The 238,123-nt window shown below is 47.6% G+C and overlaps 7 protein-coding genes and 1 long non-coding RNA gene across 11 annotated transcripts; 4 read left to right on the plus strand and 4 right to left on the minus strand.

Moving 5' to 3' along the window:
- Positions 1–307: 307 nt before the first annotated feature.
- LOC307219191 (BPI fold-containing family B member 4-like) lies at positions 308–24,780 on the plus strand (the record flags this gene model as incomplete). Its single annotated transcript, XM_079982194.1, has 15 exons — positions 308–425; positions 1,905–2,013; positions 5,243–5,347; positions 7,319–7,474; positions 8,574–8,637; positions 9,116–9,179; positions 10,814–10,905; positions 12,594–12,770; positions 15,393–15,449; positions 16,604–16,771; positions 16,898–16,965; positions 17,947–17,989; positions 19,779–19,842; positions 21,674–21,750; positions 23,709–24,780. 15 exons carry the CDS (start codon positions 308–310, stop codon positions 23,730–23,732), a joined length of 1,386 nt encoding a protein of 461 aa, XP_079838320.1. The 3' UTR covers positions 23,733–24,780.
- A 1,102-nt stretch (positions 24,781–25,882) lies between these two features.
- BPIFB2 (BPI fold containing family B member 2) lies at positions 25,883–48,159 on the minus strand. Its single transcript, XM_079979615.1, has 16 exons — positions 48,074–48,159; positions 46,207–46,343; positions 43,520–43,625; positions 43,288–43,392; positions 42,158–42,304; positions 41,085–41,142; positions 39,695–39,755; positions 34,583–34,674; positions 33,667–33,861; positions 32,964–33,005; positions 31,883–32,059; positions 30,264–30,331; positions 29,999–30,044; positions 28,280–28,343; positions 28,049–28,125; positions 25,883–26,259 (listed from the first exon to the last, which is right to left on the minus strand). The coding sequence occupies exons 2-16, from the start codon at positions 46,310–46,312 to the stop codon at positions 26,218–26,220; spliced, it is 1,386 nt and encodes a 461-aa protein (XP_079835741.1). The 5' UTR covers positions 46,313–46,343; positions 48,074–48,159; the 3' UTR covers positions 25,883–26,217.
- Positions 48,160–69,008: 20,849 nt separating this feature from the next.
- Positions 69,009–78,600, plus strand: LOC307219164 (uncharacterized protein; the record flags this gene model as incomplete). Its single annotated transcript, XM_079982166.1, has 7 exons — positions 69,009–69,258; positions 69,483–69,609; positions 71,135–71,222; positions 74,522–74,629; positions 76,563–76,688; positions 77,393–77,576; positions 78,529–78,600. Exons 2-7 carry the CDS (start codon positions 69,501–69,503, stop codon positions 78,598–78,600), a joined length of 687 nt encoding a protein of 228 aa, XP_079838292.1. The 5' UTR covers positions 69,009–69,258; positions 69,483–69,500.
- A 4,719-nt stretch (positions 78,601–83,319) lies between these two features.
- LOC307217977 (uncharacterized protein) lies at positions 83,320–92,123 on the plus strand. The gene is made up of 7 exons (XM_079980097.1): positions 83,320–83,354; positions 85,338–85,493; positions 86,472–86,545; positions 86,928–86,976; positions 88,238–88,295; positions 89,828–89,907; positions 91,752–92,123. The coding sequence occupies exons 1-7, from the start codon at positions 83,337–83,339 to the stop codon at positions 91,791–91,793; spliced, it is 477 nt and encodes a 158-aa protein (XP_079836223.1). The 5' UTR covers positions 83,320–83,336; the 3' UTR covers positions 91,794–92,123.
- An 11,133-nt stretch (positions 92,124–103,256) lies between these two features.
- LOC307219165 (uncharacterized protein) lies at positions 103,257–132,230 on the minus strand. Its single transcript, XM_079982167.1, has 16 exons — positions 131,934–132,230; positions 127,218–127,344; positions 125,989–126,076; positions 122,545–122,652; positions 121,261–121,386; positions 120,491–120,542; positions 119,005–119,065; positions 118,170–118,261; positions 115,524–115,697; positions 110,592–110,633; positions 108,596–108,751; positions 107,970–108,043; positions 107,250–107,298; positions 105,984–106,041; positions 105,090–105,169; positions 103,257–103,659 (listed from the first exon to the last, which is right to left on the minus strand). Exons 2-16 carry the CDS (start codon positions 127,324–127,326, stop codon positions 103,618–103,620), a joined length of 1,311 nt encoding a protein of 436 aa, XP_079838293.1. The 5' UTR covers positions 127,327–127,344; positions 131,934–132,230; the 3' UTR covers positions 103,257–103,617.
- Positions 132,231–150,230: 18,000 nt separating this feature from the next.
- Positions 150,231–217,938, minus strand: EFCAB8 (EF-hand calcium binding domain 8). 4 transcript variants are annotated; one of them, XM_079978905.1, is made up of 28 exons: positions 217,802–217,938; positions 207,558–207,624; positions 204,498–204,678; positions 202,455–202,573; positions 200,890–200,993; positions 195,996–196,164; positions 193,015–193,120; positions 192,046–192,130; positions 190,109–190,221; positions 188,985–189,058; positions 187,595–187,725; positions 184,600–184,667; positions 182,846–182,994; positions 181,036–181,173; positions 180,148–180,243; positions 177,395–177,622; positions 173,911–173,981; positions 171,854–172,061; positions 170,012–170,173; positions 169,246–169,350; positions 168,023–168,160; positions 165,805–166,026; positions 162,194–162,358; positions 160,830–160,998; positions 157,547–157,679; positions 155,742–155,940; positions 153,686–153,784; positions 150,231–150,633 (listed from the first exon to the last, which is right to left on the minus strand). In XM_079978905.1, the coding sequence occupies exons 1-28, from the start codon at positions 217,897–217,899 to the stop codon at positions 150,421–150,423; spliced, it is 3,810 nt and encodes a 1,269-aa protein (XP_079835031.1). In that variant the 5' UTR covers positions 217,900–217,938; the 3' UTR covers positions 150,231–150,420. The 4 variants fall into 4 exon arrangements, 3 of the variants coding, with proteins under 3 accessions (XP_079835031.1, XP_079835030.1, XP_079835032.1); XM_079978904.1 differs by having other exon boundaries at positions 168,023–168,156; positions 169,242–169,350; XM_079978906.1 differs by lacking the exon at positions 217,802–217,938 and adding an exon at positions 209,133–209,363 and having other exon boundaries at positions 168,023–168,156; positions 169,242–169,350.
- A 370-nt stretch (positions 217,939–218,308) lies between these two features.
- Positions 218,309–219,469, plus strand: LOC307218096. The gene is made up of 2 exons (XR_013839764.1): positions 218,309–218,432; positions 218,956–219,469. It is a non-coding gene; the product is annotated as an uncharacterized lncRNA (long non-coding RNA).
- Positions 219,470–219,880: 411 nt separating this feature from the next.
- On the minus strand, positions 219,881–234,782 carry MAPRE1 (microtubule associated protein RP/EB family member 1). Its single transcript, XM_079979844.1, has 7 exons — positions 234,654–234,782; positions 232,462–232,585; positions 228,295–228,440; positions 225,814–226,021; positions 224,801–224,919; positions 223,753–223,905; positions 219,881–222,788 (listed from the first exon to the last, which is right to left on the minus strand). The coding sequence occupies exons 2-7, from the start codon at positions 232,580–232,582 to the stop codon at positions 222,732–222,734; spliced, it is 804 nt and encodes a 267-aa protein (XP_079835970.1). The 5' UTR covers positions 232,583–232,585; positions 234,654–234,782; the 3' UTR covers positions 219,881–222,731.
- Positions 234,783–238,123: the final 3,341 nt, after the last annotated feature.

Raw genomic sequence — 238,123 nt, forward strand, 5'->3', positions numbered from 1 at the left:
AACCTACTCATTAGAATATGTACAGAGAATCCCATACGCACACACTTACACACACAAAGGCACACGTGTGGCGGGATCTCTCCATTGTATCAGGAATTCTGCAAAATCCTGTGGATCTCCTTGCTTACAAATCTCTGTGTGGCCGATGAGCCGGGTCTTCGCACAAATCAAGTCTCCAGTGACTAGGAGAACGGGATTTATCAGCCCCAGCGATCTCTCTCAGGAGCTTTTTCCCAGATTACTGCTTCTTTGCACAGCAGGGGTGATGACCTGACCCAACTTTCCCAGCAGGTCTCCAGGCTCGAAGATGTGGAGTTTCTTGGGGCTATTTGTCCTCTGCAGCCTGGTCAGCCCCTCGCAAGGAGGCCCAAAAGGATTTTCCCATGGGATCGTGTCCATCTTCAATCCGGCCACTGCAGTCAAATGTAAGAATGCTTTGCGACTCGTGTTTGCACTGGTTAATAAGGAGACAGGCGCGAGTAGCTCCCTTTTCTGCTTGCTCCGAATCACATCCGTTGAAAACTGGTACCACCTAAACTTGCGAAAGAACCTTTTTATTGATTTCCATGGATTTTTTCAGGAAGGGTGTTGATTTCCTGCCCGTTGCTGACACCTGCTTATTTCTTTCCTTGGCACCCCCAGAGTGCAAGGCGTTCGACAGAGCAGCAGTCAGAAAGACTTAGGGGTTAAAGCCAAGAGCTTTGTGGGAGCTATGGAAAGGGGCTTGGGAGAAGAATAAGAGGCATGTTCTAGGAAGCATCTTTCAGGGATAAGCATCAACCACAGGGTTAAGCAGCAGAGACCTTCAAGGCAGCCCAAGGATGCTTCAGGGAGCTGTGTTTGGTTGAGCTGGAGAAATAGGAGACAGTTTGAGTTACAAGAACAAAGGGGCTGGCATGGCGACGTTTTGAAGATCAAGGGGGAGAAATTTGTGCTGCTTGTGGTAGTGGACAGGAAGGCAATCTGGGTATTTAAGGAAGGCCATCACAGTTGTTTTGAAGAGCAGGTTTGTGAACAGAGGAGTCTGAGCTGAGCTGTGATGTTCAGGTGGGGGAGCCGTGAGTTGACCTTTGGCTTACAGCACATCTTGCATCTTGCTATCACTGTTCTTCTTGACTGCTGCCAAAAGAGGCATCTACATGCTTTACAAGTGCAAAAGCCAATTTCGCAAACATTGCAATATAAAGCTCCCTAATTCAAGTACTATGCAATGAAGCAAACGCACTAAAAATATGCAGCAACGAAAACCCCATCTTTTAAAAAATAACAGCAATTTTAAAAAGGTCGAGAAAGGTGTGTCATCCCTTGGGAACCTGAGAGTCTTTTGGGTAAAATTTAGCCATGTTAGAATTTCTACAACATTTTTGCAGCTGCCTTAGCATGTCATCTGCCTAACCAGCTAAGGTTGCAATCCTAGATACATTTACTGTTGAGTAGACATGGATAGGAACAGGCTGTGACACCATCCCCTTCATGTATCTTCTCCTCTGCTCCAAAGTTCACCACCCCAGTCCTTCCATCACGTCATCTGCAGGGCCCTGAGCCCTGGCAAAAAAGAAACAAGGTTTCTTGGACCAGTTTCCAGCATAACATTTCCTGAAAGTCATTGCAATAAGGCTGAATGGCTCATTGAACATTTACTTTGATTTACCTGAGAGCGCTGCTTTGGTGAGAGAAAACTGGTAGAGAAATGCAATATAATGTATCTCAGTGTTCAGTAAACACTGAAAATGTTGTGTGTGTGTGTGTGTGTGTGTGTGTGTGTGTGTGTGTGTGTGTCTTTTTAATAGTTGCCGGGGGCGGGGGTGAAGCTGCATGGTATGTAATAACAGACAACCCACGCCAAGCAAATTATTTTCCACCCACAAGATCCTGTGCTGTGAGTCGTTTCCTGTGTGTTTCAGATGTCTCCTCCATCTTCCTTCGGAACGAGCTTCTCCAGAGCCACTTCTTGGCCATTCAGTTCCCAGATGTCCATCACAAAGATAAGCACCCGGAAAACTGGATTAAGGAGTAAGTAAATGATGAGGCATTTGCAGAGCCATATTTCAGAGTGGAAGGGGAATCGAGGAAAAGAGCCGGACCCAAAGGAGGCCTTGTGCTGGTTCCAAGAGGGCTGTTATCTCATTTTCTGGAACAGCATGGAACACGCTGTGATTTTTAATATAATTCAATGTAGTTCTTGGCTGGCTTTGTTCAGGGATCGCCAGGAATACATCTGAATTTATATATTCCTTTTAGCACCTGACTGCTTAATCTCCTTTGGCTTTTGTTAGCCCAAACTCAAAGCCAGATGAGGTGCAAAGAGAACATGGCAGACATATAAAAACAAACTTTGATGCCCAAAGGAGCCAAGTCCCATCTGTTCCCCCCCCAAAAAAAAAAACCCAAAGAAGACAACCTCCAAGATCAAGGTGGCCAGAGGTCAATGGATGCACGTGGTCACTTGGCACAAGGCAATTGATGTTGTTGTTGTTTAGTCATTTAGTCATGTCTGACTCTTTGTGACCCCCTGGACCAGATCATGCCAGGCATTTCCGTCTTCCACTGCCTCCTGCAGTTTGGTCAGACTCATGTTCGTAGCTTCGAGAACACTATCCAACCATCTCTGTCCTCCCCTTCTCCTTGTGCCCTCCATCTTTCCCAACATCAGGGTCTTTTCCAGGGAGTCTTCTCTTCTCCTGAGGTGGCCAAAGTCTTGGAGCCTCAGCTTCACGATCTGTCCTTCCAGTGAGCACTCAGGGCTGATTTCCTTCAGAATGGAGAGGATTGATCTTCTTGCAGTCCATGGGACTCTCAAGAGTCTCCTCCAGCACCAGAATTCAAAAGCATCCATTCTTCAGCGATCAGCCTTCTTTCATCCAGCTCTCACTTCCATACATCACTACTGGGAAAACCATAGCTTTGACTATACGGACCTTTGTTGGCAAGGTGATGTCTCTGCTTTTTAAGATGCTGTCTAGGTTTGTCTTCGCTTTTCTCCCAAGAAGCAGGAGTCTTTTAATTTCATGGCTGCTGTCACCATCTGCAGTGAAAAATGGAGCCCAAGAAAGTAAAATCTCTCACTGCCTCCATTTCTTATCCCCAAGAGACCATCCGGCTAAAGGGGCGAAGTGCACACATCCCTCTTTAAGCTTCATGAATCTTTGGAGAAATGTGAATTGCAGGTGTTGGGAGAACCTGCCCACACCTGGGACCATGCAAGGCATGGAGAAGGACTTAAAAACTCCCCCCACACACACACTCACTGCCACTTTGGTTCTTCATTTTCTTCTCTGAAGGATACCAGCGTAATTTCCTGGTATTATTTTTACATTATAGTAAATCCTGCAAGAAGGGTTTAAACGGCAGGCATGGAAATTGCAGGCTGAGGAGGAAATGTGGTGAAATTAAGATTAAGATTTGGGGGGAGAGAGAGAGAGAGAGAATTTGAGTGAATATAAAGTTGACTAATTCATGCATCCCTAACTCCTCGTTTAGGGATGCAGGTGGCGCTGTGGGTTAAAGCCTCAGCGCCTAGGGCTTGCCGATCGAAAGGTCGGCGGTTCGAATCCCTGCGGCGGGGTGCGCTCCCGCTGCTCGGTCCCAGCGCCTGCCAACCTAGCAGTTCGAAAGCACCTCCGGGTGCAAGTAGATAAATAGGGACCGCTTACCAGCGGGAAGGTAAACGGCGTTTCCGTGTGCAGCTCTGGCTTGCCAGAGCAGCGATGTCACGCTGGCCACGTGACCCGGAAGTGTCTTCGGACAGCGCTGGCCCCTGGCCTCTTAAGTGAGATGGGCGCACAACCCCAGAGTCTGTCAAGACTGGCCCGTACGGGCAGGGGTACCTTTACCTTTACCTTTAACTCCTCGTTTTGATGCTATAGGAGATGGAGAGGGGGAAATCTGTCTCTAGATACGTTCTCCAGTTCATGCATGATTTTATAAATTTCTGCCACGTATGCTTCCTGGCAATCCTTCCCCTTTCCTTTAATCACATGAGTTCAGTTGCGCCCAAGTGCAGCAAGGTTTGCATGCTCAATGTCAAACCTTTATTGGTATATCAACAAAATTCCAGCCCACACCACTCAAGGAGAAGACCTTAAGCGTTTTCAGCTGTTATGTTCACCATGGACCACTCAGAAGAGCATCATCTGCATCAGGCCAAAGGAGACCATCTAAGCCAGCATCCTGTTCTCACAGGGGCCAACCAGATGTCCATTGTGGGAAAACCTGCAAACGGGATCCAAGCACAAGAACAAACTCTCCCTTCCTGAGGTTTCCAGGAAGTGGTACTCAGAAGCAGTGCTGCCTCCGATTGTGGAGGCGGATCAGGGCCTTCCTGGCTAGGAGACACCAATACCTCTCTCCTCCATGACTTTGTCTCACCCTCTTTTATAGCCATCCAAGTTGGCAACAACCACTGTCTCCTGTGGGAGGGAGTTCCATAGTTTTAGTTAAACAAAAACCACCAAAGGACCACCTTCAGTGAGTTGTGGGTTGCCATGAAAAGGCCACTCAGAGAAGATAATTGCTGTTGCCCCGTGACAAGACAATGGACAGACTGCCATGATCTCTGGCCTGAGAGGTTGGCACTGAGCCTACCTGAAATAAAAGATCTCTTTTGCATCTTGTGTACACAAACTCTTCTCCCAAGTCCAGGCTCTTGATCTCAGATATCTTAAAGGGCAAGTGAGAGGTTGAAGTGAGCGTAAAAAGAATAATCTGGAGCTCTTCCCCCTGTTTCCGCCCTTGGGTGCAATTGAGCAATATTGCAATCCATGCCACGGAGAGGGTGTTTGCTCAGATTCAGTTTGCTCTTATGCTTTCTCAAAGGCATCTGGTCGGTCACAGGGAGAGCACGATGCTGGACTGGATGAGCCATGGCCCTGATCCAGCCGATGTTCTTCTTATTTTCTTAAGTTCTTACCAGCTTGTGGAAGGGGGTGAATGGCAAAGCTACCACCATCACTGAATAATAATAATAATAATAATAATAATAATAATAATAATAATGGGCTACATGGGCTGAGCCTTCTATAGGAGCTGGATCCTAACATCTGAAGGGCTCCAGGTTCCTCGCCACTGCTTGACCACCGGCTCCCAGCTGTAAAGTGGATTATCTCATGCTCTTGAATTTGAGTGAGCCTCCCACATCACCACCACCCCAGCATTAGTCCCCCCCCCCCCCCAATATATAGCCAGCCATGGCCAACTGAACGCCCACTTCATTTCTCTCTGTTGCCTGATTTTCAATCTTCAGGTTGCATGTCGTGAGGGTCTTCACTCCATCGGTCAGTCTGGAGCTGTACGAAAAGGTAGATTCCTTAGTGTGCATCAAGGCCAGATTTCATCTCAGCGGTAAATTGTGAGTTGCACCCCCTTTCCCACTCCCCCCCGCATGCTTTCTGCCTATTTCATTGCTACTGGTTGTCTTTGTTTTGGGTGGGTGGGTGGGTTGCTTCCCAAGTTAAGGCGTTCCTCTGTGGATATTGCAGGGGAGGGTCTGGAAGGCACGATTTATCACTTGCAGGGTTGAACATTTTGTTCCCCTGTGGTTGTTGTTGTCGTCGTTGTTTTAAAGTGTTCTGTCCAAGTGGCACTGCCAGTTCAGGTGGGGGTCCACAAGACTGTGACCTGGGAGCAAGCAGTCGTTGAGAAATGTGCCATCCACTGGGTACAGAAAGCCATAGGACAAGCCCCACTGGTCAGACCAAAGGCCCATCGACCTTGACATCCTGGTTCCAACAGAGGCCTTTCAGGATGTTCATGAGCAGAGCAGGAAAATGTTAGCTCCCAACTGGTGTTTGTTCGCAATCACTGGCCTTCAGTGGCAATGACTTGCCGGAGCTCAGCCCTTGGACTATATATGCACAAGGCTATATGCACAAGGCTATATGCTATATGCTATATGCTATATGCACAAGACTATATATGCACAAGTTCAGCACAAGGCAGCTGTGTGGTGTAGTGGTTAAGAGCGGTAGTCTTGTAATCTGGGGAACCGGGTTCGCGTCCCCGCCCCTCCACATGCAGCTGCTGGGTGACCTTGGGCCAGTCACACTTCTTTGAAGTCTCTCAGCCCCACTCACCTCACAGAGTGTTTGTTGTGGGGGAGGAAGGGAAAGGAGAATGTTAGCTGCTTTGAGACTCCTGAAGGGGAGTGAAAGGCGGGATATCAAATCCAAACTCTTCTCTTCTTCTTCTTCTTCTTCTTCTTCTGCCAGCTGATCATTTTAAGTAGGAGCATAGGAAACCGCCATAATAATAATAATAATAATAATAATAATAATAATAATAATAATAAATTTTATTTATATCCCACCCTCCCCAGCCAAAGCCGGGCTCAGGGCGGCTAACAACACTAAAATAGTGCAACATTCTAGAAACATTATAAAAATTAATTAAAATCAAAATTGATGGCAACCATAAACTAAAGTTCTGTAAAGATTGCCAAAGGAGGGAGTCAGGCTGCGCCCTGACCAAAGGCCTGGTGGAACAGCTCTGTCTTGCAGGCCCTGCGGAAACATGTCAAGTCCTGCAGGGCCCTTGTCTCTTGTGACAGAGCGTTCCACCAGGTTGGAGCCGCAGCCGAAAAAGCCCTGGCTCTAGTTGAGGCCAGCCTAACCTCTCTGTGGCCTGGGACCTTCAAGATGTTTTTATTTGAAGACCGTAAGTTCCTCTGTGGGGCATACCAGGAGAGGCGGTCCCATAGGTACGAGGGTCCTAGGTCGTATAGGGCTTTGAAGGTTAAAACCAGCACCTTAAACCTGATCCTGTACTCCACCGGGAGCCAGTGCAGCTGGTATAGCACCGGATGAATGTGATCTCTAAGCGAAGACCCCGTAAGGAGTCTCGCTGCGGCATTCTGCACCCGCTGGAGTTTTTGGGTCAGTCTCAAGGGCAGCCCCACGTAGAGCGAGTTACAATAATCCAGTCTGGAGGTGACCGTCGTGTGGATCACAGTGGCTAGGTCAGGGCGAGAGAGATAAGGGGCCAACTGCTTAGCTTGGCGGAAATGAAAAAATGCCGCCTGTGTTATAGCTGCAATCTGCGCCTCCATGGAGAGGGAGGTATCGAAGATTACACCCAAACTCTTAACGGACGGTGCTGGCACTAATTGCACTAATTGCACCCCCGCCTTGTACCGAATCAGGCCAGAGGTCTCTATATAGGGCAAGCTTTGGACACACGCCATAGAACCCCAAATACTGATGCTCTCTGCTGGATTAAAAACACAATGCTTTGCCCAGAAACACAGTGGTTTGGTTGGCGGTTAAGGAATGCGGTAGGGGAGGAATCTCACTCGGGTTCTGTTCAATGTCTTTTCATCTCCTAGCTTTTTTGGAAAACACTTTGAGCGAATTGACATCATCATAGACGTGGACATCAAAGCGGAAGTCAGGTTTGAGAGCTATTTTGCGGGCGGCTTCCACATCAGAATGCAAGTGTGCAAGAGTGAATTCGCAATCGCAAGGATCATCTGCCCTTCGCAGTAAGTGCTGACGCAATTCGCTCAGCGTGCAAGTTCCTACAGTTTCGTCTGCATGCCTTTGGCTGAGAGAGCTGCCAGAGTTGGTCCCAGAATCCTTTCAGGAAACCAGATTCCTTCCCAGCCTCAGTACACACTCGGCTTCACTGCCTAAAGGTGGTGTTGTGGGACCATCAAAGGATAACCATTCGAAGAAGTTTTGAGACATTCTTTATTTTGTTTCATTGATTGCTGCTTGTCATCCTGGGCTTCTTTAGGAGGAAGAGTACGATAGAAATGTAAAATATAACAATACAGTACAGTACAGTACAGTACAGTACAGTACTACAATATCAATAACAATATTGAAAGCATGTTTACATTCCAAGCAATGCAAAAATATCATTAGTGGCAGAAGAAGGAACTTTGCTTCTCCTGGCAGCATGACTACAGATTAGGGCTGGGCAATATATTGATACAGTGGTACCTCTGGATGCGAATGGGACGCAACCTGTGTCTGTGCGTGCGCGGGTCACGATTCGCCGCTTCTGCGCATGCGCATGACATCATTTTCAGCGTTTGCACATGCGCACGCGGCGAAACCCGGAAGTAACGTGTTCCGTTACTTCCGGGTCACCTTGGAGTACAACCCAAAGATGCTCAACGTGAAGCAACTTTAACCCAAAGTATGACTGTATATCATCCCAAATCAGTTTGAAATCCACATTGTGATATCGGTTTCATAATTTTTGACCTGACAATATATCATGAATCATGGTATGTGTGCCCACGCGTGCGTGCTATGTAAAATTCGCAGTGGGGGAAAAACCGTGAACCAGCCAATGCTCCTCTCAATTCCTGCAGCCCTTGGTAACTGTGCTGGTCCAGGGTTAATTCTGCCTCATTCAGGGAGGCAATAAATCACAAGAGCAGGTGCCAGCAAAAATCACAATGCGGGGAAAACATAATGCAGCCCAACTTCTCCAGTTCTTGGAAGTGTCTTACACATCTGTAAGATAAGCTTTGCACTCACCAAGAATGTGGGCTTAGAATGAGCTTATAACAAGCTGCTGCTGTCCCAGACCCTTTCCTTCCCTCTTTTGTTACTCTCTTTTTCCTGCAGCTTGTTGGTGAATAAAGTGAGGCCCATTGTAACAACCATCCTTACAGCATCATTCCACAAGACGGTGAGTTGCAGCTCCATGGACCCAGTGTGTGTCAGCCATGAAAGAGGGTTAAATAAGTCTTGGGGATATCATAATACATATATTTGCAGATTACCAAGGTAAACAAGATGCCCCTACAACGATGTCTTCGGGTGCTTTTTAAAGAAAAAGAAAAATTTCCTTAAGAATGGAGAGGTTTGATCTTCTTGAAGTCCATGGGGCTCTCAAGAGTCTCCTCCAGGGGTTGAGGATCACTCCATGGGAACTGTGGCACAAGTCCAAACTCCCCATAAGGCATAAGCGCAAAGCCTAAATTCCAAGTTAAAATGGCCAGATAGGGAGAACAGAACCACGGACAGAGAAATAGTGGGGTCCAGTGATCGATGCAAAGAGCATGAATTCTTACTCCTGGAGACATTTTGAAGACAACCCAGAAGCAAACAACCCAGAAGAAACCAAGGCTTCTCCTTTGTCTTAAATCCCTTGCCTTGCATTTCAGGTGTGCAAAGCTGTGGAAGTGGTCATGGACGTCTCAGGGGTCGATTTTCTACACACTGCCAATGGTGAGTTACTTTGACTAGCTGCCAAAACGTCTCTCTCCTTCATTCTCCTTGCCAACTTCTTGAATGTTTGTTCCTCTTTCTTCTAGAAAAGGAGCCACAAAAGGCTCCTGGGCCTCAGTGCAGCATCAACTTGCCTTGTCAGCAGCATCAGTGCTTTATAAATGCATTGGTTAAATGCATACATTCAGCTACAAGGCCGTGGTAGATAAAGAGGCATAAAAGAAACACAGATAACATCACAAACTGCTCCCAGTGGGTGTCAAGAGGCGACACCAGTTCCTGACCTGCCCACATATACTGTATTCTTTGCATGAGAGCAGAGAGGTCGTTCTTTCGCCTTGGTTTATTAACAGGGTGAAAAAGTTTCCCAAGAGCATAAAAACACAGGTTCCTATTGTTAGCCTTAACATTTGGTTTACTGGACCAATATTCAGTGGCTAAAGTAGAGTTTGCAGTACCCTGGTTCTTATGCTTTGTAAACCACTTAGAAGCCTATTTTGGAATTAAGCAATAACTCATTATTGTCATTGCTGTTAGTTTAGTTTGTTAAATTTCACCATCGATGCCCACTTAAAAAATCCCCAAAGCAATTTCTTATTGTTAATAATAATAATCTGTTACAGACAGCTGGGTCATCCAAAAGCAAACCTTCCAGGCTAAATGTGGGCATGCAAGGACCTAACAGAGTTTCCCTGTTTTCCCTGTTTGTTACATGCAGTGATTATTCTTCATTCAAAAAGAGATGTTTTGCCACTCCTTTGGAGTGGTCTGGGTGTCCCCAGATAGAATGCACTGATATAATCATAATATCATAATCATAATCATAATCATAATCATATATTATTTATACCCCACCCATCTGGCTGGGTTTCCCCAGCCACTCTGGGCGGCTTCCAACAAAGTATTAAAATACAGTGGTCTGTCAAACATTAAAAGCTTCCCTAAAGAGGGCTGCCTTCAGATGTCTTCTAAAAGTCTGGTAGTTGATCTTCTCTTTGACATCTGGTGGGAGGGTGTTCCACAGGGCAGGTGCCACTACCGAGAAGGCCCTCTGCCTGATTCCCTGTAGCCTCACTTCTCGCAGTGAGGGAACCACCAGAAGGCCCTCGGTGCTGGACCTCAGTGTCCGGACTGACGATGGGGGTGGAGACGCTCCTTCAGGTCTACTGGGCCAAGGCCGTTTAGGGCTTTAAAGCATCAACACTTTGAATTGTGCTTGGAAACGTACTGGGAGCCAATGTAGGTCTTTCAAGACTGCTGTTATGTGGTCTCGGCGGCCGCTCCCAGTCACCAGTCTAGCTGCCGCACTCTGGATTAGTTGCAGTTTCCAGGTCACCTTCAAAGGTAGCCCCACATAGAGCTCTATGATCCTTTCCTTATCTTCACTCCCTGTGCCGTGCACTAAATGCATCCTTTGTGCCAGGCAAACGAAGCGTGGTCTGTACGTGATGCCCGTGTTTAGCAGGAAATGGCTCCTTGTGAACAAGATATAGAGTGATACCCTCACTCTGAAGCCCGGCTATCAGCAACTAGGATACTGTAGGCAGCATATGGTACTGCTGGCAAAGAATGTGTGCGTCTGAAAAGTGTGTTTGTGAGAGTGTAACGCCATCGCTGTGTTTTCTTCCTTGCAGTGTTTTTCTCCGTGGGCACAGTGGCCACCATGCAATATCAGCTCGCCAGCCTGCCATTGATAACTTCAAACTACGTCGCGCTGGAATTCAATGTAAGGAGCGTGTGTGACTACAAAGTCCCCCAGCCCAGGGTCTTTCTCCTCCTGAAGGGAAGCTGAGCTCCATACAAAACGTACACAGAGGAGATCCGCCTTGCACTCAGAATTAGCCTAGGGAATATTCACAGTCATAGAATCATAGAATCATAGAGTTGGAAGAGACCACAAGGGCCATCGCGTCCAACCCCCTGCCTAGCAGGAAACACCATCAGAGCACTCCTGACATATGGTTGTCAAGCCTCTGCTTAAAGACCTCCAAAGAAGGAGACTCCACCACACTCCTTGGCAGCAAATTCCACTGTCAAACAGCTCTTACTGTCAGGAAGTTCGATTCTCTGGAGCAGCAGAAAACAACCTTTCTTCCTCCTCTATGTGACATCCTTTTATATATTTGAACATGGCTATCATATCACCCCTTAACCTCCTCTTCTCCAGGCTAAACATGCCCAGCTCCCTTAGCCGTTCCTCATAAGGCATCGTTTCCAGGCCTTTGACCATTTTGGTTGCCCTCCTCTGGACACGTTCCAGTTTGTCAGTGTCCTTCTTGAACTGTGGTGACCAGAACTGGACACAGTCCTCCAGGTGAGGTCTGACCAGAGCAGAATACAGTGGCACTATTACTTCCCTTCATCTAGATGCTATACTCCTATTGATGCAGCCCAGAATTGCATGGGATGTTGCGCTGGCTGCTTGCAAAAAAAATAAAAATGGCTCTTTTTAAAGGATTAATGGAATCGGTTTGGTTGGCGGCCATTAGCCGTGGCAGCCAAAAACGGCCAGTTTCAACTCACCAATCCCACTAGCCTGTGCTAGGACTTCTGCTAGCCCACCAGGGCTTCCTTCCTCACCTGCACCCTTCCCCCAGCCCCAATTGATGTGGGGGTATTGGGAGAACCCCCAGAGCAGTACATGGGGGGAGGAGGAGAGGTATTTTTGCGCTCTTAGATTCTTAGGCGGGTACATTCAGCATGTCAAGAAACTGTTGGGATCCAACTCCCAGATACAGTGGCACCTCGGGTTAAGAACTTAATTCGTTCTGGAGGTCCATTCTTAACCTGAAACTGTTCTTAACCTGAAGCACCACTTTAGCTAATGGGGCCTCCTGCTGCCGCTGCGCCGCCGGAGCACGATTTCTGTTCTCATCCTGAAGCAAAGTTCTTAACCCGAGGTAATATTTCTGGGTAAGCAGAGTCTGTAATCTGAAGTGTCTGCAACCCGAGGTACCACGGTACCAGGATTCCAAGACTGTGGGCTGGAGAGTGATAAAGGTAAAGGGACCCCTGACCATTAGGTCCAGTCGCGGCCGACTGGGGTTGCAGTGCTCATCTCACTTTATTGGCCAAGGGAGCTGGCGTACAGCTTCCGGGTCATGTGGCCAGCAGGACTAAGCCGCTTCTGGCGAACCAGAGCAGCGCACAGAAATGCCGTTTACCTTCCCGCCGGAGCGGTACCTATTTATCTACTTGCACTTTGACGTGCTTTCAAACTGCTAGGTTGGCAGGAGCAGGGACCGAGCAGCGGGAGCTCACCCCGTCGCGGGGATTCGAACCACCGACCTTCTGATTGGCAAGCCCGAGGCTCTTTGGTTGAACCCACAGCGCCACCTGATAAAGTGATAAAGGCTACCATTATTTTGAGTAACAGCGCTGTGCTTTTTTGCTCTTTCTCCAACTGCTTTCCAGATGATCATCCGTACTGGGGGACGATACATTACCCTCCCTGTCGGCGCAGGGCCTGTCACCCTCCCTGTCTTGCATCACCATGGTTTCTGCCTCGGGATGTCTCAGGCCAGCCTGGACGCCATCCTCATGGTTCTGATCCAGATCCGGACGCAAGAGTTCATTTCCACCCCGGAAGTGGTAAGTGGCGGCACGTCAGGTAGAAGGCTTGCAAATTTCTCTGCTTGGCTCATCAAAATTTGCAGGGGGAGGCAGAAGGGGGGGGCAGCTGCCTCGGGCAGCAGAGACTGAGTCATGTGACCCCAGCACCCAGCTAGCCTTTCGCCTTTGGGTGCAGAAGAGGACGCTTACTTTTTCTTTATTTTTCTAATCATTTTTATTTGATTTTACAAATACAAAATTATAACAGTCCAAATGTATTTCCATAGATAGATAGATAGATAGATAGATATAGATAGATAGATATAGATAGATAGAGAGATAGAGAGATAGAGAGATAGAGATAGAGATAGAGATAGAGATAGAGATAGAGATAGAGATAGATAGAGAGAGAGAGAGATGATAGATAGATAGATAGATAGATAGATAGATAGATAGATAGATAGATAGATAGATAATTTATTACGGTCGGAGACCAGCGTATAAAACACACTTGGGGGTAACTCCCCAGAAAGAAAACAAACCGTTAAAACAATGTACAACAATAAATTTAAAATTTATATATGCGATAAGCATATAGACGCTTAAAACTTTAAGATATTCCATATATAGAGATTACTCTGAATCTTGCAACTTCCCCCCATCTCCTCCCTGGGTCTCATTATCAACATTTACAACTGCATATTATTCCATAATCTATATTCTACATCAATCCATATTATCCATGGTATTTGTTACATTACAAGGGAGATTAAAATTCTGCTGATGTTTCCATCTGCTTGCAGTGGTCTCTTAAATAACTTACAAATTTTCCCCATTCCTTTTTTTAAAGTTGTAATAATAAATAATAATCTTTTATTGTCACTACACCACCTCTGTGCAGTGAAATTAAATGAGCCCCCCCTCCCCCATACACTCAGTCTGGTTTGCGCTCTGTGTGCTTGTCGGAATTCAATTGCACCACTATTTTATTTTATTTTTAAGTTTTTGTCCTCTTGGTTCCCGTGTTTTCCAGTCAGTTTTGCCATTTCAGCGTAGTCCATCAGCTTAACTTGCTATCGCTCCCTGGTAGCCACTTTGCCTTCTTTTCATCTCTGGGCTAGTAGCATCCGGGTGGCTGTTGTCCCATACATAAAAAGTCTTTTCTGATCTTTTGGGATGTCGGTACCTAAAATTCCTAACAAAAAAGCTTCTGGTTTTTTAACAAAGGTTATTTTAAACATTTTTAGTAGAGGACGCTTATCTATCCTGTCGCCAATGTTTAGGCACATTTCAATTGACAGTGCAGTAGTTTATCTTAAAAAAAGATTTCATTTATTCATTCACTAAATTTATATCCCTCCCTTCCACCAAAGGAGCCCAGGGAGGCAAACATGCTGATGCTACAACATCATAGTTAAAACATCTCAACACAGTTAAACACTTTCCGCCATCGGATGGCTGGGTATAAATATAAAAGGATAAATATAAATATAAATATAAATATAAAAGGATAAGGAGAGGCCTCGTGTCACCCTTCATCGCAGAAAGCAAAATGGAATTAGATGTTCCTTCTGCTATGTCCTTAGGGAAGGGCGTTCTGACACATCAGAGCACCCATTGAACTACCTTGCATGCTGGAGGGTCAAAGTCAGAGGGTCTTTGTGGTGCAACAACGACCCACTTAATTTAAATGAAGCTTTAATAATAATAATAATAATAATAATAATAATAATAATAATAATAATATATTTATACCCCACCCATCTGGCTGGGTCTCCCCAGCCCCCCAGGCGGCTTCCAACAAAGTATTAAAATACAGTGGTCTGTTAAACATTAAAAGCTTCCCTAAACAGGGCTGCCTTCAGATGTCCTCTAAAAGTCTGGTAGTTGTTGTTCTATATGACACCTGATGGGAGGGCGTTCCACAGGGCGGGTGCCACTACCGAGAAGGCCCTCTGCCTGGTTCCCTGTAGCTTTGCTTCTCGCAATGAGGGAACCGCCAGAAGGCCCTCGGCGCTGGACCTCAGTGTCCAGGCAGAACGATGGGGGTGGAGACGCTCCTTCAGGGATACAGGACTGAGGCCATTTAGGGCTTTCAAGGTCAGCACCAACACTTTGAATTGTGCTCGGAAACGTACTGGGAGCCAATGTAGGTCTTTCAAGGCTGTTTTTATATGGTCTTGGCGGCCACTCCCAGTCACCAGTCTAGCTGCCGCATTCTAGATTAGTTGTAGTTTCCGGGTCACCTTCAAAGGTAGCCCCACGTAGAGCGCATTGCAGTAGTCCAAGCGGGAGATAACTAGAGCATGCACCACTCTGGCGAGACAGACTGTGGGCAGGTAGGGTCTCAGCCTGTGTACCAGATGGAGCTGGTAGACAGGCTGAGACCCTACCTGCCCACAGTCTGTCTCGCCCAGGCTGCACACCTGGTCCTTCAGGGGCACAGTTACCCCATTCAGGACCAGAGAGTCCTGACCATTAGGTCCAGTCGTGACCGACTCTGGGGTTGCGGCGCTCATCTCGCTTTATTGGCCGAGGGAGCCGGCGTATAGCTTCCGGGTCATGTGGCCACACATGCCCACCTCCTGTCCCCCCAAAACAGTACTTCTGTCTTTTGAAAAGATCTGCCATTTTCAACGCAACGCCATTTTGTGCCAACAGTTCTCCGCTGCCAGCGAGCTGACGACCGTCGTTGCGTCTCTTCTGTCACATCAAAAGGTGAGCGGATGTTTGCTTTTAAGAAGTGTGTGCCTTGTTTTATCTTCAAAAGCCACACCGTCGATAAGGATGGCGATAAAAACCATCAAAGGGGCACAGTAAAGCAAAGTAGCAGCAAATCACCCTTAGCAGGCAAAATCCAACAAAAACATTTATGTAGGAAACTGCAGAGAAGTTCATAAAGGGCACGGCCCTGTCGCAAGCAGCGGGGGCGGGGGTAGAGAATGTGCAAAAAGCCCCCAGCAAAAAAGTATCAAAGGCTTGTTGACACAGACAAGTCTTTGGCCGGGCATCTAAAAAGGGAAAGCATTGCTGCAGGCAGCTGTGGTTGGTGCAATGTGAGACGGGCAGGTGGAAGGCAAGGAGGCCAACAAGGAGGCCAACTAACCCTAACCCTAACCCTAACCCTAACCCTAACCCTAACCCTAACCCTAACCCTAACCCTAACCCTAACCCTAACCCCAACCCCATCTTCCTTTTCCCAGCTGAGTTCTGCTGAGGCCAAGGAAGAGCAGGAACCTGACCGACAGTTGCATCCCCTAGACCAGGTATAGGCAAACTCCGGCCCTCCAGATGTTTGGGACTACAATTCCATCATCCCTGACCACTGGTCCTGTTAGCTAGGGATGATGGGAATTGTAGTCCCGAACATCTGGAGGGCTGAAGTTTGCCTATGACTGCCCTAGACCAGGGTTTCCCAAACTTGGGTCTCCAGCTGTTTTTGGACTACAACTCCCATCATCCCCAGCTAGCAGGACCAGTGGTCAGGGATGATGGGAATTGTAGTCCAAAGACCTGGCAACCTAATTTTGGGAAACCCAGGCCTAGACTGGTTATAAGTTAAGGAGGCAGGAAAGTGAGGGCAGGCTGATGTTTGTGGGGCAGTGCCCTATTTGCCTTAATGAAGCAGCCTCCACCAGCTGCAGGTCTGAGGGACCTTGGGGAAAGATCCTGCCCCAGTGACTCGCCACAAGCACATGCCCACGTCCAGGCATCTTTATTTTCATCTGTTGGTCCAATTTGTCCATCGCTTTTTCTTGCCCAGCAAAGCAACTTACAGCCAAACAAACAGATAACACTCCCCGCACAGATACATTAAAACCAGGAGAGAGAAACGCATCAAAAATATCATTTGTGCCCCACACTTTTCACAGTGCCCCAAGTGTCCTCTGAAGGCGCCGCTGAAAATCACCATCTCTTTGGTCGGGATCCGGAGGATTATCCTGGAGCCCAAGAGAGCCATCATTGAGCTTTCTGTCGAGATTGCCTTGTTGGCGAAAGGTCCGTCCGGGTCCCTCGTTGGTCTCTTTGTCATGAAGGCCGTAAGTGTTGGAATCAAGAGTTTTCTGCGTGGCTTGGCTTTCAAGTCCAGAGAATGGCAGGGAGGAAGGACTTTTCCAGTCTCCCCACCATCTGAGACGTTTTCCTCCCCCCTTGTCTGATTGCAGAACTTAAAACTGAGTGTCCATGCCTCTGTTTTCGGCGGCAGACTGTTCTTCACTACAAAACTGACCAGGTATCTTGCCTCACTATTGCACGATCGCTTAGTCTCGGGAAGTCGAAGCAGAGCAGGAGTGGACTTCTTCGCAACTTGTGCGATGTTCTAGAGCAACCTTACCCAACCTGGTGCCCTCCAGATCTTTTGTAGTATAGCTCCCTTCAGCTGCAGTCAGACCCTGCTGCTGTGCGGTTGAGCTTGGAGTGAAAGAAGCCCAGCAGTCTTGTCCAGACCAGAAAGCAAGCCTGACCTGGAACCAGAAGTCTTTATAAGGCTCAAGGGATATCACCTGACTTACTCTGGTCTATTGGGATAAAGAGCATTCCTAATAATAATAATAATAATTTATTATTATTTATACCCCGCCCATCTGGCTGGGTTTCCCCAGCCACTCTGGGCGGCATCCAACAGCATATTGAAATACAAAACCAATTAAACATTAAAGGCTTCCCTAAACAAGGCTGCCTTCAGATGTCTTCTAAAAGTCTGGTAGTTGTTTTTCTCTTTGACATCTGGTGGGAAGGGCGTTCCACAGGGCAGGAGCCACTACTGAGAAGGCCCTCTGCCTGGTTCCCTGTAACTTGGCTTCTCGCATTGAGGGAACCGCCAGAAGGCCCTCGGAGCTGGACCTCAGTATCCGGGCAGAACGATGGAGGTGGAGACGCTCCTTCAGGTATACTGGGCCAAGGCCATTTAGGGCTTTAAAGGTCAGCACCAACACTTTGAATTGTGCCTGGAAACCTACAGGAAGCCAATGTAGGTCTTTCAAGACTGGTGTTGTATGGTCTTGGTGGCTGCTCCCAGTCACCAGTCTAGCTGCTGCATTCTGGATTAGTTGCCTGTGTGGCTGGGTGTCCAGCAGTTCCTTATTTTGGTCAGTCCTGGGAGGCTGCATGACATGAATTGTCATGTCCGTCCTTTCTTTTGGGATGTAACTGCTCACTTGGATCCTCCATCATGTCTCTCTTGACCCTTGTATACAACTTCTTCTTTCCACAGTCTTGAGCTGCTCCTGGTTTCTTCCCAAGTTGGACCTGTTAACGTAAGCTCTTTTCCATTTAGTGATCGACCGAATTGATTTGACGCCTTGATTGCCCCTTCCGTAGGGACAAGAATTGGCTACAGTATTAAAGGAGCAGAAATAGAGACACAGCTAGCTAGACAGAGAGACAGAACAATCTGACACGCAAACATTTGCTTAAATAGGGGACCCCCTAGAACAGGCATAGGCAAACTCAGCCCTCCAGATGTTTTTGGGACTACAACTCCCATCATCCCTGTCCACTGGTCCTGTTTGCTAGGGATGATGGGAGTTGTAGTCCCAAAGCATCTGGAGGGCCGAGTTTCCCTATGCCTGCCCTAGAAGCTTCATCTTGGCCGTGGGAAGCCAGGCAAAACAGAGAGATGGAGCAATGTTTGTGGAAGGGAGATGAAATTTGGCTCCAGAGAGCTTCAGGGGGGTAGGGGCAGGACTCTGACTCAGGAGAGGGGGCCAGTGATTTGTAGGGAACTGTACCAGCCAGGAGACAAGAGTCGTAGGAGGGGGAAGCTTCAGGGCCAGAAGGTGGGGCACAGGATGGGTCAGAAGAGGAGGAGGAAGCAGGTCAGGCAAGTGAAGGGCCAGGTGCTTCCCCTCCATCTCCTGCACCACAGTATCCCAGAACCAGGAGGGGACTGAAGAGGGAAGAGCAGAGGCAGTTTCCACGCAGGCATAGTCTCTGGCTGCATGCACACAGTGTGGTGTAGTGGTTAAGAGCAGTAGTCTCGTAATCTGGGGAACCGGGTTCGCGTCTCCGCTCCTCCACATGCAGCTGCTGGGTGACCCTGGGCTAGTCACACTTCTTTGAAGTCTCTCAGTCCCACTCACCTCACAGAGTGTTTGTTGTGCAGGAGGAAGGGAAAGGAGAATGTTAGCCGCTTTGAGACTCCTGATGGGGAGTGAAAGGCGGGATATCAAATCCAAACTCTTCTTCTTCTTCTTCACAGCCCGTTGGGGGGAGGTACATAAAGTGGTGGAGGGGGAGTGGTCCACTGTTGCTGCAAATGCCCCAATGAGTGCAAACGTGGGAATAGCTGCCTAAATGCTAAACTGGTGTAGGTGGGTAAGGTAAAGGTAAAGGGACCCCTGACCATTAGGTCCAGTTGTGGCCGCCTCTGGGGTTGCAGTGCTCATCTCGCTCTATGGGCCGAGGGAGCCAGCGTACAGCTTCTGGGTCATGTGGCCAGCATGACTAAGCCGCTTCTGGCGAACCAGAGCAGCACACAGAAACGTCGTTTACCTTCCCGCCGGAGCAGTACCTATTTATCTACTTGCACTTTTGACATGCTTTCGAACGGCTAGGTGGGCAGGAGCAGGGACCGAGCAACGGGAGCTCACCCCGTCGCGGGGATTCGAACCGCCGACCTTCTGATCGGCAAGTCCTAGGCTCTGTGGTTTAACCCACAGCGCCACTCGGAGCCAAAGAAGTGACTGCTAAGCTGCAAATGGAAAGGATCCTGACTCTGAATGAATTCCACTGGAGGACCCTTTTTTGCTGCCCTGCAATTGACACAATCTTCTCTAGATCGTATTTCCTGGAGAGGTGTTGTCAAGGAGGCATTGCAAACCACCCGAGACTTAAATCCTCCATGGGGATCAATCAACTCATCTCACAAGAAGCAGTTGTTGAGGAGGTCATTTGCGCTGATAGAAAGCAAACCGCCCCAGCCCACGCACCTCGGTTAAAATGCCCCTCTTGAGCTGGATCCAGTCTGAATCCCCCTTGCGACGGTGCATACATTCTCTGCCAGTTTGATTCCTGGATCACTGCCTCCGCTGTTCTGTCTTACAGGTCTCTGTCCTCGTGAAGTTGATGAAGTTGCTTATAGCAGAAACGTTTGTGCCACAAGTCAACGGTAAGACAGCTTAAGTCCTATCTCTGACACACCCTCTATACATGAAAAGCCCTCTCACACTTTGACTTTCCAGGGAAAACCCACTCCTTAGCTCTAAATCAGAGCCAACGGCAATCTGGAGAAAATTCAAATAGCTGTTTGCTCCGATGGAGCACTAAAGAGCAGTTTTCCTTGGAGAAAGCAGCAGGATGAGACAAAGTACAGATAAGCTCTAATACTGATCTCGACCTTCCCAAGTTCATGGAGCCACAACTGCAACACAACACATAAGAGCGTTTAGATTCTCCATTTTTGTTTTTTTATATATATAATTTTTTATTAGTTTTTTTAACATACCATTTTCAACACTAATTAAACATATTTTTACATCTTACTCAATTTTTTTGACTTCCATCAGTCCTGTCTGAAAATTTTCCAATGTAATCTCTTAGTATGCATTTCTTATTTTCCCTGTTACATTTAAAACTCATAACCAATATCTCCATTCTTTATCTACTTTGTAGCACTTCGCATATTCCTCCTTACAAAACTTCTTGTAGTCCTACTAGCATAATTTGTTGGTTACAATTGCTTTTCAAATAGTTCATATGCTTCTTCCAATCTTCTGTAAATCTCTGGTCCCGCAGGTTTCGAATCCTTCCTCTCATTTTGTCCAATTCCGCATAGTCCATTAATTTCGTCTGCCATTCTTCTTTCGTCGGAATTTCTTCTTGCTTCCATTTCTGGGCTAACAATACTCCTGTTGCAGTTGTTGCCTATAAAAACAATTTAACATCTTGCCTATTAATGTCCTGACCTATAATACCAAGTAAAAATGCTTCTGGTTTTTTAAAAAATGTATTCTCCATTTTTGTTGGTGCGTTTCTTTGTATGTGGATTTGGATGGCGCCTTGTACTCCTCCTTTCGACAACTCCTGCAGCCCAACCGGTGCCAAAGGTCTTGTTCTGCTTCCCTTTAGACCACATCAGTGAGGCTGAGAGGGCGGTCTTGTTGTGTGAGCATCCCAGGACCTCCGGGGACACTGCCTAGGCTTGTGCTCCGGTGTGCTGGGCCCAGGGGTAACCCGAGTAACGCGATCCAGGTCCGGTCCCAAATCCAAGGGTTCCGTGAGGAGTCAGTTAAACAGGGCTAAGGCAGGACACGAGGCAGGAAACCAGGCGAGGTCAGGCACAGGATCACAGGCAGGTTCAGGCAAACAGCAACATTGCTCCCGCAACCTGGGGCAGGGTCCAGCAGCCTTTTATCTCTGTCAGGGCAGTCCTGATCCCCCAGTGACTCACCTCCCTGTCTCGCCCGAAAGTGAGCACTCCCCCTGCGAGTACTCAGGTCTCTCCTTCTCTCAGACCTTAGTCTCTGCAGCTCGGGAGACGTCGCTGGGTTACTAGACCCAGAGGCCACCTCAGCCTCTCCTGATCCAACCGGTAGTGGAGCAGCTGTAAGTGATGGCCCAGCTGGAGGCAATGAGGTAATCCCCGCAGCTGGAGCCAGGGCAGGCTCGGGCCCCTGACTCGGCCCAGCTGGTGCTTGTTGCAGGGGAACCTGTGCAGACTGGGACTCTTCAGAATCAGGCCCCGGACTTGGTTCAGATGATGCCTGAGGCAAAGGATCCGGTGCGGACTGAGACTCCTCTGGGTCTGAGTCCAAGCCAGAGTCCCAGGCCATCATACCCAGGGAGGTCACTTCAGTGTTGCTAATGCAGCTGTTTGACTCGTCTAGGCCAATGAAAAGTTTTGGGAATGCTGGTCTAGACTATGGCTCAGACATGACCAAAAGAAAATGCTCCTTTCTGCTCTTCTTTGCTATTGTGCTTATTCTGGTTGCTTTTTTCAGAGTGCCTGGACGTCGGGATCCCTCTGCCTCCAGTGCTGCACATTCGCTGGAATTATCCGGCGATTCACTTTACGCAGGTAAATCTACCAGTGGTACCTTGCATCCAGCCACACATCCAAACGTGTCTGGGCTCTCTGCTCCATGTTCTCCCCATTAGCAAATCCCACACATAAGATGCTTACCCATGAATTTCTACATGCTAGGACTACTGGACCAGCCAGATAATCTGCTTTCCAGGAGCAATATTCCTTATATATAACTTCCCTAGCAGACCCTCTTCTCTACAGTGTAGCCCTGATTCAGCTCTAGCTGTGGTAAACTATGAGTAAGAACTAGTGGCTCTGGATGGAGATGCATATCTCATAATAATAACATAAGATGGAGGTTAACAGATTGAGGTTGAATCCTGACAAGACAAAAGTACAGTGGACGCTCGGGTAGCGAATGTGATCCTTGCGGAAAGCACGTTCACAACCTGCAGCATTCGCAACCCGCAGTGCCACGTCTGCGCACGTGCGGGTCGCGATTCGGCACTTCTGTGCATGCGCAAAGTGTGATTTAGCACTTCTGCGCATGCGCAAGTGCCAAAACCTGGAAGTAACCCGTTCCGGTACTTCCAGGTTTGATGCAGTGCGCAACCCGAAATCACACAACCCGAAGTGCCTGTAACCCGAGGTATGACTGTACTGTTTTGGGGGGACAAGGGACGGGCAGGTGTGGGGGACTCCCTGGTCCTGACTGGGGCAACTGTGCCCCTGAAGGACCAGGTACGCAGTCTGTGAGTCATTTTGGACTCACAGCTGTCCATGGAGACGCAGGTCAGTTCTGTGTCCAGGGCAGCTATTTACCAGCTCCATCTGGTGCACAGGCTGAGACCCTCCCTGCCCGCTGTCTGTCTCGCCAGAGTGGTGCATGCTCTGGTTATCTCCCGCTTGGACTACTGCAATGCGCTCTATGTGGGGCTACCTTTGAAGGTGACTCGGAAACTACAACTAATCCAGAATGCGGCAGCTGGACTGGTGACTGGGAGCAGCGGCCGAGACCACATAACACTGGTCTTGAAAGACCTACATTGGCTCCCAGTATGTTTCCATACGAGTCCAGCAGCCTGTTCTCACAGCAGCCAACCCCACAGCAGCCAGCAGGATCCAAGCACAAGTGCACTCTCCCCTGCTGCAATTCCCAGAAATTCCCAGCAGGAGGACTTTAAATAAAATTACAAACTGATGTGGATAGCTGATTGGGAAAAATGGAGAGGAATTGAAATGGATAGATTCTTCTATCCCTAGTTTCCATGGGCTGGAATGCAGAGAGAAGGCATGAAGACTCCTAGATCTTCTGCTCTTCACTGCTTAGAGCTTCCTCCAGCACTCAGCTTCTTCCTAAATTATGTAGGCCTGTCCTAATACGATCCCCACCATTTATTTATGGGAGTTGTTGTTTAGTCGTTTAGTCATGTCTGACCCCCTGGACCAGAGCACGCCAGGCACTCCTGTCTTCCACTGCCTCCCGCAGTTTGGTCAAACTCATGCTGGTAGCTTCGAGAACACTGTCCAACCATCTCGTCCTCTGTCGTCCCCTTCTCCTTGTGCCCTCCATCTTTCCCAACATCAGGGTCTTTTCCAGGGAGTCTTCTCTTCTCATGAGGTGGCCAAAGTCTTAGAGCCTCAGCTTCAGGATCTGTCCTTCCAGTGAGCACTCAGGGCTGATTTCCTTCAGAATGGATAGGTTTGGTCTTCTTGCAGTCCATGGGACTCTCAAGAGTCTCCTCCAGCACCAGAATTCAAAAGCATCCATTCTTCGGCGATCAGCCTTCTTTATAGTCCAGTTCTCACTTCCATACATCACTACTGGGAAAACCATCGCTTTAACTATACAAATCTTTGTTGGCAAGGTGATGTCTCTGCTTTTTAGGATGCTGTCTAGGTTTGTCATTGCTTTTCTTCCCAAGAGAAAATGCTTTTCTCCCAGATATCACCATCTGTTATTTATGCGCAACAATGAGCTAAACCTTTCGCTTTTCCAACGTCTGCAGGGGATGCTGGGATTGTGTGTGTGAGATGGCCAAGGGGACCTCGCATCCGAAGACATTCCACCTGGTTTCGGCTGCGGCAGAAAGTCAAGAGGGATATCTTAGCAAGAAAGAAGAACCTATACCTATCTTATCCTTTATTTTCCTAACTGTGAACCGCCTGAGACCCCCGGGTATAGGGCAGTATATAAATTATAATTATAATAATAATAATAAAAACAACGATAACATTTTGCACTTTGTTTCCTGCCTGGGGTCAAGTTGAGGGTGATTTGCACAAAGGCTAGATGCTAGTAGCAGGACACTCTCAAATAGGAGGCAGGAGCCTTAGCATAGTCTGTAGGTGGTTAGGCCTTGGGTGTTTTCCATTAATGGAAAAGATGGATACAAAAAATAATATTAGAAAGGTAAGAGTGGACTCTTAAGTTTGGCATTGCAAACCCATGCTGAATTTTAGCATGAGTCTGGGTCTGAATGTGCTTCAGTGTGCTTCAGAGAGCCAGTGTGGTGTAGTGGTTAAGAGCGATAGACTCGTAATCTGGTGAACCGGGTTTGCGTCTCCACTCCTCCACATGCAGCTGCTGGGTGACCTTGGGCCAGTCACACTTCTTTGAAGTCTCTCAGCCCCACTCACCTCACAGAGTGAGGAGACTGTTAGTCGCTTTGAGACTCCTTAGGGTAGCGATAAAGCAGGATATCAAATCCAAACTCATCTTCTCTGTGTTAGGCTGCGGGTCCAATGCAAAGGAGCAGAAGCGTAAAACACAGAAGACCAGGTAGCTCAATTATTCCAGACTACAGGTGAAAGATCTCACATCTTAGAGCTCTCCTATGGAAACAGAGCATCTCCCTAGGCATAGAAAGCTAGCAGATTGAAACGAAGAGTTCAGCATAGGCTTCTTCTTGGCATGCTACATTTCTGTGTGTAGGGAGGGAGGCACAACTGGGGGGGGGGCGGCATTCAAACATGCAAGCCTCCATCTGAGGTATGACCTTCACCACTCCACTCTATGAATCAGAGATATCGCCCCAGAGGGAGAAAACAATAGTTTGATATGCACAGTTTTCAAATGACCTTATTCAAAGGCACTTGTTAAGCTTCATGCCCAAAGGCACACTTCTCCATTGTCTCCCGAGATAGACAGATGCCAACTACAGTTTCTTGTCCCTCAGTCACCTGTACAATTTAGGTGCTTTTTAAGCTTTGAGCGCTGGATCGTGGGTGATATTCTAGGCTCATGGTGTCTCTCTCCACAATAAAACTTCTTCGCTTTTCTCAACGGCCAGAGAGTGTTTCTGTTTTGTGATGCTGCCCGTGATCCTTGTGACTGCTTTGGCTCCTTTGGCCGCAACCAGAAACAGCAGCTGCATTCAGTATTTCAGGGCTGACATCCATAAAACATCAACGCAACAACTTCTCTGGGCCCCTGCGGACAGATACTCTCCTGGTTATGGGCTCCAGGGGGGCATTAAACCATAAACGCCCTTCACTGTTATGTGACTAATGTTGTCATTTGCACAGCAACTCTTTGCATCACTGTCTGGCGCAAGGGCTGCTGTAAGCAAAGACGATGGGGAACGATGCTGGAATTAGAGTGGAAGGAGACCCAGGGGAGGAAGCGGTTGTGAGGCCCCTAAAATACCTGGAAAATAAAAATGCCACTGTGTGCTTTTTAAAAGTAAGGAAGGAGTAGCATGTGGAGGGAGCCAGCTGCACATGGAGCACGGGCCGCTATAATCCAACTTGTGGATCAGGCATGGCCAAGATCCACTCAAGGGTTCCTCCTGAACACCCTATGCAAAGGAGACAGACGTGGCCCTCTCGTATTTTAACTCTGGGCCATATACAACTCCCACCAGGAAAACTAAGGACTGGGGGAACCCCTAAAATAGATATGGGGGTGCATGGGGAGAGGAGAGAGAGAGGAAGTCCCATTGTGAAGGCGAAAGCCCTTGTGCTGTAACTGAGAAACTTCATTGGCTAAAACCCTACAGAGCATGATGGTCGGCTATTTCATTCTGAAAATGGCTGGAACACCCCCAAGCAATTGAGATCAGAAAGAGTATTTTAATGAGACAAAACAACACATGATGGACATGATCCAGTTGCATTTCAGCACTTGCAAATCCCATTGATTTCCGCAGGAAAAGTTTAGAATCTATTGTAATCAACACACTTTGCTTTGGCTCGATTGCTGCCCATAGTATTTATTTCACTCAACAAAATTTACAGGAAAAGAATTGAGAAAGCAGAACACTTAATGAATGCATGAACCCGTGCGTTACTGGGAAGTAAGTTTCCTTTAAATTGGCAGGCCTTATTTCTGAGTGAATGAGTTCCAGATCACACCCCTGTTCATCGCCTGCTGCCAAACCACCAGGTGTGTTTCCTCTATTTCATGCAGCAAAGAAAGGTGGACTCTCCTTCATTCTTAAGCGAAAGGATTTGCAGGTGCAAAGAGCAGAGATAAATGTGCCTTGCAGAGGAGAAGTCTGTGCTCTTCTTTTCAGCTCAGGGCTGGTAGTCAAGGTCACAGTTGACCTGAGCATAACCCTGTAAGTTAAAAGGCAAGAGAAGAGTCAATACATGCTGCCAGGGGGATCTTGGGTAGAGGAACAATATGGAAAGGTGTTCAAATTACCCTACACAGAAGCAGTTTATTTCTGGGGCTCAGGAGACTGGGTGCAAGATGGCACTCAGGAGCCAACACAGTGCCCCTTCAGATGGTGTTGCACTCCGAATCCCATCAGCCCAACCAGCATAGCCAAGGTTCAGCAATGATGGGAGTCGTATGTGGCCCAACAACATTTGGCTCCCAGTACGTTTCCGAGCACAATTCAAAGTGTTTGTGCTGACCTGTAAAGCCCTAAAAGACCTCAGTCCAGTGTACCTGAAGGAGCGTCTCCACCCTCACCCTCGGGTAGCGAATGTGATCCTTGCGGAAAGCACGTTCACAACCTGCAGCATTCGCAACCCGCAGTGCCACGTCTGCGCACGTGCAGGTCGCGATTCGGCACTTCTGTGCATGCGCAAAGTGTGATTTAGCACTTCTGCGCATGCGCAAGTGCCAAAACCTGGAAGTAACCCGTTCCGGTACTTCCAGGTTTGATGCAGTGCGCAACCTGAAATCACACAACCTGAAGTGCCTGTAACCCGAGGTATGACTGTACTGTTTTGGGGGGACAAGGGACGGGCGGGTGTGGAGGACTCCCTGGTCGTGAATGGGGTAACTGTGCCCCTGAAGGACCAGGTGCGCAGCCTGGGAGTCATTCTGGACTCAGAGCTGTCCATGGAGGCGCAGGTCAATTCTGTGTCCAGGGCAGCTGTTTATCAGCTCCATCTGGTACACAGGATGAGACCCTCCCTGCCCTGCCAGAGTGGTGCATGCTGTAGTTATCTCCCGCTTGGACTACTGCAATGCGCTCTACGTGGGGCTACCTTTGAAGGTGAACCGGAAACTGCAATTAATCCACAATGTGGCAGCTAGACTGGTGACTGGGAGTGGCCACCAGGACCACAAGACCGGTCCTGAGAGATCTGCATTGGCTCCCTGTATGTTTCCAAGCACAATTCAAAGGGTTTAAATTTAAAGCCCTAAACGGCCTTGGTCCAGTATACCTGAAGGAGCATCTCCACCCCCATCGTTCTACCCGGACACTGAGGTCCAGCGCCGAGGACCTTCTGGTGGTTCCCTCGTTGCGAGAAGTGAGGTTACAGGGAACCAGACAGAGGGCCTTCTCGGTAGTGGCGCCCGCCCTGTGGAACACCCTCCCTTTCAGATGTGAAGGAAATAAGCAGCTATCTTATTTTTAAAAGACATCTGAAGGCAGCCCTGTTTAGGGAAGTTTTTGATATTTAATGCTGTATTGTTTCTACCACTCATAGAATCATAGAATCATAGAATAGAATCATAGAATCATAGAATCATAGAATCATAGAATTCTTGATTGGGAGCTGCCCAGAGAGGCTGAGGAAACTCAGCCAGATGGGCGGGGTATAAACAATAAATTATTATTATTATTATTATTATTATTATTATTATTATTATTATTGACAGGCTGCCATGTTTTCCAAAGGTGGGCCAATCTGACCTCAGTTATGCTCAGAGTTTAAGGAGAAGACCTTGAGCATTTTCAGCTGTTGTGTTCATCTTGGACCACTCAGAAGAACATCAGCTGTACCAGGCCAAAGGGCCCACAATCTAGTCCAGCGTCCTGTTCTCACAGTGGCTAACCAGATGCCCATTGTGGGGAAACCCTCAGGCAGGTGATTTGGGGATGTATTAGCTAAATAAGTTGGGGTGAAGGAAAGGACGGAGGCAGCGCAGCCCAAGGAGTCTCACCTCATGAATTTCGATTTCGGGCTCGATGTACTGGACGTTGCTGAGCTTGGGAAGAGAGATCCCCACACTCAGAGCAGCTGCAAATGGAAAAAGACAACACGGTCAACACCCCCAACTTGATGGGGCAACTGTGGGGCAAGGGCCCATGCTCTTCATGCAGCCCCCCTCCCTCTAGGTGCTGAGCTCCTAGGACTCAGTGGAGCTGCTGTTGAAGCGATTCGCCTGCCTTACCGTTCACGTGAGCCAGGAAAGCATCCTGGAATTCGGAGATGACCACACGTCTCAAATGGGAGATCTGTCAGGGAGAGAAAAGGCAATGGGTTGGTCCCAGATCATGACATGAATGAGCACAGAGGAGCACAAGCAAGCTCCCTTAAGCAGAGTCAGACCACCGGTCTTCCTAGCACAATTTCATCTGTGCTGACTGACAGCAACTAGGAATGGGGGAGAAATTTGATTGACGAAGCACCGAAAGCCTATTCTATCCAATTCACACGTTTCGAAACAATAGGCAGACCGAAACACAGGACTAGGCTTTGAAATCCGCACTCGCCTGAATTTTGCGATGCAGTTCTCAAAGCAACCAACGTTTACAAGAATGCATGTGGTGAAGGGAAGAGTGTATGAAGATGAAGATATAAGAGGCAAAAAATACATTGCATGTGGGGAAATTGCTCGCAAAAAAAATGCCTCTTCAGTCAAAACTGCATATAAAAATGTGTTTATTAGGCAAAATTTGCACTAAGATGCTAGAGAAGTTTCACTTTATTAAACATCACAAATTGCTGCAAAATGTGGAGAACTGAATTTAAGAATGGAAGAAAGAGAAACCACAGCAGCTGAAATGGACAGATTCTTCCATGTCTTGCAGTGACTCCCCAGGGTTGTAGACTCAGGGCTGCTTCACAGCCCTACCAGCAGATGCTGTCGTCCAGCCCAGACACTGAGGTCCAGCGCTGAGGGCCTTCTGGCAGTTTCCTCCCTGCAAGAAGCGAGGTTACAGGGAACCAGGCAGAGGGCCTTCTCAGTAGTGGCGCCCACCCTGTGGAACGCCCTCCCTTCAGATGTCAAGGAAATAAACAACTATCTTACTTTTAAAAGACATCTGAAGGCAGCCTTGTTTAGGGCAGCTTTTAATGTTTAATGCTGTATTGCGTTTTTAATATTCGGTTGGGAGCCACCCAGAGTGGCTGGAGAAACCCAGCCAGACGGGTGGGGTATAAATAATATATTATTATTATTATTATTATTATTATTATTATTATTATGGCAGGAAGTGAACCTGTGACTTCTTGCAAGCAAAACGGGTGTGCCACCCACTGCCCTGTGGTCCTTCCCCCATACGCAAGGGAGGTTTGGCACGCCTGGTCCCCGGACACATGTGCGCATGGAGTAAGAATGAAACAACCCTCTGCAGAGAGACTACAATTCATTGCTGGTGAAACAACACAGATAATCAACGTACAGTAGGAGAAACCAAAAGTTAGAAATGACTCTAAGGGTCAGACCTGGGGCTTTTACACATCTGGAATCCCACCAGATGTCAAAGAGAACAACGACAACCAGACTTTTAGAAGACATCTGAAGGCAGCCCTGTTTAGGGAAGCCTTTAATGTTTAACAGACCACTGTATTTTAATATTTTGTTGGAAGCCGGCCAGAGAAAAATTTGCTGACCCCTGTTGTAGAACCTCAGAGGTTGCGTCAGGGACCCTGCGGTGTGGGAGCTGAGCACCCACAACAATTTTTTTGTGGGTGTTCAGGCACCCAGAGCCCCCTAGAGTCCTGGGATACTGCAGAAGACGTGGCCTAAACAGGCTCAGAACAGCTATTGCACCCACTTGGGAGCACAGTATGGGTGTAAAATACACAGCTAACCCCCCCCCCCCAAGTAAAAATCCTAGCTACGCCCATGGAGCGCAGCAAGGAAGGCAAACGGCAGATGGCATACCTCTGTTATCTCCACGCTGGAAGACTCCACCTCCAGACCAACATCTCTGCAAGACAAAGCAGAACGACATGAGCCATGATGGTGTCAGCTGTACAACTGAACTGGACACTCAAGTCCATCAGGTCCCTGAGTAAAGGACGGGGACTGGAGTGTCCCTTTCCTCCTTCGCCACAGTGAAAGCAGAAAACAGCTGGCCCTCCTCAGGGGGGCGGGGTGAGGCAGGAAGTAAAATGGTAAGGAAAGTAAAATGTCTGACTGAACTCACCCATGGACGGCAACTGTCAGATGGAGACTTGTAATTGTGACATCCAGTTTGACAGCTAAGCTCAGGTCCTGCAAAAGGAAGACCGGGAGGGGGTCATTTTCATGAGAGAAAGCTACAAAGGCTCTATCCTTTGTTTGTTTGTTTATAATACTTTTATGTTGTGAACCATGCTATGATCTTCAAATGAAGGGTGGTATTCAAATTTTAATAGTACAGTCATACCTTCAGCTTAAATATTTTCCGGTTGCGCTCCGCAGCGACCCAGAAGTAACGGAGCGCGTTACTTCTGGGTTTTGCTGCTCACGCATGCGCAGACGCTCAAAATGACATCATGTGTATGGGCGGAAGCGGCGAAACCCGGCACACGCACATGCAGACACGTCTTTCGTTCCATTCAGGATGCAAACGGGGCTCCAGAACTGATTCCATTCGCATCCAGAGGTACCATTGTAATAGTAATATACAGTCGTACCTTCGTTTTTGAAAAGAATGCATTCAGGAAGTCCGTTCGACTTCCGAAATCAAGGCGCGGCTTCTGGTTGGCTTCCAATTGCGCAGGCGCACCGGAAACAATAGCGGAAGCCGCATCGGACGTTCGGCTTCCCAAAAAAGTTCAAAAGGCGGAACACTGACTTCCGGGTTTTGAAAGTTCGGGAGCCAAAATGTACGAGTACCAAGGCATTCCACAACCAAGGCACAACTGTTGTAATAATAGGAGCTGCCACCTGTGATTGTGTTGCTTGTCACACACACCCCACACCCTGCCGAACCCATCCCACCCATTGCCAACTCACTTCCTTTTACACCTCACCCAACCTGCCGCACCCCCCCCCCCCCCGGCCTGTGCAGCTTGCTCTCTGGCCCACCCACAGCTCACCCAACCCATTGCCCACTGAGGGCAGAAATCCTATATTTTAAAATCCTACATGGGCAGGCACACTCATTCTCCAGAGTGTCGATGGACAAGTGCAAATATTTATAAACCACTTGACAATTGAAAGCTGCCAAAGAGTCGGGTAGTAAGATAAAATACAGACTGCAACTATAAATAAAAATTGCAGACTTGGTAAACTAAAAGAAATAGCCCCGTTTCTACAATAGTACAATTAATTTTCCCTAAAATGACCAGGTCAGACTTCAAGAAGAGACTTCTTCTTTGATGCATGGCTTGCTTGATTTTCAAGAGGACAGTGCATAAAATATCAGTGTGCTACACACTTGTCTTATTTGAGCTGGCAACTCGATCCAGAGGACTGGAGCTGCAACACTAAAAGCCCAGGTTCTAGTACATACCAAACACATCTCTAGGTCACATGGTGCTTTCAGCAGTGCCCTCATCTGAGGAGCATAGCTGCAGTACAGGGATATATGAGGTGAGATGGTCCCTTAGGAGCTCCATATGGATGTACAGCCATTGTAGATGGCGGTTCACACACAGGTGTGCATTTGCACTGCGAGGCTCGTCCCGGCTGCAGTCAGATGGAGCCCAGCACAACGGCTGGTGTCCAGCAAGAGCTTTGACATCTAGCCTTCGTCCTGAGCAAGCCGTCATCTCCCTGAGAGCTGCAAGTTGCCAAGGCAGGAGAACAAGGAAACAAAGGCTAGCTGCTTTCACTCACCACGCCCAAGGTGAAGAGTGCCTGCGACTGTTGGAAAGATCCGGATTCAGCCACGCCCACCTGGATGGCGGGACTGAGGCGCAGGATCGCTGCGCCCTCATGGAAGCTGATGATGGGGAGCTTGCTGACCACCACGTTGAGCATCAAGGCAACAGACTTGGGATAACGCTTTGAGATCTATAGTGGGAATGGAAGGAGGGGGTTGTTATCTGCATTGTTGCGGCCCATCGCACACCTGAAGCTGCCTTAGGCAGAATTAGGCCCCTTTAGCCCTGGCAGAGACGCTCTACCCAATCACGTAGTGGGGGGAACCACAAGGGGCGGTTGCTCCGGGCGCAAAATTGTTAGGGGCGCAAAATGTCAAGACCCAACGCTGCCTCAATACAGCTGCACACTTCTGTCGCTGGGCTCCGTTGAAAATGGCTTCTCCATGCAAACCAGAAAGTGACCCCTCCAGACAATGGAACAACTCTTCTTTTCTTATCTCTGTAGCTGCAATCCCCTGGGTGACGCGGATGCCATTAGGCAGTTGCATGCCCATGTGTACCCCCGTCTCTGGCATAGCTGTCAACGTTTTCCTTTTTAAAGGGAAATTCCTTTATTCTGAATAGGATCCCTCGCAAGAAAAGGGAAATGTTGACAGCTATGGTCCGCGGGTGGCGCTGTGGGTTAAACCACAGAGCCTAGGACTTGCCAATCAGAAGGTCGGCAGTTCGAATCCCTCGACGGGGTGAACTCCCATTGCTCAGTCCCTGCTCCTGCCAACCTGGCAGTTCGAAAGCACGTCAAAGTGCAAGTAGATAAATAGGTACCGCTCTGGCGGGAAGGTAAATGGTGGGAAGGTAAACGGCGTTTCTGTGCGCTGCTCTGGTTTGCCAGAAGTGGCTTAGTCATGCTGGCCACATGACCTGGAAGCTGTACGCCGGCTCCCTCAGCCAGTAAAGCGAGATGAGCACTGCAACCCCAGAGTCAGCCACGACTGGACCTAACTGTCAGGGGTCCCTTTACCTTTACCTTAAAATACCTCTCAGATCAAATAAAGGGTTCGCCAGCCCTGCATTGGTTCCTGGACATTACTTACCGAGGGGATGGCCTGCTCCAGCATGGAGGTGGTGAGGTGGCTCTGAAAAGAAGCAAAGAATTCTCAGTCTCGGGCCTTAGGAACAGCTTGGATCTCCCCTCTGTCTCCCTGCTCTGAGAGTCCAGGACATTCCAGGTTTGTCTGTTTCCAGAAGTCTGTCCCATTTCTGCATTATCTGCAAACACTTTTTTTTCTTTTAGAATAGTGTGTAGATACACACACACACACATACATGCAAGTTTAAACTTGCATTTGTGTGTGTGTGTGTGTGTGTGTGTGTGTGTGTGTGTGTGTGTGTTTAATTCCTTCTTAAAAATTGTTTCCCTATGTGTTTAGCAGTTTCTATTTTATCTGTAAACCACTTTGAGTCCTTGACAGGGAAAAAGGAGGGATTTAAATAAACATAATCAACAACAACAACAAAAGAAACTGCTTTGATAGATTTTTGTAAATCACACAGCTGTAGGCAAATATTTTTTTTTATGAATAAAGGATATTTAATTAAATTATTGCTGTGACTTCTTCTCATTGGTGATTCCATTGTTTTATATTTTCCATAAACCACTTTGAGTGTGAGTGTGAGTGTGTGTGTGTGTATTGCAATCAAGCAGGGTATAAATGTTGGGAAATAAATAAACAGGTTTGGGCTCGGCTCGGCTTAGGGTGGCATTCGCAACGCACAAATCACACTCCCTCTACTGACCGACTGGCCTCCGATTTGGAGGTTCAGGGCTCCCGATTGCTCCAGGCTGGCGAAAAGACTGGCGAAGAGATGCTCCGAGAGACCCATGTTCACCATGGAGTCGTCGGAAACCGTCTCTGGGGGCGGCAGAGAGAAGGGGGGCAGAGGGCCGGCGGTTTCGAAGTCGACTGGCTTCCCCATCAGTGCAATGACAGCCTGCGGAGATTTGGGAAGAGACAGAGAGAATTAAGTGCCATCTCCCTTCCTCCGTTTTCCTACGACTGGTATGCAGAAGCATTTCCTGCCTCTACAAATAATCCTCCATATCTCCTCAAAATCATCTCTCCTGCATATTCCCCGTCTTACCTTAATGGCCCACGCTAATTTATTGTTAATAGCTATATCCCACATCTCTTTATACCATTCTTCCATTTTATATTCTGCTTGCCCCTTCCACTTCCTGGCTATCATAGTTCGTCCAGCTGTCAATAGATTTGTGAGCAAGTCCTCATAGCCTGTGAACCTCCTACTCTATCTTAAATAATAATTCTACCACTGGACTTTTGGTCATCATTTTCCAGGTTATCCTGCAAGACAAACCGAGGATGCATCAATATTGTTTCCATCCATCTTCTACGACCTGATCGCCTCCAGTCATTCTGGGCTATGAGTCCAGCTGGCTATGTCAGATATGTCTTGTGGTCCTCCAAAAGATCTGTTGGGCACCAGGTTGGGGAAGGCGGGTCTACAATACCCATTAGCAGAAGACTTCCTTGCTCCTACCTGGAGATGTTGATTCAGGCTGAACCTGGAACCTTCTGCATGCAGAGCAGCTGTCCTGACTCTGAGCTATATGGCACATCAGTGTTCATGCAAGGTCTGGTTCCCAGGCTAAGTGGGAGCCCCGCAGGCTTGGGGTAGGGTGTAGAGAACCTACGTTTAAATCCAAATCAATGTAATCTTCGGTGATCTCAGGATCTTCCATCATGGCGTACTGGAGGCTTGACATGGGGTTGATGGAATTCAGGCCTGCAGGGGGCGAAAAGATGGCACACAGAGGACATTGGGTTACACTGAGGGCTTTGCATGCAGTTTTAACTCTGCAGTTTCATCACCATTCATAAATCAATCATCGTAATGAAGTACCTTCCAATTCAAGTACTGTACAAGGTGCCCTGCCCCTTGTGTCCACTACCTGTGTTCCTGGGTCTGATCTGGAGGGTGATTCAAGGGCAGGACTGCTCTTTATCAAGGGAATAATAATAATAATAATAATAATAATAATAATAATAATAATAATAAATTTTATTTATACTCCGCCTTCCCCGGCCAGAGCCGGGCTCAGGGCGGATAACACCAATAAAATAAAATCACAGTAAAAACATAATAGGGGGGAAAGAGAGGGAGAAGGGGGGAAAACCCCAATTTAAAATACAGGTTAAAATGCAATTTAAAAATCCAGCATTGCAGCAGGCTGGACTAGATGACCCTTGGAGTCCCCCCAACTCCAAAGTCCTATGATTCTGTGAAGACACCAAGAACTGCCACGGGCATCAGCTGCAACTTTTAAGAACTTCTGCATGAATTTGCTTTTTCCTCCTTCTCACACCTTCCTTTTTCCTTGTGTGTTGTGCCTTTTTAGAGCTTGGCATCAGGGACCGAGGACTTAGTACTGGTTTTTATAAGCCACTCTGAGGGCATATATATATATATATATATATATACACACACACACACACACACACACACACACACACACACACTGCAGAGCAGGGTATAAATGTTATGAGTAAGATTTAAAAATACACCACTATGGAAAAATGACGCTTTAGACTGAAACCTATCCTGTGAGTTTAATCTGTAATAGAAAAGATTTTCCAAGTTTGTTTTGATGCCGTATGGATGGCTGCATACAGGACGTAACATCTGTACAAGTATTCGTCTTGGGCGAAAACACTTTGTGTTTCGCAATCTCTAATTGGGTAAATAAGAAAGTATGCAAAATAATTTGTTATCAAACTATAATCCTACAGCCACTAGACGGATCAATGGGCTGACTCTGCACACTGAAGCGTCATATTTTTGGGACTTCTGGGTTGGCGCCATCGCCGAATGGCGGACTCCCTCCGAGCTCCGGAGGGAGTCTGCTCGACAGGGGCTGGGTTCTACCGCGCCGGCGACGTGGGGACCCTCAAAAACCATGGGCGCTGAAACCCATGGGCATGGTGACTCGGCTGGCACCGTTTGCGCCCCCCCCCCGACAACGCGAAGGAGCCTTTTTAAAGGCTGCGGAGCAGGTGACGGGGGGGGTGCTGTGAGTCCTCCGCTTCCCCTGCCGAGCGAAGCCGCATGCCATTTGGCAGAGAGCGCTGACTTCTTCCATTGAAAATCTGGACTTAAAAGAACAACCCGTGAGTAATTGGAACTTGGATTAAAAAGGGGAATAAATTTTTTCTTAAATTCGGAGCGAGCGGGGGAGGTATAAAAAGGAAGTCAACCTCCCCCCTGTTGTAGAGGAGCTAAAGCAAAGGACCTGACAACTAAGATCGAGCGCAACCTTTTCTTTTGATAAAGATATTAATTTCGTGATGGAAAATTATAAGCTGGGCTGGAGGAGAAGAGTGGAATGTGAATTAAAATACAACCCCCCCCCCCCCCCGAAGCCCCGGGAGCGATCCGTGAGAGCGCCTGGAGAGGAGAAATAGAGGTTTTGACAGCTGTCAAAGGAGCTGCCAAAACTGAAGAACAAAAAGAGAACTTTGTTACGAGGACTTTGCTGGTTACATTTGTTATAAATTGGATATAAACTGTTTAAAACAAGGAATAATAAGTTACTTTGACTGGTGGGTGAGATCGGGAATGAAACTGAGTTACTATAATCCCTCTAGAGGAGCTGTGGGTTATTACAAGTTTCGTTGGCATGGAATTTGAATCAGACATTTTATCTCCTGGGAAACTGCAGAAATGGAACACTATTTTGTCTACAGAGGTCTAGACACTAAAGGAGACAATAGATTTATCTATTGAAGAATGGAAGGGACTTGACGTAATGTTTTGTTCCTGAATAACAAAGCCTCTGTAGAGGAATTACAAGCTTTTTGGAATTAGAACATTTGTGCAGGAGAGCAGGGGGGAAAAAGAAAAAAAAGAGAGAGGAGAAGAGAGAACATCAAGAACAACAAGAAATACAAGAACTGGACAAAGTTGGAAGATAGACCCTTTCTAAGATTGGACATTTGAAATTAAAGATGATTAAAAGACGGTAAAGATTATTAAAAAGACGGCAAAGCGGACTGGTGAAGGATTATGGTTTAGATTATGGTTCAGATGTGGGAGCTCCAGGAGACAGTGGATTTGATGGACATTGGGAACGCAACCGGGAAAGGGGGGAGGGAAATTTGGAATCCAAAGGGTGTTAAATTATATTTTATTCTTTTTTTAATTCTTTTATGCTAATCTGTATCTTATATTAAAGAGGGGAACTCGTGGAAGGGAACAGGTCGATTTTAGGGGATGGGAAAATATTTTTTAAATTGGGTTAATGATAATAATTTTAAAATTTGGGGTAAGAATTTGTTGAATCTATTTGAAAGAATTGGAATACAAGAGGGGGTGGGGAGGGGGAAGTCCTGGAAAGATGATATTGAAAATAAGGCCTTAAATTTGGATGTTTTTCTTTTTTTTTTTCTTATATTTGAAAATCTTTAATAAATATTATTTTTAAAAAAATGAAGCGTCATATTTTTGTGTTGATAACAAATTAGGTTGTACTCTGCCTTACAGTGGTCTTTGCTATCTCAGCAGCCTCAGAATGGAGGACTGAAGTTGAACCTTCTATAGGGGATGCTTGAGATCTACCCAATAGGGCTGTGTGGGTATCCTGAACATGGAGAATCTCTGCCTTTGACCCAGATCTGTTGGCTTGCTATTGAAACTGCCTATGAGATCCCACACAAAACCGCACAGCCCCAAGATCTCACAAGAGAACCAGTATGAACCTGGTCAAGGCCAGTAGGCCAACAGAGAGCCAGTCAGGGAATGAACCTTGCAGCTGCTTTCTCAGCAAAATATATCTGATACACTCAAAAGAAAAGGAACTCTCAAGGCTCCCTAACATTCACCAGGAACACACATAAACACACAGGCCACTGCAATTCTCCGAAATATATTCCCAGCTGGCTCAGCTCCAGGACCTTGTTGCAGGAAGGTGGCTCTTGTAATCTTCTGTTGACTGAGCAGGTGCTGGTCAATATTGACCTTCCTCCTTACACGGCCCTTAAAGCATATTTAATTTTCCCATTGATAGGGATCAAAAAAGGACAGAGGGGCTCTGGAGAAACTGACACTGGGCTCTGGAGCAGAGCAAAGAGGAAGTTGCTCCTCCAACAGGTAAACTGAGCTCAACCTTGGATCAACAAGGTCTCCACACCTATCGGGTGGGTTGGTTTTCTGCCCAATCTCTTTGCAAGCAAGTTATGTAAAAGACTCAGGCTGTTCCCCTTTCTTCACCTTTCCTCACATCGTTGGCATTTTCCGATGCCATCATGAGAATATATAAAGAGCTTATTGGATCAGCCATTGGCCCATTGAGTCCAGCATCCTGTTCTCACAGCAACTGAACAGGATTTGTGCATCTCCCCTCCTGTGGCTTCTAACCCCCGGAATTCAGAAGCATTGCTGCCTCCAGCTGTGGAGGAAGGCCATCCTGCCTAGTAGCCATCAATAGCCCTCCCCTCCTCCATGAATTTGCCCAGTCCTCATTTAAAGCCATCTAGGCTGGTGGCCTGGGACGCGGGTGGCGCTGTGGGTTAAACCACAGAGCCTAGGACTTGCCGATCAGAAGGTCGGGGTGAGCTCCCGTTGCTCGGTCCCTGCTCCTGCCAACCTAGCAATTCAGAAGCACATCAGAGAGCAAGTAGATAAATAGGTACCACTCCAGCGGGAAGGTAAACGGCGTTTCCGTGTGCTGCTCTGGTTCGCCAGAAGTGGCTTAGTCATGCTGGCCACATGACCCGGAAGCTGTACGCCGGCTCCCTCGGCCAATAAAGCGAGATGAGCACTGCAACCCCAGAGTCGGCCACGACTGGACCTAACGGTCAGGGGTCCCTTTACGTTTACTTAGGCTGGTGGCCCTTACCATGGAAGGGAGTTCCATAGTTTAACTATGCGCCGAATAAGAAGAAGAAGAAGAAGAAGAAGAAGAAGAAGAAGAAGAAGAAGAAGAAGAAGTTATTTTATTTATACCCCGCCCTCCCCAGCCAAGACTGGGCTCAGGGCGGCTAACACCAGATATAAAAAAATTGATTGAAATACAACTTTAAAAAACAAGATTAAAATACAACATTAAAATGCAGCCTCATTTCAGCAGAAACTCAAAAACTTTGGGGGGGATGAAAATGTCAGGTCTTCACCAAGGCTAACTATCCAGACTGGTCCTACATGGGCCAGAAAAAAGCCAGGGAAGTCTCCAAATAGGAGTTCCATCACAGGAGAAAGGAAAATGGAAAGAGGGGAAGGGGATCAAGTTCATTCCAAGCCAAAAGCCAGGCAGAACAATTCTGTCTTACAGGCCCTGTGGAAAGAAATCAGATCCTGCAGGGCCCTGGTCTCATGAGACAGAGCGTTCCACCAGGCCAGGGCCAGTGTTGAAAAGGCCCTGCCTCTGGTTGAGGCTAGTCTGACTTCCTTTGGGCCCGGGACCTCTAGGGTGTTGCTATTTATGGACCTTAAGGTCCTCTGCGGGGCATACTGGGAGAGGTGGTCCTGTAGGTATGAGGGTCCGAAGCTGTGAATAAGTCTTTTCTCTGGTGCATTTTGTAATGGCCCTTGCATTCACACTTGTCAATTTAAATGCATTGAAATGCATTACATGGCTGTTTCACCATTTATTATTATTGTTGATGCTGCTGTTGTTGTTGATAACAATAGAATATTTTTTACTCTGCGTTTCCGCAATGTGTGGTGCACAGATAACCCTCGATTCTGCTATGAGTTATGGGGTGGGCAGGCAGAGGAACCCTGAAGCTCCTCCCTTCATGCGGCAACTTACCAACCAAAGTGCCCAGCCTGGCATTCAGTCCCAGGACCACGCTGGAGAGGCTCAGGCACATCTATGTGAAAGGGAAAGTGAGGGGTGGGGAAGGAGGGTCAGTGAGTCAGCTGCAAGGGGTTTGCTCTTTGTCTCGTCACGCGAGAGTTTCATCAACAGATCGCTGTGGGCCACCCTACCTTGTGGTGGCTCTCATATCTGCTCTCAGTCTCCTCTTTTCCAGGCTAAACATACCCAACTCCCTCAACCGTTAGTCATCAGGCTTGGTTTCCAGACCCTTGGTCACCCTCCTCTGTGCACCCTCCAGCTTGTCTGTATCCTTCTTAAATTGTAGGAGCCAGAGGGGGTCATAGAGCCACTGCCTCACTTTCCCCCCAACCCTTCTACATCTTTGATTGCTTTACCCTTTCATCCATGTCTTATTGTCCTTAGGGAGAGGGAGGGGAGAGAGGAGAAAGCCACTTCTGCCATTTGGAGGAGGTGGAGTTGCGGAACCCAGCCCCCACGCGATTGGGGGTATTCCCAGCCGTGTCACCTCCTGGCCAGCCAATCAGCTGGCTCTGGGGGTGTGGCCTGCCTTATTTAAACCAGGACGCAGCCGGGGATCTCCCTCTTTGCTGGCCCGCCAGCTGTTCCTGCTTTTCCCACCCTCCCGCCCTTTAAGGTTTTCGTTCCTTGACCTTGCTATGGACCTTGGTTGGGCACCATTGAGGGGCCTGGTAGGAATTTTTCCACTTGGCAAGTTGGCACCAGCCATTTGGTTTTCGCCTATCTCGTAGCAAATCATCACAACTTTCCAGGTATTGGCGGTTAGGCATTGGTATTGCTCTATAGATGGAAGAGGGGAGGAAGCGCCATCACCTGCCCCAAATATTGAAGGGTAGTCTGATAAAGGATTCCAGGGGGAGTGGCCCTGTCCGAAGCCTAGGGACGTGAGGGCCTAAGACACGCCCCCTAGCGGTGACCCCAGGGGAGTTCCTAGTTGATGTGCATCAGCAGGACTCCCCCTACTGGTGGTTAACCCTTCCCGGACTTCAAGCGGACGGGCTGAAGTCGGATATAGTCAGTTAGGACCAATGCCTAAGCCAATACCGCTCATCACCTGTAACCAATAACGTTGTGGCCTTATTTAGCCCATTAACTTTAATAATTGTGTCATGTGTCTTTATTTCTGCTGGGGGTGGGGCGGGAACTCGCCATCCAAGAAGCAAGTCCAAGGCATCCTGCCTCTCACATCCCAACGCTCTTTGTCGACAGCAACCCTGCAGAACCCAAGAAACTCGGTTGCTTGAGATGACTGCCTCACATTGCCTCATGATCAGGTCCAGAGCAAAGACCTTTCTCATGTGTGTGTGTGCGAAAATGAACAGGAATGAGGAAAGCAGTTTACCTTGTCAACCAAGACAGCACGGATGTGGTTCTGAAGGGGTTTCAGGAAGCCCAGCAAACTGGAGAGCAGGACACAGAGAAGAAGAATCAGAAAGAGCAAGTGTTCAAACACTTTCAGTTTTTCTCTTGCATACAACTTTCATATGCATATTTTTTTCCATTAGAAGAGAACCAAGGGGTGATCATCCACAATCCACAATAAAAAGGTAAAGGGACCCCTGACCATTAGGTCCAGTGGTGGCCGACTCTGGGGTTGCAGCGCTCATCTTGCTTTACTGGCCGAGGGAGCCAGCGTACAGCTTCCGGGTCATGTGGCCAGCATGACTAAGCCGCTTCCAGAGCAGCAACCAGAGCAGCACACGGAAACACCATTTACCTTCCCGCCGGAGCAGTACCTATTTATCTACTTGCACTTTGACGTGATTTCGAACTGCTAGGTGGGCAGGAGCAGGGACCGAGCAACGGGAGCTCACCCCGTCATGGGGATTTGAACCGCCGACCTTCTGATCGGCAAGTCCTAGGCTCTGTGGTTTAACCCACAGTGCCACCTGCGTCCCATACAATCCACAATAGAGGGGGACAAAAGACCATCCCCACAAATGACCTTTAAGGAGACAGAATCCTTGGCAGGAGGGTGACATTTTCCCCACCCCACTTTTTCCTAGGGAACCTCTTGTCTTTTTTTCCACCACCCTCATCCCCTCTGCAAATCTATGGACAGAGATTTCTCTCCCAGGGAGCAGAGTATCCCAAAAAATTGTGGGGTGGGGTGGAGGGAGACTGCCTAGGACCACCTTGAGTTCCATGATGGAAGACAAGTGGGACATAGCGGCGGGGGATTAGATAAAAATGTTCTCCAGATGTTTGCATAGGTGGTGAGAGTTCAAAATGTTCTCCAGATGTTTGCATAGGTGGTGGAGAGAGCAGGAGATGAATCTAGCAATAGACCCATGCTGCTCGACAAAACTCTCTTTTTCAGGGTAGGATAACGAAATCTAGTTAAGGTGAAACTTCATCCCCCTTGCAAGAAAGCACAAGTCAAGCCCAACCTGCGCACAGGTATCCGCTACTCACTTGCTACCTCCCAGGAGAATGTCCACGTCTCCCAGAAGGGACTTGCAGGCCGTGACGCTCAGGATGGGGAATCCATGGGGGCTTCTCATGACACGGACGTCGAGCAGGATGGAGGAGCCCACCCTCAGCTCCACTGGAGCAATCAAGCTGTGCCAAGGGGCAAGAGGAAAGGTCAGTTGAGGGCGTTGGGTGCCCAGGGAGCTCACGCCTCTCCGTTCGCCCCAAGACTAAGGAGTGCATAGCTTGCTGCTCTCATGGGAGCTGACTTAACCTGCCCACAGTTCTGTAGTCAAATTGAATTTGCTCCTCCGAAACCTCCTACACAATTGAATTTTTCAACCTCTTATTAAATGTCAAGTTGGCAAACATGGAGCTTTCATACTCCAAAGTTTACTATCAAAGTTTACTCAACATAAACTCTTGGTTTGCATCACTTGCACCTAAAACTCAGTAAAAGAAAGAAAGAAAGAAAGGAAGGAAGGAAGGAAGGAAGGAAGGAAGGAAGGAAGGAAGGAAGGAAGGAAGGAAGATCAAGAAAGTAATAGGAGAGAGAAGGAGAGACAGAGAGCCCCCATCATTCAGCTGGACACTGAGGTCCAGCTCCGAGGACCTTCTGGAGGTTCCCTCACTGCGAGAAGTGAGGTTACAGGGGACCAGGCAGAGAGCCTTCTCAGTAGTGGCGCCCTCCCTGTGGAACACCCTTCCACCAGATGTCAAGGAAATAAACAACAATCTGACTTTTAGAAGACATCTTCTGTTGGGAGCCGACCAGAGTGGCTGGGGAAACCCAGCCAGATGGGCGGGTTATAAATAATATAATATTCGTATTGGTATTCATATTTGTATTCATATTCGTATTCAATAGTGGAAGAGAGCAGATCTCCCAGAGAGTGTATGCTTCAATTTGCAGCCATATTCTGATGGGCTGAAGTTTGCAAATTGCATGCGGTCTTCTTAATACTTAAAAAAATATATTTCAAGGCCCTCTCACCCACTTGGAGATCCAGGCCTTCCAGATTACCTTGCTCACGGCCCTGAGGCACCTGCCCTGACACCTGGGTCTGATAGCGACTGCTAGTATCCTAAGTTAACCGCCCTTTAGAACTCTGAACCGGAAGCAGGTCACTCACACGCTGCCCCTGATGTGCAGCTGGGCACTGAGGGACAGCTGGACACCAGTCCTTGGGATGAGCTTCACGGAGAGATGAGGGAGCTGAGCGTTCAAAACTCGGATTCTGCAAAAGGAGGCGGAGGGGAGGGAAAAAATAAATAGCAATCAATATTCAAATGCAGTGGTTCCCAGACTTTTTTGGGCCACCACCTCCTTGGGTTACAGAAACCCCTGTGAGAGACATCACTCACCCCACAACCTTCAGAAGTGATCCAATAATGGTTCGTGGGCTCATGAAATTTGGGATCTGAATGACCATGAGACCTCGCAGCAAGGACGGCTTCCCTTGCTGGCAGACTGTGGAGATATTAAGAGAAGGGGCCATTTTTTATATAAATCTTATTAGGTTTTCTGTTTTGCAATTTTAAATACTCATTTAAACATCCTTGCAATATCAATAACTTCCCTTCTTCCCTTTCCGTTGTTCATTTTACATATCATAAATCCCTGCATATTTTACAAAAACTATGCCATTCAGTATTCCATTATTGCATCCATCAAAACTTATTTACACCGTTGAATTTATCTTAATGCTGCCTGTGTTTTCAAGTGTACACAATTTCCCCCTATATATTCAATAAACATTTCCCAATCTTCTCTAAACATTATGTTTTTCTTGTTCTCTATATGTTAAGTCTGCAAGCTGAAGCATATTCCACCAGCTTAAGTGGCAATTCTTCTTTGGTTGGGACCTCGCTTGTTTTCCATTCCATATCTGGGATTTGTCCATCAAAAAATGTGTCCTGCCAGAATTTTCCAAAATGGGTTGAAAATGTCTGGGGAAATCCAGGTACATTAAATGGCATTCGGAAGTGACCGAATTTCCCCAAAAAAGAGCTCAACAACTTTTGTGTCTGGATTTTCACTTTTTGAAATATGGCAGCCCTAATTAACGGGCATGCGCAACTTAGGTCCAAAATAATAACAATAATAATATTTTTTTATTTACACCCTGCCCTTCCTGGTTCAAAAACCGGGCTCAGGGCGGCTAACAACAAATTTAAAAAACTTAATTATAAAAGCAGCATAAAATACAATATAAAAACATGAATAACAATAAAATTCAAAAATCAATTAAATAATCCCCAGGGCTAGCTGGCTGAATTGGTCCTACTTGGGCCAGCGAGGAGGCCAGGGGAGAATTAGCTGTGGGGTCTCAGAGCGAGTGATCTTCATAAAAGGGGAGGGGGAGGGAAGGAAGGGAAATAGAAGATCAGGCTGAATTCTAATTAAAGGCCAGGCGGAATAGCTCTGTCTTACAGAGAAGGAAGGAAGTTAAATCCTGCAGGGCCCTGGTCTCATGGGACAGAGCATTCCACCAGGTCGGAGCCATCACTGAGAAGGCCCTGGCCCTGGTGTGGATTATTGCATTTATATCTCTTTTTTTAAAAAAAATAATATTTATTACTTTTAAACACTACAAAAAAGGAAAGAAAAAAGAAAAAAGAAAAAAAGAAAAAAAACAATACCATACAATATAAAAACATTACACAACACTAACACAATAAGCTAAACAAAACAAAACAAAAACAATTTAACACACATCATACAATTTCAATGTCATATCTTTCATTTACTTGTTTCAACAACCTCCTCACACCTCCCTTTTTGTATTCCACTTCTGTTAATAGTTTCAGCAATTCCTTTCCATCTTTCTCTGTTTTCTGTCCTATATTTATCTTAACATATTCTAACCTTATTTTTCCCTAATACTCTAATAATCTATCTATACTTAATTCCTTATAACATTTCTACTAAAGCCATATAACTTCATTCCAACATTTTTCCAACATTCGTCAATTTTACAATATTTCTATAAATAGTCTTTAAACTTTTTCCAATCTTCTTCCACCGTCTCTTCTCCCTGGTCTCGGATTCTGCCAGTCATTTCTGCCAATTCCATATAGTTCATCAACCTGGTAATCTTCTGTCCGATGCTCTTAACTCTGCATTTATAGCTCACCTTTTCCTCCAGGGAGCTCAAAGTGGCAAACATAGTTCTCCTCCCCGTCCTCATTTAATCCTCACAACAACCTCGTGAGCTAGGCCAGGCTGAGAGGTAATGTCTGGGCCCCCTGACCACCCAGGGAGTGGCATGGCCCAGTGGGGATTTGAACCCTGGTGTCTCCCAGGCAGGTGACCAACTCCTTGGGTATGGAGAAGTCTCTGCCCCCCCCTCAATATCTGCTGGCAGGGGTGGAAGAGGCTGAGTGGAGAGCAGTTTGTTCGCTGATTCCTCCTGAGCATGAGAGAGGAAGTTGCCACGCTGGGCTCTAGGCTTGGCCCCCTCCCACAAATGTGATGTGATGTGCGTTGTGTGCATGATATCACATGTGTGATGCATGTTGCATGCATGACATTGCATGTGCCCCACATGCCAGCCCCAGCTCCCAATCTTGGGTGCAAGACAACGCCTCTGCTCCCAGGTCCTAGTCCAGCCGCTACACTACACGGGCTTTCACACATTGCTTTCAACAGGTCTACTCTGAATAATAATAATAATAATAATAATAATAATAATAATAATAATAAATTTTTATTTATACCTCGCCCTTCCCGGTTCAAAAACCAGGGTCAGGGCGGCTAACAACAAATTTAAAACACTTAATTGATGCAACAAAAACCAGCATAAAATACAGTATAAAGCATGAATAACAATAAATCCAGAATTCAAAAATCAATTTGGGGGGAAATCCATTCAGAAGAGGTTCTGAATAGACTGCATAGCACCACAGAGCACCGAAGGACCTCCAAGCGTCGAGGAACGTGAGTCGGCTGGGCTGTGTCATTTGTGCTAATTCTTGTATGATTACAAAAATTCACTAATGTTGAGTCCAGGTCTTCAAGAGATGCAAGGTGTTGTGTAGAGGGCACTCACCATACTCAAGGGCTTCTTGGTTGACCCTCACTACAGTCCCTGGGGTGGACCCTTGCGAGGGGACAAGGAGGCAAAGGAGGACCCCCAGGATGCAAAGCTTCAACATCTTCTGCTTTGTGGTGCAGCCGCTGGGCAACCTAGGGGGAAAGGAAGAGGCACGAGAGAAAGGACAATGGTCAAAGCCCAAAGGATCTTGCAGCTTCTGTAGGCCAGCAACAGAAGGTCCATGGGAGCAAATAGTGCCTTCAACCTGCTACAACCTGAAATGCCTACTCACTCACAAGGTAAAAAGGTAAAAGACCCCTCTGTCCACTATATCTGAAGGAGCGTCTCCACCCCCATCGTTCTGCCCAGACACTGAGGTCCAGCGCCGAGGGCCTTCTGGTGGTTCCCTCATTGCGAGAAGCCAAGTTACAGGGAACCAGACAGAGGACCTTCTCGGTGGTGGCACCCGCCCTGTGGAATGTCAAGGTGTCAAAGATGTCAAAGAGAACAAAAACTACCAGACTTTTAGAAGACATCTGAAGGCAGCCCTGTTTAGGGAAGCTTTTAATGTTTAATAGGTTATTGTATTTTAATATTCTGTTGGAAGCTGCCCAGAGTGGCTAGGGAAACCCAGCCAGATGGGCGGGGTTTAAATAAAAAAATATTATTATTATTATTATTGGACAGTAAAGTCCAGTCAAAGGCGACTATGGGGTTGCAGCGCTCATCTCACTTTCAGGCTGAGGGAGTGTTTGTCCACAGACAGCTTTCCGGGTCAGGTGGCCAGCATGACTCAACTGCTTCTGGTGCAACGGGACACCATGACAGAAACTAGAACACATGGAAACCCATTTACCTTCCTGCCAGAGTGGTGCCTATTTATCTACTTGCACTGGTGTGCTTTCAAACTGCTAGGCTGGTAGGAGCTGGGACAGAGCAACAGGAGTTCACCCCATCGCGGGGATTCGAACCGCCGACCTTCCGATCGGCAAGCCCAAGAGGCTCTGTGGTTGAGACCACAGCAGGACTAGTAACATTCTGTGCATGCCCACCTATGCAGCCTGGGCATTCTTGCTGCATGACATAACAATAACAATAACAATAACAATAACAATAACAATAACAATAACAATAACAATAACAATAACAATAACAATAACAATAACAATAATAATAATAATAATAATAATAAGTGAAAGCTGGAAGTGAGAGCTGGACCATAAAAAAGGTTGATCACCGAAGAATTGATGCTTTTGAATTCTGGTGCTGGAGGAGACTCTTGAGAGTCCCATGGACTGCAAGAAGATCAAACCTCTCCATTCTGAAGGAAATCAGCCCTGAGTGCTCACTGGAAGGACAGATCCTGAAGCTGAGGCTCCAAGACTTTGGCCACCTCATGAGAAGAGAAGACTCCCTGGAAAAGACCCTGATGCTGGGAAAGATGGAGGGCACAAGGAGAAGAGGGCGACGGAGGACGAGATGGTTGGACAGTGTTCTTGAAGCTACCAGCATGAGTTTGACCAAACTGCGGGAGGCAGTGGAAGACAGGAGTGCCTGGCATGCTCTGGTCCAGGGGGTCACAAAGAGTCGGACATGACTAAACAACTAAACAACAACAACAAACAATAATAATAATATAGCGCGGAGGCTGGAGAGCCATCGGTCATGGATGCTGCAGTTACAACCTGCGTTGAGCCACAAGATTCTCTTCCAGCTCTCTGATGCTGTGATTTTTTGGCTTTTAATGTGCAATGGAAAAGGTGGTGTATCTTTGGCTGCAGGTGGCAAACTCTCCTTCCTTGCAGGTTTCTAAAGAGAGGTTGGATGGTTGTCTTTCAGGGGTACTTGAACTCGCCAGCCCACCCAGAGACTCAGATCTTACCTTACTGCTTTGGGAAGGTGGTAGATCCCAGAGACCCTGGCTGGACCACTTCTGCTGCCTCCCTTGCTTCTGTGGGCGAAGGAGACTTGGCTTTTATTTGGCTACCAGGTGTGGGCAAAAAGCTGAAGGTCAGGAGACATGTCGAGCTTAGGTTTGCCAAGGGCGTGAAACGTTTACTTGTGGGAAAATGGGGAGCCTGCTTTCTGCACACAACCCACAATGTATATTTGGGATGCAACCAATCAATCTATCCATCCATCACTCTCAAAGAAGCACCGTGCCTGGTCAAATGGGGAGAAGATTAGCAGGTCTCAGAGCTTCTGAGATGACAAGGCATCTGGGATTCAGACCCCACCAAGTCAAACTTTAGGATCCAGCAGGAACTGCTAGACCTTTATGACACATTTTTTTCCTTTGCAAAGGACGAAAGCCATTTCATTTGTATTGTTTGTCTGAGGGGGGTCTATCTGGATGAATTCTTGGGGTCCCGTACCCGATGTGAGTTAAAATCTAATGGCGGATTCTACTGCTGAACAAGTTTCTTTGGAAGGTAATGACCTCCGCTGTCCACTCAAGGGTCCTGATCCGAAGAAGCTGTGTTGCAGGAGCTGCAATGAAGGGATGGGTAGTGGCACCCACCCTGTGGAACGCCCTCCCACCAGATGTCAAAGAGAAAAACAACTACCAGACTTTTAGAAGACATCTGAAGGCAGCCCTGTTTAGGGAAGCTTTTAATGTTTGATGGATTACTGTATTTTAATATTCTGTTGGAAGCCGCCCAGAGTGGCTGGGGAAACCCACCCAGATGGGCGGGGTATAAATTATTATTATTATTATTATTATTATTATTATTATTATTAGGCCCTCCAGGCTCATGGGTGGGCCTTTCCTCCTTCCCCCCAACTCACCTGGCTGCTAGGTAGAAGAAGGACACCCACAGTTTTGGGCTGTGAGTTGAGCTGGAGAAACAGAGACTGGCTTGCTCTGTGCTGGAACCAAAGCTGTGACTGATGGAGAAGAAATATCTCCTGGGCTGTTGATGCTGTGAGCACCCCCCCCCATCCTGTACTCAAGTTGTAAAGGTAAAGGGACCCCTGACCATTAGGTCCAGTCGTTCCCGACTCTGGGGTTGCGGCGCTTATCTCGCTTTATTGGTCGAGGGAGCCAGTGTACAGCTTCCAGGTCATGTGGCCAGCAGGACTAAGCCGCTTCTGGCGAACCAGAGCAGCACACAGAAACGTCGTTTACCTTCCCGCCGGAGCGGTACCTATTTATCTACTTGCACTTTGACGTGCTTTCGAACTGCTAGGTTGGCAGGAGCAGGGACCGAGCAACGGGCACTCACCCTGTCATGGGGATTCGAACCGCCGACCTTCTGAGCGGCAAGTCCTAGGCTCTGTGGTTTAACCCACAGCGCCACTCACGTCCATGCTCAAGTTGTATAAATGTGTAAATAAAACCATATATGTTAAAAACTCCAGAGTCTCTGCTGACCTTCATCCCAAGGAAACCAAACTCTGGGTAAGGACCTGGAATTCCCAGAGCCTCTCATTGCTTTGAGAATGGGGTGGCACATAACTGTATTATCTCAATAATCCTCGCATCATTTCATTGGCTCCTGCCCTAGCTGCCTTTCCTCCCAGGACCTCCAAGGGGGCATGCATAGTCCTCCCCCACTGCCCCAATTTTATCCTCACAGCAGCCTTTTGAGGTAGGTTAGTCTGTGGATTTGAACCTGGGCCTCTCCAGCCCAGCACTCTAACCACTACGCAACACAGTCTCTCCCTCCCTAGTGAGGTAGGCCATTGTTAGCAAACCACCCTGCAAATGGAGGCAGAAAGAGAAGGGTTTGCACTGAGTAAGTCCAAGAGAGGTGTCAGGGACTCAGCGGGAGCGCAGGGAGGAGAGGAGATGGAGAGCGAGGGGGAGCAATCCGAGGGCAGCGTAGGAGAAGATGACAGCAGCCCGATAGATTCCACGAGCCTCTCCAGCGAATCGGAGAGGCTTTCCAGGTTCAAAGCTCAGCCTTTCAACCATTCCACAGCAACCATAGGCTTCAATGTTGCCTTCTAGCTAATCTTCTAAGCCATGGGTAGGCAAACTGAGGCCCAGCGGCCGGATCCAGCCCAATCGCCTTCTCAGTCCGGCCCACGGACAGTCCGGGAATCAGCGTGTTTTTACACGAGTAGAATGTGTCCTTTTATTTAAAATGCATCTCTGGGTTATTTCTGGGGCATAGGAATTCGTTCATTTTATTTTATTTTTTTCAGAATATAGTCCGGCCCCCAACAAGGTCTGAGGGACTGGCCCCCTGCTGAAAAAGTTTGCTGACCCCCGTCTAAGCTGTTAGGGAATCATCTTGGTTTGGCTGCCACAGACAAATGTGACTTCCCCCTCTGGGGCCGGTTTCCTAAAATTCAGTTCATTGCCCAAATAACTTTTGCAAAGGAGAGGAGGTCTGTGTGCACTGCTTACGACATGCCTGGATATGGGATTTAATCTCCTGGCTCTTTTGTTTGTTGAGACAGCACCAGAAGTGGGCGCAGGGTGTGTGTGTTAATGGCTCTTTTTGAAACGCCCCAGTGAAAGTTGCAAAAGCAGGGCATCTCTGAGTCAACACTCTTTCTCCGGAGTTCCTAAGCCATTTAGGCATCCCTTTGTTATGAACTAGCAGGCTTATTTGCTTTCAGAGTCCTTTCCCATCTTTCAGCATCCTGATCCTGGACTCGCTAAAGAGATCTTGACGTTGCAAAAGGGCTGCCTTCTCTGCCACTTAGGAGCAAACCACAAAGGTTTCACCTTTGGGTTCACCTGCCCATCACACTGGAGAGCATCGCTTAAGGTTCAGCACTTAGGCAGGAATAACCAGCTGCACAAATACAAGATGGGTGACACCTGGCTTGCCAGTAGCACAGGTGAAAAGGGACTTGGTGTCTTAGCAGACCACAAGTTTAACGGAAAAAGTGAATGGAAATCCAGGCTGCATTGACAGAAGTCGAGTGTTTCAATCAAGTGAAGTAATAGTCCTACTCTATTCTGAGGGATGCAGGTGGCGCTGTGGCTTAAACCACAGAGCCTAGGACTAGCCTATCAGAAAGTCGGCAGTTCGAATCCCCGCGACGGGGTGAGCTCCCATTGCTCGGTCCCTGCTCCTGCCCACCTAGCAGTTTGAAAGCACGTCAAAGTGCAAGTAGATAAATAGGTACTGCTCCGGCAGGAAGGTAAACGGCTTTTCCATGCGCTGCTCTGGTTCACCAGAAGCGGCTTAGTCATGCTGGCCACATGACCCGGAAGCTGTCTGCGGACAAATGCCAGCTCCCTCGGCCAATAAAGCGAGATGAGTGCCGCAACCCCAGAGTCAGCCACGACTGGACCTAATGGTGAGGGGTCCCTTTACCTTTACCTTCATTCTGCCTTGGTCAGACCCCACCTGGAGTCCTGTGTCCAGTTCTGGCACCACATTTTAAGAAGGACGTTGACAAGCTGGAAGGTGTGCAGAGGAGGGCAACCAAGATAGTCAAGGGTCTGGAAAAGTCACTTCTGCCCTTCGGAGGAGATGGAGTTGCGGGCTTCACAGCCCCACCACCTGTGAGGCAGCTGGAACCCAGCCCCCGTGCGATTGGGGAGATCCCCAGCCGCATCACCTCCTGGCCAATTTGGAGGAGGTGGAGTTGCGGAACCCAGCCCCCACGCGATTGGGGGTATTCCCGGCCGTGTCACCTCCTGGCCAGCCAATCAGCCGGCTCGGGGCGTGGCCTGCCCTATTTAAGGCAGGACATAGCTGGGGATCTCCCTCTTTGCTGGCCCGCCAGCTGTTCCTGCTTTCCCCACCCTCCCACCCTATAAGGTTTTCGTTCCTTGACCTTGCTATGGACCTTGGTTGGTCGCCACTGAGGGGCCTGGTAGGAATTTTTCCACTTGGCAAGTTGGCACCAGCCATTTGGTTTTCGCCTACCTCGTAGCAAATCATCACAACTTTCCAGGTATTGGCGGTTAGGCATTGGTATTGCTCTATAGATGGAAGAGGGGAGGAAGGGCCATCACCTGCCCCACATATTGAAGGATAGTCTGATAAAGGATTCCGGGGGGCGTGGCCCTGTCTGAAGCCTGGGGAGGTGAGGGCCTAAGACACGCCCCTTAGCGGTGACCCCAGGGGAGTTCCTAGTTGATGTGCATCAGCAGGACTCCCCCGACTGGTGGTTAACCCTTCCCAGACTTCAGGTTGCAGTCGGATATAGTCAGTTAGGACCAATGCCTAAGCCAATACCGCTCATCACCTATAACCAATAAAGTTGTGGCCTTATTTAGCCCATTAACCTTAATAATTGTGTCATGTGCCTTTATTTCCATGGGGGGGGGGGGGACTCGCGATGTAACCAAGCTTTAGGAGGACAGTTGATGGAACTGGGTATGTTTAGCCTGGATAACAGGAGATTGAGAGGAAATATGGTAGCCATCTTCATGGCTGCCATGTGGAAGGTGAAGCAAACTTCTTTTCTTCTGGAAGGCGGGACCCGAACCGATGGCTTCAAGTTCCAAGAAAGGAGATTCCCACTAAACATCAGGAAGAACTTTCTGAGGGCTGTTCAACAGAAGGCGGTGGACTTCAAGTTTTTAAAGCAGAGGTTGGCTGGCCATCTGTCATGGATGCTTCAGTTGAGATCCCTGCATTCCAGGGGGTGGGACTAAGTGATTCTTGGTGTTTCTTCCAGCTCTAAAATTCTATGATTCTAAGAACAGCATCTGCTGGATCAGACCAGCATCCTGTGGTCACAGTGGCCGGCCAGATGCCTGCAGGAATCTGGCAAGCGGGACATGAGGATGACATATGCAAAACTGCTGTCCAACATGCAGTGGTACCTCGGGTTAAGTACTTAATTCGTTCCGGAGGTCTGTTCTTAACCTGAAACTGTTCTTAACCTGAAGCACCACTTTAGCTAATGGGGCCTCCTGCTGCCGCCGCGCCACCGGAGCACGATTTCTGTTCTCATCCTGAAGCAAAGTTCTTAACCCAAGGTACTATTTCTGGGTTAGCAGAGTCTGTAACCTGAAGCGTATGTAACCTGAAGCATATGTAACCCGAGGTACCACTGTATCAGACTTACGACTGACTTGCAGGTACTGGAAGTGAGTGGGGCAAAGAGGCAAGATGTTATGTACCAAGCTTGGATCCTAGAACAATAGGCAAGTAGGATCCTAGAATGCAACAACTGATTGGCTTGCAGGAAAAGACCAATCAGGCTCCAGGAGGGAAGCAGAATGAGCCAATCAGACAGGACTCAATGTGTAAATAATGTATATAAAAGCCTGAGGTTTGAGGAGCAATTCAGTCACTGTTTTACAAGCTACAATAAAGAGCATGAAATCACTACAGGACTCCGAGTATATTTCACAAGATGTGGATAATGTCTTACAGATTGCTATATTTCCATAGCTGTCAACGTTTTCCTTTTTTTTAAGGGAAATTCCCTTATTCTGAATAGGATTCGTCGCAAGAAAAGGGAAAAGTTGACAGCTTGTATATTTCTGCCACACCAATTTGGCTGTGTCGATGGAGCCCTCAGAAGAACCTCCCCCTTGTGTTCTGCTTCTGCAATTCAAAACTAACGTCAAGGACCTGGTGAGATGGGAAGGGCAGCATAAAGCTCTTAGAAAACCACAGCGACTTACGAAGAGGGCGTGAGCATGGCAGAAAGGGCACAGGCTCCTCAAAGTTCAACAGAAAGTGTTTACTCAAAAGCTAAGCCAGGGCTTTGCTCTCTTTCCTCTCCAAAGGCAAATCCTCGGCTGACGTGTCCTTAGTGCTACTTGCTGACATCCCTGGAGGTCTGGGGCTATGTTGCACTGGCTCCCGGTGGAGTATTGGGTCAGGTTCAAGGTGCTGGTCCTTTAAAGCCCTTTGTGGCTGAGGGCCCTCGTATCTATGGGACCGCCTCTCCTGGTCTGCCCCGCAGAGGACCTTAAGGTCCATGAATAACCATAGTTTAGAGGTCCCGGGCCCTATCCTCCACCAGGGCCAGGGCCTTCTCAGTGATGGCTCTGACCTGGTGGAATGCTCTGTCCCATGAGACCAGGGCCCTGCAGGATTTAACCTCCTTCCATCAGGCCTGTAAGGCAGAGCTATTCCGCCTGGCCTTTAATTTGAATTCAGCCTGATCTTTTATTTCCCTTCTCTTCTCTCCCCCTCTCCTTTTATGAAGATTACCCGCCCTGGGATCCCACAGCTAATTCTCCCCTGGCCTCCTCACTGGCCCAAGTAGGACCAATTCAGCCAGCTAGCCCTGGGGATTCTCTGATAGATTTTTGATTTTTATTGTTATTCATGTTTTTATACTGTATTTTATGCTGCTTTTATAATCAAGTGTTTTAAAGTGTTTTAAATTTGTTGTTAGCCACCCTGAGCCCGGGTTTTGAACCAGGAAGGGCGGGGTATAAATAAAAATTATTTTATTATTATTATTATTATTATTATTATTATTAGCCACAATGGCAAAGTTCTAAGTCAGGGGCAGCAATGCTTCTGAATGCTGGTTCCTGGAAACTGCAGCTGCTCTTGCACTCAAATCCTGCTTGCAGGTTACCCATTATGGACAGGTTGTCGACCCCTGTGAGAACAGCAGGCTGGACTAGATGGGCTAGATGGGACTAGATGGGCCATTGGCCTGATTCAGCAGATGCTCTTCTTACGAAGTGTTCTTGGCAGCCAAAAATTAAAAATTGGTGGGGTGTTATGCTGTGGAATCTGTCGTTCCACAAAGTGGTGAGTGTGTCCCACAGACTTGAAAGATCCTGATCTGTTTTGACCAGAATGAGGTTCTCACACTGTGGTCTGTGAACTGCATGAACTGAATTTTCCAGTGCAGGCTCCATGATAAGATTGCAGAACAATCAAGGATATCTGTACCTTATTGTTATTATTACTAATAATAATTGAATTTATATGCCGCCCTGTACCCATGGGTCTCAGGGCGGTTCACCTAATCACGCACTGCTTTTCTCTCTTTTCTCACAGAGATAAAGGCCGCTTCTTAAACAAAAGCCAGGCTGGACTATCAAACAGGCTGACTGTGGGCCCTGCAGTGACATTCTCCTCTTGGAATCGGCAGCCAACTTTTGGGGAGAGACCGAAGCCCTCCTAGATGTGAAAACTGCTATCCGGACCTTGAAATACTTTTTCTGAAGAAGGTTTCCCCGTTCTCCTGCAGTTTGCCTTCCACCAAAAAGCACATTATTTGTATCGCTGCCCACTGCAGCAAAATTATGTGAAATTCATTGGTGTTACGTTATTCCACCTCATTTATTTTGATACAAAGGAAACATACTGCAAATAGGGGAGGGACATTATTAATCGAGAAGGCGCTGGACTTTCGTTCCTTGGACGTTTTTAAGTAGAGATTGATTTCATGCTCTTTATTCAGCTCATAGTGGTGAGGAGGAATGAATGTCCCCTCAAAGTATCTGCTTTATATACATTATTTACACAATGGGCTGCACATGATTGGCTAATTCCGGAATTCTACTGTAAGCCAATCAGGTTGTGGATTCACTTCAATCTGGAGCATGATTGGGTGGTTCCTGCCAACCAATCATACTGCTGCATTGTTCTAGGACCAATCAGACTGCTGCATTCTGAATCCTATTGTTCTAGGACCAATCAGACTGCTGCATTCTGAATCCTATTGTTCTAGGACCAATCAGACTGCTGCCTTTTGGATCCTATTGTTCTAGGACCAATCAGACTGCTGCAGTTTGGATCCTATTTGACTCAGTTCATAACAAGAAGCTTTCTCTCTCTCTCTCTCTCTCTCTCTTTTTAAAAAAAAAACACCATAATTTTTCAACAATACATTTATTCACCTAGACAGCATCTTAAAAAGTAGAGACATCACCTTGCGAACAAAGGTCCGTATAGTAAAAGCTATGGTTTTCCCAGGAGTGATGTATGGAAGTGAGAGCTGGATCATAAAGAAGGCTGATGGCCGAAGACTTGATGCTTTTGAATTCTGGTGCTGGAGGAGACTCTTGAGAGTCCCATGGACTGCAAGAAGATCAAACCTCTCCATTCTGAAGGAAATCAGCCCTGAGTGCTCCCTGGAAGGACAGATCCTGAAGCTGAGGCTCCAAGACTTTGGCCACCTCATGAGAAGAGAAGACTCCCTGGAAAAGACCCTGATGTTGGGAAAGATGGAGGGCACAAGGAGAAGGGGACGACAGAGGACAAGATGGTGGGACAGTGTTTTCGAGGTTACCAGCATGAGTCTGACCAAACTGGGGGAGGCAGTGGAAGACAGGAGTGTCTGGCGTGCTCTGGTCCAGGGGGTCACGAAGAGTCGGACACTACTAAACGACTAAACAACAACAACTTTTATTCACACCTTATTAATAACAATACATTAAGCGTCGACTTCCCTTCCATGGTTTCCTCCAAATAACAATTACTGCTGCACATTATAATCCAACTATACGTTATTTTTCTCATCTTAGTCTCAATACAACTTTTACAGCTGAATTTACTCTAAACCTGCTAATGATTTAACCTGTTCTTCGCATGGACTGCAGGCATTCTCCAGTTCTCCTTAAATGCTGTTACATCTTGATCTCTTTTTCTCCCCTTGGACTGGCTGACTGGCAGGTTGATTTATGTCCGGAGGTTCTAAGTTGGCTATTTACTCAGCGCTCCCTCTGATCACTTGGAAAAACCTGCCAGACCAGATCTTGACATCTCTCTTCCTGCTCCTCTCGTCTTCTCCCAGCTTTTCAGTTTGACAAAACGGCTTGGCTGAGGGGGTGGTTGGAAATCACTAGGAAATGATCTGCAAGGGAATGAACTAGGAACTGGCATGGCGGGGGTGGGCTCTCATAAAAGGGGGATTTCAGGCACACAAAGTCAAAATGCAGGTGGGGGTATATCATTTCCCCAAAAAATTTAATTACCTTACAATCCCACCACATATGATAAAATGTCCCCTCCTTTTCCTTACACTTCCAACATATATTTGAACTAGTTTTGTACATTTTCCCTAACTGCACTGGTGTCATATACCATCTGTCCATCATCTTCATATCATTCTCCTTCGAAAGGGAACAGTCTGTAAATTTTAAATCAGTTTTCCATATTTTTTCCCAATCTTCCATCATAATGTTGTGAATTGAAGAAAATGTTCCATCTAACATTTGTTTTAAAAAACCTGAAGCATTTTTGTTAGGGATTGTAGGGAAAGACCTGCCAAAAAAGCTGGAAAACATCTTCATGTATGTGACAACGGCCATGAGAGTTTTAATAGCACAAGGATGGAAGACTGAAGAAAGCCCAACTAAAAGAATCATGGCAAGAAAAACTGATGGACTATGCAGAACTGGCAAAACTGACACATAAGCTTTGGGACAAGGATAACTGTGATTTCAAAGATGAATGAGAACCCTTTACAAAATATTTGAAGACGCAACAAAGTGAATTGGACTCCTTGGCAGATTTTGAATAAACATTCACAAACTTTTTATTGACATACCCCTAAACATTTTGTGAATCTGAGTTTGGCCTCATTGAGGGGCAGTATTTCAATATGAGTAGGAAAATGAGAGTACTCCTAAACATTTTTTTAGGGAAAAAAGTACTGATAAGAATAATAATTTATTACTTATACCCTGCCCATCTGGCTGGGCCTCCCCAGCCACTCTGAGCGGCTTCCAGCAGAATATTAAAAACAGAATATTAAAACGAGTCCCCTGTCTCGTTTCCCCCAAATTTGTCCATTTGACTTGGGAGCAGAAAATATCCAAAATATGCAGCGGATTTGGGGTGGCAGAGAGAGACTTTCGGGAAAGATATTTGCCGTTTCCTCCAATGGCAAAGGGTGGCGCTTTCTTTGTCATTTGTCGAAAACATAAGAAGAGCAGGCGGGCAAGAAGGGAAGAAATTGCACAGCCTCTGCTTATTAAGAATATCCCCGAACCAAATCCCATTACTTTGAGGCAAAGGCTAACAAATCTGTTTGCAAAGGGAGACAGCTCCTGATGGAGGCGGCTGAGCCCATAAACCATCTCCAGCGCCACCTCCATGAGTTCAGTCCCTTAGAACTGATTGCTTCTGACAGGGAGCCACAGGTGTTGCTGGAATTGCATCAGCGACAGGAGCGTCAAAGCCCAAGGGGGAAGGCGACAGGCCGAAGAAGCACTCGAGGGCGGAAATGAGACACACTAGATTCTGTGAACCAATATCAGCTACTAAAACAGCCCACTCTGAGCAGGGAAGAAGTGGGAAGGTTTCTGTGCTTTCTGTTTAATTCCAAAAAGTTCTACTCATTTTTTAAAGAAAGTCTAAATAGGTACAAAAACTGAGGACCAGTTCACTTCTGAATACAGCATCCGCCTCGTATCGTAATCGTTCAAATGCCCATAGACCCAACAGCCATACACGTGTGTGTATAATAGATATGTGTGTATACCAGACCCTCCAAGTGTCCCTATTTTTCAGGGACATCTCTGATGTAGAGAAGCTGTCCCAGTTGCTGATCTGATCCCAGATTGTCCCACTTTTCCTTTGTTGTTATTTAGTCACGTCCGCCTCTTTGTGACCCCCTGGACCGGAGCACGCCAGGCACTCCTGTCTTCCACTGCCTCCCGCAGTTTGGTCAAACTCATGCTGGTAGCTTTGAGGCCGTCCTTGTGCCCTCCGTCTTTCCCAACATCAGGGTCTTTTCCAGGGAGTCTTCTCTTCTCATGAGGTGGCCAAAGTCTTGGAACCTCAGCTTCACGATCTGTCCTTCCAGTGAGCACTCAGGGCTGATTTCCTTCAGAATGGATCGGTTTGGTCTTCTTGCAGTCCATGGGACTCTCAAGAGTCTTCTCCAGCACCATAATTCAAAAGCATCCATTCTTCGGCGATCAGCCTTCTTTATGGTCCAGCTCTCACTTCCATACCTCACTACTGGGAAAACCATAGCTTTAACTATATGGACCTTTGTTGGCAAGGTGATGTCTCTGCTTTTTAAGATGCTATCTAGGTTGGTCATTGCTTTTCTCCCAAGAAGCAGGCATCTTTTAATTTCGTGACTGCTGTCACCATCTGCAGTGATCATGGAGCCCAAGAAATTAAAATCTCTCACTGCCTCCATTTCTTCCCCTTCTATTTGCCAGGAGGTGATGGGACCAGTGGCCATGATCTTCGCTTTTTTGATGTTGAGCTTCAGACCCTATTTTGCACTCTCCTCTTTCACCCTCATTAAAAGGTTCATTAATACCTCCTCTCTGCCATCAAGGTTGTGTCATCTGCACTTTTCCTTAGGATGTCCCAATTTTCATTGGAGAAACGTTGGAGGGTATGGAGTTATTCAACTTCCCAGACCTCTGTAGGCAATCCTGAATAGGGAAGGGTTTTTCTGATGTTTATGTTTTATTATATTTTTATATAAGTTGGTAGCTGGCTGGGGCAACCCAGTCAGATGTGTGGGGTACAAACTTGTGTAATGGGACATCCCCATTTCATCAGAGAAATGTTGGAGGGTATGGTATGCCCATTTGTGTATACCAAACAATATAATGTGTCAGGATAAATTTGCACTCAAATATCGATGAATGTTCGTGAAGACTTTGTAAAAAAAAACTGATATAGAAACATGGAGAACTGGGTTTAAGATTGTGAAAATGAGAACCTGAGGAAAAACCCCAAAATTGACAGATTCTTCCACTCTTGTTCAGGAGGACTCCAGGTTTCTCAAGAGAAGTGAGAAGGTGCAGAAGCTGCAATTAATTGCTACAGAGAGAGAAAGGGTTGCGCTGACCCAGTTCATTGCAGTCTAAAAATGTATTTTTAACCTTCTGTTGGAAGCCGCCCAGAGTGGCTGGGGAAACCCAGCCAGATGGGTGGGATAGAAATAATAAATTTATTATGATTATCATTATCATTATCATCATCATCATCATCATCATCATCAGAAGTCCTTCCCATGGGGGGGAAGCCCCAACACACCCAACACATTGCTTTCCTCACTTTTCAAACGCAGTAGCCACTTGCTCAGCTTAAACTGAGCTGAAGTACAGGAATTTAAGTCAGTTTGGAACCAGGCTTGCTTGTTTTCATTGGTTTAAACTAGGTTTTTTTTTGGGGGGGGGGCACTTTCTGAGCTAACTGAGTTGCAAGCTCAGCTAGAAACAATCTTTGCCTTGTCTTTTAGTGCTCCCCAGTGGCAGCAAGCATGAGTGCAGCTACTTTGGGAAAATCTGAAGCAGCCATTTTATTCTGGGTTTCTCCTGCTCACGGTCCCAGCTCAATGAAGACACTTATTCTGGGATGCAGAAGATGCAGGTCACCTGGGTGGAGGAACCCAAGTGCAGAATCGCTATGAATATAATATTTAACTACAGGACATAGGATTCATAGCATGTGACAGGAGCGAGCCTGCGGTAAATTACACAGAGAGAATTAGAGTTAAATCTTTATTAGCAAAAGCGGGATCTGCACAGGAGCATCAGGCCTAATGAGCACAGCAACTCATCTCCCACAGGTCTTGCCTCCCAAGAAGCAGTTGCTGAGACTGAAGGCCCCTGCCTCCCCACAGTCCCCTCCTCTCCAGGGTTTTCCCCAAGCAATCTGAGACTGAGGCATCTAATCATAAGCCTGCATTTTTATCAAAGCTTATATTTTTGATTAAGGCCTGTATATTAAGATGAGCTTAAAGATTTTCAAATGTTTCATGCCAGGCAGAAGACCAGCTGCCTAAGAACCTTGGCAATGTTTATTCTCCTGGACAAGGGGGCCCCCTGATTTATAGCAGAAAACAATTCTCAAAGTCGTAAAAAGGGAATTACAGGCTGAGAGCGAGGACACTGACCTTGCATGTTGCAAAGTACAATTAAGCTGTAAGAGTGGTTAAATTAAGAGTTGGTAAATAGTAAAATAAAACCATGTGCCTCCCATTAAACTTGAGCCATATTTTCCTAAGGTTAAAAGGCCAAGAGCATCTGGCTGGCAGAAAGGAAGAGAGTATTTTGGGAAGTCTTTTTCTAAAGTTGTTTCTTTCTTAAACTGAGATCCTTTTAAGATTTCTTTTCCTTTTAAAAGGTTATTTATGTTATGTATTAAATATATTGGCTTAAATGTAATTATGCAAAGGATTTAGAAACTAAGAAATGTTAAATCCTTATGCTAGATTCTTATTTCATATAGTTGAAAGAGATCACAGGGGCCATCAGCCCAGCCCCCCTGCCAAGCAGGAAACATCATTAGAGCACACATATGGTTGTCAGGCCTTTGTTTAAAGACCTCCAAAAGAAGGAGATCTTTCAATGATGATGTGAACTCAAGATCCTTGACATCTGTTTAAGATAAAAATTTAAGATTAACCATTTGTTTTGGAGGGCAATAGGGCAAGGAGGGCAAGAGGTGAGCTGGTGATTAAGGTTCCTTGTTGAGACACATGTAAGATATATTACTACTTATTTGTCATTTATAGATAGAAGAATATATAGCTTTTTGTTTCCCATAAAAGGGCAAAAGGAAATGGGTGTATCTTTTGTGATTGGTTCTAGCAAACAGCCAATAGGAATTTCAACCAGGCTGATTGGACAGAGGCAGCCACAGGAGGAGCAAGGGGGCTGGGTTAAGGAAATATAAGTGCTGGCCATAACGGCAGGAGGCCAGGCCAGAGCTTGGTAACCATATACCACTGTGCCTCTCATTTATTTGTCTGACAAATAAATTATTATTTTAATTTCTCTATTGCTGCATTGAATATTTCATTCCAGCTAAGCGTTAACCACAAGCAGGGTGCTACAAGACTGCGCCTGCGTGAAGCTAATTTCTCCTCCGCTCACTTAATGCCTCTCCTGGTTCTGGGAGACCAGCGCGAAGGGGAGCTCATCACAGCAGGAGGAAAAGACACCATTGCTTCTTCACCAACCTGACGCATCTCTTTCTCTTGGCCTCCCTCCCACTTCAGCTTCTGCCTCTGAGTCTGGACTTCTCTCTGCCACAGACTCTCCCCGCTCACTAAGCCCTGTTGCCTCTTCACCTTCTGACACCTCCTCCTCCCAGTCTTCTCCCTCCTCTCCCTCTGACCACTCATTGTTGTCCCACCACCAAGCCCCAGGCTCTAAACCTTCTTCCCCTGGGGGTTTCCCAGCTGGTTCCTCCCACCATTCCTCTGCGCCCACCCAGTCAATGGCAGGATGATGTTGTGGTTGTTTAGTCGTTTAGTTGTGTCCGACTCTTCGTGAACCCCTGGACCAGAGCACGCCAGGCACTCCTGTCATCCACTGCCTCCTGCAGTTTGGTCAAACTCATGCTGGTAGCTTCGAGAACACTGTCCCACCATCTTGTCCTCTGTCGTCCCCTTCTCCTTGTGCCCTCCATCTTTCCCAACATCAGGGTCTTTTCCAGGGAGTCTTCTCTTCTCCTGAGGTGGCCAAAGTCTTGGAGCCTCAGCTTCACAATCTGTCCTTCCAGTGAGCTGATTTCCTTCAGAATGGAGAGGTTTGATCTTCTTGCAGTCCATGGGACTCTCAAGAGTCTCCTTCAGCACCAGAATTCAAAAGCATCCATTCTTCGGCGATCAGCCTTCTTGATGGTCCAGCTCTCACTTCCATACATCACTACTGGGAAAACCATAGCTTTGACTATACGGACCTTTGTTGGCAAGGTGATGTCTCTGCTTTTTAAGATGCTGTCTAGGTTTATCATCGCTTTTCTCCCAAGAAGCAGGCGTCTTTTCATTTCGTGACTGCTGTCACCATCTGCAGTGATCATGGAGCCCAAGAAAGTAAAATCTCTCACTGCCTCCATTTCTTCCCCTTCTATTTGCCTGGAGGGATCAAAGGGGTCTTGCCAGGAATAACCGAACAGAACAAGCCAAATTGAATTGCTTATTATCTTAAGAGATTCTAACAAGTCTGCAACCAGCTTCTAGCTGGGTAAAGGGGAATGCACTCTGCTGTACGAAGAAACTTGCTAGCATGAGCTAGGAAGCATAATATTAATCAATATATCCTCTCCTGTTACCCACAACATTCCCACACTAGAAACATTCTTGTTTAGACAAGCCTATCCAGATGCTTAGAAAGTTGAGGCAAATTTGTATCTGCTTTAGTATTGTAACTTTCTGCGTGTTTTAAAGTTCGTTTGCGATTTCCCCCTCCAATTTATTGTTTCATCTTTCTGCAAACCACTTTGAGGTCTTTTACTGCGTGCAGATTTTACAAAGTAAAAAAATAACATATTGAAGCCGTGATTCTTTGAGCTCGTGGTGATCTTGGGCATTAAGGCACAACTCTGCTTTCAATGCTCTTTCTGCTTGCTAAAGCTTTGAGCTGAGTGCCCTTCTCCATTTCCAGCTTCTGCAGGCCCCAGGCCCTGGCTGAAATCCCAAAAGTTTTCATAGCACACGTGTTCAGGAGGCCACGGGGCGGCTGTCCCACTTTTGTTGAGCCGTATAGTATAAAAGCACCCACACAGCCAGACAGCAACAATGTCTTGGAGTGTACTTTTTGTACCACAGCTTTCCCTGGGAAAACCTGCCGTTTACTGCTAGATCGGAACAAATGTCAGTTGGGTTTTCCGCAGACTGACATTTCTTCCAATTTAGCGGTAAACTCTGGGTTTCCCAAAAAAAGAACAAAAGAAAATGAGAGGCACAAATACAAGATGGGTGACACCTGGCTTGAGAGCAATACATGTGAAAAGGATCTAGGAATCTTGGTTGACCACAAACTTGACATGAGCCAACAGTGTGACGCGGCAGCTAAAAAAGCCAATGCAATTCTGGGCTGCATCAATAGGAGTATAGCATCTAGATCAAGGGAAGTAATAGTGCCACTGTATTCTGCTCTGGTCAGACCTCACCTGGAGTACTGTGTCCAGTTCTGGGCACCACAGTTCAAGAAGGACACTGACAAACTGGAACGTGTCCAGAAGAGGGCAACCAAAATGGTCAAAGGCCTGGAAACGATGCCTTATGAGGAACGGCTAAGGGAGCTGGGCATGTTTAGCCTGGAGAAGAGGAGGTTAAGGGGTGATATGATAGCCATGTTCAAATATATAAAAGGATGTCACATAGAGGAGGGAGAAAGGTTGTTTTCTGCTGCTCCAGAGAAGCGGACACGGAGCAATGGCTCCAAACTACAAGAAAGAAGATTCCACCTAAACATTAGGAAGAACTTCCTGACAGTAAGAGCTGTTTGACAGTGGAATTTGCTGCCAAGGAGTGTGGTGGAGTCTCCTTCTTTGGAGGTCTTTAAGCAGAGGCTTGACAACCATATGTCAGGAGTGCTCTGATGGTGTTTCCTGCTTGGCAGGGGGTTGGACTCGATGGCCCTTGTGGTCTCTTCCAACTCTATGATTCTATGATTCTATGAAAAAACTCTCAGGCCCATCACCAGAAATCCCAGGACTTGCTCATATGTTCAGACCTTTACCCTACGCCACTGCCAAAACAATAATGGCATCTTCGGAATGCAAAGATAACTTTTCAAAGGGATTGACTTTTGCATTTCATTTATGCATCGCTTCCCATAACTGCAATTGAACCAGCTCCCCCGGCAGAGATCCCCCTTGTGCCCTGCCCGGGGGGGGGGGGTGCTGGAGAGCATGGAGGGTGAGGATCAGATCCTGCTTCCTCATGGCCGGCCCAGCAGCTCTTGCAGAAATTGGGTTAGGGTTGGGTTGCAATACTGCTGCGCCCTCTCCAGGAATGGGGTGCAGGAGTGAGCCCCTGCCCCATTGCAGCAGTGTGCTCCCTCCGCACCACACCCCTGGGGGGGGCACCTTGCAGACCCCACCTGGGCAGCATTTTCATGCACTCCACCCCTGCATGGAAGCTGTAGCCCTTTGCCTTTCCGGGTCTTTCTTCTTGGGCGATGCCTCGTAGCCGAGGAAGACTGTCTTCCATAAACACAGTTTGACCAGTGAGCCCATAAGTGACTGTGGAGGCCACTTCTGGACCCACAACTCCTTCCACAGTGGAACATGCTGCTTTCCTAGATCTGGTGATAGACTTGGCTGGAATCTCACACACCTTTGATGGCTCAGGGCTTTTCCCCTTGTTGTAGGGCAGCCAAATTTGGGGGTTGCACAGGGCGCCATATTGGAGGAATCAAATGAATCAAATGGGATTTAGCTGCCCCAGCATCCCTGGCATCCCTTCACCCCCCCCCTCCCGTGATGGGTGAATCATTGCAAAAGACAGCAGTTTACTGGAAAGGAATAAGGAAGTGATCTTGAGCGGGGGACTAATCTTGAAATTTGCTTATAAATCATGTTCCCCAGCAGAGGAACCGGTGGGGTGGAATTCTTGTGATTTTCTTCCTTGCTTGTAAAAATTTTATAATCTTGCCTTGGAAATGCTCATATATCATGCAACAATATTACAGGGTGGAACGCCCTCCCATCAGATGTCAAAGAGATAAACAACTACCTGACATTCAGAAGACATCTTAAGGCAGCCCTATTCAGGGAAGTTTTTAATGTGTGATATTTTAGTGTTTTTTGGTTTCTATGGAAGCCGCATATTTTGAAAGTCATTGTATGTGGTGTGGGATAGATATAAAAATCTATTAGAACGTAAGACACCATGGTGGCTCTCGCCACTTGAGGCAATGAATGTAAAAAAGAGAACAATTAGTAATAGAGAGGGAGAACCAATGGAAACTAAAGCCATATGATGTAAAATGTATGGTGAATGATTGGTTGCATGATCGTCAAGTCAATGAAATGTTTAAAGAAGTTAAAAATAAAAATAAAAATGGATTCAGATATACAAAATCAAGATTTGAATTGGAGTTATTAAATAACAGAGTTAAAATATTATCTAAAATGGATAAATTACTATTGGAATGGCATTTGAAAGATGAGGAAGTTAAATCGGTTATGATTCATTGGGCCAAAGATATTGGTCATAATATACAAATAGAGGATTGGGAAAAATTATGGAAAGAGGGAATAAAATTTACTGCTTGCAGTGCATTGAAAGAAATGGTGGCATAGAACACCAGTGAAGTTAGCTAAAATGTACAAAAGTGATAACAAATGTTGAAAATGTAAAGAAAAGGAGGGTACTTTTTACCTTATGTGGGGGGAATGTACGAAAGTGAAGGACATCTGGGAAATGATTTATAATGAATTGAAAAAAAAATTGAAATATACATTTGTTTTAAAAACCAGAAGCCCTTCTGTTGGGTATTGTGGGTACAGAAATTCATATGAATGATAAAAAATTGTTTTTATATGCGATAACTGCAGCAAGGATATTGTTAGCCCAAAGATGGAAGCAAGAAGAAATGCCCACGAAAGACGAGTGGCAAGAGAAATTGATGAACTAGGCTAAGATGGCGAGATTCACCGGGAAAATTCGGAACCAGCAGCACCAGACTTTCCTAAAGGAATGGAAGAAGTTTTTGACATATTTGGAAAGCAACTATAACCAATTGACATCGCTTATAGGGTTAAAAGAAGTTTTGTAAGGAGTGATATAAACATTATTGTGAAAAGAATTAAGAATAGGTGTTAAGATTTGAATTTATAGCAATAACTGTAGTAACAAAATGCATAATTAGGAAGGATTTTAGAAAACCATCAGTTGAGGTTGAAGGAAGTCTTAGGCTGTAGAAGCCAAAAATTTTGAAATGCTGTTTAAAAGGATGATATGCTGGGAAATATGTGGAAAAACCAATAAAAAATTATTAATATATTTAAAAACAAGGAACACTGGACAAGAAGGTCAGAAACTGTAAAATGAGGGCAAGGCCATAACTATGGCATGGTCTGCTCAAACAATCTATAAAACACACACAAAATTTTTCTCTTCCATTTAATTTGCATGCAAAAGCCAGGAAAATGTCATTAGAAACTCATCTAGACAAAGATGAGAAATGTCAAACTTTTTTTATTCCCTTCTCTTTTGCTCATTTTTTAAATAAATATATATATATATGTATATATGTATATATATATATATATGTATTGAATATGTATCAATATATATATATATATATATATATTGATACATATTCAAAGATATACAAAAATACAAACCCACAGCAAAGTATCTTTTTATAATATACGGAATTAAAACAGTAGGCAAAAACCAATTGGACAAAATTCCTACCAGGCCCCTGCCCCAACGGCAGACGACCCCATGACAGGCATAGCAAGGTCAACGCACAAGACCTAAAATAAGGGAGGGTGGGAGGGTGACCCGGTGCATGCAGCGAAAGAGAAAGCATGAAAAATAAAGCTTAAGAAACCTCTGTTCCCTCCCCAAAGATGGTGTCCCCTCCCGGCTGCGCCACCAGAGCCTTGCTGGTCTCGTCAGCCATCGCGAACCTCCACCTCACGCCACTCGCTCGCCCCGCGTTCCATATCCCGGCTCCAACTCCTCTGGTTCCATCCAACCCTTTTCCAAAATATTCTGTGATTTTTAAAAAAATATACATTTTTATTGATTTTTTAACATACCAGTTCCAACAGTCATACAACATAACTTCTCATCTTATACAATATTTTTTAGACTTCCATCAACACCTCGGATGATTTTCCGTTCTTTATCACTTATTGTGCATTTCTTAGTTTCTATACTACATTTAATTGTCCTTAACTAATGATTCTCTTCATAGTCTTAATTTTATAACGAATGATTTTAGAGTGTTGTTTGTGCTGTACTTTTGTACTGTTTTATTGTTGTTAGCCGCCCTGAGCCTGGCTTCGGCTGGGGAGAGCGGGATATAAATAAAAATTATTATTATTATTATTATTATTATTATTATTATTATTATTGCAATATTTCAAATAATCCACCTTACAAAACCTCTTGCAGTCCTACTAGCGTAATCTGCTCATCACAATTACTTTTCAAATAGTTCATATATTTAATCCAGTCTTCTAAGAATCTCTGGCCCCGCAGGTTTTGAATCCTTCCTGTTAATTTATCTAATTCTGCGTAGTCCATCAACTTCATCTTCCATTCTTCTTTCGTCGGCAGTTCTCCTTGCATCCATTTTTCTGCCAATAATATTCTTGCTGCTGTCATTGCATATAAAAACAACTTACAATCCTATCTATCAATATCACCCCCTTTTCCAAAATATTCTGAAGCATACGGGGTCCTGGTCACAGCAGTGGCGTTGGAGTGGGTGGGCACCAACCATTTCTGCCCATGCCCTGATCATTAACATCATACAGTGGTACCTCGGGTTAAGTACTTAATTCGTTCCGGAGGTCCATTCTTAACCTGAAACTGTTCTTAACCTGAAGCACCAGTTTAGCTAATGGGGCCTCCTGCTGCTGCCGTGCTGCCAGAGCACAATTTCTGTTCTCATCCTGAAGCAAAGTTCTTAACCCGAGATACTATTTCTGGGTTAGCGGAGTCTGTAACCTGAAGCGTCTGTAACCTGAGGTACCACTGTAGTTTTTACTACTGCAGGCATTTTTATGCACAATTTGCCCTGGTATATTTGTTTTTGTACGCATCCCTGGGCTGGCAAACAGCACTGCAACGGTCAGGAAAGTGCGAATTCCAAAGGCTGGCTCCAGCATTTCTGTTTGCGCATTGTCTTGGAAAGCACAGATTCTATAGGTTTGCCTTTAATTCAGGAATTAATGGAACCTTTTCCCTGCCTCTGTTCGTCAGGCTTGCAGCGCTTGGTGATGCCACCTCAAAATTAAACTGCTGCTGATTCTTATCTAGAACAAATGACATCAAACTGGAAGCTGAAAAATAACGTATTTTCAGGCTTAATGGATAGAAATGTATTTTGCAGATAGCAGCCAAACAACCTGTTGAACTTGGGGGAGGAAACTTGTTAAAGCAAACCCTGACTTTTCTTTCTCTCTCTCTCTCTCTCTCTCTCTCTCTCTCTCTCTCTCTCTCTCTCTCTCTCTCCCCTAAGCTCACTAAAGACAGCACACTCAACAAGCATTGAGTTCATAGCCCATGATGTGCACCAGCAAGGCTGCTCCTGGTCTGAATGGCATGTTCATAGCTAAGGAGCACATTCAACATTTTCTCACAGTCTGAAGTGGCTTGGCTCTTTGCAGCGCAACCCCTCTCTCTGAGCTATTATTTTGGCCACGCCTTCCTAATATTCGGCTCCACTGGCCCTGCCTTACTGGTCTATATAATGCACACCTTTTGCCACCTGAGGGACGGCTGTCCAAGGCAGCCACCAACCACCCAGCCCAGATCAACCAGCAACAGAAGGTAAGGGGACTGGGAGGAGGGGTGGTTCGAGATAAAGTAGTGGGGTAGACTTGGAAGGGGGTCTTCTTTTTTAAAATATAATTTAAAAAAATTTTTGCAACATATCATTTTCAACAGTAATTAAGCATACTTTCATTTCAAATTGTGAGCTAGAGACGTGTTGCTTTAATGAAGGAGGCCAAACAAAGCCCTTTGATGCATTTTGGCTGCCTCTCTTTCTCCAGGTTGCTGCAGAAGCCGCCATGGCCCAGACCGTCCTTCTGAGTGTCGCCCTTCTGAGTGTTGTCCTCTCCTTCCATGGCGCCTTGGGCATCAGCGGCTGCAGAGTCACTCAAACCGGGCTGGAAAACTGTAAGTGAAGCTGCCCTTACTGCAGATGTGACGCTTAAAATCCCCAAGCCAACCATTTATTTATTTTGCAGAAAACCCCCAGGTAGCTCAACGCTTGGTGTGTTTCTCGGATGCAACAACAACCCATACGAACAGGTTCCAGACATGGTTCCTTGCCATGCCTCCCCTCCCTCAGAGAACAAGGGGAACTGTAGTCTTGCGAGGGTGCAGAGAGTTCCTGGGCCTCCACCTTTCCTTGTGCACCACCAGCTACGACCTTTAAGGCATTCTGAAGCTGTGTGGCATCTATAGGGTTGTGGTTGGCATCTGTCTGTCTTCAGAGACATTGGAGTGTGAAGTCCAACTGCTGCATTAGCAGCACCAAAGCGACCTCTGGGGCACAAGACTGGGCAGTGTGTTTGGAGGTCCTGAGATGCCCAGAGGCCCCACTGATGTGGTCCAGAGGAAAGCAGAGCCTTTTCTTCTCCCAAAGATGCCCTGCAAGGCAGTGGAGGTTTAGGGTGACCGTTTTCCTTCTCCTAGATGGGTTCCCTTCCCAGGTGGGCAAGGCTCAGCCAGGCGTTCCAACTTCCAGATACCTGCTGAAAACTTTTGCAATTATTCCATCAGGCTTGAGCAGGCAATTAAGAACGGCATCTTTCTGTAAGAGCTAGCTGACCTCATTATAATTTTTTTATACAGCTTTATATACAAGTGAAGGGAACGCAGGTGGCGCTGTGGGTTAAAGCCTCAGCGCCTAGGACTTGCCAATCGAAAGGTCGGCGGTTCGAATCCCTGCGGCGGGGTGCGCTCCCGCTGCTCGGTCCCAGCGCCTGCCAACCTAGCAGTTCGAAAGCACCTCCGGGTGCAAGTAGATAAATAGGGACCGCTTACCAGCGGGAAGGTAAACGGCGTTTCCGTGTGCGGCTCTGGCTCGCCAGAGCAGCGATGTCACGCTGGCCATGTGACCCGGAAGTGTCTCCGGACAGCGCTGGCCCCCGGCCTCTTGAGTGAGATGGGCGCACAACCCCAGAGTCTGTCAAGACTGGCCCGTACGGGCAGGGGTACCTTTACCTTTACCTATATACAAGTGAAACATGGAAAATTAGAATATCGTGGAAAAGTTCATTAATTTCAGAAATTCAACTGAAAAGGTGAAACTAATATATGAGATAGACTCATGACACGCAACGCGAGATATGTCAAGCCTTTATTTGTTATAATTGTGATGATCATGGTGTACAGCTGATGAAAACCTCAAATAAACAATCTCAGAAAATTAGAATATTAAATGAAATCAGCAAAACAAGGATTGCAAATAGCTGTACGCCACAGCAAATAAAGGCTTGACATATCTCGCTTTGCATGTCATGAGTCTACCTCATATATTACCGTAGTTTCACCTTTTCTCACAGCCACGACTTTCCTAATGCTGAAGGTGGAAGACTGCTGGCTTGCACCAACCCTGCCTTGTTCCAGGGCATTGAAGAACCTGGTCCTTGCCTCTCCCTTCTTCAATAATCTCCTGTTTGTGTTGTCTTTACAGATTGCCTTTCCACAAAAGATTACTGGGCGCAATTCCTGCAAGGTCCTATCCAGCAGCTCCCTGGCCCCGCCCTTCCTGGCCTGGTTGGGTGAGTAACTAAGGACCTGCCAGGAAGTCATTAGTTTAGATGCTTTTATGGGAGACAAGCTCCCCTCTCCATGTTGCTCCGGGTTCTTTTTTCTCTTGGAATTCTGAAAGCCAAGACCCAAGTTTGGGGCAAGAGTTCTTTGGTGAAAAGACCACCCCCCCCCGACCCCAGCAGAGATGTAGCATGGCAAAACACGCAGCAAAGAGAAGTGTAGAAATATAGGCTGTGAAACCTTTCTAATGTGTCCTTCTGGTGAGTCGCACAACGTCCCCTTTTAAAAGCTTTCCCCAAGCTATCCCACTTCCCTAGCACAGAGAGAGGCCACATGTCCGGTAAGTCATAAAGTGCTTTACTTACAAACTGTCCAAAGGTCAGGTTCATGTGCTTTTCCATACAGCAGTCAGAAAAGATGCACAGGCAGTTTAAAATGTTGCTTAGTTATAAAAGGTAAAAGTAGAGGAGACAACAGCTAGTTTCAGACTCCATTCTTTCTGAAACAAAAGAGGCTGGTTAAAGCCATGCCACTGGAGCAAACAGCTCCATAAACCCATCCCCAATGCCCCTTGCCTTACCCTCTAGAAAGCCTTATTCAGAATGGTGGTTTGCATGACCTACTAAGAAGAACAACACAGTGAAATTCAAAACTGTCATGATGACTTGTACATTTATTCAAAATCCAAATGAAGCTGTTCAATCAAATGGATGAATGTTATCCAGTGATGCCAGATTTTCAAAGTCTGATAAGTCTTTTGCAACTCCAGCGCCCCCCCCCCCAACACCTCCTTGCCTCTTAGCGCCCCACCCTGGGTAATCCCACTGCCCCCTGGTGGCAGTCCCTCTCCTAGCATCTATACATATCCGTACAAAGACTATGGTCCCAGAATTGATTATTGATGGATGCCAGTGGAGTCTCTTAAGAAGAGAGACCGAAGAAAAGGGAAATACCAGGAGAATCCAGTCTGCCTTAAAGCATCTTGGATTACTGAAACTTCAAGGCTAGAGCTGGCCTATCAAAGCTTCCCTTTTAAGCTGCAAAGGAATGGCACTCTGCTGAACTCACAAATGTGAGCATGGAAGGATAATATCCAATAAATAGATCCTCTCCTAGCATCTATAAACATTCCTACAAGTACTGCCCACTTTGGGAACCATTGGTCTCTAAAACAATGGCTGTCACCCACCTGAATAGAACTTTGCAAATTAATCAGATGCTTAATAATAATAATAATAATAATAATAATTTATTATTTATACCCCACCCATCTGGCTGGGTTTCCCCAGCCACTCTGGGCGGCTTCCAACAGAATATTAAAATACAATAGTCTATTAAACATTAAAAGCTTCCCTAAACAGAGCTGCCTTCAGATGTCTTCTAAAAGTCTGGTAGTTGTTCTTCTCTTTGACATCTGGTGGGAGGGCGTTCCACAGGGTGGGTGCCACCACCGAGATGGCCCTCTGCCTGGTTGCCTGCATCTCACAGCAAGGGAACCGCCAGAAGGCCCTCAGAGCTGGACCTCAGTGTCTGGGGAGAACGATGGGGGTGGAGACGCTCCTTCAGGTCTACTGGACTGAGGCCATTTAGGGCTTTAAAGGTCAGCACCAACACTTTGAATTGTGCCTGGAGACATACTGGGAGCCAATGTAGGTCTTTCAAGACCGGTGTTATGTGGTCTTGGCGGCCACTCCCAGTCACCAGTCTAGCTGCCGCATTCTGGATTAGTTGTAGTTTCTGGGTCACCTTCAAAGGGAGCCCCACATAGAGCGCATTGCAGTAGTCCAAGTGAGAGATAACTAGAGCATGCACCACTCTGGTGACACAGTTTGCGGGCAGATAGGGTCTCAGCCTGCGTACCAGATGGAGCTGATAAACAGCTGCCCTGGACACAGAGTTAACCTGCGCCTCCATGAACAGCTGTGAGTCCAGAATGACTCCCAGGCTGTGCACCTGGTCCTTCAGGGGCACAGTTACCCCATTCAAGACCAGGGAGTCCTCCACACCTGCCCACCTCCTGTCCCCCAATAATAGTACTTTTGTCTTGTCAGGATTCAACCTCAATCTGTTAGCCGCCATCCATCCTCCAACTGCCTCCAGGCACTCACACAGGACCTTCACCACCTTCACTGGTTCTGATTTGAAAGGGAGGTAGAGCTGGGTATCATCCGCATACTGATGAACACCCAGCCCAAACCCCTTGATGATCTCTCCCAGCGACTGCATGTAAATGTTGAAAAGCATGGGGGAGAGGACAGAACCCTGAGGCACCCCACAAGTGAGAGCCCAGGGGTCTGAACACTCATTCCCCACTACCACTTTCTGAACACAGCCCAGAAGGAAGGAGCGGAACCACTGTATAACAGTGCCCCCAGCTCCCAGCCCCTCTAGATAGTCCAAAAGGATGTTATGGTTGATGGTTGAGGAAACAGCTCTCACCTTTGTCCCTAGCCTGCTGGAGATCATCGACCAGTGCGACCAAGGCAGTTTCAATCTCATGATGGGGCCTGAATCCCGACTGGAAGGGAGCCAAATGGTCCGCTTCTTCCAGGTGTGCCTGGAGTTGTCCAGCAACCACCAGCTCAGTCACCTTGCCCAAGAATGGAAGATTTGAGACTGGGCAATAGCTGGCCATCGTGGCCGCATCTAAAGATGGTTTTTTAAGAAGCGGTTTAATGACCGCCTCTTTCAGCGGGTCTGGGAAGGCTCCCTCACGGAGGGAAGCATTCACCACCCCACGAAGCCCATCGCCCAGTCCTTCCCGGCTAGCTTTTATAAGCCAGGATGGGCAAGGATCAAGGAGACAGGTGGTTGGTTTCACTCGCCCAAGCAGCCTGTCCACATCCTCGGAAGTAGCAGATTGGAATTGATCCCACGCCACTTGACTAGACAGGACTCTAGCACTCTCCCGCCCTGGCCCTGCTCCCACAATGGAGTCTACCTCTTGCCGAATCTGAGCGACTTTATCTGCAAAAAACTTTGCAAAATCATTGCAGGAGATTATGTGGCCCATATCTCTTAATGAATTGCTTCAAAGGTGCATATATCTGCATGGGGGTAAAAAACCCAAGACCCCAATACTTGGGCAGTCTCCTTCCTTTTTTGCTTTTGATGGTCACACGCAGTTGCAGAGTAGTAAATGCTGACACACTGGAGCTTGCGATGACCACAGCCGGAAGATCCCTTGTCCGCAATGGAAATGGCTGGCAAAGGGTTGTGTCGCAAGGAGCGTGTTTGCCTTGGGTCGTGGAAACTTTGGCTGGCGCTGCTCAGCCCCCTCCTAACAGTTCCTTTTCCATTTCTGCAGCTGCCGATTTGATGTCCTGAAGTCTGAGCGTGTGAGCGTGGCTTTCAGGCCGCCCTATGGCGTGGACGTGGTTGTGTGCCTCAGGGTCCAGATCAAGTGCTCTTTGCTGTGAGTAAGATACATCCCGGGTCCCTGGGCAGATTTGGGAGACCCTTCGTTGCCTAAAGTTGCAAAGACAAAACCGCAAAAGCCTTTGCGCCCGCTCTGCCCGGCTGCTCCCGCACGGCAGGACTCTCCCCTTGGCCGTGACCTCTGGTTTGAGGACAGGGGGGTGCTGATCTCTTGGCACCCCCTTCCCTTCCAGAAAAGCTCTTGCTGTTCCCGTGGTGCCTGCTGGGCATAAGGGGCCAGGCTGCTCTGGCTGGGTGGGAAAGGCAACCCCAGAGGTGAAAAGGGGCAAACCTGGCCTTTGCTCAGTAGGCAAGTGAAGGAACATCTCTACATGCCAAGATGAAATATGCAGGAGAATGAGTGAAAGGAATACATGGCCTGACTCCTGACACCCTCTGTCTTGCATTTAAGAGCACTAAAGAAAAATCAGATGGGAGGGTGGCTCTCCAGATGATTTGTCATTTCACATCATCCCCTGACAGCATGGCTAAAGGCACATAGAAAGATCGGGAGCTGCTTTTTGCCTGGTCATCTAACTGCATGCTGTCTACGCTCTGGATGGACCTTCATAATATGGCCATCGTTCTCTTCTTTCTCTTTCTCTTAAGGCCTTTCCTTTCTTTTCGTTCTTTCTGCCTTTGTTCCTTCCCCCCAATTAAGTAGCTGTTTTAATTCCGTATATTACAAAAATATACTTTGCTGTGGGTTTGTATTTTTGTATATCTTTGAATAAGTATCTCTATCTATATCTATCTATATCTATCTATCTATCTATCATCTATCTATCTATCTATCTATCATCTATCTATCATCTAAGAAATATTGAGCAGAAGAGAAGGGAATAAAAACAGTTTGACATTTCTCGCCTTTGTCTAGAGGAGCATTTCTAATGACATTTTCCTGGCTTTTGCATGCAAATTAAACCAAAGAGTAAAATTAGTGGCTATATTTTACAGATTCCATTTCCTTGAGCACTTTAATAGGCTGAAAATATTGGCTCTTAAATCTTGGGGGGGGGGAGGTAATCTTTTGTAATAATTATTATTATTATTATTTATTTATTTATTTATTTATTTATTTATTTATTTATTTGTACCCCGCCCATCTGGCTGGGTTTCCCCAGCCACTCTGGGCGGCTTCCATAGAAACCAAAAAACACTAAAATATCACACATTAAAAACTTCCCTGAATAGGGCTGCCTTAAGATGTCTTCTGAATGTCAGGTAGTTGTTTATCTCTTTGACATCTGATGGGAGGGCGTTCCACCCTGTAATATTGTTGCATGATATATGAGCATTTCCAAGGCAAGATTATAAAATTTTTACAAGCAAGGAAGAAGATCACAAGAATTCCACCCCACTGGTTCCTCTGCTGGGGAACATGATTTATAAGCAAATTTCAAGATTAGTTCCCCTCTCAAGATAAGATCACTTCCTTATTCCTTTCCAGTAAACTGCTGCCTTTTGCAATGATTCACCCATCACGGGAGGGGGGGGGTGAAGGGATGCCAGAGATGCTGGGGCAGCTAAATCCCATTTGATTCATTTGATTCCTCCAATATGGCGCCCTGTGCAAGCCCCAAATTTGGCTGCCCCAAATGGATCTTCTCCATTATAGATCTGCACAATTCTGTGCCCCCTTGGCTGGGCACCCTGCACGGAGGAACCACCGGCAATGCCCTAAATCTGATTCTGCTCCATTACTGGTAGAAGTTCTCCAGTCTTATCTGAAGATGCCAAGATTTGAACCTGGGACCATTTGTGTTCAGAGCGCACGCCTGGCCACTGAGCCGTTCCTCGTCTGGGGTGGTGGGGGCAGCCATAGTGCTGCATCAGCGCCTGCCGGGCCCTTGAACCCCCAGCCCTCGTTTCAGCCTCGCCTCTCAAATCAGGGATGGATAGCAGCTGACCTTCCTCTCCTCTCTGCTTAGGATTCTACCGGCCACAGTGAGCGTCGCATTTTGTGCTACCGTCCGGCTGACGGTGGTACCTTTGGGGCTGAGCATCGGCACCTGCTCTTCGGAGTACGTGGAAGTCAAAGTAGACCAGCTGATCGAGTAGGTGACGCTCAACTTCCTTTCCTTGGCGGGGGGACGGGACAGGCGGGGGTGGGTCGAGCGCCTCTCTTTCCCACAACAAGGGGGAAAGCCCTGAGCCGTCAAAGGTGTGTGAGATTCCAAGCAGGTCTATCACCAGATCTAGGAAAGCAGCATGTTCCACTGTGGAAGGAGTTGTGGGTCCAGAAGTGGCCTCCACAGTCACTTATGGGCTCACTGGTCAAACCGTGTTTATGGAAGACAGTCTTCCTCGGCTACGAGGCATCGCCCAAGAAGAAAGACCCGGAAAGGCAAAGGGCTACAGCTTCCATGCAGGGGTGGAGTGCATGAAAATGCTGCCCAGGAGGGGTCTGCAAGGTGCCCCCCCCAGGGGTGTGGTGCGGAGGGAGCACACTGCTGCAATGGGGCAGGGGCTCACTCCTGCACCCCATTCCTGGAGAGTATTGCAACCCAACCCTAACCCAATTTCTGCAAGAGCTGCTGGGCCGGCCATGAGGAAGCAGGATCTGATCCTCACCCTCCATGCTCTCCAGCACCCCCCCCCCCCCGGGCAGGGCACAAGGGGGATCTCTGCCGGGGGGCTGGTTCAATTGCAGTTATGGGAAGCGATGCATAAATGAAATGAGTAATAGCAACAGAATATGAAGAAGGGAAAGAGGAGCAGGATTCCAAAGAACTTAATTCCTGCTTTTTTTTTCTTGTAGTTTGCAGCTGCCAGCAGTGGCGAAAATCCTGGCCTCTGTGCTGGATCCTGTGGTAGGTCTCACAGAGCATTTTATTTTTCCTCTGCTAGCAGCCCCACATCAACAAAGAGGTTCCAAAAAGCATGAAGCAAATTCAGTTGATGGGAGGCCTCTGCCTCTGCAATGCTCTCTTCAGGGGAATCTGGTGTCTCTTCTGCATCTATGCTTTCTTGTTGTTGTTGTTTAGTCATTTAGTTGTGTCCGACTCTTTGTGACCCCATGGACTAGAGCACAACAGGCACTCCTGTATTCCACTGCCTCCCACAGTTTGGTCAAACTCATGTTAGCAGCTTCGAGAACACTGTCCAACCATCTCGTCCTCCGTCGTCCCCTTCTCCTTGTGCCCTCCATCTTTCCCCACATCAGGGTCTTTTCCAGGGAGTCTTCTCTTCTCATGAGGTGGCCAAAGTCTTGGAGCCTCAGCTTCAGGATCTGTCCTCCCAGTGAGCACTCAGGGCTGATTTGCTTCGGAATGGAGAGGTTGGATCTTCTTACAGTCCGTGGGACTCTCAAGAGTCGCCTCCAGCACCAGACTTCAAAAGCATCAATTCTTTCAATTTATTTTGAAGAAGTTTACTCACATTTCAGTTCACGATTTGATCCCTGAAAGGCAGGCTTTAGCTGATAGTTACATAACAACCTGTGAGTTCGTCTCACATGGAGATTGAGCTCCTGTGCTGCTGGCTGACAGCCAGCAGACAGCAAAATTACATTAAGAGAACAAAATGGCCGCAGGAGAGCAGCACTGCAGTAAGAGATCAGCAAGCAAGAGAGCAGGTGAATGTGTGTGAGAGAGAAAGCTTAAAATGGCTGCGTGATTCGGCTCTTTTATGGAGTCAGCCAGGGCTGTGCCCATCTCCCAGGTCACATGCAGAGGGAGGACACTCCAGACCAGTGGAACAGGAAGTTTGACTGGCTGGACGATCATCCCCTGTATATCCACTCTAGCAATACAGGTAATGTTGTACTTGACTGCTCCAGTGGATCACATCCCACATCTAGGAGGTCCCCAAAAGGGTACATGAAGGCACCTGCTTGATCTCAAGTGGCAGGGAGTTCCAAAGTTCTGACCCACTGGACCTTCTCTTTTTCTGCAGGTCTGTGGCCAAGCCCCGAACATAATGACGCGACTGAACATCGTCCTTGACTTGCAACTTTGTAAGCGCTAATGGGGTGCACCACTCGTTTACTTAAAAGACTTACGAGTCGCTTTGATATTTTTAAAAAATCCCAAAGTGCTATGCAAAAGATTAGAATGTCTACAACAGGCACAATAAGATGATATTTAGCCAGTGTAAGGTAAAACTCTACGCCTTCACAGTAACCCAGTGATGGCCAGAGTTGGCCACTGCAGAAACCAATAACGTAGCTGAACTCTTCTCTGAAAATGAACGCAAATGGGTTTTGGCCAACGCGGAGGACACAAAACGGCATTAGGAATGAGGTCACCAGGGAGGAGGCTAAAGCTGATGGTTTGAGGGTCCAAAATGAGGTCTAGCATTAAATAGGTCTTTGGTTCCCAGCCCTGGGATTCTCCTTTTTCTGTTTTTGAAGTAGAGGTTTTAAGAGGAAAAAGTTTCATTTGGATTTTTGGGGTGAAAGTCCCTATTCTTCAGAACTCCCTGCCGATCATGTACTTCTAGCCCAGAGGTTGGTCCCGCCTCTCTCCCCCCCCCCTTTAGTCTCAGTGCTGTCCCTTGCAGAACTCAGCAGGGGGCAAGATGGAGACCAGACTGTGTGGCCTCTGCCTGATATTGCTTCTCTGGCGCCACCTACTGCCTGACTCCCTGCCTCCTGCCCCATCAGTCCCAAGAGCTGCCAGCCATCCCTGCTTCGGCTTTTGTTCTGTTGTGCTTTGTGGTCCAGCTTTGGAAAACTCCCAATCTTTCTCCCCCAGCGCCAACGCCGTTCTTCACAGGCTGCCAGTACATCTGCACAAGGCCCTATCCGCCTCAAATCAATTCCGGCTACTTGGATTTCCCTTTTGTGGTGAGTAGAGGCTTGTGACAGGCTCAGAGGGGGTCAGTCTGAATGATGGACACAGGGAGGGAGGGCTAGAATTAGGGCCGGGTGATATCTCAAGATTGTGATATATCACCAGCGAAACATTGCAATATACTGATAATCACTCTGCCTGAAATAAGGATCAAGCTACGTACAGGCATACGTGGGTGGCGCTGTGGGTAAACCACAGAGCCTAGGACTTGCCGATTGGAAGGTTGGTGGTTCGAATCCCCGCAATGGGGTGAGCTCCCGTTGCTGGGTCCCGGCTCCTGCCGACCTAGCAGTTCGAAAGCACGTCAAAGTGCAAGTAGATAAATAGGTACCACTCTGGCGGGAAGGTAAATGGCGTTTCCGTGCAATGCTCTGGTTCGCCAGAAGTGGTTTAGTCATGCTGGCCACCTCACCTGGAAGCTGTACATCGGCTCCCTCAGCCAGTAAAGCGAGATGAGCACTGCAACCCCAGAGTCGGCCACGACTGGACCTAATGGTCAGGGGTCCCTTTACCTTTTATGTACAGGCATCGGCTGGCTTCACAGTTTTCCCCGCATCGTGATTTTTGGATAGCGCACACAGATTCACAATATATTGGCAGGTCAGAAATTACGAAACCAATATCACAATATAGACTTCAAACCAGTTTGGGATGATACATCACCCTGAGCTAACACACATCATGATTCACAATAAACTGCCAGGCCAGAAATTATGGAACCGACATCATGATATGGACTTCAAACCGGTTTTGGATTATAGATTGATATATCGCCCAGCCCTAGCTAGAACCAGAGGATTCTATTGCGGTACTAATCTTTGCGGGACAAGGACCTTTGCTGCCAATCAATCGTCCCCAAAGCATCCCGAAAGAATGAGCCAGGTTGGGAGAGCCACAACTAATGCTGTGAGCCACTCCATCTTGGACTCATATAAGTGAAAATAAAGCCATAAAGCCACTGAACTTCGCTCCAAGGAAACTGAACCCGGGCAAGCATTGCAGGGATGACCTTTGGGTTCCCTTCCAATGCCACAATTCTATGATTCTATGAAGCATCTGGAACCCCCTGGAGTCTCTTCCCACGAGGAGATTGGGGTGGCGCATACCAATATAATAGGGTCACCTCCTTGCTGCTGCAGAGGCTGGAACTGTCTTGCTCATAGAATTGTAGGGGGAAGGGACCCCAAGGCATAGCTTGGGGGGCGCCAGGGGGACCATGGCCCCGGGCACAAATTTCTGAGGGGGTGCCCATGACAGGATTCCTCATTGAGGCCGGAGTTGCGGGGCCGCAAGCTGTGCCCAGGCTGGACCTTCATGGCTGGAGCGACGTGTTGGCCTCCTTCTTGTGGCTGGTCCTGCCCACCCCGCCCCTGGGTCAGCTGAGAGGGTGGGAACAGGAGGGTGCCCCCCCCGCCGCTGCCCTAGCCCCCATCTCCCAGGTTGGGACGATTTGCAAGAGAGACTCCCTTGATTAGGCGCTGGCCGGTGAAAGGACTGACTAGTCCACCGGGGGCTGCAACACCTGCCCCATCCCGGGTGCCAGCAACCCACGCTATGCCCCGGCCACAAGGGTTATCTAGTTCAACCGGCTGCAGCGCAGGAGTCTCCGCTTGCTGCTCTCTGGGCTGGCAGTTCCTTTAGCAGTTGGCGCTCTGACCTTCCCACCTGCTTTCTGAACGGCCGCTGGACCTGCCTTGGGTCATTTTCCAGCCAGTGGCTTTCCTGTTGCCTCCAGATCTTATGTTCGGGCGCAGGCTGACTCATGGCGACTGTGCTGGTCCCGTGGGTTACCCAAGAGGCGAGGTCCAAGTCCGGCCCATGGTCAGAGGTGCAACGTGGAAGCAGTCCGTAGTAGCTGGAGCTGAGTGCAGGGCAGGGAGTCGGGTGAAGTCAGGAACAGGCATGCAAGCCGGGAGCCAGGGTGGGTCAGGAGCTCAGACACAAAGCAGGACAGGGTTCAGGCAGGAACTAGCAACCAACATTGTTGCTCCCACAACTTGGGACTGGGGCTGGCCGGCTTTTATCTGTCCCGAGGCACAGGGCGGCCCCGATCCTCAGGTGACTCACCTCTCCTGGCCTGGAGGCGAGCACTCCTCCTGCAGGAACTTAGTTCCCTCCGCCTCTCTGCCCTGAGCCTCTGCAGCTCAGGAGAGGCTGGAGGGTTACCAGACCCAGAGGCAACCTCAGCTTCCCCTGACAGGGCTGAGAGAGGAGCACCTGCAGGCAATGGGTCCTCCATCACCTCAGGAGCCAGAGCAGGCTCAGTTGATGCCTGCACCTGAGGATCCAGCACAGGTGAGGACCCTTCAGGCTCAGGCCCCAGCCCCGGCTCAGCTGGTTCTGGAGGCGGGGAATCCTGTGCAGGCTGGGATCCCTCAGGTTCAGCCTTCAAGTCCGAATCCCAGGCCATCACAGCGACTGCAGTTGGCTCCCACTGAATTTCCCCCCTCTTGTTCTCCTTGCAGCCTCAAATGATCTGCGGAGGAGCTGTGGTTCCGTGGCCCACCTATCCCATCAACTACCCACCAGCCACCCTTGTTCCTGACGGACACATCTGTTATTTTTTGAACGAAGCTGACATTGACAACACCTTTTCAACTTTGAGGGCAAGAGAATTATTCAACCTTGAGCTCACCCAGGTGAGTTCTGCACAATGAGGGCCCTTTCCCTGGGCAATTGACAACAAGCTGGAGGCAGTGGGCACCAATTTTTTTGGGGGGGAGCCCACTGCCCCCTTGATTCCATAATCTCACCCCCAGTGCCCCCTAACCTCAAAATAAATTAAAAAAATTAAAAAATTGTCCAGTAGCACCTTAGAGACCAACTCAGTTTGTTCTGGGAATAAGTTTTTGTGTGCATGCACGCTTCTTCAGATACACTGAAACAGAAGTCACCAGACCCTTATATATAGTGGGAGGGTGGGAGGGGTTTTTCTCAGGAGGGTAGTAGGAGATGGGTGATTGACGCAATTGACTCAGTTTGACTTCTCCAATGGATTACATCCCACACAAACACTCTCCGCTTTTCACATCTGGATCTCAAAGCAGATGTGTGTGTTTTTTAGAAAAATGGGGAAATCTACAGAAAGGAACAGCTACAATTAAAACCCCACATTTTAAAAACCCCAGAACAATTAGCCAGGATCTCCTTAGGGCAGTAGTACACTTGCCATTAGGGACGCGGGTGGCGCTGTGGGTAAAACGTCAGTGCCTAGGACTTGCCGATCGTATGGTCAGCGGTTCGAATCCCCATGGTGGGGTGAGCTCCCATCGTTCGGTCCCAGCTCCTGCCCACCTAGCAGCTCGAAAGCACTCTTAAGTGCAAGTAGATAAATAGGTACTGCTTTATACCAGGAAGGTAAACGGCGTTTCCGTGTGCTGCGCTGGTGCTGGCTTGCCAGCTGCAGCTTCGTCACGCTGGCCACGTGACCCGGAAGTGTCTCTGGACAGCGCTGGCCCCCGGCCTCTTAAGTGAGATGAGCACGCAATCCTAGAGCAGGACACAACTGGTCCGTACGGGCAGGGGTATCTTTAACTTTACCTTTACACTTGCCATTGATAACGTTAAAAGCGTCTTATTAAAATGTAACACCAGGGGGTGCTGCAGAGCAGAGAGCCACCGACAATGGGAAACTGCCATTAAGCATTCTAAACATTATTAAAAATAAAGTTTTGTAAGATCAGTGTAGATCCAGCCCCTGTCATAAATATAAGGGTAGTATTATATAAGGGTTGCTATTAGCAACAGGACAACCATTTCCTCTTCTATCCAGGGAGACATCCTTTCAGACAGCGTGTCTGCTGGTTGACTCTTTGAACAGAGCCCAGCATAGGGGGGGGGGACCATGGCAGAACATTATAATCAAGATGTATTTTCTTTCCACAGCCGACTGTGACCACCACTTCAATAATGAGCCACATCCCTGAGGTACGTGATTCTCCTTGGCTGTGAGATGTTACTTGGGTGTGTCAGGGGATTGGGAGATTTTCAGAGATTTGTTCATGGGCCGGCAGGGTGGCAAAATGGCTTCTTGGCTCCCCTGCGTGTGAGCGACGGACACAACATTTTGGGAGCGATACCGACCACTTTGGAAACACCCCTCAACAAGTTCAGGACAACGATACCCTTTTCCTCTCCCCAGGAGAAGCTCTGGAAACCAGCCTTGCAAGTTTGCAGCTTGGTTCAGCTGATGCTGCGCGGCAGGAGCCAATTGGCTAGTGCCTGTGTTGTTGCCAGCACATCTCTCCGCTCTGTCTATGGAGCAGTTTTGCAGCTGTTTTCAGGGGCTTCAATGGGGACAGGAAGGACTGCCAGCTGAATCAGGATTTGCTGGTCTGTCACACAAACTGTGAAGCCAGCTGCGACTCAAAGTGAAGAATCCTCTGGGCTGGCTTTTTCAAAAGCATTTTATTGTTTTCCCGTGTAAGAGAAACACAATTTAAAATACAATAAACAGCAGCAGCTTATAGCTGGAATCGCTGCTTAGAAGAAGTTTATGATGTGTATTGAAATCTCTCCAGATGTTTCTGTGGGTCTGGGGAGGTTGTCTCGGTTGATTGTCCCATCTCATATGGGGAGATATTGCCTCTGGCCTCCCTGAGCTGGCAGGTCAGTTTCTCAACCAGAGCAACAGCGCCACACCTGAGCATGCCACGAATCTTATCGACAGGCCTGCTGCAGAAAACCAATGTTTAGCAATTTCTAAACAAAAACGCCAGCATCTCCTGGTGAGATAAGTTGATTTCATAGAATTATAGCGCGGTGGAGCTGGAAGGGGACACCCAGAGTCATTGTATATTATTGAAATTATATATTATGTCCTACATCTTGCGCCCATTTAATCAGTACTGATTTTCCTTCTTCATCTTTGGTCTCCCATTCCAAAAGGATATTATATGCCTTTTAAAAATAATTTTGTGTTTTCTTCTATCACTTTATCAAATTAGAGCAAATTATATAGCCAAGGTAGCCACCAACTGTAAAGGAGATGAATTTATTTGACCCTATCTACATCAAGCTATATTCTATCTTTATCACCAAACTCCGAATATAATTGCACATTGTATGAATTAATATTATTTTTAATATATTAGTGGTCATGTGATAATTTTAGCTTACAAATTTTATTGTTTAATGTCTTAATTTGTATAGTAAGGTACTTTTATAGCTCTGTTTAGAGTAGGTAATGTCTTGATAATATAAATGTTTTAAGTATCAATTCAGTATATTTTCATTTAATTGTTGAATGATTCTGTGTACATTGCGGCAGCCTTTGGCTATCTGCAATAAAACTGACTGACTGACTGACTGACTGACTGACTGACTGACAGCTCCTTAAATACCAAACTGGTCTTCCCTCTAAAAGATAACTTCCATAACACCTTACGTTAAAAACCTGACAGTACCAAATGATCGAAGGCTTTTCACCAAAGCCAGAATAAACATCTTTCCTTCTGCAGTGTTGGATGGCAGGTTGAGAGGAGTTCCCTGCCAGGACAGACTTTGCTCATGTGCCCAAGACATCGATTCTATAAAACATATTTTGCTGCACTGTGCGAATTACGAGCAAGGCAGAGCTGAACTGATATTACCCTTGCTGGTACCTTTCCCGGGAAAATCAGAGGCTCACTATGTCAGGTTCCTATTGGAAGACCGGACAAACGCTAGAGCATTAGCAGTGGCAAAGTTTTTATCGGTGGTTGAAAGAACCAAGGATCCCTATATTCTGAGCAACATGCTTGTTTAACCTGGAGGTAGGCTGTATGAATTGTGCATTGCTTTGTAACGATTTGTTGGGTCTCTGGACCGTAATAAAGATTGATTGATTGATAACTTCCACCCCACTGGTGACGTGCGCCAGAGCCAGGATAGATGATCCTGAGAGATCACATCTACCCTCTTTTCCCACAGATTAACTGTCCAGCGGATCTTCCTTCTTTGCTGAAGTTCTCATGCAGAAGCATCTCCATCCAGTTTACTGCTAACGCTGTCATTCTTGATGCTGAGCTGCATATCAATATTGGCTATCTCCAGTCAGAGTTTGTTGGCCTCCTTCAAGCCACAGCGGTAAGTAAAAACACCGGGCAAGTGATGCTTCGGGAGCCCAAAATCAGGGGTGGGATTTTCTGAAAACCTCAATGCAGATTTTACCTACACCTATTTCCCTCCCTAATTCTTGTTTTGCTCCTTGGTCTCAACAAGAAGTGCGTCTCCCCCGATCTCCCCACCCTGCTGTACTGAAAATGTGAACTGTTAGGCACACGTGCTCTCTAGGCTCCTAAAAGCAACCAGCACGCAGCTATAAATGAAAGGCAATAAATTGGTGAAAGATGAGCCACTCCTCTGTGCAACCTGAGCTTCGCGTTTAATTTTGCACATGCTTATTTCGCTTTATGTTATGTGGGTGGCTCTGTTAAACCACAGAGCCTAGGACTTGCCGATCAGAAGGTCGACGGTTCGAATCCCCACGACAGGGTGAGCTCCCGTTGCTCAGTCCCTGCTCCTGCCAACCTAGCAGTTCGAAAGCACGTCAAAGTGCAAGTAGATAAATAGGTCCCGCTCCGGCGGGAAGGTAAATGGCGTTTCCATGCTCTGCTCTGGTTCGCCAGAAGCAGCTTAGTCATGCTGGCCACATGACCCGGAAGCTGTACGCCGGCTCCCTCGGCCAGTAAAGCGAGATGAGCGCCGCAACCCCAGAGTCGGCCACGACTGGACCTAATGCTCAGGGGTCCCTTTACCCTTTACCTATATTACCAATAAAGAGTTTGTGAATGTTTATTCCAAACCTGCCAAGGAGTCCAGTTCATTTTGTTGTTCCTTTAAGTACTTCGTAAAAGGTTCCCATTCTTCTTTAAGGTCACAGTTATCCTTGTCACGTAGTTTATGTGTCAATTATGTGCCAATTCCGCATAATCCATCAGTTTCTCTTGCCACTGTTCTTTAGTTGGGATTTCCTCATTCTTCCATCCTAAAAACCCCCCGGATTCCTCTCAATCTCCCCTGGCCCTCGGTTTCACTCTGATGACCTTTGCATCCCAATTTCAGAGACTGCGAATAATTCTCCGCCCGGCCATTGACTGCAGCAGAGGACGGCTGCTGTTATCGGTGGATCTAATAAGGTAATGCATGCAAGGATCCGTCCCCCACTTTGGATTAGGTCCCTTGGGACCGTGGATGGAGGCCCTTGTGGGCAGCTGTGGTGGGCTTGGGGCAGAGAGCGTTGTTTGTGGGCACTCTTGACGCTTCTTCCCCCCTGCACACAACTCACACTTCCTGCCACCTGACTATTCCTGGCTCTGGAAAGGTCCCCAGATGAGTAGGTGTTGAAGAGGCCTGTCTAAGAAAGCAGGGATGCAGGACTCAGGCTGTGAATGCAAGGAAGGAAAGAGGCCCTATAGATTGGAAGTTGCAAAGAGACCTGGGGCTGGCTTGGGATTGAAAGTTGGGGAGGGGAGAGGTTGCTCTGCCTCACATCACAGCGGCTCATTCCTCTCTCCCCAGCGACCTCCAGATTACAGCTGCTTGCAGCGGGAGCCCTTGCACGATTTCTGTAAGTATCGGGTGATTTAATGGGGGCAGCGGGGCTCATGGATGGAGCTGACCTCACTCAGCCCTCCCCCCCCCCTCCAGCTTTTAGTTGGGCAAAATCAACATCTCATGCATTTTTGCCCAGGCCGTTGTAGGGCATATCGACCACACAGATTTTAAACCGATGGACACATCTCTTCCCTCTCTCTAGGGAATCGTGGGCCCTGTGGTTTTGAGGGTGGCAGGGACCTCTAGCAGAGACACACCCCCCCCCCCGCCCAGCCTTGACACCCAAAAACAATTCCCATGATTCCTTGAGGGGAAGCCATGACAGAGTGGAACTGGTGCTGAAGTGATGTTAGTTGCAATGCACAGAATATGCTCCTTCACCCGCCTTGCATCTTGCGGTTTCTGGGCTCGATGGTTCTCCCCCTGCTATCTGGTCTCCCTTGGGGTCTTCACGCCTCTAAAATTACTAGCATTTGCCAAAGCCCTCCAGCTCTTGATCTGTGCCATTCAGGGCTCTGCCCAGTATACCTGAAGGAGCATCTCCACCCCCATCGTTCTGCCCAGACACTGAGGTCCAGCGCTGAGAGCCTTCTGGTGGGTTCCCTCACTGCGAGAATCAAAGCTACAGGGAACCAGGCAGAGGGCCTTCTTGGTGGTGGCACCTGCCTGTGGAACGCCCTACCACCAGATGTCAAAAGAAAAACAACTACCTCACATTTAGAAGACATCTGGAGGCAGCCCTGTTCAGGGTAGTTTTTAATGTGTGACATTTTGATGTATTTTTAATCTTTGTGGGAAGCTGCCCAGGGAGGCTGGGGAAACCCAGACAGATGGGCGGGCTACAAATAATTTATTATTATTATTATTATTATTATTATTATTATTATTATTATTATCCAACACACCCTGGTAGAAGTGCTACTTACCTACCTTTCCCCCAGTCTCCTTCCAGTTGCTTTGAAAGGGACCCTAAAAGGTATCTAGTCCACCCCTTTGGCCCAAGGGCTGGTGGTCTCCCACTCACCCTCCTGCCCCACTCCCTTTCTTCCCTCTACGGAAAGCAAGTGCAAATGCAGGAAATGTGTGATGCCTCAGAAGGTGGCCAATTCTCCTTCATTTGGAGGCTGCATGGCCATGCGCCATGAATTCTTTAGACGTGGTTCCAGCAATGAAGCGGGTTGGACTAAATGACCCTTGGGGACCCCTTCGAAGTCCACAGTTCCATGATTCCCATCTGCCTCTCTCTTGACGTGTAGAGGGTTTTCTTTTTGCAGGGCTCCGTGATAGAGGAACTGTTTCCGATAAGGACACACTTCCAGAACTTATTCAACGGTGAGTGTCGCTCAGGGGCACGTTTTGCTGAGACGGCTGGTGAGATTTGCACCGGCTCAAGCATCTCCTTCCGACTTCGCCGCAGCAAAATCTAGGGGATGGTCGGTTTAAAGGTTCCAGCATTCGGGGACCCTTGACATGAATGTCAGCGGCCCCCCAATCCTCACTTGCCCCCCAATGGAAAACCTTGCGAGACTGGCAACTTCCTTGTGGGTAACAAAATAAATAAAAAGTGTGGCAGAAAAAAATAACTCAAATATTATGTGTTGCCAAAGGCTTGGAGGACTCTAAAAAACCTAAGCTGTTTGGTGGGACTTTATCTGCATCAAATGCAGGCCGGACTCCCTCTCTGCAGTATATAGTGGAGTTTGGCTTTCCTACCAACCTAACAATGTCTTTCCCAGATATACCGTGTTGCTTTTTTAAGCCCTTCTATTATTTTTGATGCCTTGATTTCTTTAATTTACTCCTTCATCATCCCTTTGGTGGTGCAGGAAAAACAACTTACACCTTAACTAAAAGAAAACAAATGAGATAATTGTGGACTTTAGGAAATGTAAATGGAATATTCAGCCACTTATTATTGAGGGGAAGTGCGTGGAACAGGTCTCGGTGTTTTGATTTCTGGGAATGGAGTTGAGAGATGACCTAACCTGGGGAGAGAACAGCAAAGACCTGATGAAGAGAGCACAGCAGAGGTTATATTTTCTGAGAATCCTCTGAAAAAACAAACTCTCAAAGGACCTGCTGATGGCATTTTACCATTGCACTGTGGAGAGTGCATTAACTTATCGTCTCTGTGTGTGTTTTGGGAGCTGCACGGCCAGAGAAAAAACAGTGCTATCCAGGGTTGTAAAGACCACAGAGAGAATAATTGGGTGCACTCTTCCCACCTTGGATCAAATCTATGCTTCCAGGTGCCATAGGAAAGCTGCATAGATAGTGCAGGATTGTGCGCACCCCGGAAATTATCTCTTTCAGCTTCTGCCTTCTGGAAGAAGATATAGGGTTATAATGACCAGGATTAGCCGTCTGAGAATCAGTTTCTAAGCAAATGCAATTCTGGTTCTAAACTCAGCATAAAGAGTCTCTATAGTATATTTTAAAATGGGGTTTCAGACTTTTTAGGGGGAACAATGACAATACAGTCATACCTTGGTTGAATGTGCTTTGGGATGAGCACATTCGAGTTGCGCTCCGTGGCAACCCAGAAGTAACGGAGCGTGTTACTTCCGGGTTTCTCCGCTTGCGCATGCGCAGACACTCAAAATGATGTCACGCGCATGTGCAGAAGCGCCGAAACATGACCCGCACACGCACAGACGTGCGGACACGGGTTATGTTTGCTTATAGATGCGAAAGGGGCTCCAGAACGGATCCTGTTCGCATCTAGAGGTACCACCATAAAGATATTGTATCGTATCGTAAGTGCTCCAAGGCAAAAATGCCAGAGGTATCAGTCTTTAGCTCTTGCGATGTGGGCACAGCCATAACTGCATGATAATCTTTTTATTCCCCGTCTTCTCCTGCAGAGAGGCTGAGAGGCGGAATCCCCTGGCCGTTCCCCATAAACTGCGCCTGTTCCTTCTGCCGTGACGTCATTGTTATCCCGGTGAGAAGAGAGACTTTAAATTGTATGCCAGTGTTGGGTGGGAGAGCATGCGGGACATAAGAAATGGGGGAATTGGGAAATAATGCGGGGGGCACAGTGTCCCATAATCCCTCTTCTGTATTTGTAAGAACTTGATCATTTAGTGTGGCAGCAGCTACCCTTTGGAACTCCCTGCCTCTTGATGTTGAGCTTGGAAACGCTTGTGTGAATTTTATTCTGCTCTGGCTAGTAGCCATGAGAACGGGGGGAGTCTGGGTGAGGAAGGTCTACCTTTTGGCTATAGCTTGACTACCACCAAGGATCTCTTTAGCTGCCCCTGGCAGGCTCCCTCTCCAACCCATCCCGCTTTTCACTTCCCATAGTAAAGTTTCATTTCATTTATCTCCCTCCTACTGAGGGACGCGGGTGGCGCTGTGGGTTAATCCACAGAGTCTAGGGCTTTTCGATCAGAAGGTCGGCAGTTCAAATCCCCACGACGGGGTGAGTTCCCGTTGCTCGGTCCTTGCTCCTGCCCACCTAGCAGTTCGAAAGCACATCAAAGTGCAAGTAGATAAATAGGTACCACTCCGGCGAGAAGGTAAATGGCGTTTCCGTGCGCTGCTCTGGTTCGCCAGAAGCGGCTTAGTCATGCTGGCCACATGACCCGGATGCTGTGCGCCGGCTCCCTCGGCCAAGAAAGAGAGATGAGCGCCGCAACCCCAGAGTCAGCCACGACTGGACCTAATGGTCAGGGGTCCCTTTACCTTTACTGTGTCCTGAAAGGATCCCTGTTGGCCAGGATTCCTTCCGTTGCCACCTCCCCCCCCTGCCCCCGTTCATTCCAAAAGGGCCTGTGCAGGAGAACTTCCCAAAGGAATTGTACCCCGAGTTTATTATTTCATAAAAGTTATACATCCTCTTTGATTGGGAAAGAGGGGCCTTGCAAAAAAGAGAAAAGAAAATGTGTACAAGGTATTTGTAACAATGCAAGAAATATAACTGTACAAGGGAAATGTATAGGGAAAGTTTAATTACTGAAACAGATTAAAAGTCCCGCCAGCTTTCTAAGCACCTGGATGGGCTTGTCTAAAGAAGAATGTTTTTATTTTCTCCAAAATTTTATCTTTTTTCTCATTTTGAGTTCTCTTCTTTATTGCATTCTGTTGTATCAGAAACCCTCTCATAACCGCTTTACTTGCGTCCCAGATAATTCTTTTTTCGACAGTAGTATGTTATAAAGCAGTAATGTTATAAAGGAGTATTTAAAGATGGATTATTAACAGGTGAGAATGTAAAGTTATAATATATTAAGATAAATTATTAAGATAAAAGCAAAAATGGAAAGGATTTTCTGAAATAACTAATTGAACTAGAATACAAAAAAGGGAGGTGTGAGGAGGTCAGGGAAACAAGTAATTGAAAGTTAAGATATGGAAAGGTTGACTTGTTTTTAACTGTGTTTACTTTTTTGTATTTTGTATTTTTTGTTTCTTTTTCTTTTCTTTTCTTTTTATTCATGTAACTTTTTTAAAACTTTAATAAATATTATTTTAAAAATAAATAAACAAGAATGTTTTTAGCAGGTGCCAAAAAGGAGTCCTGCCACTTTGATGTCCATAGGCAGGGAGTTCCAAAGTGTGGATGCTGCCACACTAAAAGATGAAGTTCTTACAAAGGCGACATGGGTGTTAACGTAATGCAGGGGCCCCAATTCCCATTCCCCGGAGTGCATGTGTCCACTGTTTGGGTTTTCTGCCTCAGAATTTACAGGGGCCTGAGTTGAAGAGGGTGGAATCCAGTGGCGAAATGGGAGGTTCATCATTCTCACCCAATCTCTTCTGTCCTTTTTTGCCTTTAAAAAACAGAAATTTGCCATGTGGTGCTGCAACCTGAACTACTTGCCCTGATAACCTCGGGTGGCTGGAGAAGACCCTTCGACGGAAGCCAGAGCGGTCCCTTTGCTTCGCTCAGAAGGGGGGAAAGGAGGGGAAACCGGGGTGGTTGATTTCTCTATCTTCTCTGTAGCGGGATGGGGTCAATCATGCACAGGGGTGTATCTTCAATTGTGCGCATCTTTAGATCTTGCAATCAGGGCTTTTTTCAGCTGGAACTCAGTTGGTGCCATTCTAAGAGAACAAGGGAGGCGTTTGTGGTGAGTTCTGGCACCTATTTTTCTAGGAAAATAGCAGTGCTTATTTTGCCTAAGGGCAGTTTTCAGGGGTGATTTTAAGGGCTAAAGGGTGAGAAGAAAGTTGTTTCATTAAAGAATCTTTGGACAGCATTCCTGACTTGTGGCATCTGATATTTATTTCTTTATTTAATTGCTTTGTCAAATTTATGCGCCATTTGATTCTTAAAACAAACACACACACACACACACACACACCTCAAAGCGGTTTATGAAAAGGTGAAATGACAAAATCAGGAATAATCTGCGATACTTTAAAACGTGCAGAGAGTTAAAATGCTAAAACAGATTAAAACTTGCACCAACTTTCTAAGCCTTTGGACGGGCTTGTGTAAACTAGAACGCTTTTGGCAGATACCGAAAAGAATACGGCAAAAACATCTGCTTGGCCTCAAGAGGCAGAGAATTCCAAAGTTGAGACGCTATCGCACTAAATGATCAAATTCTCAGCTAGCTCCTCATTGCTTGAGATATATGCACCTAACCAAGGCTGAGCTTTGCACATAGTTCAGGTCCACTAATGCAAATAAGGGATCGAAAGTAACGTTCAGTGATTGAATAGTTACAGAAAATGGTTACTGTTGCGTTCTAGTGGAGCTCTATATGAGCAGGCTGGCTGAAGCCTTCAGTTCAGTTCTGTTCTGGCCTGTGAATAAGCAAGAGCTGTTTGAAGAATCACTGTGTCGTCTGATATGTTCACCCACTACTTAACACTGGCGACGAAGGTGGGATCGATGGACAACAGAGCACAGCCAGATGCGGCCACCCTCTGAGCTGAGCTGAATCACTGAGCTGAAACACTGAGCAAAATCACTGAACGTCACTTTCGATCCCTTATTTGCATATGTGGACCTGAACTATCTACAGTATCCCCCTGCTGGCCCAGGGTGAGAACTTCAGTACATAACAAATTTTACTCACATTTCAGTTCACGATTTGATCCCTGAAAGGCAGGCTTTAGCTCGTAGTTACATAACAATCTGTGAGTTCGTCTCACATGGAGCTTGAACTCATGTGCTGCTGACTGAGAGCCAGCAGACAGCGAAATTACATTCAGAGAACAAAACGGCCGCAGTAGAGCAGCACTGCAGTAACAGTACATAACAGGTGTATTGCTTACATGTTAGTTCGTTTTATTCTTCAAACAAACAAACAAACACACACCTCAAAGTCATTTATGAAAAGGTGAAATGACAAAATCAGGAATGATCTGCAATACTTTAAAACGTGCAGAGAGTTAAAATGCTAAAACAGATTAAAACTTGCTAGCTCCTCACTGCTTGAGATATTTGCACCTAACCAAGTCTGTGCTTTGCACATAGGTGCATTGCTTACATGTTAGTATGAAGGTCTCCAATCTTTGGAGGACAATGGTCCCATATGGAATTTGAAATGGGAAGTGCAAAGGGCATCCGTCACAAAATGCCATGATGTGTGTGTGTGGCATAATGCAAAATGGAAGCCATGGCTAAAAGAGACAGGACCATGAGAGGGTGCAGGCAATCCCCATCAATCGATGTGGAAAAGGTGCCTGCACGTGTTAGCAAAGTCACTTAAATAATGCAGATTGAGTCCAGAGAGAAATAAATCCAGATAGCACTTTACTGACTAGCCTGAACAAAAACAGTGTATAATGTGAGGAGAAAGAAACAGAGGCGTTGTATTTCTTGGCCCCTAGGCATTGGCTCCTATGGTGAGTTCCCAAACATTTCCTTAAAAAGTTTCTTTCCAAAGTTTCTCTCTTCCCCCAGCCTGGGAAAAGGACTACTAGTAAAAAAAAAAGGGGGGGGTTACTTGCAAACTCTTCAAAGGTCAGATTCGTGTCCTTCAGAAAGTTGCACAGGCAGTAAAACTTTGCTTTGTTACAAAGTGGGGAAAGTTCCTAAATTGCTGGTATAAGATCTCAAGAGTGGCTGGTGAGAGCCATGCGGTCTGAGCAGCCAGCTCAAACGCTTCCTACCCTCCAGAGCAGGAGAAAACAAGCTTGCCCCATCCTCTTTGGGATGCCCCATGGCACCATTGGCCCCTTGCAGAACACACCCACGAAAGCCCCACAGATCGGGAGGGGCCCAGGGCATAGCTGTGGGCTGATGGGACTTGTAGTTCCCGGAGGGCGCCATGTTGGCGGAGGCTGGTTTAGACGACTACAGTTCTCTTGCTGCCACTTTCCGCACTCCGACTGACAGTTTAGTGTCAGTTCCCCGCGGGCTCCTCTTCCTTTTGATGCCAACTTAGCAGACGACACATTAGAAGAGCTCCTTTTGCTGAGAGACTAAAAGCGCGGAGGACGCTTTGATGTTGGAGGAATCATGATCAAAGCTCCCGCCGGTGCCACAATGCAGCTGGCTCTGCAAGCGAGGAGGAAACAAAGAGGCAGCTAAGACCACTCTGGTTATATTCAGATCGGGAGTGAGGAACTGATGAGTGGAGGAGACCCCACAAAGACGCAAGGCCTGGCCCTCGCTTTGATCATTGCCCGGGGACTCGAAACCCAAAGCGCTTTATGGAAGAGGCTGGTCCGTGAGGGTGGGGCACTGCCTGACCAGCCCCAGTCCTTCCTAGGGGTGTGAAGGCCTGGAAGAAGGATAATAAAAAATGGGGGGGGGGGAGAAACCACCCCAATTCCACCCCCTTTTCCTCCCTTTTTGTTTCTGAAAAATTGGGGAAATAACAGAAAAGTGAGGAGGGAGTGACCTCATTTTTCAGATTCCCCACTCCAAAAAAAATTGCACATTTCCAATTTTCTCTCAGCCAGCCCCGACTTTGCTGACTTCGGACTTAGAAACAGCCTAGCCTAGGGGGTGGCACTGCCAGAGAGGTTCCTCTGGGTCCTTGGCCTCAGGTGTTGCCCTTGCAAAACTCATCAGGCAGGAGGATGGGGGTAAAAATGCCTGTGTGTGTGTGTGTGTGTGTGTGTGTGTGTGTGTGTGTGTGATAGAGAGACAGACAGACAGACAGACAAGGGAGCCGGCGTTTGTCCGCAGACAGCTTCTAGGTCATGTGACCAGCAGGACTAAGCTGCTTCTGGTGAACCAGAGCAGTGCACGGAAATGCCGTTTACCTTCCTGCTGGACTGGTACCTATTTATCTACTTGCACCTTGACGTGCTTTCAGACTGCTAGGTTGGCAGGAGCAGGGACTGAGCAACGGGAGCTCACCCCGTCGCGGGGATTCGAACAGCCAACCTTCTAATCAGCAAGTCTTAGAATCATAGAATCATAGAATAGAATCATAGAGTTGGAAGAGACCACAAGGGCCATCGAGTCCAACCCCCTGCCAAGCAGGAAACACCATCAGAGCACTCCTGACATATGGTTGTCAAGCCTCTGCTTAAAGACCTCCAAAGAAGGAGACTCCACCACACTCCTTGGCAGCAAATTCCACTGTCGAACAGCTCTTACTGTCAGGAAGTTCTTCCTAATGTTTAGGTGGAATCTTCTTTCTTGTAGTTTGGAGCCATTGCTCCGTGTCCGCTTCTCTGGAGCAGCAGAAAACAACCTTTCTCCCTCCTCTATGTGACATCCTTTTATATATTTGAACATGGCTATCATATCACCCCTTAACCTCCTCTTCTCCAGGCTAAACATGCCCAGCTCCCTTAGCCGTTCCTCATAAGGCATCGTTTCCAGGCCTTTGACCATTTTGGTTGCCCTCCTCTGGACACGTTCCAGTTTGTCAGTGTCCTTCTTGAACTGTGGTGCCCAGAACTGGACACAGTACTCCAGGTGAGGTCTGACCAGAGCAGAATACAGTGGCACTATTACTTCCCTTGATCTAGATGCTATAGGATCTGTGGTTTAACCCACAGCGCCACCCGCGTCCCAGTGTGAGTAAACTTCTTCAAAATAAATTTTAAAATTCTCCAGCAGCACCTTAGAGACCAACTAAGTTTGTTCTGTGTATAAGCTTTCACGTGCATGCACACTTCTTCAGATACACTGAAACAGTAGTCACCAGACCCTTGTATTTAGTGGAAGGGTGGGGTCATCTGCATACTATCCCTTGTTTTTTCCTGTAGGACTAATTGCAGTCGCTAACAGTCGTCAACAGGTTTACCATACCCATTGAGTCAATCACCCATCTCCCACTACCCTCCTGAGAAAAGCCCCTCCCTCCCCCTATATATAAGGGTCTGGTGATTTCTGTTTCGTGTGACTAGTAGGTGGCTGTGACCTTTCCAGACCTGCTAAAAGGCCAAGTCACGCAGCCACCTCCTCCTTCTTCCTTCTTTTTCATTCTGCCTGCTTCCAGCTTCACCTGGACTGCACTCCTGGTTCTCAGCCAGCTGCCCCATGGCTATCTATCTTCCATATGGGGTAAACCTATTTCTATGAATTTGTAACTTTAAGCCTAAAGCCTGCCTTTGGGGATCTGCCTGATCATGAATAAGACTGTGGTGTCTTTATTTGTTGTTGTTGTTTAGTCGTTTAGTCGTGTCCGCCTCTTTGTGACCCCCTGGACCAGAGCACGCCAGGCCCTCCTGTCTTCCACTGCCTCCCGCAGTTTGGTCAAACTTAGTAGCTTCAAGTACACTGTCCAACCATCTCTTTTTTTAAAAAAAAATAATTTTTATTCGTTTTCCAAACAATTTTATACAGTCAACAAATTATTTTGCACTCATTCTTCAATTTTTTGACTTCCCTCAGTTTCTCTGTCAATCTTTCATAAAATTTCTATTTGTTAACACATTTCTAAACATAATATTGCCTTTCCCAACTCCTTTTCCTCTTACTCTCTTTTTTGCAGTATTTCTTACTATCTCACAGAGTCTCTTCAAAACCAACAAGCGTTGTCTGTACATCACATATATTTTTCAGATATTCTGTAAATTTCCTCCAGTCCTCGATAAACTTTTGGTCTTTCTGGTATCGAATCTTCCCAGTCAATTTGTCCAATTCTGCATATTCAGTCAATTTCCTTCTCCATTCTTCCACTGTTGGAATTTCTTCCTATTTCCATCTTTGGGCCAGAAGTATCCTTGCGGCAGTCACTGCATATTGAAACAGTTTACAGTCTCTCTTATTAATTTCGTTTCCTACCATTCCTAATAGAAAGGCCTCTGGTTTTTTAACGAACGTATATTTCAACATCTTTTTCAATTCATTGTATATCATTTCCCAGAAGTCTTTCACCCTTTTACACTCCCACCACATATGATAGAAAGTACCTTCTTTTTCTTTACATTTCCAACACTTATTGCATGTTTTATACATTTTAGCCAGTTTAACTGGCGTTATATACCATCTGTAAACCATTTTCATTACATTTTCTTTCAACGCAGTACATGCCGTGAATTTTAACCTTTCATTCCATAATTTCATCCAATCATCATACTGTATATTATAACCAAAATCTCTTGCCCAATGTATCATTACTGCTTTTACCTCTTCGTCTTTTGTATGCCACTCCAGCAACATTTTATACATTTTAGACAGATTTTTATACTCATTATTCAATACCTCCACTTGAAATTTTGATTCTTTACCTTCATACCCACACATTTTACAATCTTTTTTAAACATTTCATTGCTCTGATAGTAATTTAACCAGTCATAAACAGATTCTTTCACCTCTTCATAAGTTTTCATTTTCCATTCCCCCCCCCCTTATTACCAATTCTCCATATGTTATCCACCTCCCTCTCATATTGATTTTTTTCACACTCATCACTTCTAATGGTGAAATCCAATGGGGGAGTCTAGGTTCCAACAAATTTTTATACCTCTCCCACACCTCTATCAGTGATCTTCGGAAGATGTGGTTTTCAAAACCTTTGTGAATTTTTTTCTTCTCATACCATAGATAAGCATGCCAACCAAATCTGTTATCAAATCCTTCTAAATCTAACAGCTCTCCATTCTCTACGTAATTTGATCCATTCCTTTATCCAACAGAGGCATGATGCTTCATAATATAATTTCAGATCTGGCAGGGCGAAGCCACCTCTTTCTTTCGCATCTGTTAATAACTGTCCAACCATCTCGTCCTCCATCGTCCCCTTCTCCTTGTGCCCTCCATCTTTCCCAACATCAGGGTCTTTTCCAGGGAGTCTTCTCTTCACCTGAGGTGGCCAAAGTCTTGGAGCCTCAGCTTCAGGATCTCTCCTTCCAGTGAGCGCTCAGGGCTGATTTCCTTCAGAATGGAGGTTTGATCTTCTTGCAGTCCTTGGGACTCTCAAGAGTCTCCTCCAGCACCAGAATTCAAAAGCATCAATTCTTCGGCGATCAGCCTTCTTGGTGGTTCAGCTCTCACTTCCATACATCACTACTGGGAAAACCATAGCTTTAACTATACAGAACTTTGTCGGCAAGGTGATGTCTCTGGCAGGATGATACCTCATAGCAAATCAGGGAGCCCATGGTCCATCTAGTCAAGGATCGACTCTGCTGGTGAGCAGCAGCTCTCTGTGGTCTCCAGTGAAAAGAGTCTCTTTCTCAGCTCTGCTTCCTGCAGAGTCTGGGACCACTGGCATGCAGAGGTCCTGCTCCTGAAAGGCTTTACCATATAGAAACACCAGCTCCTTCATCTCTGCATTGGATGTGAAATTACTGTCAGGTCCTCTTCTCAGTGAGGCCAGTTTCATGTATGCAAGGATGCAACCTGACTACAAGACTGGTAAGAACCAGCTGAAGGGAAACTTACCGGCTCCATGTAAGGTTCAAGGAGGGTTCCAGCATGTACAGTAAAATAATGGGTTGAATAAGGTTGCATTTCAAGGCATGTGGTCAGATGAGAGATAGTGGGGTGAAAGCAGGTGGTTGGGTAGGGAATGTGAAGGAATGGGTTTCTGTGCAGTCAGTTTGAAACGGGACCCAAAACCCCTCTTTTCTTCTTTCTCCATGGGAGCATTTATAAAATGCATTAACTCGAGCTGTTGAGCAAATGCATAACAAGAACATAGCTGTATAAACAAAGCTCTCTCCTTTATCAGTCTGTGACGGCAATGGATGACCTTGGCTGTTCCAGTGGAGTAGGGATGACACGTCTAGGTCTCATCTTACATCCTAACCACACTCTGACGCACAGACCTAGTCCGGGAACAGCGCCAGAGTGTGTTCTTGGAGTTGGTGACTTCCTGCTCCAAGATAAGAGTATGGAACAGGAATACCCTTTTATGGTCAGGAGTACAGGAAGGAAAACCCTTTTATGGTTAAGAGTACCAGAGCAGGAACATCTGTGATGTCAACCTGCGTGTACAAGCTGACGTGGCTGGATTCGTGGGAAAGGGGGAGAGGGTGCCTGGAGGATATATATACTGCATGAAATCTCTCATTTCTTTGGACTTGCTGTGGACTGACCACACAAGTGCCTTTCTGCTGCTCCGGAGAGCAGAAATAAAGAACTCTTTCTCTGAACCAACCCTCGGTGTCATTTGACTTCCTTCCTCCCGTCCGGGAGCAACGCAGAGCCCACCAATCGGTAAAGTCTAATAAGGCTACAAATGAACAGCTAACACAGCATATATTTTGCCTGTACTGTATAGTTTGTGTTCTGGTGGAAATGTTCTCACAGATTCTTTCAGCTCTGTCTGGTAATGCCGTCCCAGATAAAGTCTGACCAATTGGGAATGTGGGTGTGAGCCTCTGTACTTGAAGCCTCAAGTATACCTGAAGGAGCGACTCCACCCCCATCGTTCTGCCTGGACACTGAGGTCCAGCTCCAAGGGCCTTCTGGCGGTTACCTCTGTCAGTATTTGTAAAAAAAGGGGGGTTTCTGACCTCCCTTTGTCACCTCAGCCTGGTCCTCTGACCCTTATCGGCATAAAAGAGTCCACGAGAAAAGTATCCTTTCAGAGTACTTTCTGCATTTATTCTTAAAAGTCTTTCTGCAAAAGTGACTGACCAACTGTACACACATCAACACTACTAGCTTTCACTAACCAACCAACCAACCAACCCAACAACAAACTAACATTTCTCACTCTATATATACAACCCGGTGCAGGCTGCTGACTCATGCTAACCCAGCTTTTTAAGTATTAAAGAAACAGCGGCCAATTTTTAGCCATGACAACCTCGCTGCGAGATGCCAAGTTATAGGGAACCAGGCAGAGGGCCTTCTTGGTGGTGGCGCCCGCCCTGTGGAACACCCTCCCATCAGATGTCAAGGAAGGACTTTTAGAAGACATCCGAAGGCAGCCTTGTTTAGGGAAGTTTTTAATGTTTGATGCTTTAGCATGTTTTTAATATTCTGTTACGGAACGTGGGTGGTGCTGTGGTCTAGGGCTTGCCGATCATAAGGTCGGCAGTTGAAAACCCCGAGACTGGGTGAGCTCCCGTTGTTTTTTCCCAACTCGTCAAAGTGCAAGTAGATAAAAAGATACTGCTCCAGCAGGAAGTTAAAAGGTATTTCCATGCACTGCTCTGGTTTCGTCAGAAGCGGCTTAGTCATGCTGGCCACATGAACCGGAAGCTGTCTGCGGACAAACTCCGGCTCCCTCGGCCAGTAAAGCAAGATGAGCACTGCAACCCCAGAGTCGTTCGTGACTGGACCTAACAGTCAGGGGTCCCTTTACCTATACCGTTAATATTCTGTTGGGAGCTGCCCAGAGTAGCTGGGGAAACCCAGCCAGATGGGGAGGGCATAAATAATAAAATTGCTACTGCTGCGCACGCGCGCACACACACACACACACACACACAGTCCATTTTTACCCCCATCCTCCTGCCTGATGAGTTTTGCAAGGGCAACACCTGAGGCCAAGGACCCAGAGGAAGCTCTCTGGCAGTGCCACCCCCTGGGTTGGCTGTTTCTAAGTCAGAAGTCAGCAAAGTCGAGGCTGGCTGAGAGAAAATTGCAAATGTGCAATGGGGGGGGGGGGGAATCTGAAAAATGAGATCACTCCCTCCTCACTTTTCTGTTATTTCCCCAATTCTTCAGAAACAAACAGGGAGGAAAAGGGGGTGGAATTGGGGTGGTTTCTCCCCCCCCAAAAAAAACCCCTTTTTGATCCTTCTTCCAGGCCTTCACACCCCTAGGAAGGACTGGGGCTGGTCAGGCAGTGCCCCACCCTCACAGACCAGCCTCTTCCGTAAAGCACTTTGGGTTTCGAGTCCCCGGGCGACAATCAAAGCGAGAGCCAGGCCTTGCGCCTCTGTGGGGTCTCCTCTACTCATCAGTTCCTCACTCTGAATATAACCAGAGTGCACTTAGCAGCCTCTTTGTTTCCTCCTCGCTTGGCGGGAGCTTTGATCATGATTCCTCCAACATCAAAGCGTCCTTCGTGCTTTTAGTCTCTCAGCAAAAGGAGCTCTTCTAATGTGCCGTCTGCTAAGTTGGCATCAAAAGGAAGAGGAGCCCACGGGGAACTGACACTAAACTGAGTCAGTCGGAGTGCGGAAAGTGGCAGCAAGAGAACTGTAGTCGTCTAAACCAGCCTCCGCCAACATGGCGCCCTCCGGGAACTACAAGTCCCATCAGCCCACAGCTATGCCCTGGGCCCCTCCCGATCTGTGGGGCTTTCGTGGGTGTGTTCTGCAAGGGGCCAATGGTGCCATGGGGCATCCCAAAGAGGATGGGGCAAGCTTGTTTTCTCCTGCTCTGGAGGGTAGGAAGCGTTTGAGCTGGCTGCTCAGACCGCATGGCTCTCACCAGCCACTCTTGAGATATTATACTAGCAATTTAGGAACTTTCCCCACTTTGTAACAAAGCAAAGTTTTACTGCCTGCGCAACTTTCTGAAGGACATGAATCTGACCTTTGAAGAGTTTGCAAGTAAACCATTTTTATTTATTTTTTACTAGTAGTCCTTTTCCCAGGCTGGGGGAAGAGAGAAACTTTGGAAAGAAACTTTTTAAGGAAATGTTTGGGAACTCACCATAGGAGCCAATGCCTAGGGGCCAAAAAATACAACGCCTCTGTTTCTTTCTCCTCACATTATACACTGTTTTTGTTCAGGCTAGTCAGTAAAGTGCTATCTGGATTTATTTCTCTATGGACTCCGTCTGCATTATTTAAGTGACTTTGCTAACACGTGCAGGCACCTTTTCCACATCGATTGATGGGGATTGCCTGCACCCTCTCATGGTCCTGTCTCTTTTAGCCGTGGCTTCCATTTTGCATTGTGCCACACACACACATCATGGCATTTTGTGACCGATGCCCATTGAACTTCCTTCAAATTCCATATGGGACCATTGTCCCCCAAAGATTGGAGACCCCCAAACTAACATGTAAGCAATACACCTGTTATGTACTGTTACTGCAGTGCTGCTCTACTGCGGCCGTTTTGTTCTCTGAATGTAATTTCGCTGTCTGCTGGCTCTCAGCTCCATGTGAGACGAACTCACAGATTGTTATGTAACTACGAGCTAAAGCCTGCCTTTCAGGGATCAAATCGTGAACTGAAATGTGAGTAAACTTTGTTATGTACTGAAGTTCTCACCCTGGGCCAGCAGGGGGATACTGTAGATAGTTCAGGTCCACATATGCAAATAAGGGATCGAAAGTGACGTTCAGTGATTTTGCTCAGTGTTTCAGCTCAGTGATTCAGCTCAGCTCAGAGGGTGGCCGCATCTGGCTGTGCTCTGTTGTCCATCGATCCCACCCTCGTCGCCAGTGTTAAGTAGTGGGTGAACATATCAGACGACGCAGTGATTCTTCAAACAGCTCTTGTTTATTCACAGGCCAGAACGGAACTGAACTGAAGGCTTCAGCCAGCCTGCTCATATAGAGCTCCACTAGAACGCAACAGTAACCATTTTCTGTAACTATTCAATCACTGAACGTTACTTTCGATCCCTTATTTGCATTAGTGGACCTGAACTATGTGCAAAGCTCAGCCTTGGTTAGATGCATATATCTCAAGCAATGAGGAGCTAGCTGAGAATTTGATCATTTAGTGCGATAGCGTCTCAACTTTGGAATTCTCTGCCTCTTGAGGCCAAGCAGATGTTTTTGCTGTATTCTTTTCGGTATCTGCCAAAAGTGTTCTAGTTTACACAAGCCCGTCCAAAGGCTTAGAAAGTTGGTGCAAGTTTTAATCTGTTTTAGCATTTTAACTCTCTGCACGTTTTAAAGTATCGCAGATTATTCCTGATTTTGTCATTTCACCTTTTCATAAACCGCTTTGAGGTGTGTGTGTGTGTGTTTGTTTGAAGAATAAAACGGCGCATAAATTTGACAAAGCAATTAAATAAAGAAATAAATATCAGATGCCACAACTCCGGAATGCTGTCCAAAGATTCTTTAATGAAACAACTTTCTTCTCACCCTTTAGCCCTTAAAATCACCCCTGAAAACTGCCCTTAAGCAAAATAAGCACTGCTATTTTCCTAGAAAAATAGGTGCCAGAACTCACCACAAACGCCTCCCTTGTTCTCTTAGAATGGCACCAACTGAGTTCCAGCTGAAAAAAGCCCTGATTGCAAGATCTAAAGATGCGCACAATTGAAGATCCACCCCTGTGCATGATTGACCCCATCCCGCTACAGAGAAGATAGAGAAATCAACCACCCCGTTTTCCCCTCCTTTCCCCCCTTCTGAGCGAAGCAAAGGGACCGCTCTGGCTTCCGTCGAAGGGTCTTCTCCAGCCACCCGAGGTTATCAGGGCAAGTAGTTCAGGTTGCAGCACCACATGGCAAATTTCTGTTTTTTAAAGGCAAAAAAGGACAGAAGAGATTGGGTGAGAATGATGAACCTCCCATTTCGCCACTGGATTCCACCCTCTTCAACTCAGGCCCCTGTAAATGCTGGCACCTGAGGCAGAAAACCCAAACAGTGGACACATGCACTCCGGGGAATGGGAATTGGGGCCCCTGCATTACGTTAACACCCATGTCGCCTTTGTAAGAACTCCATCTTTTAGTGTGGCAGCATCCAAACTTTGGAACTCCCTGCCTATGGACATCAAAGTGGCAGGACTCCTTTTTGGCACCTGCTAAAAACATTCTTCTTTGGACAAGCCCATCCAGGTGCTTAGAAAGCTGGCGGGACTTTTAAACTGTTTCAGTAATTAAACTTTCCCTATACATTTCCCTTGTACAGTTATATTTCTTGCATTGTTACAAATACCTTGTACACATTTTCTTTTCTCTTTTTTGCAAGGCCCCTCTTTCCCAATCAAAGAGGATGTATAACTTTTATGAAATAATAAACTCGGGGCACAATTCCTTTGGGAAGTTCTTCTGCATGGGCCATTTTGGAATGAACGGGGGCATGGGGGGGAAGGTGGCAACGGAAGGAATCCTGGCCAACAGGGATCCTTTCAAGACACAGTAAAGGTAAAGGGACCGCTGACCATTAGGTCCAGTCGTGGCCGACTCTAGGGTTGTGGCGCTCATTTCGCTTTTTTGGCTGAGGGAGCCGGCGTACAGCTTCCGGGTCTTGTGGCGAACCAGAGCAGCGCACGGAAACGCCGTTTACCTTCCCGCTGGAGCGGTACCTATTTATCTACTTGCACTTTGAAGTGCTTTCGAACTGCTAGGTTGGTAGGAGCTGGGACTGAGCAACGGGAGCGCACCCCGTCGTGGGGATTCGAACCGCCGACCTTCTGATTGGCAAGCCCTAGGCTCTGTGGTTTAACCCACAGCACCACCTGTGTCCCTCGGGACACAGCAGAAGGGACATAAATGAAATGAAACTTTACTATGGGAAGTGGAAAGCAGGATGGGTTGGAGAGGGAGCCTGACAGGGGCAGCTAAAGAGATCCTTGGTGGTAGTCAAGCTATAGCCAAAAGGTAGACCTTCCTTACCCCAGACTCCCCCCGTTCTCATGGCTACTAGCCAGAATGGCTCTGATCTGCCTCCACAGCTGGAGTTAAAATATCAGAACAGAATAAAATTCACACAAGCGTTTCCAAGCTCAACATCAAGAGGCAGGGAGTTCCAAAGGGTAGCTGCTGCCACACTAAATGATCAAGTTCTTATGAATACAGAAGAGGGATTATGGGACACTGTGCTCTCCCCACATTATTTCCCAATTCCCCTGTTTCTTATGTCCCCCCATTCTCTCCCCAAATGGAGATTTAGGCACTCCCACCCAACACTGGCATACAAATTAAAGTCTCTCTTCTCACCGGGACAATGATGACATCACGGCAGGAGGAACAGGCGCAGTTTATGGGGGGAGGCCAGGGGATTCCATCTTTCAGCCTCTCTGCAGGAGAAGACGGGGAATAAAAAAATTATCATGCAGTTATGGCTGTGCCCACATCGCAAGAGCTAAAGACTGATACCCCTGGCATTTTTGCCTTGGAGCACTTACGATACGATACGATACAATATCTTTATTGTCATTGTCCCATACAGAACAATGAAATTGACAAACTACATAAGACATTCAAAAACCCCTAAAAACTCTGAAACCCCATGTTAAAACACAATATACTATAGAGACTCCTTATGCTGTGTTTAGAACCAGAATTGCATTTGCGTAGAAACTGTTTCTCAGGCGGCTAGTCCTGGTCTTTATAACCCAGGACCTTCTTCCAGAAGGCAGAAGCTGAAAGAGATCATTTCCGGGGTGCGCACTATCCTGCGCTATCTCTGCAGCTTTCTTATGGCACCTGGAAGCGTAGATTTGATCCAAGGTGGGAAGAGTGCACCCAATTCTTCTCTCCACTATATACTGCAAAGAGGGAGTCCGGCCTGCATTTGATGCAGATAAAGTCCCACCAAACAGCTTAGGTTTTTTTAGAGTCCTCAAAGCCTTTGGCAACACATAATATTTGAGTTATTTTTTCTGCCACACTTTTTATTTATTTTTTTACCCACATGGAAGTTGCCAGTCTCGCAAGGTTTTCCATTGGGGGGCAAGTGAGGATTGGGGGGCCGCTGACATTCATGTCAAGGGTCCCCGAATGCTGGAACTTTTAAACTGACCATCCCCTAGATTTTGCTGCGGCGAAGTCGGAAGGAGATGCTTGAGATTGTGCAAATATCAGCAAAACACGCCCCTGAGCAACACTCACCATTGAATAAGTCCTGGCAATGTTTCCTTATCAGAAACAGTTCCTCCATCATGGAGCCCTGCGAAAAGAAAACCCTCTACACGTCAAGAGAGAGGCAGATGGGAATCATGGAACTGTGGACTTCGAAGGGGTCCCCGAGGGTCATTTAGTCCAACCCGCTGCATTGCTGGAATCACGTCTAAAGAATTCATGGCGCATGGCCATGCAGCCTCCAAATGAAGGAGAATTGGCCACACATTTCCTGCATTTGCACTTGCTTTCCGTAGAGGGAAGAAAGGGAGTGGGGCAGGAGGGTGAGTGGGAGACCACCAGCCCTTGGGCCAAAGGGGTGGACTAGATACCTTTTGGGGTCCCTTTCAAAGCAACTGGAAGGAGACTGGGGGAAAGGTAGGTAAGTAGCACTTCTATCAGGGTGTGTTGGATAATAATAATAATAATTTATTATTTGTACCCGCTCATCTGTTTCCCCAGCCACTATGGGCGGCTTCCAAGAAAGATTAAGAAACATTAAAATGTCACACATTAAAAACTTCCCTGAACCGGGCTCCTTTCAGATGTCTTCTAAATGTCAGGTAGTTGTTTATCTCTTTGACATCTGGTGGGAGGGCGTTCCACAGGGCGGGCGCCACCACCGAGAAGGCCCTCAGCCTGGTTCCCTGTAACCTCACTTCTCACAATGAGGGAACCGCCAGAAGGCCCTCGGCGCTGGATCTCAGTGTCTGGGCAGAACGATGGGGGTGGAGATGCTCCTTCAGGTATACTGGGCAGAGCCCTGAATGGCACAGATCAAGAGCTGGAGGGCTTTGGCAAATGCTATAATTTTAGAGGCGTGAAGACCCCAAGGAAGACCAGATAGCAGGGGGAGAACCATCGAGCCCAGAAACCGCAAGATGCAAGGCAGGTGAAGGAGCATATTCTGTGCATTGCAACTAACATCACTTCAGCACCAATTCCACTCTGTCATGGCTTCCCCTCAAGGAATCATGGGAATTGTTTTTGGGTGTCAAGGCTGGGCGGGGGGGGGGGGGGTCTCTGCTAGAGGTCCCTGCCACCCTCAAAACCACAGGGCCCACGATTTCCTAGAGAGAGGGAAGAGATGTGTCCATCGGTTTAAAATCTGTGCGGTCGATATGCCCTACAACGGCCTGGACAAAAATGCATGAGATGTTGATTTTGCCCAACTAAAAGCTGGAGGGGGGGAAGGGCTGAGTGAGGTCAGCTCCATCCACGAGCCCCGCTGGCCCCATTAAATCACCCGATACTTACAGAAATCGTGCAAGGGCTCCCGCTGCAAGCAGCTGTAATCTGGAGGTCGCTGGGGAGAGAGGAATGAGCAGCTGTGATGCGAGGCAGAGCAACCTCTCCCCTCCCCATCCATTCCCCAACTTTCAATCCCAAGCCAGCCCCAGGTCTCTTTGCAACTTCCAATCTATATGGCCTCTTTCCTTCCTTGCATTCACAGCCTGAGTCCTGCATCCCTGCTTTCTGAGTGTTATGTACTGAGATGAATAGGATTCAAAAAGCAGCAGTCTTATTGGTCCTAGAACAATAGGATCCAGAATGCAGCAGTCTGATTGGTCCACAGGAGCCACCCAATCCAGCTCCAGGTGGAAGGGAATTCGCAACCTGATTGGCCTAGAGGAGAATCCCAGAATTAGCCAATCATGTGGGGCCCATTGTGTAAATAATGTATATAAAGCAGACATTCTGGGGGAACTTCCATTCCTCCTCACCACTATGTGCTGAATAAAAAGCATGAAATCTACTCTCGACTCCAAGTAGATTTCATTGAGACAGGCTTCTTCAACACATAGTCATCTGGGGACCTTTCCAGAGTGTGAGTTGTGTGCAGGGAGGAAGAAGCGTCAAGGGTGCCCACAAACAACGCTCTCTGCCCCAAGCCCACCACAGCTGCCCACTAGGGCCTCCATCCACGGTCCCAAGGGACCTAATCCAAACCGGGGGACGGATCCTTGCATGCATTACCTTATCTCACCCACCGACAACAGCAGCAGTCTTCTGCGGCAGTCATTGGCCAGACGCAGAATTATTCTCAGTCTCTGAAATTGGAATGCAAAGGGCATCAAAGTCGAACCGAGGACCAGGTGAGATTGAGAGCAATCTGTTTTTTAAGAGATTTAGACTCCGTCCAGCTTTGCTCACATCAGATGGAGTCTTGTATGAAACGACCACTTGCGCACAGACGCTGCATGTTTCTTTTAAACTGAAATAAGTATGTGCAAAATTAAACGCGAAGCTCAGGTTGCACAGAGGAGTGGTTCATCTTTCACCAATTTATTGCCTTTCATTTATAGCTGCGTGCTGGTTGCTTTCACCAATTTATTGCATCTTTCACCAATTTATTGCCTTTCATTTATAGCTGCGTGCTGGTTGCTTTTAGGAGCCTAGAGAGCACGTGTGCCTAACAGTTCATATTTTCAGTACAGCAGGGTGGGGAGATCGGGAGAGACGCACTTCTTGTTGAGACCAAGGAGCAAAACAAGAATTGGGGAGGGAAATAGGTGTAGATAAATTCTTCATTGAGGTTTTCAGAAAAGTCCACCCCTGATTTGGGGCTCCTGAAGAGTCACTTGCCCAGCTTTTCTACTTACCACTTCAACTTGAAAGAGGCCAACAAACTCTGACTGGAGATAGCCAATATTGATATGCAGCTCAGCATCAAGAATGACAGTGTTAGCAGTAAACTGGATGGAGATGCTTTTGCATGAGAACTTCAGGAAAGAAGGAAAATCCGCTGGACAGTTAATCTGCCGGAAAAGAGGGTAGATGTGATCTCTCAGGATCATCTATCCTGGCTCTGCCGCACGTCACCAGTGGGGTGGAAATTATCAAATTGTTACAAAGCAATGCACAGTTCAGACAGTCTACCTCCAGGTTAAACAAGCATTTTGTTCAGATAGGGATCCTTGGTTCTTGCAACCACCGATAAAAACTTTGCCACTGTTAATGCTCTAGCGTTTGTCCGGTTTTCCAATAGGAACCTGACATAGCGAGCCTCTGATTTTCCCAGGAAAGGTACCAGCAAGGGTAATATCAGTTCAGCCCTGCCTTGCTCGTAATTCGCACAGTGCAGCAAAATATGTTTTTATAGAATCGATGTCTTGGGCACACGAGCAAAGTCTGTCCTGGCAGGGAACTCCTCTCAACCTGCCATCCAACACTGCAGAAGGAAAGACGTTTATTCTGGCTTTGGTGAAAAGCCTTCGATCATTTGGTACTGTCAGGTTTTTCATGTAAGGTGTTGGTATTTAAGGAGCTATCAAAGGCTGCCGCAATGTACACAGAATCATTCAACAATTAAATGAAAATATACTGAATTGATACTTAAAACATTTATATTGTCAAGACATTACCTATTCTAAACAGAGCTATAAAAGTACCTTACTATACAAATTAAGACATTAAACAATAAAATTTGTAAGCTAAAATTATCACATGACCACTAATATATTAAAAATAATATTAATTCATACAATGTGCAATTATATTTGGAGTTTGGTGATAAAGATAGAATATAGCTTGATGTAGATAGGGTCAAATAAATTCATCTCCTTTACAGTTGGTGGCTACCTTGGCTATATAATTTGCTCTAATTTGATAAAGTGATAGAAGAAAACACAAAATTATTTTTAAAAGGCATATAATATCCTTTTGGAATGGGAGACCAAAGATGAAGAAGGAAAATCAGTACTGATTAAATGGGCGCAAGATGTAGGACATAATATACAATTTCAATAATATACAATGACTCTGGGTGTCCCCTTCCAGCTCCACCGCGCTATAATTCTATGAAATCAACTTATCTCACCAGGAGATGCTGGCGTTTTTGTTTAGAAATTGCTAAACATTGGTTTTCTGCAGCAGGCCTGTCGATAAGATTCGTGGCATGCTCAGGTGTGGCGCTGTTGCTCTGGTTGAGAAACTGACCTGCCAGCTCAGGGAGGCCAGAGGCAATATCTCCCCATATGAGATGGGACAATCAACCGAGACAACCTCCCCAGACCCACAGAAACATCTGGAGAGATTTCAATACACATCATAAACTTCTTCTAAGCAGCGATTCCAGCTATAAGCTGCTGCTGTTTATTGTATTTTAAATTGTGTTTCTCTTACACGGGAAAACAATAAAATGCTTTTGAAAAAGCCAGCCCAGAGGATTCTTCACTTTCAGCTGGCTTCACAGTTTGTGTGACAGACCAGCAAATCCTGATTCAGCTGGCAGTCCTTCCTGTCCCCATTGAAGCCCCTGAAAACAGCTGCAAAACTGCTCCATAGACAGAGCGGAGAGATGTGCTGGCGACAACACAGGCACTAGCCAATCGGCTCCTGCCGCGCAGCATCAGCTGAACCAAGCTGCAAACTTGCAAGGCTGGTTTCCAGAGCTTCTCCTGGGGAGAGGAAAAGGGTATCGTTGTCCTGAACTTGTTGAGGGGTGTTTCCAAAGTGGTCGGTATCGCTCCCAAAAATGTTGTGTCCGTCGCTCACACGCAGGGGAGCCAAGAAGCCATTTCGCCACCCTGCCAGCCCATGAACAAATCTCTGAAAATCTCCCAATCCCCTGACACACAGCCAAGGAGAATCACGTACCCCAGGGATGCGGCTCCTTATTAAAGTGGTGGTCACAGTCGACTGTGGAAAGAAAATACATCTTGATTATAATGTTCTGCCATGGTCCCGTCCCCCGCCCGCCCGCCCCCCATGCTGAGTTCTGTTCAAAGAGTCAACCAGGAGATTTCTTAAATTAAAAGAAGTTTAAAGATTATTTAGTAAATATTCTAAGATAATATAAGTAGTAATATTTGTGAGTACCAAATTGGCTTGGGAGTTAAAAGTTTTAAATTGTACGACACTATGGATAGAAGTGAATATGATAAGAAAGAAAGATATTAATTGATTAAGTTAATCTTATTGGAAATTAGTATTGGAAAACTCCTACAATGAAATATATGGAAAATCAGCTAGAGGGATTTGAGGACGTTAACTAACAATGGTAATAAAAGTGGGAGTATAATAGTTAGGATGAATGTTTGTATGTTTGGTTGGTTTTTTATATTTTATATATATATTATATTATATATATTTATATAAATATATTTATATTTATATTTATATTTATATATTTATATTATATATATATATTATATATTTTTTATTTTTTTCCTTTTTTGTTTATGTTTGTTATAAATTTGGAAAATCAATAAAAAAAATTGGGGGGGGGAGGAGAACCACTGTCTAAAAGGATGTCTCCCTGGATATTTAAACTGAGGCTTGAGATTGTGCGAAGCCACAGAGAGAAGAGGAAACGGGTGTCCTGTTGGAAATAGCACCGGATACTACCCTTATATTCATGACAGGGGCTGGATCTACATTGATCTTACAGAACGTTATTTTTAATGGCAGTTTCCCATTGTCGGTGGCTCTCTGCTCTGCAGCACCCCCTGGTGCCACATTTTAATAAGACATTTTTAATGTTATCAATGGCAAGTGTACTCCTGCCCTAAGGAGATCTTGGCTAATTGTTCTGGGGTTTTTAAAATGGGGGTTTTTAATTGTAGTTGTTCCTTGTGGAGTTTGGTACAGACAGGGTTAAAACTCCGTGGTGTCCTGTATCTGGGAGGAGCTGGATGCAGAGAACTGCGTCACAGTCTGCAAGCAGAGTTGCTTTCACTTCTGACTGAGAGACACAGCTCCGAGGCTGCAGGCTGGGTCTGTGTGTGCTCTTGGAAGCACGGGAGAGATGCCGGAGGTTTCCGATGGAAAGAGACTGATTTATGGCTTGTAAATAAACGCTTCTAGAGGTTTGGGCTGGGTGTTCATCAGTATGCGGATGATACCCAGCTCTACCTCTCTTTTAAATCAGAACCAGTGAGGGCGGTGAAGGTCCTGTGTGAGTGTCTGGAGGCGGTTGGAGGATGGATGGCAGCTAATGGATTGAGGTTGAATCCTGACAAGACAGAAGTACTGTTTTTGGGGGACAGGAGGCGGGCAGGTGTGGAGGATTCCCTGGTCCTGAATGGGGTCACTGTGCCCCTGAAGGACCAGGTGCGCAGCCTGGGAGTCATTTTGGACTCACAGCTGTCCATGGAAGCACAGGTCAAATCTGTGTCCAGGGCAGCTGTTTACCAGCTCCATCTGGTACGTAGGCTGAGTCCCTCCCTGCCTGCAGACTGTCTCACCAGAGTGGTGCATGCTCTGGTTATCTCCCGCTTGGACTACTGCAATGCACTCTACGTGGGGCTACCTTTGAAGGTGACTCGGAAACTACAACTAATCCAGAATGCGGCAGCTAGACTGGTGACTGGGAGCGGCCGCCGAGACCATATAACACCGGTCTTGAAAGATCTACATTGGCTCCCAGTATGTTTCCGAGCACAATTCAAAGTGCTGGTGCTGACCTTGAAAGCCCTAAACGGCCTCGGTCCAGTATACCTGAAGGAGCATTTCCACCCGCATTGTTCTGCCTGGACACTGAGGTCCAGCGCCGAGGGCCTTCTGGCGGTTCCCTCATTGCGAGAAGCAAAGCTACAGTGAACCAAGCAGAGGGCCTTCTCGGTAGTGGCGCCCGCCCTGTGGAACGCCCTTCCAGCAGATGTCAAAGTGATAAACAACTACCTGACATTCAGAAGACATCTTAAGGCAGCCCTGTTCAGGGAAGTTTTTAATGTGTGATATTTTACTGTATTTTTGGTTTTTATGGAAGCCACCCAGAGTGGCTGGGGAGGCCCAGCCAGATGGGCGGGGTAGAAATAATAAATTATTATTATTATTATTATTATTATTATTATTATTATTATTAGAACCAATCTGTCTTTGGACCTGATTTATCCCTTTCTCACATGGACTCAGGACCGCTGTTGCTACTCTGCTATCCTGCTAGGCCAGCTCAGAGCTTCCAGGGATACAGAGCTGCGCTGGGAAGCTTGCTGGACGTAGGATTTATATTCACACGCACATTCCTTTCTGTATATTCCCCCATTTCTAAAAAAATAACATCTGCTTTGAGATCCAGATGTGAAAAGCAAGAGTGTTTGTGTGGGATGTAATCCATTGGAGCAGTCAAATTCAACAATCCCTAGAGTGGACACAGACAGGGGGATGTAACCCATAAAAGAGCCAAGTCACGCAGCCATCTTAAGCTTTCTCTCTCACACACATTCACCTGCTCTCTTGCCTGCTGATCTCTTACTGCAGTGCTGCTCTCCTGCGGCCATTTTGTTCTCTTAATGTAATTTCACTGTCTGCTGGCTCTCAGCCAGCAGCACACGAGCTCAATCTACATGTGAGACGAACTCACAGATTGTTATGTAACTACAGTGGTACCTCTGGATGCGAACAGGATCCGTTCTGGAGCCCCGTTCGCATCCAGAAGCGAACGCAACCTGCGTCTGTGCATCTGCGCGCACGTGGGTCATGATTCGCCACTTCTGCACATGTGCATGATGTCATTTTGACAGTCTGCGCATGCGTGAGCGGCGAAACCCGGAAGTAATGCGCTCCGTTATTTCTGGGTCCCCGCAGCGCACAACCCGAAAATACTTATCCAAAAGCTATTTCAACCCGAGGTATGACTGTACTAGCTAAAGCCTGCCTTTCAGGGATCATATCGTGAACTGAAATGTGAGTAAACATCTTCAAAATAAATTTAAAAATTCTACAGTAGCACCTTAGAGACCAACAAAGTTTTTTCTGGGAATAAGCTTTCACGTGCATGCACACTTCTTCAGATACACTGAAACAGAAGTCACCAGACCCTTATATATAGTGGGAGGGTGAGGTCATCTGCATACTATCCCTTGCTTTTTCCTGTAGGACTAATTGCAGTCGCTAACAGTCGTCAACAGGTTTACCATACCCATTGAGTCAATCACCCATCTCCCACTACCCTCCTGAGAAAAACTCCACCCCACCCTCCCACTATATATAAGGGTCTGGTGACTTCTGTTTCAGTGTATCTGAAGAAGTGTGACACCAGGAATAATCCCTCTGGGCAAGCCAAATTGTATTACTTAATGTTATGTACTGAGCTGAATAGGATCCAAAATGCAGCAGTCTGATTGGTCCTAGAACAATAGAATTCAGAATGCAGCAGTCTGATTGGTTCACAGGAGCCACCCAATCCAGCTCCAGGTGGAAGTGAATCTGCAACCTGATTGGCCTACAGGAGAATCCCAGAATTAGCCAATCACGTGGGGCCCATTGTGTAAATAATGTATATAAAGCAGACATTCATTCCATTCCTCCTCACAACTATGAGCTGAATAAAGAGCATGAAATCCACTCTTGACTCCAAGTATATTTCACTTAACTAAAGAAATTCAAACAAATCTGCAAACTAGTTTCTTGCTATATTGAGGGGAAGGAAGAATCAATACATTAATCAATATAGCCTTTCCTACTATCCTTACTTTAAGCAGTATTAAGCAGAATATTAATGGCCCAGATGAACAAACTGGCCCCTGAAGCTCTGAATCCCAGGGCTTCAGCTGAATCAGATCAAGCTGCCATCTTTGCACAGGCTTCATATTTCACTGAGCGGGGCAAAAATATTTCTGGTGTTGACCCTCTGATTCAGTGCTTCCTAAAGGTGGTGGAGCAACTTGGGGGGCATTAGAGTTTGGGGGGAGGACTAAGAGGCAAAGGGGCAAAAGGGCACTGGAGGTGTCAATGACTTCCAGACTTTGAAAAGCTGGTAGCCCTGGATCAAGTTGATCACCTCGGCTGCATTAATTAAGCTAAACGAACAAATAAATTGGATTGTGGATAAATGTGCAATTAATTGTTACTGGTTTGGATTTTATTGTGTTATTCTCTTCCTTTGCAGGTTGTGCAAACCGCTGCTCTGAATGATGCTTTTTTTAAAATAGGGTAAGGTTAGGGGGCACTGGGGGTGAGCTTATGGAATCAAGGGGGCAGTGCCCCCCCCCCGAAATTGGCACCCACTGCCTCCAGCTTGTTTACCCACAGCGCCACCCGCATCCCTAATGGCAAGTGTACTACTGCCCTAAGGAGATCCTGGCTAATTGTTCTGGGGTTTTTAAAATGTGGGGTTTTAATTGTAGCTGTTCCTTTCTGTAGATTTCCCCATTTTTCTAAAAAAACACACACATCTGCTTTGAGATCCAGATGTGAAAAGCGGAGAGTGTTTGTGTGGGATGTAATCCATTGGAGAAGTCAAACTGAGTCAATTGCGTCAATCACCCATCTCCTACTACCCTCCTGAGAAAAACCCCTCCCACCCTCCCACTATATATAAGGGTCTGGTGACTTCTGTTTCAGTGTATCTGAAGAAGCGTGCATGCACACAAAAACTTATTCCCAGAACAAACTGAGTTGGTCTCTAAGGTGCTACTGGACAATTTTTTAATTTTTTTTAATTTATTTTGAGGTTAGGGGGCACTGGGGGTGAGATTATGGAATCAAGGGGGCAGTGGGCTCCCCCCCAAAAAAAAAATTGGCGCCCACTGCCTCCAGCTTGTTGTCAATTGCCCAGGGAAAGGGCCCTCATTGTGCAGAACTCACCTGGGTGAGCTCAAGGTTGAATAATTCTCTTGCCCTCAAAGTTGAAAAGGTGTTGTCAATGTCAGCTTCGTTCAAAAAATAACAGATGTGTCCGTCAGGAACAAGGGTGGCTGGCGGGTAGTTGATGGGATAGGTGGGCCACGGAACCACAGCTCCTCCGCAGATCATTTGAGGCTGCAAGGAGAACAAGAGGGGGGAAATTCAGTGGGAGCCAACTGCAGTCGCTGTGATGGCCTGGGATTCGGACTTGAAGGCTGAACCTGAGGGATCCCAGCCTGCACAGGATTCCCCGCCTCCAGAACCAGCTGAGCCGGGGCTGGGGCATGAGCCTGAAGGGCCCTCACCTGTGCTGGATCCTCTGGTGCAGGCATCAACTGAGCCTGCTCTGGCTCCTGAGGTGATGGAGGACCCATTGCCTGCAGGTGCTCCTCTCTCAGCCCTGTCAGGGGAAGCTGAGGTTGCCTCTGGGTCTGGTAACCCTCCAGCCTCTCCTGAGCTGCAGAGGCTCAGGGCAGAGAGGCGGAGGGAACTAAGTTCCTGCAGGAGGAGTGCTCGCCTCCAGGCCAGGAGAGGTGAGTCACCTGAGGATCGGGGCCGCCCTGTGCCTCGGGACAGATAAAAGCCGGCCAGCCCCAGTCCCAAGTTGTGGGAGCAACAATGTTGGTTGCTAGTTCCTGCCTGAACCCTGTCCTGCTTTGTGTCTGAGCTCCTGACCCACCCTGGCTCCCGGCTTGCATGCCTGTTCCTGACTTCACCTGACTCCCTGCCCTGCACCCAGCTCCAGCTACTACGGACTGCTTCCACGTTGCACCTCTGACCATGGGCCGGACTTGGACCTCGCCTCTTGGGTAACCCACGGGACCAGCACAGTCGCCGTGAGTCAGCCTGCGCCCGAACATAAGATCTGGAGGCAACAGGAAAGCCACTGGCTGGAAAATGACCCAAGGCAGGTCCAGCGGCCGTTCAGAAAGCAGGTGGGAAGGTCAGAGCGCCAACTGCTAAAGGAACTGCCAGCCCAGAGAGCAGCAAGCTGAGACTCCTGCGCTGCAGCCGGTTGAACTAGATAACCCTTGTGGCAGGGGCATAGCGTGGGTTGCTGGCACCCGGGATGGGGCAGGTGTTGCAGCCCCCGGTGGACTAGTCAGTCCTTTCACCGGCCAGCGCCTAATCAAGGGAGTCTCTCTTGCAAATCGCCCCAACCTGGGAGATGGGGGCTACAGCAGCGGTGGGGGGGGCACCCTCCTGCTCCCACCCTCTCAGCCGACCCAGGGGCGGGGTGGGCAGGACCAGCCACAAGAAGGAGGCCAACACGTCGCTCCAGCCATGAAGGTCCAGCCTGGGCACAGCTTGCAGCCCCGCAACTCTGGCCTCAATGAGGAATCCTGTCATGGGCACCCCCTCAGAAATTTGTCCCCGGGGCCATGGTCCCCCTGGCGCCCCCCAAGCTATGCCTTGGGGTCCCTTCCCCTACAATTCTATGAGCAAGACAGTTCCAGCCTCTGCAGCAGCAAGGAGGTGACCCTATTATATTGGTATGCGCCACCCCAATCTCCTCGTGGGAAGAGACTCCAGGGGGTTCCAGGTGCTTCATAGAATCATAGAATTGTGGCATTGGAAGGGAACCCAAAGGTCATCCCTGCAATGCTTGCCCGGGTTCAGTTTCCTTGGAGCGAAGTTCAGTGGCTTTATGGCTTTATTTTCACTTATATGAGTCCAAGATGGAGTGGCTCACAGCATTAGTTGTGGCTCTCCCAACCTGGCTCATTCTTTCGGGATGCTTTGGGGACGATTGATTGGCAGCAAAGGTCCTTGTCCCGCAAAGACTAGTTCCGCAATAGAATCCTCTGGTTCTAACTAGGGCTGGGCGATATATCAATCTATAATCCAAAACCGGTTTGAAGTCCATATCATGATGTCGGTTCCATAATTTCTGGCCTGGCAGTTTATTGTGAATCATGATGTGTGTTAGCTCAGGGTGATGTATCATCCCAAACTGGTTTGAAGTCTATATTGTGATATTGGTTTCGTAATTTCTGACCTGCCAATATATTGTGAATCTGTGTGCGCTATCCAAAAATCACGATGCGGGGAAAACTGTGAAGCCAGCCGATGCCTGTACATAAAAGGTAAAGGGACCCCTGACCATTAGGTCTAGTCGTGGCCGACTCTGGGGTTGCAGTGCTCATCACGCTTTACTGGCTGAGGGAGCCGATGTACAGCTTCCAGGTCAGGTGGCCAGCATGACTAAACCACTTCTGGTGAACCAGAGCATTGCACGGAAACGCCATTTACCTTCCCGCCGGAGTGGTACCTATTTATCTACTTGCACTTTGACGTGCTTTCGAACTGCTAGGTCGGCAGGAGCCGGGACCCAGCAACGGGAGCTCACCCCATTGCGGGGATTCGAACCACCAACCTTCCAATCGGCAAGTCCTAGGCTCTGTGGTTTAACCCACAGCGCCACCCACGTATGCCTGTACGTAGCTTGATCCTTATTTCAGGCAGAGTGATTATCAGTATATCGCAATGTTTCGCTGGTGATATATCACAATCTTGAGATATCACCCGGCCCTAATTCTAGCCCTCCCTCCCTGTGTCCATCATTCAGACTGACCCCCTCTGAGCCTGTCACAAGCCTCTACTCACCACAAAAGGGAAATCCAAGTAGCCGGAATTGATTTGAGGCGGATAGGGCCTTGTGCAGATGTACTGGCAGCCTGTGAAGAACGGCGTTGGCGCTGGGGGAGAAAGATTGGGAGTTTTCCAAAGCTGGACCACAAAGCACAACAGAACAAAAGCCGAAGCAGGGATGGCTGGCAGCTCTTGGGACTGATGGGGCAGGAGGCAGGGAGTCAGGCAGTAGGTGGCGCCAGAGAAGCAATATCAGGCAGAGGCCACACAGTCTGGTCTCCATCTTGCCCCCTGCTGAGTTCTGCAAGGGACAGCACTGAGACTAAAGGGGGGGGGGGAGAGGCGGGACCAACCTCTGGGCTAGAAGTACATGATCGGCAGGGAGTTCTGAAGAATAGGGACTTTCACCCCACCCCAAAAATCCAAATGAAACTTTTTCCTCTTAAAACCTCTACTTCAAAAACAGAAAAAGGAGAATCCCAGGGCTGGGAACCAAAGACCTATTTAATGCTAGACCTCATTTTGGACCCTCAAACCATCAGCTTTAGCCTCCTCCCTGGTGACCTCATTCCTAATGCCGTTTTGTGTCCTCCGCGTTGGCCAAAACCCATTTGCGTTCATTTTCAGAGAAGAGTTCAGCTACGTTATTGGTTTCTGCAGTGGCCAACTCTGGCCATCACTGGGTTACTGTGAAGGCGTAGAGTTTTACCTTACACTGGCTAAATATCATCTTATTGTGCCTGTTGTAGACATTCTAATCTTTTGCATAGCACTTTGGGATTTTTTAAAAATATCAAAGCGACTCGTAAGTCTTTTAAGTAAACGAGTGGTGCACCCCATTAGCGCTTACAAAGTTGCAAGCCAAGGACGATGTTCAGTCGCGTCATTATGTTCGGGGCTTGGCCACAGACCTGCAGAAAAAGAGAAGGTCCAGTGGGTCAGAACCTTGGAACTCCCTGCCACTTGAGATCAAGCAGGTGCCTTCATGTACCCTTTTGGGGACCTCCTAGATGTGGGATGTGATCCACTGGAGCAGTCAAGTACAACATTACCTGTATTGCTAGAGTGGACATACAGGGGATGATCGTCCAGCCAGTCAAACTTCCTGTTCCACTGGTCTGGAGTGTCCTCCCTCTGCATGTGACCTGGGAGATGGGCACAGCCCTGGCTGACTCCATAAAAGAGCCGAATCACGCAGCCATTTTAAGCTTTCTCTCTCGCACACATTCACCTGCTCTCTTGCTTGCTGATCTCTTACTGCAGTGCTGCTCTCCTGCGGCCATTTTGTTCTCTTAATGTAATTTTGCTGTCTGCTGGCTGTCAGCCAGCAGCACAGGAGCTCAATCTCCATGTGAGACGAACTCACAGGTTGTTATGTAACTATCAGCTAAAGCCTGCCTTTCAGGGATCAAATCGTGAACTGAAATGTGAGTAAACTTCTTCAAAATAAATTGAAAGAATTGATGCTTTTGAAGTCTGGTGCTGGAGGCGACTCTTGAGAGTCCCATGGACTGTAAGAAGATCAAACCTCTCCATTCCGAAGCAAATCAGCCCTGAGTGCTCACTGGGAGGACAGATCCTGAAGCTGAGGCTCCAAGACTTTGCCCCCTCATGAGAAGAGAAGACTCCCTGGAAAAGACCCTGATGTGGGGAAAGATGGAGGGCACAAGGAGAAGGGGACGACGGAGGACGAGATGGTTGGACAGTGTTCTCGAAGCTGCTAACATGAGTTTGACCAAACTGTGGGAGGCAGTGGAATACAGGAGTGCCTGTCGTGCTCTAGTCCATGGGGTCACAAAGAGTCGGACACGACTAAACAACTAAACAACAACAACAACACAAGCAGAGGGCCAGAACAAAGAATGCCTTCTCTTCAGTCACCATCTGCCTCTCCTCCAGTGGCTAACAGGCACTGATAGGCATATCCTTTGCAAATGTGTCTAATACTTTCTTTTAAAAAAAAATGTCCACTACCATGTTCACTCTCACAATAACCCTGTGAGATAGCTCATTATTATTCCCATTTTAGAAAAGGGAAACTGAGGCTGAGAATTAGTGGTTTCTCAGAGGCTAAATAAGGAACTCATGACAGAGCCAGGAAATTTTCTCAGACTGAATGCTCTGGTCCAGGGGGTCACAAAGAGTCGGACACAACTAAATGACTAAACAACAACAACAAGAAAGCATAGATGCAGAAGAGACACCAGATTCCCCTGAAGAGAGCATTGCAGAGGCAGAGGCCTCCCATCAACTGAATTTGCTTCATGCTTTTTGGAACCTCTTTGTTGATGTGGGGCTGCTAGCAGAGGAAAAATAAAATGCTCTGTGAGACCTACCACAGGATCCAGCACAGAGGCCAGGATTTTCGCCACTGCTGGCAGCTGCAAACTACAAGAAAAAAAAAGCAGGAATTAAGTTCTTTGGAATCCTGCTCCTCTTTCCCTTCTTCATATTCTGTTGCTATTACTCATTTCATTTATGCATCGCTTCCCATAACTGCAATTGAACCAGCCCCCCGGCAGAGATCCCCCTTGTGCCCTGCCCGGCGGGGGGGGGGGGAGGGTGCTGGAGAGCATGGAGGTTGAAGATCAGATCCTGCTTCCTCGCGGCCGGCCCAGCAGCTCTTGCAGAAAGTGGGTATGGTTGGGTTGCAATACTGCTGCACCCTCTCCAGGAATGGGGTGCAGGAGTGAGCCCCTGCCCCATTGCAGCAGTGTGCTCCCTCCGCACCACACCCCTGGGGGGGCACCTTGCAGACCCCACCTGGGCAGCATTTTCATGCACTCCACCCCTGCATGGAAGCTGTAGCCCTTTGCCTTTCCGGGTCTCTCTTCTTGGGCGATGCCTCGTAGCCGAGGAAGACTGTCTTCCATAAACACGGTTTGACCAGTGAGCCCATAAGTGACTGTGGAGGCCACTTCTGGACCCACAACTCCTTCCACAGTGGAACATGCTGCTTTCCTAGATCTGGTGATAGACCTGCCTGGAATCTCACACACCTTTGACGGCTCAGGGCTTTCCCCCTTGTTGTGGGAAAGAGAGGCGCTTGACCCACCCCCGCCTGTCCCGCCCCCCCGCCAAGGAAAGGAAGTTGAGCGTCACCTACTCGATCAGCTGGTCTACTTTGACTTCCACGTACTCCGAAGAGCAGGTGCCGATGCTCAGCCCCAAAGGTACCACCGTCAGCCGGACGGTAGCACAAAATGCGACGCTCACTGTGGCCGGTAGAATCCTAAGCAGAGAGGAGAGGAAGGTCAGCTGCTATCCATCCCTGATTTGAGAGGCGAGGCTGAAACGAGGGCTGGGGGTTCAAGGGCACGGCAGGCACTGATGCAGCACTATGGCTGCCCCCACCACCCTAGACGAGGAACGGCTCAGTGGCCAGGCGTGCGCTCTGAACACAAATGGTCCCAGGTTCAAATCTTGGCATCTTCAGATAAGACTGGAGAACTTCTACCAGTAATGGAGCAGAATCAGATTTAGGGCATTGCATTTGCATGCAAAAGCCAGGAAAATGTCATTAGAAATGCTCCTCTAGACAAAGGCGAGAAACTTCAAACATTTTTTTATTCCCTTCTCTTCTGCTCAATATTTCATAGATAGATAGATAGATAGATAAATGATAGATAGATGATAGATAGATGATGATAGATAGATAGATAGATAGATGATAGATAGATAGATAGATAGATAGATATAGCTAGAGATACCTATTCAAAGATATACAAAAATACAAACCCACAGCAAAGTATCTTTTTATAATATACGGAATTAAAACAGCTACTTAATCGGGGGGAAAGAACAAAGGCAGAAAGAAAGAACGAAAAGAAAAGAAAGACCTTAAGAGAAAGAGAAAGAAGAGAAAAATGGCCATATTATGAAGGTCCATCCAGAGCGTAGACAGCATGCAGTTAGATGACCAGGAAAAAGCAGCTCCCGATCTTTCTATGTGCCTTTAGCCATGCTGTCAGGGGATGATGTGAAATGACAAATCATCTGGAGAGCCACCCTCCCATCTGATTTTTCTTTAGCGCTCTTAAATGCAAGACAGAGGGTGTCACGAGTCAGGCCATGTATTCCTTTCACTCATTCTCCTGCATATTTCATCTTGGCATGTAGAGATGTTCCTGCACTTGCCTACTGAGCAAAGGCCAGGTTTGCCCCTTTTCACCTCTGGGGTTGCCTTTCCCACCCAGCCAGAGCAGCCTGGCCCCTTATGCCCAGCAGGCGCCACGGGAACAGCAAGAGGTCACGGCCAAGGGGAGAGTCCTGCCGTGCGGGAGCAGCCGGGCAGAGCGGGCGCAAAGGCTTTTGCGGTTTTGTCTTTGCAACTTTAGGCAACGAAGGGTCTCCCAAATCTGCCCAGCGACCCGGGATGCATCTTACTCACAGCAAAGAGCACTTGATCTGGACCCTGAGGCACACAACCACGTCCACGCCATAGGGCGGCCTGAAAGCCACGCTCACACGTTCACACTTCAGGAGATCAAAACGGCAGCTGCAGAAATGGAAAAGGAGCTGTTAGGAGGGGGCTGAGCAGCGCCAGCCAAAGTTTCCACGACCCAAGGCAAACACGCTCCTTGCGACACAACCCTTTGCCAGCCATTTCCATTGCGGACAAGGGATCTTCCGGCTGTGGTCATCGCAAGCTCCAGTGTGTCAGCATTTACTACTCTGCAACTGCGTGTGACCATCAAACGCAAAAAAGGAAGGAGACTGCCCAAGTATTGGGGTCTTGGGTTTTTTACCCCCATGCAGATATATGCACCTTTGAAGCAATTCATTAAGAGATATGGGCCACATAATCTCCTGCAATGATTTTGCAAAGTTTTTTGCAGATAAAGTTGCTCAGATTCGGCAAGAGGTAGACTCCATTGTGGGAGCAGGGCCAGGGCGGGAGAGTGCTAGAGTCCTGTCTAGTCAAGTTGTGTGGGATCAATTCCAATCTGCTACTTCCGAGGATGTGGACAGGCTGCTTGGGCGAGTGAAACCAACCACCTGTCTCCTTGATCCTTGCCCATCCTGGCTTATAAAAGCTAGCAGAGAAGGGCTGGGCAATGGGCTTCGCAGGGTGGTGAATGCTTCTCTCTGTGAGGGAGCCTTCTCAGACCGTCTGAAAGAGGCGGTCATTAAACCGCTTCTTAAAAAAACATCTTTAGATGCGGCCACGATGGCCAGCTATTGCCCAGTCTCAAATCTTCCATTCTTGGGCAAGGTGACTGAGCGAGTGGTTGCTGAACAATTCCAGGCACACCTGGAAGAAGCGGACCATTTGGATCCCTTCCAGTCGGGATTCAGGCCTCATCATGGGACTGAAACTGCCTTGGTCGCACTGGTCGATGATCTCCGGCAGGCTAAGGAGAAAGGTGAGAGCTGTTTCCTAGTTTTGCTGGATCTCTCAGCGGCTTTGGACACCATCAACCAAAGCATCCTTCTGGACCGTCTAGAGGGGCTGGGAGCTGGGGGCACTGTTATACGGTGGTTTCGCTTCTTCCTCCTGGGCCGTGTACAGAAAGTGGTGGTGGGGGATGAGTGTTCAGACCCCTGGGCCCTCACTTGTGGGGTGCCTCAGGGTTCAGTCCTCTCCCCCATGCTTTTCAACATCTACATGCAGCTCTCTTTCAAATCAGAACCAGTGAAGGCAGTGAAGGTCCTGTGAGTGTCTGGAGGCGGTTGGAGGATGGATGGCGGCTAACAGATTGAGGATGAATCCTGACAAGACAGAAGTACTGTTTTGGGGTGACAGGAGGTGGGCAGGTGTGGAGGACTCCCTGGTCCCGAATGGGGTAACTGTTCCCCTGAAGGACCAGGTGCGCAGCCTGGGAGTCATTCTGGACTCACAGCTGTCCATGGAGGCACAGGTCAATTCTGTGTCCAGGGCAGCTGTTTATCAGCTCCATCTGGTACGTAGGCTGAGACGCTTCCTGCCCGCAGACTGTCTCGCCAGAGTAGTGCATGCTCTAGTTATCTCTCACTTGGATTACTGCAATGCGCTCTATGTGGGGCTACCTTTGAAGGTGACCTGGAAACAACAACTAATCCAGAATGCGGCAGCTAGACTGGTGACTGGGAGTGGCCGCCAAGACCACATAACACCGGTCTTGAAAGACCTACATTGGCTCCCAGTATGTCTCCAGGCACAATTCAAAGTGTTGGTGCTGACCTTTAAAGCCCTAAATGGCCTCAGTCCAGTAGACCTGAAGGAGCGTCTCCACCCCCATCGTTCTCCCCAGACACTGAGGTCCAGCTCTGAGGGCCTTCTGGCGGTTCCCTTGCTGTGAGATGCAGGCAACCAGGCAGAGGGCCATCTCGGTGGTGGCACCCACCCTGTGGAATGCCCTCCCACCAGATGTCAAAGAGAAGAACAACTACCAGACTTTTAGAAGACATCTGAAGGCAGCTCTGTTTAGGGAAGCTTTTAATGTTTAATAGACTATTGTATTTTAATATTCTGTTGGAAGCCACCCAGAGTGGCTGGGGAAACCCAGCCAGATGGGCGGGGTATAAATAATAAATTATTATTATTATTATTATTATTATTATTATTATTATTATTAAGCATCTGATTAATTTGCAAAGTTCTATTCAGGTGGGTGACAGCCACTGTTTTAGAGACCAATGGTTCCCAAGTGGGCATTACTTGTAACAATGTTTATAGATGCTAGGAGAGGATCTATTTATTGGATATTATCCTTCCATGCTCACATTTGTGAGTTCAGCAGAGTGCCATTCCTTTGCAGCTTAAAAGGGAAGCTTTGATAGGCCAGCTCTAGCCTTGAAGTTTCAGTAATCCAAGATGCTTTAAGGCAGACTGGATTCTCCTGGTATTTCCCTTTTCTTCGGTCTCTCTTCTTAAGAGACTCCACTGGCATCCATCAATAATCAATTCTGGGACCATAGTCTTTGTACGGATATGTATAGATGCTAGGAGAGGGACTGCCACCAGGGGGCAGTGGGATTACCCAGGGTGGGGCGCTAAGAGGCAAGGAGGTGTTGGGGGGGGGGCGCTGGAGTTGCAAAAGACTAATCAGACTTTGAAAATCTGGCATCACTGGATAACATTCATCCATTTGATTGAACAGCTTCATTTGGATTTTGAATAAATGTACAAGTCATCATGACAGTTTTGAATTTCACTGTGTTGTTCTTCTCAGTAGGTCATGCAAACCACCATTCTGAATAAGGTTTTCTAGAGGGTAAGGCAAGGGGCAGTGGGGATGGGCAGTAGCCCCAAAAAGTATGGGGACCACCGATTTAGACGAAATGTGTGGATTTCAGCATGTGAGGAGGTCTGAGCTGTTTGCTCCAGTCGCATGGCTTTAACCAGCCTCTTTTGTTTCAGAAAGAATGGAGTCTGAAACTAGCTTTTCTCTCCTCTACTTTTACCTTTTATAACTAAGCAACATTTTAAACTGCCTGTGCATCTTTTCTGACTGCTGTATGGAAAAGCACATGAACCTGACCTTTGGACAGTTTGTAAGTAAAGCACTTTATGACTTACGGGACATGTGGCCTCTCTCTGTGCTAGGGAAGTGGGATAGCTTGGGGAAAGCTTTTAAAAGGGGACGTTGTGCGACTCACCAGAAGGACACATTAGAAAGGTTTCACAGCCTATATTTCTACACTTCTCTTTGCTGCGTGTTTTGCCATGCTACATCTCTGCTGGGGTCGGGCGGGGGGTGGTCTTCTCACCAAAGAACTCTTGCCCCAAACTTGGGTCTTGGCTTTCAGAATTCCAAGAGAAAAAAGAACCCGGAGCAACATGGAGAGGGGAGCTTGTCTCCCATAAAAGCATCTAAACTAATGACTTCCTGGCAGGTCATTAGTTACTCACCCAACCAGGCCAGGAAGGGCGGGGCCAGGGAGCTGCTGGATAGGACCTTGCAGGTATTGTGCCCAGTGATCTTTTGTGGAAAGGCAATCTGTAAAGACAACACAAACAGGAGATTATTGAAGAAGGGAGAGGCAAGGACCAGGTTCTTCAATGCCCTGGAACAAGGCAGGGTTGGTGCAAGCCAGCAGTCTTCCACCTTCAGCATTAGGAAAGTCGTGGCTGTGAGAAAAGGTGAAACTACGGTAATATATGAGGTAGACTCATGACATGCAAAGCGAGATATGTCAAGCCTTTATTTGCTGTGGTGTACAGCTATTTGCAATCCTTGTTTTGCTGATTTCATTTAATATTCTAATTTTCTGAGATTGTTTATTTGAGGTTTTCATCAGCTGTACACCATGATCATCACAATTATAACAAATAAAGGCTTGACATATCTCGCGTTGCGTGTCATGAGTCTATCTCATATATTAGTTTCACCTTTTCAGTTGAATTTCTGAAATTAATGAACTTTTCCACGATATTCTAATTTTCCATGTTTCACTTGTATATAAAGCTGTATAAAAAAATTATAATCAGAGGTCAGCTAGCTCTTACAGAAAGATGCCGTTCTTAATTGCCTGCTCAAGCCTGGTGGAATAATTGCAAAAGTTTTCAGCAGGTATCTGGAAGTTGGAACGCCTGGCTGAGCCTTGCCCACCTGGGAAGGGAACCCATCTAGGAGAAGGAAAACGGTCACCCTAAACCTCCACTGCCTTGCAGGGCATCTTTGGGAGAAGAAAAGGCTCTGCTTTCCTCTGGACCACATCAGTGGGGCCTCTGGGCATCTCAGGACCTCCAAACACACTGCCCAGTCTTGTGCCCCAGAGGTCGCTTTGGTGCTGCTAATGCAGCAGTTGGACTTCACACTCCAATGTCTCTGAAGACAGACAGATGCCAACCACAACCCTACAGATGCCACACAGCTTCAGAATGCCTTAAAGGTCGTAGCTGGTGGTGCACAAGGAAAGGTGGAGGCCCAGGAACTCTCTGCGCCCTCGCAAGACTACAGTTCCCCTTGTTCTCTGAGGGAGGGGAGGCATGGCAAGGAACCATGTCTGGAACCTGTTCGTATGGGTTGTTGTTGCATCCGAGAAACACACCAAGCCTGGGGGTTTTCTGCAAAATAAATAAATGGTTGGCTTGGGGATTTTAAGCGGCACATCTGCAGTAAGGGCAGCTTCACTTACAGTTTTCCAGCCCGGTTTGAGTGACTCTGCAGCCGCTGATGCCCAAGGCGCCATGGAAGGAGAGGACGACACTCAGAAGGGCGACACTCAGAAGGACGGTCTGGGCCATGGCGGCTTCTGCAGCAACCTGGAGAAAAAGAAGCAGCCCAAATGCATCAAAGGGCTTTGTTTGGCCTCCTTCATTAAAGCAGCACGTCTCTAGCTCACAATTTTTCCAAGCAGAAACTTAAAGCGGGTGCAGAGAAGACAGGTGGTGGTGGGCATGCAAGTTTTTATGAGGTCTGCCTTTGAGGTGGTCCATACTGATGCTTCAAAGCATGGGTAGGCAGACTAAGGCCCGGGGGCCGGAGCCAGCCCAATCGCCTTCTCAATCCGGCCCTCGGATGGTCCGGCTATCAGCATGTTTTTACATGAGTAGAATGTGTCCTTTTATTTAATATGCATCTCGGGCTTATTTGTGGGGCCTGCCAGGTGTTTTTACATGAGCAGAATGTGTCCTTTTATTTAAAATGCATCTCTGGGTTATTTGTGGGGCATAGGAATTGGTGCATTTATTATTATTTTTCAAAATATAGTCCGGCCCCCCACAAGGTCTGAGGGACAGTGGACTGGCCCCCTGCTGAAAAAGTTTGCTGACCCTGCTTCAAAGTGTCAGTTCCACTTGCATTTTGATATTTAGAAAAGCCCCTGTGGCCCTTCTGGAATTCTTACTATATTTGCAACCTTTATGCTGTTTCTCATGCAGGAAGGCCATGGACTTTCTGGATCAAATTGATGACTATTTGTCTAGCAGGAAAAAACCCTTTATCAGTCTTTCCTCCACCACCACCCTCAAGGAGAAGGTTTGGCTTCACACAAACAATAAAGCCTGTTTTATTCCTTGCAAATCAGGATACGGCTTGCTTTCCCCAAAATGTAAGGTTCGCCCTCTTCGCCCGAAACTTACCTTGTGTAGGCATAATGGCAATTTGCAAGAAGCAGGCATTAAATGGTGCATTTCAAAGGAAACTTGCGATGTCCTTTGCACAAGTTAGCAAGGAGGGATTTGGAGTCCAGCATGGGTGCTGGAGCTAGCTGGGCTGTGGGAGGTTTCTGTATCATGGAAAACTTTAATTTAAATACCGTATTTTTCGCTCTATAACACACACCCGACCATAACACGCACATAGTTTTTAGAGGAGGAAAACAAGGGAAAAAAATATTCTAAACGAAACAGTGGATGTATGATTTTAGTGGTTCATGCTGTGGCCACAGACATGTGATCTGACGGTGAGTTTGGGGTAGCCCAATGCAAAAAAAGAATGCTGCTAATAATGCAGGCGAGGGGTTTAAGGGGAGAAGGAACACAAATGGGGTGGGTGGAGAAGGATGCTGCTAATAATGCAGGCGAGGGGTTTAAGGGGAGAAGGAACACAAATGGGGTGGGTGGAGAAGGATGCTGCTAATAATGCAGGCGAGGGGTTTAAGGGGAGAAGGAACACAAATGGGGTGGGTGGAGAAGGATGCTGCTAATAATGCAGAAGAGGGGTATAAGGGGAGAAGGCTCCTCTCCTCTCCCGCTTTGCTCCTTTGAAGCAAGCAGGCTCTGCTTCTCTCCCACCTCCCCGGCTTAGCGAGCTGAAAAACTTTGCTGCTATTTAGCGAGCTAAGTGGGGAGGAGAGAGGGACAGAGAGCACGGTTGCTTTAAAGGAGCCAACCGGACAGGAGCCGCTTACACGAGTGTAAGCGGCTCCTCTCCTCTCCCGCTTTGCTCCTTTAAAGCAAGCAGGCTCTCTGTCCCTCTCTCCTCCCCACTCAGCGGTTCTTCTCCCGCTTTGCTGTTTCAAAGTGAGCCACGGAGGAGGGAAGGAAGGGGAACCATGGATCCTCTGCTCATGACTGCAGCAGATCCCCCCGCCATCCGTAGGCATTCGCTCCATAACACGCACAGACATTTCCCCTTACTTTCTAGGAGGAAAAAAGTGAGTGTTGTGGTGCAAAAAATACGGTAATTTCACATGCAAAAAAGCAGGGCAGCAGTGATACAGTGGTACCTCGGGTTATATACACTTCAGGTTACATACGCTTCAGGTTACAGACTCCGCTAACCCAGAAATATGACCTCGGGTTAAGAACTTTGGTTCAGGATGAGAACAGAAATCGTGCTCCGGTGGCATGGTGGCAGCATGAGGCCCCATTAGCTAAAGTGGTGCTTCAGGTTAAGAACAGACCTCCAGAACAAATTAAGTTCTTAACCCGAGGTATCACTGTCCTGATGTTGAATAGGTAAAGGTAAAGGTACCCCTGCCCGTACGGGCCAGTCTTGACAGACTCTGGGGTTGTGCGCCCATCTCACTTAAGAGGCCAGGGGCCAGCGCTGTCCGGAGACACTTCCGGGTCACGTGGCCAGCGTGACATCGCTGCTCTGGCGAGCCAGAGCCGCACACGGAAACGCTGTTTACCTTCCCGCTGGTAAGCGGTCCCTATTTATCTACTTGCACCCGGAGGTGCTTTCGAACTGCTAGGTTGGCAGGCGCTGGGACCGAGCAGCGGGAGCGCACCCCGCCGCAGGGATTCGAACCGCCGACCTTTCGATCGGCAAGCCCTAGGCGCTGAGGCTTTAACCCACAGCGGAATACAATGTCCCTATTTTCACCTGAGGACTGTAGGAGGGAATGGACGTGGTGATTAGAGTGTCACACTGAGACCTGGGAGAGACCAGGTATGAAACCTTGCGCTCCTTAGAGGGAAAAGGTGGGGTGTAATTTCAGCAAGATAAAGGAAGAAAATAAGACAGACAGAAGAAGGAGAGGTTTTGTTTTCCTGGGGGAACAACCACCAGCCTCGGACACGGGGGAGCCTTTAAGCTCAGACTTCTGCCTGGAAAGAGCAGAGCTAGAGGCCAGAGCTGTCAACGTTTCCCTTTTTTCGAATAGGATTCCTCGCAAGAAAAGGGAAAAGTTGACAGCTATGGCTAGAGGCAAGTGTGGGTGAGCCCTGGGTCTGGACAGTCTCCAAGATGAGATTGATCTCAACAGGGTCTGCAGCTTGGTTTTGCCTGTCTGTGGGGGATATTCCACTGAGCAGGAGCTTGGAATAGATCTTGGGACGCAGATGGCACTGTGGGTTAAGCCACAGATCCTAGGGCTTGCCAATCGGAAGGTCGGCGGTTCGAATCCCCGCGATGGGGTGAGCTCCCGTTGCTCGGTCCCTGCTCCTGCCAACCTAGCAGTTTGAAACCACATCAAAGTGCAAGTAGATAAATAGGTACCGCTCCAACGGGAAGGTAAACGGCGTTTCCATGCGCTGCTCTGGTTCGCCACATGCTGGCCACATGACCCGGAAACTGTATGCCGGCTCCCTCGGCCAGTAAAGCGAGATGAGCGCCACAACCCCAGAGTCGGACATGACTAGACCTAATGGTCAGGGGTCCCTTTACCTTTTTTAGGTTCAGCCTGGAGAAGAGGAAACTTGAGAGGGGGCAAGAGAACGGCTGCCACACAGAAAACGGAGCAGAAATTGTTTTCTCCTGTTCCAGAGAGGAGGACCAGGACGGATAGATTCAAATGACAAGACTCAACATCAGGAAGGTCTTTCTGGTGGTAAGAGCTGCTCAGCAGCAGAATCCCTTCCCTGGAGGTTTCTAAGCAGAGGTTGGATGAGCACCTGTGAGGAATTCCTCATTGCAGGGGGTGGGACATGCAATGGCCGCTAGGGGATCCTTTCCAATGCTACAGTTCTGAGACTGTGCGATCAAACACAAGACCCCCTTCCAGGTATATTACACCTGTGAAACATGAGAAGAGAAGACTCCCTGGAGAAGACCCTGATGTTGGGAAAGATGGAGGGCACAAGGAGAAGGGGGCGACAGAGGACGAGATGGTTGGATAGTGTTTTCGAGGTTACCAGCATGAGTCTGACCAAGCTGCGGGGGGCAGTGGAGGACAGGAGTGCCTGGCGTTCTCTGGTCCATGGGGTCACGAAGAGTCGGACACGACTAAACGACTAAACAACAACATAAGACAAGTAATACATGTCGGAAATGTAAAAAAAATAGAAGGAACAATTTATCATATGTGGTGGGAATGTAAGAAAGTAAAAATCTTCTGGGAAATGATATATAATGAGTTGAAAAAGATGTTGAAATATACATTTCCCAAAAAAACCAGAAGCATTTTTACGTACTTGGCATTATAGGTGAGGATATTAATAGACAGGATGTAAAATTGTTTTTATATGCAACAGCAGCGACAAGACTATTGTTAGCCCAGAAATGGAAGCAAGAAGAAATTCCGACAAAAGAAGAATGGCAGACAAAATTAATGGACTACGCAGAATTAGCTAAAATGACAGGAAGGATTCAAAACCTGCGGGACCAGAGCTATTTGAAGAGCAACTACAGTCAACAAATTATGCTAGTAGGACTACAAGAAGTTTTGTAAGGAGAAATATATGAAATGTTGCAAAGTAGGGAAAGAAGAGAGATATTAGTTTTGAGATTTAAATGTAATAGTGGAAGTAAGAAATGTATATCAAGTGAATAGAGACTGGAAAATTTTCAGATGTGATTGATGGAAGTAAAAAAAAAATGGTGTAAGAAATGAAAGTATGTTTAATTACTGTTGAAAATGATATGTTGAAAAAATAATTAAAAAATAATTTTTTTAAAAGAAGACCCCCTTCCAAGTCTACCCCACCACTTCATCTCGAATCACCCCTCCTCCCAGTCCCCTTACCTTCTGTTGCTGGTTGATCTGGGCTGGGTGGTTGGTGGCTGCCTTGGACAGCCGTCCCTCAGGTGGCAAAAGGTGTGCATTATATAGACCAGTAAGGCAGGGCCAGTGGAGCCGAATATTAGGAAGGCGTGGCCAAAATAATAGCTCAGAGAGGGGTTGCGCTGCAAAGAGCCAAGCCACTTCAGACTGTGAGAAAATGTTGAATGTGCTCCTTAGCTATGAACAGGCCATTCAGACCAGGAGCAGCCTTGCTGGTGCACATCATGGGCTATGAACTCAATGCTTGTTGAGTGTGCTGTCTTTAGTGAGCTTAGGGGAGAGAGAGACAGAGAGAGAGAGAGAGAGAGAGAGAGAGAGAGAGAGAAAGAAAGAAAGAAAAGTCAGGGTTTGCTTTAACAAGTTTCCTCCCCCAAGTTCAACAGGTTGTTTGGCTGCTATCTGCAAAATACATTTCTATCCATTAAGCCTGAAAATACGTTATTTTTCAGCTTCCAGTTTGATGTCATTTGTTCTAGATAAGAATCAGCTGCAGTTTAATTTTGAGGTGGGATCACCAAGCGCTGCAAGCCTGACGAACAGAGGCAGGGAAAAGGTTCCATTAATTCCTGAATTAAAGGCAAACCTATAGAATCTGTGCTTTCCAAGACAATGCACAAACAGAAATGCTGGAGCCAGCCTTTGGAATTCACATTTTCCTGACTGTTGCAGTACTGTTTGCCAGCCCAGGGATGCGTACAAAAACAAATATACCAGGGCAAACGGTGCATAAAAATGCATGCAGTAGTAAAAACTAAATGCAAAAAATATATGAGTGGGAAATGTGCACAATAGGGGAAGCTGGCACTAAAAGGCTGATGTATTTTCATGAGGACTTAAGAAAAAGATCACATGTGCACAGCTGAACTCAAGACTGAAAAGTCAGAAAGATTCACCCATCCCTAATTACATACAGTGGTACCTCGGGTGGTGCCCCCAAAACTATCTCTTCTTTTTTAAAATATTTTTTATTAACAATTTCAGCATAACAAAATTTCAAAACATATCATATTCATTATTTTCCCCCTTTTTGCCACCCCCATCAACCCCCCCCAAGACTTCCCTCAGCTCCCCTCTTTGATTTCTCGGCATATATTATTCTCTGCATGTTATAAACTTGTACATACAGTGGTACCTCGGGTTACAGATGCTTTAGGTTACAGGCTCCGCCACCCCAGTAATAGTGCTTCAGGTTAAGAACTTTGCTTCAGGATGAGAACAGAAATCGTGTTCTGGCGGCAGCAGGAGGCCCCATTAGCTAAAGTGGTGCTTCAGGTTAAGAACAGTTTCACGTTAAGTACGGACCTCCGGAACGAATTAACTACTTAACCTGAGGTACCTTACGTTATCTATCTATCATGTTATCAACCAATAAATTGGTGTATGTTTATTCAAACTTTGCCAAGGAGTCCAATTCATTTTGTTGTCTTTTTAGATCGTTTGTAAAAAGCTCCCGTTCTTCCTTGAAGTCACAGTTGTCCTTGTCCCGCAGTTTCTATGTCAATTTAGCCAGTTCTGCAATTGTTCTTGCCATCCCCCAAACTATCTCTTGAACACCCTCAATAAATATTTTCAGAATCCAGCTATGATCAATACCTTCAGCCACTTAACCTTTCCTGTAGAGTGCAGTAGACGTTATACAATCCTTGTTCAATAAAGTTATAAGCATGTCGGCTCCAAAGAAAAAGAGAATATTTTGGGGGGAAAGGAAGAAATGTTTGGAATCTGATTGCAGACCTTCTGCATCACACCTGCTTTGATGTTGATCTTTCGCCCTATCGTGTGACCAGCCAGGCATGCTTCATTGTGGGGGAATGAATGGGGTAGGACTGGATTCTGTTAGCAGCTTCCAGAGCTGACGTTGTTCCCTGCTCAAGGTGGCGCATGCTAGCTTTTCATTAGCCACAAGTGTCCCTCTCCAGACAGATTGGACTTTGATCCTTGGAGTTTAGCAATGTGCCAGAAAAGGCCACACGACCGATAGGATCTCCAGCCGGGAGCAGTGCACGCCACCAGCTCAAATGCACACTCCATAAAAACTTGCAGGCCAGAATAGGCAGACTTAACATATAGAATAAGAGAACAAGAAGAACATACGTTTAGAGAAGATTGGAAAAATATTCGTTGAATATATTAACACAATAGCAGGTTTTTTTAAAAAAAAACACTTGTAATATTAAGGAGAATGTTTAAATTTGGAAATAATTAAGGATAAGTAAATTATAGACATGTATAATATAAGATGCTTCAGAAAAACCAGGGGAGGGAATCCCAAAATGTGGATCTAAAACAGTGAGAAAATGTTTTCTTTTCTATTTTTTTTTATTATTTCTTTTTTCCCATGGTTTATATTTACTGTTTAATTGTGAAAAATAATAAAAAAATATTATATAAAAAAACAGAAGATTGGAAAACGTTTGTTGAATATATGGGGGGAATTGCGTACACACGAAAATGTTGGCAGCATTAAGATAAATTCAACAGTGTAAATAAGTTTAGATGGACGCAAGAATGGAATACTGAATGGTATAGTTTTTGTAGAATATGCAGAGATATGATATGCAAAATGGACCATGGGAAGAGAAGAAGGGAAGTCCTTGATATTTTACGGATAGAATCATAGAATAGAATCATAGAGTTGGAAGAGACCACAAGGGCCATCGAGTCCAAGCCCCTGCCAAGCAGGAAACACCATCAGAGCACTCCTGACATATGGTTGTCAAGCCTCTGCTTAAAGACCTCCAAAGAAGGAGACTCCACCACACTCCTTGGCAGCAAATTCCACTGTCAAAACAGCTCTTACTGTCAGGAAGTTCTTCCTAATGTTTAGGTGGAATCTTCTTTCTTGTAGTTTGGAACCATTGCTCCGTGTCCGCTTCTCTGGAGCAGCAGAAAACAACCTTTCTCCCTCCTCTATGTGACATCCTTTTATATATTTGAACATGGCTATCATATCACCCCTTAACCTCCTCTTCTCCAGGCTAAACATGCCCAGCTCCCTTAGCCGTTCCTCATAAGGCATCGTTTCCAGGCCTTTGACCATTTTGGTTGCCCTCCTCTGGACACGTTCCAGTTTGTCAGTGTCCTTCTTGAACTGTGGTGCCCAGAACTGGACACAGTACTCCAGGTGAGGTCTGACCAGAGCAGAATACAGTGGCACTATTACTTCCCTTGATCTAGATGCTATACTCCTATTGATGCAGCCCAGAATTGCATTGGCTTTTTTAGCTGCCGCGTCACACTGTTGGCTCATGTCAAGTTTGTGGTCAACCAAGACTCCTAGATCCTTTTCACATGTACTGCTCTCAAGCCAGGTGTCACCCATCTTGTATTTGTGCCTCTCATTTTTTTTGCCCAAGTGCAATACTTTACATTTCTCCCTATTAAAATTCATCTTGTTTGTTTTGGCCCAGTTCTCTAATCTGTCAAGGTCGTTTTGAAGTGTGATCCTGTCCTCTGGGGTGTTAGCCACCTGTCAGGGACTCAGCGGGAGCGCAGGGAGGAGAAGAGATGGAGAGCGAGGGGGAGCAATCCGAGGGCAGCGTAGGAGAATATGACAGCAGCCCGAGAGATTCCATGAGCCTCTCCAGCAAATCGGAAGATTCACAGAAGGGGGCGCCGATGGGCAGGGCAAGGGGCGAGCCAAGGGGGACACCCCAGAAGCAAGGGGCCAGCGGGGACTCCCAGAGCAGCAGTTGGAAATCAGGACCAGCTTCCCCACCAGAGCGCAGTGGGGAGGAGGAGTTCCAGGTGTCAGAGCCCACATATGCACCACCAGCGAGAGAAGATGAGTCAGGGTTGACCACGCCTCCATCGGAGAGCGAGTTAACGGTCAAGAGGAAAGTTGCAGGCTGGGCGCGCGCGCCAAGTTCAAAGGTACAGGCGAGCGGCACAGAAGGTAGCCCCGATAGGGAACCAGGTCCTAAAGCCCGCCGGAAGGAGGGGCAAGAATCGTCAGGGTCAGCGTCAGAGGAGTCCAGGAAAGATGAGACCCTAGCGGGCAGGAGGGCCCAGAGGAGAAAGGAACTTAGGAAGAGGTGGAGCAAGGCGAGAGTCTTAAACTGGTGTGGAAGGGGAGGAGACTCAGACGGGACTTCGCCGGTCTAAGGTCGGGACGTAGAGCTGCACGCTGCGGCTTTAAAATGGAAACTGAATCTCAATAAAGGCTTTTGTACATAACTACAGCCTAGCGTTGGTCCTCTGTGAGCTGGGACCTGGAGGCAGCTCTGACAGTAAGTCCCGTCTGCTATTTCAAAGAACCTCGCAACGTGAGAGGACGCAGCGAGGGGCGAAGATTGGTGCTTCGCGAGCTCACAAAAGTAGCACAAGATGACTACAGAAGAACGACTGGCAGCTTTGCAAGATGCCGTGGTACAACTTAACGCAGAAATACGAGCGGCAAGGAGGAGAGAAGAGGAATCAGATGCTGTCTGCAAGGATCTGCAAAACAGGTTGGAAATGTTGACTAAACAGGGGCCACCGGGAGCCAAATCAGAAGGGATCGGGCTCGGGAAGAGAGGGGGGAGCCTGGTGTCGCATTTCGATGGGAGTCTGCAGCAATATCCTAACTTCAGAGCAGACGTAGTTTTTGCGCTAAAGTTGCTGGAGAAGGACTTTAGAGATGAGCAGGAGAAAGTAGGCTTCATACTAACGCATCTCCATGGAGAAGCTAAAGCGTGGTTGCACAATCTGTGGAGAGATAATGATCCAGCCCTCCAAAACGCAAAAGCCTTCATTAAGGCAATGGACGATTGTTTTTTATCGGAGATAGATGTGGATGTCGCTAGAAAAGAGATTCACGGTTTGAAACAAGGCAGAGCCACTGTAAGGCAATATCATTCCCGCTTTTTTGCATTGGTCAACGCGCTGGGATGGGAAAAAGACTCAGCGTCTGTCAGGGACCTGTTCTGGGAGGGGCTCAACGGGGCTGTGAAAGACGAAATCGCAAGGGGGGAGAGGCCACGGAGCACTCAAGAAGTGGTCCAGAAGGCGCTGACGATTGGCGTGCGGCTAGAAGAACGTCCCTGGAGCAAAGATGAAGGGCGTTGGGGACGCACGCCAGCAAGGGCACCTCCTTTCTTCCCCAGAGACTCAGCGCGCGCTCAATCCACGCCTCCACTGGGAGGGGGAGAGGAGCCGATGGAGATAGGTGGTGCCAAGGCTCAGTCAGCGACCAGAGCCCTCACACCAGGAGCAGCCAAGGTGAAGCCTCCTAGAGGGAACAGGAAGTGTTACATCTGCGAAAGTGCTCAGCATATGGCAAAAGAGTGCCCCCAGAGGCTCCGCAAGCACAATGCAGCCTCAGCAAAAGTAACAGAAGCAGCTCAGCAGAGGGAACCGCAGCAGGGAAACGACGAAGTCTGGCTGGAAGCAGAGCCGCTGGGGCCCAGCCAGACGAATCAGTGAAGCAGTCCCCAGGAATCTTACAGCCCATAGACCCCCTCCCGCCCAAACCAGTGGTGCAGCTCACCGCAACACTCCAGCTTCCCAATGGGCTCACCATGGAAGTGCCTATTACCATTGACTCTGGTAGCAATGCAGACTTTATAGGAGTGGATTTCATCAAGCAACATAGCATAGCGCTCCTGCCTGCCGCGATGCCCCTGAAAGTAGTGACAGTCGATGGAAGAGAATTGCTGGGGGGACAGGTGGTACAGCAAACGCCGCCAATGGTGATGCGCATTGGAAATCACCGCGAAGTCATCAGCTTCAACGTCACCCACCTGTCAGACACGCCCATAGTGTTGGGCATGAGCTGGTTGGACAGGCACAGCCCGGCATTGGCATGGTACCAGCGTAAATTGACCTTCTGCTCCTCCTACTGCGCAGAACATTGCATCATGACTAACCAGGAGGACGAGGGGCAAGAGGATGACCCACAGCTACAACTGGGCATGCTGCAAGTGGTACCCGACAAGTACAAGGCTTTTTGGAGGTCTTCTGCGAGAAGGAAGCGGACAAGCTGCCTCCCCACAGACCCTACGACTGCAAGATTGACCTCCTGCCGGGGGCAACGCTGCCGACCGGAAAACTGTACTCCATGTCTGAAGACGAACTGCAAGAGCTCAGGGAGTTCATAGATCACAATTTGAAGCGGGGATTCATCCGAGAATCCAAAGCAGTGGGGGGCAGTCCTGTGTTCTTTGTAAAGAAAAAAGACACGCCCCAAAAGAGGCTGGTAGTTGATTTCAGAATTTTAAACTCGAAAACCAAGCCCACGGCTTTCCCGATGCCCAAGATCGACGACTTGCTCGTGACGGTGAGGAAGGGACGCATCTTCACCAAGCTGGATCTACGAGGGGCGTACAATCTTATACGCATGCGGGAGGGCGACGAGTGGAAGACGGCCATGTTCACGCCCTTGGGCACCTATGAGTATAGGGTTATGCCCTTCGGTTTACAAAATGGCTCCCACTGCTTCCAAGCCTTCATGCATCACGTGTTAGCGGGGCTCCTCTACAAGAAGTGCGTCTGCTTCCTGGACGACATTCTGATCTTCTCGGAATCGCAGGAGGCTCACGAGAGAGATGTCAAGGAAGTCCTGCAAAGACTACGGGAGCACAGGCTTTACGCCAAACTGGAGAAATGCCAGTTCGACATGACGGAGGTGGATTTCCTGGGCTACAAGCTGTCCGACAAGGGAATCGCCATGGACAGCGCCAAGGTACGATCAGTACTGGACTGGAAGAGCCCGCGCAATCGGAAGGAGGTCCAGAGGTTTGTCGGCTTTGCTAACTTTTATCGCAAGTTCATCAAGGGTTTTGCTATGCAAACGGCGGCCATCACGGACACCCTCAGCTCCAAGAAGAAGAAGTTCATCTGGACGGAGCAGGCGGAGCAGTCGTTTCAGAAACTCAAGCGTCTTTTCGCTTCCGAGGAACAACTGCTGCATGTGAACCCCAGCAAACCCATGAGGGTGGAGACGGATGCCTCCGACAGAGCCGTGGGGGCAGTCCTGTTGCAGCAAGACCCGCAAGGGGATTGGAGGCCGTGTGCTTTCTACTCCAGGAAACTCAGCAAGTCGGAGCAGAACTACACTATCTGGGACAGAGAGTTGCTGGCCATTCATGCAGCATTCAAGGCGTGGCGGCACTTCCTCATCGGAGCCAAACACACGGTGCAAGTTCGCACGGACCATAAGAACCTGGAGTACTGGCGCACGGCGCGGTTCTTGAACCAGAGACACATCCGCTGGGCGGAGTTCTTTGCGGATTTCGACTTCAGGATAGAATATATCCCCGGAGACAACAACATCATGGCTGATGCGCTATCCAGGAAGCCGCAGTATCTGGAGGAAGCAGCACCGGTAGCGGCCAAACACATTTTCGCACCCAAGGCGTGGGCATGCGCTTCAGCCACCGTAGACCTGGAAGCGATACGACGCGAGCTGCGAACAGATTCCTTCGCGCGATCCAAGATGGAGGAGGTGCGCAGCGGCACGGCGAAGGACGACGAGTTCCAGATACGCGACGGACTGCTCCTCCGCAAGGGGGCCATCTACGTACCGGGAGATGAACTCCGCGCGACAGTACTGCAACAGCTACACGACGCACCCAGCGCCGGACATTTCGGCAAGGAAAAGATGGTGGAATTAGTAGCCAGAGACTTTTGGTGGCCCAAGATGCGGGGAGAAGTCGCGGATTACGTCACGAGGTGTGACACATGCCAAAGGGCCAAACCAGTACACAGACCGCCGGCGGGACTGTTAGAACCGCTACAGACCCCGTCCCAACCGTGGGAGAGGGTGGCCATGGACTTTGTCACTGACCTGCCCAGCTCGAGGGGCAAAACAGCAGTACTCGTGGTAGTCGACATGTTCACCAAGATGGCGCACTTCATTCCTTGCGCGAAGGTGGCCACAGCGGAACAGACAGCCAAGCTGTTCATAGACCACGTGTTCAAGGTGCACGGCCTGCCACGGTCTATCCTGTCCGGCCGGGGGCGCCAGTTCATCTCGAGTTTCTGGCGGAAGCTGATGGGAATCCTGAACGTCAAGGTCAACCTAGCGTCGGCAAGACACCCGCAGACCAACGGACAAGCGGAGAGGGTCAACGCCATCATGCAGCAGTACCTGAGATGCTACGCTAACCAGCAACCCTCGACCTGGGTGGACTACCTGCCCCTGGCCGAGTTTGCCTACAACAACACACAACACGTGTCCACGGGGGTGACACCGTTTTTCGCCAACAACGGGCGACATCCCAGGACCTTCCCGGGCTTAAAGAAAGAGGGGGAGGGGGAGCCGCAGAGAGCAGAGGCATTGGCAGAGGAGTTACAGGAGGTCCATGAACAGCTCCGTAGACAGTTAGACCTAGCAAAACACGCATACAAGGTGCAAGCAGACAAACACAGAAGAGTGGGGGAGGACATACAGGTAGGGGACTGGGTCTGGTTAGCGGCCCAGGCAGTGCCGGCCAGATCCTTAGCTAAGAAGAAGCTAGGACACAAGCAGCTGGGCCCTTACCTAGTCGAGGCACAGATCAACCCAGTGGCTTTCCGTTTGACACTACCGGAGGGTTCCAGAATGCACCCGGTCTTTCATAGATCGGTGCTAACGCCCTACAAGGCACCTCACAGGTTTCAGGAGCCAGGGACGGCTCCCAGTCCGCTTAGTGACGCACCCAGGACAGGGGGGTCGCCGAGGGCGGGGCCACTCAACGAACTGACGGAGATTTTGGACTCGAGATGGGGGGAAGAGGGGGTCGAATATCTCATCGCAAGGGAAGGTCCCCCGGCCAGCGCCAACAGCTGGGTGCCGTACTATGCGGTGGAGGAGCACTACCTCAAAGACGAGTTCCACGCACTCTTCCCACACAGGCCCATGCCGGAGGATTATTTTGACGAATATCTTTTCACCCCCACACTCTCAGCCAGTACGTTTCAGGGGTTCTCCTCGGCTGAGGAGACGGTTCCAGAGACTACCTCGCCGGAGGGGTCGGTCTCAGACTTGGGTGCGGAACGCTCTTATTGGTGGGACACTCAACCCGAGGAGGAGTGGCGCAGGGGACTGCTCAGAGGGCCCTGGCACGCAGACTCCCCAGAGGAAATGGGGGAACAAGGGGGCATGGACGGGTTGGGGGAGGATCCTGGGTTCGAGCACGCCGGCAACGAGATGGAAGCGGAGGAGAGCGATGTCGATGTACCCATCACGGACTGGCAGCATGCCAGGGGGAAAGACCGGTATCCGGCATGCACCCCCACAGCATTGGAGCACCCGGAACCCACGCCAGAAGAGAGGGAAGGGGGAAGGGGGGGCTTCGAGGGGGGGATGGATGTCAGGGACTCAGCGGGAGCGCAGGGAGGAGAAGAGATGGAGAGCGAGGGGGAGCAATCCGAGGGCAGCGTAGGAGAATATGACAGCAGCCCGAGAGATTCCATGAGCCTCTCCAGCGAATCGGAAGATTCACAGAAGGGGGCGCCGATGGGCAGGGCAAGGGGCGAGCCAAGGGGGACACCCCAGAAGCAAGGGGCCAGCGGGGACTCCCAGAGCAGCAGTTGGAAATCAGGACCAGCTTCCCCACCAGAGCGCAGTGGGGGGGAGGAGTTCCAGGTGTCAGAGCCCACATATGCACCACCAGCGAGAGAAGATGAGTCAGGGTTGACCACGCCTCCATCGGAGAGCGAGTTAACGGTCAAGAGGAAAGTTGCAGGCTGGGCGCGCGCGCCAAGTTCAAAGGTACAGGCGAGCGGCACAGAAGGTAGCCCGGATAGGGAACCAGGTCCTAAAGCCCGCCGGAAGGAGGGGCAAGAATCGTCAGGGTCAGCGTCAGAGGAGTCCAGGAAAGATGAGACCCTAGCGGGCAGGAGGGCCCAGAGGAGAAAGGAACTTAGGAAGAGGTGGAGCAAGGCGAGAGTCTTAAACTAGTGTGGAAGGGGAGGAGACTCAGACGGGACTTCGCCGGTCTAAGGTCGGGACGTAGAGCTGCACGCTGCGGCTTTAAAATGGAAACTGAATCTCAATAAAGGCTTTTGTACATAACTACAGCCTAGCGTTGGTCCTCTGTGAGCTGGGACCTGGAGGCAGCTCTGACACCACCCCTCCCAGTTTGGTGTCATCTGCAAATTTGATCAGGATGCCCTTGAGTCCATCATCCAAGTCGTTGATAAAGATGTTGAATAAGACCGGGCCCAAGACAGAACCCTGTGGCACCCCACTAGTCACTCTTCTCCAGGATGAAGAGGAACCATTGATGAGAACCCTTTGGGTTCGGTCAGTCAGCGAGTTACAAATCCACTGAGTGGTAGCATAGTCAAGTCCGCATTTTACCAGCTTCTTTACAAGAATATCATGGGGCACCTTGTCAAATGCCTTGCTGAAATCAAGGTAGGCTACATCCACTGCGTTCCCTTCATCTACCAGGCTTGTAATTCTGTCAAAAAACGAGATCAGGTTAGTCTGACACGACTTATTTTTCACAATTTAAAATACTCATTTTAACATTTTAACATGGTCTCATGAGACAGAGCGTTCCACTAGGCAGGAGCCAGTGTTGAAAAGGCCCTGGCTCTGCTTGAGGCTAATCTGACTTCCTTAGGGACCTCTAGGGTGTTGCTATATATGGACCTTATGTTAAAATGTTAAAATGAGTATTTTAAATTGTGAACAAATTCTGCTTGGAAGAATTGTGAGCTAGAGAAGTGCTGCTTTAATTAATAATAATAATAATAATAATAATAATAATAATAATAATAAAAATAAAAATAAAATTATTTATACCCCGCCCTCCCCAGCCAAGGCCAGGCTCGGGGCGGCTAACAACCAATAATAAAAACAAGTTGATTGAATACAACTGAAAAACAAGATTAAAATACAACATTAAAACATTAAAATGCAGCCTCATCACAGGAGAAGAAAGGAAAAAAGAAAGAAGGGGAGTGAATCAAATTGACTCCACGCCAAAGGCCAGGCAGAACAACTCTGTCTTACAGGCCCTGTGGAAAGAAATCAGATCCCGCAGGGCCCTGGTCTCATGAGACAGAGCGTTCCACTAGGCAGGAGCCAGTGTTGAAAAGGCCCTGGCTCTGCTTGAGGCTAATCTGACTTCCTTAGGGACCTCTAGGGTGTTGCTATATATGGACCTTAAGGTCCTCCGTAGGGCATACGGAGGCAATCCCATAGGTACGAGGGTCCTAGGCTGTGAAGGGCTTTAAAGGTCAAAAGCAGCACCTTAAATATGACCCTGTACTCCACCGGGAGCCAGTGCAGCTTGAAAAGCACTGGGTGAATATACTCCCATGGCAGAGACCCCGTGAGGAGCCTCGCTGCAGCATTCTGCACCTGCTGGAGTTTCTGGGACAGCTTCAAGGGCAGCCCCGCGTAGAGCGAATTACAGTAGTCAAGCCTGGAGGTGACCGTTGCATGGATCACTGTGGCTAGGGCAGGGCGGGAAAGGTAAGGGACCAACTGCTTGATGCGGCGAAAGTGGAAAAATGTCGCCTTGGCTGTTGCTGTAACCTGCGCCTCCATGGAAAGGGAGGCGTCAAACCCAAACTCTTAACGGAAGGCAATGGCACTAATTGGGCCCCCGCAAGAGAAGGGAGTTGGTCCCTCATCTCCATATCATCCCAACCCAGCCAGAGGACTTCTGTCTTCATAGGATTTAGTTTCAGTCGGCTCCCACAAAACCATCCAGCCATAGCCTCCAAGCATCTGGTCAGTGTGCCCGGGGCCGAGTCCATGTGGCCATCCATCAGCAGATAGAGCTGAGTGTCATCAGCATATTGTTGACAACCCAGCCCAAAGCTCCAGACAATCTGGGCAAGGGGGCGCATAAAGATGTTAAAAAGCATCGGGGAGAGGATTGCGCCCTGCGGCACTCCACACACCAAGGAGTGGCGCAACGACATCTCCCTCCCTAGCGCCACCCTCTGTCCCCGACCAGAGATAAAAGAGCACAGCCATTTATGGGCTATGCCCTGTATCCCCACGTCTGCGAGGCGGTGGTCCAGAAGATCATGATCGACCATGTCAAAGGCTGCTGACAAATCTAAGAGAATCAGCAGTTCCGACCCGCCTCGATCCAGTTGTCTACAGAGATCGTCTGTTAGGGCAACCAGAGCCGTTTCAGTCCCGAAACCAGGACGGAACCTGGACTGAATTGGATCTAAAGCCGATGTTTCCTCCAGAAACCTACCAAGCTGTTCAGCAACTCTCTCTCAATTACCTTACCCAGATATGGAAGATTTGAAACTGGGCGGTAATTGGATAGGTCTAAAGGATCTAGTGACGTTTTCTTTAAGAGCGGACACACCACTGCTTCCTTCAACTCCCCTGGGAATGTCCCCGTGCCAAGGGACAAATTGATAACTTCAACCAGGGGGGTCCGCGCAACGTTTGGGACAGATCAAGGAGGCAGGTGGTGGGCCTACCAGCTTGAAGGAATCTATCCACATCAGCAGGGAGTATCCGATCGAAATGCTCCAACACTGGACCCAAAGACAGTCGAGGGGCCTCCAGTTCTGTCACTGTATCTAAATTGGCAAGGAGGACTTTCTCCACAAAAAAGCTTGTGAATGCCTCACAGCTGTGGGTCAAATTCATGCTTAAATTTGGTTGTCCTCCTAAGGACATTATTGACCTAATTATTCCAAAAAGTTGTGCCGGGCAAGAGCTAGCGGATGCAATGGAAGCTGCGGAGTAAGATTTCTTAGCAGCTTTCATAGCCATCTCATAGGCTTTCATAAGCGCCCTATAAGATGTTCTTGAAGCTCCGTCACGAGTCCGTCGCCATACTCGCTCTAGCCGTCTGAGATCCCGCTTCATTTTCCGGAGCTCCTCGGTAAACCAAAGGGCCCAGTTTTGACGGTGTTGCAGAGGGCACTTAGGCGCGATCTCATTGATGGCCGCCAAGAGCCGTTTATTCCTGTCCTCGACAAGGTCATCTAATGAGTCTCCAGGAGGAGCAGGGTCTAGATGAGTTTCTAGACAAGAGCCAGTGTGGTGTAGTGGTTAAGAGCGGTAGTCTCGTAATCTGGGGAACCGGGTTCGCCTCTCCGCTCCTCCACATGCATCTGCTGTGGGTGATTTTGGGCTAGTCACACATCTCTGAAGTCTCTCAGCCCCACTCACCTCCCAGAGTGTTTGTTGTGGGGGAGGAAGGGAAAGGAGAATGTTAGCCGCTCTGAGACTCCTTAAAGGGAGTGAAAGGCAGGATATCAAATCCAAACTCTTCTTCTTCTCTTCTAATGACATTTTCCTGGCTTTTGCATGCAAATTAAACGGAAGGGGAAATTTTTGTGTGTGTTTTATAGATTGTTTGAGCAGACCACGCCATTGTTATGACCCTGCCCTCATTTTACAGTTTCTGTCCAGTGTTTCTCGTTTTAAAAAAATATTAATAATTTTTTATTGGTTTTTCCTCATATTTTCCAGCATATCATCTTTTAAACATCATTACAAAATTTTTGGCTATCACAGCCTAAGACTTCCTTCAACCTCAGCTGATGGTTTTCTAAAATCCTTTCTAATTATGCATTTTGTTACTATAGTTATTGCTATAAATTCAAATCTTAATACCTATTCTTAATTCTTTTCACAATAATTTCTATATTACCCCTTACAAAACTCCTTTTAAGCCTACAAGTGGTGTCAATTGGTTACAGTTGCTTTCCAAATATGTCAAGCGGTGAGAGCCACATGGTGTCTTACGTTCTAATAGATTTTTATATCTATCCCACACCTCATACAATGACTTTCAAAATATGTGGTTTCCAAATCCTTTATGAACTTTTACTTTGCCATACCATAGATATGTGTGCCATCCTAATCTGTTGTCAAATCCTTCTAGATCTAAAAGATCTGTATTCTCCAACAATATCCAGTCCCTTAACCAACAAAGGCATGATGCTTCATAATATAATTTCAAATGTGGTAGGGAGAAGCTTCCTCTTTCTTTTATATCTGTTAACAGTTTAAATTTAATTATTGGCTTCTTCCCTTGCCAGATAAATCTTGAAATTGCTTTTTGCCACTCTCTAAAGATACCAACTCCGTTAATTATTGGGATTGATTGAAATAAAAACATTATTTTCGGTAGCACACTCATTTTAATAACTGAAATCCTACCCATTAAGGACAGTTTCATTCTTCCCCACACTTCTAAGTCACTTTTAGTACCATTCCATACCGGTGTGTAATAGTCTTTAAATAAATTTATATTTTTCGATGTTAACCAGATTCCTAGACATTTAACTTTTTTAACAACCTCTATTCCACTCTGATGCTGCAATGTATCAATCAACTCTCGGTTCATATTTTTCATTTTCATTTTTGTTTTTTTCTTATTTAATTTGAAACCTGCTACTTGTCCGAATTGTTCTATTCTTTCTAGTGCTTTTCTAGCACTAGTTATGGTTCCGAAGGCTAAAATTAGTGGCTATATTTTACAGATTCCATTTCCTAGATCACATTAATAGGTTGCAAATATTGGCTTGTGTGTTTAACAGACTTGGATAGTTCTGCACTCTTGACTCAAATTAAATCCTTAAATTTTAAGGGGGGGGGGTAATCTTTTGTAATATTGTTGCATGATATATGAGCATTTCCAAGACAAGATTATAAAATTTTTGCAAGCAAGGAAGAAGATCACAAGAATTCCACCCCACTGGTTCCTCCGCTGGGGAACATGATTTATAAGCAAATTTCAAGATTAGTCCCCCTCTCAATATCACTTCCTTATTCCTTTCCAGTAAACTGCTGTCTTTTGCAATGATTCGCTCATCACGGGAGGGGGGTGGGTGAAGGGATGCTTTAAACAAACCCTGACTGCCCCATTAGGGGCCAAGGACAATGGGGCAGCTAAATCCCATTTGATTCCTCCAATATGGTGCCACATACCGGATACCACCTTACCTTGCTACGCCACTGGGAGAGGGAGGACCTTCCAGCAGGAATTTCTGCCAGACAGCATCCCAGTGGGGAAATATGGCACCCTGTGCAAGCCCCAAATTTGGCTGCCCCAAATGGATCTTTTTTTTTTTTTAATAAAAATTTTTATTAATTTTCCAATTTTTAACAAACACAACAAAAACAACATGGAAACAAACACAAAAAATCATAATTTCTTAACCTTATTTCCATAAGCCTCTTCTCTCGGACTTCCCCATACCTTCCCCTTTTTGCATCCTTTTTTTTTTTTACAATTATTCAACAACCCTTTTAGCCAATTAAATATAAATTCATTCTCCTTTTCAATTTCACCCTAAATCAAACAAAATTTACCGCTGTAATTCTACGTCTTCCTCTCCCTTGGCATTTTAGCACTCCTCAATTTTGTAGTAACTCTTAAGATATATTTTAAACTTCTTCCAATCTTCTTCCACAGTCTCTTTCTCTTGGTCGCGGATTCTGCCGGTCATTTCTGCCAATCCCATAAAGTCGATCACTTTCGCCTGCCATTCCTCCAGTGTGGGTAGCTCTTGTGTCTTCCAATACTTTGCTAGAAGAATCCTTGCTGCCGTAGTAGCGTACAAAAAGAAATTTTTATCCTTCCTCGGCACCAGCTGGCCGACCATACCCAAGAGAAATGCCTCTGGTTTCTTATGAAAGGTGCATTTAAGTACTTTCTTCATCTCATTATAAATCATTTCCCAGAAGGCCTTAATCTTTGGGCAGGTCCACCAAAGGTGGAAGAAGGTACCTTCAGTCTCTTTACATTTCCAACATTTGTTATTGGGCGAATGATAAATCTTCGCAAGCTTGACTGGAGTCATGTACCACCTGTAAATCATTTTCATAATGTTTTCTCGTAAGGCATTACATGCCGTGAATTGGATCTTCTCCATTACAGATCTGCACAATTCTGTGCCCTCTTGGCCACTGAGCCGTTCCTCGTCTGGGGTGGTGGCGGCAGCCATAGGGGTGCATCAGCACCTGCCAAGCCCTTCGCCCCCCAGCCCTCGTTTAAGCCTCGCCTCCCAAATCAGGGATGGATAGCAGCTGACCTTCCGCTCCATTGTCCTTTGCTCTTTTTCTCTTTGCTGTCTGATGTCAGAGAGAGAGGGAGCCATGTTGCAGTGCTCCGTGTGTGTTTATATGTAAATAAAGTAGATTAGCCAAAATGCTGAGTTGCTGAGGTCTGTCACGCAAGGTGCGCAAACTCTGCGCATCCCTAAGTGTGCCGGTGCCGGTTGGCATCAGTCGCTGTGATATTCAGGCTGTAGAAAGCTTTTGAAGCTCCCGAACGATCGACCAGGAGGGAGGGAACATGCCAGTCGGGCATGTGTCTCTGCCAGGGTCCTACTCGAGTGTAGGCTGAACTCCTGACAGAGGAGCCTTAGATTGGTGGCCACCTCTGCCTCCTGGTTGAGGCAAGTTCCCTACTTTGACCATGTGCTACGCACAAAACTACTTCCTTTTGTCTTCCCCAAATCTTCCAGCATTCAGCTTTTAGAGGACAAGGATCCAGAGATTACGCTAAGGGTGGCCAAATTTTGTGCGACTGCCATCAAACTTAGGGAACAAGCTGTACTACCAAAATGATTAAGGTTTTAAATGACAATTTTAGGTTATATTTTAGTGATCAAGATTTTATATATATTTTTAACTGCTATACAGTCATACCTCATGTTACGTTTGCGTCAGGTTGCGCGTTTTCAGGTTGCGTTCCGTGGCAACCTGGAAGTACCGGAAAGGGTTACTTCCGGGTTTTGCCACTCACACATGCGCAGACATGCAAAATGGCGTCACGCGCATGTGCAGAAGTGACGAATCGCAACCCACGCGTGAGCAGATACAGGTTGCGTTCCTTTCAAGTTGCAAACGGGGCTCCGGAACGGATCCGTTCGCAACCAAAGGTAGCAGTGTATCTGTATTGTCTCTGTTATACCCAATTGCAATTCAATGTATTCCTGTTGTGTTTTATGATTTTCCTGATATTGTAAGTGAGCCGGAACTGGTCTGCGAGTGTAATAATAAAATTCATTCATTCCTTCAGCTTTTGCCGTTACGAGAGGAGAAAAAAATGCTCCATCTTTGTGCCGTGCACAATCTCATAAGCCTGTCAGCTCGCAAAAGTGGCTACTGGCCCTTGTGGAGGAGCTGAGGCGCCAGCTTCCAAGGTAGAATGTATGGGGCCGACGTCACCCAGCATGTGACGCCGTGGGCATGACATCGGATGTTGGAGGAGTTGAATGCAGCGGCAGCGTAGCTTCAACGGTCGGTTGGTGCTCCTCCTCTGCCACCACCACCCAGGCTGCTTCCCTTTTCCTTCCCTGCCATGGCAGGAAGAGGAAGAGGAGGAGCCAGCCGGCTGCCGGCACCATGCTTTGTTCAGCTTGGCCTCCTCTATCCCTTCTGACCATTGGGGCGCAGCTCCCTTCCCCAACGTATCAGGGGGAGGGCAAAAGGACTCTGCCCCTAGGAGATGGTGCCCAAGGCAGGTGCGCTGCCAAGGGGGAGCATGGAGGGTGCCCTCCCAGGGGCGGGATAACCGCTTGGGTGCACAGAACGGCGTGCGCACCCTGCAGCTGGGGGCGGAGCGAGCCCGCTTGGACTCCTGCAATGCACTCTACGTGGGGTTACCTTTGAAGGTGACCAGGAAACTACAACAAATCCAGAATGCGGCAGCTAGACTGGTGACTGGGAGCGGCGTTTCCGAGCACAATTCATAGTGTTGGTGCTGACCTTTAAAGTCCTAAATGGCCTCGGTCTAGTATATCTGAAGGAGCGTCTCCACCCCCATCGTTCTACCCGGACACTGAGGTCCAGCGCCGAGGGCCTTCTGGCGGTTCCCTCAATGCGAGAAGCCAAGTTACAGGGAAGCAGGCAGAGGGCCTTCTCGGTAGTGGCACCCACCCTGTGGAACTCCCTCCCACCAGATGTTAAAGAGAAAAACAACTACCAGACTTTTAGAAGACATCTGAAGGCAGCCCTGTTTAGGGAAGCTTTGAATGTTTAATAGACTATTGTAGTTTAATATTCTGTTGGAAGCCGCCCAGAGTGGCTGGGGAAACCCAGCCAGATGGGCGGGGTATAAATAATAGATTATTATTATTATTATTATTATTATTATGGCGGACATTTTGACAGCTTGGGGTCATTTTGACAGCTTAGTGTAAGATTGGGAGTTGTGGGCGGGCGGTGCGCCAATGTCACCCCCCTCAGCAAAGATACCCGGGGCAATCTGCCCCCACCGCACCCCCCTGCCTGGAACATGCTCCACAGTCTTCTATATCAAAGCGTATCATCTGTTTGTCACCAGAACTCTCCACTGAAGAAAGCTCCCCAACCCATACCTAACAGGCTAAAGAACAAGCCACAAATTTCCAACAATTTGTTTATTTTGAAGGGTCGGACACATCCAATGCCAGCTTCTAGGAGGATCTGGAAATCGGGGGGAGCCGAAGACGGGAGAGGGCCTCGAATCACTCCCGGCCCCCCCAAGCCAACAGCGGCCCTTGGGACGAGAAAGCCGCTGCCTCGTGCCTCGGAGCGCTCGCCACAACTGGCAACTCATTCCTTGGGCCCCATAACTCGCTTGCGCAACAGGAAGCTCTTGAGGGTGGGCTTGACGACGCCTTTGATGGCTGCCCAGCGCTTGGCTCTCCGGGTTGCCCGGTGCTCGATCGTGGCCTGGGTCTGCAGGGACTCGGTCACCAGGTCCGGGGTGTACGCCTGGAACATGGGCTGGAGGTCTGTGTACTGGATACAGCGGTAGATGCGGGGCTGTAGGGAGCACAGAGAGGAGGACTTAGTCAGGGAGCCCAAGAGAACCATGTGGCTCTCCAACCCCGTTTTAGCCCAAATGTGTGTTTTTCCCCCCTTCTTTTTATTTCATTCTTTGTTTTTAAAAATCCAATCAGTTTATCATTGCACAAGCCAAAGGCCACAACGATTTCATTGCAATTTTGCAGTACAGCAACCTACAAACTTAGAATTAGGACCCTCGTACCTACGGGACCGCCTCTCCTGGTATGTTCCACAGAGGACCTTACGGTCTTCAAATAAAAATATCTTAGAGGTCCCGGGCCACAGGGAGCTTAGGCTGGCGTCAAACAGAGCCAGGGCTTTTTCGGCCGTGGCCCCGATCTGGTGGAACACTCTGTCCCAAGAGACCAGGGCCCTGCGGGACTTGACATCTTTCCGCAGGGCCTGCAAGACGGAGCTGTTCCACCAGGCCTTTGGCCAAGGCACAGTCTCACCCCCTCCTTTGGTAATCCTCACAGAACTCTTGCCCAATGGTTTCCATAAATTTGATTTTGAATTGATTTCAAAATGAATTGATTTTAGAATGCTGTGTTACTTTTATTGTTGTTAGCCGCTCTGAGCCCGGCTTTGGCTGGGGAGGGCGGGATATAATTTTTTTAAAAAATAAAATATTATTAATTAGTATAATTACTGATATAATTATACCAGTAATCATATATATATATTCATTATATAATTACATCAGTAATATGAGGGGCTGGAAGCAGAGTTGCCATCAACAAGCTCAAACCTAGCTCAGCTTCAGATTAAACCTCAGAATTTCCAAAGCAATTTATGGCAATGCAGGGTGATTCATAATGAAGTATACAGTTTCCAGATGCTGTAAGACAGGCGATGACATGGACCACAACTGCAAACCATGAGGTAGATGTACTCATAAATTTGTGTTCCGCTAGTGAGGGAAGTACTCAGTGAGTGCTATGCTAGTGTGGTACGCTAGTGAGGGACGCGGGTGGCGCTGTGGGTTAAACCACAGAGCCTAGGACTTGCTGATCAGAAGGTCAGCGATTCGAATCCCCGCGACAGGTGAGCTCCCATTGCTCGGTCCCTGCTCCTGCCAACCTAGCAGATCGAAAGCACATCAAAGTGCAAGTAGATAAATAGGTACCGCTCCGGCAGGAAGGTAAATGGCGTTTCCGTGTGCTGCTCTGGTTCGCCAGAAGCAGCTTAGTCCTGCTGGCCACATGACCCGGAAGCTGTACGCCGGCTCCCTCGGCCATTAAAGCGAGATGAGCGTTGCAACCCCAGAGTCGGTCACGACTGGACCTAATGGTCAGGGGTCCCTTTACCTTTACGGAGGGAAGTGACGTAGGCGATAGCACACGTGTCACGTGACTAGTCAGGCAAAATGGCTGTATCTGCAGTGGAGAAGGCGGTTTTGTGTTCTTGAATTGAGGAAAACGGAATCTGTAACTGTTGTGTGATGGCATTTTAGATCCCGATTCGGGGGGAAAACCTCCAAGCATAAAATGTATCTATGATTGGCATAAAAAGTTTGAAACTACGGGCTGTTTGTACAAACTTAGAAGCCCTGGACGACCATGTGTATTGGAAGAAGTCATCAATAGTGTTTGCACCGCCATTCAATGAAGCCCAGGAAAATCCACACATAGGGTGAGTCGCGTTTGGGCAAAAATAGATTACTGATTTGATGTGTGTCGTGTGACACAGGCTGCACACATAGAACATCTGTGACTGTTTCTAAAGAAAAACTTTAAACATTCCCCTACAATTCTGTTACAGGTAACATAAGATATATTACATTCTTCTTTTTTTATAGTGCATTGAAACTGTATACTTCATTACGAATCACCCTCTGTTATTCAACTCTCCCATTCCTCATCTCTTTCTTTCTTTCCTTTCTTTTTAGCTGCCTGTGCATAAACAGCCACTTTATGTGTCAAAAAGTTATTAGGGTCACTCAAAGCGAACTGAACCTTTTCTGCAGAGTTTACCTGTTTCCGTGTTTGGGAAATAGATCTCTCTCTCTCTCTTTATTGCATGCAAATAGTGTAAGTATGACAAATAGCAGGTTAAGCAACAAAGGAAACAGTAATGCGGAATTGTGGAAGGAGACCAGAGCAACAAACTGGCATATCAATTTGCAATCACAGCTCACTGACTTTCAGGTGGAATGCAGATACCCCCAGCGAAGAATGAGAAGCCAGAGGGATAAGGGAAGCTCCCTCCTTGTTGCTGTATTTGAATAATCCATATTATCCATTTTAGCCTCGCTCCAGAGCCACCCACCCATGTCTGGCCAAACATTTTGACGCAGCGATGTTCAAGACATTGGGGAAACAAGTGGCAAAGCAGGAAATTCCCAGGAATGGGCAGTAACTAACTCAGGGCCTCTAAGTGTCCCTATTTTCCAGACAATCCTGGATTTAGAGAAGCCGTCCCGGTTTCTGATTTGATCCCGGAACGTCCCGCTCTTCTTTGTTGTTGTTGTTTAGTCGTGTCCAACTCTTCGTGACCCCGTGGACCAGAGCACGCCAGGCCCTCCTGTCTTCCATTGCCTCCCGCAGTTTGGTCAAACTCATGCTGGTAGCTTCGAGAACACTATCCCACCATCTCGTCCTCTGTCGTCCCCTTCTCCTTGTGCCCTCCATCTTTCCCAACATCAGGGTCTTTTCCAGGGAGTCTTCTCTTCTCATGAGGTGGCCAAAGTCTTGGAGCCTCAGCTTCAGGATCTGTCCTTCCAGTGAGCACTCAGGGCTGATTTCCTTCAGAATGGAGAGGTTTGATCTTCTTGCAGTCCATGGGACTCTCAAGAGTCTCCTCCAGCACCAGAATTCAAAAGCATCAATTCTTCGGCGATCAGCCTTCTTTATGGTCCAGCTCTCCCTTCCATACATCACTACTGGGAAAACCATAGCTTGAACCATACGAATTTTTCTTTAGGACGTCGCTATTTGCATCGGAGACATGTTAGAGGGCATGGGGTTATGTGAGCTTCCCACCACCCCTTCACCCCGCCGACTCTCATCTTCTCCTGGAGCTCACTTACCTGGTCCTTGTGGGCTACGTAGGCCTTCATTTCCGGGAGCTGCTTCAAGACGGGGCGCGGAAACTTCTGCTTGTAGGCGCTGCCCAGGATATCGCTCTTCTGCGCTCACCGAGGGATTTAAGCCAGAGAAGTCGCTTAGCTGGGCCCTCCTCCCTTCCCCTGCCTCTGGCTCCCCTCCCCTGAGCTACCCAATGGTCCCACCTGCCTTTCCCGTCCCTGCCCTGCCCTGCATGCCTTGGAGCCATAGAACCGCAGAATTGGAAGGGAACCCCAAAGGCCATTCAGCCCAACCCTGGCAGGAGCAACAACTAAGGCATCCCTGACTATCCAACCTCTGCTTTGAAAATGCCGATGGAGGAGAGCCCACCACCTTCCACCTTTTGAATTGATTTTAGAATGAATTTATTTTAGAATGCATTTCAATTAATTGATTGTGATTTTATGTAAACTGTGTTACTTTTATTGTTGTTAGCCGTTCTGAGCCAGGCTTCGGCTGGGGAGGGCAGAATATAAATAAAATTTTATTTAGAATCATAGAATCCTAGAGTTGGAAGAGACCACAAGGGCCATCGAGTCCAACCCCCTGCCAAGCAGGAAACACCATCAGAGCACTCCTGACATATGGTTGTCAAGCCTCTGCTTAAAGACCTCCAAAGAAGGAGACTCCACCACACTCCTTGGCAGCAAATTCCACTGTCAAACAGCTCTTACTGTCAGGAAGTTCTTCCTAATGTTTAAGTGGAATCTTCTTTCTTGTAGTTTGGAACCATTGCTCCGTGTTCGCTTCTCTGGAGCAGCAGAAAACTACCTTTCTCCCTCCTCTATGTGACATCCTTTTATATATTTGAACATGGCTATCATATCACCCCTTAACCTCCTCTTCTCCAGGCTAAACATGCCCAGCTCCCTTAGCCATTCCTCATAAGGCATCGTTTCCAGGCCTTTGACCATTTTGGTTGCCCTCCTCTGGACACGTTCCAGTTCGTCAGTGTCCTTCTTGAACTGTGGTGCCCAGAACTGGACACAGTACTCCAGGTGAGGTCTGACCAGAGCAGAATACAGTGGCACTATTACTTCCCTTGATCTAGATGCTATACTCCTATTGATGCAGCCCAGATTTGGGCTGCATATTTATTAATATTATTATTATTATTATTATTCCAAGCGAGTACGTTCCACTGTTGAATAACTTGTAGTGTCAGAAAGCTCTTCCTAACGCTTGGGCTGGAATCTCCTTTCTGTGAGATAGCCAGCGTCAGATAACCAACGTGCTTAAGTCCCATTACTGCATGAAAGGGATACTGCCATAGACCAGCGGTTCTCAAAGGGTGTGACGTGCCACCCTGGCGTGGCAAGTGTGGATGGCAAGTGTGGCAGCAATCAAAGAAACATCTAAATATTTCAGTATAGGATAGTATCAATTAAAAAAAAATGATTTGCAAAAAAATATATATAGAATAACTTTCTGACCACAGGAACTGTTTGGCAGTGCAGCAGATTCCCTCAGAGGGTGGTGGGCTTCATTCAAAGGTTTTAAACAAAGATTTAAACAAACCTGCCATGGATGCTGTAGCTGTGAATCCTGGATTGCAGGGGGTTAGTCTAGATGACCCCCAGGGGACCCTTCCAACTCTTCAGTTCTATGCCACATCAAGGCCTTCAACCAGCTCTCTTAGTTGCAAGTTTCAGTGGGTAGATGGCATTGACTGATGTTCTAGCGCTCATTGGCTGGGCGAGGCCAGGGGGAAAGGGGGGCAGCTGCTGCCCCAATCAAGTAAATAAATATAAAAACTTAACTAAAAGTGGAAATAATCAGAATATTTGAAATTAAAATGCTCAGGCCACTCGGATGCTATTGTGGAGCCTTCTAGCGATGCCACTGACAACCCGACTGAGAGATAGGCGTGCATTCCGCCAACTGACCCATCGCGTCGCAGGCAGCTCGGTTCTGGAACAGGACAAACAGGTTACCCTGCCCTCTCCCATGTGCTCTGGTCACTTTTTAGACAGCAGGTGACCCACCCCACCCCGCCAAGAAGCAAGAGAACTTCCTCACCAGCTTCCCAAACTCTTCCCACTGCTGATAAGAGGCCTCAATTTGCTCATCTGTGATCTGGATGATACGCGTCTCTTTATGCATCATTTCCTGCATCTTGCTGGCAGCGTCGTGGGACGACTTGACATGCAGGAAATCCATCAGCATGGACTGCTGCCTCCTCTGCTGGCTCAGCGTCTGCACAATGTTGCGGGTGCTCCTGCAAGCAGGAACGGGGCGGGGGGGGGGAGAGAAATAATGACCCTGGTGCATGCAAACAAGCACCTTCTCCATGTGCCTCTGTGAGAGGTCCCTCGGTGGCAGCACCAGAACAGGGCCTTTTCTGTGGTGGCTCCTCACTTGTGGGATGCTCTGACACCTTTGTTACCTGTCTTTAGGCACCAGGGGAAAACATTCCTCTTCAACCAGGCCTTTAACTGTTAATCCCAGACCCTCCAAGTGTCCCTATTTTCCAGAACCCATCCTGCTTTCTGATTTGTGTGGGATGTGATCCATTGGTACAGTCAAATGCAACATTCCCTTCATGTGACCTGGGAGATGGGCATAGGCCGGGCTGACTCCATAAAAAAGCCAGGTCACGCAGCCGTTTTCTCAGTTCAGTCTAGTTTAGTCTTGCAGTTTTGTATTCTTGTCGTCTTGAAGTTATCTTGTTCTCTCTCTTGCTGCCATGATGCTCTCCTGCAGCCATTTTGTATTCTCTTAATGTAATTTTGCTGTCTGCTGGCTCTCAGCCAGCAGCACATGAGTTCAGAATCCCTACTGTATGAGATGAACTCACACTGATTCTTGATGTAACTACCAAGTAAAGCCTGCCTTTCAGGAATCAAATCGTGGACTGAAATGTGAGTAAACTTCTTGTTACAGTGGACCCTCGGGTTACGTTTAGGTAATGTAACTTTCGGTTTGTACCTCTTAAAAATGGGGCGAGGGTGGCATTGTGGGTTAAACCACAGAGCCTAGGACTTGTTGATCAGAAGGTCAGCGGTTCGAATCCCCGCAACGGGGTGAGCTCCCGTTGCTCGGTCCCTGCTCCTGCCAACCTAGCAGTTCGAAAGCACATCAAAGTGCAAGTAGATAAATAGGTACCGCTCTGGCAGGAAGGTAAACGGTGTTTCCGTGCGCTGCTCTGGTTTGCCAGAAGTGGCTTAGTCATGCTGGCCACATGACCTGGAAGCTGTACCCCAGCTCCCTCAGACAGTAAAGCGAGATGAGCGCCGCAACCCCAGAGTCGGCCACGACTGGACCTAATGTTCAGGGGTACCCTTTACCTTTACCTCTTAATTGGAAAATCCGCCGCTTACGGTCGCGGTGTGTGGCTTCGGCTGCAGGGTACGTTAGAGCCGTGAGCGGACTCAAGCCTCTTCATTCCCAACGCAGCACCGGCAGCCAGGAGGCCAGATTATGACGAGTTACCAATGCTCCGCTGGACCTCCGGAGTCCCCAATATTCCGTGGGGATTTTGGGGGGGGCACCTAGCCCTGGCACTCACCCCCAAAGCCCTGACAGCCTGGACCGTGTTCTTCCTTAATAGGACGACACGGAGCTCGCCGCCATTTCCCTTGGCAGCGGACCGGAAGTCCCAAGCTTCCCACAATTTGATCCCGGAATGTCTCGCTTTTCCTTAGGACGTCCCTTTTTTCATTGGAGAAATGTTGGAGGGGATGCTGTTTCTAGCAGCAACTAGCGGCTGTGTTCTCCATAGCGCTCAGGGGGGGCACTATTTTCCGTGCTGCAGGTGCAAGATTGCAGCAAAGGGGCCCCTCCACTGCAGGGCCAAGAAAAGGCGTCCGCCCCTGTTTACTCACTCCCAGTGGGGCTGCCGGCCTTCGTTCAGGACCTTCAGGGTCTGCAGGGAGCCTGTTCGGCGGATATCCTCAGGCACTTCTGCCGCCATCATGGACTGCAATTCCAGCCTCCACACCGCCTGCCCAAACGTCCCTGCGAGAGAAGCACCTAATCTGAGCACCCTCACTTTTGCCAAATCACAACCCATAAGCCAAAGCAGAACACGCACACTAGACACTGGATTTTGGTACTGGCTGCAAAAGTCAGCGCCTCGGGAAATCTCAGCCTGGTGTTATTTTTAGCCAGTTTCCAGTTCCTAATGGCCATGGAAAATAGACCAAGGTTTCGAGAGAAGCTTAGAACTTGCCCCTAGTGATATATCCCTGGGGGCAAATTAGAGTCTGAGCACAACTTCCAGTGGTGAAAGGGAGGCTGCCCTACATAGTTGGTTGGCCATTTGCCTAGCTAGCTGAAGACAGTTTGCAATCTAAGAAAACGTATGCAAACGTATGCATTAGTCAGAGAATCCAGCTGTTCTCAGGGCAGAAGCAGGATTGCCTTGCTGTGGAAAGTGTCAAAGGGGTGTGTGTCAAGGGTCCCATCATAGAATCATGGAGTTGGAAGAGACCCGGAGGTCCAGCGCCGAGGGCCTTCTGGTGGTTCCCTCACTGCGAGAAGCCAAGTTACAAGGAACCAGGCAGAGGGCCTTCTCGGTGGTGGTGCCCGCCCTGTGGAACGCCCTCCCACCAGATGTCAAAGAGAAAAACAACTACCAGACTTTTAGAAGACATCTGAAGGCAGCCCTCTTTAGGGAACCTTTTGATGTTTAATAGACTATTGTATTTTAATATTTTGTTGGAAGCCGGCCAGAGTGACTGGGGACACCCAGCCGGATGGGCGGGGTATAAATAATAAATTATTATTATTATTATTATTATTATTACCCCCTGCGATGCAGGAATATCAACCAGATCATACGTGGCAGATGAACATCCCCCACCTTATAAAGACTAGGACTAGCCGCCTGAGAAAGAGCTTCTATCCAAATGCGATTTTGGTTTTAAACGCAGTGTAAGGTAGCAGTTAAATCGGCTATGATTAAATGGGCACAGGACATTGGTCATAATATTATGTTTGCTGACTGGGAAAAGTTGTGGACCACCGATATAAAGTTTACGGCATGTAATGCCTTAAGAGAAAATATTATGAAAATGATCTATAGGTGGTACATGACCCCAGTCAAGCTTGCAAAAATTTATCACCTGCCTGATAACAAGTGTTGGAAATGTAAAGAAACTGAGGGAACATTCTTTCACCTTTTGTGGACATGCCCAAAGGTTAAGGCTTTCTGGGAAATGATCTATAATGAACTGAAAAAGGTATTTAAATATACCTTTCCTAAGAAACCAGAGGCCTTCCTTCTGGGCATTGTCGGCCAATTGGTGCCAAAGAAAGATAGAACACTCTTTATGTATGTAACAACTGCCGCAAGAATACTCATCGCAAAGTATTGGAAGACACAAGACTTGCCCACCCTGGAAGAATGGCAGATGCAAGTGATAGACTATATGGAATTGGCAGAAATGACTGGCAGAATCCGAGACCTGGGAGAAGAGTCGGTGGAAGAGGATTGGAAGAAGTTCAAAGAATATCTCCAAAAACATTGTAAAATGTTTGAATGTTAAAATGATGTTGGATATAAAGAAAATATGGCATCAGTGACATAGTAAAAAAGAAATATGTAAAAATGTTTCAAGAAAAAAAGGGTAAGACCAGAGTAAAATTATGTCGAAACTAAACAAAGGATATAAGGGATTAAGTTATAAAGAATATGTAAGAATGTATTTAAAAAGAAAGGGAAAATAGAAGACATAACAGGTTGGAAGGTTGACTAAGATTTGAAAAAAAAGGGTAAGGAGCTGCTAAATTTGATTGAGTAAAGGGGAATGCAGGAAAGGGAGATGTGAGGAAGTCAGGAAAGAGGGGTATAAAGATAAGAATCAAAAAACTAATTTTTCTTTAATTTTTGTTCTTTTTTACTTTTTCTGTTATATGTTTTTGTACTGTGTTTTTAATGCTTTTTTATTGTTTTTTGTTGTTGTGTTCGATTGTAATATCTGTTTTATTACATAAAACCAAAATAAATATTTATAAAATAATAATAATAATAATAATAAATAAACACAGTGTAAGGTAGTCTCGGAGTGGAGTATATTGTATTCAGTTATGGGGTATCAGAGTTTTTAGGGGGTCAACCAGGCTGGGATAGCTGGGATAGCAGGCTTGTTGGTTTTTAAATGTCTGGTGTAGATTTTTTCAGTTTCGTTGTTCTGTATGGGACAATGACAATAAAGATTATAATATTGTAAATTACTTTGATAAGATACATATTTTTTATGTGCAAATGACTTTAGATACCTATTAGGTCCACACATTAAAAGGTAAAGGTACCCCTGCCCGTACGGGCCAGTCTTGACAGACTCTGGGGTTGTGCGCCCATCTCACTTAAGAGGCCAGGGGCCAGCGCTGTCCGGAGACACTTCCGGGTCACGTGGCCAGCGTGACATCGCTGCTCTGGTGAGCCAGAGCCGCACACAGAAACGCCGTTTACCTTCCCGCTGGTAAGCGGTCCCTATTTATCTACTTGCACCCGGAGGTGCTTTCGAACTGCTAGGTTGGCAGGCGCTGGGACCGAGCAGCGGGAGCGCACCCCGCCGCAGGGATTCGAACCGCCGACCTTTCGATCGGCAAGTCCTAGGCGCTGAGGCTTTAACCCACAGCGCCACCTGCGTCCCTAGGTCCACACATTACCATATAGCATATATTCAACACAAAAAACAGCGACAATTTGTTGTTGACAAAGGACAGCTGGACATAGAAAGGGTCCCATTACCTTCAGGAGCTGAGAGCCTCATCAAACCTAAACCCGGCCCTGATTCAGAGCGCAGAGAAGAAAACTTCCCGGGCCTCCAGGAATCACTCGCTGTCAGAGATGGGGTCCTCAGGCCTGGGCCCTAAATGTGGCCTTCCCAAGCCTTCTATCTGGCCCCTGAAAACTTCCCCAGGCCACACACCTTCCTCCCACCCTAGGCACATCGACGTGGTGCAGGTTTGGAGATGTGGGCAGTTCCTTTTCTTTCTGCTGCCCGACTGCAGCAGCTCAGGGCGAATGGACTTCCGGCATTGCAGCAGGTTGGACTGGATGACCCTCGGGGTCCTTCCCAATTATTCCGTCGCTCTGCTCCCCTGCCCCGGACCAGCCTCCTGGTCTCCCACGACACCATCCGAGAGAAAATGCCTCACCCACGTGTCTCCCCGAGAGCATCCAGAGCTTGATTGTGCTGTCGTGGCTGGAAGTGAGAATCGCCCTGAATCTCTCGACGTATTTGATGCTGCCCACGTTCTTCAAGTGTCCCCTCCAGGAGCTCAGGCAGACGGGGGGAATCAGAGAGGTGAACCAGCCCTCGTGTTCCTGCCGCAGAAATTTAAAGAGGCCCCTGTTACACCGGATGCTGAAGCCCGTCGTCAGGAAGGCGGCAGACCTAAACGGCCTCGGTCCTGTATACCTGAAGGAGCGTCTCCACCCCCATCGTTCCGCCTGGACACTGAGGTCCAGCGCCAAGGGCCTTCTGGTGGTTCCCTCGCTGCGAGAAGCCAGGCTACAGGGAACCAGGCAGAGGGCCTTCTCAGTGGTGGCGCCCGCCCTGTGGAACTCCCTCCCACCAGATGTCAAAGAGAAAAATAACTACCAGACTTTTAGAAGACATCTGAAGGCAGCCCTGTTTAGGGAAGCTTTTAATGTTTGATGTATTACGGTATTTTAATATTTTGTTGGAAGCCGCCCAGAGTGGCTGGGGAAGCCCAGCCAGGTGGGTGGGGTATAAATAATAGATAATTATTATATTATTATTAATAAGAATATTGAGTGCTGTATTGCTTTTAACACTCGACTGGAAGCCGCCCAGAGTAGCTGGGGAAACTCAGCCAGATGGGTGGAGTATAATTAATAAATTGTTGTTGTTGTTGTTGTTGTTGTTGTTGATGATGCTGGGAATGGTTCCTGGTTTGGAAGGAAATCTTGTGGGGTGAGGGAGGACCCTTCGAGGTCTTGTGGGAGATGGGCTAAAAGCTACCAAAAATATATCTTAAGAGTTACTATAAAATTGAGGAGTGCTAAAATGCAGAGGGAGAGGAAGACGTAGAATTGCAGCGATAAATTGTGTTAAGTTAAGGGTGAAATTGAAAAGGAGAATGAATTTATTTTTAATTGGCTAAGAAGGGTTGCTGAACAATTGTTTAAAATAAAGGATGCAAAAAGGGGAAGGTATGGGGAAGTGCGGGAAAAGAGGCTTATGGAAATGAGGTAAAGAAAGTATGACTTTTTATGTTTGTCTTTATGTTGTTTTTGTGTTTGTTAAAAATTTGGAAACTAATAAAAATTTTATTAAAAAAAAATAAAAGCTACCAAAACTCGCAGACTTTATGTCTGGGATGCATGAGTTAAAGGAGTGTTCTGGGGTCAGATGGCGAAGCAGAATTAACAATAAAATGTAGAAAGGTGTCATTAAATAATCACACAATCCAACGTGTGCCAAGTTGCCCAAACACTTCCTCTCACGCAGTCCCGTTGGTACACCTCTCTGGAAAAAGGATGTCATGCTTCTAACCTCTTCGGTTATAACAGAGGAACTGAAGTCCGAAGGAATTCTGCAGTAATCAGGGATTAAGCCACGAAAAGCGTTCTGGCTCGGCTGTGGAAGATTCTCATCGCTAATCTCTGACTCAGGGTCTATCTCCCCTCTCGGTGTGCAGTAATTCATGATATCCCAGATCTAGGGAAAAGGGAGGGAATGGTATCAGAGGAGCCTGGCGTGCCTCCAGCCTTCTCGGTACGTTGCAGGAGAGATTCAAGAAAATGCCAGAACTTTAGGCTTGCGCAGCTAATAGTGGATAAAAAGGCCTCTGTTGTCCTAGCGCAACAAATCCACTTTTTAAAAAAAGAATAGGACTGTTTGCAGTCTGGAAAGCCACAGGGAAATGTATTGGGAAATGTGCAAAGAACAAGAGGCTAACAGAGAGGTGTGTGAACGCCCTGCAAGAAAATCCAGAGGAATGGTAAAAAAAAAAAAAAAACAAATATAATGCAAATAAATAATTGTTTTGAAACTGCATCAGAAGGAAGGCAAGGATACGAAATACAGTCGTACCTCAAAAGTCGAACGGAATCCGTTCCTGAAGTCCGTTCGACTTCCAAAACGTTTGGAAACCAAGGTGTAGCTTCCAGTTGGTTTCCGATTGTGCAGCCGCACCAGAAACAATAGCAGAAGCTGTGCCAGACATTCAGCTTCCCAAAAAACGTTCAAAAACCGGAACACTCACTCCCATTTTTTGATCATTCAGGAGCCAGAATGTTTGACTCCCAAGGCGTTCGGGAGCCGAGCTACGACTGTATTTCAAAAAGCAGTTTGCAAATTATGACTGTTCTTCATTAAAACGCACAACAATTAACATGCACAATAAAAACAATCCCATTAAAATAGAAATGTCTACGGTGTGCTTTGCTCGCTCCCTGTCTGGAGCGCATTCACATGACTCAGCAAGCAAATTTTGGCGGCCTTGTGTTTGCCCCTTGGCTCTGCCACCCTTCTCACAACGCAGAACGTCTGGCATTTTCAAAAAGGGCAGAGCAACTGTGCAATAGCCACAGGCACAGCCACCCTTGGTGCAAGCCACCTTCCTTTCATTTTCCACAGGGGACATTCAGAGGGTGCAGCCATGGCCAGTACCTCAGCAAACATTTCATATCCTGCTAACTGTCTTCACAAGGTTACAGTGACGGGGGGGGGGGGAGTATTTGATCTCCTGCTAAATTTGCCCACTTGCCCTCTGATGAAGAAATGACCAGTCCATAATTTTAATGGTAGGTTTATTGTAGCTGTGAGAGACACAGGAAAAAACCCCGAAACCCAGAAGACAAAAGTCAGAGATTGGAGGGCATTATAATGAGGGAAATAAGTATTTGATCCCTTTGCAAAAGATGACTTAGCACTTGGAGGCAAAACCCCTGTTGGCAATTACAGAGGTCAGACGTTTCTTGCAGGTGGCCACCAGGTTTGCACACATCTCAGGAGGTATTTTGTCATTATTATTTTTTTAAAATAATATTTATTGAAATTTCCAAAAAAAATAACAGAAAAAAGAAAGAGAAAAAGAAAAAAAAAAGAAACATTTGCATTTAGGCCTTACTTTCATTAACATCCTTCCAGGACTTCCCCACCCCACCCCCTCTTGTATTCCATTTCCATTAAGTTAGTTCAACAAGTTCTTACCCCAACTTTTAAGCTTATTATCATTGATCCAATATTCAAACCGTTCTTCAACTTAAAAATATTTTTTCCACCTAAGATCGACCCCTGTTCCCTTCCACGAATTCCCCTCTTTAATACACAGAACAGAACAAAAAAAGAATAAAGAACATAATATAATTTTACACCCTTTGGATTCCGAATTTCCCTCCCCCCTTTCCCAGTTTCGATCCCCAATATCCATCAAGTCTGCTGTCAGCCTGGGAACCCCACATCCATTTTGTCATTTCTGGTCATTTCTTCGTCAGAGGGCAAACGGGCAAATTTAGCAGATGATCAAATACTTTTCCCCCCTCACTGTATAGACCTGAGCAGCTGGGTCAAGCAGAGAAACCCAGTGGCATAGCGAGTGGGGAGGGCAGCAGGCGCCGGGGCCCCGGGCATATTTTGAGGAGGGGGCAGGGATAGAATCATAGAATCCTAGAGTTGGAAGAGACCACAAGGGCCATCGAGTCCAACCCCCTGCCAAGCAGGAAACACCATCAGAGCACTCCTGACATATGGTTGTCAAGCCTCTGCTTAAAGACCTCCAAAGAAGGAGACTCCACCACACTCCTTGGCAGCAAATTCCACTGTCAAACAGCTCTTACTGTCAGGAAGTTCTTTCTAATGTTTAGGGATGGCTGCCAGCACCCAGAGCATGGAGAAACGAGCTCCATTAGCCCCAACCCCATGAGGCATTGTGGCCAAGGGAGCTCATTTCTCCCTCGGCATGCCAGGTGGGCAAGGCTGGGCTGCCTCTGTGGGCTCCTTCACCCTCTGGGCCCCACCCTCTGTGGGTTCATGCAAGGCCCTGCAGGAACCCATAGGGAAGCTGTGGGACTGGAGGCAACAACAGCACCATGGAGTTTGGGAGCAGAGGAAGGACAAGGAGAATTTGATTCTATTCACATTTAAAGGCAAACCTACTTAATTCACACCATGCAAACCGAAAACACAACCATCCTTTGAGATTCGCACTCCTCCGAAGTGTCTGAGCTTTCAGTTCTCTGTGTAGGAGATGAAGAAATAACCATTTGGGCTTCAGGTCCCACCAGCCTCAGGCATCACGGCTGCAATGGGAGTTACTGGGAGATCTGCATTGGCTCCCAGTATGTTTCCGAGCACAATTCAAAGTGTTGGTGCTGACCTTTAAAACCCTAAACGGCCTCGGTCCAGGATACCTGAAGGAGCGTCTCCACCCCCATTGTTCTGCCCGGACACTGAGGTCCAGTGCCAAGGGCCTTCTGGTGGTTCCCTCACTGTAAGAAGCCAAGTTACAGGGAACCAGGCAGAGGGCCTTCTCGGTGGTGGCACCCGCCCTGTGGAACGCCCTCCCACCAGATGTCAAAGAGAAAAACTACTACCAGACTTTTAGAAGACACCTGAAGGCAGCCCTGTTTAGGGAAGCTTTTAATGTTTAATGCTGTATTGTTTTTAACACTTGATTGGGAGCTGCCTAGAGTGGCTGGGGAAATTCAGCCAGATGGGTGGGGTATAAATAAGTTGTTGTTGTTGTTGTTGTTGTTGTTGTTGGAGTTGGAGGTGATGTTGGTTTCTGCTCTCTTCACTGTGCAGCAAAGTGCTTGTCACGAGGCAATGTTTACATTCCAGTCAGAGTTGCTGTTGGAGTTTTTCCCACGGGAAAGGGAGACTGGATGTGACGTACACTGGTTTCCTGTTTTTCACGGTTCTCACTGTGTTTCTCTCCGTGCTTTTGAGGAGAGAGTATGCTTTCTCTGCTCCGGCAGAGGCAGGATGTTTTTCTGTAATCTACCAGCTTTGAAATGTAAATAAAGCAATATAGAGTATGTGCACGTATTCCTCATCATTCCGCTGTGCACGGGACACTGCAAAAACAACAGGTACCATGCCCAGAATATGGAGCCATCAACTGCCTAGTCCCTAATCCACAGGGAAGTGGGAGCACTGACCTTTAAGTAGCCCAAGGAATCCCCAGTGAAGAGGACTAGGTTCTTGTCATCCGTGCTCATGGAACAGACCACGGTGTCCTGGGCATGTCCGTGGCCTCCTCGGAATTTGCCCAGCATCCCTCCTTTGCCACCGAACGTCCATGCGTAGATGTTCCCATCGGAGCAGCTGGTCAGCAAAATGGCTGTATGAGAGTCTCGCTCGCGAGCTTTCAGAAAGAGGATCTAGAAAGGCAAAGACGGGTAAAGCGAGAGACCTTTCAGAAGCGCAGTGACTGCGGGGGTTTCCCCAGTGTGATGCTTTGCAGAGGATGTGGTCCAAAACTGCCCAGTTCTTTGTTGTTGTTTTTATAATATTTATTAAAGTTTCGAAAATGTTACAAAAATGAAAAAGAAAAAGAAAATAAGAAAAATACAAAGTACAAAAAAATTAAAATAATTAAAAACATTTCAATCTTTCCATGTCTTGTCTTTCATTTGCATGTTTCCCTGACCTCCTCACACCTCCCTTTTTTGTGTTCTAATTCAATTAGCAGTTTCAGCAAATCCTTTCCATTTTTGCTTTTATCTTAATAATTTATTTTAATATATTGTAACTTTACATTCTCACCTATTCATAGTCCAATTTTACTTAATTCTATAACATTACTCCTAAAAATTTGCGTTACCTTATTTAACCTTGTCTTACCATAAAACACCTTGAGATTTAAAACTTAATACTTATTTATACATAACTCCTTATATCATTTCTACTAAAGCCAGACAATTTCATTCCAGCATTTTCCCTAATATTTATTAATTTTACACTAGTTCCCCAAATAAAAAAATTTTCTTTATAGATTTTCCAATTTTCATCCAACGTCCCTTTTTCCTGGTCTTGGGTTATGTCAGTCCTTACTGTCCATTCCATCTTAGTCCATCAACCTGGTAATCTTATGTCCGAGGCTCTTAAATCTCTTCCATGCCCCTTCTGCAGATCTTCTTCTTCTTGTTTATACTCATTGAGGAGTAGGTCTCTGGGGGATTTCAGCCCATAATTATCTCCATCTCAGGGAGGGGCCCAGTTCTTTGGCTAACACCCTCTTGGAAGCTGCTAGGAAAACTTCTCCAGCTGTGAGTGCACAGGGTTGGACCTTGGAACCCATTGCAACTCTGCGATTCCATGTGACAGTGTCGTACAATGGCGGCAGCCAATGAGAACCGTAAGTGTGGAGCTCATTCCTGCACCGTGCGAAATATTCACACCGTTATTGGACACGGCAGGCGTCAATATGGATGACACCTGAAGCAACAAAAGCAATTGCATCTTATCATCATTGCCCAGTGCTTAAATCTGCTTCCAGTTTGACAGCTCTATTGCTGCCCTCGTTGTAAACCTTCCCTTCCTTGATCTCGCCATACATCTCAGTCTCAAATTTATGTGGCTTTTCGGCAAAAACCATTATTATTATTATTATTATTATTATTATTATTATTATTATTATTAATACCCCACCCCTCTGGCTGGGCTTCCAACAAAATATTAAAATACCGTAATGCATCAAACATTAAAAGCTTCCCTAAGCAGGGCTGCCTTCAGATGTCTTCTAAAAGTCTGGTAGTTGTTTATCTCTTTGACATCTGGTGGGAGGGCGTTCCACAGGGCGGGTGCCACCACCAAGAAGGCCCCCTGCCTGGTTTGGATTTGATATCCTGCCTTTCACTCCCTTTAAGGAGTCTCAAAGCGGCTAACATTCTCCTTTCCCTTCCTCCCCCACAACAAACACTCTGTGAGGTGAGTGGGGCTGAGAGATTTCAAAGAAGTGTGACTGGCCCAACATCACCCAGCAGCTGCATGTGGAGGAGCGGAGACGCGAACCTGGTTCCCCAGATTACGAGTCTATCGCTCTTAACCACTACACCACACTACACCGCCAGAAGGCCCTTGGCGCTGGACCTCAGTGTCAGGTTGGAACGATGGGGATGGAGACGCTCCTTCAGGTTACGAACACTCCATTCAGAGTGAAAAGAAGCATTTAGCGGATGAAGGGGCAAGGTGGAAGACTGTGATGCACTCTGGGGAAATGGCAATCCCACGTTGATAGAAAAATTTATTTCCTTGGGTAAAGAAACGAGCGCAGAAATGAGCGCTATTAAAAATTGGAGTTTGCGCAGGGCTGCTCTTGGCCGAACCCAGACCCCATGCTACTGTACCCATGGCAGAGGAACCAGCGGCACTAACCTTCTCTACACCAACCCGGCTGGCAATGACTTCCTCCTGCCATGTAGGGGTCTCGGCCTTCGGTGAGCCAGTCTCAGGGGCTGCGTGAGCATGAGAACCAGCAGCAGTCTTGTCGCTTCCTTCGGGTTCCCAGGCTGCCTGCAAAGTCGAGAGAAACATCATCAGACTTTTTCTAAGAAGGTCCGCTAGTGCTCTGGCCTGGCTGCTTGTGAAGACATCTCAAATCCGCAGCATGTGCCTCACCAGGGACCATTGGTGCAGATTTTATAGATTCCACCACATACAGGGTTAACCCTGTTGCACCCTGCCGAGATCATAAAAGTGATACTGGGCTGTTATTAATTTTATTAATTTATTTGCCTTGCATTGCGTTTCTCTCCTTCCTTTGGTGTTCTTAAGCAGAGGTTGAATGGCCATCTGTCAGAGACACTTTAGCTGAGATTCCTAAATGACCCGTGGGGGTCCCTTCGAATGCTACAATTCTATGATTCCATGAAATTAGAATTCTTCAATGGAAATCTAGCCATGGGAAGAGCAATTAATCAGCTGAAAATAAAAAGGCAGACGAGAGGAAGGAATCTTGAGGTTAAAAAAACCCACTGACAGCAAAACCAAAAAACAGCTGCAGACTCACACACACTCGTGCTTAAGATCTTTAAGGACCAATAGTAAATACAGTGGATGCTTTGGTTGCGAACGTGATCCATGAGGGATGCATGTTCGCAACCCGCAGCGTTCGCCCCCGCGTCTGCTCATCTGTGCATGCGCGGGTTGCGATTTGGCGCTTCTGCGCATGCGCAAAGCACGATTTAGTGCTTCTGCGCATGCACGACTGCTGAAACCCGGAAGTAACCCATTCCAGTACTTCCGGGTTTCGGCAGTCCACAACCCGAAAAAATGCAACCTGAAGCGGCTGTAACCCAAGGTATGACTGTATACAAGAAGCCAGAGGTGGAGAAGACAATTGGGGGTTGCACAATGCACATAGGTCTGGCTCCAGGCCAAGATAGGAAACGCACTGAGAAGGGAAGGGTGTCTAAGAGAGAAAGACCTGCCTGGGTTCCCTGTCTTCAGGCACAAGCCGGCAGCATAATGCACCATGTGCTCACCAACACTTTGCACATTAGCCGAGCAGAGAAAAGCAGGACAGCCCACTCCCCTTGCCCCCCCCCCACATCAGCCCCAAGGAGGTTCCCCCCCCCCCAAAAAAAAAACAAACCTACCTGGGGCTTCATAATGTGGCTTCCGGGAACGGATGTAGCTGGGCGCATGATGCGGTTTCCGGGCATGGCTGAAGCCGGGCGCCTCTGGGGGATAGGAGATGTCACCTGGTGCGACAAAAGAAGAACGGCAGACGAAATTAAAGGACTACGCAGAATTAGATTAAATGACAGGAAGGATTCAAAACCTGTGGGACCAGAGATTCACAGAAGAAATTTACGAATTATTTGAAGAGCAACTGTAATCAACAAATTGCGCTGGTAGGACTACATGAAGTTCTGTAAGGAGGAATATATGAAATATTGCAAAGAAGAGAAAGAAGAGAGATATTAGTTATGAGATTTAAATGTAATAGTGAAAGTAAGAAATGTAAATTAAGTGGAAAAGATTGGAAAATTTTCAGATGTGATTGATGGAAGTCAAAAAAATTGTACAGTGGTACCTCGGGATGCGAATGGGATCCGTTCCATTGCCCCATTCGCATCCTGAAGCAAACGTAAGACGCAACTGTGCCTCTGCACGTGCGTGGGTCACGTTTCGCCGCTTCCGCACATGCGCGTGACACCATTTTGAGTGTCTGCGCATGCGCGAGCGGCAAAACACGGAAGTAATGCACTCCGTGACTTCCAGGTCGCCGCGGAGCATAACTTGAAAATATTTAAGCCGAAGCGTATTCATCCTGAGGTATGACAGTATAAGATATAACAGTATGTTTAATAATTGCTGAAAATGATATGTTTAAAAACATATATATATGAGAGATGTCACCTGGTGAGTCTTCGCACTGGCTGGCCGCTGAGGGATGGCAGTTTTGAAGGCGGTGGCCTTTCTTGAGCAGGCAAAGCACTTCTTCATCGCCTGCCGATGGTTACAACCTGTCTTCTTGGGGCTCTTGTTCAGCAAGGGGATGTCTGGGTCCGAGGAGAACTCCTGGAAAAGGGGACGCCATTTTCACTTCAGCGCAAACAGGTGCAACGCTCACCCCACCACCCTCACCCCCAAATATTGATGGGTGGGAGCAGGCCAGGCCAGCTGTTCTCCCTTGGAAAAGGCGGGCTTGAGCTCCCCTTGGCTTCATCCCGGCAAAGGGATGTGGTGTTTCTTCCCACCATCAGGAAAGCCCACTTTGGGTCAACAGGTGGACTTTTAAACGGTTGGTGTGAGAGAGCATCTTGCCAGATGCATCCCCACGACATAGGAGAAAAAATTTCGTTTTGGAAGGGGGCCTTGAAGATTTCCAATGGCAGAAAGATTATAAATCCAAATGCAATAGTAGAAGCAATTGTACGGATTTTGTTACTTTTTTGTCACTATTAAATCATCTCTATTTACACATTAAAAACTACACATAATCACACACATTGTTCTGTTACGAAAGAAAAAGAATGTACACAAGGAGAAAATAGAAAAGAAAAACAAGAAAAACAAGAAAAAAGATGGGGGAAAATAGAAAGTTTAACTAAAAATCTTATCAATGGCATACAGGTATTTAGGAATTACAAACCATCATCGACATTCTTTTAAACATATAAATCTAATAAGAATTCCTTTTATCTTCACCTTATCGATTTCTCCTCGTTACCCTTACTCTCTTATCTGTGCCTATTCTCTGATTTATTTAATAACTTCCTTCTACGCGGTTCCTAAGTTCTCATCTCTTAGATTTTCTGTGTCCTTTCCTGTTCTGCGGGAACCTTTTCTCTTATCTCTTTGGAATTTAGTCTATGCTCAACCAAGAGCAATCATTGGAAACATACGACATCATGTAATTTTAAAAAACATCCCATTCTTTTAAAATTTTATTTCTCGAAGTTCTTATTGATTCTGTTAGTTTCGCTAGTTCAAGATATTCGCATAGTTTAGATGCCATTCTTCTCTTCCAATATTTTGCTACAAGAATCCTGGCGGCCGTAATGGCATAAAGAAAAACTCTTTTATTAACCTTTGGGATGTTTGTTGTAAAAATACCCAATAAAAATAATTCTGGTGTTTTTGTAAGTGTGTATTTTAACATTTTCTTCAATTCATCATATATCATGTCCCAAAAAGCTTTAATTTTGGGACATGTCCACCACATGTGGGAAAAGTTTCCGTTTTCATGCTGATACCTCCAACACTTGCTGCTGTTTTTGTTTGTTTGTTTGTTTGTTTGTTAATCTTTGCCAATTTTGATGGAGTCAAATACCACCTGTATACCATCTTCATAAAGTTTCCTTTAATCAGGTAGCATCTCAGGTCCCATGGGAATGAGAGACCAGGGCACCTCAGGAGTTATTCTGAGCCCAGGGATTGGTCTTCAGCACCAGAAATGAAATGAGCTCAGGTGGAATAAACCATTTTGTTATTACTAAACAACTGGGAGTCGGACACTCTTGCTGATCTCCGGCAAACCTGCCACCCAGAGATCTACCTTCTTCTGCCCACCCCTCAAATCTGTCTCGTGGGGCATTTTCCCTGAGCAAAACTGCACAGCAGCCGGCAGTGGCAGATGGAAAAGGCTACTGGAAAAGGAGGGGGAGGTTTCACTTCTCCACAGCCCCAGGGAAATGCCAACCGCCTTGGGAATTTACAAAAGAGAGTCTTTGTGGCGTATGGGACTTTGATCGTTACCCTTTGGGGAGCAAGGATCAAGGGGCTCTCAGATGCGTTGAATCGGCAGAACGCCTGTCCAGAGTGGACGCTCCACAGGACGATGTCTCCGTTGCAGGATGCGGTCGCCAAAAGATTCTTGCCGTAGCTGTCCATGCACGAGATGTCATCGGAGTGGTACGACTTCCAGTGCTTGCACTCAATCACTTTCTCGTCTTCCTTGTTGTCTCTGGTTAGGAGAAATTAAGTAGCCCCATTGTAGCTGTCCAGGGAGAGGAGAGGGGCAGGAGACAGAATCCTCCCCTTACATCACAGAAAAGGGGGGAAGCCAATAATAATAATAATAATAATAATAATAATAATAATAATAATAATAATAATAATATATTATTTATACCCCAGCCACTCTGGGCGGCCTCCAACAGAATATCAAAACACAATAACCTATTAAACATTAAAAGCTTCCCTAAACAGGGCTGCCTTCAGATGTCTTCTAAAAGCCTGGTAGTTGTTGTTCTCTTTGACATCTGGTGGGAGGGTGTTCCACAGGGCAGGTGCCACCACCGAGAAGGGCCTCTGCCTGGTTCCCTGTAACTTGGCGTCTCGCAGTGAGGGAACCGCCAGAAGGCTCTCAGCGCTGGACCTTAGTGTCCGGGCAGAATGATGGGGGTGGAGACGCTCCTTCAGATATACTGGACCGAGGCCGTTTAGGGCTTTCAAGGTCAGCACCAACACTTTGAATTGTGCTCGGAAACGTACTGGGAGCCAATGTAGGTCTTTCAAAACCGGTGTTATGTGGTCTCAACAGCCACTCCCAGTCATCTGTCTAGCTGCCGCATTCTGGATTAGTTGTAGTTTCCGAGTCACCTTCAAAGGTAGCCCCACGTAGAGCAAATTGCAGTAGTCCAAGCGGGAGATAACCAGAGCATGCACCACTCTGGCCAGACAGTCTGCGGGCAAGGAGGGTCTCAGCCTGCGTACCAGATGGAGCTGGTAAACAGCTGCCCTGGACACAGAATTGACCTGCGTGCCTCCATGGTCAGCTGTGAGTCCAAAATGACTCCCAGGCTGCGCACCTGGTCCTTCAGGGGCACAGTTAACCCATATTCACTCTTTGTTAAGATCTTAGAGCAGCCCCATGTGCATAATGGGGGAACTGTTATCATCCCTGCAAACGGAACAAAAACAGACAGGGCAAGTACGAACAGACTTTCACCTGCATGCCATTCTTCCAATCAAAATCCCACCCCCGCCCCCAAAGCTGCTATTGACTTCAGAGGGGAAGAAAGGTATACCAGCAAACGTCTCCTTTCTCTTACTGGAGGGTTTTATGCAAATGTTAATTTATACTGTATTTTTGGCTCCATAAAACACACTTTTTTCCTCCTAAAAAGTAAGGGGAAATGTCTGTGCGCCTTATGGAGCGAATGCGTGGTCCCTGGAGCCGAATTGCCCAAGGGCAAAAAGCAGATCGTGCTTTTTTTTTTTTTTTTTTTAGAAGGAAGGAAGTGGGTGTTGAAACAAAGCTGCTGAGCAGCTGATCGGCAAGCGATCGAGAGGGAGATAAGGGACTCTAGAGATAAAAGAGGCTGCCTAGGAGGGGAGAGGTAAAAGTACATGGATCTTCGGGATTTTTGCATTGTGTCACACCAAATTCACCATCAGATCACATAGCATGCCCATGGCTACAGCCTGCACCAAAAAAAAAATCACGCACCCACTGTTGTGTGGGGCCGCAATGGCCCAAAAATGTGATTACAAAGCACGGATCCACATGGATCCCCGGGATTTTTGCATTGGGCTACCCCAAACTCACCGTCAAATCACATGTCTGTGGCCACAGCATGAACCACAAAAATCATACACCCACTGTTTCATTCAGAATATATTTTTTTCTTGTCTTCCTCCTCTAAAAACTAGGTGCGTCTTATGGTCAGGTGCATCTTTTGGAGTGAAAAATACGGTGTTGCCCGAGTCTTTAAGTGTCTAGCAATGGCGTGGCCTTGAAGTGGAGAACATTGGAAGCCCCCCATCCCACCCCAGATCTCCCCCCCCCCCAGCACTTGGTCTCTACTTACAGGTACCAGGTCACTCTCTTGCTCCACCCAGCCACGAAAATCTTCTGGTTCATGTACATGACGCAGCCGATCTATTGGGGAGACACAAAAGCAAAAGGGCAGAAAGCTGGTTATGCAGACAAACAAGGCGCACACAAAAGCCTGAGTTGATGCGTTTGGGAGTGAGAATGAGGCTGAGCAGATGAGAGACAGTGTCACGCCTGATTTCTGCTGAGATTTCCAAGGCTTTGGCTATGGGAGAAGCCAGTGCCTTTTGGGGTGTTATTGCATCAACAGTGTGGGTTGTATACATGTGCAAAAAAATAATCTCTCAAAGGACCTGTTGATGGCATTTTACCATTGTATTGTGGAGAGTGTATTAACTTGTGGTCTATGTGTGTGGTTTGGGAGCTGCACGGTCAGGGGGAAAACAACGCTGTCCAGGGTTGTAAAGACTGCGGAGAGAATAATTAGGTGCAGTCTTCCCACCTTGGATCAAATCTATGCTTCCAGGTGTCATAAGAAAGCTGCAGAGATAGTGCACACCCCAGAAATGATCTCTTTCAGCTTCTGCCTTCTGGAAGATGGTAAACATAAAGGGACCCCTGACCATTAGGTCCAGTCATGACCGACTCTGGGGTTGCGCCGCTCATCTCGCTTTATTGGCCGAGGGAGCCGGCATATAGCTTCCGGGTCATGTGACCAGCATGACTAAGCCACTTCTGGCGAACCAGAGCAGCGCACGGAAACGCCGTTTACCTTCCTGCCGGAGAGGTACCTGTTTATCTACTTGCACTTTGACGTTCTTTCAAACTGCTAGGTTGGCAGGAGCAGGGACCGAACAACGGGAGCTCACCCCGTCACGTGGATTCGAACCGCCAACCTTCTGATGAGCAAGTCCTATGCCCTGTGGTTTAACCCACAGCGCCACCCACGTCCCCTGGAAGAAGGTCCAGGGTTATAAAGACCAGGACTAGCCGTCTGAGAAACAGCTTCTACCCAAATGCGATTTTGGTTTTAAACACAGTGTAAGGAGTCTCTATGGGAGTACATTGTATTTAAAAATGGGGTATCAGAGTTTTTAGGGAGCTAACCAGGCTGGGATAGCTGGGATAGCAGGCTTGTTGGTTTTTGAATGTCTTATGTAGATTTTTCAATTTCGTTGTTCTGTATGGGACAATGACAATAAAGATTATTGTATCGTATCGTATCCTAGATCTTAAAGACACTACAGTCTCCCTTGTCCCTCATTCTGGGGAAAGCGCCGGGAACCCCTGGAATCTCGCACCGCCCAGAGATTGGGGTGGCACGCGAGAGAATTGCGGTGCAGTTAAGAGCAGGAATTCCTGAAGTGTGGCAAGGGAAATTGATGGACTATGCGGGACTGGCGAAATTGACATACAAACTACGAGACAAGGACAACTGTGGCTTTGAAGAAGAATGGAAACTTTTTATAAATTCCTTTAAAAAAACCCAAAATGAACAAGACTCCCTGGCAGGTTTTGAATAAACAAACACAAATTTATTATTGTTAACATGATAGATAATTTAAGGATTTTTACAATTCTATAATATGCAGAGAATAATATGTGTTGAAAAACCGGAGATGATATGTTTTTGATAATTTGTTATGTTGAAATTTTTAATAAAAACTACCAATGTCAGCTGCAGTTCTGGGTGTCTCGCTCTGGATAAAGCGCCTTGCCCAACCCTTTCCTCCCTGCCAGGTCTGACCCAGGAGCAGAACCGGGGGTGCCAATGCTGAGAGGGCAGGGCAGCTCCTGCCACGCAGATCAGCTCAGCCATTGCCCAGAATACTGCGGGGCATGGACTGGGCAGCGACATGTAAACGCAGCAGATTCATAGAATCACAAAAGTGTAGAGTTTGAAGGGATTCGTGAAAAGGTTTCCCAGTATCCCCAGAGCACTTGGGAGGGAGTTGTGGCCGAGGCTTAGGGCCCTCGTATTTACAGGACCGCCTCTCCTGGTCTGCCCTGCAGAGGACCTTAAGGTCCATGAATAACCATAGTTTAGAGGTCCCGGGCCCTAAGGAAGTCAGACTATCCTCCACCAGGTCCAGGGCCTTCTCAGTGATGGCTCCGACCTGGTGGAATGCTCTGTCCCATGACACCAGGGCTCTTCAGGATTTAACCTCCTTCCGTCGGGCCTGTAAGACAGAGCTATTCTGCCTGGCCTTTAATTTGAATTCAGCCTGATCTTTTATTTCCCTTCCCTTCTCTCCCTCTCCCCTTTTTATGAAGATCACCCGCTCTGAGACCCCACAGCTAATTCTCCCCTGGCCTCCTCACTGGCCCAAGTAGGACCAATTCAGCCAGCTAGCCCTGGGGAATTATCTAACTGATTTTTTAATTTTATTGTTATTCATGTTTTTTATACTGCTTTTACAAGGAAGTGTTTTAAATTTGTGGTTAGCCGCCCTGAGCCCAGTTTTTGAACCGGGAAGGGCAGGGTATAAATAAAAAATTATTATTATTATTATTATTATTATTATTATTATTATTCCGAGGTGGCCAGTCACTGCAAAGGTATCTCTGGCTGAGAAGGGTTATCCAACCAGAATTGATGAGAAGATGGCACCTGCCAGCAGCGAAAAGACTTTTGGATTGATTCGGCAGAAACACCAGCGTGTGAGAAAATGTTGCAACGGACAGAGGGGAATCATACACATCAAATCCACACAGAAACGCATCATTTTACTTCAACTCACTTGTGGGAACAATTCAGAGGCCATGAAAGAAGGAAGGTTAACAACAGAAAGATTTAAAGGAACTATTAGAAATGACTATCAAGAGCAGTAGAGATATGAGATGATCAGAGCCCCCCCGAACTTGAAGCATGGGAAGTCCCAATAAAAAAATTCATAATTCGGCAGAATACCGTATTTTTCGCCCTATAGGACGCAGTTTTTCCCCTCCAAAAATGAAGGGGAAATGTGTGTGCGTCCTATGGGACGAATGCAGGCTTTCGCTAAAGCCTGGAGAGCAAGAGGGGTCGGTGCGCACCGACCCCTCTCGCTCTCCAGGCTTCGTGCACCTCTCTGCAAGCAGCGGGAGCCTGGCGCTGGGAGAGTTGCCTGCATGCTGAAGCCTGGGGGCGCTGAGCTCAGCACATCCAGGCTTCGCGCACCTCTCCGCAAGCAGTGGGAGCCCGGCGCTGGGCTCCCATGGTTTGCAGAGAGCTGCCTGTTCTGGGGGCTGGGGTCGGGGGAAGCTCGGGCTTCCCCCGCCCCAGCCCCGCGCCTGGGGGGGAAATAATTTTTTTCCTTTACTTCCCGCCAAAAAAACTAGGTGCACCTTATGGGACGGTGCGTCCTATAGGACGAAAAATACGGTATTTGGATTATTTGATATGTATGGATATAATCTGGAATATTTAATGCGATTGGATTGGATTGTTAAAATGGAAAACTTAATAAAAATGATTTTTTTTAAAAAAAGAGAGAAGGGTTATCCAACCAGATTCTCATTTCGCCCCCTGCGCTGACCTCAGCCTTGTCGTCAAAAGGCAGCTCTATCAGGCAGGCGCCATTGTTGAAGTTCCAAAGTTTGATGGTCCCGTTTTTCAGGGCTGTGATCAGCCGCCTCTCAGGGGTATCAAAGGTCATTGCTGTGATTTCCACCGGCTGCCCTGACGAGGTGGAAAACTCCATCACTTTCTGACCGGTCATGATATCCCAAACGGTGATGACGCCACTGTAGCAGCCGCTGACCACCTATGGGAGAAACCAGAGGGGATGGTTAACTCGAGAAGGTCGGTCAGATTCACAAGGTGCATTCGCACATGCACTCTCCGTTCGTTGAGAGTTCTTGCAACCAGAAAAAAGGATTAACAACAAGCAAGGCCATCCTCTTCAGGCACGAACACGTTGGCAGGCCAGCCTTCAGAAATGTACGACACGGCAATGTTTTGTTGCTCTTCCCAACTCTAAAACAAGAAAAGCAGCAGGATACGAGATAAATGCAATCATCCAGAAAAACTTAAAAAGAGCAGCAGGGGACAATCAAAATGAAACCATTGCAATTTGAAAAGTCGCAAAGCTGTTTCAAGCCTAGGGGAGCAAGCATTGTTCTCCTGAATAATAATAATAATAATAATAATAATAATAATAATAATAATAATAATATATTATTTCTACCCCACCCATCTGGCTGGGTTTCCCCAGCCACTCTGGGCAGTTTCTAACAAAAGATCAAAAATACATTAAAACATCAGTCATTAAAAATTTCCCTAAACAGGGCTGCCTTCAGATATCTTCTAAATGAAGAAGAAGAAGAAGAATTTGGATTTGATATTCCGCTTTATCACTACCTTCAGGAGTCTCAAAGCAGCTAACATTCTCCTTTCCCTTCCTCCCCCACAACAAACACTCTGGGAGGTGAGTGGGGCTGAGAGACTTCAGAGAAGTGTGACTGGCCCAAGGTTACCCAGCAGCTGCATGCGGAGACGCGAACCCGGTTCCCCAGATTACAAGACTAACGCTCTTAACCACTACACCACACTGGCTCTGAATAGTAGAGAGGTTGCCTGACTTCTCAGGGAAGTGTATTCCACAAGCAGGGAACCGCCGCTGAGAAGATGCTCTCTCTATCCTTATGCAGCTCTTAAACTGCAGCTAGGTTCATACAGAGAGAAACTGCAAGGGAAACTCCACACCTTCCTCTTGTCTCACTGCTTTTCCCCGGGGGAAACTGCTCTTTAGCGCTCAGTCGGAGCAAACAGCAAGTCAGGTTTTTCCCGGATTGCCATTTGTTCCGATCTATCACTAGAGAGCAGGTTTTCCCTTGGAAATGAGCAGGGCAAGAGGAAAACCACTCTGACTTGTACCTAGACAGCGCTGGCAGAGCAGGAAATTACTTGGACCCGTGTTTTCTAGGCACGGGACAAGCCCTAAATCAGGTACCCTGTCCCAAGCCATTGAGGGCCTCCAAGTCAAATGAAGTTACTTTTTTCTTCGCTTATCTTTAGCTGGAAGGGTGGTCCCCTTCATAGGCGCCAACTCTATAGGGCTGAGGTGTCTTCAGCCCCCCCCCTCCCCAAGTCTGTTGGGACGGGGCAGCCAGGACTGTCCAGAGCGTCCCAGGGGTGTTTCACCACGGGGGCCCCGCAAGGTTGTCTGGAGTGGTGGCGAAAGAACGGCCATCCCTTCCTGGCCCTGCTGCTGTGTTGTCTCCCAATGGGTCGCTGCCTCTACCACACCTCCCAGTCCTGTGGGAATGATCGCTGGGTTGTCGAGCACACTCCCGCCCGCAGACAGCCTCAGCTGTCTGCACGCGAGACCTTGGGGTGTGGAGCACACTCTCCCTCCCAGATAAGGCCACAGGTGTCTGAACATCTTGCCCTCTGTCTAACCTTTTGCGGTGTCAGTAGTCTGCCGTGCTCTGTCTGTGACCTTTGTCTCCTTCGTCATACATTGTGCAAGGGGGGAAATGACGCGGTGGAAACAGGTGCCAAAATAACTTTGTACCACCCCACGATCTCGGGATTGGAAGATGTGTAAAGGTCACAGTCCAAAATGTATCTAACTGGTTTTGCATATTGTGCCAATAAAAGGAGCCTCTGCAGAGCTAGCCGGCAGCTTGCTTGCAGCTCGCCTGTGCACAGCTCACCTGCATTACCGACTCCTGCCTCATGTCCTTCACTTCACAGTCCAGCCTCCAGGGTGGGGTGAGAAGGGACTATGGGTCCGGCCATGCCTCGGCCCCCTCCGCCGAGCTCACTTCCCCTGCAGGGCCACCTGCGGCGAGGTCAGCGAGCTTTGGAGCCAAGCGCAACACCATGCCACATGGCTGGGCTCTGGGCTCAGCCTCCTCCTGATGCAACAGAAACGCCGCGTGTGCAATACGTGTGACATCACACATATGCGCCGGGGGCCACCAATGTTGGGCACAACTTGGCGTCTCTGGTTCCCATCCAGCACTCCTTTAAATATATGAAAACTTTGAAAATGCCCCTTTATTCTCCCTTTCCTCTCTGCCACCATTCCTGCTGAGAACGTACCAAGCTGCCTCAGAGCAGCTCACATCATTGGTCCACCTAGATCAGGCATCCTCAAACTCGGCCCTCTAGATGTTTTGGGACTACAATTCCCATCATCCCTGACCACTGGTCCTGTTAGCTAGGGATGATGGAAGTTGTAGTCCCAAAACATCTGGAGGGCCAAGTTTGGGGATGCCTGACCTAGATGGTCCACACTTTTTTCTCCCAGTTAAACATTCCCAGGTGCTTCCCAGTATTCACCTGCTTAAAGTTCTTGTTGTAGAGTGCACAGCACACCGGCTGGTCCTGGGTCTTGGCATCCAAGTCGACATACTCCACGCCGTAGAAAAAGCCAAGCTGTAGCAAAACGACACAGGAGATTTTCCCAGAGGAGCCAAGCCTGGGCTGAGGCACCTCAGAGCAGCTCTCTGACAGGAGAAATTGCCTAGAGATGACCTTTCGCCATTTGATGCCTACAAGCCCCACCTGCCGCCTGAACAATGGGCGCTGCAAGCAACAGACAGGCTGCAGAAACCCCAAAATTCATTCTTCTTTCAGTGAAAGAATGGCAAATTAAATTTTGTGAATATATATACATCTGGCAAGACTCACAGCATTCATAAGGGGACAATCACATCAAAAATCATTAAAAGAAGGGGGAAGTGCTAAAGAGTATATGAAAAAACATTGTTCTGGGGTAAGTATATCGGTATGTAATGAATGAAGCTTTGCAGGGTTAAAGAAAAGTAAAAATGGTGTAAAAAGTATAAAGATAGAAGTAATCTACATTAGACACAACAATTTAGAAAGAGTAAAAATTTTGAGGTCTTAGAACAAAGGAAGGAAGTCATTATGTGTATATGTACGTAATGATTAGAATGATAATATGGTTTTATTTGTTGATGTGTGTTTTTGTTTTTTGCTTTTTGCTTTTCTTGTTTGTACTGCTCTATTTTGGAGTCAATGTTTGTAATTTTTGTTGTAATTTTGCATTGAAAAGAAAAAAGAAAAGAAACCCCAAAATTCAAAATTATGCTAATAAACACAGTTCGCAAACTATGAGGCGGCAGCAGCAGCAGCAGCCCAAGTCGAGAGAGAAGTGATTTCTCGCCTTCTGATCCCACGGTCCTTCGCCGGCCCCCTCCTCACCGTGTAAGTGGCGCAAATGATGTAATTGCAGGGCCGGTGGTAGTAGGTGGCGGAGATGGGGTAGTTGCCCAGGGGGACGTTCCTGCCGTGGATCGACTGCAGGCAGAAGTGATCCAGCAGATCCCAGACGCGGATGTTCTGAGAGAGAGAGAGGAGAGGGGAAGGCAGAGGGCCTGAAGGAGCTGGAGCAGGGAGTCAATATAAACTCTTTATATCATACAGAACACTGAACCATATGAAATACAGCGGTGCCTCGCAAGACGAAAAGAATCCGTTCCGCAATTCTCTTCGTCTAGCGGTTTTTTCGTCTTGCAAAGCAAGCCCATTGACGGCTTAGCGGATTAGCGCTATTAGCAGCTTAGCGGCTTTTAGCGGCTTTTAGCGGCTTAGCGGATCAGCTGATAAGCGGCTTAGCTGCTTAGAAAAAGGGGGGGGAGGGGGAAAAAGCCCGCAGGAACTCGCACGGCATTTTCGTCTTGCGAAGCAAGCCCATAGGGAAATTTGTTTTGCGAAGCGCCTGCAAAACGGAAAACCCTTTTGTTTAGCGGGTTTTCCGTCTTGCGAGGCGTTCGTCTTGCGGGGCACCACTGTATGCACTGTCTGCACAACCAAAAAAACAGAAACCTTCTAAATCTCTGAAAGTCACAAAATATGCACTCTAATGCATAGAATGTTTTCAAGAGAATCCATCAAGAGCGCATATTCCCACTCCGCGCTCCGAAGGCTTGCGGATAGCAGCCTGCAGCCTGAAGTCCGGGGAGCGCAGCACCAACTTCTGCTGCGCACCCTGGTCTTCAGGCAGCTATCCGCAAGCCTTTAGAGCCCGGCAGGAGTTCCCGCCAGGCTCAGAAGGCTTGTGGATAGCAGCAAGCTCCGGGAGCGAAGGCGAGGTTGTGCGCAACCTCACCTTCGCTCCAGGACCCGTTCTGGGGGCTGGGGTCAGGGGAAGCTCGGGCTTCCCCCGCCCCAGCCCCACGGCTGAAAATGAAGCCAAGACAGCGAGCAGGATCCATCCCGCTCACTGTCTTGGCTTCTGCCAAAGCCGCGCACAGCCTCTCCCGGCTGGAGAGGTTGTGTGCGGCTAAAGAGGAAGCCAAGACAGCCAGCGGGATGGATCCCGCTCGCTTTCTTGGCTTCTTTGCTCTTTGGGGCTGGGGGGGAATATTTTTTTTCCTTTATTTCCCCCCCCCTAAAAACTAGGTGCACCCTATGGTCCAGTGCGCCCTATGGAGCGAAAAATACGGTATATAAAGAGTTTATTCTGACATCACATTGTTGTACTTGGTCATTGCATTGCCTTTGGATATTACTGATATTTGTTCGCAACACAGGGCTTTAATTGTTTGGCAATCCCTGGTGGGCAGAGTTGCTCGGGTGCAGCTCAGAGGTTTCCCATAATGGGCAGTGGCGTAGCGTGGGTTGTCAGCACCCGGGGCAAGGCAAGTAATTTGCGCCCCCTAACCCGTGGATTCGCGCCCCCTAACCCTAACCCCCAGATGTTGCGCCCGGTGCGGCCGGGCCCCCCTGCACCCCCCACGCTACGCCACTGATAATGGGCCCCTGCTCGGCCACTGTGAGCATCAGAAGATCCTGGTTGCTGGATCAGGCCAAGGGCCCATCTTGTCCAGCATCCTGTTCTCACAGCGGCTCTTGGAACAGTCGAACTCTGCTCTAGGACGGGTTAAATTAATCTCCAGTTAAAAGCTCTAGGCCTCCGGCCCCACCCTTCCACTTCTCAGGGACGGACGGACAGGGATCCCCCACACTCCCACAGCAGCCCTTTCCCCGCCTCTCGCACCCAAACCCCTACTTTGTCTTTGGAGACGCTGACGATGGTGTTCCTCTGCCCGTTGATCATGATGTGGGTGACGGCCGTGGAGTGGCCCTTCATCTGCGTGATGGGGCTGCTGGTTACATAGGGGTTCCAGATGCGGATCAGGGGCTCGTACCCTCCCGTCACTGGCAAAAGAGAAAACGCATCTCAGGAGCTCCGGCGGAATCACTCCACTTTTGCCATTTCCTGTATACCTGAAGGAGCATCTCCACCCCCATCATCCAGCCCAGACACTGAGGTCCAGCTCTGAGGGCCTTCTGGCGGTTCCCTCACTGCAAGAAGCCAAGTTACAGGGAACCAGGCAGAGGGCCTTCTCGGTAGTGGCACCTGCCTGTGGAACGCCCTCCCACCAGATGTCAAAGAGAACAACAACTACCAGACTTTTAGAAGACATCTGAAGGCAGCTCTGTTTAGTGAAGCTTTTAATGTGTGACATTTTAATATATTTTTAATCTTTGTTGGAAGCCGCCCAGAGTGGCTGGGGAGGCCCAGCCAGATGGGCAGGGTATAAGGTATAAATTATTATTATCAGTAGTTTTTTTCTTAAAAAATTGTTTAGGGGTACTCTCATTTTCCTACTCATATTAAAATACTGAGCCTCAATGAGGCCAAACTTAGATTCACAAAATGTTTAGGGGTATGCGTACCCCCAGAATAAAAGCACTGATGATGATGATGATGATGATGATGATGATATTATTATTATTATTATTATTATTATTATTAGATGATGATGATGATGATGATGATTATATTTCATTTGCGGGACGCACTGACTGATCGATCTGCGGAACCGTCTGCATCACTTTTTTGGGGCAGCCATCGCAAAGCATAAGCTGATGACAATAGTGCAGAAGGATTGCAGCAGACAGATCAGAACAACGCAGGTCGCTCATCCCTTATTTAGGGCCTTCAAATTTAAAACAAACAGCTTGCATTAGGAACAGAAAGGAGCCAGGAGCCAGTTCAGCTGTTTCAAGGGCAGTGTTTTGCCTCTGCTCTCCATCATCTCAGACCTCCAGAGGGATGCTGAGACATTTGGAGAATAAATTTGCGGTTTTATATTTTGATTTTGTTCTGTGAAGCACCCTGAGAGCTCATAGGGTGGTGTATATAAATTCAATAAATAAAATAAAATAATAAACTAACTGGGTCACACCCCTCTTCCCGGTTATCCACCAGGGCAGCAAGGCTGTTTCGGTGCCTCGACTGGGTTAGAAATAAGACTCGACCGGATCTAAGTAAATCATTGCTGTTATGTACTGAGTTGAATAGGATCCAAAATGCAGCAGTCTGATTGGTCCTAGAACAATAGGCTCCAGAATGCAGCAGTCTGATTGGTCCTAGAACAATAGGATTCAGAATGCAGCAGTCTGATTGGTCCTAGAACCATGCAGCAGTCTGATTGGTCCGCAGGAGCCACCCAATCCAGCTCCAGGTGGAAGGGAATCCACAACCTGATTGGCCTACAGGTGAATCCCGGAATTAGCCAATCATGTGGGGCCCATTGTGTAAAGAATGTATATAAAGCAGACATTGTGGGGGAACTTCCATTCCTCCTCACCACTATGAGCTGAATAAAGAGCATGAAATCCGCTCTCAACTCCGAGTATATTTCAGTTGCCAACTGAGAATACCTGAAGGTGCCGTTCTCCCAGGCACCTGGTCCCCAAAGAGGATACCGGCTCCAGAAGGAGGCGGTTTTAAGGAGCCGTTTCTAGAGAACGTACCGAGGATGTTCATTTCCGAGGAATAGTCAAAGCAAAGGATGCCTTTCTTCAGAACAATCACCGCTGATCTGGGACAAATGGAAGAGGGGATGTGTTGATTAAGTATGCCAGTCTCTCTTATTTTTCTTTCAAAAATAATTGAATGGCTGGATTTCTGAAGAAACGGACCAGAAAGACATTCGCCTAAAGCATGGTGGGCTGCCGGACATTTTGCTAGAGACACCCGACCATGATCCAGGAAGGAGCAGAGGCGCAGAGCTCCACCTAGATTTCTGCAGCAAGTCTGCAGATTGCAAAGTGCACCACCGCACATCTGACTAAGAAACCTCTTGCCTAAGAAACCTCAAGGCAACGTGAGGCCCGTCCTGTGTCTAGAAACCAAGGGGCCAAGCGGTTTCCTCTTTGAAAACCCACTCTTTACTGCTGAATTGGAGCAAACATCCATCTGCGGGAAATCTGGCTGAAGTTTTTTCTGATTCAGCGGTAAAGATGAGGTTTTCCAAGGGGGAAGATGCAGGACGAGTGGGAGTCTGGATGAGCTCTAAACCTGCTATCCTTTAAATCAGTGTTTCTCCACCTGTGGGTCCCCAGATGTTGTTGGACTATAACTCCCATCATTCCTAGCCAACATGACAACATCTGGGGACCCACAGGTGGAGAACCGCTGCTTTGAATGCTTTCATTTCACACCATTCTACTATAAACTGAAAACAGAGATGTTGGGTGCACCCTTGTTAACTATGAAAATCCTTTTCATAAAAACATTTTGTTTAAAAAACCTAATTGTTGCTCCTAAAGAGAACAATGAAGTGCAACACCACCATCTGCTGTCCAGTTCTTGGAACTGCAACCTTGAACTTTTGGTGATCATAATTCCTGGCACTTGCAGGCTGTGAAATATATCATATGCACCTTGGAACAATCCTGTAAAGCAGAAGGCCACTGACATTATCCTCCCTTATTTCAAGCCAGGGAGGCAGCTGAGATGGAGCTCGCCTAAGACCGCTGAGTGTGTGGGAAAGGTGAGATTCAAACCAGGGAATTTAGGATTCAGAGCTGGCTTAAAGGTAAAGGTAAAGGGACCCCTGACCATTAGGTCAAGTTGTGACTGACTCTGGGGTTGCAGCGCTCATTTCACTTTATTGGCTGAGGGAGCCGGCATACAGCTTCCGGATCATGTGGCCAGCATGACTAAGCCGCTTCTGACGAACCAGAGCAGCGCACGGAAATGCCGTTCACCTTCCCGCCGGAGCGATACCTATTTATCTACTTGCACTTTGACGTGCTTTCGAACTGCTAGGTGGGCAGGAGCAGAGACTGAGCAACAGGAGCTCACCTCGTTGCAGAGATTTGAACCGCCAACCTTCTGATTGGCAAGCCCTATGCTCTGTGGTTGAACCCACAGTGCCGCCGCCACCAAACTCCCTAACCAAGTTCTTCCAAGTGAATCTTTTGCCCTGCTTTGCCCTTGTAAACCAGAAACAGGGCCGCTCAGGAGGCAGGGCGAGGAGGATGCCTCAGGCGGCAGGCTCTGGAGAGACAGCAGATCCCAAGGCCGATCTCTGTTCCCTGCAAGGTAGATCTTCAATCACTCCTTCTTCCCATTTTGTGCCCTGACAAGAAAGGCATTGCCTTCTTGCGGAACAGGCACCCTTGTCCTGATTTTGCAGAGAAGGGGAGAAGAGAGGGCAGCTCTTCCCACAGGTCCTTTGGGGGTGGGAGGCCAGCTCATGCGTTCTCCCCATGGGAGATTTAAGCATTTCTCGGAGAGAGGATGCCAGGGCCTTCTCGATTTCACTTCCCCGGCTGAAATCAGAATGGAGGAGAAACTGTAAATACCTGCAAATCCTGGGAGGTTCTGTCCTCCCCAAAGTAATGTTTTAAAAAAAGACCTCCAGATTTAAAAATTTAACCTTTAAAGCCCTATATGGCCTAGGACCCTCGTACCTATGGGACCGCCTCTCCTGGTATGCCCCACAGAGGACCTTCAAACAAAAGCATCTTGGAGGTCCTGGGCCACAGGGAGGTTAGGCTGGCCTCAACCAGAGCCAGGGCTTTTTCGGCTGTGGCCCCGACGTGGTGGAACGCTCTGTCACAAGAGACTAGGGCCCTGCGGGACTTGACATCTTTCCACAGGGCCTGCAAGACAGAGCTGTTCCACCAGGCCTTTGGTCAGGGCGCAGCCTGACCCCCTCTCTCCTTCTGTAATCTTCATAGAACTCTAGCCCAATGGTTGCCATGAATTTGATTCTGAATTGATTTTAGAATGAATTTATTTTAGAATGCTGTGTTACTTTGATTGTTGTTAGCCGCTCTGAGCCCAGCTTCAGCTGGGGAGGGCGGGATATAAATAAATTATTATTATTAGTAGTAGTAGTAGTAGTAGTAGTAGTAGTTCCCAGGGGCCTTTCTGGGACCCAGGTTTCCCATTTGAAAGATCCCTTGGAAACTCTTGTGCATTTACAGGTAAAAGGTAAAGGTAAAGGTACCCCTGCCCGTACGGGCCAGTCTTGACAGACTCTGGGGTTGTGCGCCCATCTCACTTAAGAGGCCAGGGGCCAGCGCTGTCCGGAGACACTTCCGGGTCACGTGGCCAGCGTGACATCGCTGCTCTGGCCAGAGCCAGAGCCGCACACGGAAACACCGTTTACCTTCCCGCTGGTAAGCGGTCCCTATTTATCTACTTGCACCCGGAGGTGCTTTCGAACTGCTAGGTTGGCAGGCGCTGGGACCGAGCAGCGGGAGCGCACCCCGCCGCAGGGATTCGAACCGCCGACCTTTCGATCGGCAAGCCCTAGGCGCTGAGGCTTTAACCCACAGCGCCACCTGTGCATTTACAGCCTCTGCCACAAATTCCTGACTGATATTTCCCATATTTTATGGCTCTCTGAAGTTTCTGACCCTTTCCCTACCCACCTTCCGGTGGAAACAGTAACGGCGTTTCAATCCCACCTTGGGTTCATTTCCAGAGCAGAGAGAAAAAGGCCTCTCTTACTGGGTTTTACCAATGTTATGCAGCGGGAGAGAGGTGAGGGCCATGGCTGTCTTCTCGGCTGGCGTGCAGGAGGCGACCAGGTTCAGCTGCGGGATGTACTTGATCTGTTGGCACCAGTCTCCGTGCAAAGCCTGGAGGGGAGGGAGAGGAGGAGGAGGAAGAAGAAGACTAAACATTGCAAAAAAGAAAGGCCAGAGAGCCGTTAACTAAAAGGAGAGCTCTATCTGCCTGCATGCCATCTTTTGGAAATCCCAAAGGATATGTGTACACGTTAACCTGCTTAAAATGCATGCTGGGTCCTTCTTTTGTCTCAATTCAGTTCAAAGCTGGTTTGGAGGAAAACGCAACAAAATGCAGTATTCCATAAGAAAAGACATGCATTGTGGCTAACATCATACATGAGCCTCTTCCGAAAGATGCAGATTAATTGAAGTGTGTACACAGCCCTTTAGATTCCTCCCTTGACCAGAAACCTCTCGCTTTCTAAATTAACAGGAAGGAGAAAGGTTGCTGTTTTCATGGTAATGGAAATTAATGTGTCTTTGTCCCCTGTTCCCCCCCCCCCCCCCCGCTTTTCTCCAATGTCATGCCTGGTCAAATAGGTTTGGCAGGGTTTTGAAGCAATTCCAGAAGATGCAAAACCTGTATACCAGAGGCAAGAGTCTGTGTAGAACATGAGCAAAGATCCCCATTTCTAACTCCCTGGAAGACGGCTAACGTCTGTCTCCAGCCTTAATCATCTGTTGTCTTGGTGAATTTGCAAAAGGTGTATTCATTTTGGCTTGAACCGCACAGACATAATAATCAAGATCTTTGAAAACTGGGAGTGGGAGCCTGAACGAGAGACAGAGAGGAGAACTAAGCAAAGCTCATTTTCTCAGGACCTTTCCATAATTTGGCAATCCAGATTATAGTGGCAAGGCTAGGAGCAGGTACCTGGAACAGCCAAAGGTCCGCAGCTTGGATGAATCATAGAATCATAGAGTTGGAAGAGACCACAAGGGCCATCGAGTCCAACCCCCTGCCAAGCAGGAAACACCATCAGAGCACTCCTGATATATGGTTGTCAAGCCTCTGCTTAAAGACCTCCAAAGAAGGAGACTCCACCACACTCCTTGGCAGCAAATTCCACTGTCAAACAGCTCTTACTGTCAGGAAGTTCTTCCTAATGTAAGTCTGCCGCCTTATTCTATTTTATTGTGATATTTTAATTGCTTTGGGGGTTTTAATCACACACATATTTATTATTTATTTTGATCGTTTTCACTGCGGTCCTTAAAAAGAGAGTAAAGATTAGGATAGAAACACATTTAATAAATATTAAAAGCAGGGAGCGCCTAGCAGAAATCACCCTAACTCTGGAACAGGCAGGTTCATGGGGAAAACTCACAGGGACATGGAAATTCCTGTATTGTTCAGCCTTGTTTTTCAGGAGGATGTGGACGGGGACTCTAGACATGCCACCTGTGAGGACAAGATCCAGGGAAAAACATTGTGCACCAGCAGAGCCCAGTAGAGCCAAAATATAATGCATTGGCTCTACTCCCTCGTTTGTGACTGTTAATCCACAACAGATTAGTAGTAGTAGTAGTAGTAATAATAATAATAATAATAATAATAATAATAATAATAATGTATTACTTTTACCCTACCCACCTGATTGGGTTGCCCCAGCCACTCTGAGTACCCTCCAAGGGAATATAAAAGAACACACGATACATCAGAAATTAAACGTTTCCCAATACAGATGCCCACAAAAGGTTGTATAATGGGTTACCTCTCTGACATCCAACTGGAGGGCTGAGAATTGGCTAAAAGCACAAGTTGGAGTTCATAGTTCGCACATTCCACTAAGCCATGGTCTGTTTCACAAACTATGAGCTGCCCCAAAGGCGACTGAGGAAACATTGGCTTGTTTCTCCAGAGTTTGCTTTGTTTTCCAGCTGCTCTTACCTTTGTAGTTTAGTTTAGTGAATGTCTGGGGTGGGGTATCTGTGTGGCGTAGGAAGGAGGGTGCGGTAGGGGCGGTTCGCCCCGGGTGTCACCCGGAAGGGGGTGACAAACTGGAAAAAATAGAGTGGACGCTCGGGTTGCGAATGTGATCCACGAGGGAGGCATGGGCAGGGTTCCCATATGACGTTGAGCCATAGACCTGTAGCTTAGTAAGCCATGGCATAACATTACATGTAAACAAAACAAATCTCTCTCTGAAGGTCTGATCTGGAGTAATGGATCTACAACCTTAACGGAGTCTTTATTTGGCGTTCATTTGCTACCACTGATGCTCAGCTTATGAATAAAGCAAATATTGCAAAGGCATCCCTAACACTCTCTCTCTCATCTGAAAGGAAAGCTCTGTCAGTGCTCAGCAAAAGGGGGAGCACCAAAGATCAAACATCGCAATAAGGGTCGACTTGCACCCCTTTTGTGGAGGCTCAGGGACCAGCAGCTCCCCCTCTGCCTGGCCAGTGTTGTAAACTGTCCCCCGCACCAACCTGGACCAACTTGGCTCACCTATGTAGCTGCGGACATTGAAAAGCCCGTTCATCACGACATCCGATGAGGTGAAGATCAGGACGTTCCCTTTCACGTCCCCAACAGAGAAAATCGCTTTGCGGCCATCGGTCCTAGTTCAGTTAGGAAAAGAAAAGGGATGAAGGCCAAAACCTGCAGGTGCAGCACAGGTGCGGAACAGGTGAGAGCTTGGCCTGCCTGGGAAGCAGGTCAGCCTCGGACAGAAGCTCTGCCTGCTTCTTTGCTCCAGATAGCAGATCAGAGCACTGGAATTGGGATCCAAAATGGATGTCGCTCCAGATTTCCTCTGGCCACAAGGCAGGAGCATAAAGTACTGGGGGGGGGTGAGTTGTTTTGTTTGTTATTATTATTAAAAAATTGTCCAGTAGCACCTTAGAGACCAACTCAGTTTGTTCTGGGAATAAGCTTTTGTGTGCATGCACACCTCTTCAGATACACTGAAACAGAAGTCACCAGACCCTTCTATATAGTGGGAGGGTGGGGTTTTTCTCAGGAGGGTCGTAGGAGATGGGTGATTGACTCAATGGGTATGGTAAACCTGTGGACACTGTTAGCGACTGCAATTAGTCCTACAGGAAAAAACAAGTGATAGTATGCAGATGACCCCACCCTCCCACTAAATACAAGGGTCTGGTGACTTCTGTTTCAGTGTATCTGAAGAAGTGTGCATGCACACGAAAGCTTATGCACAGAACAAACTTAAAGGTAAAGGTAAAGGTACCCCTGCCCATACGGGCCAGTCTTGACAGACTCTGGGGTTGTGCGCCCATCTCACTTAAGAGGCCAGGGGCCAGCGCTGTCCGGAGACACTTCCGGGTCACGTGGCCAGCGTGACATCGCTGCTCTGGCGAGCCAGAGTCGCACACGGAAACGCCGTTTACCTTCCCGCTGGTAAGCGTTCCCTATTTATCTACTTGCACCCAGGGGTGCTTTCGAACTGCTAGGTTGGCAGGCGCTGGGACCGAGCAGCGGGAGCGCACCCCGCCGCAGGGATTCGAACCGCCGACCTTTAGATCGGCAAGTCCTAGGCGCTGAGGCTTTAACCCACTGGACATTATTATTATTATTATTATTATTATTATTATTATTATTTCGACTGCGTCAGACCAACACGGCCACCTACCTAATTATGAATCTAGAATCATGTTACACATTTTTGCATTTCTATTCTGTAAACTGCCCTATGATCCTCGGGTAAAGGGTGGTATATACATCTTAAAGCATCGTAAAGAGGAATATCAGCATGTTACTGAATCAACCAAATCCACTGATAAGCAGAGGGAAGGGACAATCCTTGTTCTTCCATATTGACATGCACAATAAACTCAAACCAGACTTCTGCAGATCTATCCTTTTTTTTTTTTTTTTGCATTGTCCCCTGGAGACGTGTAGTTTGCCGCTGGAGTTGTCCCCTGGAGACGTGTAGTTTGCCGCTCAACTTTTCTAATACAAAGCAAGTTGCCAAACTGTGAAATGCCAAAATGAAATATTGGCTCCATTGCAACTCTAGTGGCCGCCACCCCCCCAAAAAAAAAAATTAAAAAATAAGAAGAAGGAACAATTAGCTCTTCATTATATATATTAAGATCAGCTTCGTCAAAAATAGATAACAGTGCGAGGTGGGGAGAAGGGATAGTACAACAATTCGAAAATTGTATTGATTTCTTTTTTTAAAAAAACCTGCAGAACCAAAGGTTTGTGCTTTTCCCCATTCCCACCGTAAATGAATAGGGGATCCAGAAACTGGGCAGCCTCCGTAACTCTGATTGCCAAGTGTGGTTGTGTTGATGGTTAGCGTAGGCTGGGTGGTTATGGCTGGGGCTGGTCCAGCCTGTGTCTGGGGAGATGGTGAGAGGAGGGTAGGGGGGGGTGAGAGGAGAAATGCCCCCAGGGTCTTCTCTTCCCCAGGGTCATACCAGTAGTCCATAGCCGTGGCACATCCTTCCAAGTCGACGAGAGTGAAGATCCGGTCACATTTATTGCCACCAATGTCAAAGAACTCTGGGTGGAAAGAGGGAAAGCAGAACTTTATTCGAGGGCTGTGCGTGCATCACTCCGTTCCCCAGCCTGCAGATCTGAACTGACTCCACTGAAAAGCATTGCGCTTTGGAAGCTGCATCAGAGTTTGACCTCCAGAGTCTCTGTTCACATACATTAAGTGTGAGGCCTGGGTCCTCATTCCAAAGGCTCTGCGCAGGAAGGGTGAGCCAAGGTCTAAGAAAATGATCTTTGTGGGGTTATGGGCCCAGGCCCTTTGTGGGGTTATGGGCCCTAAGGGAGGGACTTCTACGGGAAGTCAGTCAGGATGTCACGTCACAGTCCTTTGTTCTGTGAATCTGGTTTCGATTTCGGTTGGAGTGTGTTTGAGCAAGGAGAAAGATGTGCGAAAGCTCAGACGGTGTAAATTACTGCTTGTAAATAAAGCTTCTAGATTAGAAGACTCTGTCTCTGGACTATTTCAGTCCCTTTCCTCCCACAAGACAGCAACGCCGCTGCATCTCTGCTACTTCTGCCTCAGGTGAAGTTTTCCCCCAGAAGATCGCACTGAGAGAAAGCAGTGTCTTTGGCACAGGAAAGCGCACTGAACAGGCAGAATTCCAATATTAAGCACCACTGGATGCGCCAGTCAAACATCTTCTCCCTCTCCCCATAACACAGCTTCCCCTGTGGAATTGATGGGAAGTTGTCGAAGAAGTCCAGCACATGCAAAAACTAAGTTCCCTTGGACACAGTTCGGAACCAACATGTGGAACTCATGGCTGCATGGTGTGTATTTTGAGCGAAAGGGTTGCAAGCTCAGCATACAGAGGCACACACTTTATTTGGGGAAGCAGGGATTGCAAGGCAATCGGGGGGGGACCTTCCCCTTTGCGTTCTGCACTTACCAATATCCTGGTCTGTCGTTGCAACCGCCAGTAAGTTGATGTTGGTAAGGCACACCATGTCAATCACCCAGAGTTTCAAACTGTGACGTCTTTTGCTCTGGTCCAGCTGCATAGAGAGAGGAGGGTTCACAGAGAAAAGAAAGTGATGGGGGAGACAGAAGGAAGGAAGGTTTGCTGTTTGCACATCACGTATTTCATGTCAGGAGCCTCATACTGCTGGCAGACTCCGAGACAGGAGGAGGAGGAAGATGAAGAACAACTGGGGGGGAGCGTATGACGGGGGGGGGGGGACCTGGCTCGGAGGGCAGGGAAACAAGGAAGCAGGGATGCTTCCTCCAACCTTCTTCTGGAGAAGAGAACCTCAGCTTGTCGGCTTTCGTTGAAAGATTCAGGGCAGAGAAATGAAAGTCCTTCTTTTCATTTTAAAAGATTTTATTGATTTACAAAAGTGTGTGCAATATCTCTCTACCCCCACCCCCACCCCAGTAACATTTTTTACAGATCAGTTTCATTTGTTGAGACATTAGGAAGAAAAGGGGGAAAGAGGTGGAGGGAGGAGAGATGAGTGAGGGTGGGGTCTGGTGGCAATGTTTTTATTTGACTTAATATATGTGGGGTTTTGTGTCAGTGTCGCTTGTGCAGGTTCTTTGCTGTTCACTTGTGTTCCTTTGGTGGTGAGAGAGGTTGGGGTTGGCCTATGGTGTGGTCGTTCATTTGTGGTTGGCTGTGGTGATCTTTGTTTTCGTGTGTGAGTGAGGTGGGTGGGTGTTTTGGAACAGGGTAGCCATACTGATTTGTATGCTGTTGGTGGATTTTTGTCCTTGTCTTGTTGGGCTGTGTATGTGATAAAGGGGAGCCATACCGGGGTAAAGGCGTCTTCTTCTATTTATCCCCGTGTCAGTTTCAGTTTATTGGTTAATTTTTCTAGTAGGGCTGTTTCCCATACTATTTGGTACCATTGGTCCATGCTTACTCCTGACAGGTCTCTCCAGTGTCTGGTTATGGTGTTTCTGGCTCCTGAAAGTAGGTGGGTTATGAGTTCTTTGTGGTGTAAGTGGGCATTGTTGTCATGAAAGCCCTTCTTCGAGCAGCGCAGCGTTAATCTATGGAACTCCCTCCTGCAGAAGGCAACAATGGTCTCCAACTTGGACAAGCTTTAAAAGAGGATTCTTTTTTTTATATATACATATTTATTAAAGTTTTTGAATACAAATGCATAAATAATAAACAACATTACTTATATCATAACATAATTTCGTCACTTCTTTGGACTCCCTCGCGTCTCCCGCTCGCACTTACATCGTTACAAAAAAATTTTCCAAGCAAATTACCCACTTGTTTGCAATCTTATCTCCGCTCATTTAAATAAAATCTAGCAATTCTCCAAAAAGTTTGTATTTTCCTTAATCTCACTTATCGTCAAATTCAGATCTAATTCAGTGGTAGGCAATTATTTATGATCTAGCATCCTTCTTAACATTCAACCAAATTACAATATTTTTGTAAATAAATCTTGAATTTTAAAAGAGGATTCAACTAATTCATGGAGAAGAGGACTATTGACGGCTACGAGCTGGGATGGTTCTGCTCTGCCTCCACAGATGCTTCTGAATACCAGTTTACTGGAAACCACAGGAAGAGGAGGAGAGAGTTGCGCTTGTGCTCGGATCCTGCTGTGCTGGTTTCCCACTTGCATTTAGGGAGAGGCTAGGTTTGCATATTTAAAGTATATTAAAGCACTTCTATTGCCCTATCACAGCAAATCTGCCTTTTGGGGGTTGCTTTTTTGTTTGATTGTTTTTAAATACATTCTTGCAGTTTGGAAAAGAAAGGAGAAATGTTTTGGCGGGTGCAGGATGACTAATGCGAAGAAGCGTTAAACACCCCCCATGCAAATCAGGATGGGTGCTCATTGTCATGCAACCTTCACACATTCAAATCAGAACAAATGTTCAATAAAGACCAGGTGCAAGCTAACTTTCACCTGCGTTTTGTAAGTACCGTATTTTTCGCTCCATAAGATGCACCTAGTTTTTAGAGGGGGAAGCAAGAAAATAAATATTCTGCGCAGAGCATGTAAGCGGCTCCCACTTTTCTTGCTTTAAACCCTTCTGTCCCTCCTCCCACTTTGCTGAAGCCAGCAGAGCAAGACCGATAGCTGCACAGCACCTCTTCTTCTGCCGGCTTCCTAGCAAAGCAGGATGAGGGACGAAAGGGAGCCCTTACAAGGGAGCACTTAACAGAGCCTGGCAGCGGCTCTTGCTGGCTTTTCCCCGAGGCGGGAGAAGGGCAGCCTGTCAGTCCGTTCTCCTTCCACGGGGAAAAGCCCCCAAGAGCCGCACACAAACTCCACACGGGTCTTTAAAGGGAGCGCTGAGCAGAGCCTCCCACCTGCATTCGCTCCGTAAGACGCACACACATTTCCCCTTACTTCTTAGGAGGGGAAAAGTGGCGTCTTATGGAGCGAAAAATACGGTAGGTCTTCTAGAGGGGCCCCTGAGAAGCATCTTAAGCCACCGTGCGATTTCATTTGCTCTCCACTCACTCAACTCCACCTTGGAGCAAATCCTGGCTTTAAAATCCTGGCTCTGAATGCCACCAGCCATAGCAGAACATGCCCACTTGGGACCAACTGACCTGCAAAATCACCTTGCCCCATACACGACCCCTCAAATGCTTCACTCGGCAGAAATGGCACGACCGACAGGCCCCACTTGAAACCCTTTTTGTAAGAACTCAGTTGTTTAGTCTGGCAGCACCGAGACTTTGGAACTCCCTGCCTATTGATCTCAAGCCGGTGCCTTCGCTGTATTCCTTTCGGCGCCTGCTAAGAACATTATTGTTCAGACAAGCCTGCCCAGGGGCTTAGAAAGTTGATGTGAATTTTCACCCGCTTTAGTATTTCAACTTTACATATATTTTTTTCTTGGCTTTTCTCAGAGCCTAGAGAGAAAAAGGGAGTCGCTGACCAGGCTACCTACCACAACAGTACGAAGCCTTTTAAAGGTGTCGCTCCAGTATTGCAGGATCCCATCCCTGCTCACGGTCAGGAATCGCCCAGACGGCGATCGGCTTTTCCTCGCCCTCTCCAAAAGCCCCCTGTTCTGGTTTGGGAAAAACTGGATCTTGACAATTTCCTCAGAGTGAGCCCTGGAGGAAAAGGAAGAGGGGAAAGAAAGAAAATGGCTACAGACACATATACTGTGCTTAGGAACATAGCAAGCAAACTTAAAACCTTTAAAAAAATATAATTCTTTTATTCCGTCAGGCCTCTGCAGGCAGTTAAGAGTACATCTCCCGGCAACAGTTTATTGATGCTTAACCTTTTTTCTGCTTTTAAACTGCTTTTAAGTTTGTTTTCATGCTTTTATTGTAAGGCTTCTGTTTTTTAGCATGGTGAGCCGCTTTGATGTGATTGTGACATATCTATGCTTTAATGTGATTGTGACATATCTATGCTTTAATAAATAAAAAACAAGAGATCCGTCCTCCTGTGAGATCAGAAAACCATGCAAGGGCAAAGGTGCATTTGCCATCAGAATTCATGGGTGAGCGTTTTGAGACCTTGGAGAGCACAGGATTCATTTCAGTCCAAGCGGAAAGCAATTCCATCATCCAGGACAGCTCTGGGCTTGTCTTAACTCACCCCAGGCTAAGTTAAGTTCCCATCAGCGTGTCCAGTCCCAGCACAGAATCAATCACCTCTTAATGTAAATTGGTTATTGTATTTTAATATTCTGTTGGAAGCCGCCCAGAGTGGCTGGGAAAACCCAGCCAGATGGACGGGGTATAAACAATTTATTTTTATTATTATTATTATTATTATTATTATTATTATTATTATTAAGTGAACCTTCCTCCGCATGACTGTGGTCAGCCTCCTCAGTTTCTGCCGCCATCAGCCTGCTCCTTTGCCCTTCCGCATCACAGATGCAGAATCTCGTCCTCTCCCTTTTATGAGGGTCAACCAAAAAGTCACAAAATACTGCAAGGACCACAATAGCTCAAGGACCGCCTCTCCCCAGATGAACCGGCCCAGACCCTGCAATCAACTTCTGCGGCCCTTCGCTGTGTGTCTCCTCCATGAGACACCCGGAAGGCTGGCAACACAAGAACAGGGCCTTTTCTGCAGTGGTCCCTCTTTGTGGAACACTCTCCCCAGGGAAGCTCGCCTGGCACCTTCAGGCGAAAACATTCCTCTTCAACAAGGCCTTTGTCTGATTGACACCTGATGCTCTTTTAAATGTGATGTGGGAAGGGTTATTGATATGCTTTTGGTTTTGGTATACAAATTAAATAAACAGCAAGTGAGATTTCAGGTTCTTGAAATTGTATTATGTTTTGATATTGATGGCAGCCAAAACAAACAAGATGAATTTTAATAGGGAGAAATGTAAAGTATTGCACTTGGGCAAAAAAAATGAGAGGCACAAATACAAGATGGGTGACACCTGGCTTGAGAGCAGTACATGTGAAAAGGATCTAGGAGTCTTGGTTGACCACAAACTTGACATGAGCCAACAGTGTGACGCGGCAGCTAAAAAAGCCAATGCAATTCTGGGCTGCATCAATAGGAGTATAGCATCTAGATCAAGGGAAGTAATAGTGCCACTGTATTCTGCTCTGGTCAGACCTCACCTGGAGTACTGTGTCCAGTTCTGTGCACCACAGTTCAAGAAGGACACTGACAAACTGGAACGTGTCCAGAGGAGGGCAACCAAAATGGTCAAAGGCCTGGAAACGATGCCTTATGAGGAACGGCTAAGGGAGCTGGGCATGTTTAGCCTGGAGAAGAGGAGGTTAAGGGGTGATATGATAGCCATGTTCAAATATATAAAAGGATGTCACATAGAGGAGGGAGAAAGGTTGTTTTCTGCTGCTCCAGAGAAGCGGACACGGAGCAATGGCTCCAAACTACAAGAAAGAAGATTCCACCTAAATATTAGGAAGAACTTCCTGACAGTAAGAGCTGTTTGACAGTGGAATTTGCTGCCAAGGAGTGTGGTGGAGTCTCCTTCTTTGGAGGTCTTTAAGCAGAGGCTTGACAACCATATGTCAGGAGTGCTCTGATGGTGTTTCCTGCTTGGCAGGGGGTTGGACTCGATGGCCCTTGTGGTCTCTTCCAACTCTATGATTCTATGATTCTATGATTCTGCTGGGGCTGCCCAAAGTGGTGGGGAGGCCCAGCCAGATGGGCAGGGTATAATTAGTGGAATGATGTTGATGATGATTTTGTCGTTTGTACCCCACCCATCCGGCTGGGTGTTGCCCCGGCCACTCTGGGAAGCTTCCTGCATATATAGAAACATAATTAAACATTAAAAACATGCACAAACCTTCCCCTGCCACAGATGTACGGCCGCTATGTTTTCGTGTTTTTATTTTGTAAACTGCCCTGTGGTCTTCGGATGAAAGGCGGTATACTAATTAAATAATAATAATATAATGCAGTGGACGCTCTGGTTGCGAACGTGATCCATGCAGGATGCAAGTTCGCAACCCGCAGCAGCACGCCTGCGCACGCACGGATTGCAATTCAGTGCTTCTGCACATGCGCAAAGCACAATATAGCACTTCTGCACATGCGTGACCGCCGAAACCCGGAAGTAGCCCGTTCCAGTACTTCTGGGATTCGGCGGCTCCATAACCCCAAAAAAACGACCCACGGTATGACTGTAATGTTTCAGCAGACTGCAAGTCAACCAAAGAAGCAACTGGGGATAAAGGTAAAGGGACCCCTGATCATTAGGTCCAGTCGTGACTGACTCTGGGGTTGCGGTGCTCATCTCGCTTTATTGGCCGAGGGAGCCGGTGTACAGCTTCCGGGTCATGTGGCCAGCAGGACTAAGCCACTTCTGGCGAACCAGAGCAGCGCACAGAAATGCCGTTTACCTTCCCACCGGAGCGGTACCTATTTATCTACTTGCACTTTGATGTGCTTTCGAACTGCTGGGTTGGCAGGAGCAGGGACCAAGCAACGGGAGCTCACCCCGTCGCGGGGATTCGAACCGCTGACCTTCTGATCGGCAAGCCCTAGGCTCTGTGGTTTAACCCACAGCGCCACCCGCGTCGCAACTGGGGATACCAACGGGGGGGGGGGAAAGGTTTGCCATCGACGCCACAAAGTCTGTATTTTTTGGCAGATTTAAGACGGGGTGTAGGAGGTAATAGCAGAGTTGCACAAGAAACTCAGGGCGGCCTTTTGCAAAGTCATCGAGAGCAGGGCTGGATTTTGCATTCATCCCTAGAGGGCAAAGAGCAACATTCCATCTGCATCAGCAACAGGTGGGACAGGAATCCTTTGCTCCTGGGGACCAGGAGTGGCAACACCTGTCTAAAAGGTGAATGGGAAAACCACCTCCGTCAAGAAGTTAAACCAGGGGTTCCCAAAATGGGAGGTAGCACCCCACAAGGGGGCAGTGGGATTCCCAGGGGCTGGAGGGGACACAAGGGCAGCAGGGGGGGCAGCTTTCAGGCTCTGAAAAGCTGGTCTTGCTGGATCAATTTCTTCAGTTTTGTTAAATCAATTAAACTGAGTAGTTTCGATTGGGTTTTGAAAAAACGTGCAATTAATTTTTTTTTTATTTTCAATGCGACATCACAACAGAAATGACAAACATAAAGTCCAAAACAAAGCAGTACAAACAATAAAGAAAACAAAAACAAAAAAGAGAACACACATCTACAAAAAAAAAACATAGTCATATGTACGTAATGATTAGTATGAAAAAAATGTGCAATTAATCGTTCGTGTCTTGAATTTCATTGTGCAATGATCTTCCTTAGCGGGTTGTGCAAGCCAGCATTCTGAATTATGCATTTTAATAGGGTAAAGGAGGTGGCACTGAGGGTGAGTTTATGGAACCAGAAGGGCTTTGCCTCAATAAAGTATAGGAACCACTGAGTTGAAGAGCACATTTGCTTCTCCTCTCAGTCTGCAGCCTCCGCCTCGGAATTTGGTCTCCAAGTTGACCTCAGGGCCACAGCTTCCAGAATCCTCATTTGAAAGAATCATGGAGCTGGAAGGGAATCTGAGCATCATCTAGTGGCCCAGCTCCCTGAAATGCATCAATATGCAGCTGCCCCTTACGGGGATCGAACCTGCAACCTTGGCATTATCAGCGCCATGCTTTACCCGACTGAGCTCTGTACTTAAAAGAAAAATCCTTGTTCCGCCTTCCCCCCACCCACCCACTCCTTGCTTTGCGTAACGTCTTGACGGATGAAGAGTCCTCTGCCCCATCCAGACTATTCATTTATAGCGGTATCATATCACTTTAACCATCATGGCATCCTCCAAAGAATGGGATCTGTAGCTAGTTAAGATTGCCTTGGCCCAGTATACCTGAAGGAGCGTCTCCACCCCCATCGTTCCGCCTGGACACTGAGGTCCAGCACCGAGGGCCTTCTGGTGGTTCCCTCGCTGCGAGAAGCCAAGTTACAGGGAACCAGGCAGAGGGCCTTCTCAGTAGTGGCTCCCTCCCACCAGATGTCAAGGAAACGCCCTCCCACCAGATGTCAAGGAAATAAACAACTATCTGACTTTTAGCAGACATCTGAAGGCAGCCCTGCTTAGGGAAGTTTTTAATGGCTGATGTTTTAATGTATTTTTAATATTTTGTTGGAAGCTGCCCAGTGTGGCTGGGGAAACTCAGCCAGATGGGCGGAGTATAAATAATAATAAAATTATTATTATTATTATTATTATTATTATTATTATTATTATTATTATTATTATTCCATTCCCCTCCAGAAGTGAAATTCCCAGGGAATTCCCCTGGGAAAAGGGACTGGCTGTTCAGACGCTCTAGGAATTGGCAGTTCCACTTGGCCTTGACCCCTTCCCTCCCGTCCAGAGGACAAAGGGACCCTTACACGGAAACCGGTTTCATGGTCGTCTGGAACTCAGGAAGCATCTTATTTTTCAGCATGTCATCCTTCCCTCTGTATTCACGCAGCATGTAATTCAGATACTCCTCCTGCAGGGAGAGAAATTGCCATTGTCACTCTCTCCGCCTGCACGGTGCTTTTCCAAGGATAATTTTCCAAAGCTAATTTGTAACCCAGCTGATGCCAGTCTTAGACGCCACCCCAATCTCTGAACAGCGAGAAACTGCAGGCGTTCCAGGCCCTCACCCAAGTTTGGTTTCCTTGGGGTGAAGGTCAGCGGAGACTGTGGTATCTATAGGACAGAGTTCCCCAAACTTGAGTCTCCAGCTGTTTCTGAACTACAATTCCCATCATCCCTAGCCAGCATGTCAAGGACGATGGGAACTGTAGTCCAAAAACAGCAGGAGACCCAAGTTTGGGAAATCCTGCTTTAGGAGCATGTGGTGTCTTTATGATTGTTATTTTATTTGCACATATATGGAACCTGAGCACAGGATGGGAACAGGCTTGTTTTTGCTGAGATTTCCATTCCACCTTAAGGAACAGATGTGTGGAATTGTTGCATGTCACATGTCTGTTTACATTCCAGCGCAGTATGCTGGGAACTTCTGTTGTGTATAGCTTTTGCTTTTCCCGTTCTCCATGAGACAACATGAGAGAGAGACAACATGTTTCTTTGTCCTGATTTATGATTAATAAATCTGTAGTTGCAGTATGCTTCCACAAGCCTCACGCCTATTCTGTGTGCGCAGTACTCTCTGCTGATAGCATGCCCTGGCTTCGAAGCCCGGGTCGCTGATTTACGTCAGAGCTGGGGTCGATGGAAGGAGACGGCACAGCTGGGGCTTGCCAGCTGGCCTCCCGGCCCTCTACATGTTGACAGTTTTCTCATGCTCTGGACATTAGGACTTGAACCAACGGCTTCAAGTTGCAAGAAAGGAGATTCCGACAGAACATCAGGAATAACTTTCCGACGTCAAGAACTATTTGACTGTAGAACGGAAGGTTGTGGACTCTCCTTCCTTGGAGGTTTCCAAGCAGAGCTGGGATGGCCAACTGTCATGGATGCTTTAGCTGAGATTCCTGCACTGCAGGGGTTGGACTAGATGACCCTCGGGTCCCATTCAACAAGTACAATTCTATGATTCTGTGATGGAGGGGCTCACGACACTGAGCCCTCTCCAGCAGATCTTGCTTCTCCATTAGCCTCAGCTTTGGATCCAGTACAGAGCAAGCAACCCATTTATAGGATGCTGAGAAGCACAGAAAAAAACCAGGGCGTTCAACGCAGGGCGTGCCATTCAGCATCCCGGGAACCTGAGCTATCATTTAAAAACAGCAGAGCGAGTTTCTAGCCCTGAGGGTGGCAATGGTATTCTTTACAGCGCGGAGACCAGAAGCCAGAGGGTGGCCAAGTCAGATTTCTCAAGGAGCGCTGAGCATCTGTGCCCTGCAATAACTCCTTGCCCCACCTGTGCCATGCAAAGCCAAAGGAGTTATGCAGAACGGCTTCTCAAAACATTGCAGAACAAATGCAAGCAGGCACTTGCCCAGTCCACGGCGCCATCACAGTTGGTGTCCACCTTCATGAAAATCACGTCAATGTCTTCATCGGAAACGTCTCCCATGATCTTCTTCATGGCGCTGCGGAATTCTTCCATGTCCAGACCTGAAAGGCAGGAAAGCAATGGTGTAAATAATAGTTTAATTGTAAATTAGTACAGCGGGTATGGTCAGAAGTTTCTTTTCCTTGCTGATTCAAATAGTGGATATCATTATGCCTTTATTCACACTTTCATTCTTCTTCTTTCTCTTTATTTTTTCTTTCCTCTGTTCTTTTCCGTTGTTTTCATTTTACAGTCATACCTCGGGTTACAGACGCTGCAGGTTGCGTTTTTTTGGGTTACGGACCCGCCAAAACCCGGAAGTACCGGAACGGATGACTTCCGGGTTTCGGGGGTCGTGCATGCACAGAAGCGCTAAAACGCGCTTTGCGCAGAAGCACCGAATCGCAACCCGTACGTGCGCAGATCCGCTGCTGCAGTTGCAAACACTGCGGGTTGCAAACGTGCATCCCGCACGGATCATGTTCGCAGCCCAAGCGTCCACTGTATATTTATATTCTCTATAATCTTTATAACATAGCGAATGCTATTTTGTTGGTATTGTATGTATTTTAAGAATCTGCTTGTCTAATAAAAACTTCAATAAAACACGGGAAGAATGGCAATCCAAGATGATGGACTATGCCGAAATGGCACAATTAACTGGGAAGCTCAGAAATCAAGAAGACAAGAACTTAAAAAAAAAAAAAAGATCGGGGAAAGTTTATCCCTCCCCTTATGGTCTTGATTTATTGGCTACTTTTAAAATGAGGCTGCATTTTAAATTGCATTTTAACCTGTATTTTAAATTGTGCCGTTGGGGTGGCGACGAGATCGCACTGGCCTATCTATTCTGAATGTATTCTGAATGTTCTTATGTGATGCCAATAAAGGTTACTTGTCTTGACTTGAAATTGGTTCCCCCCCCCCCAATCATGTTTTTTACTGTGATTTTATTGGTTGTTAGCAGCCCTGAGCCTGGCTCTGGCCGGGGAGGGCGGGGTATAAATAAAATATTATTATTATTATTATTATTATTATTATTATTATTATTATTTACTTACGAGACCACTGCAAGCAGGTTAAAGCATTATCAGGATTCTAACCACACTTGTAAAGTAACGGAAAGTATGGGTAATTTAGAAGGATAAAAGTCTGGATAAATATTGATATGCAATTGTAAATATTAACATTAGGACCCATGAAAGGGATTGGGGTGGGGGAGTCAGGAGATTCAAAGCACTCTTGATATTTGGATTTTGAACTGATGTTTGTAATATGTTTACATTTTTTAAAAATCGAATTAAAAAATCATTTAAGTAATAAGAAGAAGAGCTCCCCTCTCCAGGCACAGAGCATTACTCTGCAACCAGAAGGGACACCAAGAGATGGAGGATCCTGAGGGAAAAGCCTCCGGTGCTGGTAGGACACCTGCCTTGCCTACAGAAGGACCAGATCCTCAGCCTCCCCAGGGGAAAGGACTCAGCCTGTAGTAGTATTATACATGTTATTACAGTGGTACCTCAGGTTAAGTTCTTCATTCATTCCGGAGGTCCGTACTTAACCTGAAACTGTTCTTAACCTGAAGCACCACTTTAGCTAATGGTGCCTCCTGCTGCGCCGCCAGAGCACAATTTCTGTTCTCATCGTGAAGCAAAGTTCTTAACCCGAGGTACTATTTCTGGGTTAGCGGAGTCTGTAACCTGAAGCGTATGTAACCCGAGGTGCCACTGTATTACTTACTCACTTACTACTTACTTACTTACTTACTTATTATTTTCCAAAAGCCAAAGAAATACAAAAAATACAGAACAAGAAGTAAAAAAAGAAATAAAAATACAGAAATATAAAAAAAAAAATCACAGACCAAACCAAACATTCCCCTCCCCTCTTTCCCTCTTTTGAGATGTATGCAATGAATGAAAAAGAAAAATGAATAATTTTTTAAAAAAAAAAAAAAATGGGGTGTGGGTTTGAAAGGAGCCTCACCTCCTCCGCCATCGATGTCCGCCTCGCGGAACATGCGCTCCAGCTTCCGCAAGTGGTCATAGTTGATCTGGTCCTCCACCTGCTTGGTGCGAGACTCATCGTACAAGCCGGCAGCCTTCATCAGCTGCCTGTGGGATGAGCACACCGGGCCCAACTTGCTCAGGAGACCAGGAAGCCTGGGCTGGGAGGAAGGAAGGAAGACGGCGGGTCATTCCGTCACTGAAAACACCAAAATTACTCTGCACCCCCTTGGAAGAAAGGGCCTGAGCTGCCTACCATTTCCCTAAGTCATTGGTCCATTTCTTCATGTTTGGTGGGAATGCCCTTTCCTTAAAAACTTTTGGAAGTGAAATAGAAAAATTAAGGTCTTATATGTATAATAAGGGATGCGGGTGGCACTGTGGGTTAAACCACAGTGACTAGGACTTGCCGATCAGAAGGTCAGCGGTTCGAATCCCCGCGACGGGGTGAGCTCCCGTTGCTCGGTCTCTGCTCCTGCCAACCTAGCAGGTGCTGTGGGTTCAACCACTGAGCCTAGGACTTGCCGATCAAAAGGTCAGCGGTTCGAATCCCCGCGACAGGATGAGCTCCCGTTGCTCGGTCCCTGTTCCTGCCAACCTAGCAGTTCGAAAGCACGTCCAAGGGCAAGTAGATAAATAGGTACCGCTCCAGCGGGAAGGTAAATGGCGTTTCCGTGCGCTGCTCTGGTTCGCCAGAAGCGGCTTAGTCATGCTGGCTCCCTCGGCCAGTAAAGCGAGATGAGCGCCGCAACCCCAGAGTTGGCCACGACTGGACCTAATGGTCAGGAGTCCCTTTACCTTTACTTATATATTATGAAAATGGCCAATATACACTAAACAAGCAGAAACTGAAACTGCCCTCGTTCCCCCATCAGTCAGCATAATGGTTGTTGTTCAGTCATTTGGTTGTGTCCGACTCTTCGTGACCCCCTGGCCCAGAGCACACCAGGCACTTCTATCTTCCACTGCCTCCCGCAGTTTGGTCAAACTCATGCTGGTAGCTTCGTGAACACTGTACCACCATCTCGTCCTCTGTTGTCCCCTTCTCCTTGCGCCCTCCATCCTTCCCAACATCAGGGTCTTTTCCAGGTCTTTTCTCTTCTCCTGAGGTGGCCAAAGTCTTGGAGCCTCAGCTTCAGGATCTGTCCTTCCAGTGAGCACTCAGGGCTGATTTCCTTCAGAATGGAGAGGTTTGATCTTCTTGCAGTCCATGGCACTCTCAAGAGTCTCCTCCAGCACCAGAATTCAAAAGCATCAATTCTTCGGCGATCAGCCTTCTTTATGGTCCAACTCTCACCATAATATATATGCTTTAGTAAAACAACCAGAGCATAAACAAGAAGTCTCTATAATGTATATGTTTCAGGGCTTGTACAGATTCAAGAATGGTGTATGCTACATAGGAGAATATTTTGAGAATAAAAGACATGGCAAAGGCATCTTTTATTATCCAGATGGATCGGATATGATGGAAGGTGGGTGGAGGACCAAAGACATGGAAATGGCTTTTACTAAAATGTAAATGGAGACACATACGATGGAGAGTGGTTCAATCACTACAGGCATGGGCAAGGTACATATCCCTGCAGCGGGGTGCGCTCCCGCTGCTCGGTCCCAGCGCCTGCCAACCTAGCAGTTCGAAAGCACCTCCGGGTGCAAGTAGATAAATAGGGACCGCTTACCAGCGGGAAGGTAAACGGCGTTTCCGTGTGCGGCTCTGGCTCTGGCTCTGGCCAGAGCAGCGATGTCACGCTGGCCACGTGACCCGGAAGTGTCTCCGGACAGCGCTGGCCCCTGGCCTCTTAAGTGAGATGGGCGCACAACCCCAGAGTCTGTCAAGACTGGCCCGTACGGGCAGGGGTACCTTTACCTTTTAAATGGAGACACATACGATGGAGAGTGGTTCAATCACTACAGGCATGGGCAAGGTACATATCTGTATCAGAGCCAAGAGCCACATTTGCTCACAGTCAAACCTTCCAGGGGCCGCGCATCGGTGGTGGGCGGCCCAGGGACAAAATGTGGACGGAGCTCTTGCATTTGCGCAACAGGCCAAGCAAGCCACTTCAGTTCCAGAGCTTTCTGCACACAAATCTCCATCTAGGCAAGTTAAGAAGCATCTTCACAGTTCAAGGCCACTTTGCAGTCAGGGGAAAGCACTGACTATAAACCAGAAGGTTGATGGTTCAAGCCCAACCAGGGACAGCTGTGGGCAAGATTCCTGCCTTGCAGGGGGTTGAACTAGATGACCCTAGAGGTCTCTTCCAACTCTACAGTTCTATGAAGCATGGCCAGAGAAGGCCTCAGATATCCCAGATTACAGCTTGCTGTAAACCGCTTTGATATATTTTCATGGCATACGTACATACGCAGCGGCGTAGCGTGGGTTGTCAGGACCCGGGGCAAGGCAAGTAATTTGCGCCCCCTAACCTGGGGCAAGGCAAGTAATTTGCGCCCCCTAACCCGGGGCAAGGCAAGTAATTTGCGCCCCTAACCCCTAACCTGCCGCCGCTGCCAGCTTCTTCTTGCTGCTGCCTGGGCTGGGGTATTTACGGTAAGGTAGCCACGGCGGCGGCGGCGGGTCCGTGTCAGGTGATCTGAGGCGAGTTGCCGCTGGCGCTGCCGCCCGAACGACGCCGCTTGCCCGGAGGAGGAGGAGGAGGGCAGAGAGGCGAGGAAAATGCAACATGGCCCAGCAGCTGCAGCAGCAGTGGCGGCGGTGGGGCTGTGAGGAGGGGCTGCCTGGCGCGCCCTCCACGGCCCTGATGCACAGGGACCGCGGCGAGCGCTGAGAGCCGCTGCCTGCCGGATGCCTTCAGCCCGGATGTGCGCACAGCTCGTTGGTTCCGCGAGACATGGGGCTCTGCTACAGCCTGCGCCCGAGGCTCTTCGGCGACTCCGGAGGCGGCGAGCGCCCCCCCCCAGATGTTGCACCCGGTGCGGCCGGCACCCCCTGCACCCCCCACGCTACGCCACTGTACATACGACTTTTGACAGATGCATAAATAAACAACAGTACATCTTCCCAACTCATACTTACTGGGGCAGGAGCTGGTGCCGGAGGAAGCTGCTGAGTGGCAGGGTCTTTCTCAAATTCGAGGCCTCCCCTAAAAATATTGGAAAGAAAGCAAAACCAATGAGCCCTTTTAAGTATTTGAAAGTCAAGGTCCTCACTCCTTTGGATGGATTCAAGGCTGTGGGCTTTCAGCTTCTCTGGGATTTAAGGAGTGGTCTTTGGTGCGTTCCTTGTGCTCTGCCTCAGTGCTTCCTTCTGTAAAATGGGAATGGTCACTCAACCAGGAAGCTCACACTTAGCTAAATGGCACCTTAAACCGAGGTTATGGGCACAACGATGGAATGTCTAGGTGCACTTTTTAATAACAAGAATACAAAGCTGAAAATGAATTAACTGCAGCTAAAATATTATGTTCGGTTTTTACATGGTCTAGTCCTTTCCCTGCCTAACCCCTTAATATTCTTAAGAGGGTCTCTTCTCCAGTCTTCAGAAAGTAGCTGGAAGTGGGGAGGCAGAAAAAGGTCCCTCCTTTCCTTCCACTCGGCAGTTTTAATCTGAAATCTTAGGCACAGTACTGCACCCAGAGCTCAAAAACTGCTCGCACTAATGAAATTCATTATTGCAAAATGTGCCTAGGACAATGGGAATTTTGAGGGGAAGGGTTGCCAAATGACCTGAGAAAGGCCTCCTCCTGTGCCTTGAAGAACAGCTTAATCAACAGAAATCAGCAAGTGGGGCTTTTCCCAGCTTGCAAGAGAAGCACCAATCCATGTTTTATTATGATCCCATGGCAAATAACCCTCCTTAAAGTTAGCATGAGAGATTGGCACAGTTGCCTGTTAACAACAGCTGATTAAAACTGTTGTGAAAGGCACAGGAGCGGAAGCTGGGAAAGAAAGTTGGCAACCTGAGCTGCAAGGGGAGTCTCAAAGGGGAGACTGCCGGGAGGCTAGTGAGCAGGCAGATGACAATGGGGACAGGGATGGTTTTCCCAGTAGTGATGTATGGAAGTGAGAGCTGGACCATAAAGAAGGCTGATCGCCGAAGAATGGATGCTTTTGAATTCTGGTGCTGGAGGAGACTCTGGAGAGTCCCATGGACTGCAAGAAGATCCAACCTCTCCATTCTGAAGGAAATCAGCCCTGAGTGCTCACTGGAAGGACAGATCCTGAAGCTGAGGCTCCAATACTCTGGCCACCTCATGAGAAGAGAAGACTCCCTGGAAAAGACCCTGATGTTGGGAAAGATGGAGGGCACAAGGAGAAGGGGACGACAGAGGACGAGATGGTGGGACAGTGTTCTCAAAGCTACCAGCATGAGTTTGACCAAACTGCGGGAGGCAGTGGAAGACAGGGGTGCCTGGCGTGCTCTGGTCCAGGGGGTCACAAAGAGTCGGACACGACTAAACAACAACATGCCAAGCAGAGGCAGGTATGCCAAGCAGTGGAAGCAAGGCCTGGAGTAGCTCGTTGCTGCTCCACAGAAGATGGGCGAGAGGAGGAGGCAGCGAACAGAAGGCAGAAGCAGATGCGTGAAAATCAAGAACCTTTAAAAGCATTTGTGTGCACAAGCTTGCATCAACAAAGCAGGAAGTGGTACCTTTCCGTTCAGCTCCGGACGTTCAAGATGCTATAGCCGCACTCCGTGCAGATCTGCAAAATTCTGGGAGATGCTTATGGGTGCCCAGCAATTAATCTGAAACTGAATTTTTTTCTAACGGCGTTCACTACTGCCCACAGGGACGTAGGATCGCCAGCACGAGGCAGCACTTGCCGCTCTGCTCTGTCCAGTACAACTGTTTTCTGCCAGGGATCTGAAAAGCCGGTAAACTCCAGGTTCCGTCCCCCCCTCCCAGGCCCCGCCCCTGAGATCCACCTGCCCCTCCTTTGGGCATTCCAGGCAGGCTGCAATCCCCAAGGGCAAGCAGCTTGGATGGGGCCAAAGCGCAGCAGGCAAACAGCATCTCTGCATGGCAAAAGAGGGGGCTCCGTCCCTGGCACCGTGGGTCAGGGAGCCTGAAACTATTGGGTTCTTGCCGGAAGGAGCAGCGGGCAAAGACTCCAGATACAAGCACTGCTCCCTATGCCAGCTCATTGCATGCCGGTTTCTTGGCTGCAATCCCTCAGCCTTTTCCTTTTAAACATGGAACTGTAGAGTTGGAAGGGCCCCCGAGGGTCATCTAGTCCCACCCCACAACAAATGCAGGTATCTTTTGCCCAGCATGGGGCGCAAACTCATGACCTCAAGAGGAAGTGTCTCCAGCGAATGAGCTATCCCAGTCTACATGTTGTTGTTTAGTCGTGCCCTCCATCTTTCCCAACATCAGGGTCTTTTCCAGGGAGTCTTCTCTTCTCATGAGGTGGCCAAAGTCTTGGAGCCTCAGCTTCAGGATCTGTCCTTCCAGTGAGCACTCAGGGCTGATTTCCTTCAGAATGGAGAGGTTTGATCTTCTTGCAGTCCATGGCACTCTCAAGAGTCTCCTCCAGCACCAGAATTCAACATACAAAGAGCATTCGCAGGATCATGCCAATGGTCTGCTCCCATCTGTTGATCAAAGGCCCCTCCCAATCTCTGAGCATCTGCCGGATCAGGGCAGTGGCCCGTCTACTCCAGCGTCCTATTCTCACAGAGGCCAACCAAGAGGACCCAAAGGGAAACCACCCCCAGCAGGATCTGAACATAATAATAATAATAATAATAATAATAATAATAATAAATTTTATTTATATCCTGCCCTCCCCAACCGAAGCTGGGCTCAGGGCTGCTAACAACACTAAAATAGTGCAACATTCTAAAAACATTATAAAAATTAATTAAAATCAAAAATTGATGGCAACCATAAACTAAAGTTCTGTAAAGATTGCCAAAGGAGGGAGTCAGGCCTGGTGGAACAGCTCTGTCTTGCAGGCCCTGCGGAAAGATGTCAAGTCCTGCAGGGCCCTGGTCTCTTGTGACAGAGCGTTCCACCAGGTTGGAGCCGCAGCCGAAAAAGCCCTGGCTCTAGTTGAGGCCAGCCTAACCTCTCTGTGGCCTGGGACCTTCAAGATGTTTTTATTTGAAGACCGTAAGTTCCTCTGTGGGGCATACCAGGAGAGGCGGTCCCGTAGGTACGAGGGTCCTAGGCCGTATAGGGCTTTGAAGGTTAAAACCAGCACCTTAAACCTGATCCTGTACTCCACTGGGAGCCAGTGCAGCTGGTATAGCACCGGATGAATGTGATCTCGCAGCGAAGACACCGTAAGGAGTATCGCCGTGGCATTCTGCACCCGCTGGAGTTTCTGGGTCAGTCTCAAGGGCAGCCCCACGTAGAGCGAGTTACAATAATCCAGTCTGGAGGTGACCGTCGCGTGGATCACAGTGGCTAGGTCAGGGCAAGAGAGGTAAGGAGCCAACTGCTTAGCTTGGCGGAGATGAAAAAATGCTGCCTTTGTTATAGCTGCAATCTGCGCCTCCATGGAGAGGGAGGTATCGAAGATTACACCCAAACTCTTAATGGACGGTGCTGGCACTAACTGCACCCCCGCAAGAGATGGGAGTTGCCCCCTCAATCCCATATCGCCCCATCCCAGCCAGAGGACCTCTGTCTTCGAAGGATTTAACTTCAACCGGCTCCCACGTAACCATCCAGCCACAGCTTCCAAGCATCTGATCAGTATGTCTGGGGCCGAGTCAGGATGGCCATCCATCAACAGATAGAGTTGGGTGTCATCAGCATGGCAGCCCAGCCCAAAACTCCAGACAAGCTGGGTGAGGGGGCGCATAAAGATGTTAAAAAGCATCGGGGAGGGTATCACACCCTGGGGCACTCCACACACCAAGGAGTGGCACGATGACAATTCCCCCCCAAGCGCCACCCTCTGTCCCCGACCAGAGAGAAACGAGCGCAGCCATTGAAGGACTGTGCCCTGGATCCCCACATCGGCAAGGCGGTGGTCCAGGAGTTAATGATCAACCATGTCGAAGGCTGCTGACAGGTCTAGAAGAATCAGCAGCCCCGACCCGCCTCAATCCAGCTGCCTGTGGAGATCATCTGGTAGGGCGATCAGAGCCGTCTCGGTCCCATGACCAGCGCGGTAGCCAGACTGGAATGGATCCAGAGCTGATGTTTCATCCAGAAACCTACCAAGCTGTTCAGCAACCGCTCTCTCAATCACCTTACCCAGGAATGGAAGATTCGAAACCGGGCGGTAATTGGATAGATCTAAGGGATCAAATGATGTTTTCTTTAAGAGCGGGCGCATCACTGCCTCCTTCAGTTCCCCTGGGAATGTCCCGGTGCCAAGGGACAAATTGATGATATCCCCCAGGGGGCCCGCACCTCGTCTGGACACACTCTAATCAGCCAAGACGGGCACGAGTCGAGAGGACAAGTGGTGGGCTTTCCAGCTCGGAGGAGTCTGTCCACATCGGCTGGGGATATCCAGTCAAAGTGGTCCAATACTGGACCCGAGGACAGTCGAGGGGCCTCCAGTTCCTTTATTGTATCCAAATTGGCAGGGAGGTCATGGCGGAGCAACAGGACCTTCTCCGCAAAAAAGCTCGCAAATGCCTCACAGCTGTGTGTCAAATTGTTATTTAAATTTGGCTGTCCTTCGAGAGACATTAAAGACCGAATTATACTAAATAATTGTGCCGGGCGAGAGCTAGCGGATGCAATGGAGGCCGAGAAGTAGGACTTCTTAGCGGCCTTCACTGCCATCTCGTAGGTTTTCATAAAAACCCTATAAGATGTTCTTGAAGCTCCGTCACGGGCACCCCGCCATACTCGCTCTAGCCGTCTGAGGTCCCGCTTCATTTTCTGGAGCTCCTCGGTAAACCAGGGAGCCCGGTTTCTGCGGGGTCGCAGAGGGTGCTTAGGTGCGATCTCATTGATGGCTGCCAGGAGCTGGGTATTCCAGGCCTCAACAAGCTCAGTCAATGAGTCGCCAGGGGGAGAAAGGTCCCGCAAGGCTTGGCGGAATCTATCAGGGTCCATCAGCCTCTGCGGGCGAGCCCAAATCGGCTCGCCACCTAAGCAGGGTGGGGGTGGAACATCAATCCTGGCTTTCAGAGTGTAGTGATCAGACCATGGCACCTTCATCGAACGAAACATGATCACATCTATACCGATGCCAAAGATCAAGTCCAGCGTGTGGCCTGCTTGATGTGTGGGGCCCGAAACAAACTGGGAGAGCCCTAGTGTCGCCATGGAAGACACCAGGTCCAAAGCCTGTGAGGAGGGAGTGGCATCAGCATGGATGTTGAAGTCCCCCAATACCAATAGGTTAGGGAACTCCAAGGCCCAGCCGGCCACCGCCTCCAGTAGGCCTGACAGGGTGGCTGCTGGTGCGCTAGGTGGCCGGTACACCAGCCAGACAGCCAAGCTCACCTCGGAGCCCCACACTAGGCCAACACATTCAATGCTGGGGATCGATGGCGATGGTAGAGCCCTGAAAGAACAATCTTCCCGGATTAATAATGCCACCCCTCCCCCCCCCCGGCCCACAGTCCGCGACTGGTGGAGGACGGAGAAACCCGGGGGCGCCATCTCTCGTAAGGTAACAGTTTACCCTTCCCGCACCCAGGTCTCCGTCACACAAGCCAGGTCGACCCCCCTGCGAAGTGAAGAAATCTCGCAGGGTGGCGGTTTTGTTGCCTATAGACCTGGCATTGCACAACACCAGTGACGGAGGTGAGTAATCCTTGCTCACCCTACCCTCGTCTCTCGGGATAGGGCGCAGATTGGAAGGGATACGAGCATATCCATATCTCGATCCCCTTCGCCTATGACATCTGCCCCCACCGCCATACCTCCCTTGCCCCTCCACAAGAGCAACCCTCCTCTCCTGTGGTTTCCAGCAATGGGGATCCAGAAGCATTGCTGCCTCCAGCCGAGGAGGAAAGAAAACAGCTTTCATGGCAAGTAGCCATTGATAGCCCTTTCCTCTGTGAACTGATCTAATCCTGATCAAGGCTAGTGGCCCTCACTACCTTCTGCAGGAGGGAGTTCCACAATTATGTGCTGCATAGATAAGTACAGTGGTATCTTGGTTTTTGAATGTAATCCCTTTCCTGAAGACCTTTCTGACTTCAGAAACGTTCGGAAACCAAGGCACAAAGGGCGGTTCTGCTAATTCAATCGTGCAAATTGTGAAAAACAACAGGTACACGCAGCGGAAGCCGTTCGACTTCCGAGGCGCGTTTGAAAACGGAAGCATTTACTTCCGGGTTTCTGGCATTTGGAAACCAAAACGTTCAGCAACAGAGATGTCGGAAAAATGAGGTACCTATACAGTCATATCTCAGATTACAGACGCTTCAGTTTCTTCGGGTTACGGATGCGCCAAAACCCGGAAGTACCAGAACTGGTTGCACATGTGCAGAAGCGCCGGATCGCAACCCGCCTGTGTACAGACGCAGTGCTGCGGGTTGCGGATGCTGCAGGTTGTGAATGTGCCTCCTGCATGGATCACGTTTGTAACTTGAGTGTCCACCGTGCTTTATTTTATGTGTCCTGTCCACTCACTCAACAAAACATACACACACACAATCCTGCTCCTCCCCATGTGTGAGCAACCCAGGCCCTCCATAAATCTGGGGGTAACTCCAGAACAGATTTGGGGGGCACAGAAGGAGGAGGAGGAGGAGGAGGGAGTCTCATTGCATAAGCGGTGATAGGACGCTTACTTAGCACAGCAATGAAAATAAACCACTCTCTCTTTAAGCCATAGGCTGCATCCCGTTCCGTGGGCATGGCTCTGTTTTCCAAAGGGGCCTGACAAAATGTCAGGCTACACGGACCTCCAAGTGCACTCAGCAAAGTCTTTGATTGGCAGAGGTTCAACAGGTGAAGCATTGCACAGCTTGGAAGTGCAGCAGATGGGAGAAGCTGCACCTGTTGGTTTCTTTGGCTTGCCATCGACAGCCCTCTCCTCCCTGTAGTGGGTGGGGTTAGGGTTAGGGTCTTGTGGGACTGCAACTATGATAGGAATTTTATGGTCTTAGATATATGGTAATGTTCATAAGTGTACCAACCAAGCATGTACATAGATCAGCACAGGAAGACCAACCTGGAACCATTTTGATTCCTAAACTGAGCCAATGTTTTCTCTGCAAGGTCAAAGTGGGAAACCTCCCATTGTCTCTTTCCTCACAAATCCTGTCTTAAGGGCACATTTAAGATATGAATAGGGTGAAGACTGGCCAGGCTACCCAGGCAATCCAATCAAGTAACCTGCCAGACAGGAGATAAACAGCGACAGGAGAAAAACAACATTCAAATTTCTGTTTTAAGACCACCTTTTCTGTGATGTAGGTATGATGTTTCTGGGGTTGGTCTTGATCTACAGGGTGGGAATTTCAAAAGTCTTTATAAGGCCTTGTGAGCCATTTTTCTGGGTTCCTCCTCTCTCCTGCGGGTGAAGGGAGCACCCTGTTGCAACAGATCAATAAAGACCAAGCTTACTAGCTGCTTTGCTTCTCAATATTCTCTGGTTGGCCTCTGTTATTCTCTCCTACCAATAGGGAACTTACGTAAGGACTCTATATGGGCTCTTGGATACCCCATAAGGGAAAAAGGGCAATTTTTGTTTACAACACAACTCCCATAAGAACAGCTGCATTGGCTTGGGACTGATGAGAGTTGCCCTTGGGCAACATCTGGAGGGCACCAGGTTAGCAGACGGTTGGCTGAACGCACAGGATGCGACAACCTTGCAAAGCAGGTCAGGGTCTCATTTCTGCCTGACACACACACTCAAGATGCTGCCTTCAATCAATCATGTAAGGTAGCCAAGATGGCTCTCTCCACATGCTGTTGGAACTACAACTCCCAGAACCCCCAACTATTGGCTGGGCTAGCCGGGGCTGATGGGAGCTGGAGTCCAACAACACCTGGACACAAAAAGATGAACAGCTTATGAAAGGTGTTTTAAGAGATGCCACGCTACAGCCAGACTTTTGCAGGCTCTGTTTCGCAGGATGTTGCCTTCCTTCACCTGTAGTCAGATTCAAAGGGTGCATTGAGGAGCCATTGCTGCTGAGAGTGTGGAGGCATGAGCTGTCATGACACATACACACACACACGTGCTTTTGCATATCATGTCTGTGCCCAGCATGCTGCTTCCTCTGCAAGGGAATCCCAGAGACTCTTTGGGTGGGTCGTTCCCACGTTTGGGAAATTGATAAGTTACCTGAAGGAGCAAATGCATAGCTTAGAGGTACTCCTGGGAAGATCTTTGTGCTAGAGGCCCAAGTTTCCTCTCGGCTAGGACTGCCTTTTAACAGCTTTGTTTGGTTCGCCAACTATGGCCGTTCCCAGACAGGCATAGACTGACCACTGAAGTCCATGCATTGGTAACCTCAAGGCTAGACTACTGTAATGTGCTCACCATGGAGCTGCCCTTGGGCCTGGTTTGGAAGCTCCAGCTGGTGCAGAAGTGAGAGCTTCTGGTCAGAAACATGTGGCACCGTTGTTAAAGCAGCTGCCCTGACTGCCCATCGACTACCAAGCCAGGTTCACAGAATGATAGTATCATAGAATTGCAGAATTGGAAGGAACCACAATAGTCATCTAGTCCAACCCCTGCAATGCAGGAAACTCAGCTAAAGCATCAATGGCAGATAGCCATCAAACCTCTGCTTAAAAGTCTCCAAGGAAGGAGATTTCACAGCCTCCCAAGGGAGACCACTCCACTGTCAAACAGCTCTGATTGCCAGAAAGTTTTTCCTTATGTCTAGCCGGAATCTCCTTTCCTGCAATTTGAAGCCATGGGTCCGAGTCCTACCTTCCAGAGCAGGAGAAAACAAGCCTGCTCCCTCTTCCATGTGACAATCCTTGAGATATTTGAAGATGGCTATCATATCTCCTCTTTTCCAGTCGGATGGCGCTGTGGGTTAAACCACAGAGCCTAGGGCTTGCCAATCAGAAGGTTGGTGGTTCGAATCCCCACGACGGGGTGAGCTCCCGTTGCTTGGTCCCAGTTCCTGTCCACCTAGCAGTTCGAAAGCACGTCAAAGTGCAAGTAGATAAATAGGTACCACTCCAGTGGGAAAGGTAAACGGCGTTTCCGTGCACTGCTCTGGTTCGCCAGAAGCGGCTTATTCATGCTGGCCACATGACCCGGAAGCTGTACGCTGGCTCCCTCGGCCAGTAAAGCGAGATGAGCGCCGCAACCCGAGTCGTCCACAACTGGACCTAATGGTCAAGGGTGCCTTTACCTTTTATCATATCTCCTCTTTTCCAGGCTAAACATACCCAGTTCCTTCAACCGCTCCTCACAAGGCTTGATTTCCAGACCCTTGATCATCCTGGCTGCCCTCTTCTACACACCTTCCAGCTTGTCAATACCCTTGTCTTAATTTATAAATCCCTGAATAATTTAGATGCAAAATACCTCAGGGATTGCCTGAGCCATTCTATCCCAGCTCGATCAGCGAGAGAGGGCAGGTAAACAGGGAGTGACTATAATACACGGGGACACCTTATTATCTACCAGTGAGCTTCAGAGAGAGTAACAAACAAGCAGCAGAGAGGACCCTGCCTCCAAAGAGCCTACAATCCACATTTAGGACTGCCACCAGCAGTCTAGTGGGTGGGGAGGCATCTTAAGCACAGAGCACATTCTCCATGCACACATAGGCAGGCGTTGGAAGGGGAGGGGAGAGCCTTTCAACAAACGCATAAGCATATTCTGATTTACCGTATTTTTCGCCCCATAGGACGCACTTTTCCCCCTCCAAAAATGAAGGGGAAATGTGTGTGCGTCCTATGGGGCGAATGCAGGCTTTCGCTGAAGCCTGGAGAGCGAGAGGCATCGGTGCACACCGACCCCTCTCGCTCTCCAGGCTTCAGGAAGCTATCCACAAGCCTTGCAAGCCCGGCGGGAGTTCCCGCGGGCTCACAAGGCTTGCGGGCAGCAGCCTGCAGCCCCGGGGAGTGTCCGCAAGCCTTGCGCGCCCGGTGGGAGGTCTCGCCGAGCGCGTGAGGCTTGGGGCGGCAGCCTGCCGCCTGAAGCATGTGGAGCCCTCCAGAGGGTGCCCCGTGCTTCAGGCAGGTGTGTGCAAGGCTTGGGGCGGCAGCCGCGGCTGGGGGGGGGAAATAATTTTTTTTTAATTCATTTCCCCCCCCCCCCCAAAAAAAACCGAGGTGCGTCCTATGAGCCGGTGCGCCCTATAGGACGAAAAATACGGCAATGTGAATTTGCATTTCTGCTTGGTGCACAGGTAGGAAGTTGGGAGCAGACAGACACATTAAGGGAAAGATCCAGTGGCCCTGCCCCAACACTCACCAGCTCACGGAGGGGTGGACGCTGAGTTTCCGGGGTGTGCTCAGCAGGGAACTTGTGGGCCTCTCCGTGCTGCTATCTTCATACTTATTGCCCTCCATCTTCAGCAAAGAACTCAGTCCACTTGCTTAGTATCCAACCTCTGCAGGACTCTGCAATCAACTTGCAAGGATTCAGCCGCTTGAGTGCCAATAAACTCAACTGTGATGTCACGCTTCAGAATGATTACCTCATTTCACTGAACTTCAGGAAGAGACAGCCGGGGCCTAGAATTCTCTCTGCTAAGCATGCACTTAAAATATTGGGTTTGAGATAAGGGTGGGAGGTGGGAGTTCAAGGACTAGTAAATTAACAGAATGTTAGACAGGGAATGTGCGGGGGTAACAGGCAAAGACAGGCTGGAATTTCCCCCCAAAGACTATGCTTAGAACGGAGGATTTGAGGTGGTGTAGGTCTCTTCTATAGAGGAGTAGCTCCTGGTAAACAGAAATGGGAGGCGATATTTGGGGCATATGGGCGTGCATAGGGAGAGGGGAAGAGATGCAGCAGCCCAGTTGGAAATGATCTTCCAGAGCACTCAGGAAAACAAGATGACAAAGGAAAGCAGGTGAAATCAGAGCTGGGGCACAAAAATGTGTTATTTGCAAATTATAAAAGGGACACAGAAAGAAGAGGAACCACAGTCAGAGTATTCCTCAGATGTTTTAGTATAGATTGTGGTTCCATATTGTGGTGGGTTTTGGGGGCGTTGGTGTGTGTGTTAGATGCCTTGCTGAAAACAGCAAAAAATATTCCAGTAGCTATCAGAGGCTACTAGGCAGAATGGTTTTGCTCTAACCTCCACTGTCAAATACCAGTTTCTAGTGATATTCAATTTCTGCTCAGTATAGACCTATTGAAATTAATAAACCCAACTTTGTGGGTTTTGTTAATTTCTTTGGGTCTACCCTGAGTAAAATTTAGTTGACTACCAACCAACCCTGTTATTCCAGGTTCTAGTCAAACACTCAAGTGATGTACCACTTTGACTTTGTGTCCCCATGAATTCTTTAAACGGCTTTGCCACATTAGGCAGGGCAATGTGGACGTCCCGTAGACGGGGACAACCAAAACCTACTTCCCAAACTGCAGGTCCCTTTTTCTTTGCGTTCATTTAGGAAATCACAACTGGAATAACTTTGCCCTGGATGACTGCAAACCACATTATTAGCTAAACTTGAACGTTGCTTGTCCAGATGTTGACCACAGAGCCCAACTATTGGTGTACATCTGAGCAGGGAGAGTCCTGTCCTTTCGAAATAGGTAGGATTCTATAAGTGCATTCTGTTCCCCCCAGGATGTGCGGGACAGATTGAGATGCTCATGGGGCAACTTCATGATGTCCTGCGCTCTAAGTGAGGGCATCCCTGTACCACATTGTGTTTACCTCTGAAGGCTGCCTCAGCTTGAATACTATCACAGCCACAACAGGAAGAGGTTGGGTTGCAGCCCAAAAAAGGGAGACGTGTCACATTCCCAGAGGCTATTATTGCATAGTCTTTTCTCCAGCACTGGGCTTCAATTCTAAAAGCACTGCGTTTTTATGCAGCGCCTTCATTTCACTCTCTTAAATGGAGGTGTGTCAATCCTAGATAGCCAAAACAAGTGGGAGGAGAATAGCAAGCTGCAAGGGGGGAAAAGCTACGCATGTTCCACTGTGGTCTAGGAGGCTTACTCTCAAGAAAGTGTGTTCCAATTCGATAGTACTGTGTCCATTTGAAAGCTGGGGAAAGGGAACTGGCTAATGCCCTGTTAGTTTAGGGAGATCCCATTTAATCACTGGGTATCATGGTAGCAAGTGAGTACCTTTGAGCCAATTCTCAAGTCTCTGGCATTAAGAAGGGCCGTGACCTGGCTGTTAGCTTTCTGCCACTGGGAACAGGATGGGCATCTCATGGCCAAATTCTCTCCATTCCTGGAGTGGAAACATTTACAACCTACTTCAGGGTTGTATGGGCGACGATCTGTAAACTGCTTTGAACACTGCAAGTTTCAAACAAATCTTTACCCAGCCAGAGAAATCACGATTCTGTGAAGACAATATTTTAATTGAAATGCTTGTAGTTTTATTTTAGTCTTAGAACAGTTACATTAAGAATTGTCATTGCAAGTAAGAAGGTTGACAAGACTGAACAACAAGAGTTAAGAAAAGATATCCTGCAAGCCCACTTGCAAGACCAGACGTACGCTGTGGGGTACAGACAGGTCCATGTCTTAGTTTTTGGTTGTTCTATTTAGTCTGCCTTCCACATGTCTTCAAAAAAGGCCAAGATTAAGGCAGGCTTGCTTGCATTTTTATTTTTCTCCAAATGAAAGGATCCTTTCAGGAGAGGACTTTGCATCAGGTACTGTACCAGAAGAGCAGATTTACTATCATTTTGGGAGGAGAGGTTGTGGCAGTTCTTGTTCCAGATGACACAATGAAGACTTCTTACATATTATACGCAACTCATTAAAATCTCAACACTTCTCTGGCCACAAAGTGGGAGTTCTACACATGCCAGATTAGGTATCTTATTCTGGTGAAGACACAGCAAACATCAACTGTACGGTGCCATAAAGGCACCATCTCTAGAACAGCAGCTGAGATTGTCACAGTTCACCAGGTAAACTGATCCACCTGCCTCTCTCCCTCCACCCCCCTTCAGCAAAGACAACCCTGTGGCACAAACACAGCCAAAAGAATAATGTTGTCCTTGTGAGACAGGTATGAACTAGGTGTGCAGGAAGCCAAACAGCAAAAAGATTTGGTGTGTCATTTTAAAACCCCTAGCTAACTTCAGTGGATCGCTACGTATCATTTGCAAAGAGCTGTTACTCTTATAGTAGTCTTCAGAACCAGAGAAGGTATCTTGGGCAGTTATAAATGAAGAGTTGTCTCGCGGAACAAGCAGCCTCCATTGCCCATCTGTGCAGGCACTCAAAAAGTTTAACATGTGATAAGACATCACAGCAAGCAACTGCCTCTACATGAGGCTGCTTGTCAAAGACACTGGCAACACACAGACAGAACTATCTACATGAGTAATAAGGTAACCCGGTGTTTTTTGGGCAGCAAGCCGCCACAGAGCAAGCACACAGAGTCACAGCAACTTTTGTTGAACAACCCTATTGCTAGCAAGGGATATCGGGAGGAACACGCTGAAGCTCATCCTCAAAACGTTCTTTCACAAAATTGGTACAAATTGTGTCCACAGGGTTGCAGTGTGGTGCCCTTAATAGCAATCTGATGCTGGGCAACTTCCAAGCAAAGGAACTGGGATCTTTGAGGGCCCAGAACAGAACCAGACCCACAAGAACATGACACTCCAGCAGACAGTTGCATTCTTGAAATAACAGAACTTTATTTAGAAACTGTTTAAAAGTAGAAAAAACCCTGTCAAGAGGAGTCTGGGTGGAATATGGTTTAGGGCACGAAGTATCTAGAAGGCCACAAGAGAAATAGCACCTCTGATGTTTTAAATAATGGCTTGCTTTTTTTGGCATTTGATGAATTTGGGTCTTCCTCTGAATTTCCATAGGGATTCATGCACTACACAACAGTTACCATAAAATGCTTTGCTTTCTACACACATTTAGAACACATAACCACGGGAAGCAAATGAACAAGAGCACACCAAGCCCAGAGGCTCAGTCTTAGCTGTGGCTGTGGGCAAGATCTCAAGAGGGCCCTCCCCAAAGAGCAGCAATCGACAGGGGGGTAGGTGGGCAGGATTTGCTCCACATAAGAGGGACAGGGTCAAGCATGAAATACTGTAATCAAGACTCATCTGAGCGCTGTATTTTCTGCAATGTTGGATTTCCTATTGAATGCACACCAATCAGTGTTCTTTGCCAGCCGTCAGGAGCACTGGCAAAGGCTTAAACCTTGGGAGGCTAACTCAAGGAGGGGACACACAAACAGAGAGACAGTCTGGAGATCAAGACTGGCCTCAGTGCAGCACTGCAAAACAAAACTACCCAAATCAATACAGTTTAGTCAGCAGGCTTGGAAGAGGAGGAGGAGGAAGGGGGCGCAGAGAGGAATAGGACCCACAATATTCAATGGACCAGAGACACAAAAGCAGGTGGTGGGTGAGGGAGGGGAGTGGATGCAGGCTGCGAATTAGGTGAAGAGTTTCAAAAGGGATAGCCTTTTTGGTTTGGAAGACACCACATGCCACTGGCCACAGTACAGCAAAACCGAGAGGCCTTCAAGCACATCCGTATCTTACGCATTCTAGTCTTGCAACAGGCTACATACAGTAAAGTCTTTCCCCCTTATGACAGTCAGTGATCAGGAGGGCAGCTCTGAATAGATATTGGGCTGTTCTAATTACCCCTTACGGAGCCCTTACTGACTTGAGGCGCCAAGCAAGTCCTTCCAAAACAAGAAAGCCAGATGCTCAAACCCCAATATAGAACACACAAAATCTCTCATCACATTACTTCAATTTGGCATCTGGAAGCACATTTTAAGCCCCCTTAAGGCATCTCTTTAATTGCAGAACACATTTCATATTTGCTCAACCTTCCTGCGAAAAAGTCAATCCTGAAATTGCTCCACTACATACTCCCCACAGCCCACAAAAAGAAAAGAAAAACAGTACAGCAAACTCTCCACAAATCAGTGCCTTACCAGCAACCAAGCAACTCTGCAAACTCCAAATATTCAACCCCTTGCTTCCAAATTACACCAACTAGATGTTAATACTGCTCTGCTACAAAAGTGAGAAAAGAGCTCTCAAATTAAACCCATTGGAGGGGGGGAAGTATTAAAACTTATGCAAAGTGCACTTCAAGAGGTACTTTTTACTTATGAAAAGAATAAAATGGAGTATTTTAAGCACATGATTGGGGAAAGCTGATTTCTGAATTCTGCTATTGCTGCTCTGCTGGTACAGTCGGTGGACCACTAATACTCCTCTTGCTCCTCTGGTGGCGCTCCTTCATCTGGTATGACAAAACCTTCCTGAAAGGGAAAACAGAGATGCAGAGACCACTGCATTAATCAGCAAGCAACAGGGGGCAAAGGCAGGATGCCACCTTCCCTTAGAACAGGGGTTGCCAACCTTTCTAAACCAGTGGGCACACTGAGATTTTTTAAGTGCCCTGTGGGCACCAGTCACAAAATGGCTGCCATGGTGCAACATAAAATTAGAGAGAGTACTGTGCTGGTAGGTCTTTCCTCAAAACTGCATACTCAAAGAGGTTTAACCTACTGAATTTCTGCCTGCCACACGGTTGCTAATGGCACAAGAGTCCTATTTTTCCCCAGTGCCAACCCTAAAACAGAGCCTAGCCTGGGCAGACGTGTATACCATTGTAGGGCAAACTGACAACACAGTAAATCCTTAATGAGTGGCCGGCTTTTGGTTCTACACAACAAGAGACTTACATAAGCTTCCCTGCAAAGTCTGCGCATTTTGCATTTGCCACTTTGCCTTTTTTGTAAAGTGGGTGAGAAGGGCACCTTTTCTGTTGTGGCGCCCACTCCATGAAACCATCACCTTTCTGAATTATGCTGTGTGCTCATATGAATAGTATTTTAGCACCTGCTGAAAGCTCATTTATTTCCAAGTCATTGCTAACAATTAACACCAGTCTGTCTGTTTGGGTTTTAGTATCTACATGGTTATTGTTTAGGTGGTGGTGTTGTAATTTTTGTACTGTGCTGTATACTACTTTGTGGTTTTTAAATGGAAAGTGGTATATTATTATTTTAAAATAATAGTTAAATAACCCCCACTAAAACCAGTGAAAGCTGCACAAGAATACTTCTGAGTGGTTGAGGAGTTGAACTTCTCTCAGTGGGGTTTGCACAGGAGGGATCTTCCTAACTAAACTGTGTCCCAAACGCTGCTGTAGGAGCAAGCATAGGCATAATCTGGAATGTCTAAGCCAGAAATTGGGGGAAGCATTCACCAGATACTTACATCCGTGGCATAAAGAATCTCCACAATCCTTTGAAGAACAGGGTCACTCTCTCCTTCGTTCTCCTGACAGATCAGCTCAATGTTCCTCAGTTTTCCAAAGTAGAAGTCTCTTTCCTTCTCCAAATCTTCCACAGTCATCTTTAATACATTGATCTGCCAGAGAACAATTCACAGTGCTTCTTACAGAGAAAATGCTTGTGCCCAAGAAGGAACAAAGGGGAGGGCTTGCACATTTAAGGCTGCAATCTTAAGTCTCATTAAACTCAATAGGGCTTGTTACCAAGTAGATGTGTATAGAATTGCATTGAAATGTTGCTCTACCAATAAAATGCAAGCGATTTTTGTGGGTGGGTAACTGTAAGAGACAACTTTGTATGTTTTGAGGTTTTAAGCAACACTGTACTCCTCTTAAGTTAGATGAACCAATGGTGTGCAATGTAATGGGTGGGCACTTTAAGCAGCAGTTTTCAGCACAACTCCTGTGGTAAGAATGGCGTGGAAACAATTTCACCAAGGTCCAGTCCCAAAGCAACATCTGTAAGGCGGCCAGGACAGTCACCAAATCATGTGGTTCTACTTACCAAGACTAATTTGGGCAACATAACCACTGCAACAACTCTCTTCCGCTACACATTTGGAGTCTATACCTCATGAATGTAGATTATGGGTGGAATTCAATGTCACACTAAGGCATTTTTGCTTGTCAGGTAGAACAATCTTACTTCTCCCCCCATGTGCTATTCTGGGGGGGGGGGGGCCCTGATCCTCCCAAGAAGATTTGGGGAGCGCATGGGGGTGGAGGCAAAGGGGAGGGGAGTCCTGTTGCACTAGCAGTACTTGTGCTGGCTTCTACGAGCGCAACCACTTAGCTCAATCAGGCCCAATGTCACATCTCCATTACAAAGACATGATCAGCACAGAAAACTCCAAGGTATCTCTCCCACAATTATGTTACTTTGTGATAATACACTGCAGTGCATTTGAGAGTCAAGACCACCCATGCCGTGAGCCTCGGCTGATCAGTGCAGCCTACTTGCTGGAAGCCCACCTGCTGGATCAGTTCAGCAGACTCTTCTTCCCCAATTCCTCCAGGAGCCTTTTTAACCATCGCAGGTCCAGTTTTATTAGCCACTGTTGTTCTCTGCGCAACCATGGGCCTCGCTGGAGCTGCAAGACAGAAGGGTATTAGCTGCAGTTCCAAAATGCCCATTCCACACACCTGTGCTCTACATAGTAGCCAACTAGAGTGAAACAGCACCCAAAGTGTACCATCCCGTGTGCAGGAAAGCACCTTAACCCTATAGCCTCAAAGAATGCCACCTCCCTGTGAAGTGCTAAGTACCGAACACAGGCTTTACAACCGCTTTTTGTAAGGAAGCAGGGCGCTCTACTCTTGCTGCCTTCAGTTCTTGAGTTCCCACAAAACTGTGATCTACAAAAGGAAAGCATTTCTAGCTGTTATACGCTGAACTGAATTACACAGTATACCACCAGATTAGGAGCACCTGGTCACAGGTAAGACATAAGGCAATCCCCTTCCTGCTGGGGAGGAGCAGGATTAAAGGGCAGTCTCAAGCAGAGGGTGTTTGTTTCCTGTCTGGAGACAGGCACACCCTTGTGAAATATAGGAAGCGACAAGTTTCAACAATAGCCTGGATTTCAACAATGACTTGCAGGCATACATTAAAAGGGCTGTGCAAGCGCCAGAGTGTGAATACATCTTCACACAAGCACAACTCTGCACCACCTCTCTGTGCTAAGCATAACTCCAGATGTGAACCTGGATGGCACGTGGATGCTCATGATATGTATTCATACTGGCACAAGAGGCATGAGGAGACACAGCACACAACAGTGAGTCTCTGCCTCCAACAGAGACTTCCTCTCCAGGCTGCCTCCCAATCCTCAGGTTCCTTGCTAGCAGCCTCTGGGCAAAAGCAGCCAGAGAGTCTGGATCCCGCAAGCCCCTCACCCAGCACACAACGAGAGGGCATCCAATTATGAGAGCCCTGAACCCCAAAGCTGGCCTGGTCAGACAGATTTGTCAAGAGCTTGCCTTACCTGTGCCAGTAGAGCTAAGATTCTTTTTGGGTTTGTTGAGCAGGGGTACGACAAGAGCAGGGGCTGGTGCCGTCTCCTGGCCTTGCCGAGCTGCCACAGGGTCATAGTCTTTCCCGTCGTAGTTTGCATCAAAGAATTTTTTGAACCACTGAACAAATTCAAAATTATCCTGGAATTTTCCTTTCACTAATTTGTCCACAGGAATTATCTGAGGGAAGAGAGGAGTATATTTAGTCCAATGAGAAAAACAAAACACTCAAGATGTTTCTGAGATGAGTGGACAGAACTTGCCGGCTGCAGTTCAAGAGATTCCTCCAGAAACTTGAGCCAGGGGAGAATAGGTAGGCCCAAGGTTTTCTGCACAGAGGTCATATTCCAGCAAACTCTGGAGTGCATGCAGAACGCCAATGAGGAAGCAAGCACGGGAATGATATCAAAATAATGTTACAACAAGGAAAGCCGGGTTTTATAATATTCTCTCCCATTCAGAGTTTTAAAATTGTGATGCAACAATTGTGTCTGATGTTCTTCTGGCCCTGTCAGCCTCTTACCTGCAGTCTTCAACACACTCTGTACATGTTTGAATATGCTATTCTGCAATTTTTCTGCAATTGGTAATTTTAAAGTGATAATTTAAAATACAGTGGTACCTCGGGTTACAGACGCTTCAGGTTATGCGTTTTCGGGTTGCGCACCGCGCCAAACCCGGAAGTACCGGAATGGGTTACTTCTGGGTTTTGGTAATCACGCTTTGCGCATGCACAGAAGCACCAAATCGCGGCCCACACGTGCACAGACGTGGCGTTGCGGGTTGCGAACGTGCCTCCCGCACGGATCACGTTCGCAACCCGAGGTTCCACTGTAATGCAATTTTAAATTATGATTAAACTCAATCTGCCTTGCTCTCCACCACCGTCAGCCACAGCCTCTCTGCACTCTCCTCCACCTCTTATTCTTTCCCCACCACAGAGGTCTCTGCACCTCTTCCCTGTCTAGCCCCAAGTGAATCCAACTGCGGCTGAAAGCAGCACAACAGGGTAAAGAACCAAATTCAATCACCATACGACATCACGTAGTGGACAAGTGGGCAAGGCTGGCCCCAAACGGCCTGGTGGGTCTAATTAGGCCTGTGGGCCAGATATTCCCCATAGCTACTTTTCCGCATGTATACTGGTATAGTTTATGTGTATGTCTGAAAAAACACAGTACAATGTTAACACAGATTTTTACAGAGTGAGGTAGGAATGGGGATTTGGAATTTTCTCCTGAGGCCACAAATCATTTCAAAGTTGGTTGGCGCACAGCCTTCCATGTTCTGCATAACTGATACAAAAGGAAAAGTGCCAGAAACCTTTAGAAAATGGAACCATTTAGCCTTTGGTAGTGGGCTGAGTCAGGGTGGGCTGAGATGGTGCAAACTATCCACAGCCCTCATGGGGAAGCCAGCAGTCTTCCACTGCTATTTTCATCAGTACAAAAAGGGCCTACTTGGCATATCACACATGCCTTAACGAAAGCTCAACAGCTAATTTTTTTCCCCCTAAGGAAAAGCAGCTTAGAGGAAGGTGCTTCCCACCCACCCACCCCGACATTTCTCTGCTACAAAGTGCTCTTTTCTCCCACCAATTTCCTCCTGTGGGGCATCAATATGCATCTGTTCTTACACAGTTTTGGAAGCTGTGTGTGTGCTGGGTTGGTGGAGGGAAGCATATTTTACAACCAAAAAATAGGCAGAAGCCAAAAAGCCTCCTTTCCCTCCACCACCACCTTCCCTCTCTCTTGCATGAATGTTTGCTTTATGCAAGTAGCCTCAAAGGCTGGTTCCCACTTAGGGAAAGCAACTGCTTCCAGGCAAGTCACACAGGGATCTTTCGCTTAAATCTACACTATGACAAGGATACCTTCAAGACAAGCGGAGGCAGTTTTGCTGTTGTAGGCTGACAAGTGTTTTTGCACTTGTCTGACAAGTTGCAAAAAGGGAGAGTTTGGATGTTCTGCCCTTCTATAGAAGACTATGAATTATTAGTCCATGCATAGTAGTCCAGGGAAATGTAATTCTGCTGCTTCTTGGAATTTTCCATTAATTCAGTGCTCTTAGAGTTTTAATTCAACAATGACTATTGTATTTATAGATCTTTTTTGTACAAATCAAGGAAATAGCTTTAAAAGACAAGAACTGCAACTGAGAACAAGATATGGTTAGTTGACTGCAGATGGCATTCAGCATTATCTGAAGAAATGCACCCAGTTTAGGCTGACCAATACAGTTAGGTGACAGAAACCCTGATTTATCAACTTTTAATGAGAAACTGAGCAAGTGAACACTGCCTGATGAGTGGCAGCAAAAAAGATCAGCAATTTAGGACAAAAGCAACACCAAGACTGTAAAAGAAAAGGAGTATTTTAAGCCAGCATCCTGAAAACTGCATTTTTCTATAAAGGTGATTCAAAGCAAGTGCATTCCAAGACAAAAGAGCTTACTTTGTCAACACCCATTCGTTTAAAACCTGCTTGTAGGACCTTGTAGTTTTGGATGTATTCGTGTTCCAACTTTGCCTGGAATTTTACTTTCTTCAGTGTTACAGAACCAGGGAACAGCATATCCATAAACTGACAATAAGCAGCACCTGAAAAGATAAATAAAAACAGGCACACTTGTGAAAAATTGAACTCGAGCAAGTGGAATGCAACAAAGAAGTAATAGAAATGCTAGCATATTCACAACAGCAGCAATCGCCATAGGCGCCGACTCCATGGGGCCTGAGGGGGCCCGAGCCCCCTCAAAAATTCGTTTGGGGGGCTCCGCCCCCCCAATAATTTAAGAAAAACAAAGCCACTCCCGATCTAGAGGGGGTGGGGTTGCAGGCTCTCGCAAACACATTTCAACAAGCCTGTGGGAGTGCAGTATGACCAGACATCCACTACAGCTGTCTCTGGGATTGCAAACCCTTAGAGCAGTCACTTTTGTTAACAAAGTTTTGCAAGAAAATCCATTCCCCCATCTCCCACCCAATTCAACAAATAAGACAGGGGAGATCATGAGTTCTACCGCCTTTACAGTTCCTGGTTAGCGAAACCAGACCACTGAAAAGTCACTAGTCAACACACTGCATTGCATTATGGACAAACACTTCCAAGCTGTGACAATAATTTTGTCTCTTTGCTTGCTTTAGCAAGAGGCGCCTTTCCTCAACCCATGCTACTGTCACAATAAGACAACCACCCTTCGTTCAGGGATAGATATACCCTATTACATGGGCAGGCAAACTAAGGCCCAGGGGCCGGATCCGGCTCAGTCGCCTTCTAAATCCAGCCTGCAGACAGTCTGGGAATCAGGGTGTTTTTACATGAGTAGAATGTGTGCTTTTATTTAAAATGCATCTCTGGGTTATTTGTGGGGCATAGGAATTTGTTCATTTTTTTTCCAAAATATAGTCCAGCCCCCCACAAGGTCTGAAGGACAGTGGACCAGCCCCTGCTGAAAAAGTTTGCTGGCCCCTGCCCTATTATCATTGGCATTTAGCTGCTCCCCACAAACTGGGACATGTCCAAGCAACAGCCTTTATTCAACACATGCTAAGTAAAGGCGGTGCTATAAGCCTGCAATATTGCTACTGAACAGCTACCTCATTGCTGAGAACCTGTTACTGTGGAATATGCAGGCGCCAGCATTTCCACTTCTCCCAACACCTTAACACTTAAATCAAACCCATGATCATAGTCAGTCACAGATTCTAAGAGAACAGATACCACAAAAGAAAAAGCAGACATCTTCTGAAGGGAGGTGGCATGGAACTTTAGCATCCCAGACTGTAACATTCCTTGTACCTAAACAGAATGGGCACATTCTACATGGAATATTACCTACACAAGGAAATTTATTTATAAGCGGCTTGAATGAAAAAGAATTCTCCAAGTTGTGCACAGATAAAATGATAGACAAAGCATAGCTGCCCTTCCACATTCTCATAAGGATTTCAGCCTTCCCCAAAAGCAACATACTTCAGGAGTTGAAACAAATTCAATGGAATCACAACATGATGTGATTGTTATGCATGACTGTTATGTTACGCTTACTCATGGCATCTGAAAAATCACTTCACTTGCTGCATGTTTTTTGTTGTGTTAACAAAGCTCCACAGGTGGTACAATGAGGAAATTACTGTGACTGACCAGTTTGCTTCAGACAGTACAGGAAAATGGTAGTTAAAACAAACTGCAAATCACCATTAAGGACAACATCTCTCAAAGTCTAGTTCTCCTCAAGCATAACAAAGGTGTTTCCGATCACCCTGATGAATCTAGAAGATTTTATTGTGATTACTCAATGACTGTTAACCTTCAAGAATGAGAATTCCTCAGTTCCCATTTCCTTACATCTTGATCCTATTGCTTCCTCAATCACTTCTGTTCTGTGGCAGCCATCAAGTTGACTACTCCAAAATTAACGCACTTTATTTTTCCACTTTGTCATAGCAGAATTTCTATCTTAGCGCCAATTCTTCTTCACTCTGAGCTCATCATCAGTACCCCCTCAACAGCACACATGTAGCCATGAATGAGGGGAGCACTGCTCCCCATTGCAGGTAATAAAGGTTATGTATTAACCCTCTCAGTACATTTGCCCGGCCATGTATTCACTTATCCTATTCTTTACACCCTCCTTTTCCATCAATCAATTTTTCACAATGACCATCACTGCCTGCACTGTGTAGTTCCTAATTCAGATGTGACTTGAAAGCCCTCCAAGATCTTCAACAATTACTGTGTCTGCACTAAGATATGCTTCACTCTCCCTTTGTTTTTCCTATTTGGACTGTACATTACAAGTCCACAAACTCAGTTTAACATTAAAAACAAAAACAAAACAAACAAGCAGCATTAGAGCTTTGCAACACAGAAGCTCTGCTGCCATCACTATGGATTCATCTCCTCTGAGGTTTATCCACAGTGCAGAAGTCTTGTGCAAGCATTGCTAACACCGGGCAACCTTCCATAGGGATTAATATAGGATTTGCAAAAACAGAACCTAGTTTTATCTTCTGCAAAGCTTAGAAATTCCCTTAAACAGAGGTGGCCCACGTTGGAATTCAGGTGTGGAGCCCAGATGGGTTCAGATTGTTCCACTGGCTACATCTCTGCTAGAGATGGATGACATATCAGTATTTTGTCTCTTACTGGTATGAACTCCAGAACATAATAAAGGTTTAGAAATTTTTCACCCTGTAATATATAGAGAATGCACTGCCCTGCTGACCCGGCAGGCAGGAAGCGGCACTTTACTGCAAAGTAAATGGCCATTTCCTGCCTGCCTGCAATATCAAGGCATAAACCCTTGCCTCCTCTCAGCCGGCATTGCAGAGTAAAGGGCTTTAAAGGTAAAGGTAAAGGTACCCCTGCCCGTACGGGCCAGTCTTGACAGACTCTGGGGTTGTGCGCCCATCTCACTTAAGAGGCCAGGGGCCAGCGCTGTCCGGAGACACTTCCAGGTCACGTGGCCAGCGTGACATCGCTGCTCTGGCCAGAGCCAGAGCCAGAGCTGCACACGGAAACGCCGTTTACCTTCCCGCTGGTAAGCGGTCCCTATTTATCTACTTGCACCCGGAGGTGCTTTCGAACTGCTAGGTTGGCAGGCGCTGGGACCAAGCAGCGGGAGCGCACCCCGCCGCAGGGATTCGAACCGCCGACCTTTCGATCGGCAAGTCCTAGGCGCTGAGGCTTTAACCCACAGCGCCACCTGCGTCCCTAAAGGGCTTTACTTTGCAGTAAAAGCTGCTTTATGCCTGCACAATCTGCAAGGCCATGGCTTTGCTCTTTAGTTATGCAGGTTCAAGGCACACACCTCATGTCTTTAAGGCACACACTTAAAGAGTAGACTCAGCACCAAATCAGGCTAAGCACAGAAATCAGGCTAAGCAGGATATCAGGGTCTCTACTCTGCCTGGTGTGTGCCTTAAAGCCCCATAGATCTCGTCTGCAAAAAAAGAAACTTTGTTTGCTTATTGGAATCTTCCTTCCTCAGCACTGCTGTGGGATGCAGATTCCGATCAGCAAAGAAAATTTATTCTTCCAATAAGATCAATGTGACTTGGGCTCCTGCTTCTGTTCAGGAAATGATGCATCACTTTTGCAGTAAAGACTTTATGCATTTGGAAACTAAGGTGCAGACAATGCTGAAAGTCAAGGCACGACTGGCTGTATGGCAGGTATGAGGAACCTTTGGGCTTCCAGATGCTGCTGAAACTACATCTCCCATCATTCCCGGCCACTGACCATGCTTGCTAGGCTTGAAGAGAGTTGTAGTTCAGCAACACCTGGAAGGCTCTATAGCATCTACCACAAAAACCCTTCTATGCCACAAGCAAGGGATAAGAAGCTGAATGTACCTGTAGAAGAGCATACATATTAAAAGCAGATGGTTCAAACAAGCATGCCACACCCTACACAGAAAGGCACAAAAACATTTGTACTCACTTGGCGGTGGAAATTTATTCTGAACTCAATATGAGAAGCAGTTAAGACAAAGCAAGCAAAGCAGAAACCCATCAAAACAGCCTTCTAGCACCCAGCACTGATTTTTCAAAGATAAATAGTAATGCTTTGGAAACCTCAAGCAGCAAGTTCCTCCGCTCTCAGCACTTTTCTTACCTGAGCAAAGCTGCTCTATCTTTGTCAAGTTCAATTGTAAGGACTCATTGATCCAGGCGAGCATGTCATGTCGACTCAAGTTATCGCTTGTCACCGAAGTGGAATACACATTAACGGCCATTTTCTGCAAGGGGAAATAACCAAGAAGGGATTTCGTTTATACACAGGCTAGTGAACCAGCACTTGCACATCTCATGCTCCAAGGAAGCCTTTTCCAGACATCAAGAGCACAGTCACATCTGTTGGATATAGGCCACCTCCTTAGTAAGACGTTTACTGGAGACAGTCTGGTTATTTATCAGAAATCTACTGTCTGAGTAATGTGATGAGACTATATTTATACATAGCTGGATGCAAATGCTGTACTCACACTCAGGCACAGAAAGTAAACTTACTTTATTGTACCAGGAAATATACTGCAATAGGCATAATGATCCACTGCAGGGAAGAGTACTGTAACCCATTCAATTTAACAACTGGCTCAGAAACATTCTCTTTTACCAATAATGCTCATTCTCTTTCCACAAAATAGATAAAAGAGTAGAGATGATATTTAAGAAGAACACAGAGTTGAAAAAATAAGTAAATGAAGAGGCAGAGAGAGATTAGGAAAGGCTGAATGAATGCACTGAGTCTTCAAGGAAGATGAGGGGATTCATTTTAGGCAAATACATGTAACAGGAAAGTTTAGTGGTAGATTCTGAACACTAAAGAAGAGATGTCAAAATGCAGCCCCCTGGTGCATTTTTATGCCCAATATGAAGTCTGAAGCAGCTGTCTCAGAAGAGGGCATTAACTGTTTGCTCACATTTCACCCAAAATTAAATGGCAAGGTGTTTTTACACTAATGAAATTTTGCAGACATCCTCCTAATACTGGCAATGAACTCTAAGGGCCTAGCCAGTCACTTTGGTTTAGCAGGCCATATAAGGAGGCTGAATTCACTACAATGGCAGGGATTACAGTGGTACCTCTGGTTGCAAACGGGATCCGTTCCGGAGGCCCGTTTGCAACATGAAAAGAGCGAGCGCAACCTGCAGCGGCGCATCTGCGCATGCTGCGATTCGCCGCTTCTGCGCATGCTCGTGACATCATTTTGTGCGTCTGCGCATGCGCGAGTGGTGAAAGCCGGAAGTAACCCTTTCCGGTACTTCCGGGTCGCCGCAGGACGTAACCTGAAAGAACCAGGAAGCAAACATAACATGAGGTATGACTGCACATGGAAGCATCAGTCTTGCTATCTTACCATAGATGTGTATCTATATTTTATGAACAGGAGAGCACCCCCAACCTAAGGACCCAGTTACATAGGCCTGGGTGAGCCCTGCTTTCCAGATAAAAAATGTGGCATTGCTGCTTCACACTGGGACAAGGTATCCTGGAGGGGGGAGTTCCCCAGAAACACCTCCGGGAGTCCCTGCAGTTCCCTTTTCCTTGTCACAGGGGAAGTGGCCAGACACCCCCAAGCCCCCCCCCCCTTGCAGGCATGCGAATTGCCGGTGAAACTCGAGTTCCCCATGAGTGGGAGGGAACAAGCCTTGAACGGGGGGCCAAAAATCAGTAGCTATGTGCTCTTCTCAGGAGCAGAGAGAGAAGCTTGGAGGAGCAAACCAGGCCAAGGCTGAAGGAGAGGGCGAGCGGGACGGGGTGGCCCCCTTGCAAGGAGGGGTACAGAGTGGGTGGGGGCTTTGCTGGGCAAGCGCCCCCCGTTCCTTGCCAGGGGGTCCCCGACATTTCCGCAACTGGCCTAGCCTCTCGAGCGTGGGGAACCCAGAGGTCCTCTAGACGGGGCAGGACCCGCACCTGCCGCCATTCCGGGGTTCCCCCCCCCCCAGCCACGCACCGGCAGGCGGACGGAGGGCGCCTCTTCCCCGCACAGAGACCGAAAAGCACCGCTGCTCTATTTGCATAAAAACCGCACTCATCTGCATATGCAAATAGCACGCGGAAGGTTCTCTTCCCCACCCCCACCCCCACCCCCACCCCGCGCCAGACGCGGCCTTTCGCTGGCGGCCGGAGCCCGGAGGGCGGGGCCCGGCCCGCCTCAGACTCGCCGCCTCGCCAGGCCCAGCCCAGCCGGCAGCCGCCGCCGCCGCCGCCCTCCCTTTCTCCTCAGCCGCCCCCAACGGACGGACGGAGGGAGGGAGGGAGGGACGGGTCTCCGTCGCCGCCGCGCCCTCAGAGCCCGTTACCTCAGTCGCTCGCCGTTCAAACCGGCCCCGCCCGCCTCGCCCGGGATATAGCGTCACGCGGCTACGCCGGCGGGCTGACGTCACTTCGGGGGAGGGCGGGGGAAAGAGGCAGGAGAGCCGGGGGAGGGGCTTCCCGAGGGGAAGAGGCGGGGTCGGTTTCCACGCCCGCCCTCCCGCCCGCCCTCCGTTGCTGAGAGACGGCGTTTCTTAAACCCACTCCCGGCTTGACAGACAAGGCGGCCGGCCAATTGGCGCGGCGATGAGGAAAAGCGCGCGGCGGCTCCGTCCCCTCTGGGAAGCTGGCCCCGCCTCCTTTCACAAAGCAACGGGCTTCAGGGTCGTGGGTTCGAGTCCCGCGTTCGGCTCAAAATTCCTGCATTACAGGGGGTGGACTAGATGACCCTCGGGCTCCCTTAGATTCTATAAATCCAAGATTTGCTGTTTCCCTCAGAGGACCACGCCCCCTTTGTACCCAATTCTGTTCAGAATTTTTTTTGTTTTTGTAACGCGTGTCAGGCCTGCACGTGTGAATGCTCCCTGTCTGCGCGTACGGAGAGGCGCTTCAAGAAAGCGCCCGCGGCTTCCTCAGCCGTCGACTCTTAACCGCGTCCCCCTCACGCAGCAAGGACTACATTTCCCAGCGTGCCCCAAGAGGCGCACTCATTTCTCGGTTGCGCGAGTCCGTCTTTCCGGCCGTGCATGCTGGGTAATGTAGTCCATCTGGGTAAAGCGGCCCGATGTTGCACGTGTGATGATGACGCGCCGGCGGCCGGAAGTAGTTCCCGAGGGATGCTGGGTAGTGTAGTCCGATCGCGCCATTCATCTCTATGGAAACCATACATAGCACCACCCCGCTTCGGGCCTTTGAGCATCCGCTGCCACCATTTCTCCAATGGAAATCGGGACGTCCTATTCCATCATCCTCATAATAAAAAAAATACTATTTATATGCAACCCATTAAACATTAAAAATCAGATGGAAGGCAGGATAGCTGTTGGTCTCAAGGTTGCATGGTTACTTGTCTCCTTGGCTCAGGCGTCAGATAACTCCATTCCCTCCAACTTTTCTCCAATGGAAATAGGGGATCCCAGCAGCGGCCAGAGGATTGGAGAAGATCAGTCTACATCCCAATCCCAAAGAAGGGCAGTGCCAAAGAATGCTCCAACTACCGCACAATTTCACTCATTTCACACGCTAGCAAGGTTATGCTTAAAATTCTACAAGGAAGGCTCAAGCAGTATGTGGACCAAGAGCTCCCAGAAGTGCAAGCTGGATTTCGAAGGGGCAGAGGAACCAGAGACCAAATTGCAAACATGCGCTGGATTATGGAGAAAGCTAGAGAGTTCCAGAAAGACATCTACTTCTGCTTCATTGACTATGCAAAAGCCTTTGACTGTGTCGACCATGGCAAACTATGGCAAGTTCTTAAAGAAATGGGAGTGCCTGATCACCTCATCTGTCTCCTGAGAAATCTCTATGTGGGACAAGAAGCTACAGTTAGAACTGGATATGGAACAACTGACTGGTTCAAAATTGGGAAAGGAGTACGACAAGGCTGCATTTTGTCTCCCTGCTTATTTAACTTATATGCAGAATTCATCATGCGAAAGGCTGGGCTGGATGAATCCCTAGCGGGAATTAAGATCGCCGGAAGAAATATCAACAACCTCAGATAAGCAGATGACACAACCTTGATGGCAGAAAGTGAGGAGGAATTAAAGAATCTTTTAATGAGGGTGAAAGAGGAGAGCGCAAAATATGGTTTGAAGTGCAACATCAAAAAAATGAAGATCATGGCCACTGGTCCCATCACCTCCTGGCAAATAGAAGGGGAAGAAATGGAGGCAGTGAGAGATTTTACTTTCTTGGGCTCCATGATCACTGCAGATGGTGACAGCAGTCACAAAATTAAAAGACGCCTGCTCCTTGGGAGAAAAGCAATGACAAACCTAGACAGCATCTTAAAAAGCAGAGACATCTCCTTGACAACAAAGGTCCGTCTAGTTAAAGCTCTGGTTTTCCCAGTAGTGATGTATGGAAGTGAGAGCTGGACCATAAAGAAGGCTGATGGCCGAAGAATGGATGCTTTTGAATTCTGGTACTGGAGGAGACTCTTGAGAGTCCCATGGACTGCAAGAAGATCAAACCTCTCCATTCTGAAGGAAATCAGCCCTGAGTGCTCTCTGGAAGGACAGATCGTGAAGCTGAGGTCCAATATTTTGGCCACCTCATGAGAAGAGAAGACCCTGATGTTGGGAAAGATGGAGGGCACAAGGAGAAGGGGACGACAGAGGAAGAGATGGTTGGATAGTGTTCTTGAAGCTACCAGCATGAGTCTGACCAAACTGCGGGAGGCAGTGGAAGACAGGAGGGTCTGGCGTACTCTGGTCCAGGGGGTCACGAAGAGTTGGACATGACTAAACAACAAAAAGGAAAAGCGGGACATTCTGGGATAAATTCAGAAACCAGGCTGGCCTCTGCAAATCCGGGACTATCCCTGGGAAATAGGGACACTTGGAGGGTCTACTGCTCCAGCAGTGGATAATGCTGTGAGTTTTCTTATTTAAAAATGAAATAAAAATGAGAGTGAGCTCTTCCCTCTTCCCTCCAGCTCCCACCCACTGAAGGTGCAATAGTGAGTTGCCTTACCTGAGAACAAGAGAGAGATTTGTGGCACCTTCAATTTTTATTGGCACAAGCCAATAAAAGTGAATTTTGTGTAAGTTTTGTTAAATAGTTACATCGTTTCATGCATGGACTTCCCACCCACACATCCAGAGTGTTTGTTCAGACTCTTTTCTACTGAGTTATATATCTAGCTCTTATATGTTACAGGAGAAAGAATAAGGAAATCTTAAGGCTTCTCCTTACCCACCAGCTATTAAATGAATTTTGAATTCACAGAAGCTTATGCCAGAACAAATGTGTGCTTGAGTCTTTTAAAGTGCTGCAAACTGCTTTTAGGAGTGTTGTGGAGATTGCAACTAAATAGGGAACACTAAGCTGTTTGATCACATGAAAATGTGGTAGAGTGGTACCTCGGGATGCAAACAGGATCCGTTCCAGAGCCCCGTTCACATCCCGAACGGAATGCAAGACGCGACGATGCGTCTGCGCGTGCCATGTTTCGCCGCTTCCGCACATGCACGTGACATCATTTTGAGCGTCTGCGCATGCGCGAGAGGCGAAACCCGGAAGTAACGTACTCCGTTACTTCCGGGTTGTCGCGGAGCACAAATTGAATGCGCTCATCCCGAAGCACATTCAACTCGAGATATGACTGTATTTATATTGTGTTATTATATTGTGCCAATCTTTGTTACTAATCATTCAGTCGTATTTTTGAAAACAAGCAGGGTGCTTTGCAATCTTACTTTTGACAGCTTGCTCTTGGTTTCATTTTACAGATGGGGCACCTGCACCTCCTGGGATACAGTCATGGCTGGATTTAAGAGCAATTTAAGAAACT

This window comes from Podarcis cretensis (assembly GCF_951804945.1).
Source record: "Podarcis cretensis genome assembly, chromosome: 6".
Classification (NCBI taxonomy): Eukaryota; Metazoa; Chordata; class Lepidosauria; order Squamata; family Lacertidae; genus Podarcis; species Podarcis cretensis.

Bases quoted from the DNA above. Each gene is read 5' to 3' on its own strand.
- BPIFB2 (XM_079979615.1), bottom strand. From the start codon at position 46,312: ATGTTGAAGCTTTGCATCCTGGGGGTCCTCCTTTGCCTCCTTGTCCCC. The intron at 32,060-32,963 runs GTAAGTAATGTC...TTCCCACTATAG, and splicing joins TGGAGCAGGCCATCCCCTCG to ATCTCAAAGCGTTATCCCAA. The intron at 28,126-28,279 runs GTAAGGCAGGCG...TTCCATTTGCAG, and splicing joins TTTCCTGGCTCACGTGAACG to CTGCTCTGAGTGTGGGGATC.
- LOC307217977 (XM_079980097.1), top strand. The intron at 85,494-86,471 runs GTAAGTAAAAAC...TCCCAATTTCAG, and splicing joins GCCTCCTTCAAGCCACAGCG to AGACTGCGAATAATTCTCCG. The intron at 86,546-86,927 runs GTAATGCATGCA...CTCTCTCCCCAG, and splicing joins TTATCGGTGGATCTAATAAG to CGACCTCCAGATTACAGCTG.
- LOC307219165 (XM_079982167.1), bottom strand. From the start codon at position 127,326: ATGGCCCAGACCGTCCTTCTGAGTGTCGCCCTTCTGAGTGTCGTCCTC. The intron at 126,077-127,217 runs GTAAGTGAAGCT...TTGTCTTTACAG, and splicing joins TCAAACCGGGCTGGAAAACT to ATTGCCTTTCCACAAAAGAT. The intron at 120,543-121,260 runs GTAGGTGACGCT...TTTTTCTTGTAG, and splicing joins AAAGTAGACCAGCTGATCGA to TTTGCAGCTGCCAGCAGTGG.
- EFCAB8 (XM_079978905.1), bottom strand. From the start codon at position 217,899: ATGGAGGGCAATAAGTATGAAGATAGCAGCACGGAGAGGCCCACAAGT. The intron at 182,995-184,599 runs GTACGTTCTCTA...CTCTTTTGCCAG, and splicing joins CTCGGAAATGAACATCCTCG to TGACGGGAGGGTACGAGCCC. The intron at 157,680-160,829 runs GTGAGGCATTTT...CTTCTCTCGCAG, and splicing joins GCTCTCGGGGAGACACGTGG to GGACGTTTGGGCAGGCGGTG.
- MAPRE1 (XM_079979844.1), bottom strand. From the start codon at position 232,582: ATGGCCGTTAATGTGTATTCCACTTCGGTGACAAGCGATAACTTGAGT. The intron at 228,441-232,461 runs GTAAGAAAAGTG...TTATCTTTTCAG, and splicing joins GATAGAGCAGCTTTGCTCAG to GTGCTGCTTATTGTCAGTTT. The intron at 223,906-224,800 runs GTGGGCTTCCAG...GTTCTCTGGCAG, and splicing joins CTGCTGAACTGATCCAGCAG to ATCAATGTATTAAAGATGAC.